Genomic DNA, 288,358 nt, shown 5'->3' on the forward strand with positions numbered 1-288,358 from the left:
TTTATTGATCCTTTAGCACTATTTGCTGTCCCAAAAAATTACAAACTTGTTTCGGCCCCTTTGTTGAATTGTATGACAACGCTCCTGGATACGGCCCCATCATTTCAAGTCTCCCACAGCTTCTTAGCAGGTAGGTTATATTTTGCAAAACACATTTTGAATTAGTGTTGTCTTGTTTTACAAAGTGTGAGTCACTGTTTGACTAAACCTGCATTGTCATTAATACAGTATATTTCATTAAGAAATGGGGTAAGTATTTAGACTGTGCTGTGAAGCTATTGGAATACATCTTTAATTTTTATCAGTGGTAAAAATTAAAGATGTATTCCAAGGGCTCTGATGACTAATGCAAGAGAGTAGAATCTGAATATGTAGTCCTTACATAGGACTACATATTCAGATGTATGTATCCTAATTTGGTTCATACTTTTAGATAGATCTGTGTTTAATATAATTAATTTGCAATTCTCTTAATATGAAGCAGATCCCTTCTTTCTTTGAAATGCTTTGAATATCCATTTTGGTGTAACAGCAAAAGTATTTTTTTTGTATCTGTTAATTGAACGCCAAAAATTAGATACATCTATCTATGTATGTGTGCATAATAAGTTTGAAAGATTCTTTCATTCTATAGTTCTGTAGAGCTTTGAATGGTATTTGACACTGGGATTATCCTCCTATTTAAGAACTAAATACATTGTATTCTACAGAGCTAATTTGTTGTCCACCATGTTCATTTTAAATAGCAGGGTAACCACATTGAATTTAAGGGGCCGATTCACTATGGGTCGAATATCGAGGGTTAATTAATAATAATAAATAATTTCAATAATAATAAATTCACTATTTATTACAATATTTGTAATAAAATAACATACATTTTATTTTCTCCCTAGGTTTAATTTTATTTACAACTGAGCAGTATCTAAAGTCATCAAAGAAACTTGTGAATGAAGCGGTCTCTGTGAGCACAGCTTTAGTTTGTGTAAAATGAAACTTTTTCAGAAGATTTTTTTTTTTTCTTTAAAGTTCACTTGCTGCTGTTAAAATAACAAGACTCTGTAGTGGACCACAGCAGCAAGATGTTAGTGTTTTTTTAATTTATTTTTTATTCTCATGAAGTTTTACTCGATTTTCTAACATCTTTAAAACTGGATTATTTCATCTATATCCTTTCTTGCTGGATATTATCACAAAGTATGTCCCATTGCATTACGTTTGATGGCTGCAATGTGTAATTCAGCACATCCGTGTATTTAAATAATCAAGAAATGTGAAGACTATATATAATGAATGGATGAAACTGCAGGATTTAAAGAACCAATAAAAGAATGGTAATATGGAAAAAAGAGTGTCCTGCTCTGCCAAATACCAAATCTGTGTGATCTTAAACAATCTATTTTTTAGTAGTGTTGAACTTGACTTAGGATCCAGTGGGCGTAACTACAGAGTAAGCAAACCCTGCTGCCCAGGAGGTATAGAGGCCCTAATTGATATACAGTTTCAATAAATATTGGTAAAACAAGTTGACCTCTTGACTTTTTGGGGGCCTGAAAAATAATTTGCTGTGGGGCCCAGTATTATCTAGTTACTCCAGTGCTAGGATCAAATAATTGTGACTTGGTGGTTAGTAGTAGTAGTATCAGTAGTATCCTTCCAACCCAAAAGAGCAAATTGCTGATGGTTACTGATTTGGAGTAAAATTACTGTAGTCTGTTAATGAGGAAGAACCTAAAAATGATGTTCTGCATAAAAGAAATGTTGTTCTACATTTTCTGAGCAAGGAGCAAGGAACCTTAAAGCCTTTTATATCCTGGTGTTGTTCCATGGGAACATTCACAAAAAAAAGTTTTATAGTGAATATCCCCTATAGCTAAAATTAAGATTTGCCATCCGACACAACATGCCTGTTGGATGTGAACGCTGCATCTGCAACTAACAAGATAAAATATGATGGTGTCTTAAATATTTTTTTTCTCATTGACGTACACTGAATGTCAGATGTACAGTTGTGTTCAGAATAGTAGTGTGTTTAAAGAAGTGAATAAAGCTCAAAATACTATAATATTATAGCTTTTATTTCCATACATGCAAATGCATTGGGAACACTGCACATTCTATTCCAAAGCAAAACATGAAGAAAAATATATCAAATGTGTTATTCCTTTACAGAAAGTGAAGAAAGGGGAATATTGGGCTATTCCAAAAAATAGTGTCTGCATTTACAAACGCAAATATTCACTGTAAAAACTGAAAAATGCTTCAAGGTTTTGCTTCCTTTGAATCACTGAACTAATATTTAGTTTTATAAGCAGTGTTTCTGAGAACTGCTGCACATTTGTGTTGCATGGAGTTGACCAACTTCTGGCACCTGAAAACAGAAACACTCAAACAGCATCTTTGATGTCACCCTGCAAGTTTTATATTAGGTCAGTGCTGTTCAACTTCTGTGGTCCCGAGGGCCAACATTTTACTGGCCTATCTGGTGTCATGTTAAAACATACCCTTAAATCCATATGCCTCATCCTCCCCTGTGGATAATACAACAACCCCCCAACACACGATTAAACACCTTAGGGGTCCTTAACAACAATTTCCAAATGCTAATAACTCCAAGAACAAACCCTTAACAGGCTTACATTCCACAGGTAGCGTAGAGCAAGCAGAGAATGGCACACATAAGCAGCACTGGGCAAGCAGAGAATGGCACACACAAGCAGCACTGGGCAAGCAGAGAATGGCACACACAAGCAGCACTGGGCAAGCAGAGAAATGGCACACACAAGCAGCACTGAGTAAGCAGAGAATGGCACACACAAGCAGCACTGGACAAGCAGAGAAATGGCACACACAAGCAGCACTGAGTAAGCAGAGAATAGCACACACAAGCAGCACTGGGCAAGCAGAGAATGGCACACAGGGAGGGAAGGCAGAACAGAGCAGGAGACAGGGAAACCTGTCCCTTACAAGCAGCACTGGGCAAGCTGAGAATGACACACACAAGCAGCACTGGGCAAGCAGAGAAATGGCACACACAAGTAGCACTGAGTAAGCAGAGAATGGCACACACAAGCAGCACTGGACAAGCAGAGAAATGGCACACACAAGCAGCACTGAGTAAGCAGAGAATAGCACACACAAGCAGCACTGGACAAGCAGAGAAATGGCACACACAAGCAGTACTGAGTAAGCAGAGAATAGCACACACAATCAGCACTGGGCAAGCAGAGAATGGCACACACAGGGAGCAGGCCCGGACTGGCAATCTGTGGGTTCTGGCAAATGCCAGAGGGGCTGCTGTAAGTTGCCATAGACAAGCGCTATTTATTGGGCTGGTGAGGTGCTGTTTGGGCCTCTGTGTATCTTAAATGCCAGGGCCTATTTTGAATCTCAGTCCAGACCTGACAGGGAGGGAAGGCAGAACAGAGCAGGAGACAGGGAAACCTATCATTCTAATATGTACTACATACAGTGACACAGTGCTGGTGCCCCATTAGCATTTTGAATAAGGTGTGAACAATGTGGGCAGTTTCAGTCTGGGTCTCAGGTGTGAACAGTACAGGGCTTTTGGAGTGTGAACAATAGAGGTGTCACAAGTGTGAACAATGCAGGGGGATCACAGGTGTGAACAATACAGGGGATTAGTATGAATTTGAGGTTTAAACAATGCAGGGGCCAATTAATCTCTGTAGTGATACCTTTTAAATCTTAAATAAAGTAAACAGCCACAGAAGGGGGGGGGGTCCGCCAGTTGGACAGCCCTCTATTAGATTAAATTCTGGGGATTGGGATACCCAATTTTGATGCCATTTTAAATAATTGTAGCTGAGCGGCCAATCATTTTCTACATTTCTTTGTTTTTCCCCTCTCCAATAAACTTTTTAATCAAAACACAGTTGTTCTGATCAATATCTGGAACGACCCATTTTACCAGTATGCACAACATTTGCTGCCTTCCTTTCTTATGGCTCTTACCAGGCCCGTATTTGCGGCAAGGCCGCATAGGCCCGGGCCTAGGGCGGCAAAAAATAGGGGCGGCCTGCCGCCCAGCCGCATTATGGGGACATTCGCGTCCCCGTTCCACTACACCAGCTGCGCCGGCTTTTTTTCGCCGGTGCGCTGGGAAGGCGGGCGCTAGGACCGCGTGGCCGCCTGGTCGGACCGCGCGGCCTAGGGGCGGCCGGAGAAGAAATCCGGCGTTGGCTCTTACACGGGTGTTTTTTCGCTCCCCTGTGGCTGAACGGAAGAAAGCGCAACGCAGTCTAGCGCAGGAAAGACTGCTCGTGTGTAAGGGCTGCAACTGATACCTGTTTTTCACAGAATGAATGAACTCCACACTGTTATTATTTAGAACAAGCTATTCTAATTCTGAATAAGCCTCAATTAATGATTCAATTACACAGAATCAGCAACATGCATGTCATGACTGTTGGGTCTGTTGGTTTTCTATTAATCTACTACACCTAGTAAATTATTTGCCATGTAGAAATATTTCTAACAAAAACAGTGATTGATCAAGTTAGGGATGTCTGACTGCTATTATTCTGAACACAGCTGTAAATGCAGAAACAAAACACACCATCTGACGTTTATCAGATCCGGCTTACATTACAGCTGCAGGGATCAGATTTTATAGGATCCTACAAAATCTTGCCCTGTTGTATCACAAAATCTGATCAAAATAGATTCACTGTTACCCTTAACATAAAAGTAACCCTCAATAAAGACACACAATCAATTGTTGAAATCCATTTGAAGCAAAACATCATACTAAGTGCAAAATTAGGGATTTGTATTACTGCAAGAAATGTACTTGCTATTGTGTGGTTAGTACTTAGACTATCTTCTATCTCTCAACTGACAATGATTTTAGGCTGTTTTATAGTCTGTAATGTGAATGAAATACTTGCTTTTTTTTATAATCATCCACTGAGTCTGCTGGAAAGGAAAAACACACATTACATATTCTTAAATGCATAATAATTACAGATTTCTACATAATCGAAACAAATAAGTAGCGTTTTACATTTCACATTGAATAATATGAAACTGCTGATAACTCATACTATTAAAAATTATGCCATATTTTTACATGATTTGCAAGATTGCCTTTTAACAGTTTGCAAATTTCACAATGTCCTTACAGGCTTAAGCTTGCCATAGACCAGGGGTCAGCAACCTTCACTATCAAAAGAGCCATTTTGCCCACTCTTCCACTGAAGCTGCAAAATATAACACAGTTTATAAACTTTTAAAAGTTAACCTTTTTTAATTTTAACTGTTACAACAACAAAAGTGCAATGTGAAGGCCTACTTTGAAATAAATTAAACACTGAATAGCCCTATTAAATGCTAGTGTTCTTATCTGTTTAAAGGTGAGGGCTATAGACGTCATTAAAATATGCGTCACATCCACATCTATAGCCCTCGCACTTGCTGCAGCTGGATTCTGGAGGCTTCTCTCTTGTCTTGAGTGTGCGACCGCGGTAAGGACCATGATGAATTATCTTGCTGCCGCTCGGTCCTGCCTGGGATGTCTATACAGCCCTTGCACCTGCTGGTGGCTTCTGGAGTGTGCGACCGTGGTAAGCTAATGGTTAGCTTATCGCGGTCGCACACTCAATAAGCAGCCAGCTGGTGCGAGGGCTGTATAGACAACGTGACAGCCGCAAAACTGAGCCGCAGCATGCAGGATGAAGAGCCGCATGAGGCTCCAGAGCCGTGGGTTGCCTACCCCTGCCATAGACGTTTCCCTATCTCCAGACCTTTCAGATCAAATAAAGTAATAAAAGAACAGATTAGCCGATGTTCTGCCCCTACAGCAATCGTAAGAAAGTCCGACAATGTGCTTCAGTAGCAACTAGAGCTATCTGCATTACACATAATGCCTGCCACTATGGATTCTATGTCACTGTCAGCTCCAGCCTTAAGATGGCCATAGAGGCAAAGATCCGATTGTACGAATCCTCGATTTGTACGATTTTTGGACCGCGCGTGGAGAGTCCCGGCATTTTCAGTGGGACCAAAAATGTTGGGACTCTCCACACACGATCTGAAAATCTTAACCAATCTGGTTGTTAGCGTCCAAATTCCCTAAGTAACCATGCACTGATTTAAATAAGAGACTGGAATATGAATGGGAGAGGCCCTGAATAGAAAGATGAGTAATAAAAAGTAGCAATAGCATTAAATGTGTAGCCTTACAGAGTCAGAAGAAAAAGGCAAATAACTATAAAACCAGTGGCGGAACTACCGGGGGAGCAGGGGGGTGTGAGTAGAGTTGACACCCACCGGCCTAGCTGGTAAAACACCTGCCAGGGCCGGTATAACAAATTTATCGGCAATGCAGTTGCCGGTAATTTGTAATACCCTTTAAAAAAAGCCCCTGGCCTGCCCCCAATTCGCACAGAACTTACCTTTTTTCTCTGCGATGTTGCTCCGCCCCTTTTGCGGCATGCCACATAGCTTTTAGCATCACAGACCGCTCCCTTTTGGTGCCCGCCCCCCACTGGCCGGTAATATTTTTTAATAAAGGTGGCAACCCTAGGTGTGAGCAGGGCCAGGGCACCCAGGCAGCTCGCGTGCCACTGAACTGCGGGCCGAAAATTGCGTATGGCGGGGGGCTGTGCGTATGGCTGTGCGTCACGCAACAGGGCCCGCCCCCCTCCAGCTGTGCGTCACGCAACAGGGCCCGTCCCCCTCTAGTTACGTTACTGTATAAAACTATAAAAAATAAATAAATAATGAAAACCAATGGAAAAGTTGCTTAGAACTGGCCATTCTATAACATACTAAAAGTTTACTTAAAGGTAAACCACCCCTTTAAGTAACTGGATAAAGCAGCCAGGGCTCTCCCTGTCACTAGTCCACGTAGCACTGCGCTGGGAGCTGCACAGGTTGGAAATCCCTGGCCTGTAGTCGTGCGGTTAGCGGCCGGTAGGGGGCACAGGCGTGTAGAACACATACAAACCAGGACTGTACGGATTCAGGGAAAGCCTGTTACAGTAGAGCGTCCAAATAGGGCCAACTGGGCAAGTGACAGGCCGTCGGAGCTGCTCCAACCCGCGGGGCCTTCTCTTTTGGTGTGACAGGCCCTTAAGTTCGGACTAAGCCAAGATGCCGCTGCTATTCTTGGAGCGCTTCCCGTGGCCCAGCCTGCGCACTTACACGAGCCTGAGCGGCCTGCTGCTGGGCCTCAGCCTGATAAGCGCTTATCGGAGCCTGAGCGGGGAGGCGGCAGAACGGAGCATGTCGGGAGGGGAGTTAGAGGGGGCACAGTTGTCAGCAGAGCCCGTGGACTTCGCTGAGCTGTTCCGGTACCTGGTTTCTGACAGCCTTGGGGTGTGGGTGAGTGTGACAGCACTAAATATCCGCAGCCATGAGAATGTCTGGCATCTCTAGCTGATTGTTTTCTAAGTACATTTTCCCCAAATCCATGGCATTACTAAGCCCATGACTGCTTCAAAGGTGTAAGCATAGGGGAAGAGCCATTGTACAGGGCAGTGTTATGTTTCCGGTTTCCTTGTGTGGCCCAACATTTGCCCAAATAACATGGTCTCGTACATTTTACTATATCAGCAATTCAGACATATCTCCAGCCAGTATTGTAGGTCAACAAAATAAGGTGCTCACCCCAAAATCTTTTCTTCCTTTCTGATGGTGTATTAGGCCACAGGCACATATAGCAGAAACTTACAAACCTCCCCCATAATTCCAGCAGTGAGTGTCTCAGAAGTGTTATGTATGTTGGCATGGGAACACCTTATTTAACAAGTGCATTGGTATAAGCTCTTCTGCCGGCAATCAGCTTGGTAAATTACGTTTTTATTTCCATAACTGAATTTCTATTGTACCATACAGATGTATGTAAACATTGCCAGGCATGGGATATTATATCCACCTCATATAGAGCCCTTTTTAATCAAATAATTGACATTTTATAAAATGATATCTCTTTCCTTTGTAATAATGTAACCGTGCCTTGTACTTGATCCCCACCAAAATATAAGTTATCCTTATTGCAGGGGTCCCCAACTTTTTTTACGCGTGGGCCACATTCAAAAATAAAAAGAGTTGGGGAGCAACACAGGTATGCAAAAAGTATCCTGGGGTGCCAAATAAGGGCAGTGATTAGCTATTTGGTGGCCCTTGTGTGGACTTGCAAACTATAAGATACTCTATATAGCAATACACCTGGTTTTTATGCAACCAAAACTTGCCTCCAAGCCAGGAATTCCAAACTAGGCACCTGCTTTGAGGCCACTGGGAGCAACCTCCAAGGCGTTGGAGAGAAACATGTTGCTTGTGAGCTACTGGTTGGGGATCACTGACTTATTGGATACAAAACAATTTAATGTTTCTAATGATGGATACTCTTGCAGGCTTAAGGTGGCCATACACTGAGAGATCCGCTTGTTTGGCGATGTCGCCAAACGAGCGGATCTCTCTCCGATATGTATCGGGCTGATCCGATCTCTTCCTGTCGACTACATTCATCCGACTGTCGAATGAAAACACAGCGTTTTCATCCAACATTCGGATAAATGTAGTTCTTAACTGCGATTTCTCCTTCACTTCCTGTATCTTCAGAACATCCGACACGTCGCATGGCGACGTGTCGGCTCGAGCTGCACCGTGGAGTTCCTCCTTTATGCAACAAATTCTGCTCAGTGTAGCTTGCCTGTTAGTGGGGCTACAGGAAGAAGCAAATGAGCACATATTCGCTTTCCTCTGCCTGCATACAAAACGTAAGCGGAGAAAAACTTATGACTCACTCAGTGTGTCCCTTGCCTTTAGGCCTACGTCACATGAGCCATTTTCTCTGCTGATGTAAATGTGCCAGTGGAAAAACTGCTGATCAGGTTCTGTCCACCATAAGTGTGCAGGACACTGTAACAAACAAGGGAAATATTATAGTTTATACAGGAGCAGTGGCCAGCTCCATGTTGTAACTCCCACCCTTTCCAACTATAGTCAGGTGATCCCACTGGTGGCCAATAAAAGTGCAACCAAGTTTGGGAGTTTTAACCATGAAAGCAGCATGTGAGTTGCAGGTAAAACTTAGCCCCTGTGTAAAATTTAGCCCCTGTGTAAAATGTATAATGAAGCAATTGAATTCTTAATGAATTCTTAATATTGCAATATATGGACGAATAATCCCTGTTTTGTTTAAAGGGTAAGGCATTTTTTAGTAGCTGTATGCACAAAATGTCTTAAGGTTGCCATAGACGCAAAGATCCGCTCGCTTGGCAACATCGCCAAACGAGCGGATCTTTCCCCAATATGCCATTAACGAGCATGGCTATATCGGGGGTGATCTGATTGTTCGGCCGTATGGCCGAACGATCCGATTAATATGCGCAATGGGCTCTGGCGGGATCGGTCGGTTCAAAATCAGTCCTGACCGATCGACCAAATGACCGATCTCCGCCGGACGAAAGCTGTCGGCACTCTCCACACACGATCCGAAAATCGTACGAATCCTCGATTCGTACGATACGATCTGTGTGTCTATGGCCAGCTTTAGGGGCAGATTTATTCAAGGGTTGAATTTCGAAGCCAAAATTCGAAATTCAACCATCAAATTGCATTCCTACGATATTCGAAGTCAAACGTTTTTTTTTATCGAATTTGGCCATATTCGGTCGAAGTAAAATCATTCGATCGTACGATGAAATACTTCGAATGGAACGATTTAACCGATTGATCGAACGATTTTACTTTGACTTCTAAAAATGTAGCCAAATTTTGGCTATAGGTTATAGGAGGTCCCCATTTGATGGTCGAAGTACCCAAAAATTTGTTTGAAAATTCACTTCGACCTTTAGTAAATGTGCCCCTTAATGTCCTAAATATATTGATAATGGGTTGAGTGCAGAGGACTTCTTGTTTTTGTCTCCATGCAGGACACATGTCAATAAAGTTTGTGTGTTCTACCCACACTTGCATGGGTTTCTTACTGTACAGGTAGCAAGCTAATCACCAATTGGTTGCAATGGGTTACTGACCAGTAGCATAAGTATTTAGCTCCTAGTTAGTAAATTACTGAAATGGGGAGTGGGCAGCGAGTGTAAACTCAGCCCTGTCATGTTAAACATACTTTTATTCAAGTGATAAAAATGCAATATATAGGTATTCTACTAAGGGTGCTAAATTGCAAAGTGCAGTTGTTAGTAGCAACCAGTCAACAATTAGATTTACTAGAAGTTGGCAAATGGCAATTGCAATTAAGCGCCTATGTAAACCATCAGTAATCCTGTAATTTACCTGGTTCTTAAAGGGACTTTAAATTTAAATTCGCTTTTAGTGTGATGCAGAGAGACAATTTGCAATTGGTTGTCTTTTTTTATTTTTATTTTTTGTTGTTTTCCAATTATTTAGCTTTTTGTTCAGCAGCTCTTCAGTTTGGTATTTCAGCATCTATATGGTTGTTACGGTCTTATTTAGCCTAGAAACTAGGCAATAGTTTGAATGAGAGATTGAAATAAAAATAGGCGAAGGTCTGAATAGGAAAATAAGCAATAAAAATTAATAAAATTGTAGCCTCAGAAAGCGAGGTTTTTTTGTCTGTTTGGGTGTGCCCTGACCATGAGCAATTTAAAGGAGAACTAAAACCTGAATGAATATGGGTAAAAATGCCATATTTTATATAGTGAATTCATTGCACCAGCCTAAAGTTTCAGCTTCTCCATAGCAGCAATAATCCAGGACTTCAAACTTGTCACAGGGGGTCACCATCTTGGAAAGTGTCTGTGAAACTCACATGCTCAGTGGGCTCTGAGCAGCTTTTTGAGAATCTAAGCTTAGGGGTCTTCACAAATTATCAAGCAGAAAATGAGGTCGGTCTGTAATATAAGATGATGCTGCAAGGCTGATTATTAAAGTTTACTGCTAGTTTCAGGGGTTTCTGTGCTGCCATGTAGTAATTATCTATTATTTACTAATCAGCCTTATATTGTGACATTTCTATTCTATGTGTGCTGTATATTGTGAGTGGGTCCCTAAGCTCAGTAAGTGACCGCAGCACAGAGCATGTGCAGTGAATCAGCAGAAAAGAAGATGGGGAGCTACTGGGGCATATTTGGAGACACAGATCTTTACTGCTAAATGGCTGTGGTTGCCTTGGGCTCGTACAGAAGCATAAAACATGTACAACATGTCTAGCCTACTTCTTCAGTAAAGCTTTAGTTCTCCTTTAAAGCCTCCCTCCAGTGTGTATGCATGTACGTATAGTATGTATAGTATTTTTTTTTTTTTTTTGTGCAGTCTCTGACAGGATCTACAATTTCTCTTTTTCTCTTCCCAGGTTCTAGTGAACACAGTGTGTTGCCTTTTGATGCTGATTGCTAAACTAATTCAGTATGTGGTTTTTGGTCCCCTCCGTGTTGGAGAGAGACAGGTAAGAAGGACTGTCTACATTCCATTTGGTGCTAATAACTATGTATATTCTGTATATGTATAAAAATTGCAGTCACCTTAACTTTGCATTTACCTCTTGTCGTCTTCATTCTTGTAGCACTTGAAGGACAAGTTTTGGAACTTCATCTTTTATAAATTTATCTTCATCTTTGGGGTACTGAATGTTCAGACAGTAGAGGAAGTGGTCCTTTGGTTTTTGTGGTTTGCTGGATTGCTTTTCCTTCATCTCATGGTGCAGCTCTGTAAGGATCGATTTGAATACGTACGTACAGTGAAGGGAAACTATATAAAAATATGCACAAAGCAGAATCAAAGCAACATTTTTAGCAAATTATTCTCACATTCTCTTACAGTTATCTTTCTCTCCTACTACTCCAATGAGTTGCCATGTGCGTGTTTTAGTTCTGCTCAACATTATGCTTTTGGCCTGTTGCAGTCTTGCTGTGCTGTGTGCAGTTGCTGGATACACACATGGAATGCACACTTTGGCTTTTATGGCTGCTGAGGTAAGAAAATTACAATAGATTATTTCTCCCGTCTTAATATGTTGCTTTTAATTAGATTTTGTAAAGGGAACATATACCCTACCATATAACTTAATGTAAAGTTGTGCTCTTTTGGTTCCTGCTGTTATCATGAAGGTGAGACCTGAGTGTGCCCTGCCATTAGGTCTATGAAGAGGCCAGAATGAATGGCAATAACTTATCATCTGATGCTTCCCTGCTCAGTTCTGTTGTTCTGTTATTAATGCGTTTCCAAAAGAATATATGATTTAATACACAGGGTAAATGCTATATACATAGCTAATGCTGTAACTTGAATAATGCAAAATGAAGATATCCATTTGTCTGCATTTCAAACTTTTAACCTGTTGTGCTCTAAACCCTTGCTCTTTGTCAGACTCCAGTTTGTCCTATGGATAACACAGCCAAAACGCTGTCCTCTGTTATTAACACTAGGAATTGTTCAAAAGGAAAATACAGCAACATATGTTCTGAGGAAGGTTCACTTCTTTAAATACAAACCTTTTTAGTCTTCAATGCAGGTGGCGCTGTGCTGTGTGACTGCATTGCTGTATTTGTCATTTGAATGATTCCTTGGATGCAGTAATCTAACTTCAGGTTTTTGTATGTTTCTTTTTAAGTACTGTGCCAGTTTATATAAGTGAGCTTAAGTGACTTTGTTTTGTTGTTCATATCCTCTGTGATTTGTTAAAAATACTACACAATCTTATAGCAACTTATACAAAAGAGCACACATTTACGTTTAACAGATACAGAATTCTGTAGAATACAGTGGTTTTAGTACCAGATACTAAAAGAAAGAAAATTACATTTTAGATGTAGAAACAATATTTTTTCTTTATGCTGTTGCTGGACCTTTTAAGAAAATTTTGATCTAAAAGCTGCTGATTATTCTTTTACATTATACATTATTTATTTTTATTTTTGTAGTGCATGTTGGTGACAACAAGAACCACTCATGTTGTGTTACGGTAAGCCTTAAAACTCTGATTTTGTTTTGTTTGAAATTATAGCAATAGCCCATGCTCATAATGCAACATACAGTGGTGTGAAAAACTATTTGCCCCCTTCCTGATTTCTTATTCTTTTGCATGTTTGTCACACAAAATGTTTCTGATCATCAAACACATTTAACTATTAGTCAAAGATAACACAAGTAAACACAAAATGCAGTTTTTAAATGAGGGTTTTTATTATTTAGGGAGAAAAGAAATCCAAACCTGTGTGAAAAAGTAATTGCCCCCTGAACCTAATAACTGGTTGGGCCACCCTTAGCAGCAATAACTGCAATCAAGCGTTTGCGATAACTTGCAACGAGTCTTTTACAGCGCTCTGGAGGAATTTTGGCCCACTCATCTTTGCAGAATTGTTGTAATTCAGCTTTATTTGAGGGTTTTCTAGCATGAACCGCCTTTTTAAGGTCATGCCACAACATCTCAATAGGATTCAGGTCAGGACTTTGACTAGGCCACTCCAAAGTCTTCATTTTGTTTTTCTTCAGCCATTCAGAGGTGGATTTGCTGGTGTGTTTTGGGTCATTGTCCTGCTGCAGCACCCAAGATCGCTTCATCTTGAGTTGACGAACAGATGGCCGGATTTCTCCTTCAGGATTTTTTGGTAGACAGTAGAATTCATGGTTCCATCTATCACAGCAAGTCTTCCAGGTCCTGAAGCAGCAAAACAACCCCAGACCATCACACTACCACCACCATATTTTACTGTTGGTATGATGTTCTTTTTCTGAAATGCTGTGTTACTTTTACGCCACATGTAACGGGACGCGCACCTTCCAAAAAGTTCAACTTTTGTCTCGTCGGTCCACAAGGTATTTTCCCAAAAGTCTTGGCAATCATTGAGATGTTTTTTAGCAAAATTGAGACGAGCCTTAATGTTCTTTTTGCTTAAAAGTGGTTTGTGCCTTGGAAATCTGCCATGCAGGCCGTTTTTGCCCAGTCTCTTTCTTATGGTGGAGTCGTGAACACTGACCTTAATTGAGGCAAGTGAGGCCTGCAGTTCTTTAGATGTTGTCCTGGGGTCTTTTGTGGCCTCTCGGATGAGTTGTCTCTGCGCTCTTGGGGTAATTTTGGTCGGCCGGCCACTCCTGGGAAGGTTCACCACTGTTCCATGTTTTTGCCATTTGTGGATAATGGCTCTCACTGTGGTTCGCTGGAGTCCCAAAGCTTTAGAAATGGCTTTATAACCTTTGAAATTGAACTCAGGTGTGATAAACCACAGTTAAGTTATTTTTTAACAAGGGGGGCAATCACTTTTTCACACAGGCCCATGTAGATTTGGAGTTTTTTTTTCTCCCTTAATAACGTAAACCTTCATTTAAAAACTGCATTTTGTGTTCAATTATGTTATCTTTGACTAATAGTTAACGGTTTTTGATGAGCAGAAACATTTAAGTGTGACAAATATGCAAAAGAATAAGAAATCAGGAAGGGGGCAAATAGTTTTTCACACCACTGTATGCTTTATGCCAAAATGTATCTTTTAATGTGAAATCAAAAACTGTTAAATTGAAGTTGCAGTTTATTGCATTGTTGGTCCAGGAATGTTGCCTGGGCACTGGTATAACATCAGGGGCAGCAACAGGCAGAGAGGAATGTTTTTGAGTGGCCCATTAGCTGAGGGGAAAACCAAACAACTTGCCAGCCGGCAGGCTTACACTCATATGAATAGGGAATATGCTGTTTGTGGCAGACAGCTGTTTCAGTATTTAGGTTTTGTTCAGGCCATTACCCTTAAATAACCTGCTTAATTAGCCCCTCCCTGAGATGTTATTTTTTACATTCGGGCAATGACACACAGTGTTTTGTTGCAGCAACGAAAAGCCGGAAAATACCCCACCAAAGACAATACTGGGAATTGTCTTTGCTAAAGCACTCATATTGCATAAGTGCTTAAAGGGGAACTGTCGCCAAAATGAACATTTAATATAAGATTCAGCATACTTAAATAAGGAACTTTCTAAACACAATCAAATAAATATTCTGTACCGTTTCTGAAGTAATCAAGTTCATCTTCACTATCACTCTCTCAGCATCTTTTTCTCTTCATTCTGTCTTCAATATATCTTATGGGGGGGGGGCTCATTTTGCCTAGAAAATGTATTGGAGTTTACTCTATTAAAATCACCAGACATCATGTCTCTCTACATGCAGAATTTGTGCAAAGGGCAGCTATTTTGTTAGATTTTGTTTGCACTGGAATCAGTTATTTGAGTGAACTCTAATACATCGGCTAGGAAAGGAAGCCCCCCTATAACATATATTGGATCTAACTGTCAATGATTGTCTGACACCCAAATGCTGCATGAAGACAGAATGAAGAGAAACAGATGCAGAATAACTTAAGTTGATTATTTCAGCAACAATGCAGCATCAGAATTTTGATTGATTATATTTAGAAAGTTTCTTATTTCAGTATGATGAAGCTTATATTCCCCTTTAAGAAAGCCATTGTATGCATTTTCAAGTGATTACTCAATTTCAACCGACAGACAGTTCTCCGTATGTCTGTGAAGGTTATTTTCTGGTGTGTTGTAGCCTTGACAAATGATTGCCACAATTAGCACTGTGTGTCATTGCCATTAAGGCATTAGACAATTGTGTTTTCAGTTCTATTCATATTGCACTTGTGGAACAAATATGGCAGGTGTATTCTGCTAAGTGACTTGGTTTTATCCCATTAGTGTGTTTGTTATTCTGGTCAGAAGAATTTAGGTAGCAGGCAAATCAGCTTTTCAACACCAATACAGAAGTGTGTTTATGTGACCAAAGAAAGATTTTGGTGTGAAATGTTGTGGCAAAGGATGAACACTCTGCAAAGTTGCTACAGATCAATTCATGAAAATTCGGAAAAATAATAATAACATTTAATAGCACCTGTCCACAGTGGGGCTTAACACGTTACTGATTGATGTTTATTATTTTATTAAAAAAGCCTAGATGAACAGATATGTTTTAAGTGTGCTAGGGTCACTGATACTGTGGTTGGCACTGTTATAATGTGCCCCTGCTGGGCATATTAACTGTGAATCTGTGCTCTCTCATTCTGTTTCGGAGCATCTGTCCTGCTTCTCTGACATATAGTCCTGTAGTGGGACATTTTAGTCACATTAAGTAGACCACGTGTGATGAGTTTTCCTGATTCTAAAGAACAGAGGGAGCGATTACGGATATGATGAGCCAGCAGTTCTTCCAGATAAGTAGGGCGTTGATTAGTTGAGTCCAGTGTAAGGAACCATTAATAAAAGCACATGAGCTTTTTTTCTGTTTCTTTGTTCTTATATTGTAATAATTGGGTTTGTGTGCTAATGAACAGGTGAACTGATGGGCATGCTGTCTCCACCCATTGTACTATTATCAGAACCATGGACTTGTAACTTTTCTAATGTTTCATATTATGCACTCTTGCAGCTATGTCATTCACCTTTGGGATCTAAACCATGAAGGAACATGGGAGGGCAAAGGAACCTATGTATATTACACAGATTTTGTGATGGAGCTCAGCCATCTGTCCTTAGATCTAATGCATCACATTCACATGCTGGTATGTAATGATATTTTTGACATTTCTTTTCCTTCCTGTACTTTCCCTTTGACCTATTTCCCTCTTGTGCTACATCTGCTTGTTTTCTGTTCTCTTTTCACACTATTAACATTATGAAATGTGAAAAATGTTAAATAATGTTCTGACTTTCTTCCGACCCTTTCTAGCTCCTAAAACTTAATTGAGCACTGCAAATTTATCAAAATCTAATACTATTTTTCCTGCTTTCTTAGCTCTTTGGTAATATCTGGCTGTCCATGGCAAGTCTTGTCATCTTTATGCAACTGCGCCACCTCTTTCATGAGTTTCAGCGCCGAATACGACGCCACAAAAACTACTTACGAGTTGTTGGCAACATGGAAGCTCAGTAAGTGATCATGAAGGTCCTTCAACTAATAATAATAGTAGCTATGTTAAATGTTGGCATGTGTGTATCCCTGCAATGTGTGTCTTGGCATTTTAAAAAATTGTGCATCGTAAACAGTGCGAGGTTACAGAATGGTGTATAAAGTATATTTACTTGGGAACACTAGGGCTTTTGTACCTTATGCATGTAATATGATGGATCACATAAGAGTAAATGCATTTGTGCAGTGAAGCTACAATCTTGTATTTGGCTTTCTATTTAGAACAAAACAACTAGACAATAACCCTTAATTACCAACTATGTAATATGTACATTGCTGCCAATAAACATGAGCATGCCAGCAAAATAGTTTCTAAGTTACTGATAAAAAATTTTATAACGTGAACAAATTGTCACTTTTTACTTAAAGGGGTGGTTCCCCTTCAAACAACTAGGTGTTTTCAGATAGACCACCAGAAATAATGACTTTTTTCAAAAATGTTCTATTTTCTATCTGTGACAGTTTTTCTAATATTGAAGTGTAAAGTGTTATTTTTTACCTTCTGAAGCAGCTCTGGGAGGAGGGTCGCCGACCCTGTAAACTGTTCTAAATGGATATATTTAGTTGATACATTTCTTATGTCTGTCCGTGCTGAACAGAATCTCTGGGTTTCAGTACAGGCAGCTGTTAGAATTGATACAATTGTTGCTAATAATCCAGAGATGCTGCTGAGAAATGTACCGTATATACTCGAGTATAAGCCGAGTTTTTCAGCATCCAAAATGTGCTGAAAAAGTCTACCTCGGCTTATACTCGGGTCAGCGGGCAGTAGCCGAGATTGCAGTCACTTTTAATCATTCCTATACCAACAGTTCACTTGGGGAGAGACTGCAATATCCCACAATGCCCTCTGTTGTTTTTATGAAAGAATAACAGTGCGCCCTCTGTTGGTTATATCAAAGAATAACAGTGACTGCAATATCACACAGCGCCATCTGTTGGTTGTATCAAAGAATAACAGTGACTGCAATATCACACAGCGCCATCTGTTGGTTACATCAAAGAATAACAGTAACTGCAATATCACACAGCGCCATCTGTTGGTTATATCAAAGAATAACAGTAACTGCAATATCACACAGCGCCATCTGTTGGTTGTATCAAAGAATAACAGTGACTGCAATATCACACAGCGCCATCTGTTGGTTATATCAAAGAATAACAGTGACTGCAATATCACACAGCGCCATCTGTTGGTTATATCAAAGAATAACAGTAACTGCAATATCACACAGCACCATCTGTTGGTTGTATCAAAGAATAACAGTGACTGCAATATCACACAGCGCCATCTGTTGGTTATATCAAAGAATAACTAACTGCAATATCACACAGCGCCATCTGTTGGTTGAATAAAGGATTAACAGTGATGGCAATATCACACAGCGCCATCTGTTGGTTATACGAAAGATCAGTGATGGTTTTATGACACACAGCACTCTCTGCACAATTCTCTGTCACCATCAACTTTGCAAAGAAGTCCGGTCGATCGCTGGGGGAGTCTCTTTGGCGGAAGGTGCGCTGCAGGGAGACAGGGCTGTAGTTGTGTCTAGGCTTATACTAGAGTCAATAAGTTTTCCCAGTTTTCGTAGGTAAAATTAGGTACCTCGGCTTATACTCGGATCGGCTTATACTCGAGTATATACGGTATCAACTAAATGTTGCAAAATTGTAACAATTCAGAGTCTGCACCTGAATTACTGAGCGGTCAGACTCTGGAAAATTCAACTTTACACTTAGATTTTGGAAAAACAGTAAAAAAAATAAATAATGGAAAGTAATTGAAAAAAGTTGTTATTTCTGAGGAACAATCTAAAAACAACTGAATTGGAAAAAGTGTTTGGAAGGTGAACAACCCCTTTAATATACTTATGTCTAAAGTAAGAGAAGTGCATGTGGGAAAATGGTGCTTAATATTTTTTGTTTTAAAGTTTTGCAGTAGCAACTCCTGAGGAACTTGAAGCTAATAGTGACGATTGTGCTATATGTTGGGATTCAATGCAGTCTGCTAGGAAGCTTCCCTGTGGTCATCTCTTCCACAAGTAGGTAACTGTGGCTGATATCTCCTTTTAACAAAAATGTAGGAGTATGCAAAAAGGCAATCGACATATGCAAGCAAAAATCTTTCAGGGTTAACATTTTTCAGTTTTTCAAATCCTACGAGCATGTTTATAAAGGTGTGTAAAAAGTTTCATTACACAGTTAAATTGCTGATATTTATAAAGTAGGGAATTTACTCAAGAAAGGTACGTGCAAGGTTATTTTACAGAGATTCAGAACTGGTGTTTAACAGTGAAGCGAAGGAAAATGTCCTGTGATATATACAGCATATAGAGATATATTTATAGATATATACAGTGCAAAATGAATATATATATATATATATATATATATATATATATATATATATATATATATATATATATATATATATATATATATATATATAAACTGTTGCTAAAAACACGATATTATGTAACCTTTGCTTCCTTATCTCAGCGTTAAACAATGTTGCATAAAATGTTACAAAAGGTATATCAACGAATGAGTTAAGATAACAGACCTGCTCTGAAGTTCTATCCATCTGATATGCTGATTAATGTATCAAATATGTGTCAAGTATAAAAACTACCACTCAATTAACGGCTAGCACCCTGCAGATATTCATATATTCGTCAAATTAAACTTAGTGGCCCCTGCAACTATTCCTATCCTCAGGTCATAAAATCCAAGCCCAGCCTATGTGAGGGGGATGTCTAAATATAATATCGCCCACCTGTGTGTCCCACCATAGTGTGTTTACTAATACACCTTTCGTGGATCCGTGACATCTCCACTGCGTAGGCACACCCATTCAAAGTTATCTCTAGATGTATGTGTACATTAGGCCCATAAACCTATAATATATGTAACTATTAAAAGTATCTCATACCATGTGCATCAACCAATAAATAAATACACCCCCTGCTTCCCATTGCTCAGTATTGTGAGTAAATCCCCTGGCTTCCCAAATCGCTATGTCTCACTTATATAAGTGCTTTATAAGAAATCTCCCAAAGAGACCATGATCCTATGAGTATGAGCTTAGATAGGCTCCACCGAAAAAACAAAAAGTAAGCTATAATATACGTTGCTGCAAAAACATTCAAAAAAATAAAAATAGTGAAGTCTTTAACCAATGTATAAAATATACGATATAAGTAGTGTGTAGAGAGTCAGTATCCCACCCCATTTCAGGTCGTACATCGAATAGTTATTAATCATCTCACCACTCAGGCTGGCCCAACCTCCACTGAATGTTCAAAAAATCCGCCCAATTCAATCAACAGCAGGTGTTTGGTGGAGAGGATGAAAAAAATATGTCAAAAGTGTGCCTTTCACAGTCCCATTTGCACCGACTCATAGCTGGATAGTTTCGGACATCACACATCAGCCCCTAAGCGCATGTGCCTGTAATAAGCACCACAGAGAGTTTCACCTTCACTGAGGAACAAACACACCAGTCGTGGACTATATATATATAAATTTATATAAATAAAATTTAATATATATTTATATATATATATATATATATATATATATATATATATATATATATATATATATATATATATATATATATATAATAAACTCTAACGGACAGGTTAAGAAGGGACAGTCAGGTTTAGGAATTTCAAGTGACACTTACAAAAGCAGGACTATCTACAAAAAATGATCAACATTACCTATAGGTAACTTTTAATGTAGATTAATATTTTGAAAAGAACATTTTCAGTGTCAGTATCACTTAGCATATGACTTGTGAGGCAGAAGTTTAAAACTGTGTATGCTACGTTATTTTTGTCTTAGCTCATGCCTCCGATCCTGGCTGGAGCAGGACACATCATGTCCGACTTGCAGGATGTCACTGAACATGTCTGATGGCACCAGAACCCGTACAGAACAGCAGAGGGATAATATAGACCAGAATGTGATACCACTGGCAGTAACTGAAGGACGACCACGTCTTAACCATCATAATCACTTTTTCCATTTTGATGGTAAGATGTGGCCTGATTTTAAGATAGAGTGAATTTGGTGTGAGTTGATGGAATTTAGGCCTATGTCTTGTTTTTTCTCTAGGTTCTCGATTTGCTAGTTGGCTGCCAAGCTTCTCCGTGGAAGTCATGCATACAACAAACCTCCTTGGCCTAGCACAAGCAAGCAACTCTCAGCTGAATGCTATGGTAAGCGACTTGCAATGAGGAGCTACTGTAGGGTTACCAGCTAATAAAGCAGGACCACATTTTAGTGTGGTTGATGTTTTTGACTAGAAGGAACATAATCTTATTGTATATATGACTTTTTGTTATAAGCATAACATTTCTGCTTTTTTTCTTCTGTTCATCTTTTTCAAAATTGTTATAGGTTTTTGTGTGTTCTTATGCACTGGATGTCTGTCTTTCATCTATTTTTTATAGGCCCGGCAAGTTCAAGATATGTTTCCACAAGTTCCATATCATTTGGTTTTGCAAGATCTGCAGCTCACACGTTCTGTTGAAATTACCACTGATAATATATTGGAAGGACTTATTCAAGTTCCTTTTCCCACACAGGTTAGGTAACAGTTGTTGCTCTATTTAAAATCACATTGAAATTGATTACTTTTCATTAAAATTTCTATGCTATAAGTTATATACAGTATAGACCTTCAGTAACCTAATTCCACATTTTAAAATAGTTTATATTATCTCCTGCAGCGCCAAGAGGATGTCACATCTGCAGCAGAAATGTCTCAAGAAGTCAATGCACAAGAAGAAAGCAGTACTACCTCACAGGTAAGTAAGACTGACTACTAAAAGCATCTAAGGCAAACTCCAGGTTAAATATTTTTTTTTTTAAAGGTAAGTTTTATTTCCTTTTGAACACAAACATACAGACACACAGTACAAACAGTTGAGCAAACTGACACAAGGAAGGTACATAGCAGAAGTAGGAAACCAAAGTGGACTCTATGCATAACAGGTAGGTAGCACTTCTAGAAAGAGATGTAAAATAGTTACAACACAATGATTAAGGCCTTCCCTGATAGGCCAGGGCTAGGGAACCCTCTACCAGGTTAAATATTTTGAAGATGGAGATGCTACCATCTCCATGGGACTGCCATGCCACCACTAAAAAAGGGAGTGCACTGGGTGCTATCAGGTTTTTTAGCATCTATATGTATAATTTTTACAGGGAAATGCCTTTTTAAAATATCGGTAAGGTATTGGTTGTATACTAAACAGTTCAAGGTACCCCTGATTTTTTTTGAGATGTGGTTATGTTATCAGCACAACCATTTAATACATGAATAGCACTGTCCAAATTAAAAAAAACCTCTTAATTATGCTCTTGGGCACTGAGCAATGTTCCAAGCTCTATTCAGCTCTTTTTCCAAGTGTGATGTCAGCATAGAACAAAGACCGCTAGTTTTGTTAAAATGTCTTTAATTTTACTATATGCTTTTTCTTTATCAATGCCTCCATCTTAATTTACATTTTACATAGACTGAGCGTGTAAATTTGGATTTGAGCCCAGGTCCTGAGGAATTTGAGGATTTCAGTGGAATTGAGGCACAACTGAGTGATGCAGAAGACTTTGAGGCTAGAGGGAGTAGATTCTCCAAATCTGCAGAAGAGAGGCAGCGAATACTTGTCCAGAGGAAAGAAGATATGGTGCAGCTTGCACGGAGGTAGGAGGCATGAGTGGAGTATTAATAAAGGAGCTTTCATGAGTAAAATACGAAAGAAAGGAAATACAAGTATGAACATGAGGTTATTTTTTTAATGCCACAGTTTGAATAACCACAACGTAGAGGTTAATTTTTTAATGTTATTGCTCCACTAGAATTTGCATTGAATTTATAAAAGAACATCTGCCCTTTTATTGGTCATTGGCAAAGGGGTTGTATAGTCTTTTTATATTTGGAAAACACCAGCTTCCTGAGTTTATATTTAACTGATTTCAATAAGGTGGCTTCACATATCAGATGCCAAAAATCCAGATACTACATCTATTTTGGAGAAGATTACACATCTTCACTCTTTTTACAGTTTTAAAATAAATGAGTGTCAGACCCTAACTATTCAAAGAAACTCTTATCATTATTTAATATTTCCTGCTATGATGTAAATCCCATTTTGCCCATCCTGCTTTTATAACTTTAATTCTTGAGAATGCTACAGATGCTACGCCTCTTGCCTAGAAGTGAGGCTGCTGATGCTGTGTGACAGGCCTAATGCTTTGAGTGAGATGTGAAAGAAGCATTTGCATCTTGAAGGATATACAATGTCTAATGTAACAGATCCATTGCTTTGAGACAGATTAGATTTAGATACCTGGTTGTGTGGTTGAGATGTGAATATAATGCAGGATACTTGGAGATGTGCATTAAGTGGCAGTCAGGTCCAAGTACGTGAGCAGATTTTTCAGTTCAGGTCAATAACTGGGCGATATAATATTAGCTAGAAGATCCACACTATCCGGGCTGAATATAGTCTTAAACACACTTTACTTCAATGCAAAGAGGATTTTTATGATTTAGAATATGAAATAATAATTGTTTTCCTCTTTTAGGCGATTCTTAAACAGAACTTCAGAAGACAATTCTGACTGTTCATCAGAGATGAGTTCATACACAGACAGTTCTTCAGATTCAACAACCATGCGTAGGCGTATGTTGGCTGCAGCTGCAGAACGTAGGATTCAGATGCAACAGACCCCACAGTAATCCCAGCGTGCATGGACACAACCTAACATTGAGCCTTGTACAATGTATGCACAAATTGACACTTACCTTGCTCCTTGTTCATGAGCTGTACCAGCTCACAGAGAGATTAAATCTTTTATAATCTTTTTTTTTTTACGTGTGTGATCCCTGCACACGGATCATTCTAACTATTATCTGATTGGCACCCAAATAAGAAGGAATCGTCAGTATTTTAGGCAGTGTTGGTGCTAGAATTTTCAAGTAACACTTTTTTTTTCCTATGATTAGTTTTTTTTTTTCTTTTTGTTAAGATATTGATTAACTGTAATAAGATTGTTCAGAGGAAGGGAATATGATAAACAACGTTAAATAATTACACCAGACAGGGGGAACCTGTTTATATTATATTAGTATAACAGTTGTAAGAAGTCAGACCCATTTTATATCTAATTGCTGGTGTCATAAAACAAGATTGCATGACTATTGTGTTGCTTTATGAAAGATGCTTTAAGAAAGTTTGGTGATAATACTAATTTGGTATGCCAAAAGGAAGTATTAAACTGGTCTGTAAGATATTACACAACGCTGTAGCTTAATAGTTATTAAGATCTGTATGCAATCTACCTGCCTAAGTATCACAGTTTTTTTTTTAAATTATCTAAAAGCTTGAGTAAGGGAGGAGCTTCATATTATGTGATCTCCTCTGTGAATAACAAGCACTAGATTTAGAGCAGAAGTACTTCTGTCCTACTGGGTACAATGGCTGTAAATAGTAGGTAGAAACCGTTAACCCGGTGTACGAGAAGAATAACTGAGGAAGTAACTGACTGAAACGCTACTTTTTCTGGTGGTTATGCAAACAGTGAACATTTTTCATTTTATATATATATAATAGGTTAACAGGTTCATTTCAAAATCCTTTGCAATGTGGACTTAAAACCTCTGCACTTTTGTTTGGTTTTATGTCTGGTGAAAAAAATATGCAGGTTTGAAGGAAAAGTGTAATGGATCTAAGGTCAGTAAATTTCATATGGAATGTTATAAAAGCCAAATATTGACTTTGGTTCAAGAAGCAGAAAATATCTTGTGTGTGCAATGAGTGAGCTGGGAAACTTTTTTTTGTGTATACTGTCAGGTCTATTCAGAATTCTGGTCACTGTACCTCACCTCTTTCTGCTAAGTTGTGGTTCGTACAGAAAAACATTATTTGCTCCATTTTATTGTAATTTCTATTTACATGCTATTAGGGAGTTGCAAAACCTTAATAAACCTAATTAAGAATGTGCAGTATCTCCCACATTAAAATGCGAATGTATTATTCATCACCAGTAGAATCAGCAGTTACTGAAAAGTCTTCTATCCCATTGTGATTAGAATATTAATTTCATACCTATGCATTCACTTTTTCTTTTCTGTTTTGTTCTTTTTTTTTTTTTAAATTTAATAACCTAGTATGTAACTTGCTGCTAGGATCATCTCTCCACCTGCATACTTATGTTTTTTATCGAAGTTTGGTGAGTTATGGATATACCACAATTACTTGTCAATTTAAGTGATATATATCCATCCATTTACTCCCAACTGATCATTACAAATAGCTCTTATATAGTTATATGGGTATTTAACCCTTTTAAATACTGACTATGGGGACAATAACACATGCTGTACTTTGTAGGTCTATTTGCTTTTCCCATAGGAGAAAATAGAAAACAAAACTATACAAAACAAGCTTTACACAGTGCTTAAAGGCTAAATGGGCTAATCTAAGTGGGCACTGGTCTGTCCTTTGATGTTGATACTGTTGGTGATGTCAATCGCAAAGGAAAAATATAAAGTTGAGGATAATAACCTTTTCATATGGTTTTCCTTTTCTGAATGCCTGCTGCACACACAACAGTGCTATGGTACAAAAAGGTACACGTTACATGTGTTGGTTCATAGACCAATCATTTTCTGCAGTGTTACACAAACAAGCCAAAGTACTTCTGCTTTGTTAAATAACAAACTGCACCTTGTTTAAAGAAGTTTATAATTATATTTTTACCCAATTTGTTTAGGAGGTCGGTAAAGTGTCATTGAGAAAACTTTTTTAATGCTACTGTCAGCACGAAATAATTTTGCCTTGTGAGTTGGGCTACTGCGATTGTTTTTTTTATTTAAAATAAAAGTTGGATCAGTGTTAATGTATGCTTTCTATAGTGACTTTACTGCTGTAATTATTTACAATAAAATTGTTAAATAAGGGGGGGGGGAGACTTCACATACAATGATATAAGCCGTATTATGTTGCTTTACATTTCAGATTGAAACAAGTTGGTGCTAAGACTTCATTTTATTGGGAGAGCAGGGCAAATAGACTTGTACCCATACTTGGTTGATTGAATGGCTTTTTTCTCCATAAGTTTCAATTATGATTAATTTTAATAAATCTAGAAAATATGACAAACATTCTTTAAGTTTGAGTAATAAACACAAAATGTAATTCTCCAGCACTTGGTAGTGTAAACTTGGTAGTCATATTTTCTAGACTTATTAAATTCTCCAGCACTTGGTAGTGTAAACTTGGTAGTCATATTTTCTAGACTTATTAAATTCTCCAGCACTTGGTAGTGTAAACAAGCCAAGATAAAGATTTGGGCAAAATGATTAAATTGGTAAAGTTCAGTGTCTAATAACTGTAGAAGGGATAAATTCTTAGGCAGTTGTGATTGATATTAGGAATAGAAGGAAAGTTATTTGCAAAAAGAATATCAGTCGTGGCTTTGGAACGGGGAATACTAATATACACGAGAATATGTGCCTTATATGTGCCTATCTATAAATTGATATTAAAGGGAATTTTATCCTAAGTTTCACATGCCTTAAAAAGTATATACAACTGTAGAAATGAGCACGCACTCCCGAGGCACACCAGTGTGGTAAACTCGATTTTATTCCATGAATTAAAACAACCTCGTCCTAAAGCATTTCGTATCTAGAGATACGTAATCATAGGCACATATGATGAGTATATACATTAAACATTTACACCCCTGGATTTTACATTTTTCTAATGTACTGTACATACAGAATAAAGAAATGCCTTAGCATGCTAATTATAACGCTGAAGGCTAGTATGGGCGGAGTGAATGCTTTCTAGTTGTTTTAGAAGGTTTTTAGTTGATTTAGTTGTTCAAGGTTCATGTCTAATGGCCCTATTGAAATTAAAAGGAAAATATCACTCTCTTACCCCCCCCTTTTTTTTTTTTTGAGATGCATTAATACAGTAACATAATAAGTTTGGTTGAAAAAAGACACACGTCCATCAAGTTCAATCTTTTAAGTCTGTATGTAACCTGCCTAACTGCTAGTTGATCCAGAGGAAGGCAAAAAAAAAAAAAAAACTCCATTTGAAACCTCTGATTTGAAGCCTCTCCAATTTGCTTCCAGGGGGAAAATGCCTTCCTGACTCCAAGATGGCTGTAGTCCATGAAACAACTTATACTGTGAGCTATCTTCCATAACCCTGTATTCCCTTACTTGTTAAAAAGCCATCCAACCCATTCGTAAAGCTATCTAATATATCAGCCTGTACCTCTCACTGTAAAAACCCCCTTCTGAATATTTAGATGGAACCTCCTTACTTCTAATCGGAATAGGTGCTCACATGTCAATGGGAAGAAAGCATTCGAGAGATTATTATATGAACCCCTTACATATTTATACATAGTTATATCACCCCTCAAGCATCTCTCTCCGGTGTGAAAAACCTCAACTTGGCCAATCTTTCCTCATAGCTAAGATTTTCTATTCACCAGCTTGGTTGCCCTTTTCTGCACCTTCTAATATAATTAAATGGTTAACACGTAGGAACCTCTTACAAATCCCCCCTTCCCTCTTACTTTATGTAATAACAGCACAGACACCAATTCAATGACATAACTTTATTAGGGAGGGAAACCTGTGCTGCCTTCTGACTAAAGGAAAAGGAAATTACTTCAGGTAAGTAAATTTTCCCTTTACGTCCTCAGGCAGCACAAGTAAGACTTCTTTAGCTAGACTTAAGTGCAAAATGTTGCTTCCTGTGGGGCTGAAACATCTAAGTAATAATGCCTTGTGAAGGTATGAATGCTACTCCATGTGGCAGCCTACATATTTCATATGGTGGTACTGCTGCTTTTTCAGCCCAGGAAGTAGAATCAGATTCTGGAGTAGAATCAGGTTGTGGAGTTAGCTTTAATACCGAAAGGAGGCTCCAATTCATTTAGCTTGTAACATTCTAATATGGTTTCTCTAATCCACTATAGAAGGCGTTGAAGCTTTTTCTCCTTTCTCTAATCCACTATAGAAGGCGTTGAAGCTTTTTCTCCTTCTTACCCCAAAAGAGTATGAAAAGATGTTCTGATTTTCTGATATCTTTGGTGCAATCAATATATGTACAAATGCATCTACGATCATATAAAGTATGAAACCTTTCTTCTTCTCTGAATTACAATTAGAGTGGGTATTAACCTTTTGTCTGAAAAACAGTAATGACATCTTTCTGGGAAAAACTAATGTATGGAGGATCTACTCCTAGACTCCTGGAATAAGCATATGATTTCCTGGAGTACTGTAAGGTCTTTATAACTTCTGGGGTAAACCCCTCATTCTCCAATATCAATCTCCAAGCTGTTAATTTCCTTTCGTGACAAAAGAAGAATCCAAAATTTCACCTGAGACAACCTGAGAAGATCCGAAAAACAGACTCTCCTTGGCCAGAAGGGCAATATGGCTATGACTGAAGCATGGTCCTGTTTTATCTTCTGAATGACCCTTGGACGCATAAGGGTTGGTGGGTAAATTGAATAGATTGAATAACCATGTTACCAATATTGCATCCAAGAAAGTGGGTCTGTCCCTGCAGTTCAATGAACAGAACTTCAGGAGCTTGTTGTTCAACCTGGTGGCCATCAGGTCTATCTGAGGAAGGCCCCAGCGGTCCACTATCTGAAGGACTGAATGGTCTCTGAATGGTGAAGTGTTCCGTCACATAGTGGATCGCTGGGGCCTTCCTCAAATAGACCTGATGGCCACCAGGTTGAACACCGAGCTTCCAACTGAGCTGGCGCAGATGTAGTCAGTGGGAATTCCACTGAATCTGCGTCTGCTCAGTTGATCTGCCAAGGTGTTGTCTTTGCCCCTGATGTGTATTGCTGTGAGACTCACTAAATTCATCTCTGCCCAAGCAAGAACCTTGGAACAAGGAAGCATCAGGTGAGGAGTTCTGTTTCCCCCTTGACGATTGTACAAGGTTTGAATTTTCCAGATTTAACAGCTACCCTAGAGATAAGTGTAAGAGTTCCAATAACTAGGTCTTTGTGTTCCAACATCTGCTGTGTGGAAGAAGCCTTTAGCAAACAATTGTCGAGATAAGGCACTATAAAGACCCCTCTTTGTCTTAATGCAGCTACTGCAGTGATGACTTTTGTGAATACCCTTGGAGCGGTAGAGATTCCAAAGGGTAATGTCCTGAACTGAAGATGAACTAAGGGTCCTCCATGGCCACGGAAACTCTAAAAACTGCCAGCTTGCAGGATGGATAGTGATATGAAAATAAGCATTTGACAGATCCAGAGTAACCATAACATTGTCTTGGCCAATAATACTTGTTGCAGACCTTATTGTCTTAATGCGAAAATGAATTGGTGATGAATTGGTTCAGGTATATGAGATCTATGATCATCCTGAATTTCCCTCCAGCTTTGTGCTTCCAAGTCTTGATACTCTTGAATATAGGTATGAAAATGAAACCCAGACATCTAAGGTGATCGCTGCCGAATGATGATACAAATTTTGAAGTATTCCACCCACAGGGCCTAGAGGCCTTCTGTCAAAAATCTTGTTTTTTGACTGTTTCAGACTTTTGCTTAGACTGTAATTAATAGGGTCTAGAGATCGTCTTGTGTATCTGGGTCATCCGAATCTCTTCCAGAGAGCAAGACAGGAAAAAGGGGGGGAAGGAGGCAGTGGCGGAACTACCAGTGGTGCTGGGTTGCGACTGCACCAGGGTCCACACCCCCTCAGGACCCTTGTCCAGTCGCTTCTCGCACATAACACTGCCATGAAAACCGGCTCAGGATCGGGGTGGGTATAGTTCTATTAATGAAGGGAGGGGATTTGTAGAGGAGGCTTTGGTTTGTTAACTATGTTGCCTGTAAGACCAGAAAACATGGGAAGACAAACAACTTCTTTTCATCTCAACAGACAGGAGAAGAATACTCTGTTTAACAGTATATAAATTGCAGTATTAGGAACCTTGTATACCTGCTAGGTTGTCCTTTCAGTAAGCAATATATATATATAGGAGTACCACTGTGAAACTAAATACCCCTAGCTGAAGTGCTTAGCTTAACATAATAGGCACATGAAAAAAGTGTCTCTGAGCATTTGCTGCAGCACATGATAGGGACCCTGGCTTGCTCATATTTATGAGTATCAGCCATAAGTAAAAGCACTGGCAAGGGGATGACAATACCTGCATTATTTCATAGGAAGAAATTACGGTATGTGAATTTATAAACTGAAAACCCTTCAACCAAGAAGACTTAATAAAGAATTCGAATTGAAAGGTTTCAATTGTAGCCCTATTTTTGCCTTATTTTAATGCAATTTTAATCATGTTTGCAGTGTTCTTATCATAGGCAATGGTTTTAACTTCTGTATCCCTTTTTGTGCTCTGTGAAAATTTGATTGATTCATACAACCTTTCAATTGATCATACTATCCATTTTATACAGTATGTTTTATTGCATTTGTCTATTATGTTTACAGTATTTTAGCCATTGATTTTAAACCACTAGATGGCAGTAGGGGGTATAATAAAAAACCTTAAAGGGATACTGTCATGGGAAAAAACATTTTTTTCAAAATGAATCAGTTAATAGTGATGCTCCAGCAGAATTCTGCACTGAAATCCATTTCTCAAAAGATGAAACAGATTTTTTTATATTCAATTTTGAAATCGGACATGGGGCTAGACATATTGTCAATTTCCCAGCTGCCCCAAGTCATGTGACTTGTGCTCTGATAAACTTCAATCACTCTTTACTGCTGTACTGCAAGTTGGAGTGATATCACCCCCTCCCTTTTCCCCCCCAGCAGCCAAACAAAAGAACAATGGGAAGGTAACCAGATAACAGCTCCCTAACACAAGATAACAGCTGCCTGGTAGATCTAAGAACAGCACTCAATAGTAAAAACCCATGTCCCACTGAGACACATTCAGTTACAGTACATTGAGAAGGAAAAACAGCAGCCTGCCAGAAAGCATTTCTCTCCTAAAGTGCAGGCACAAGTCACATGACCAGGGGCAGCTGGGAAATTGACAAAATGTCTAGCCCCATGTCAGATTTCAAAATTAAATATAAAAAAATCTGTTTGCTCTTTTAAAAAAATGGATTTCAGTGCAGAATTCTGCTGGAGCAGCACTATTAACTGATTCATTTTGAAAAAATTTTTTTCCCATGACAGTATCCCTTTAAAGGGATATTGTCATGGGAAAACATGTTTTTCTTTTTTAAAAAAAATGCATCAGTTAATAGTGCTGCTCCAGCAGACTTCTGTGCTGTAATCCAATTCTCAAAAGAGCAAACAGATTTTTTTTTATATTCAATTTTGAAATCTGACATGGGGCTAGACATTTTGTCAATTTCCCAGCTACCCCATGTCATGTGATTGGTGCCAGCAGGTCACAGTGGGACATGGGTTTTTACTATTGAGTGCTTTTCTTAGATCTACCTAGCAGCTGTTATCTTGTGTTAGGGAACTGTTATCTGGTTACCTTCCCATTGTTCTGTTGTTAGGCTGCTGGGGAGAAAAAGGGAGGGGGTGATATCACTCCAACTCGCAGTACAGCAGTAAAGAGTGATTGAAGTTTATGAGAGCTCAAGTCACATGACTTGGGGCAGCTGGGAAATTGACAATATGTCTAGCACCATTTCAGATTCAAAAATGAAAATAAAAAAATCTGTTTGCTCTTTTGATAAATGGACTTCAGTGCAGAATTCTGCTGGAGCAGCACTATTAACTGATGTGTTTTGAAAAAAAATTTTTTCCCATGATAGTATCCCTTTAAAAAAAGGACTCTCCTCTATGTACAGGCCACTAGGAGGAAGCAGAGAGCAAAAGTTTGAGCCTCTGAGGAAGTGTACCAAGTACATGAAACCAATGTATACCTACCATTTACCCAATTTTCTGCAGGACAGTCCTAGATTTTTATTAAAATGTCCAGAGTTTCTCTTTGATCTCTTACTCGGACATTTGAAAAAAATATATAAAGTTTATGAAACTTAATTAAATAAGAGACTTTTTGGCAGAGAGCCCACAATAATCAGCACCTAATCAGCAAGTATCTTGGAGGAACTGAGTCTTAGCTCATAAGCATTGAATGCTGGTGGAATGTAACATGCTGCCTTCCACCTGCGTTTCGGCACTTTTCCTACCCCATACAAACACAGGCCATGTCTCTCTGACCTGACCTTTTTAAGGTCATAAGAATATTTTTTTTCAGCAGTTCTCTGAGTGCTCAGAACTTGTACTTTATTCTCCAGCTCTTAAATTTTCAAAATTTTCTTCAAAATGTATTGCAAGGCTAACAGTTAGCAACATAATACGCAAAAGCCGACGAATCTTCTTCACTATTGGTAGGGTTGCCACCTGTCTGGATTTCACCCACACAGCTAGATATTTAGAATGACTGTTTAGGTGAAACCTTCATGTTTGGATTTCCAAATTAGGACATCTGGACAGGACATTGAAAATACTGACATGCTGATAAGCAACTCACTGGTTGCTATGTCATCAGTCCCGCCCCCAGCAGCACCGCCGCGCCCCCAATGCTACCGATCCACCTCCCTGCCCATTTTCCGGCCCCAGAAAAGGTGGCAACCCTAACTATTGTGCTTAGGGTTGCCACCTTTTCTGGAAAAAAATACCGGCCTTCCCATATATTTATCTTTTTTCCCTATTTATAATATTGGGATCAACCATCATTTTTACCGGCCACGCCGGTAAAATACCGGCCAGGTGACAACCCTAATTGTGCTGTATATGTATCCAGCACCTTGTAGCTTGCTGCTCCCCTGGACATTAGCTGGCAGATTCTTTCTCCTTCTTAGCACCAACGTCTGTGTTCTGTCTCTTGTGTGAACTGTCTTGTGGGGTTATGTAATAAAAGGCACTAAGTTTGCCAAGGGGCAGTAACCCATAGCAGCCAATCAGGAGGTATAATTTACTGGTCACCTCTTTATGGGTTACTGGTCACCTCTTTATGGGTTACTGCTCCTCAGCAAAATTAGTGCATTTTATTACATATAGGTCTCTCTAAATGGATCCTTCTTGAAGGGAAAAAATGAAGATCAGAAAGCAGCTTCAACTACAGGGTAGAGGTACTTTGTCTTCTTCTTATAACATATTTATATAGCAGCATTTCTGTAAGAGGAGCCGCCTTATGCGGCTCCTACAATGCCGCCCCCTCTCACCCACCAGGCACATCGTTTGTGCAAAGAGCGCAATTGTGCTCTCCCACACTAGAAGAGACACGTAACGTCTCCCTCCTACAATCTCATCTTCTGTATGGCTACATAGTGTTTGTACAAGAGATTTTAGCTACATTGCTACACTCGTTTCTAAAAATAATTGATGGCAGTGATCTGGGCAATGATTTGTGCATAATTTGTATGACTGATGTATATTTCCATTTATAGGATATCTACCTGCATGTCTAAGGTATCTGTATGGGTACCAATATGGAATTGCCATATGCCAATTTGATTATGCCCAAATTTGATCAATAAAGTATATACATTTAAGAGAAGCAACTGGAGGCAATTTGGAATATTTAACTAATATCCATGATACTATAAAACTATATATATATATATATATATATATATATATATATATATATATATATATATATATATATATATATATATATATATATATACTTATATACTATATGGGAAGGTAAATTTAGCAGGAAACAGGAGTATTTGATAGAAACATTAAAAAAACAAAAACATTTTTTAAAATTAGTTTCCATCCACCAGGGGTCACCAAAGGCTTCCAAATATCCAGTCTACAGGGATCTGCACTACAGGAATGACCTCTGATAAACTGTATGGAAAGCACTGATGCTGCATCTTAATAGAGGCATTTGTCCGAAGGGCTGACAATAAGAAAAGCATAAGAGAAGTATTATAACTAAAAAGATCCTAACAAGGCAAGAGATTGATTGTATAGCAACTTTTGCCCCACATACTCCATTTCTTTAAAAAGACAAAGCAAAAACATTTGTTTTAAAAAAATGTCAAACAAAATGTAGGTAATCAAATGGACTGGGTGCATGTGCCTTGGGTTAACTTGTCTTTGGACAAATGTTTATCCAGCAACATACTCACCTTTTATAGATATTGACACATTTTGTTTGAAATTTAAAATAAAAGTTTAGGATTTTTTGTTTTGAAGGAGAAGAAAGGGAGTGTGTGGGCCAAATGTTGTTACACAAACAGTCCCTTACCTGTCATAGGAGCTTCCTTTATACTTGTAATATTTCATCATAAACCCTCTCCAATGCTTTTCTTATTGTAAGCTCTTTGGATAAATGTTGATGAAGTATTACAACTAATAAGGAAGATCCCATGAAAGTTAAGGGACTGCTTGTGTAACACTTCTCTCTATAGCCCTATAGCCTCAGGGAGGACATTTTAGTGGCTGTTGCTCATGAGTTGCTGACTTCTTTGCTTTGATTTGCCCCACAACCTCTTTCCATTTACATGTTTCTTTAATTTTATCCTTGTAGAGACCCTGATGTTTATGTATGTTTTACTCAGGCAGTTTCCCCTGTATTTGGACACCTAAGTGGTCCTTTGATTTACCCAAGCAGCTATGTCCCTTTTCCTGGGTCCATTGTAGTTCAAGGGTTTGGCCAGTAGGTAGTTAAGTTTAAAAGTAAGAGCACATATGTGCTCAGGGTCTTTTCCTGGGACCTAACCTCTCTGGGACGTTGATACAGGCCAGGACCACAGTTGCATTAAGTTTAGATAAGGTTAGCTAGTTATAGTTAGTATTTATGATAGTTGCTAGGAGTGAGAGGGAGGCTCAGGGAAGCTAGTGAGCAGTCCTTCACTCCAACGGGGAAGAATAGTGGGGTTAGAACCCCATGGTGCATGTATACCACTAGTGCAGGGACTACAGTGGCTGAGTTGACGACTAAATAGGGTGCCAAGATAAAAGACCCCAGGCTGAGGATCCAAACAGTGCTCTACTATCAGGGAGGAGATGTCTCAAGAGTGTGGTAACTTATACTTGTCTACTTTACCTCAGGAATGGCACCTTATTTTTTTCAAAACAGAATCAATTCACTATGCTGCCTCTGTAGGAGAATCTTTAGAGAGGTAAGTTGGGATTTTAAAGCCCTAGACCAGAAAATATGTCAGGTCCTGGAAATGGAGTAGCAGAAATGCAAAAATGTAGTGTCAGCCTTCCTGTCATGTGAGAAATATAAATGGTTTTATAAATTAGTATCCAACAGAATGGAATATTAAGGCATTGTACATGAAACTGAAGTTCTAAACATGTATAATACTTCAGCCCAGCTAATAATGCAATATATTTTATTTTGCATTATTTGCAGTGCATTTTATTTTTGCCTGAAAATAAAATGCACTGTATAAAGTGACTACTATCTAATCCGAGAAAGCTGTGCGGTGCATTTACTGTATGTTCCAACACAAGTGGCAATGTATTTAATTGTGACCTCTGGCCAATGCAACATGAAATTGGCACCGAGTTTGATTCCAACCTGGGCACAGTGTGCAAGAGTCTATGGGGCAGATTTACTAAGCTGCGAAGTGGCAAACGCTCGCCTCAATTCGCCATCGTTACCGCCCGCAGGGACTTCAGCAATTTACTAACAGGCACAGGCGCCAATTCGCTAGCGTAAGAGATAGACGCTTGTGCTCATTCACACAGGCGACAATTTGCTCTGGAGAATGGCCGTTACTCCACAAATTCACTAAAATGCGGATTTTACTGAACGTTACCTCTTTCGCCAGACTTGCCTTTGCCAGCTCAGACTAGGCGAAGTGCACTGGAGTGCATAGATCTTACTCAAACTTCTCTTACTTACATCATATTCTACATAGTAACATAGTAACATAGTAAGTAAGGTTGAAAAAAGACACATGTCCATTGAGTTCAACCTTTTTTTTTTTTTTTTGTTTATTAACTACCTATCTGCCAGTTGATCCAGAGGAAGGCAAAAAAAAACCATCTGAAGCCTCTCCAATTTGCCTTAGAGGGGGAAAAATTCCTTCCTGACTCCAAAATGGCAATCGGACTAGTCCCTGGATCAACTTGGACTATGAGCTATTTCCCATAACCCTGTATTCCCTTACTTGCTAAAAAGCCATCCAACCCCTTCTTAAAGCTATCTAATGTATCAGCCTGTACAACTGATTCAGGGAGAGAATTCCACATCTTCACAGCTCTCACTGTAAAAACCCCTTCCGAATATTTAGGCGGAACCTCTTTTCTTCTAATCGGAATGGGTGACCTCGTGTCAGCTGGAAAGACCTACTGGTAAATAAAGCATTAGAGAGATTATTATATGATCCCCTTATATATTTATACATAGTTATCACATCACCCCTTAAGCGCCTCTTCTCCAGCGTGAACATCCCCAATTTGGCCAGTCTTTCCTCATAGCTAAGATTTTCAATACCTTTTACCAGCTTAGTTGCCCTTCTCTGTACCCTCTCTAATACAATAATGTCCTGTTTTTCTTTAATGGAAAAATCATCAACGTTCAAAAAACACTGGCGTCTTTTCCTTTTTTCAGAGTGATAGCCTGCAAAGGTCCTTAAAAATCTTTTTTGGGTAACCGGTTTCCCCTATACATTTTCTAACATATGGAACATTAACTATACAGTGGGCTCATGTGTAGGGCAATATAACAACTCTATTGTCTTTATTAAGGTTCCCTGGACATGTATAATTAACAGTTAAAATGTAATGTATTTGCTGCAACATATAACATAAAGACACCCATTCAACTTTAAATTTCCCACCGTATGCAAATTAACGTTAGCGAACTTGCGCTAGGCAGAAATAAATAGCACATCTTTGCTTTGAATTGCTTGCATTGGCGAAGTAACGCTATCAAAAAGTTCAGTGCCCACGGCGAAAATCCGCATTGTCTGAATGATTTTTTACCTGGTGAAGTGTAGCGATGGGTGCGAAGTGGTCGCTGGGACTTTTTGCCGGTTAGTGAATCTGCCCCTATGAGATATATTTATCAAACAGTTTAGTTAGAGATCACCACTCTCCATTCATTTCTATGGGATTTTAAAGGCGTATTTATCAAAAGATGAGCTTTCACTTTAACCCTTTGATAAATACGCCTTTAAAAATCCCATAGAAATGAGTGGAGAGTTGCGCTATTTCACTCTAGCGGACTGTGGTGATCTCTAACTTCACGCTTTGATAAATATACCCCCATGTGTGTGGGTTTCCTCTGGGTACTCTCCTTTTTTTAGCCACACAACCATCAAAACACAAAATACACAGGATAATTGGCTCTTAAAGGACAAGGAAAGGCAAAAAAATAAAATCCCATTTTAACTTTCTTTAATGAAAAAGAAACCTATCTCCAATATACTTTAATTAAAAAATGTGTACTGTTTTTATAAGAAACCTGTATGCAGTGAAATTCTCCCTTCATTTACTGCTCTGGATAGGAATTGTCAGACGGTCCCTAACTGCTGAGCAAGGAAACAATCATACTTATGAACAGCAGTGGGAGCCCCCGCCTTACTTCCCAGCCATGCAGAACTCAAGCAGCTTTGTTTATGACGATCCCTAAGCAGCCCAGACCACACTGAGCATGTGCAGGGTCAGGCAAAGATGTTTAACAAAGTTACAAGATGACAGCCCCCTGTGGCCAACTTTGAAAGCATAAATCATTTGTTTGATTAGGCTTTGTGGTGCAGTAAGTTCATACTTATGTTTAGTATACAAAATACAGCATTTCTAGCCTTATTCTATTTTAGACTTTCCTTGTCCTTTAATGAAATTTGCCCTAGTGCATGTCTGTAATAGGGAACTTATGTAACATCCACTGGGACAGGGACTTGAACAAAATGAGCAAGGACATTGTTCATCATCCCTTAAAGGGATTGTTCACCTTTAAATTAACTTTTAGTATGATGTAGAGAGTGATATTCTGAGACGCTTTACAATTGGTTTTTCATGTTTTATTATTTGTGGTTTTTTAGTTATTTAGCTTTTTATTCAGCAGCTCTCCAATTTGCAATGTCAGCAAACTGGTTGCTAGGGTCCAAATTACCCTAGCAAATATACATTGATTTGAAAAAGTATATGGACTATTAATAAAGGAGGGTCTGAATAGAAAGACGAGTACTAAAAAGTAGCAATAACAATACATTTAGCCTTACAGAGCATTTGTTTTTTAGATCAGTGACCCCCATTTGAAAGCTGGAAAAGGTCATAAGAAGGCAAATAACTCACAAACTATACAAAATAAATAATGAAGACCAATTGTAAGTAGCTTAGAACTGGCCATTCTATAACATACTAAAAGTTAATTGAAAGGTGAACCACCCCTTTAACATTAGGGGCGGTGCATCACTCCTTATATTGTGACAGTATTCATTAAAAACATATAATATAGATAAAAATCCATCCCAATCTTGTAGGCATTAATGAACAATATATATATATATATATATATATATATATATATATATATATATATATATATATATATATATTTATTTTTTAAAAAGACCCATTTTAATGGAATGCCCTGCTGATCTGCTATGGTCCCTGTCCATGTTTCAAGTGCACATTCTATGCACAGTAGGAAGGACAGGCCCTACAGACACACAAGCAAAGACAGGCTTCAGGTCCCTATCAGGTCAGCCTAGCTTCTGATTGATTCCTATTATACAGGGCAGTCTACTGAGTTCCGCCAGCTCCCCTGCACAGCCTTTAAAATGAGGCAGCAGGAAGTGGAACGGATGGGCGGGATTATTAGGTTTCAGTAGAACTATTCAATAAAGTAACCAGAAACATAAATAATGAAAATGAGGGAAGCAAACTTGCTGCTAGATGGAGCTTTACATAAGTTACCAGTATATCAGACTTCTATCCAATTCAGAAAGTAGACAGGTAACAGTAGAGGAGTGGAATTCTCTGCTGCCAAGATTCTCCTCCATGTTTGAGATTTGACAAAATACTAATTCAGCAAAACCCAATAAAAACCTTCAATTTTATGGCACATAAAATAACTGGGCAACTCCAACAGATGTTTCTGTGCATAAGCAATAAAATAACGATTTTTTAAGGATGTATCTTGTTATTACAGCTTGCAGATTTTACTGGCAATGTCTTTTTTATTCTACAATAGTTTTGGTGAACTTTCAATGGAGAAATCGGATTTATAGGGTTTTTGTGTTCAGTCGTGATGCTTGTATATTGGATACGGTACTCGGTTTATTGAATTCTGTCACTGCATAAAGGAATTGGTTTTGCACTTTTATTAAATCAAGGAACCCATTTGCTATTTTTGATGTATTGTAAACACTTCTGTTTGGGGCATATAAGCATCACAACAAAATAAGAATTAGAGAGCTCATTTTTGAAGCAAGTCCCATGTGCAAAATTGGGCACAAAGGAGGAAATGTAATAAAATTATCAAAGAGAAAATCGATTCACACAAATAAGAATAAGGATTCAAATTTTTCAATGTAATATTCTTCATTAGACTGTTATTGCATAGCAAATTTTAATTGTGCATTGAACCAGGACCACAACTAGGGGTAGGCACAGTAGGCACGTGCCTAGGGTGCAAAGCTTGGGGGGCGCAGGGCATGTACCTTTCACTGCAGACCAGATTGGAGTAGGCAGCAGAGTCCTGCTCTTTGTGCTTGTTTGCGCACATACATGAGGGGAGGGGGCGTGTGTACGCGAGGGGGTTGATGTGGACGGTCTGCATTCATGTGTACGCACGGTGGAGAGGTGGCAACACGGCCTGGAGGGCCCCTGGCTCTGCTTTGAACACTTAAGAAATGCTTGAATGGCTCTATTACATACACTGCGCACTGGCACAAACTATAAAATTCCCAATCTTTGTTCCACTATTGGAAGTGGTTGCTAAACAGTTTCTGGGTTCATAAAGCTTCTGTATATATTTGTGTGTTACCGACTTTTATTACATTTCCCCCCAAAATTGGCCTTTTCTTGCCCTCACTGCAGCTTTTCTCCCCATCAGAACTTCATGTTAAAGGAGAAGGAAAGTCCTGTTATACTTGGGGGTGCTAAAAGTTTGCTCCAAGTGATTGCATTTACTTAACTGAAACCCCAGACCATTGCTCCTATCAGGAGAAAATTGCACCGGCCCAGGATTCTTTCATCGATCACCACAGAGCGATTGTATCCCAGCTTCTTCGTTCTTCTCTAGACTGCCCATGCACAGTAGAGTGAAAAGCTGAACTTTACAGAAAAAGACGGCTATTTCATTCTACTGCACACGCGTCTGCACTGGGTAAGTAAATACAATCACTTGGGGGTGACTAACTTTTGGAACACCCCAAGCAAAAAGACCTTTCCTTCTCCTTCAGTGTCGGACTAGGATGCCAGTGGCCCACCAGAAAACCTTAGACTGAGGGCCCACTTTACAAACTATTATTCCTCCTCTCCTCACTCAACCTCTTTATTCTCCTAGTCTTTTATCTCTACATACTATACTCTATTCTTCCATTATTAAGCCCCTTAAAGAAATACAGAAATGGTCATGAAATAGGCCAAATGTTAAGCAGCACAAGGGCCCACTGACACCTGGGCCCACCGGGAGTTTTCCTGGTATCCCGGTGGGCCAGTCCGACACTGTTCTCCTTTAATAGGGGGCACTGGCTAAATATAGTGCGCCACAACTTGTGCTATCAATGTGGCTGCAAATTATCATCCACACTCAAGTTCCTGCTGTTTTTTCTTGCTGCATTGTGTGTGAATGGCGTGGACTACATTGAGATCAAACCCGTGGTTTGCCTTTCCTGTATACCAAATAAGCAACCATGGTATCTGTGAAATGAATCTGGCTTGGATAGAGGGTCCATAGCTGTTGGTCTGGAAACACTGGTGACCTGTTGTTCTGGATTCTGGAGCAGGCTGATTTTACTTTTCCCTTATTATGAGCTAAAGAGAGGGTCCTGTTCTAATATTTGACTGAAGAGTCAGATCCAAAAATCCTGAAATCCTCTTGGCTGGCAATGGTGTACAGCTGCCTATTCCAGGCCTAGATACAGGTAAAATTTCAGAGGATAAAAAAAACCCCACACACTGACTGCAGTTGTACAATAAGCAACACAAGGGAACCAGCCATCTCACTGTGCCCAAAGGAAGCCAGTTATTTTTTCTTGAATAGTGACGCAAGTTGATAAAAAGCAGAATGTTGGAGACAGCTCTGTACAGACAAACATTCTCTTTATTAAGCTACACATGAGTTTCCATTGGTTACGAGAGTCGCTGGCAGCACCAAACTGAGCATTCGGCAATACAAAGAACACACTCCAGCTTCATTTCTCGCTCATTTATTGATTGATTTTTAAATTTTTTTTTCTTTAACATTTGTGACCGTTCTTCTTCAGTTTGCAAGTGAAATGGTGAAGAAGTACGAGTTCTAATCAAAGTAGAAATGGCAAAGGTTTGGTCATGAAAATTGTGGATTTAATGTAAACACTACATTCGATTAAATTAGTTTTTTTTTGTTTTGCTTTTTCATTTTTTTTTATTTTTTGATTTATTTTGTTTTTTTTTTTCTCAGCACAAACATCCCACATGAGAGGAAAACACCATTCACTATAAGATGGGAAGGAAAGGGAGGGGCGAGAAGCAGCACAAAGCATTCACTTAGGAAAAGTAAAACGAGATTGAAAGTAAAGAAGCCTATCAGTTTGGAAATACAGGAAATTCAGAGCAAAAAAATTGAAGAGGGGGAGTTATTTCAGCAGCTGGAGGTCAGTGAGAGCTGTGCTTTTTCTAAAAGAGTCCAAAGAGTGCATGGTACACAGTTCAGAGTATGGGAACCTAATCAGATCTGTACATTAAATATCTTGGAAAATCCTTTTTTTTTTTTTTTCATTCGAATAATTATTTTATTCCACTTAGGGCTTAAAAGTCCAACAGAAATAACCCCAATCAACCCCCCCCCCCCAAAAAAACAGATTTCTATAAACCCATTTCTTTGCTGGAGGCCATTTTTTGGCTTCTCTGGCAGTGATGGGGGTTGGAAAGGATAAAGGAGATGCTTCTTTACAGTTGGTGCAAGAAAATGGTAGTAGTAATAATAATAATAAGAATAAGGGAGGTGTCTTTAAGCTACAAGCACGTGGGGAAAAAAAGAACAGTTTTGTTTCTTCTAAATGTACAGACTTAGCTAAACCAGATTTACAGCATCCTATGCAGCCACTAATCCAGTGATAACGTTACACATCAACTTTAAGGAAGGCTGTGTTTTTACAAAGGCCAAAGGTCATGCTACCCGCAGATCATCAATTTGAGGGTCCGTTAAGTAGTGCAGAGTAAGAAGGGACAGCAGGGTATGAAACCCGCTAAAAACTGTAGACTGTGCCCCTGCTCTGCAGTTTGGGTTGGCACGGATACCTTTTTTCCCATAAAACAGGGACCCACTACGTTGTGTTGTTCAGACTAGCTGGGCCTCCCATAATCCCTCTCAGACCCTCTTACAGCAACAGCACCAACAAAAGCTGAGCACATTGTTCCGCGAGTCTCACAAACACTTCTACCTGGTTAGGAAATTGGAGGGGAATTTTTTTTTTTTTTTTTTTTTTTTAAGAGCTGAACAGAAGAGATAAACCTGAACATTGGTTTTGGATCCTGCTTGTGTGAAACAGATCACAACACACATATCTTAAAAGATTAAAATATATTATATTCCCTTTATCAAAGAAGTCCTACACTATCTTTCAGTCCTGGAAAGAACAGTCATGGGTTACACGAGTTCCAAAGATTCCAGCACTGAAAGTGTTAAGAAGATTAGGACCAAACGATAATCCTTTAAAATTAGGAAACTATTCTTTTGGATAAGGGCCGTCAGGAATCTATTCTGTTGACAGCTCTTTGAGACTAACTAAAAAGATTAGTTATATATATATATATATATATATATATATATATATATATATATATATATATATATATATATATATGTTTATTTTTGTTTTGCCTTCTGTTTACCAAGTTGCATTTTTTTTTATCGCCAGCAGATAGATTGCTAAACAGAGAAAAATCAGTACAAGCCGCAGCCTCTGAGGTTGTTGGCAATGATGATGTCAGTGACGGCGTCGAATACCACCTGGATGTTATTCGTATCTGTGGCGCAAGTCATGTGACAATAAATCTCCTTATTGGGAGAGCGGTTCTTGCTTTCAAATTGTGCTTGGATATAAGCAGCAGCATCTTCATAAGTGTTGGGACCTATTGGACAGAGAAGAGGAAAAAAAAAGATAAGAATTGTGAGACAATAAAAAGGAAAGAAGAAAGTCTACAGGTAAATAAAACTTGGCGAAGATCAATACAATTAAGCCACTAGCTGCTGTATCAGGCTTGGTGTAACTTTAGCAGTAAGATTTGCAGCCAAATCTTTCAGATCTTAATGTTTGGGGATGGGTAGGTTTCAAAATGTAATCTAATACACTATGTCAGACAGTACATGCTGCATTGGGGACATACAGTCATATGAAAAAGTTTGGGAACCCCCTCTCATCCTGCATAATAATTTACTCCACTTTCAATAAAAAAGATAACAGTGGTATGTCTTTTCATTTTCCAGGAACATACTGTACTGGGGGTGTTTTCTGAACAAAGATTTTTAGTAAAGCAGTATTTAATTGTATGGAGTTAAATCAAATGTGAAAAACTGGCTGTGGAAAAATTTGGGTACTCTTGTAATTTTGCTCACTGCACAATACGGATTACTGGCAACACCAAATTGGTTGGATTAGCTTGTTGAGCCTTGAACTTCATAGGCTGGTGTGTCCAATCATGAGAAAAGGTATTTAAGGTGGCCAATTGCAAGTTGTACTTCTGTTTGACTCTCCTCTGAAGAGTGACAGCATGGGATCCTAAAAGCAACTCTCCAAAGACTGTTCAATATCATGGTTTAGGGAAAGGCTACAAAAAGCTATCTTAGAGGTTTACACTGTCAGTTTCAACTGTTAGGAATGTAATCATAAAATGGAAGGCCACAGGCACAGTTGCTGTAAAACCCAGGTGTGGCAGGCCAGGAAAAATACAGGAATGTGAGAATGGTTACAGACAACTCAAAGATCACCTCCAAAGACCTGCAAGAACATCTTGCTGCAGATGGTGTATCTGTACATAGTTCTACAATTCAGCGCAATTTGCACAAAGAACATCTGTATGGCAGGGTGATGAGAAAGAAGCCATTTCTGCACTCACGCCACAAATAGTCGTCTGTTGTATGCAAAAGCTCATTTAGACAAGCCACAGTTAGACCAAAGTGCTTTGGACTGATGAGACAAAAATTTAGTTATTTGCATGGAGGAAGAACACCACCACATTCCAAGAAAAACACCTGCTACCTTCTATCAAATTTGGTGGTTCCATCATGCTGTGGGGCTGTGTGGCTACTTCAGGGATACAAAGATACTATCATTGAGTCATTTCAATCAGTGTAATCAGATGTATAGATGTAGAAATATAAATACATTTATATCAAGGACTTATCTCTTGATGTTAATATAGCATTCATGCACTTTTCTACACAACCAACTAAATGAGCTCATGAGGATATATTTTCTCTTTAGAAATCTCTATATGGATGTATACTGTATGTGTGTGGCATTACATGGGCAGGGGTCTTGCTGCTTCCTTTAATCACCACTGGTTTCTGAATGGAACAACAATATTTTATGAACCCCTTATGTATCACTCTTGCAAGGCATTTGAGAAGGAAGACAGAATGCTCAGGATCACTCGACTCAAAGTGAATGTTATAGATCTGTACATGGTGTGGAAAAACAAACAATATTCAGAAAAGTATGCCATGAAGATACCCATTTCTGGCCCAATTTTCTGGCCATACCTTGAACCATATCCTCTGGGCTGGTAGGACAAGCCTTCCCTGACTACTAGTCATTAAATAATAACCCAACAGGAGAACTGAAGGTGGGTATAAGAAAGCTCGTTCCAAGGTATCCAAATAGAAAGGGCAATCTAAGAGTGGAGTCAGTCACACCTTCACAAGGTGGAAAAAAAGCAGAATAATCCAGGTATGGGAACTGTCATCCAGACAAGGGATCTTTCTGTAATTTGGATCACCTTAAATCTATTTTAAAAAAATCGAAGCATTAAATAAACCCAATAGGGCTATTTTGTAGACAATAAGGGTAAAGTATCTAAAGTTCAATTAGAATGTACTGTTTTATTATTACAAATAAAAAGGAAATTATTTTTAAAAATATGAATGGAGTCTACAGGAGAAGGCTTTCCCGTAATTCAGAGCTTTCTGGATAACTGTAATACCGGTAATGTATTTGCCTCTTAATATTTTTATTATACAAATACAAAATGAAAGTATAGTGGCACTAAAAAGCCCTAATCTCAATCCAAGTGTCAACTGACTAACCTTTATAACATGGAAAAAATATACCTTAAAGAATGGGCCAGACTGGGTGGGGGGGGGGAAGAAAAATTATACAAAATTTAATTTAAATAACCTTTATGCATGAATAAATGGAAATGGATTCACTTAAGACCAATTCTTACTGCTTCCATCCAGTAAAACATATAAATCAATCGCAAGAGTTGTCAAACGTCAAACGCAGTATAATTCTGCAAATTCAAGTGCAAGACACTTGAAAAAGAATAGTCACTCATAACATGTAGTGTGGAAATAAATGCACCATGAATTTGCAGAATTATACTGCATTTGACGTTTGACAACTCTTGCGATTGGCATAAATAAAAATATCTAGCACCTTTTCAGTGCAAAACTTGTTGTGCGCACATTTTAATTCCAGGTTGTAACACAACAAGAGCATGAAACAGGGGCAAATCTATATATAGGCACCTAAGGGCTTGTGCCAAGACGCCAACTTTTGGGGGTGGCCCTCTGGTGCCTAAATAACTAAAAAAATGAAAAGCTAATTAAAAAATGTCCCAGTCACCTCTGGGGGAAATAGGGGTGCAGGCCTCGGAGCATAACAGGGCAGAAGTGATAAATGAGAAGTGATGTCACCACATCAGTGTGACGTTACGCTGGGGTCGCTGTAAGGCCCAGTGGCTAGGGTAGCACCACACCTGAATACAGCCCTGGGATGAATACATATGCATGGTACTGCATCCCAGATTTTTTCTAAAGGGCCACTATACCTTCAAATCTTCTAGCAGAATTGCACTTGATATTGGGTTAGACCTATGCTAGCACAGCTTTATCCTATGTATGGGAAATACACTTTGTTTTAACACTCATAGTAGTCAGATTAGGACACTCAGAGCCCCATGAGCTGTAATGTGGAAAGCCATATGCTTTGTTACCTGTGTACTCTGGAAAGCAAATGGACAGAGGCGATTTCTTGATCTTCTCAGCAAACAGGTCCTTCTTGTTGAGGAAGAGAATGATTGATGTGTCAATGAAGAACTTGTTGTTACAGATGGAGTCAAAGAGCATAAGAGACTCGTGCATCCGGTTCTACATCGAGCAGACAGGAGAGAGAAGAGGTGGAAGACAGAAGAAAGGAGAAAAGAAGTTAGGCTAAGGAGATAGGAATGGATACCAGTGTAAAAACAAAGGGAAAAAGAAACAAATATTAGATTCTAAATGCTTCTACAAATATTGCCATTCCTAATAGAGCAGAATGGAAACCTGTATATGTTTAATAAGGTATCCACAAAACGAAATAGTATTTATTATTCACTGTAAAAGAATGGGTAACACAACACAATCATTTGAAAGAAAATGTTATTCTACTTAAGTTTTGAAATCGTTACTTGTTTTGCTTTGCATTGTTGAGAATATTGTAGAGAATATTAATAGCAATGGCTCTACCTGCTGCCAATTACTAGATTGGGAATCCAGACAGAGTTCCAACAGACTGAATTAAACAACATATTGGATAAAAAGTTTGCATCAGATCTAGTAACCCATAGCAACCAATCAATAGACTTAAAGGATTGAGAGAATACAAGGGAAAATACAAGGCTTCATTTTTATTGTTCTGATGGTTGCAGCTCAGCAATGCCCCATGCACATGGCTGACATAATACATCAGTAGATACAATTTTCAAACTCACATGAATATCGTCTGTGATTGACCCGCAGGTTTACTGCTGGTTGGCTGGGTTTGGATTGAAGTCTGGCCAACAACTGCAGGTTAGGGTTGAATGCGGGTCAGACTTGGGAAGTTCAAAGACCCAAAATGCACACACAGAAATGGAGTACAGAGCAAGAGACGACATAGTTTGGAAAACTCAATAAAAATGTTGAAAAGACAAAAAAATAATTTTTCCCTGGACCACAAAAATCGAGGATCCACGGTTTCCCCTGCCATTTTGGAGAGTTTGAATTTACTAAAATTAAATGGTCTGGTATTTTGGAGCTTGTGATGTGCAATACACAGCTTGCACTGCGCAGGGGAGTGCCTTAGTGGTAGAAGATTCCTTAACTAATTCACAGTAGTGGATTCTTTAAGTCCTCTACTAGCTCATCCATGCAAAATGACTATTTCTCACCCTAACTATTAAGTATATACTCATCATTTACATTGTAGCTGGGAAAAAATTCTCATAAAGCTTTTTAAATGATTTCGACCTAACTTCTTGATGAACCAAACAAATCTAAATGATGGGAAACTAGAGTATCCCAAGGGATGCTTGCATACCACTCACAACCTGCCCATCATTAATGAAGCACTGTCACGTGCAGGCAATACTGTATTCATGGGAGTAGGGTTGGTGCAAAAAAACATGGCCAAAGATACTTTGATTATTATTGTTGTTGTGCTGTACTTGATTATTTTCATTTCTATAGGTAAAGCACCTGTTATCCAGAATGCTCAGGATCTGCGGTTTTCCGGATAATGGTAATTTCCGTATTTTGGATCTACTGAAAAATCATGTAAACGTTGAACTCAATAGGCTGGTTTTAATTCCAAGGATTAATTTTATGTTAGTTTGGATCAAGTACAAGCTACTGTTTTATTATTACAGAGAAAAGGAAATCATTTTTAAAAATTGGGATTATTTGGATAAAATGTGAGACGGCCTTTCCGTAATTCGAAACTTTCTGAATAACGGGTTTCCCGGTAAAATGTTCGCATACCTGAATGCAATTTTATTTGTTCAGTACCTGAAATGTGTGAGATACTAAATGTACATATACAACATACACGAGGGACCTTTAGAAAACCAGTATACCCCCAATTACATCAAATCTAATGACGAATAATTAAAAAAAAAAGACTATTCACAAGATTAAAGATATGCCAAATAGACAATAGACATTCAAAATATGACACATATATACCTGCCAAAAATAAAAGACCACCTAAGGTTCATCAACCCCAAACCAACACTCCCAGACCCGAACAGCAGGTATATTCCCAGAGCTGATGACATAAAGCATACAATCACTTGTAGCTTTAGCGCAGGCAGCAAGACCAATAACTGAAGGAAATGATCTGCTATAATTGGATTTTTTTTTTTTAAATTGCAGCCATTCTTTATTATGCAGTTGGTGCGTAACACATTGTACCTATATAAACACACTGTACAATTATTAATAAAATGGATTGAGTTTATACTCAACATAAATTAGACTCTATCAACGTTAAAACACTATCTGTTTTGATTCTCTATATTATGTAGACGAACTTCATATTCAGGTGTGTTCTAGAAAAAGATTACTTTGGTTATTTAAAAGCTAAGCATTTTGTTATGTAGATTTACCATCATAATTTATGATACATTCTTTTATATATATATATATATATATATATATATATATATATATATATATATATATATATATATATATATATATATATATACACATTTTAAAAAATGACTGTTCATTCTTAAAGGGACGGTAACACCAAAACAATAAAATGAGTGTATATACATTTACATGTAATGTTATCCTGCATGTGTACAAAAATTGTGTGCTTGCGTCAGAATCTATAATAGTTTATATAAATAAGCTACTTTGTAGCCATGGAGAATGCTATCCAGTAGGCCTATAGTGCCCAAGCAGAGCAGATAACAGAGGAGCTTTTTAGTATAAATTTGTTTAGCAGCTATGTGGAGATAAACAGGAAAGTCATCCATTGCTCTCTACTACTACATACTATTCTTACACAAAATAAGACTCCTGCGGATGCTGGACAGGCCGATACAATTTATAAATGTATAATTTCCCTTTCTGATGTTACTGACCCTTTAAGTGGACAAATACTTATTGAGAAAAAAAATAAAATAAAGAAAATACCAGCTTCTTGTGAAAAATACTGCAAGCAACTGACATACTCTGGAATTGGTGTAGTTCAGACAACAGCAAATCAATGCTGAATTAAGGTGGACCAAGTTCACTCTCAGATTTCGGGTCCCATTCAAAAAAACAAAAAGTTTACACTGATCTGATATATGGAAATTGCTCCCCCCCATGACATTTTTCCAAGTTGTAAGTAAAGCACAATATAGTTCCATATGACGTAGACATAATATGTTTCCATTAATACAACTTTATATTATTGGCAACTAAAGAATAGATATTTGTTATTTTAGATGAGGACTGATGATGTGTTACCTCTATCAACCAAAATTACAAAAAAAAAAAAAAGGAATTGCTCAAACCTCAAGTCGATTCCACCACACCCCCACTTCCCCTTTTTGCATCGGAGCAGGTCAGCTACTAGTATTTATAGAGGTAATTGCACTCTCTGCACTAGAAGAGCCAAAATTCTGATTTAAATTCTGAATTTTGGCTATTTAGATTATCAGGAGTGGTAAGTTGCAAGGCGCTGCGGCCTGAGATGAGTTTTTCAACTCACTTCATGGCAGTGGTGCCCCTGCGTGTAAAACAATATGAGGCATTTAGAACACTGAGGTGAAAATAAAATTATTTACAATATTGCTGGTATGTAAAAGCCAAACAATTCTTTCAGCTGTATCTGCTCATTTACCGCCTAGCTATGGTGCCCTGCATCAGGGCTGGATATCAATATCTAATTGCTGTCAGAGTGACCCACATTGTTAGGTTATCTGGTGGAGCCCTAGGAGGCCCATATATATTTATATATTTATTTAAGCTGCATCAGCTGCAAAGTCAAGAGAATAAATTATCCTTAGTACTATGCATCCATGTATGGCAGTCTACCATTTATGCACCTAAGAACATGCACATCCATAAGGATGGAAAAAGTGGTGGGTGACATGCAGGGGGTGACCCATACAAACAGGTTCAAAAATAACTTCAAGTAAAAAATGTGCACCCTGAAAATTTTTTCATAAATTCTATATAAAGACCATAGTGTGCCAATAACTCTTTGGAGGTCAGAATATTGCCCATGGGTGGCATTTTTTTAAGCAAGCTGGGTTCCATGAATGTTTGTTTCAAATATGAAGGTGTGTGCAGAAGCCAATGGAGAGTGAGAGAAGTCAACATTTATCAAGGCTAATCTAATTTTATACACTATTGAAGCATGTAATGCTACATTTACGCAGCTTTAACAAAGAAACCATACGTTGGAGGGAAATCGCATTACTTATTTTATAAAACAAGTAATAAATGTTTTCCCCTTCCCACCCATAATTTGCATACGGAAATTATGATTTGAATTTGGTTCGGTATTCGGCAGAATCTTTCACAAAGGATTCGGCCAAATCCAATATATTGGATTCGGTGCATCCCTACTTTTAATCAGGAATTCCATTCTAGCAAAGTGTTGCATTAAATACAAGAGAAAATATATTATTTAGAAGTAGGGTCTATGTTGAAATAACCTGCAGTCTGTCTGACACAACCCAACCAATCCCAACAATGAGCAGCACTGTACAGAGACATCAATTACACAATCCTAACTAACAATCACACCCATGGGGAAAGCCTCCGCTGATACAGCATAAGATGCCCTGTGCCACAATAAATTAATTCCTATTTAAGGGGAAATTACTGAAATAAAAACCAAAGTAGATTTTACTTTGTGGCTACACTGCACATCACTATTCAGAACTTTAGAAGTGGCAAAGATTTCTCCACAGATTAACTGAAGAGCAGGTGGGGCACTTGGAGGGAATGGTACTCTGCATATTATGCGCTGTAAGATGTAGAAAAAGACACCTTGACCCTTTTTGTGCTTGTGAATTTATTGTGCTTGCCACTTGCTGGCTAAGTTTTAATATCTGGACCATATATATGAAGCTAGTATAAGTAGCACACAGTGACAAATGCTAGGAGATTACTAATTCTGCTACTAAAAAATATAAAGATACTAGAAAGAAAGTAAAAAACATCAATAGTTATATTTGTATATACTTAACTGCATTATGGCAAGTGAACATAAAACGTGGCTTTCAGATATATTATTATCCAGTATTATCCCTATAGATGACAGCTGTGTGACAAGAGATAATGACCGTGCTGCTCATGAATTTTTTCTTCATTAGGCTTTCTCCAATAAGCAGAGATGGTGGTTTCATGCCCTCAAGGATATCATGAAACAGTTAAAAAAAATTCACACTAAAATTTGGCAGGTATTATGTGAAATAAGGTAATTACAATGTCAGGAATGGATCTCTGATGACATGGAGTTAGGTGGCATTTCAGAATGAAGCATTTAACAACTATCTTATACAGTACATCTTTAACTACTGTTGCAATAAGAAGGCGTATGTGTTCTTTCTGCCCAATGCTAAAGGCAGCCATGGGTCGACCCCATAAAGTATCTGATAGACTGATCTGTAGGCCAAATGGATTGGTAGATATGGTGCATGGGCAGATGACATTTTCTAACCTGCCAAATCAATAAACCAACCAATATCCATAATACAGTCCATGGATATTAGTCGCCATAGCTAGTCAACGACACACACACAATTTTGTACAATTTTACCACCATGTGTATGGCCACCTGTAGCCTGAGAAATGGTTTGACCATTAACCCAATAATAACCTTAGTGAGTAGAGTGGTTAGTGGTAGAAAACAGGTTACTATTCATACCAACCAGGTATCTAAGCAATCATATTTTAGCCTAACACTACCTCAGCTACATGGAAAGGTTTAAGTTATTTTGGCACTTTGACCGATTACTGGAAAGAATTTCCTTAAGTACAGCGGCTTTAGAAACCGTATTTAAAAAAGAAGATTCAGTAGCAGTGAGATGTTTTATAGTTGGAATAAACTATAATCCACCTTCCAGCAGGGTACTATTTCAGGAATCAAGGTTAACCCTTCAAGATCTTTACATGTAGAGCTTGAGAGACATCTCTCAGGACAATCTGAGCCTTACAGCAAGAAGTGTCACTCAACTATTTCACATACAGGTCAACCATGATTTCTGCTATGAAGAATTTCTCTAGATATAAGAGAAAGATGCAACGGGTATGAAAAGGCGTGTTGGCACATGCAGTGTAAAAAAGCTGACCGGGGCTGGGATTCATTATAACCATAAGGATTAATAGGGGAAAAAAAACAAAACAAGTCTGGCTGTGTCTGGGTAAAAAGACTCCTCCTGTCGCTCCTTTGCCTTCATTATCCTGCTTCTTAAAGCCTGCCGCTTAGTAAAGGCCACAACCCCGCAGATTATAGGCAATGATGACATCTGTAACAGCATCAAACACAAACTGGATGTTCTGAGTATCAGTAGCGCAGGTGATATGGGTATAAATCTCCTTGTTCTCAGACTTGTTTCGGCTCTCATACTGATGCTGTGTGTGCGCTACGGCTTCGGTAAATGAGTTGGGACCTGAAGCAGGAGAGCAAGGAATGAGAGATGAACAGAGAGATCATTTGTATTTGAGTGTGTTTGTGTTTATAGGGTTCAGCATTTGGCAAAATGGGTTTACTACAAAAGGAGTCACAACTGTGTGTATGTGTAGCTGTGCTTGGTGGAATACACACATGCACAGGTTCATATTTGCGCACATGTATGTTCTTTGCATGCTTGAAACATTGATATCACTGTTTTACTAAATGAAATATTTTTACACAAGTGAGAAATATAGTATGTGTAATATATTATTAATATTAAGAAGATATAGACATATGACTACATACACACATATATAAATGTACACGTGTGTGCTTGTGTTTTTTCACTCCTGTAGGAATGTCCAAGCTGACTGGCACATTCGCCCAGCAATACTGCAGAGTACCTATTCTAGCAAGAGATGGCTTCTGCATGTGTGGGTGTACCTGTGTATTCCGGAAAGCAGATAGTAAGAGGAGAGCTCTTGATTTTCTCTTGGAAGATATCCTTCTTATTCAGGAACAGAATGATGGATGTGTCAGTGAACCACTTGTTGTTACAGATGGAGTCAAAAAGTTTGAGGGATTCATGCATCCGGTTCTGTAATCAAAAACAAGAACCGCATATCAAACAAGCCCAAAAGCTTCACCCTCTGCACAAATGGGTTTTAGATATAAGCAGTTCTGTACTAGTTATAGTACTGTACTCTATATACAGTACTGGTTATAGTATAGTTCTTTACTGGTACAGTAAACTCAGCACTGACTGCCGTGTTTACTATCCTCCAAATTTTACTCCTCATAATCTCTATTAGATAGGGTCTACTTGCAGTCTTTCTTCTTCCAAACACTGGACATGCTAAATTCTGTTCTCACCCTGTATAACATATATACATCGCTTGCTGGTCTTCATTCTCTTGCACACTATGTGGAATTACTGATTATTATTACTTATTTTATTACTTATTAAGTAAAAATATCTTTGCAATACTAAAAATTTGATAACAGCAAGAAATGGGTTCCTATTGGAGGATACATGAATGGATCATGCACTATGCTTGGACTCCTTTAACTTTCCTATGCGACAAGAGGGGCATGCAATTTTGTAGCTACTTTATGTTAGATTAATTCATGACAGGCAAGGCCCTGTACATTAATGCAGAGTTGGAAGCTTGCAGAATACCTGTGACCTGTTATAGATCTTGCATAATTAGATTTTTTTGGTAAGTGTAGTGAGGATTTGAGCCACAATTCATGCTTGATCAAAGAAAGTTAGGACATTTCAGATTACAAATGTTAGAATCATGCAGAAAAAACAACACAATGGAAACGGATTCTGGAATCCACATATTGTATCAGTGGATAAAAGGCAAATTGATCATGGCAATATCTCCAAACAGGTCACGCATCCCTGTTGCTTCCAACTCTTGTCAGTGTTAAAATAAAGCTTCATACCTGCCGAAACTGAAGGGGTTCTCAATATGTGCTGGATATGTGGTCGTTATTAGAAAGGGTCGGACGGTAGAGAAAGTAAAGGTTTGAAGTGCTGAAGTGCAGAGATGTTTGGAGAGAGAGGGTTTTGCAGACACTTTCCCAGCAGGACCATGAGAGCAGAAAGCAAGTGAACACAAGAACGAAGCACACCACAGAGTCAACCGGTTAACAGCAGGCAAAAGGTCACACACCGTGTCTGGTTACAGCTTGAGGTTAGAGCCGAAAAACCTGGCGAGAAGAAGGTACCTGCACGCCATTGCCAGATTGAAACACAAAACTTGGCAAATGAAAGAAATGCAGGCCAGTGGTTCAAGGGGTTAAACAAAGCAAGAGTATTAAAAAGGAAGGAAAAGTGCAAAGTAGTTGTGTGCCCAAATCGTGTTATGCTTACAGATTAAGAGGACCTTCACAAGACACCGCATAGTGAAAATACAGAAATACAAGAGAGCTCATTCCCCTTTATCAAGCCTCTCACAGGCTCAAAAGGAGTGTTGCAACTCTCTCACACTTCAAGCAAGGGTATAGCTTGTATTCACCGACCAGCAACGGATGACAGATGCCCTCCAATATCTAACAGACCCGATACAGAAAAGCGAAGAGAGCTCATTCACGTTACAAGACATTCACAAGTTTATTATTACTTTAAAATTTGGAATTTTGATTACAAAAATCATTAAAAAAGAAAATGCACTTTACAAATAACCTAATTTTATCAGATATTTGCACCAACAGTTTTGTTTATATAACCATCAGTTACCAGGCCCAAGAATCATATCATGTTGTATCTGTAGGCCCAGCTGTGCCAGTGTGTCATGTGGCAATTTGATTTATGTTTGCAACCACCCATGGCATAACTGACATTTGCCTGATATGAACTTACAGGAAGGAAACACTTTGCTAAACACGAGTGAACTACCGACAGTAAGCATACCACTGCCTTTGTGTAGCATATTTCTATTGATTATTTGTATGTTCCCCAGATGAAGCACACGAGTCAGGCATTGCCCCTGCAGCAGATGTAGATATGAAATTATTTACATAAAATCTTTGTGGTACCCTTGATATAAATCACTACTTAAAAGCCACAGTTGTTCCAGTTTATTGAGATTTTTATAAAGAAAAGATATATAAACAAATGAAGGAATGTGCCCTTAGGATAAGGTTAAATATGGAATTAAAGTAATTTCTCAGCTGGGACTGTTGGGGTCAGATAGTATAATGGGGAAGAACAGCTTGGCCTGTGCTGTTAGAAAAAAGGAATCTATAAACTGGAGTTAATTCATTGTGGTAGCAGTGGAGTATTTGGTGTAGGAATTTCCACTCATAATAGAGGCAGTATATCAGGCAAGTGTTATATTTAGTAGATGATTAAGTGCACTGGAGTAGCATCACCAGGACTGGCACATCATATAGAATGATGTATTAAGTAGATGAGAGGTATAGGACTGGTTGGGCTTTCTAATTAGGAGCTGACAGAAGATAGTGTGAGAAATTGATTTAAGTGGTAACATGCAGCAATTTTAAGTGATGACTGACTGGCAGATCTAGACCCTGTATACTAAAAGGAAAAAAGGAAATCTGGATAATCTGCAGAGCCCGTGTATATCAGGGAAAAATACATCCTCTCTGCACTGCTTGATAAATAAATGACAAGAAAATGAACACATTTTATGTAGAATTGGCAGCACATTTTCAAGACAAGGGCCATTTATTCGGCTTTTGATAAAGCCCCAGCATAAAATTCCCACTTTTTCAATAAGCAGCATAACACATGACCTTAACACAACTGAACAAACAACAAAATGTGCAGCAAAGACTGGTTGCTACTGGCAACTGCATTTATGAAGTCTTGCACCTATAGGGCTGATATACGAGCATTAATAATAACACCGCCAATCAGGTCTTTGCTTTAATTCATTGTCAGCACTTGATTTGTTGCAATTGTAAACAGCTTTTTGTGTGTGTTTTCTATAGATCTATAGCCAATCAGCAAGGAGCATTTACAGTTCACCTTGTAAAAGCAAAAATCTTACTGCTTGCTATGGGTTACCGCATCTGGACGATTTTCTCGCTAATTTCACTTACCCTATTTCTGTTTCTTTGTCTTAGAATACACTGTTAGTATAACCAGGAAAACCAAGTTCAGGATTTCTCCATTTGTTTTTAATTATAAATGAATTGAAAATTTAACCTACAGCTAGACCGTGAACACTGAATCTGGGCGGCCCTAAATTCAGACAATATGATTATGGAAAGCACAGAATTCTGAAATGCTGCACCTCGGTACTAAATGGTAACAGAGTGATTTGGTTACGCTGGGTCAGTGAATTTTGGATTGCATCATACTGTACATATAGGCAGTATTCTGACACAGTTGTAGCTTTTCCCTATACAATGTATATTCTGTTTTGAATGTTGCCATTCCAATTTTGACATTGTTTGTGTATTCCACATTTACCCCTGTTAGAAGGATGCCAACAAACTGATTTAATAGAATGGTTCTGAGCTGAGATTACAGTGAGGACTGCACGTATTGCTTACTATGCTTTTATATGTGTATATTGTTGTGGGGTGAGGGATTCAGCATGACTTGGAGCCATCTGCAGGCAAAGAAGAACTGAACACCTAAAATGGAAGCATCTTCATTCTGTCACTGGAGCGCTGTGGCAGAATTGCTACATTACTGTATGCATTTTATCAAAGCAAGCCATTTGACAGATGGACAATTTATTGTTATTTGTATTACGATTAATGCTGTCTATGTATGGCAAAAATAATGCCATCCCTGTAAGTAGGTTTTGTTTACTCCAAGATACATCCTATGTTCTCTGCATCATCTTGAGAGTTTATTGAATGGCATCTTGTAAGACAGGACTAGAATAAATATGTTAAATGTAAGTACTGGTTAGAATATGTAAAAGATATAAGTACACACACCATATTAATATTTTTAACAGCTTTAAAGTATTAGTAAGAAATTGTATCATATGTGTATAATGCATTTCTATTTGAGATGCACCAAATCCAGGATTCTGTTTGAGTTTCCACCTAATCCCAGGACTTTTTCTAGGCATTCGCTAAATACTTAAGAGCTTAGCACAAACTGAATCTTAAAGTCATGCGACCTTAAGGCATCAGATAGCCAAAAGGGGATACATATATTTAAATTATGCGATTTGTGGGATATTGGTCAACTCTGAATAAACAAGTTATGGGGGAATGTAATAAAAATCAGTAATGGACAAAATATTTGCAATGCAAAAAGTTATGCCTTTGTGCAAACAAATTTTCCTTTGTGTGACTTTAATAAAGCTTTTGTGAACCAGGAACCACTTCTGAAGGTTTGCGAATTATATAGTTTCCGACAGTGTGCAGTGAATGTAATAAAACTTCTTACTGAAAAAGTTATGTTTGCTCCAAAAGATTATGTCAAGCACTTCTTAAAAGTGGGCAATGCACAATTAAAATTCGCAGTGCAATAAAATTTCAATAAAGAATATTACATTGCGAAATGCAAATCTTTATTCTTATTTGAGCAAATTGTTTTGCTCTTTGCGACATTTTATTAGATTCCTCCATTAGATTATAATTTTGGCTGAATCATTCGCTCTCGAATGGAATGGGTTTGGTACATCCTTTATTTCAAATGCATCTACTTATATACCTAGGGACACAAAAATGACTGGATTAGAACATAATTCTATTGTGTCCGTGACAGACAAATAGCACATTATACAAAACTACAAAACAAAGGATTAGGAAGCATTTACCAGTAGTAGAACCATAAAAAGATAATACAACTCTAGTATGACAAAGAATGCCACTAATCTCAGCATGCAGTGCTGTATTTTCCAGAAACAAATTGTTAGCTCAATGACACCCCTTTCAGCTCAGGAAAGCAAATATTTAAAAGCAGCATTCAGTACCAAGAGGCATCACAGTGCTTACCAACTGATTACTTGAAACCCTCCCGCATGTGCATAAATATCTGCAATTGAAAGTCATATGCAAAGAACAGCAAAGATTTGCCACAAATACTAAATTCTATAAACTTGATAACTGTATTTTAGTCTCAATATCACCAGTCCCTGTAAAGCTTACACTTCAGTGATATATAAGCTGTTTTTTTTTTTTTTGGAATTAAAGAAATCAGATATTCAAGTGGAATGCAAAGCACACAAGTTAGATAAGGGTACAATTGTAGCCACTAGTGTAGAAGCTTTTGACTTTGTTTTTTGATTTGGCTTCCTCTACAGCAACACGAATGCAGTCTTCAATTGTTTTAGTTGGACTGCTAAGAAAGAAGTCTGCACACAAATGTATTCCTATATGGTGCAATGTGTGAGAGTATAAACTGAAAATTTTGCTGAGGAAATGAGGCTGGGGGAACAGTTCTTGATATAATGGCACAACAGAAATATCAGACAACTATGGACAGCTAGCCATATAACTACATGCCAGTACTGAAAAATGTCTGTTACTACTATTATCCCAGGTATAAAAAATTCATTATACCAGGTAAGAAAAATTAATATGGAACCTGAAAACAAAAATAATCTTGGAATTATGGAACCTGTGAAAAAGCAGAAAGCCAAAGGCAGTTGAGCTTTTGAAAGATTTCCAATTAACTTTAATATTGAATACAAACCATGACATATATGTAATGACAACTACATACTGGGTTAGGGGATTACTCCCCAGAATGGGAAAAAACAACAACTGTTTACATCTAAAACTCACCGTTGTTTCATCTTCATGAAGGACCTGGTCGTACCCACTAAGTGCCACACAGAAAATGATAGCTGTGACATCCTCAAAACAGTGAATCCACTTCTTACGTTCTGATCGCTGCCCCCCAACATCAAACAGCCTGCAAAAACACAAAAAGAGGGGCAAAATGTTTACAATAGTGGGTGATAAAATATAAGTGGCAGTGGAAATGTCAACAGCCACAAAAGCATTTTATATAATGTTTCACACTATATTTTGGCTCTTCATAAAAGAAGACTGGAAAATTCCGAGGTTTATGCTTCACTCTGTACTAATACTAGAAGCTCGTCTGAGCTCTTCCAGTCAAGATGGATTTGGGGGGGGTAGAATTACCAGCAATAAAAAAAAAGATCAGCAAATCACAGCATTATACAAGCAGGCAAGGCAAGCAAAGATAAACGGGAGCCTGAAACAAAATTAAAGTAGTGATGCATAAAAAAACTAAAAAATAAACAGAATAAATAGCCCTAAACTACATGCAACATGCAGCTCTTGGCACTCTACAACATGTGGGGTGCAGGTCTTCAACAGCTGAAGAGCCTCCAAAATTAACAGCCATGGCTTATGGAACACAGGGCAGATATGGGAATCAATATGGCTAAGCGCAGGGTGTCAGGGGTAAACCCCAGGCAAAAGAGAGGGAATCCAAGTGGCAAAAAAACAAGTAGCATCCAGTTCCCTTTAACTCAGCAAAGAACAGATTTCTAACCATCTGTCTAATAACTTATGTAGAAAACGTAAGGCTGAACTGCAGCAAATTTCAAAAGTCTGCTGATCTATAGCACAGAAATGAAAACATGTATTCTACAAACTATTCTCCTAAATTGTATTGCTTAACTGTACACTAATAGTGCAGGATGTGCAGCCACCAGAGGGCACTCCTGACTATTGTTCACAAATGAGGAACATTTAAGTGTCCCACCTATGTGTTTTTTCTTCTGCATGCTATTTTCTTTCAATTTAATGTTCAGCTTATTTCCACATATTTTTCTGCAAAATACTGTAAGAAATATAACAGTGAATAGCTGAGTGTACAGCTGCTGGTTGGCCCACTGTCAGGCCAATCAAATGATCTGTCATTTGACAATTATTATTAATATGCTTTGTTGCTATAACACACAAAACACTCAGGGGAACATTTACTAATGGTCGAATATCGAGGGTTAATTAACCCTCAATATTCGACCCTCGAAGTTAAATCCTTCGAATATCGAAGTCGAAGGATTTAGCGCTATCCGTTCGATTTTAATTCATTGATCAAACGATTTTCCTTCGATACCAAATTGGCTAGAAAGCCTATGGGGACCTTCCCCATAGGCTAACATTAATGCTCTGTAGGTTTTAGGTGGCGAAGTAGGTGGTCGAAGTTTTTTTTTTAAAGAGAGTTCTTCGACTATTGAATGGTCGAATAGTCAAATGATTTTTAGTTCAAATCGTTCGATTCTAAGTCGAAGTCGTAGTTGAAGGTCGAAGAAGCCAATTCGATGGTCGAAGTAGCCAAAAATATACTTTGAAATTCAAAGTATTTTTTATTCTATTCCTTCCCTCGAGCTAAGTAAATGTGCCCCTCATTTATTTGAGCGTGGCATAATATACATGTAATATAAGTGGTAATTTTTTGCACTTGTCCAGTTCCCCTCCCTTAGAATACCAAATGAGTCAGACTTAACTAATGACAATGTAGGGGACAAATTTCTTGTTGCTGTGTGACCAAGCATTTAAAAGAAATGCTATAACTGTTTCTTTGAACCTATGTTTTATTTATGACCCGTAACTGAATGAATTTCCTCAAAATCTTTTGGCAGTGTATATGGTGCTTTGTTTGGGTCCAGTTTTCTGGTTCATTTAACAGAGGTAGCTCTTTAAAACTTAACTTCAGAGCAGAGATTCTCTGACTAAAAGGCTAAGGCTGTTAAGGGACAAAAACTGTGTATGGGTGGTGGTGTAGTCTGAAGCCTAATCAGTGTTATATTTGGGGACCTATCCATATGTTGGGCTATAAATGGAAACCTGAATCCAAAAGATAATGGGGTATATTTATCAAAAAGTGAAGTTAGAGATCTCCATAGTCCTCTAGAGTGAAATGCCGCCACTCTCTATTCATTTCTATGGGATTTTGAAAGGCGTAATTATCAAAGGATGAACTTTCACCATTGCTAAAAACTGTTTTAAAAATCCCATTGAAATGAATAGAGAGTGGTGGAATTTAACTCTAGAGGACTGTGGCAATCTCTAATTTCACTTTTTGATAAATATACCCCATAGGCCCTGGACACACATTCGGATATTTGCAACGTTTTCGGTGCGGTCCGTGCTGCAGTTTTTTTATATAAAATAAAATGACCGCTGCATAAATACGCTATCGCTTTTAACCTTCGGAAATGGCAGTCTACACTAGCATATTTATACAGTGGCTAGCTTGCGGCGTGGACCACACCGAAAACACTGCCAATATCTGCATGTGTGTCCAGGACTACAGAGTTAGTACTTAACACATTTAATAAATAAACAAATCTCACGTCCCAAAGGGAATTGTTTTAATGCTCCAAGGACAAAGGTCCCTCTTTGGAACACTTGTTTTTTTTTTTTGTTTTTTTTAGGTTTCAGAGCAGGGCAACCTTCTGTAAACACCAGATTGGGGGTTGGGCTGGGTGCAAGTGCAGTATAGCAACTATAGTCCTAATATACTGTACTGTACATGTACCAACCCCAAGCCCATGCTAAATATACAGTACCTGCAAAATATGGTGGCATGATGTTCCCCTGTTAAGTAATTCCAATACCTGTGGACCTAGTTCTACCATAGTGCCCACAGGTGCTGCACAGTCCTAAAGCAAACCACACACATCCCAATAAGATCATATAAAGTTTTGCAATACATTTGTACTGGCTGGATGATCCTGACCAATATCTATTTCCCATGAATATTGATCTGTTTCTCAATCAGGAAGGTTTATCTGCTGTCAGTGTATGGTAAATCAGCAGATAACAATTGAAGGGTAGCTGCAGCTCATCTTCAATTTCTGCTCTTATGTTAGGGTTATTGGTCTGAACAGGTACCAATAAGAAAGTGACAACAAAGTGTATGGCCCCTCATAAGTTCTCTATCAATTCAGCCTGTGTGGTGATCAATTAGATACCTTTACAGAATTCTGCCTTGAGAAAGAAAAACACTGACCACTTGAAAGATGGTGGAGCATGATTGGATGGCACTGTATTACTGGTGGCATTATATTTATGACAAGCTCTGTCTGTAAAAACAGCAGGGAAAATGATCTTTCATGAGTAACTTTTAAAATTTGTCTGTGCAGAGTGGTTTCAAGCAAGAGCTAAATAAATGTGGTTGATCAAATTTGCTGTGCACTCCATCATTTCTAGAGTGTTCTTATGTCATAACCTGTGTGCAAAGGCAGCTTAGAGGAGATATGTCATAGCTTTTGATAGATATTGAGAACTTTATGAGGAGGCACTAACCTGAAGTGAAGGTTTTTGAAGGTGAAGTGAGTTTCTACAATTCCAGTGGTCTTCACTCTGGTTCTCAGGATATCCTGTTCTGTAGGCTGATAATCAGGGGCTCCGATACGATCTAAACTGTCTAGGTAGCTGAAAAAAACAAGGGGAACACTCTTGTTAAATTATTGTGTCATTTAAACCAAGTATTGATATGAAGTAGTAAGAAAGAATGTAAAGTGAAAATCATGAAAAATTATTCAGGAGCGTGTTAACTTCAATCCTGATGTGAACATACATTTTTGCATGTTGTATGTGACAATAACTGGCACATATACTTAAGCCAAAATATTAACAGCCATAACACTTTTCAAAAGTGATTTGCCAGGAATTATAGATATTGGCTATTGGCTTGTTGAGCAAATAGTATTTTATCTGCAAGAGAGGTGCAATAAATAATTATAAGAGTTCTGTCAATATTCAGATACATACAAGTAGAGTAGGAGTACAAAAAATCCAGTGTTTAACTTTCATTGAAGTGTTTGGTTGGTTTATAATTACAAAGGAAGAGTTTATATAAACTTTAGAATCTGGTAGCCCCTGTGGAGCAGACATCACTTTCATCTCTTTGATCCATGATCTTCTGTTTCTGTTCTCACCATTCTAACAAGAATCAGAGAAGGATGCCTTGCTTACAGGTACTGTGCTGAGGCCATCGTTCAGGACACAAGCAATGAACCCATAAAGGAGCAACAAAACAGAGAGGGAGAGTTCTGCACACAATTTAGAGTGAAGAACAATGAGTGATGTCTTCCATCCTATCAGTTGTGCTGGCCATGTATAGTTAGTATAATAAACAATGAAAAAGAACAAGTTCAATGTTCAGCGCTACAAAATTCAAATCCATTTCTTAAATCCATCTCTACCACCACCTTTGGGGCCTTTCTACAAGAGATGAGATGGTAACACACATCTTTTGCATCTTTTCAGTGTTTGCCTTGTATTATTTGGAAGGAACAAAAAGCTACTGCCATAAGACATTGGGTGATGTATTTCAAAGTAACCATGGTGCAGTCATAACTCTTTATGAAGGCAAGGGCTAAGTGCAAGATGTAAAAACATACACAATTAGCCACAATTCTTACTCACAATGCATTGCGTTTTGCCCAGGCTTTATGAGAGTATAGAATACATAGCACATACATACATATACATACAAGAAAAGCACTGGGGGAGTGTTTAACATGGTGCACAATAACTTTTTGCATTAATTGGCCAAATTAACCCCTTAGGGTACACAGCACTGTCACAAAACACAGGGGACTTGTAGTTACACACTTAGAGGAGAATAAACTGTAGGTCTGCAAGGTCTTGCAGATGAACACAGAAACTTTATTCGCATTAACAGTATGGCAGTACGGCTGACTTATTAGCAATAAATGGAACAAGGCTTCCCAGACTTTCGCCAGAGTTTCCTTCACCATCTTAGACCTAGCGAACTGATAAGCTGAAGCTACATCCAGTGCCGGATATCCTTTTCGGGCGCCCGTATGCCGCGCCCCTTTTTCGCGCGGTCCTAGTGCAGGACAAGTCCCCTCTTTGCAAGCGCAGTAGCACTGGGGAGCTGCGCATCCCCAGTGCTCCACAGAAAGCTGGGCAGCATGCCGCCCCTCACTTTTTGCCGCCCTAGGCCTGGGCCTTTGTGGCCTCGCCAAAAATCTGGGCCTAGCTACATCTTCCTCAATCTTATGTCAGTGACATCATATGCCAAAAAGTTATAAAAATTAAAAAAAAAAACACTAAGAGTTTTTTCATATTTTAAAGTAGGATTGTGTTTAAAAGTTGTAACTGTTAAATATTTTTGTTATAATATTTTTTTAACCATTTGAGGGGCATGCCACATTTGTTTTAGGGTGGGCTCATGTCTTTTGCTTCCCTGGCCATTTTTAATAATAAGTGGCCACTTCAAGCATTTGCACCAACATCTCATATAAAGACATATATAAGACCTACATGTACCTGCCCTATTCAAATTGACCGAAGTGTAAGTTTCATTAGGCAGAAACAAACGTTTCGCCAGTGTTCAGCTGCCGATATGCAACTTTGCATTTTGATGAATTAGTGTTTGTGCTGCGAATTAATGGCTGAGATTTCTGGATGATGGGTCCCATACCTGTATTGTTGTTTGTGGATGATTCCTTGTGTTACCTTGGTTAGGCAACCAGTAGGACATCACATAAATACTGTAATCTACAACTGTCACAAAAGAAGCCTACGTTGCTGCAATAGTCTCTGTTTTGAATAATTGCAAGCTGTGGGCTACGCAATGTGATTCCCTAATGGGGAGGACTCATGGAAACAACACCGCAGGAATAATGTGATATCCTACTGCAAATCAGACACAATTTCATCCAGTGTAAAATACATACATGCAGTTCATTTTGTAAACATGAAAAAGTATCAAAATTAAACACAATTATGATATATTTTTGCAGGAAATTTCCCCTATTGCTCAAGTCTGTATGATTCTAGTCCTGTGATGCTGAAAGCACAATGAGAATGCTTTCTCTATTGCATTTCATTATGGGAATGGGCAGCTATATCATTTTTAAAACAACTCAGCTATTATAATGCAAGATTAATGCGGTACCGTTCTCTAATGGGACACACAGCACTTTATAGCAATTAAGTCGGTCAGCCCTTAGGGTCACTAGAACATATGTTAGCACTAGTGGGTGCTGACCAAGTCACCACCAGTGTCCTAACATTTGAAAAGGGGTCTCTATAAATACAATTAGAAAACTGGTAAACAAATCCCACAATAACAGCATTTAGGGCAGCAAAAGGCAGTGTAAAATGTGTGAAAACTGGAGCAGTCATTTTTTTTTTTTACTTGATGCAGAGCATTGCACTTCGTTTTTGAGAGCAGATACCTGTGGCCACCCCCTTGAATACAGTGATGCCTGTGTTTGCCAAGCTGATTTGTAAAGTTTGGGGGAATCATGCAGACATCCTCACCACTCTTGCACACTACCCATCCCCTAATGTGCCATTTAGAGGTTCAACTTAGGGAGTGATGGTTGACAGACTGCAGAGCGCAGACAGACAGGGGAAGGAGTGCTTAGTGAATGAGAAGTAGGGCTACGGCCGTATAAAGCTGATTCTCAGCCTGCAAATGAATGCAGACCAAGAATCAATGTTTGAATCAGAAGTCTTCTGTGTCTGTACCTGTAGCCATTGTGACAGGTCGGGTGCAGGCACACGGAGTGGATTTAAGCACCAAACCGTGATTAGGGGAAAAGGGTTGCAGTCTCTCTCTGTCTATATGTATCCACAGGCTGAAAATCAAGCCAAGTGTGGTCATTTGTCCTTCCTACACTACATAGACATAGTTTAGAGCAGTGATCCCAAACCAGTGGCTCGTGAGCAACATGTTGCTCACCAACCCCATGGATGTTGCTCTCAGTGGCCTCAAAGCATGTGCTTATTTTTTGAATTCCATAGCAAGTGCCCCTAGACCCGATGTGGTCTGTTGCCCCAGTCCCCTTCCCATCATTCATGCACATGATCAAATTTTCATCATTGTATCCAGAGCACTGGGGATTGACGCACAGGAAATTTTTAAAAAAACATCAAATCTCCTGTGCATCACCAGTGCTCCCAAATCAGCTTGGATGTGGTTGCCGCCCCCTAAAATTCTGCAGCCCTAGGCCCGGGCCTTGGTGGTCTTTCCAGAAATCCGGGCCTGACCCTTATTTTGCACCCCCAGGGACTTCTTTCATGCTTATGTTGCTCCCCAACTCTTTTTACATTTGAAAGTAGCTCATGGGTAAAAAAGGTTGGGGACGCCTGGTTTAGTGTTTACAGTGAACATTCCGTCACTAAGCTGCCATATTCTTGTTTCACTCAAGAAAACCATATTGAGTGTTAAAAGAATCTTAAACAGATGGTACTATTCTCCTGAAGAATACATGAGCATACATTCCAGCATGTAGTGAAAGTGCACTCAAACTGTCTTTAATACATAGATAGAATGTATAGAATAATAGATTAGCCACAATAGTACAAGCTAGAACGCTATATTTATTCTGCAGAATGCTTTAGAAGCTTTCTCTGTTTGTTTAGGATAGAAGCTGCCATATTAGCTTGGTGTGACATCACTTCCTGTCTGAGTCTCCCTGCTCACCCATAGCTCTGGGCTCAGATTACAGCAGGGAGAGTAGGAGGGACAAGAAAGAAGGGAGGGGAGGAGAGGAGTAAACTGAGCATGCTAAAGCCCATGCCCTGGAGGTTTAAGCTGACAGAAGGAAGTCTGATACAAAAGCCCATGTGTACACAACAGAAGGAAAGAAATGTGGTGTTTCTTTTGACAGAGGACTCAGAGCAGCATTACTTTGAGGGGTTACTGGTGTATTTATATAGACCTTTCTGATAAAGCTTACTTCGTTTTATCCTTGCCTTCTCCTTTAAGAACAATGCCAGATGGATTTAGCAGTGGCACATACAGTGGTTCACTCCCAAATCTTAGGGCATAGCTGGTTTTGATGACATATAATCATTAAATTAATCTAGAAAAGTATCTGTGCAAAAAAAAAACCCAAAAAACCTCACTCAACTCTTATTAAAGGAGAATTCAAGAATTAAGCTGAAAATGCTACACCTTTTGTTTTTTTTTACCCACTCAACCTTTAGCAATGGATACTTGTGTCCCACAAGATGCCACAGTTAATCCCTCATCCTCTTTTCTGTGCATTCATATCACTTGCTCTGAATGGCAGTCAGTTACTTGAGCTCAGGAACTCGTAATATACAGTAAATATGCAATATAAAATTGATGATACATGGTTGATAAGTAATTAATTCAGCTCAACCTTACGTGGTAGTACAGAAACTGCAGTCTGCATTGCAATTTATTAATTAGCCCAGCCTCAGCTTCTATTATAAATGTAAACTCATTTTCTGTTAATATTTTGATGACCCTTAAACTTAGCTTCTCATCAGTAGTAGACAGCCTGAGTGTGTTACATACCGCTGACATTTAAAATAAGGCCGAACAATAAGGAGAGCTGCAGTGGAGACATGGATTATTACTGTTATAGGGAATGGATGCCTAACAACTAGGCTTGTAACAAGTCCGCTACATAAAATATAGCATTTTGTAGCCATATTCTTTTTTAGGCTTTAGTTCTCCAGTTCTGAATCAGGAACACTATCAGTGAGGGAAACAAGAAGTTGAAGGGAACGAATACAAAGAAGATAAATAAAATGTTGCTACAGTTCAATTATAACTGTGATACAGGCATCTAGGGTTTCACTGCCTCAGCTGGTCACTTCCATCTTATCCTCTTCCAGCTAATGCTTAATTTCTTTCTTCCTATTCCCAGAACTAAGGTGTTATAGATTTTTGTGAAATCCTGCATCACGTTCATACAGCACATTCAAGAGAAAGCAATACAAATGGAATTTTATAGAAATGTGCACAGTAATTTCCATGAAACCCTGGTACAAATAATATTATTCACTATTACATTATTCTCTTTCTTGCTATCTCTATAAGATGCCACCCACAATTTACCAGTGTTCAGTGTTTCTGACAGAATGTCTATTGGAAAGCCGTAATTTCCAAAACATGCACGCAAATAGCTTTCCCCTGCCCTCACAATAAATGTATTCTCCTCTTATAGATTGAGGGTGAACAGAATCCTTAATCCATCCCACTCACCAACAGCTCTTCACTTGTTTTAGTGACAATGTTTACTCATCTTTATTGTCCACCAAATGTAAAATGCTCATGTAAAAATGTCCAAGTTATGTAATCTCAATACCGAGAATGACAATACCATTCACAAGGGTGATTGCATTTTGCACACAGTTTTCTTCATGTCAGTATAGAATATATTAAAATAAACACACACCTCCTCCTGACATGATCAGCATCACAGATCAGTGCAAGCACATAGAGATTTCACAATCACTATGGAAACCAGGGATTTACTGAGGAGTGAAGGGATTGGCTGGTAGCAGTAGGGTAGCCTTTATCACAGTAATAACAGAGCTGTGTAGCCATCCCCTGTTTCTATGTCTGATAGGGGAATAAAGTGGTGGGTGTGTTTGTAAGACAGAGGTTGCAGCCTGTAGTACAGAAGGCTTGCATCTCCTGTCTCCATGCCCAACATTCCAATTAAAAAAGCGTAGCAATGTCACAGAGGCACAGGCTTCAATGTCTCAGACTCAAAGAAAAATTCAATAAATTAACTGAATATTAAGATGTTTAAAAAAAGAGGTTGTGACAATGAAGGAGATTAGAAGATTATTATTGGTAGACATGGCTTTTGGTGCTTATTAGTCTTTTTTTTTTGTTGTTGTTTAAAATCATTATTTAACATGAATATAGTAGGGGTCATTTACATTGATGGTGCAAAGTGCAAAAAATTGGCACAATCCCCCAATTTTTTTGCCCTTCACTGGGATAAACAAGTTAACAGTATTGAGGTCAGCCTGCATTTATGAGCCAACCACCGTTTCATGTACCTGCATGCAAGTAAATGCTGCACTAAGCGCACATCAGCAGAGCTGGGGAAATAACGCAGGCTGAGAGCAGCAGAGCCAGCACTCCATTTATACTTAGTCTTGCAGCTCTTGTGCTTATGTCTTGGGTTATAGTAACTGACCCCTAGTGAATGACTTTAACTACATGAACTACATTAGGCTGTTCTCTCAAAAGATACTATATGAATCCGCCTGACCTAGCCATCTGATAAGTAAAATCTTCCCTTAGAATTTACACCCAACCAGTAAGTCCACGCAGTCAGACTTATGCCAAAAACTTATACACCCCTATTATAAAGCACTTTCTCCTCCTTGCCTCTTCTATTCACCTACACACAGATAATTCTAGTCCATTAAGCTAAGACTATAGACAGATACAAAAGGAAATTAAACAGCTGCAAGGCTTTTAGTGTAAGAGACGAATGAGGCAGTTCACACCAACTTACTCACTGAATATTGGCAAGAAAGAACTGAGGCATCAGAAGTTGATTCTGAATGTTACTGTGTGCTCACGGGTATGTGGGGTGCTTTAACAAAGTGTCACATTCTAGCAGAGTGCTGTGAGGCTCAAGTCATTCCAGCCATTTCCTTGCCTCGACCTCCCTGTGTTTCACTCTGGCCAGAACACATCTAGTTCAGTGACAGAATGATTAGCTTAAACATCCTCAACAGATAATGACGGTTATTCACACTGACATACCAACAGAAGAAGTGTGAACGATGGACAGATTGATATAACTGTACGGGACACAGCTTATTATTAAACTCATTTCAGACCCAATAAATAAAAATGCTAGCCCAACACTACAAGTCCAACTACTAAAAGCCCAACTACTACAAGTCCCATGTGACTTCCAAATAACTTTTAATATTGTGCAATATAACTAGTGAAATATGCAAATTGTACAATTAATATTCATCATATGACACATAATTCTAATAAGCCCTCTATGAAGAACTAGCTCAGAGGCAGACATTTACCTGCTCTACTCTCCTATGCTAAATACACAATAGCTCATTGCGGCAGTAACACTGCTTTAGTCACCAATTTTAAGGCAGAATGCATTGCAGCTAAGTTGGAATGAGCATGTGAGATCTACCTAAAGCCAGTATTGGGGGTAGGGTTTAGCTCAAGGCTGTGCCACTAATCATGTGTGGCTTAAAAGGCAAGTACCACATCATTCTTGAACCATGCTACAGAGCAAGCTATTTCTATACTATATAGATGCATTTTGTTATCTATATATTCTGCCTCCAAAGAACTGGGAGGAGAAAAAAAACATTTGGATAAGATCAAGACATCCACATTTTTTTTTTTTTAAAACCCTACTTTGCATTTTATTTCAAAACATCACATACTTTTGAGTTTCTTACCAATTGCCACAGTAAAATGTTCTGTGTAGACCTTAGCCCACAACCAGAAGATCTCATTAGATCTAAATTATTGCATGCTATAGACAGGGGATCCCCAACCAGTAGCTCGTGAGCAACATGCTGCTCTCCAATCCCTTGGCTGTTGCTCTCACTGGCCTAAAAGCAGGTGCTTATTTTTAATTTCCAGGCTTGGAAGAAAGTTTTATTTGCATAAAAACTATAGTGCCAAGTAGAGTCTCCTGTAGGTTGCCATCCACATAGGGGCTACCAAATGGCCAATCACAGCCCTTATTTGGCACCGCAACGGACTTTTTCATGTTTGTGTTGCTCCCCAACTCTTTTTACATGTGAATGTTGCTCACGGGTAAAAAAGGTTGGGCATCTCATTCAGTAACTTACTATTTAGCGGAGTCATTAAGTTGGTATTCCCTGGATCGGTTGAAGCATTCCTGAATTCCGGAGTCTGCCCAAAGTCTCACCATGGCAGATAGTAGCTCAGGAGAGTAAGGCTCTGTATCTTCCATGCGGCTCACGACATCACACACCATCTTGGCATCGGCCTGTGAAAGACATAGGAGTCGAAAGATATGAGAATCATTATTAAGAATTTGGCTCTAAATGCTAATGACAGGTGAATAGGATCACAGCTTGTACTAGGTGCTGGGACACGGACTATAACTGGGAATGAAGATTACATTCTATTACCTCCTTGTTTTGGTAGAAACACAAAAGATTTGTGGCCTAAGCAAATCCATACACATTCATTTTATTGTAACTGCTTGCTTTGAATTCTAGTGGGATGAAAGGATGAGAAACTGTATGCTAGATGTGTCAGTAATGTTTGTTCCTTTTATATAGACATATAAAATCCTGCTAAAAACAGTTCACAGCTGGAAAGGTATGGCAAATTTCACATTTACATGCACATATGAAAATCATCTTTCATACAAAAGAAAGTGTTGTATAAATTTATAGCCACTTTAAACTGTAATAGTGATTTGTTTCAGAGTACTTCATATGTACTTACTGCCAGTTTGACTCTAAAGGTGAAAAAGAGTGAAATTATAAAAGCTAAAATCACACAAGAAGTTTATTTCTGCCAGCAGAAAAACCGTGGCAGAGAAAGCTCTAATCCATGCGACTGCCTTTGCACACTCACAGCAATCGCATCTGCCTGCCAGTGCCTACATAGGCTGCGATAAAGCTCAAAAATTATAGTTGAATTTTTCAGTGTCCGTTTACAGTGAAGGTACCACACCAAGTGGAAGTTTTTCAGCTTATTCAGTAATTGTCAAGTCAGTCTTCAAATGCTAAACCTTACTGTGAACCTTTCTTCCAGGCTCAAATATCCGCCCAATCGAATGCTCTATTCCAAGGGGGCACAGCACTAGAAAATGGAAACAGAACTTCCACCTATTTGCTATAAATCACCTCTGCATATGTGCACTGATCCATACAGAATTTTCCAACTGAATAAGGAAGCATGTGCATGACACTTGCCTTGACTTGGGCCCCATGTGGCTTATGTAATATGCATCTCATCTCATCTCATGGTTAACCATGTTTTTTTTCTTCGTATAATAGATTTTTATTAAGCATTTAAATTGTCATGGGTTAGGGGGGTACAGAAAAATGAAAGGTGGGAGGGGAGGGAGGGGGGGAAACCGTGCACACACTACTAAGCACGTAATTTATACATCTCTGAATTCACAGTGAATAGGAGATTATTCCAGTATATTAGTACAGGCATCCTGAAACAATTATGTTGAGCTTCGTAATAGCTAAGAGCACATGATCCATTTATAATCAGTAGTATCCCTAAATAGAAACCAACGTAACCATGTGTGCCTAAAGTTGGTGTGTTGTCTTCCTCTAAAGGAGAGTTCTTAAAATTTTGCGATTTCATTCACCTTTTCTACCCATTCTCTAGGCTTAGTGGCAGAGGAGGATTTCCACCGTCTAGGGATAAGTATTTTGGCCGTGTTAAGTAAGTGTCTTTCCAGAGTTGTGTCAGGGACATTGTCTATAGGGACACCTTCCCAGAACAAGAGACCCCGCTCTGGAGAGTTGGGTATCGATCGCCTAGTTTCTCCAAACACATCTGTAGAATTGTTGTTCAATAGTTTTGGAGACATGAACATTTCCATAAAGTGTGCTGATCTCAGCTTTGCATCTGTGTACCGGCTCCGTATTTTCCATTTCTCAGGTGGGGAACTGTCTCAATGGAACTTGTCCGAATTCATGTCTCCCATGGTAAGTATTGAGAGGCAGATAAATCCAACGGCTGTCAGCTTTGTTCGTAGGCCATGATCCATATGCATATTTGGACCGAGCACAAAGCTGATGGATCAATGCTACGGAGTTTGCCGCTCCGGGAGTGATTAACGTCCGGGGCTTACCAATAACAAAGAAAAGGAAGAGATCTTTAAAAGGATCCGTATACCGGTTCCAGCGCTGAGCAGAAGTGGCCGGCCTCAGAGGGTTCACGTAGATGCAGCCAGTTACCTTTGTGTCGGACTGACAAGGCAAATGGATGAGCCCAGCAGTACATGAGTTTGCGGGATTTCAGAGCTCCTATGATCTCTCTTAGGAATCTCCTTTGCAGGATAGTATAGTATGCTAGGTCTTGGTATAGTTCTATTTTGTCTTCCTCTATTTTCAACTCTCCGGCTGCCCTGGCTTTACGGAGGATTTCTTCCTTCTGAGTAAAATAGTGGAAGCAGCACAGAACGTCTTTGGGTTTCCCTTGTCTGCCCGACATCACTCTATGGAATCGGTCTATCCGAACTGGCGTATCCCTCTCGAATCCTAGGAATTGTCTGAAGAGATCTTTCATCAGTTGGCGGGCCTCCGGAGGATCCACATTATCAGGAATCCCTTTGATCCGTATATTGCACCGCCGATTCCTATTTTCCATATCCTCCATCGCTCTCCTTAGCATATACACTTGCCAGTCTGATTGTCGACTCTAGCTGTTATTTGAGTCACTTTGTCTGCCAGGACCGTCTGCTCCGATTCTAGCGAAGTCAGCTTACTTGCGAGTTTAGTCGGTTCAATCTGTAGGGCAGTTACTTCTCGTTTTATATAAGTTTTGATGTCTGTAAGTAGCTGTGCTAGATCAGACTTATTAGGTAAATCGGATATTAATGTGTGAAGGGAATGTTGATCCAGAGAGGTGTTTGTAGTTGTGGAGTTCGTTGGTTGGTAACATGGCTTGGGGTTTCTTTGTCCACCATATTGGGGCCTTCAGGCCTATCTGCATCTTTGGGAAGTTTCTCAAAAAACTTTTCTATATCCTTGTTACGTTTAACCCCCAGGGGTTTAGGAGCTGAGGCTGTGGATGGGGTCTTGTGATTTTTCCCCATTTTGGTCAATAAAAGTGGACCTGTCACCCAGACACAAAAAACTGTATAATAAAAATCCTTTACAAATGAAACATGAAATCCAATTTCTATTTTTATTAATATTAATGCGTTCGTAGCTGTTGTAAGCGCATTTAAAAATTTCAGCTGTCAATCAAATATTGTCTGCCACTCCTCTATTACCGGGCATAGAGGAGGGCCAGACAATTATTTCACGGTCCATTCAGCACTTCCTAGATGTCACTGCTCTCCACATATTCCCCCATTTTCTTTACCATTTAAATTTGTAGCCAGGGCATGGGGATGGACATCAGGTCCCCCATTCTGGTGCACAAACAAGATTCTGAGATAATACAAGGATTGCCTTAATAACAGTGTGCACAAAATGGCTCCTGCCTGCTTGCTATAATTATGAATTTCCAGACTGAAGGAAACAAGATTCAAATAATTTATATAGTGTAATTAAAGTTCATTTTGCTTGACTAATGTGATAAAATAGGATTTTGAATATTTTTTTTGGGTGACGGGTCCCCTTTAATGGTAGTTATATTGGTTTATATCAAGTAGTGTACAGGAGCTCAAAGAAGGTGCGTCTGGTTCAGTGCTCCATCAGGCGGCGGAGGGGCCAGGATCGCCCCTGTATCAATGGATGACCACTCTATACAGAAGTCTGAAGCAGTATGTGGAGCTGTAAAGCTTTACTGTAAATTTAAATGCACATCTGACTTATGAATGAATTCATAAGCCTCCTCAGAAATGCCATTTAACAAGACCACATAAACCATCTTGTAAATCACTTCATGTCCAATCAAATGCCACTAAATCTAGCCTTCATTGTGTGTTGGGCAGGGGCAAACTTGGTGCCTCGGGTTGCATTAGAAATCTTCCATGAGTCAGCAGGTTGTTTGTTCCAAATGGTGTAGCACAGTCTAGACTCTAGAATGTATGGACACAGAGATTATCTCAGGGCCATAAAGAGAAATCACTAGCGAGATAACCTGCTATTCACGCACTGAAATTAAAGGCACACCCATTTTATGCGACCTGCATCACCTACAGTTAGGCCCATAAATCTTTGGACAGACAACTTTTATCTAATTTTGGTTCTGTACATTACCACAATGAATTTGAATTCTTTATTAATGCAGTGGGTTGAACAAAAAGGTTGCATAAAAATGTGAGGAACTAAAGCCTTTTTTTAAAACAATCACTTCATTTCAGGGGCTCAAAAGTAATTGGACAAATTAAAAAACTGAAAATAAAATATTCATTTATAATACTTGGTTGAAAACCCTTTGCTGGCAATGAAGAACCAAAATTAGAAAAAAAGTTGTCTCTGTCCAAAAGTTATGGGTCTAACCGTATATATTATAAATATCCAGTCACGGTGATACAGGGGTATATAGGGTAGGATAGAACATATGGATACTTTATCTATCACAGCTTGAACATCCCAGTAGATGCCTACAGTGTAATATATGTAATATAGAAGTAAGTATATAGTATCACATTGTAGAATTTTACATGAAAATATTTGGCCGCCAACACAGTTTTTCAGGCACTGACAGACCCACAGATCCTTTAACATCTTCCACGGTTATGACAGACATGCAAATGAAACATCAGTATGGATAGATAGATAGATAGATAATGTTTCTGGTCAACAATAATTAGTTTATGACTCTAATTTTAGTAGTACAGGTATAGGATCCATTATCTGGAAATGCGTTATCCAGAAAAGCTCCAAATTACGGAAAGGCCATCTCCCATAGACTCCATTTCATCCAAATAATCCAATTTTTTTTAAAATTATTTCATTTTTCTCTGTAATAATAAAACAGTGTCTTGTACTTGATTAAAATTAAGATATAATTAATCCTTATTGGAAGCAAAACCAGCCTATTGGGTTTATTTAATGTGTAAATGATTTTCAACTAGACTTAAGGTATGAAGATCCAAATCATGGAAAGATTCGTTATCCAGAAAACTCCAGATCTCCAGCACTCTGAATAACAGGTCCTATACCTGTATTTTATGATCCCATTATCCAGAAAGCTCCAATACATGCAAATTTTATTAAAATTTTTTGACTTAACAGATTAATGGCTTGTAATTGACAGTAACTAAGCTAGCATGATTTCTACTTTGACTTAAGAAGGAAAAAATCACAGAAAACTTGGAAGTGTAGCAGCTCTGGGAGAGAACAGTACAATGGTTCAGATTTGTACTGGCCAGCCATGAAGTACCAGCATCTCATAGCCAGCTTAGCTTTAATAACAAAGTCACCAATGTGGATAGTCCAAAAGTAAAGGCTTTATATTAACTTTTTCTTGAGGCTATGTGTACAAAGATGTCCCTTTTTTTTTTTTTTTTTGCAAGGGGCCCCAGGAGGTATAGGGGCCCTGTGAGGTCCTTTCAATAAATATTGGTAAAACAGGTCAATCTCTAAACATTTTGGGGGCCTGAAAAACAATTTGCTTTGGGGCCTACTTATATCTAGTTACGCCACTGCTATCATTTTGGTTAAAGGGGTGGTTGACCTTTAAGTTAACTCTTCCTATATTATAAAAGGACTAATTTTAAGCAACTAGATATTTAGTTTTTTAAGGGCTTGTTTCCTGCCTTATAGTATACATTATATAAGTTAGGCTTTATGTATGGTGAGACTGGAAGGCAGTTTGGTATTTGTGGGAAACATTGTATGTTAACATTCTCTTGGCTAGAAATCAACTATTTACTAAATGTACTATTTACTTTGCATATAAAATCCCATGAGAAATTAACAAGGTTGTTATTAATCTAATGACATCTTAGTCATGAAACTCATGATTTGTCATAAAAAGTATTGAAATATATGTCACTGAAATGAAATACAATACAAGGCATAATAATCATTTGACTTTAAACATCACTTGCAGCAGAAGAAATCCAATGAAGTACAGTGAGGGTTTCACATCTTGTTTTCATCACCATTAAAAACAAAATGGCAATTTTACACCCACCTCCACTCACTCGCTTTCAAAACAGGCCAAACATCACAAAAATTGTGCAGAATCCAGTCAGATCTGATGAGTCGAGATCGAAAACTGCACAAAAAAGGTTTAAGTGCATGCAAAATAACACTTTTCATATAGTAAATCTAACAGACGGTTCTGATTCAATCATAACAGAGAAAGGCCTATTTATAAATCCATGGAAACCTTAAATTAACTATTCGAGCTGGATTCAGGTTCTCCAAGGGGAAAGGCAGATCAATGTTAGATCCTTGCACGCACGCACGCACACACACTTTAAGCATACAAAAAATAACTCTATAAAACATATACAAATGTATGCGTAAAGTGTAAATTATAAACCTTGAAAATAGCTAATTCTAAAGTATAAATAGAGATTCATATAATGGATAATCTACCCCCTAACTGTAATTTATTAGGCTATTAGAAGTCTTTAAAAAAAAGATAACAATTAGCTAGTAATTTGTCACTCTATGAAGACATGATAAAGAACAGCCAGGCATTCCTAAGGCAGATATGCAGGTATCATATTTGCTGAAAAAAAAACCCATCCTGTAGAGTCCTGCGTGGGTCCATTTTTTGGGATCTGTACCCAACCCGTACCCGCAACCTGCAACCCGCATTCTTACCCGCTTGGAACCGCTACCCGACCCTACCCGCGAGTACCTTATCCACAACCCGGACCCGCTGACCATCACGAATCAAGTGCTGTCATTGTAAGCCAGAAGTGACATCATCGGAAGTAGCCGTGACCATACAAAAGGAGTAAATATCGCTATTGAGAAAACCCGCAGCCCGACCCGCGACCCGCAAACCCGCAGAACCGCCGACCTGCATTTTTACCCGCACCCAGAACTTCTCCCCTCAACCCGCAAGGTACCGCGGGTTTTTGCGGGTAACCCGCGGGTACCCGACCCCACTGTTCTGAGTAGTAAATGTCAATCAATCCTCTATGTGTGAACACATTTAAGGAGCCTATAAATAAGTCAATATAACATAAATGGACAATAGAGTCAGCCAATTTGTTTTTCAAACATTGTTATTCATCCTTTTTGAGCAGAAAGCACTGCTTAGAAACCTTTCATTTCCTACCCATGACTTGCATTGGGAAAACTGCATTACAGATATTGCCAATTTATATCTCCAATTACCTATGAATACCTCAATATCAGTGGTTCTCCATAAGGAGCCGGGGGGAGGGGGTAAGTGCAATAAATATAAACTAAAATAAAAAATAAAGGTATGAGATTTTTATGGGATCTACGATTCCAGACAAAAGTTTTTTTCTATCATTTGGGGTACTGTGTGCCTAAAATGTATTTTGTTGCGTTTAAACACCAAAAACTTCATAGAATTATTTCTATCAACACTTATTCAGGCTAGATATCACCTATACAGCATTAAGGTACAAGAAAGAACAACTGTTTTAAAAGAAGATCATTTTAGGAACTTCACTTCAATTTTAAAGCATTATGCATTATGAGTTAGATCCCATATTGTTACATGCCTTTCTGATAACCAATCTGGTAAAGAAAATATATGGTTTATGGATAATCCTTGTACAACATTTTATACTTGCATAAGTATGCCGTCTCTCCAAATATTGAACAAAGCTGCTTCAGTTCCTTTAGTTCAGTTCCTTTAGAAAACAGAACAGGGTGGGCAACTACTGCTGCAGAGACCAGCCATCCCCAGTTATTACTGTACCAATATATCTGTATAACACTTTGCAGTCCTGTGGCACAAAGAGAGTTAATTTATAGGTTATGAATGCCACTTTATATTGTGTCTGGCACAGGGCATTCTCTTTTGAATCTTCAATATATATGACTTCATTAATTTCCAGAGACCAATTAATTTTATGAGAAAAGCTCTGCTTTACTCTCCTTCCCACTCCAGGGTGTGCTTCATGCTGGGTCTAACCTTTCACACAAATCCCCCCTCCTTTCTTGGCACAGTGGGCATGATTTACATTTAAAATATTTATCTTACACTGATTTCTAGCTTCCTGTCCCCCATGTGCCGCCAACCTACCCCTCCTCTAAGCATTGCCTTGCCATCTGTCTGCCAATCTCTAGAAACATGGGAGCGATGGAGCTCTAGGGATCAATTAAATAAAGACAATAGAATTGGCTGAGATACCCACCAGGGAAGCAAATAACATACAAGAACAACATTGTAGTTGTTTGTAAGAGGAAATGCATTTTAGGCATATAGAAATGTTGTGTATCCTTTTATATCAAATACCTGTCAGATCCATTTTGTATAAGAAGCCAACATTAAACTGATACTCGTGATTTTGTATTGCTGCAGAGTAATTTGAATTATGTAGTGAAGGGCAAACTAGTCACCAATGAGAATAAATGGAAGTCAAGAGTTTAACCAATGTCATCCTAAAATACATGTACCGGGTGGTAAAGCAGGATGCTACAAGAATGGGTGGAAGCAGGAAGGCTGAGTAGAATTAGTGAGGAAATCATGGAGGCTGGGATGGAAAACAGATTCAAACAGCTGAAAACTGGAGGCAAGGCAGTTAAAGGGGTGGTTCAACTTTAAGTTAACGTTTAGTATGTAGAATGGCTAATTCTAAGCAACTTTTCAATTGGTCTTTATTATTTATTTTTTATAGGTTTTGAATTATTTGCCTTCTTTTTCCGAGTCTTAAGGCAATAAATGCATTGTAATTGCTACTTTTTATTACTCATCTTTCTATTCAGGCCTCTCCTATTCATATTCCTGACTCTTATTCAAATTGGTGCATGGTTGCTAAGGTGATTAGGACCCTAGCAACCAGATGGCTGAAATTGCAAACTGGAGAGCTGCTGAATAAAAAGCTAAATGACTCAAAAACCACAAATAATAAAAGCTGAAAACCAATCACAAATTGTCTCAATCACTCTCTACATCATACTAAACATTAACTCAAAGGTGAACAACCCCTTTAAGACATACTACAAGAAACAATGGAAAACAGCAGGATGAATAGCCAGAGGATATAAAGAGAAGCAAACAGGGCCCTGTAAATCAAAAAGTATTGTTGAAGGAGGACAGTTGGAATCTAAGATACTGAAGTAAATGGAGCAAGAACTGTTACAGAGAAGAAAGCATGGAGGAAGGGAGGCAGTAAATGACATTAGTGAGGCAGGACAGTCACAAACAGAAAAGGATGGAAGCAGCATTCCCTAATATAGAGGAAGATGGAGGATGTATGAATGACATGTAGAAGAATCTCAGCAGTGATAAAATGTAAAAGATGGTGGCAGAACAGTGACAAACACTGGGAGAAATGGAAGTTCCAATCACGACAAAGGCAGAAAAATTGGTGGGTCTGAAACAGCGCATATCCCATTCTAATGTTTATCACCCATTATATTAATTTTATAGAATAGGACCAAGAACCAAACACGCTACAGCCACAAGGGTGGAGCCATTAAGAGAAAAGGCTTCTGGGCAGGGGCAGGAAGTGGATGGATAAAAAAAAAAATACAGATAATAAGGGGGAACAGGAAAGGAATAAGATGTCAAACACAGTAAGGCGCCCAGTGAAGACAGTAATTGATGAAGGCTTTGTAACACACATAAGAAAGGGCGTAGACATAACTGAACTGATTAATTATTCTTATGGTTAAGTTATAGTGCAAACAGCTCAGTGCAATTCAGTTTAATAAACCACATTCTGCTCAAGGAGCTTCCAGGAACATAAGGCCACCATTACGGTTGATGATGCTGCACTGTAGAAAAGACTCTGTATGAACATAAAAGGGGACATTTAGCAAATCTACAGTATCTTCCCTGTCTCTCGGTACAAAAATGAAGAATCAAAACAACTGCACTTAAGAATGTAGCAAGCACTTCTCTCAAAGCGTACCACATACAGCACAAGCACCACAAGGCCCTGAAAACAGGCCTCTCTGTCCTTGTCACCAGAAAGCACTTGGGTGCTAGCTCACGAGAAGCTCAATTAATGAGCTTTGTTACCTTGGCAACATTTCATCTCCCTGCCATATGAGCCCAGTAGTAGATTGTGTGAAAAATGAATAGGATGGGGGGGGGGAGAGAACAAGGAACAAGAGAAATATGCAACCCGGCAAACGAACGCAGCGATAAAAACGTTGCTAATGACGATGCGTGTATTGTGTTTTCAATGAAATATTAGAATATATTGTTTATAACTATATTTGCACTTTGAACTATTTAAATAGTGTGTGATAGAGCTTGAATTTGTACTGGTGCCTTTCATTATACCACTCTGCTGGCGTGTCAGTCATCCTGAATCGACAGTTCGGATACCAATGAACTGAATGGAAATGTGGAAAGAGAATAGGTTGTAGTTCTCATTTTAAGAGGAAGGGCACACTGATGGGAGTTATCTTTTATGAGAAGGAGAACTGAAGCAGATTCATTAATTGCAGTGTACAATATCCTAATCTAGAATATTGGATAAATCCACTTTACCGGCACTATACATCTCTTGGACCCTCTTAGCAAAGAAGCTAATAATCACAGAAACTGGCATCCATCTTGCATGCGGCTCTTCAAGCAGAAAGCAATTTGCCATTAGAAGTCTGCACTTTTTTTCTCAGGCTTAGGATCTGTATGTCTCTGCAGTTCACAGCATGCTCACTCACCAAGCATGAAATAAAATAACTCATGCACCTGATCTCTGCATGTTATGCTTTAATCAAAACAAACATTCAGTATATATATTGCATATATGTTGCATTACAAAGGATGCCTAAAAGAAGCAGGACTACATAACATTGAACTAAGAAGCAAATACTGTGTGGAATTAGCAAAGGAAAGTAAGAGGAAGCACCAAGGACTTGGAAACTAAGATCTGGAACTAGTGACTGCCCTGCGGGGCAATACCAGGTTACAAACTTCAGCTAACACCACCTTACCACATACAGAACTTCCCCTTTACTGTATTTTCGAGCGCAGTGCTAGAGAGAGAAAATTGGACACAAATGAGCTGGTTCTTCAGGCATAGAGTATGCAAAGCAAGTAACTACTATTTTATCATGTCAGAACTCAGGGGGCATGCTCATTAGGGCTGACGTGGCTGTTAAGCTACGCCAGCAAGTAATATCTCAAACTGAAACAATATAGGTAACAAGGCATACTGTAGGAAATCTTATCTTACGTTTTATGACCCGAACACGGACCCTCGTACTATTTTTGGAAGCTCATCATAATACCCCAGAAAACAGTGACATTACTTCCTTCTACAGAAACAACAGTAATTACTGGATGTAAAGCAATTTTATCCCTTACTTTGGGTCCCCTGAAAAACACTGAAGGGGTAGTTTACCTCGAAATTAACTGTCAGTTAATTCTATGGTAACCCTACCCCTTCAGTTTTCCAAGAATGAGGAGAGCACTCATAAATAGCAATTTATGCTGGGATTTGTTTATTCAGGCTACTACACTACCCCTTCAGTGTTTTTACTATTACTAAGATGTAGAGTAATGTGTTTTGTTTGTTTTTGTGATTTTTGATGATAATCAAATACTTACATTTCAATACTAGATTATTATTGAAAAGTTGGTTAGAATAAGTCCATCTATAAATCTATAACATAACAAAAGTTAATATAAAGGTGAATATGTCCTTTAAGGAACACTACCATTTTTACCACTACCCCTTTAAGCAATGACTGCTTTGCATTTGTGAGAGCCATTTTCTGCCAGCCGTTTGCCTTATGCTCTCTGCATTTCCCTTATGGCTTTTATTTAATACTTTAATATTATATGTAGTCAGTTTTTTCAGAAATATTTAGTGCTGACAGTGCATCTGATGTCCCTCTGTGACTACATTACTAAGGCAGTCATTGACTCTCCCATTTCGATGTGTGGTACATAAATAAATCCAGAATGAACACCTTCATGCCAGAGATCTACGAAGGAAGTCTTTGGTATAAAGAGGTTGGCCACAAAAATGATGAAACATTTTAATTACTAAAAGCCAATGTAATTCTAAGCAACTTTCCAAACAATGTTAATTAAAAATGACACAGATTATAAAGTTATAAAGTAACAAATATAACTCACACAAGTGAGTAGACAGTGGTGAACAGTACAAATATAAAGCACAAATAAACAAAGAAAGAAAAAAAAAGCACCTGTACCCCCAAAAATTTCTCATTTCAACAGAGCATATTTAATAATATTTGCACCCTATCTGTGCGGTTATAGATACGGATTGTCAGGAAACAAGAGTTATGATATTATTCCAGGGAAAAGAACCCAAGAAAGGGTAAAATAAATTAATTCATATCCCTGCAATGAAAAAGGTATTCAGATATAAGAGAGGCTGTGTATGACAGTTGAAAAAGAAGTGAAGGAAGCAGTAAACAGAATAAATGATATGACTTGCACCACCAATGATAATAATGTGCCTGGCCCTCATTTAGTTTATGTACACACAGTCAGTCTTCTTCTGTTTCATGGACTCCCTTTTGCACAGAATAGATTAGACAAAGGCAATATGGAATATCAGTGTCCGGGAGGAAGGAGGAAGAAGGGAATGGAAGACAGAGGGTTGGCTGTTCTCCACAGTCAGTCTTCTTCTGTTTCATGGACTCCCTTTTGCACAGAACAAATTAGATAAAGGTAATATGGAATATCAGTGTCTGGGTGGAAGGAGGAAGAAGGGAATGGAAGGCAGAGGGTTGGCTGTTCTCCACTGGTGTATCTATGCCAGTGAAGAAAATTACCTGTGTGCCATAAGCCTAAGGCTAACATGGAGTAGATACAGTTTTCCCTGCTTTGTCCTAAAAATAAAAAAAAACAGCTAGCAATCTCACAATAGAAAGATTGCAGGTAACCATAGGATGGGTGGAAATATGGTACTACCACTTGTATATTTATTTGTTATACCAAGTTATAGATTCCAGTATAGTTCAGTTTTCAGCTTGCATAAAAGTGACCAAATCCCTGTGGTTCTCTGGACTAGAAATCTAAAAGTGAGGAGGAAGGTTTAACAGCCCCTACCATACTAGTTACAGTATCTATGTATAACATGCACTCTGCTGCAAACAGAAACACTCCATATACTGGGTGTCAGAAGCAAGGAACAGATGCAAGGTTTTCAGATTAATCACTATACTATCCTCTTGTAATTCATTTTTGCTATTTTACTCTGGTGATTAACCTTCCTACGCTGCCCCTGAGGTCAGCTGCTGCTTAATTGAATCTCTAGTCCCAAGGGAGATAGAAGGGGGAAAGCCCAACATGTGGTCAGAAAATCAAAGCATTAGTAGATTTTGTATATGGAGATGGGCTTGTTGATTTAACCCTTCACAGAAGAACATTGGATGCTCCTGCTGCAATAGCAAAGTTCAAAAGTTTTGACTTGGTTACAGATGTGCAAGAAGAAAAACAACAGAAGTAACAGAAGTACAAATGAAAATACTTTCTGCCAGCTCAGTCATTTGAATACAGATCTCTATGAAGCCTGTGTGTATTCTAGAGAGTCTCAGCCAGTGGTCCTTGGCCTGCCGCCAGTACCTGGCAACATCAGCAGGTTCTTCTGGGTGCCCCATGTTTGAATACAAAGAAATAACAGACAACCAAAATAATGTTCTCAGTCATCTCACAAAAGGCAGATTGATCCTGTTGGGGTTAAGGTTGTGGGAAATGCCACTTTGGAGCAGGGGTAGGCAGTATATAGCAGTGTGACTCTTCAGCAGCAAATCATCAGAGCCTCTCCATTAAGCTAAATTAGTAGTTGGGGGTGCAGGGAACTGTAGATTAACAAAAGAGTGCTGGGGTTTTTTTCTCTTTATAATGATGGGTCTTTGTTCATACTTGAGTCTGTAACTACAAATATGAATTGGCCAGGAAGGCTGAAGTCAAGTTATAGTTGCTTTGAATCCTAACACAGACTGGTCCTACAAACAGGTTTATGTTTTGATGCCAAAATCCACTCTGTGTGTCTGCATCTGGGCTGATGCAATGGCTTTGGAGTAATTGCATGATTATGTGTGAGCAATTGCATGTTTGTAATTGTGTGTGCGTGTATGTATGTGAAAAGGATTGAAATATCTGTTTGCTGCCATAAAAACCATATTACTTTTATTTAGCCTACAGCATGGATAGGCAAAAAACGGCAGTCCACCCCCCCCCCCATATTTACGTTGAGGGACTACAGCTACAAGTTGTCAGGAGATGCAAGGAATTTTAGATCCACATGTAAAAGGCTACAGATGGCACCATTTTTTTTTAACTCAAAACAAACAAACAAACAAACAAACAAAAATAAGGCCCTGGAGCATGATTCTCAATTCTCCCATTGAATTTAACCAGAAGGGAGGACCTTAGCAGAATCAATATGCATACATATGATAAATCTAAACTCATCTTTTCAAACAAGAACATGTTTATTCTTAATTAACACCGGAGGCAGTTTTGGGCAAAGGAGGTTTCTCACATACACAAGGAGCGAGAAGCCTGTTAAAATCCTCTTATAGATTCACTTGAAGTCAGCTGCCATAAGAAATGAATCAGCCAATCCCAAGATAATGAGTGTGCAGTCACATCCCACCCACTGAACTACTGAAAAATCACCAGAATCAGCTGGACCTTTGGGAATGAATGGCAGGGAAGACATTTTAAATAAGCAGCTAGTTTTCCACCAGCCACAGGAACAGTCATCTCACGAGACAAGAAAATGTCAGATGAATCTTGCTGCTCATCACACGGCATATAGCAGGGATGTGAAATGTGTGGCTTTCCAGCTGTGATGCACTACAACTCCCAGCAGCATCAAACAGCCTATAATTAGCAGTCCCATATTTTATTATATATGTGTATGTGTATTTACCTTCAGCTTATCAGGTAATGCAGATTTTATCTGTTTTGATATTTCCTTTTCATAAACCTACAAAGTGCAAGGCAAAAAAATTTTTCTAAGAGGCACAGCACATGATGCATTATGCATGTTGCTTTTTATTTCAATCAGTTGGGTAGTTGTCCCAAATCATAAAAACTGCTCTTTGTGTAGAACTGCTCCTCAAACCAAAAAGTGCTGATTGAGTGTGCTTTGTACAAAGACATTCAAGGAACAGTGCTGTGCATAACCACTATGGGGTGCAATGACACCAGAATATATGGAACAAGTCTCTTGCCTGCACACATAGGAGAGAGCTATTTGTATGCACACTGTAACCTCTGTTTATATCAATAGAACTGAGATATAAACACTTCTTATAAACAGAGTATAGTATCTATTTTAAAGTGTTGAAATGAAGGTGGAATTTAAGGAAACCCATATTCAAGCTGATAATAATGGGCTGTCAATATTTTTTGTTCCAATGGTCCATTAAATGCCTGGTTTAGCTTCCTGTAGGAACCGTTTTTGTCATGAATAAACATCCACATGCTGGCTGACAGGCGAGAAGGCCAATATGATAAAGACATGCTGCATTTTTCCATTTCTGTGTATACAGCCAAAAGAAAAGTCAAACAAAACCTTGTAGAGAAGTGAACTTAAATGGGAAAACACAGAAAGATAGTAAAAACAAAAGATATGAAATAATATGAGTCCAGGAAATTAATCAGAAAACAATAACGTATAATGTATTAATGTACCCCCCCTGTTGTAACATATGAAGATATTAGAAGTCACCTTGAAGTTCCATGAACTGTATATGGTCATGGAGCTCCCCTGTGACATATGATATTCATATATTTTAAACTATGGGGTATATTACTTACATTATAGAGCAATGGTGCAAAAGCAGATTCCAAGCTGTTGACCACCTGTGTGATTTTCAGCTCACCTGGATATTTTGCTGGCCTGGGTACATGGAAAACGCACGAGTGTGCAATTTTGTGCTGCAATCTGCAAGCTGCTGAATAAATCAACAAGTTTGGCATAAGCCTAATCAAATTTTTACCTTCATTAAGCCTCATGCAGCTGGCTGAACAAAGCTGATCACTGATTGGTAGCTATAGGTTACAGCCCAACCATATATTTGGCCAGTGTTAGTACCTGAGCTTACTGTAACTATGGTATTACAGCCACATGTGATTTCAGACAATATAATATTAATATTGCATTGTTTCCAGGCTAGTCTGAATATAGGAAACCTGGAATTCAGCTGCCTTAACGTCAAGTAATGAAAAAGAGCTTTATTGTTGTTACACGGCAGGAGGCAGTAGTACAACTTTCACATTTGCTTCAGGCAACAAGTGGAATTGGCAGTGACTTGAATGCATTCTCCAGCTTATTATGGCTGGCACAGAGCCCTTGAACACATGCGCATTTGACCAACCACTGTGAAAAGGATGTGAAGGCCAAAATCAAATGTTTTATCCGCTTGCAAACAAGACAGAATTAACTTTGATCTTCTCACCAGAACTAAAGTATACTGTCCTATTCCACTGGCATTGGTTAATTATACCAGTAAAGGGGGAACAGTTACATGTTGTAAGTGGGGAAATCACCCTACTCAAGCAAGCTGAGCGGGTAAATGTTCTACTAAATAAGTAATTCTGTGTCAGCACACAACTCCTCCACTTATTTCAGGTGCACGTTCAGAGGTGGCCACCACACACCATAGATACTTCAATATAGAACACGAACAGCACCTTCTTGATATAATAAAAAGGCCTTTATTCAAACATGGCACAGACCAATCGTAGCAACGTTTCGAGCCGTCTCTGGCTCTTTATCAAGATAAAGATAAAGAGCCAGAGACGGCTCGAAACGTTGCTACGATTGGTCTGTGCCATGTTTGAATAAAGGCCTTTTTATTATATCAAGAAGGTGCTGGTCGTGTTCTATATTGAAATGTTCTACTAAAGGCAAATCTTGTTAAACCTCATTAAATCTCTGCATCTGGAAGCTCAAAGGTTTAGAAAGGGAGGCCTCTGTTCAGAAATGCTAACAAATGCAGGGTTTGTTTTAATCTGTGTAAAAGAATTTTAAGTATAAAAGAGGAAGCTTTGAAATGAGCTACTGACTGTTTGGGGATTCTTAGAACTGGCTCATATTTGTATATGAGAATATATACCTATTATTGGTTCAAATTTATCAAGTGGACTTAACTCTAGCCTATAAGGGATTCTTAAACTGAACCAGGCCTGTTGTACCAGACACATTAATAAGCTGAAATCAGCGCCACCCATGAACACAATAGGAGTTATTTACAATGGGCAAAAAATGGACGTACCCTGCCATGTTATCGCACTTTGTGCCCTGCCCAAAATGGAGTGCAGACATCCACACTTTCTCCACAAATACAGTCCTGCCTGAATCATGTAGGAATCATTTCCCTCACTTTATACCTGTGTCCTAACTTGCATGACATTCAGTGGCTTCAAGTGATACTGACACTAAAAAATTTGTTTTGGGAATATTAATCAACATTAAAAGTTGCCTATAGGTCACGTTGATCGTTTTTCACTGATAGTTCTGCTTTTGTAAGTAATTGTTATTTAAAGTTCCTAAACCGGTCTGTTTTTCCAACCTGACTGTCCCTTCTTAACCTGTCAGTTAGAGTTTCTAATGCTAACGGACTACTGCTGCACAAATATAGCAGCCCCCTCATAGAGGAACAGGGTAGTAAGAAACGTAGTGTATAAGCATCAGGAATACTTTTTTGGACAGCATTCAAAGACAATGTTATGATAGATAATAAAAAAGGTTTTTTGATGTCAGTATCTCTTTAAAGGGGTTGCTCACCTATAAATTAACTTTTAGTATGATGTAGAGAATGATATTGTGAGATCATTTGCAATTTATCATTTTTGTATTTATTATTTATGATTTTTAAGTTATTTAGCACTCTCCAGTTTGCAATTTCAGCAATCTTGATGCTAGGGTCCAAATTACCCTCGCAGCCATACAAGCAATTGCAATAAATTTGTAGTCTTCCACTGCATTTGAAAGCTAGAAAGAGTCAGAAGAAGACAAATAATTGAAAACCTATAAAAAATTTAAGGCCATCTGAAACATTGCTTAGAATTAGCTATTCTATAACATACTAAAAGTTAACTTCAAGTAAACCTGTCACCCAGTCATAAAAACCTGTATAATTAAAGTCCTTTTCAAATTAAACATGAAATCAAAATTCTTTTTTTTATTTAAACATCCATACCTGTTGTAAACGCATTTAAAAATCTCCGCTGTCAATCATACATTTCCTGCCCCTCCTGTATGCCTTAGGCATAGAGGCGGGGCAGGAAATTACTTTCCATTCAGCACTTCCTAGATGTCAGTGCACTCCCTACATTCCCCCCTCCCTTCTTAGTATCGAATTATGTAGCCAGTGCATGGGGATTGCCATCAGGTCTCCGATTCTGGTACAGAAATAAGATTTTGAGATGATGCAAGGCTTGCATTAATAACAGTGTTCACAAAATCTCAGCTGCCTGCTTGCTATAATTATGAATTCCCAGGCTGAAGGAAACAAGATTTAAATAAATGGTATAGTATAAATAAAGATTATTTTGCTTGACTAACATGATAAAATAAGATTTGGAATTATTTCTTAAGGTGACAGGTACCCTTTAAAGTGGTTGTTCACCTTCCAAACACTTTTTTCAGCTCAGTTGTTTTCAGATTATTCACCAGAAACAAAGACTTTTTTTCAATTGCTTTCCAAATTTTATTTTTTACAGTTTTCCCAAAATTTTACTTTAACGTTCGTGTCTCTAGTGTTTCAGTTTGGCTGCTCAGTGATCCAGGCGCATTCTAAAATATTACAATTGCAACATTTAGTTGATATAATTAGTGGATACATTTCTCAGCAGTACCTGTGAAATATTAGCAACTATTGTATCAATTCTAACAGCTGCCTTGAAATGCTGCTGGAAATTGGATACACATACACAGAAAGGATATACTTCTTGAAAATTGTGCACTGGTTAGAACTTGGTTCACCAGTGCTGTAAAGGCAGTAGTTAAACCACTTGCCTACCCTATTGCAAACTCATATTTTAAGGTTACTTAAAGGGATACTGTTATGGGAAAAAAAAAATTTCCAAAATAGTTAATAGTGGTGCTCCAGCAGAATTCTGCACTGAAATCCATTTCTCAAAAGAGCAAACAGATTTTTTTATATTCAATTTTGAAATCTGACATGGGGCTAGGCATTTTGTCAATTTCCCAGCTGCCCCAAGTCATGTGACTTGTGCTCTGATAAACTTCAATCACTCTTTACTGCTGTACTGCAAGTTGGAGTGATATCACCCCCCTCCCTTCCCCCCCCCAGCAGCCAAACAAAAGAACAATGGGAAGGTAACCAGATAACAGCTCCCTAACACAAGATAACAGCTGTCTGGTAGATCTAAGAACAACACTCAATAGTAAAAACCCGTGTCTCACTGAGACACATTCAGTTACATTGAGAAGGAAAAACAGCAGCCTGCCAGAAAGCATTTCTCTCCTGAAGAGCAGGCACAAGTCACATGACATGGGACAGCTGGGTAATTGACAAAATGTCTAGCCCCATGTCAGATTTCAAAATTGAATATAAAAAATCTGTTTGCTCTTTTGAGAAATTGATTTCAGTGCAGAATTCTGCTGGAGCAGCACTATTAACTGATTCATTTTGAAAAAAAAATTTTTTCCCATGACAGTATCCCTTTAAAGCAAATCCAACCAATTTCATAAATATAAATACGAGGATTCTAAACAGTGGGTAGACACTTTACATACACTGCTATTACAAAAGAAGTAACTGTTCGACGTGTGAATGTCAGATGTGATTTGACCTAATGGGTTTTGACTGGTGCTTAATTCGCAGATGGCTGAGAATGATCCAGTGAGCATTTTCAGGCCAGGTTCAAGGTTATGGGTGAGGTCAGGAAACAGCAAGACCTAAGAATACCTAGTCAATTTAAGTTTAGCACTGATTTGGTTAAAAAATGCTAGACTAGCAGTAGCCCATATGTACAATAAGCACCCCCTGCAGGATTAAACCAGCGCACAGCAAATCCTTGTAATGTTAATTTTAAAAGTTGCCTCAGCTATCTGTATCTAATCCTGAAATGGGCAATAAGAGGAAATTCCTTTTATTTGGACAAAAACCTGGGGCTCTATAGTTCTCATCTGGTAGATGCCAGAGCCTTTGGAGGACTGAATCTTTATACAGCTGGGACTGGACTGATGAAATGCTTGCTGATACCGAGTAAGCCATTGGGAGATTCCTGACAGCATAGGAAAGAAGCATTACAGAAGATGGAAATAAATGGTAGGACAGCTGGAAAGAGAATGGACTAAGAGTAGGAGATGCAGAAGCAAAACCGCCACTGAAGCAAGATAATGAAGTGCTGACATTAGCGCAGTCTCCCTTTGGTTCTAAAAGAAATTACATTTTCCCCAATAAAAAGGTTTGTGGCTCTGACTCGCATCTTTCCTTTTAAAGATATAGCAAAACATGCATTTAAAGCTGTACCTTTCAAAAGCTTCCAGTTTGAGGAAATGTATTCATCTTGGTGGATATAGACTTACGATTTTACTGGGACAATATGAAACATTTGTGAATACAGATGAGTAAGAATCACATTTTTTCATAGACTTTTACAATGCCCTATTTAGCAAGGTATTTTCTTCTATTTGTTTCTTACATGTCCATGAGGTTTCTCTGTGGCTTATTTGCATTCTTCTCCATATCTAGCAAAAGCTGAATATATGATAGAGAAAGGACAACTCTTTCTCTGCCAACCACATCAGTAAAGGTGGCCATTCACAATAAGATCCGCTCGTTCAGCAAGTCCTCGAACTGGTTAATCCAAACGTTTAGCCTTAGTGACAAGGGTTTATATTTTTATATATTTACATACCATTATGTCAATGGAGCAATATGTATTGCAAGGTGCATAGGTCATACTGTGCAGCCATGTATAGGCCCATTTGCTTACAGTACAATTAGCTGTAGCCTGTAAATACCTTTTCCCAAACACCTTTTCCCAAATTCTTCTTCTCTACTACGCAGAACATCTTGCATCATCATCTGTATATACCTATATTATTTTTTTGTAGTAAAGATATTGTGTCAAAGTGTCAGTGACACTGCACATGCTCAGTATGGTCTGTGCAAACTAAGCTTAAAGGGAAACTAAAGTTTAAATAGAATACTGCTAGAAATGCTGTATGTTGTATACTAAACATAAAAATGAACTTGATTGCTGCTTTCAAAGTTGCCCACTGGGGGTCAACATCTTGTACCTTTGTTATACATCTTTGCAAGACCAAGACCATGTACATGCTCAAGGTGGTCTGGGCTGCTTAGGGATCATCATAAATTATTAAAACAGCACAAGTTAAATAACATCTGGCAGAAACCGATACAGCAAGACCGATTCATATTCAGAATATGCTGCACTGGGTCTTGTGTTGTCATGTAATCTAATGTGGGTTTTATAGTTTTTGTATTGTTTAATACAAACTTTCTCCAACTCTCCACAACCAGTGGCTGCAGCAAAATAATCCTCCAAATAGAATCCTGTTTAAATCTGATCTTTGTCCCTGCAGCTGGAGTCAATAAACTGGGTACGTTATGGCGAAAAGGCCTTAACAGAGAATATACACCTATGTCCTTTATTTGACGTATAATACCCTGTAGTCCTACGGAGGTCAGATAACACCCTCTTTGTTTTTATTGTTCTGAAATGTTTTTTCTTTTTTTTCTTTTTCCATTTGTTCTAAAACTTATTCTCATCATGATCATTTTTTTGAAGGTTATTAGAACACATGAAGGATGGGTACAAGATCCCAGACTGCAGTGAGGAGATTCCACAAGGAACTATCCTCTCCGGGTAACAGGTACCATAATCTCTATAACCTTATATAATAATATTGTTTTTTAACCGTGTTTACTATTGCTATATTTTAGATTTTTTCACTAGCAGCAAAACACGACACATGAACTATGGACTGATAGGATACACGAAAAGAAAAACAATTTGGACTTTATTGTTATTTGAACACTACTGTCACACGATTGGATTGAACTTGATTGGGGGTGGGTCCTGATATGATACACTCCTCCTAATGTGGGGGATAAATGCTGTGTATGTTACAGTATCAGGCAGGCTTGAGAAAGGGCGAAAGGAAGCCCGAAACATTGCCTGTTGGTTTCTGACTAATAAACACAACTTTTTCACTTTTGCAACAAAGAGGTGCTGCAGTCATTTCTTTTCTAGTATATGTTTGACCCCTGGCAAGGGTCTCTGGACTGCTCTGCACTCTGCCCAAAGGGGGTTCCGGTAAGGGTGGTTGAAGCACACACATTTCTACAATTGGAGTTGGAAACAGAGACTGTAAAGGCAAAAATAAAATCCAATTTTTACTTTATTAACTGAAAAAGAAACCTATCCCCAATAATAAATCTGTACTGTTTTTATAAAAATTGTGACAGTGTGCAGTGAAATTGCCCCTACATTTACTTGCTCTGACTGCTGTGGATACAAATCTTGACACAGTTGCCGGCTGCTCTACAGGGAAACATTTTTTAATTAAAGTATATTGGGGTTTGGTTTCTTTTTCATTAAAGAAAGTAAATATGGGATTTAATTTTTTGCCTTTACAAAAAAAAATATATATATTTAGCCTGGAACTGTGACTTTTACATTCTACTGCAGAGATCTCTTTTTTACCCGTGAAGCACATTCAAAAATTAAAAAGAGTTGGGGAGCAACAGAAGCATGAAACAGTTCCTGGGGTTGCCAAATAAAGGATATAAGTGGCTATTTAGTAGCCCTATGTGGACAGGCAGCCTACAAGTGGCTCTGTTGGTCCATAAATCTGTTTTTTATGCAACCAAAACTTGCGTCTAAGCCTGGAATTCAAAAATAAGCAACTGATTTTATGCCACTGGGCAAACATCCAAGGGGTTGGTGAGCAAAATGTTGCTCACGAGCCGCTGGTTGGGGACCAGTGTTCTATTGTATATATTCTTGATGTTTAAGCAGTTAAGAAATGTGCCAGGGACAGCTGGGGGGTGTTTTGGTGGGACAGGATTCCCGGGTAGTGGCAGCCAGGGTTGGCTGGATCGGTGTAGAGTGGTGCCCACTGCAACAGTGGCTGGTATTTGGATAATGGTTTACTCGGTTTAATAAATATGTTCATAAAAGCTGTGGCTGATTCCCACCCATTCAAAATGAATGTATGGCTCAGTGTATTTTTACAACTAGTACTGTATAAAAGGTATGCAATTTAGTTTACAATGTAAGGCATCCATGTCTAACTCCTCACAGTCTGTATATTGTGAGTTAGAGCCTAAGCTCAGGTAACTGCCAGCAGCTTAGAACATGTGCGCTGAATCAGCAGACAAGAAAATAGGGAACTACTGGGGGCATTTTTGTAGGTACAAGGGCTGCAGTTGCCTTAGGATGATGAAAAACCTCAAGATAATGTTCTTCTTTGAATTGAAACACACTTACAATACAAGCACATAATCTTCTGAAAACATATATAACATATTTGGAAAGGATCCAACAAGACTTTACATTTCAGTTCTGCAGATAAATGTGAATTCAAAATGTTGTTGCTTTTTTAATAGGTTAATTGCCTATTTTATGTAATATCTTTCATGGGGTATAATTAGAAGATAACAGTAAATGAATTAAGAAACCCCCCCAACACACACACATGAATGAAATTCTTAGTAGTAATTTGTAATTATTTTTGTATAATAGTTTATTTCACCCATATTTTCCATAAACTATTAACTCACTGAAACTAATTTCGCTAGATGAAGTTTCTGACAAGCCACAAATTACAACAGAAGGGAGCAGAAGGGAATAAGTGTAATACAAATTTTTAAAAATATGATGAAATGCAAGCAACCTCTACATGCTATCTTGTTAAAAGTCACAGCTGGGTATCGTTAAACCTAAATGGCTAGGTGTTAGTGAGAAGAAATGAAGAACGGACTTCTGCCTTATATCTGTGCTACCTTGGAAACTACAGTAAATAAAAGACAGGCAACAGAATCAGTAAGTGAATGGAACTCTTTGATTTGAGCTCTTGTTGGAAGATCAGCTGCTCACTTGTACATTCATTCACTTACTCATTATCTAGTGCGTGTGAGATAACAGCGTAGTCACTCTCACTTATTTTTACCTCTACAAGACAAAGACAGGTGAAAACGCTAAATGAATGTAGAAGTAAGGAATAAGCACAAGCTAAGCCTATAATGAACACAAAAGTACACATATAACAAGATAACTGCAGTATAATCTTCTGATGATTGTCAAGTCCTGTCAAGTGGCATACAATTCGATATATAAATAAAAACAAATATAAAGAACCATAAATATCTGGTAATATATAACCATATAGACATGCTTAGTAATGACAAGAGTTACGGTTGGTGCTTAGTGATGTCTCAATGTAACGGGCGTATTATAAAATATAAGATTAGACGAAAGCTGACTTCTAATATTCTCATATCTTCCATGACCTTTCACATTTTTATATACGCTTGGACCTCCTTGGTAGCCCCTATTTATCTTTATATTATACAAAAGGGGGTGCATTTTATTGTTTAAATATTTGACAAATCCTAGACAATTCTGCACACAATTCTTTATGTTTGTGGCATTCAGTAAACAAGCATTGGATACATAGACAGGAGAGCTAAAGATGTAGCCTAGAAATGATGTACATACAAGCCTTTGATGAGTGTCTGGATTCTGGATGGTGGTATTTTTGAACATTCGTCCATACAAAATCTCTCCAGTTCAGTTAAATTTGATGGCTGGCGAGCATGAACAGCCTGTTTCAAATTATCTTATAGATTTTCAATGATATTCGATAGGGGACTGTGATGGCCATTCCAGAATATTGTACTTCTCCCTCTGCATAAATGCCTTTGTAGATTTCCAAGTGTGCTTAGGGTCATTGTCTTGTTGGAATATCTAACCCCTGCATAACTTCACCTTTGTGAATGATGCTTGAACATTATCCTGAAGAATAGTGAATTGTACGATGTACAGGTATACCATCTGCAGTAAGATGTTCTTGCAAGTATTTGGAGGTGATCTTTGGGTTGTCTGTAACCATTCTCACAATCCTCCCTATATGCAACTCCTGTATTTTGCTTGGCATGCCAGACCTGGGTTTTACAGCAACTGTGCCTGTGGCCTTCCATTTCCTAATTACATTCCTTACAATTGAAACGGACAGTTTAAACCTCTGAGATAGTTTTCAGATCTTTTGAGTTTCTTTGTTGTCACTTTTCAGAGGAGAGTCAAACAGAAGCAAAACTTGCAATTGGCCACCTTAAATACCTTTTCTCATGATTGGACACACCTGCCTAGGACGTTCAAGGCTTAACGAGCTAATCCAACCAATTTGGTTTTGCCAGTAAAATTACAAGGGTACCCACATTTTTTCACATTTCATTCAATTTCATACAACAGAATACTGATTCACTAAAAATCTTTGGTCAGAAAACACCCCAGTACTCAGATGTTCCCGGGAAATGAAAGACATACCACGGTTATCTTTTTTTGTTGAAAGTGGAGTAAATTATTATGCAGGCTGAGAGGGGTTCCCAAACTTTTTCATATGACTAATGTGGTGGGCTTCTGGATCAGCCCAAGGCAACCACAGCCATTTAGTAGTAAAGATCTGTACCTTCAGATATGCCCTTATAGCTGCCATCTTATTTTCTACTGATTCACTGCACATGCTCTGTGCTGTTGTCACTTACTGAGTTTAGGGACCAATAGTTTACAGAGAATATAAATGTCTCAATATAAGGCTGATTAGTAATTGATATAGATAATTACTACATGGCAGCACAGAAACCAATGCAACTAGCATCATCATTTAATAATGAGCCTTGTAGTTTCAGATTTTGGACAGTTTGATACATTGGTTGCTACAATTTTCAACGGCATCTGTGTAATGTAATTGTATCAATCTAACAGCTGCCTTTAATGAAACTCAGGGATTCTCCTCATCAGGGACTAAGATAAGAAATGTATCAACTCATGTATCATTTAGTAGAGTTTACAGAGTTAGTGTTCAGATTTATTATTAGTTGTGCCTGTGTAGTAAGCTAGTAGTAATATATAAACTATAGATGGTAGTTTTTGCTTAAACAGCAAAATGGTGTATTAGTAGTAGTAGTAGTAGTAGTAGTAGTAGTAGTAGTAGTAGTAGTAGTAGTAGTAGTAGTAGTAGTAGTAGTAGTAGTAGTAGTAGTAGTAGTAGTAGTAGTAGTAGTAGTAGTAGTAGTAGTAGTAGTAGTATAAACAATTACCAGTCGACCAGAGGTAATGTAAAAAATCTGTTTAAGAAACTGGCAACATGGGAGACTTTTTTCTATTGAAAAAGCAGTTGTTTGTATCATAGTGGATAGGAGGTCCTCTTACAATGTAGGGCATGTGTGTGGCAGTATATTGAGTGAAATGCATGTGATTTTGCACTCGCAAAGCAGAAACAAAGTGCCACGAAAAAAACGCCAATAGACTCTAATGTAGTTTGTTCCATATAAGATTGTCGTGTAACAAAATATTTGTAACAAAAAAGTTTTGCAAATTTGTTACCGTTTCGTAAATTATTCAACCAAAGTGAAACGGGACAGATTTGCTCATCACTACAAATCTAAAAATCTGCCTTATGAAAGAAAATTTTAATTCATATACTTTTATACAGGTCATAGAACTCTAAGGGGACTTTTAATACCTTAGTAATTTACAAGGGGTACGTTATTTATTGTAATAAACAAGTTTCATTGAGTCGAGTGACAGAATTTACACTAAGCTCTGATTATAACTGGATACATCACTAAGCACTGTATATCGCATATACCTTAAGATTTAACCAACATTTCAACCCCCTATGAGCCTGTTAGTGTTATATATGTGTGTGTATGTGTGTGTATATATATATATATATATATATATATATATATATATATATATATATATATATATATATATATATATATATATACACACACACACACACACACACACACACACACACACACACACACATACATGAGCCAGGAATGTCCTGTAAATAATATCCTTATACTGTAAATGTGCGTGGTGCTTAGTGATTTCATTTGTACTACATGACTCACTGAAATGTGTGTATTTTATAAAGTGTTAATACATAAGACAGCTGTGCATATTCTATGAAGTGGTATAACTACCATACAGCAGACCTAGCAGACATGGGCCTGTGGGAAGGTGGGGGCTCGGACTGTGGGATCTGCTATATGTTAGTGTCTCTAGTATGTTATAGAATGGCTTATTCTAAACAACTTTAATTGACCTTCATTTTGTCTTTATCAGTTTTTAATTATTTGCCTTCGTCTTATGAATCTTACCATCTTTCAAGCGAGGGTCACTGACCCCATCTAAAAAACAAATGCTCTGTAAGGCTACAAACTTATTGTCATTGCTACTTTTTATTACTAATCTTTCTATTCAGGTCTCTCCTATTCAAATTAGTGCATGGTTGCTAGGGTAACTTGGATCCTAGCAACCAGATTGGTGAAACTGCAAATTGGAGAGCTGCTGAATAAAAAGTTAAAAACTCAAAAAACACAAATAATGAAAAATGATTGCAAATAGTCTCAGAACAACATGCTCTAAATCACACAAAACCGCACATACAGAGTGAGCGCAGCAGAGCTCTCGGGCACCATCTTCTTCTCTTCGGTAATCTTTATGTCTTCTTTCTCCCCTTCTGCAATTTCCATCTCTTTCAGTGCATGAGCAGACGTTGTGAACCGGAAGATTGCTCCAAATGCACATGCGCCAATACGCTGCTCACTTCACGAAGATTACCGAAGAGAAGAAGATAGCGCTCAAGTTTGCCGCGGCGCTCACTCTGCATGTGTGGTCCCTAGAGGGGAAAGAATTCAGGGGTAAGACTCTGCAGGGGGGAGGCAGGGCGGTGGGTGGAGAGGGCAAATGGGGACTTATCACAATGGGGGGTTTAATTCTCCTTTAAGAGAAAACAATTCAAAACTACCACCCAGGAAATTACGTCAACCACATGAGATTTGCATACTATTGTGGCTACCAGGGACAGGGTCCCAAACAACAACATTTGGACCCCTGGGCCCTGCTTCCCCATCCCTCAAGCCCCACCCAGATCCCGCCCACACCACAGTTAAAAGACCACCCAGTTCAGGACTTTTCAGCGGTTCAGGACTTATCTTGCTTACTAGGGGCTTTTTATAATTCGGGGGTTGAGTTCTCCTTTAAAAATATGGGGGCGACCAATATTCCCATGTGCCACTGCCCCAAGGAGAATATATGAGATAACATTTGTAAATTATACACCCTGGGATATGAGAAGAGACATTCTCTATTTCTTGGATTGAAACCATGTTTAGTATTTGGGTAGCAAGTTTAATATAGACTTGATTTGTCTTGATTAGTTTGTCTTTTTTCAACCTAAGTTACTATGTTGTAACAGGATGACCCAGATGCTACACATCTTAAGCCATAGAATAAAGCAGGCTCAGACAACCAAGAAGAAACCCATAGCAATGAATTTTCAGAGAAACCATGGGAAAAAAAGATGAGCGAGTCTGTCTCTTTCTTGATTCCTAAAGACAAGAAACGACTTCTGACTGAGTTCAACGTGTACACTATTAAATATTTTGCAGATTGTAAAGAATTTCAAAACAGGTCATTAATCAGTTGTTGAAGTTAAATGTAGTCCAAACACAGAGGCAACAGAAAATGAGAGTGCCGGAGCTCATATAGAGGCAATGTGTCCGCAATGTACTTTGTTAAATCAACACAAAGGGAGTATACATTTCTGATGGATCCTAAAAAACTAGCATCATGGGGAATCTGTCTGCTGGCCAAACTATTAAATGAAATTGATTGTGTTACTCAATATTCTTTCAGGATAGTTTTATGAAAGTTAAAGCCCTTTTATTTTTACATAAGATTGATACATGTGGCTTTATGGTACAGGTGTGGCATCTTTTATGCATAAACTCTATATTTAGAAAGCTTAAAATGCTAACTCAGCTGCATAAATATATATTGGTGGCAACAGAATCCTATTAGGCTTATTTAATGTTTAAATGTTTTTAAATAGACTTAAAGTATGGAGATTTACATTACTGAAAACTTATGGAAATGCTGATATTCCAAGCATATTCCATAATAGTTCCCATACCTGTATTAGGTACATTATTCATCTGCCAGAATTCCAAATCAAGCCAAGATTCTTGGTAGCATTAGCATCCAAGCACCCTTTGCTTGAAGAATGGAACCATTATGCCATATAGATTTCTGAATAAGAACAAAGCATTGATATGATCATTAGCTAATGATCCTCACAGCCATATTAAAAGACCTTCTCATTAAGTTAAAAGATGAAAGGGTTTTGTGGTCTGCTTTGCTTAATGTATCTTAAATTAAAAGGAAAAAATATTACAGTATTGTTTTAGCAAATGTTTCCTTACATTGTTCCTCTGTTTATATCTGTGTAGTAAGATCAAGTCTTTCAACTTAATTTAACACAATGGGGGGGGGGAAAGGAGAAGTCATTCAATGCAAAATAACAGAAAATGCAGAAGCCGATGTCTTGCAGGGAAGTCTGTTTGATACACATTCCATTACACTACTTGCCTTTAAATTTAACAAAGAACAACCACATTTAATAAAAGACGGTTGAAAGAAGGTAAGTGTATATACCTTCAACTAATTGTTGGATTTCACATTGCTGGTTCTGGAAAAAGTAGATTTTATTCCCACTTTATTCCCACTTTAAAAAACAGTGTATAAATATTGTGTGGAGAGCAGTGGATCACACTATATAAGTATTAATATACTTGCTATGTGCGCAGCAGAATGGTGTTCTATGTGACTAGTTTGTGGAGATGTGCATGACTTAGAGCAGGGGTCCCCAACCTTTTTTTTTTTGTTTTACATGAGAGACACATTCAAATGTAAAAAGAGGTGGGGAGCAACACAAGCATGAAAAAAAAGTTCCTTGGGTGCCAAATAAGGGATATGGTTGTTTATTCAGTAGCCCCATAATAATTGGCAGCCTACAGGAGGCTCTATTTAGCCATAAATCTTTTTTTATGCAATCAAATCTTGCCTCCAAACCAGGAATTCAAAAATAAGCACCTGCTTTGAGGCCACTGGGAGCAACAGCCAAGGGGCTGGTAAGCAACAGGTTGCCTTCAAGCTACTGTTGGGGGTCAGTGGCATAGAGGAAATATTGTTCACAAAGCACCACCATAAATTTTCATCAAGAACTGTGGGTATTTACATTCAGACTTTATTATCAAAGAACAATGAAAGTTACAGCACCAATCTATATTGGAGACCATTATCAGAGAGCAGCCTTAAAGAGATACTGACATCAGAAATGAAACATTTTAGTAGTTATATTAACATTGTTGTTGCATGCTATTTATAATTTAGCTATAAAAGTACTTGCCCAATGCTTTTACATTGCTTAGCTGATCCCCATGTTCCTCTGTGGGGGAGCTGCCATATTAGTGCAGCAGTAGTATGCTGGCAAAACAGTCAGTCAGTCAGTCATAGGAATTTCAAGTAACAATTACTTACAAAAGCAGACCTATCAGAGAAAAATGGCAATGTAGCTTTTAATGTAATCAAAAAATGTATTGTGCTTTGCCGCTACATCGTTATTTTCCTTATTTCCATGGCTACAAAATGTCAGGTGTGGCGCTATATATAGAGGAAATGATTCTAATAGCCACAGAAAGTGAAGGTGATACTTACCCTTCTTTCTTTGTCACCATACTCAATGCCCAGAGTGTCCATGGCACGGACAATGGCTGCCAGAGACTGGATTGTGTTACTGTAAACCACAGGTTTGTACTGCTTGACATCCTCTCCTGAGAATCCATCTTCATGGATAATTCTGTAATGCAAAGAAGTAGAGATCAGAACAGAGCTTTGGAAATTTTTTATATAGAAATGCATAAATGCCAACAGGAATCTGCAGTGATGGTTTGTGTGTGTGGGTGGGGGGCTCAGGGAGTGTTAAGTCAGCTATGTGGTGCATTAAAGGACAAGGCTCTTTAAAGTGAACAATAATGCAGGCTGCTGTATTGCAACTCCCTTTTAAGGGTGCTAGCCATAAAGAATAAACTTCAAAAGTGCAAACACTAGAAGGCTCTTTCTAAATCAGACTCACAGCAGGAAATCACAGGCCTTTAAAACTGAAATGATTGTGACCCAAATCATCCAGTTCAAAAAATAAAATTCAGGAAAATTAGTGAGAATAGAAAATGTGCTCAGACCCGGCTGCCACTCCCTTTCCATCAAAAGCTTTGCATAAATTATTTATCCTTGAGGACACCCCATTAAAGTGAGTGCATGCTTGGAACAGCTTGGATTACAGGAAGCCAGTCCATCAGGGCCTTGGGTTAAGAGGTTTTAGAAATATGGATTAATGGCCATAGAGTAAGCACCCTCACATTACTTAAAATGTCTATGGTTGATTTATAGCTATTTGGAGACAGAATAAATCAAACCTAATCATATCTGCAGTTAGACTACTAAGGACACCTGCTCACAAATGAGTGACTGACATACATCTGCTTTCATAGGATTCCTGGAAGCAGCTCATAAACTAGCATTTGTGAAAATCTATTATATAGTACACACAATGGACATAAAAAACGGGATGCAGGCCATGAATTTCAGTACTCTGACACTGTAACTTCCTATGGTTCATCTATCCCATGCTAGCAATTCAAATAAATGTGCAGGCCACAGTTTCCTTGTAAAATATGAAACTTTAAAATCAAATGGCTAAACACATTACAGTGTCACTGGTTTTAAACCATTACCAAGAATGTTGTCTGCTAATAACTACACACAAATTTAAGGGTGAACCAGTAACGTAAATACCCTCTTCCGCGCCCGAGTGAACCCCCCTCAGACGTGTGATTTCCTTTCCGCGTTTGCTGCTGTGTGGTCTCCAGTGGGCCCCGAGGGGTAGCGGACCTAGTTACGCCATTGGGTTGAACTGGTATCGTTCACCAAGGAAACCATGAACTGGCAGGATGCAGTGAAAACTGTCTTTCTCCATGGACTTTACAGTGGTCAGGGAAACCATTTGTGGAACACACAAAGGGTGCTATGAAAGGTGCTTGCAATAGGCAATGTGATTAAAACCAGAAAGTCTCCAGCATATTGTCACGTAAATAACCATACCACCAAATGCTTAATGCTCTCAAAATTGGTGATTCAGCAACCACTTAAGAGGGTCTAAAGGATAAGCACTTCTGTATGCATACAAATTAGTAACAGATAATAGAGCCACCTCTATGACCAGAAGCTGTATGTTAGCACCTATGTTGAGGAGTTGCCCCACTTTAGATTCTAGCATGTACAGACATGAGTAATGCCCAGTTGTCAAACAGCACTGTGCAGTGTGTTTTACAGTCTAAATCACACATTGTAACATGTACTGAAAGGTGTAATTATGCCAAATAGCTCTGTACAATTGGAGGGTTATTTATTCAACTCTGAATGCAAAATTCATAAAAAAAATTGTGATTTTTTTTTTCTATAAAATCACGTTTTTTTCCCAGAATTTATTAAACCACGAGGATGGAAAAGTCCGAATCTGAATCTCAGACCTGTCGAAGAAGTCCCAATGATTTTCTGATGTGCGCCTAGTTTCGTGCAATTCCCCACAGTTTTATGAGTTTTCGGGTGAAAATTCTGAAAAAAATCATGAAAAATCTGAAAAATCGTGAAGATTTTTTCCCGCAAAGAAATTTTTTGGGAAAATGTAATAAATAAGTGGAAAAAAACCCAAGCAGAGTTTGTAGTAGATAAATTCGGACTTTGATAAATAACCCTCTTGGGTAGAGATCGATGCTAAATGCAAAGAAAAATAGTATTGCCCTTTGAAGTTTGGAGTTACTAGACCTCATCCATCAGTGTCTGCAAACCTGGGGTGGATAATAAAGACTGCAAATCCTCCTGAAGAGCACCTCAGGTTAAAAATGTTGCTGATATATTGCAATAAAAGGGCTACTGAGACAGATTGCTCACTATTAGAACTTTTTATCTGGAACCCATCATATGGGAATTGGCACAAACACAACCTCAATTGTTTATGTTTTATTTTGTTTTAATTATTTTCATTAGACAATGTCAAGGTTAAAAGCACATAAAGATGCATTTCATCCACTGTGATATGAGAAAAAAAGGCTTGTATAGATATGCAACATATTTGTCATTACATACTGTATTTCTATACTTTGTTACATTCACAAACGTAGGTGGGGCAGTTGAAACAAAAAATATATATATCTATATATAAAGGAAATGAATAAGGAACAAAACTAAACATAAAACATAAGAGAAAGAAAGTTTTGAATAACCAATTACAATATTTTTGAGTCTTGAACTCAAACTTGAACAAAAAAACCCCCAGATAAACGACACTTCAAGAAAAGCCAATACTGAGGATTCATACATTTGATGCTTTTATTTCCTGTTTATTCTAATAGAAATATTGAGAACGGATATATATTTTCCTCTTGGTTTATTTTTCCTAGGTTTTATCTTTCACAGAAGATTTCACTGTTAATTTACTTTACTACCAAAACGAATGGTCTCTGCTAAAAGGCTCGAATCACACTTTTGAGTAATTATGCGATTTGGGTGTTTTCCCAGAGAAAATTGCCAGTATTGTTTATGTCAGGATTTTTTTTATAGCTGCGACAAAACGCAGGGTACAAATAGCACAGTGTGTCAGTGCCCTAAAGTATTTCCTTATAATCAGTAGTGCAATGCAACAAATATTCCAACTAGAGTTTGAAGAAAACCATGCATCTCCAAATGATGATTATGTGTCACATAATTTTATTTTACCCTTTTGAGATGCCCTTCTTTACGGATACCTTATTACAAAAGGACTGATCAGATATAAAATTAACAGAGGACAACATTGGTCTATGACCCCCCTTCCTCCACTCTATGTTGGATGATCATTGGCCTACGGATCACAACTTGGGTTCTGCTCCTTAGTGACTGGCCAAATGAGTTAATGTATAATAGTCTAATATACACATCAACTGATAAAGAGTGGGAGGCCATAAAAAAGCCAGATGCAAAAAATTCACTGCAGCTGGCTGTGCATATCTTACCCCAGTCAAAGAGCCAAAATTGATGAAGTTGGCTGAATAATCAAAGACAATCACATCTGTTAATAGGGAAAACATACAAATCTGCCAGTGTGTGGTTCCCTTTACTAGGGAAGCCACTTGGATGTAAGATGAAACCTTTTCAAGAAAACTCGGTTCAGTTTCTGCTAGAGTTATTTCTGCTAGATACTGTATACTATGTTCTGGATGAATGAAAACATTTTACTTGTGAAGTTTTTTTGGGGACTTCGTCATTACTAAAGATGTGTATTTACAAGCCTGTGAAAAAGAGTAGCAGATATTAAACTTGCATAAGATATGCAAGTTCTTATGCAATTTTAACTTTCAAATTCTACACTTTAATTATGGATAACTATATGTAGTTCAAAAAATGCTCTTATTTATGCCGTTTATGCAATGACAGGCATTCTACAAAATGTTAAGATAATTGGGTTTCTGCTATATTTGGTTATTGGCATGTGTTGTGTTAAAGTTGTGTAAGGTTTAACATGTCTTGAAACAACAGGATAGTAAATAGGATATACATTTCCTTTGAACTAAAGCCCCCAGACAAGCTGGAATGGCAAAGAAAGGCTCTTTGGCAATTTGCTTAATGAGAAATATATATGAATCTAGAATGTAGATGTAAAAATATGTGATTTGTTATATGTGCCTTTGGAATCCTAATAAAAGTGGCACCTGTTTGTTTAACAGTGATCACTCTGCAGCAATTTATCTCCGTTAAACACTGATTAACATACACTACTTTAATCTAAATGTTAATCCAGTAATCTAAAATGCTTCACTTCTTGTCTGCATCATGCAAATATGATAGTGGAAATGAAACTGCACTCTCCATATTATCTCATCTTTTGGGGTAATTAGTAGAGCTAGGAAGGATTACTGTGCAGAAATGGAATTTACTGTATTTACAGCAGGGAAAATGTGTATTGAACACCAACATTTTTCTCTGTAAATTTATTTCTAATGGGGCTAATGGCCGACAGATGTCAGTAACAACCAAAGTAATTCGCACATACAAAGAACTCAAAACAAATAAGTGCATAAATTAAGTAAAGTGGAATGACGCAGGGAAAAAGTATGGAACAGATGAAGAAAAGGAGGTGCAAAAAGAACTGGAAAGCCAAGAAACTTGCTGAAATCTGTCAGTATTTAGAAAGCAATCCTCCCTCTATCAGTGCAAATTGTAAACCAAACATCAGCTGGTTTAGTCCTAATTGATGGCCTATGAAAAGGTTTCTCATTACCAAGGTATCACTCAAGAATCATTGAATGATGGGTAAAAGCAAAGAGCACTCTCAAGACCTTCATGAACTTATAGTTGCAAAGCATATTGATGGCATTGGTTACAGAAAAATTCTTAATCTTCCAGTGAGCACCATTGGAGCCATAATCTGGAAGTGGAAAGAACATCATTTCACCCTAAACAATCCATGACCAGGTGCTCCTTGTAAGATTTCTGACAGAGGAGTCAAAAGAATAATCAGAAGAGTTGTCCAAGAACCAAGGATCTTGGACAACAAAGACCTTGATTAGCAGGTACAGTTTTTTCAAAGAAAACAATAAGTAATGTACTCAACCGGCATGGCCTCTGCACACACTCACCGCACAAGACTCCACTGCTGAAGAAAAAGCATGTTGAAGCTTGCTTAAAGTTTTCTGTTCAACATTTGGACAAGCCAGTGAAATTCTGGGAGAATATAGTCTAGAAATCTATGGAAAGAACTGAAGATCAGAGTTCAAAGAAGAGGCCTCCGGAACATTCATGATTTGAAGACAGTTTCTGTGGAAGAATGGGCTAAAATCATACCTGAGCAATGCATGCCACTAGTTGCTCCATACAGAAGGTGTCTTGAAGCTGCCATTACCAACAATGGCTTTTCTACGCAGTATTAAATACATTTCAGTAAGTGTGTTCAATACTTATCCTCTGTCATTGCACTTTACTACACATAAATTAAGTTATATACTTATTTTGAGTTCTTTATATGTGTGGATTACTTGGGTTGTTGCCAACATCTGGTGTAAATTTAAAGTCCCATTAGAAATAGATTTACTGAGAAAAACATTGAAGTGTTCAATATTTATTTTCCCTCCTGTATATCTCTTCATTATTCCAATAGCAACTGCGTTGCTGTGTGAAAGCAGAAATAAAAGAAATGTTCCATTAATGCAAAAATCGTCTTGCGTCCAGTGCAAATGCTTTACTGCTGACATTATATTATGACAGTTATAGGCCTATTTTGCAAATTTTAGCATCTCATACATGAGGAGATTTTGCACTACAACATCCTCAAACTCTTTTTACAATTGACCTGATCATGAAACTGATAATTAAAGAAATACCGGATAATCAGAGGCACACACCAACCTTTAATCGCAGGTTTCAGCAACTTAGAAAATTAATTTGTTGAGAAAAGACAGCTTTATAAACCATTAATAATGTATGAACGAAATTTAACATTAGACACAGCATAATGTAGAATGCAGTGTTTGTGGAACATGGTATATCATTCCTTGCTTTTGAAGAAGCAGTAGCTGCTCTCTAGATTCTCCCAGAGGACTGCTGTTGGAAGATTGCATCTCTCTTCAGACAACGCTATGTGTACAGCTGGCTCCGCTCACTTGTTTGCCAATCCCACGGGATAAAGCACATTTATATTGCACCCCAAATGGATTTTCATTTATTCAAAGCTTGCAACATTGTATAAAGTGAATTGGCAGCTGATTTGATGCAGAAGACAGAGACAACATAATGTGATTGCTTTAGTACAGGCAGCCTTGGGTCTGAGTGATAATTTTTCACCTCCCAATTAATTTACAAAATCCATAAACATTTCACAAAATAATAATAATAATAATAATTCTCTTTCCATTGAAGTTTTAAAGTTATCTTATGACAGTAGTATTAGCATGGCACTGAATTCAATCATTTATTCATTACAAGAACAAGAGAACACAAGACTGAATTTCTCTTTATAAGAAAATAAATTCAATTTGGAGTACCCATGTGACTCTTCGGTACCATGCTTGATCTAGTAGATAGCTGCGCCTGAAAATGGTGCCAGCCAACAAATGTTGCCTTACGACCGTACTTATGTCAAGGCAGCATGCTTAAGCTAACCACAAGACTCATTTGAATAGAAACTGGTGGGCATATGTGGTTGATTATCCCAGAGGATTCATAATAATAAGCAATTAATTTGTGGGCATTTGGAAAGTTTTGGTAGCTAGACTAGTTTAAGGATGATAGGATACTTTCTTGCAATACTGCAAAAAATGGCAAGGCCCCAACGGAGATTCCGATTTAGCCCCAAATTCTAGAACAAATTGTTGGATCGTCTGAAAAATAGCATTTCAGTAAAATTGGGATTAGAAGGAATACGATTTCAAGCGAAGTACATTAAAATCAAATCAAGACCTTGCATTTCAGTCAGTCTCTAATTTTTATAATGAGTTGGTAACAATAATTTAACCAATATTCTCAGGTCCTAAATTGCTCTATAATCATACATGAGTCATTAAAGTGGACCCGTCACCGAAAAAAAATATTCAAAATCTTATTTTATAACATTAATCAAGCAAAATGAACTTTAATTACACTATATAAATTATTTGAATCTTGTTTCCATCAGTCTGGGAATTGGATTTCATGTTTAATCTGAAAAGGACTTTTATTATACAGATTTTTGTGTCTGGGTGACGGGTCCACTTTAAGACACTTAAGATCTGATCCAGCAGCAAGTAAAAGTGTAACGTATTAACACATTGCATCACTGAGTTGAACCAGGTTCTACTCTGACTATAGGAAAATGCAAATGGCCTGTGCAAGTAACTGTCTGGCTTACATATGTGTTATATAGCTACTACAGTGCTTTTGGCTTTCATGTGTGCACATGTGAGGTCTTTTCCAGCATCAGCATCAAGGCTGAACAAAATTACACAGCTGGGTCAGTGGCAGTTGTTGGCACGCAATGTTTCCCTACATGTGAGTCCTTATCAGACTAGTACTTTGCAGAGGAATTCCAAAGAGCTATTTGGGGAGTGTTTTATATGTATGTATATATATATATATATATATATATATATATATATATATATATATATATATATATATATATATATATATATATATATATATATACATACATACATATATAGAACAGGCCGATTAGATTCTGAAGAGCACTAATTGTCCTTTTTTACCTTTAACATGTTATATGGAGTTTTGCACTCAAAGATCCATATTGCTTCAGGCTTTATAATTTCTCAGTACAAGGCAGGACACCTCAGTTTCATTATTTTTGGAGAATCACGTCAACCAGTGTGCACACAATCTCCTTTAATCATAAGGCCTACTTCTTCATCAAGTAGGGCAGGCATATTTTACACATGTGGTTGATGATATGCCTTGAACATAAGATTATATATAAAATGCTTAAAGGGGAAAAAGAAAGGTGAAATCACTGGAGGTCTAAAAAGTTAGGCACCCCCTAGAGATTTTACTTATTGGACACCCCAGGCTGGTGATCCTGTTAGCAGACTGCCTTGGGTTTCTCCAGAGATCACCACAGAGCGTCTTCTTCAGGCTTCTTTTTTCCCTTCATGGGTGCTCATGCAGTTCTGTTCACTCTACTGCGCAGTAATGTAATTAGCACAACTGGGCCCCACATCCCCCCTTTGAACACAATCCATGTGCCTTTTTCTTGTCGGCGCAAACATCTGGTTGGCCCCAAGGGGGTGCAGGCATGGTTGCAATGGCACCACCCGCACCTCCAGTAGCTCCGCCACTGCTACTGCACACAACTCTGACATATCAGTGACATTTACAGTATGCTTGCTAAAATAAACACAAACTACTGTGAAACTTTACCCCAGTGCCATTTTGAAGAATACTAAAGTCTGCTAAATCATCGCTCTATGGGGCACTTTATAGGCTGCTGTGTTTGTTACAACACTTTTTGAGTAGCTTCATTTGCAAACAGCATAAGCCACCTATAATTCCATTATAGACATCTCCTAGCTTCTTCAAAGATGGGTCTGGCTCCATTTCTGCCATAATCTCATTTTCTCACTCCCTACCTTATCCTTATGATTATCCTCAGAGGTAGAGGGGAAAAAAAGAGCAGGGCCTTAAAGCAGGTATGGTAACGGACATAAAAACAGCTGTAAGAACAAACCCATATGTCTGCTTAAAATCTGCTGTACAAAGAGATACCAAAAAAGATGCACAACTCCCCAATCCATGTGTAGGTTATTGGGTTCTTTTACATTAACTCTTGATGTACTTGCTCTTGCTTTGAATAATTGTACTGGTACTGGAGGGTAGGACTATTATATGTGTAATAGCTCCCACATCTAATCTTTAAAGGATTAGTAATAAGTAATAGTAATAAAGGAACATGGGTGTTCACCTAAACCACCCTCCGACTAGTCCATAGCTTACGTTTTATAAAAATGTGTGCAGTGGCGTAACTACTCACCAACGGGCCCTGGTACATATTGGGTACCCAGGCACCCCTGTCAGGCCCTCCCCCCCCCCTATGAATTGCACGATGGACTGCAGATGGCGTGCATGCTGTAAAATCTCCCGCTACCCAGCCACCAGCAATATTCATTTTCTAGGCTCCAGCAGGCCCCACAGGGGGTGCAGGCCCTGGTGCGATCACACCCTTTGCACCCCTGGTAGTTACGCCACTGAATGTGTGATAAAAACATGGTTTATGTTGAATACTATGCTGTTTGGGCAGTTGCTTTGATCCGTATCTCTCTGGCAAGGGCAAAGTGTGCCTGAAACTGCAGCAGACTCTCCTGTAACTGTCCTGGTACAAGGACATTTATTCCATATTGAGAATAATGTTAGCCTTACCAGAACTTGTCCCTGCTGTCTGTGGCTATAGGGGAAGCCTAGAAGCTAGAAGCAAACAGATCAGTTGATGTAATGTAATGTAAAAATTTTATGTAACAACTCAATCTTTGAACCCTCTGCAAGATGCCTTTTCATGTATAAATCCTACTTACTCCATTTCAGAAAGGCTTTATGAAAGGAGTGAAACAGAAAAATGGCTTCAAATGTATGACAGCATTTCAGCAGGCCCTGCAACACAACTCATTCATAGAAATACGGATTATAAGGATGTTCAGGTCTGCAGCATTGCACATTAGGAACCCAAAAACAAAAATCGCCTTGGAATTTAATACTTGCATTTCATATCGTCCATTGTGTTCTATTCTCCTCATTGGGGCAAAATAGGGACTGCATTAAAGTGTGGCGTTATAGAATAAAATGTAGATATCACTACCAGCTGTACACAATTTGTCATGCAAAATTAACAATGTATTTTAAAACAAAGTAACGTCTAGCTGATTCAGAATCACATATCCGATATGCTAGATCATTCCAATGGGACCCAATTTGGTTTAATATATATATATGTATAAGCATTCAACTGTGGCTCTCCCTACACAGCTACAATGGTTCCAAGGAAGGATTAATTCCCACAAAAGATTTTTATGTTCTCACTCTTTACAGAGAACCCAACTAATGACACAAATAAATGCACCACAACTGTGGGTAAAGTCCATAACTGTAACACTATTTGGCTTATTTATCATAAATGGCTAGGCAGCTCCAATTCTATACCAAACTGTAGTTATAAATAGGCTTCATTAGTTTTAGCAAGCAGTCCATAGTATATACATGTTCCTCTCTCCTATGTCACCAGACATAGCTCAAATAAAATCCTCTGCAACATGTAATAATATGATGGGACATGAATTAATTACGGTGTCATGTTCCGGCAATCCCAGGCTGGAAAACAGACAAAAAGCCACCTCTGCTGGAGAGTTCATTGTTGTATTAGTTGTTTGGGTTTTTTTGCGATGTAATAAATGTGCTTAATGTCTTCCTCCCATAAAACAAATCCATAAAGAGTAACCGTTTTGTCTCTGAGGTGGATTTCAGTGTTTCCTGGAAATGGGGATGGATGGCTTTATACAGCAAAGCCAAGGATTCAGTCTTGACAAATCAGTACTCTGACAGAACATGCAATTACAAGCAAGCCTGGAACCCATCTGGCCAAACATAACAATGCCTACAGTATTTGGGCAAACAGAATTTAGACAAGTATTTAATTCCAGTTAAATTCATGAATAGCAATCTTAAACTCACTCACAGTTCTACGGTAAGGTGCCATATATTAATAAGGAATTAAACATGCCTTGATATATTGTACATAAATACCAGCTAATTCCTGGGTGTACACTACAATGTCTGTATATCATCTAGGGCAGGGATCCCCAACCTTTTGAAGCTGTGTGCAACATTCAGAAGTAACAGGAGTTGGGGAGCAACACAAGCATGAATAATGTTCTCGGGGTGCCAAATAAGGGCTGTGATTGGTCATTTGGCAGCCCCTATGTGGCTTGTCAACCTACATTGAGACTCTGTTTGGCAGTGCACCTGGTTTTTATGAAACCAAAACTTGCCTCCAAGCCTGGAATTCAAATATAAGCACCTGCTGTGAGGCCACTGGGAGCAACATCCAAGGGGTCGGAGAGCAACGTGTTGCTCACGAGCTACTGGTTGGGGACCACTGATCTAGGGGTTCCCAGCCCTAATGGTGCACTGCCAACTAGAAATTAAAGGGCTGGTTCACCTTTAAATGAACTTTTAGTATGTTAAAGAATGGCTAATTCTAAGCAACCTTTCAATTGGTCTTTCATTTTTTTAAAATAGTTTTTGAATGATTTGCCTTTTCACGTGACTTTTTCCAGCTTTCAAATGGGAATCACCTCATCTAGAAAACAAGGCTACACATTTATTGTTATTGTTACTTCTGTTCAGGTCCTCTCCTATTTATATTCCGCACTCTTATTAAATTAGTACATATTTACTAGATTATAAATATTGCAAACGGGAGCGCTGCTGAATAAAATGCTAAATAACTCAAAAAACACAAATAAAAAATGAAAATATATTGCAAATTGTCACAGAGCAAGGTGAACAACCCCTTTAACAGTGTGAGAACAAAAAAAAAATATTTGTAAAAAAAAGTATTTGATAAGGACTAATGTACAGGGATATTATGACAGTTTACTGATTCAGCAGAAAGTCAATTTAAAATGCACACAGAATACATTATTGACTAGGTCAGTAATTCAGCCTATAACTAATTTCACTATAGGTTATATTACCAATGGTCATCCACCTACAAAAAAAAATATAACTCCCATCAGCCTTAAAGGAGAAGGAAACCCTTTTGCAAAAAACCCCGTACCCCCCACCCCAGGTAGGCCCCCCTCCCTCCTCCCCCCAGGCTAACTTACCCCCCCGGGGAATTCAACGCATCCATCTTCCGCGTCCTCGGTAAGCTGAATGGGAGATGGGCAATTTCCGTGTAACTCCATGTAACTCCCCTGGAAGAATCTGCGCTGAGGGGTAAGTGTGGAGTATGGGGCATTTCTCTGGGGGGAGGGGGTAGGGGGGGATACAGGGTTTTTTGCAAAATGGTTTCCTTCTCCTTTAAAGGGCAAATAAAGTCTAAAATGGAATAATGTTAGAATTTTGTATACTAAATAAAAACATGAACATACTGCACCAGAAGCCCAATTAAACAAATGATTTATGCTTTTAAAGTTGGCACAGGGGGCTGTCATCTTGTAACTTTGTTAAACATCTTTGCAACACCAAAACTACGCACATGCTCAGTGTGGTCTGGGCTTCAGTTGGGAGGTTAAGCTTAGGGATCGTCATAAATTATCAAAACAGCACAGGTCAAATAATATTTGCCAGAAGCCGATACAGCAAGACTGAATAATAAGCTGAATATACAGACTGCACTGGGTCTGTGGATACAAATGTAAGTATACAGTTGTGTGTGCTTCAACCACCTCACATAAGTTCCTTTCGGTCAGAGTGCAAAGCAGTGTATGGGCCCTTGCCATTGACCAAATATACAGCAAAAACGAAAAACTGCAGCACCTCGTTTGCAAATTGTGAAAATTTTATTACAGTTGGTCAGTAACAGGCAACGTTTCGGGCCTTGTCTTGCCCTTTCTCAAGCCTCTTGGCTTGAGAAAGGGCAAGACAAGGCCCGAAACGTTGCCTGTTACTGACCAACTGTAATAAATTTTTCACAATTTGCAAACAAGAGGTGCTGCAGTTTTTCATTTTTGCTGTGGATACAAATCTAAACAGTTGTTACAGGGAAACAAACAAAGCTGCTTGAGTTCTGGGAAGTAAGGTGGGGGGGGCTCCCCCCTGTTGTTTGAAAGTATGATTGTTTCCCTGCACAGCAGTTAGGGACCGGCTGAAGTTTCCTAACTGCAGCTGTCAGAGGAAGTAAAACGAAGGGTGAATTTCACTGCATACAGTCAGGTTTCTTATAAAAGCAGTACACGTTTTTTAATTAAAGTATATTGGAGATTTTGGTTTCTTTTTCATTAAAGGGGTTTTATTTTTGCCTTACATCCTCTTTAAATTGCTTTTCCGTGAGCAAGCAGTAAATTCCATCTTCATTCTGGCCTACTCTAGTGAAAAGGCTGGGCAGCTCTGACAAATATGCTTGACACCTCATACATCATGTTGTCTATTACCGCTATGTGATACAAGTTAGTTGCACATAAAAGGCATATGGAAAACTCAGACCACCTCCTAGGATTCTGCATGTGGTAGAAACAAGACTAGACTTGAGTTGTTGATATGATATATTATGTCCCACAAGATCTGTGTACCCTGGCCTCAGGCACCAATGCTTGTACTCAAGGGAAAATATATATCCCAGCTGGTACATGCTCTGTAAGAGAAGAGAACAGGGACCTGAAGACTAAATCCCATGGTACCAACAGGCAGGTGTCTCATAAAACAATAAATCACAATCACAACAGGATGACAAATGGGTTCCCAACAGTGAAACCAATTTGGTAAATTAGCAAAAGGATTTTTTTTTTTTCTTTCTGCTGACCCCATGAAATTGCAATTGCTATTTTATCTTTTCACTCCTACAAGTCAAATTTAAAGTAGAAATCCTTTCAGCATATCAATGTGACTATAGCCAACAATGTTCAGCTAACTCTTTCTACCCCACACCTAAACAGGTCCATACTATCACTTACTGCTTGTTTAACAGCACCTGAATCTGAGATAGATCCACTTAGTGATGTCATTTTTTAAAAAGTATAGTTCAAACAAGTCAGCATCGACGATATTTGTATTGGAGAACATCTACATGATGATATACCAAAGATAGACCAACCAGTGCTATGGACTGATCAAACATAACACCAAGGGTAACCATTCATGCAGAGGGGAAATGAAAATTTGGAATCACATCCCATTCAATATCTCAAACTGGGCTAAACCTTTAGGATGCCTACCTTGTAATTATGTAATACATATTCATTGATTTATAAATATCACACATCATCAACATAAAACAATTTATTCTGCAAATGAAGAATAAATCTGTTATCTCATGGACAAACCACAGGAAAATTCTCCCTAAAGAGTCATATGATCACAGTAAAAGCATACAGATGGTCAAATGCCCCACAGCATTAGCTTTACGTCACCTGCACAATTTATTGCCATACCCAGTCTACCTTGCCTCAGGCACAGCGTCACCTAGGGAACAGAAACTGCTGTGCCCCCTGAATCCCTGAGCAAAATATATGACAAATCTCGCAAGGTAAGTTAATTAAGCTTGGACTAGCTGTTGTTTCAAAAGAAATATTTGATATTTTATGAAAATATATATATGTGGTAGAGCTTTCCAAATGTATTTGGAGGGGGGTGGAAGAGACACCTAGTACTGGTCACTGTTACTCTTTGTTAATAAATGGAGTACTGATGTAGTTCCTAAAATTTAGATATATAAAATTAAAAATACTTAAACTTGAAGCAGGCCATTGTACCTGTGAGCATGCCACATAAACATGACAGAAAAAGATTAGATGGGACATATCTGCATGTTAGTAACTATATACATGTCTCTGTAGTGCCGAAGAAAATATTTGACACAAATACATGAGAAAATAAACCTGCTTGTGTTCTGAAAATTAGCACCGATCTTTAGAAGCTATTTCTGCTGAGTGAGTTTGGGGTGGTTCACTTGTGAAACTCATGACTAATACAAAATCAGCAGCCTGGAAAATATGCTACACTGCCAGATGCTAATACAGCGCCAATTTGAGACCAGTGGTTTATTGCAGAATTTGACTAATTTATTTATTTACAATACACATAAGCCATGACTATTCTGTAAAAGCCTTATAAACAGTGACTTGTGATGTTATAAACGGTGAGTAGTGATGTAATTTTTGTCACATGACTCACTAAAACTTGTGTATTATAATACATAAAATAATCCTTGTTGGAAAATATGAGGATATTAGAAGTAACCTCGTAGTTCCATGACCTGCATATATGGTCATGGAACTCCTCGGTGACTTATTATATCCTTATATTTGACAATAGGGGGTACTTTATTCACTATATTTACTACATTCCACATGCAGGTCACATTATAATTGCAAGGACTATAGAGAAGTGACATTGTACGAAGACAGACGTTGTTACTTACCCATTTTCCACACTGTGTTTTTGACATCACAGTCTGCTCTGTTAAAATAGTGCTGCTATGTAGCAAATCCCTTAAGGGGCCACCATTCACAAATATTTTTCTGCTGAATTGTGCTTTACATAGGAGAAAACATGATTTTAATATTAAAACATCAAAACAAGAAACCTTCATACTCCTAGATCAACTAACAGAAATGCTAGTATATCACATTTTAAGTAAAGGTCCCCATAAACGGGCTGATATAAGCTGCCAACAGATTAAGTTGCAGTTTATTAGGCAGTGTATGGGGCCCGATTGATATTTGGCAGGTTTAAAAATCCTATTGGCCAACATATTAAATTGATACTGACACTAAAAAATTATCATTCAAAATATGAATGTACATCAAATGTTACCTATAGCTCATGTTGATCGTTTTTCACTCATATGGCTGCTTTTGTATGTATTTTATAAAATTTCCTAAACCTGACTGTCCCTTCTAAACTTGTCAGTTAGAGTTTCTAATGCTAACAGATTGCTGAAGCTCAAATATGGCAGCCCCCTCATAGAGGAACATGGGGGATCAGATGGGTAATGGAAAAGTATCTGTAAATACTTTAAGGGCAATATTATAGATAGAATGCAAAGATAATATTATGATAGATGTAAAAAAAGTTTAATTTCTGGTGTTAGTATCTCTTTAAGTCAGCAGTTTATTAGGCAGTGTATGGGGCCCTCGACTGGTTTTCCCGGTTTAAAAATCCTATTTGCCCGAGGACCACATTGGTTTGTTGATGCGGTTCTCGATCCAACTGCCCGAATTCTGCTCCTTATGATATGACTGTTGGGCCCTAGGGATTGGATCAGCCAAGATCACCCACCTCAAGATCGCTTTTATCAACGGCACACTCTCTGAACCAGAATATAGCAGGTTAGTCTACCTTTAACTATCTAGAAGTGGCTATACACTGGCAGATGTAGGCTGGTGATTCAAGTCCTTAGCATCTTATCTGTACTTGTATAGGACCCTCTGAAAATCTGTCAATTAGTCAGGTTTAATTTTCACGTCAGATCAAATACCACATCGGTTTGCAGATGCACTACTTAGCCCAATAGCCCCTATTCACGTTGTTGTAATTGGATTTGCCCAATATCTCCCACTTTTATTGGGCATTTCATGGAAAAGTGGATCTCATACTGTTCTCATCATGCATAAACGTGTTTTTTTACGCCCATGTTGATCTCCTACAAAGCTCCTGGCTCTAACCTTCTGTATTACACGCCTTATAAGCAATCATGAACAGAATAGGCCAGGGGTGCCCAAAAGGTAGATCGGGATCTACCAGTAGACTTTTAGCTGTTTTTCAACAAAAAGCTTGTATATATAACCCTCCTATTTCATGCTTTTCATTCAGATATTTATTACATTAAGGTTACATAAGAAATAGTTGTTTGTTAAATATATAGTGAATAAAGTACCCCCTCTTGTAAAATATAAGGATATTATAAGTTACCGAGGAGTTTTATGACCATATAAAAACACGAGGCCGAAGGCCGAGTGTTTTTATACAGGTCATGGAACTCCGAGGTAACTTCTAATATCCTCGTTTCAGTGAGTCATGTGACAGAAATTACATCAGAACTCACCGTTTATAACTGATGACATCACTAGTCACCATTTATAAGGATATCATTTACAAGATATTCATGGCTGTTGTGTATTATATAGTGAATAAAGTATCCCCTATTGTAAAATATAAGGATATTATAAGTTACCGAGGAGTTTCATGACCATATAAAAACACGAGGCTGAAGGCCGAGTGTTTTTATACAGGTCATGGAACTCCGAGGTAACTTCTAATATCCTCATATTTTACAATTGGGGGTACTTTATTTATTATAATACACAAATTTCAGTGAGTCATGTAACAGAAATGACATTAGAACTCACCGTTTATAACTGATGACATCAGAACTCACCGTTTATAAGGATATAATTTACAAGATATTCATGGCTTTTGTGTATTATATAGTGAATAAAGTACCCCCTCTTGTAAAATATAAGGATATTATTAGTTACCGAGGAGTTTCATGACCATATAAAAACACGAGGCTGAAGGCCGAGTGTTTTTATACAGGTCATGGAACTCCGAGGTAACTTATAATATCCTCATATTTTACAACTGGGGGTACTTTATTTATTATAATACACAAATTTTAGTGAGTCATGTGACAGAAATGACATTAGAACTCACCGTTTATAACTGATGACATCAGAACTCACCGTTTATAAGGATATAATTTACAAGATATTCATGGCTTTTGTGTATTATAACAATATACGTTTCAGAAATCAATGTTTAAGTAATAATGGAACAGAATGACAACAATGCTTTTATGGAAGTAGATCACAATGAGCAACATTACATAAAGAAAACCCTGCATTAGTAAAGTATGGGCACTTCTGGAATAGGCCATTAATAAATACCAACCATCAGCACCAGTTCCCATCCTAAAGGTCCCTCCCATGCATGCCTTCAGAAACCCCATCAATAAATCTTTTTTTAACTTACATTCCAACTGGCCATTTATCAGACACCTCATTAACCCTGCAAGCAGATAACATGCATACCAGTAATGTACACACTAATCAGTAGTATGCACACTGATCATTCATTCACATCACATCACATTGCTAGAAGCAGTTCAATGCTAAGCTACGGCACACTTTTTAACGCATTCACTTTCATAATACCTATGTTTCTTAGATGTTTGTATTTTATAAAATGTGCATCAATGATTTTGCATCAGTGCCTGCACTCGGCCCAGAGCAGCAGTTTGTGTGCAGGCAAAGAAGAACGATACGGTCAGCTAGTGTCAGGCCGATTCTCAACCTATGCATTTCCACAGGCCATGATCAGGCCCCGTGTTGCTTTAGCCTAAATACCCAATTTGCACCAGCATAAAAATCCAATATGACATCTAATTTCCTTATAATTTAAAGTTAGGGTATGTATATAAGGCACTAAGTTTGCCCAGGTGCAGTAATCCATAGCAACCAGCAGGTAGAATTTAACAGTCACCTGTTTAAAAGCAAACACCTTATTCGTTGCTATGGGTTACTGCTTCAGGGCAAACTCAGTGCCTTTTATTACATATGGGGTAAAGTCCCTTATAATACAAAATTAAAGTCCCTTAAATCACAAATTATTGCACTCACTTTTCCCCTCTTTAAAGGCTAAAGGTAAGTCCTTCAAAATGACACAGTTTACAAACCAGACGGGTATAAATACATGACCTACTGATGGACTAGCCTTCTACTGATGAACCTACTTTAACTGCCATTGTCTTACATCAGAACCCATTATGTTCTGATACCCGAGGCCTTAAATAGTACCCCACCCCCTTCCAACAGCAGCTTGCACTCTTTCTAAAGCACTCTTCATCTTTCACATTATCATAAGAAGCTTAAACTACCCCCTCATGCCATCCCTTTCCCACTCATATGGTAATGAGTAGATTGAAAAACAACATCAGCATCCTTTTGTGTAACACAGTTGACCTGCTATCTTTACAATCTAAACCAGTGCTGTGTTCATCCAGCTGACTGATTGAGCTCTCATATTTAAATTGGGCTATTGGATTTTTGCCACCTACATTTTACAAAAATAACTTTCCTCCTCCACTCTATTAACAGCATGCAAACTGCACCATCTTTACGCCCTTTCCTTCCAAATATTTTAGTGTCTACATCTCACACTCTGAACGTATCCCCTGCCTTCTATAAACAGAGCATATGGCCGCCATAAATTCTTTCCACATCCCACATCTAATAAGCAGTTAGCATGCCGCCCACAGTTCATTTACTCTTCCATGCTGCTCACACACCCCATAGCTTCTCAAAATGAATAGCTTTACCCACTATTCAGAAAACCCTTTCACTTCTCACGTTCTTGTGTGGAGCTGTCACGTCCTCCCTAGTTGTGGGGCCACATTTCTTTCTTTCTTTTTGGTCTTTTTTAAAGATTTTTTTTCTGGAGGGATGGAACTATTTGGAAGCCCAGCCCTAAGATGACATCATTTTGGAGGTCAGGCAAGGAGTGACACTTGCAGATTTGAAATGTATGACTAAATATATCAGCTGCTGGTCCACATACTGGCATTTTAGTCAGTTCACTAGCTTTTCCACTTTAAAATATGAACAACTTGCACTTTTCATAAAGACTATATTTTGTGTAACCACTTTCAAGTTTAAAAACAGCACACACTTATTCTGCGCGTGTATCTGTTATATCTAAAAGACTCTGAAATGTCTCACATCATATAATATTACCTCACATAACCTAATGCTCTTAATAATCAAGCCTGCGCTGTCCATTTAATATGTTATTCCAATCAATAAACATGCCCAGTGACCTAACATTCCAAAGAGCAGCCTGCATGCCTATTACACACATTATTAAATATTTCCGCTCTGTGATTCCCACACTTCACATGCCCCTCTCACTAAGGATTCCTGTATGGAATGTACCATATGTAATTCGGAGAATATTGTTGCAGTTTACCAAAATGTTTATGTTTTTTTTTCCAAGTTCTATTGACATAAATTATTTTGTGTGCGTCCTGCCATGAACACATTAAATTGCATTTAATTTGAGGCGATTTCTTTGCTGCCAGAGGGATCTGTAACACTTTGCAAATCCATTTAAACAAGCAAAGCAAGGCACGCAGCATTCGCCAGAGGTTAGATGTACAAAATGAATTGTCTCTGGTTTATAGCAGTGACAGCGTCAAACAGGATTCCACTTGACAGCAAAGCAATGATACTGGAGAGTTCAGAAAATATCAGTACCCAGGGCAGTAATGACGTGCAGCATCACAGATCCACACTGAGCACAACTAGCGTGTATATATATATATATATATATATATATATATATATATAATTATATTCTTTAAAATATCGGACGCACTCACGGACATTTATTGCATTTTTACATATTCCCCCACATCAATGCATTTCGGTTCTCTTTGAACCGTCATCAAGATGTGGGAGGATATGTGAAAAATGCAATAAATCCACTTGTGATGATGTCCATAAGTGCCTCAGATATTTTGAACAATTTGTAAAAAGTTTGGGAAAACTGTGGCAGCCTTCCATTCAACTAATGCATTTTCACATGTTCAGCCTGAAGTACTGGTTTACATACCACCACTGCCAGATAAAAAAAATAATTTATGCTGTAAAAAAGGTGATTGCTCCATCTTGAAAGCAGCAATTACAGACATGCTTTTCTGACTTTAAGCATTTGAAACTAGAATGCATTATTTACACAAAACTGAGATTGTGGTATGCACTGAGGTACAAACAACCCTCCTGTACCAAATACTACAGCATCCATCTATAGAGGGGTTAATGTGGTCATTAGTAAGGACATCCCCTCCCATAATTCCCAGGGGAGGAAGCAGCAGGAAAATAGGTCAACGCAGACATATTGCGCAGAACAAATCTCAGCAAGGGAGAGTCTCTTCTAATCCCAGCCTGGATCGCATCCCAAATGACACGAGAGCCGCTATATTCTGCTGAGCTGCTGTAGACTCTTGTAAGCATCACCTGTCCACCCTAACCGCATGGCACTCGTCTGTAGCAAAGTTAAATACGATGACCATATACAAGCCTACACCTCTAGCAAACATTCTATCATGCATGAAATAAATAAACTGCTGCAGCTTTTCATCTCCAAGGAATTGGTACCACTATAATTTATTTTAGGAACATGGCAAATTGTGGCTTATAAGTAAATGCAAATATCCTGCCGTTTCCTGGGTAATATTTAAAAACACTCTCAAATGGTATCTAGATTTTATTTCTTAACATACTGAGGTTATTGCAGTACAGAAATGTACAAAAATGTTTTTTTCGCATAAACAATGTTAACTGACATATGTAAATCTATGAAAAAATTAAATGAATGAAAATGATCTGGTTTTCTGGGGTCCTGCTTTTTAATGCCATAAAAAGCTACAAAGGAATCAAACCATCCTGTATATTGGATATCATCAAATGCCCAATGTAACTAAACCTGTAATAAATATATTTTTATTTTTGTGTTCTTGGACATAGAATCATGCTAAAATGTGAACTTAAAGATATGCTGCATTTTCTATTTAATAAGCAATAGAGATGGGCGAATATTTTTCAGCGAAAAAATCCCCAAATGCATTGAAGTCTATGGGCAACAAATTTTTTTTGCAGCAAAACCTGGCAAAAAATGTCGCTCATCACTAATAAGCAAGGTTTTATACAGGTATGGGACCTGTTATCCAGAGTGCTTGGGACCTGGGGCTTTCCGGATAATGGGTCTTTCCGTAATTTGGATCTTCCTACCTTAAGACTACTATAAAATCATGTCAACGTTAAATAAACCCAACAGGCTGGTTTTGCTTCCAATAAGGATTAATTATATCTTAGTTGGGACCAAGTACAAGCTACTGTTTTATTATTACACAGAAAAAGGAAATAATTTTAAACAATTTGGATTATTTGATTATAATGGAGTCTATGGGAGACTACCTTTCCATAATTCAGAACTTTCTGTATAACGGGTTTCCAGATAACGGATCCGATACCTGTATAAGTGGACTGCAAAAGAAAGAATTTGTGATTAAACTGCTCAGCACAAGGATTTATTTCTTTTGCCGAGCACATTATATTTCTAATATCCAGTTACAACCTCACACAGAAGAAGATTAGCATGGAACACAAATCATGTGCATACACAATTATGCATTATTTACCAAATAGTATAAGAGCATAAATGGGACATGGTGGCCACAGAAGCATAGATCAAGGAGCCACAAGGCCATATTACAATAGATACATCAGAACCATAATCTAGAGATTTTGTTGCACGTACACGTACAAAATAATCTGTCAAAGTACACTGCAATTAGCAGGGAAAATGCACCAAGCCCTTTCTGTGGCACAGATTTAATCAGTATACAAGTCCCAAGCAAAAAAAAGTCTGTAATGGTAATTAATGGAAAAGGCACTGAATCCCAAACATAAGTGCTTCCTACATGGTGTGATTATCTGTTCTGAAATTACACTCTGCTCTTACAGCCAAAATACTAATCTCATGAACATGATCCGATGCCGCGATCTGCTTCCAAATAAACAATGAGCTTTTAACCGGCCATGTTTATCTTAAAGAGGGAACAGATCACTAAGATATGACTTGAATGAAAGCAGTTAATAATGACTAACCCTTTTAGTCAAGTCTGCATAAATATAGGTTTTAAACAAAGAAAAGCATCCATCGCTGTCTCCCCACCATTCCACTTTTCAGACAAATACCAATGAACACCAAATTGTTCCTACTGACTACAGGATGTCAAAGTTCTCAACACAATGTGCCCATACAAGAAAAGTGACACCATGTGATGCCACAGGGGCTGGCCAGTGTCAGGGAGAGAATGGCTGTGCCTCCAGCAGAAGTCCTCATGCATTCAAGCTGGAACCATCAGTGTCAGCGATGGGACAAAGGAGAGACACTCCCAAGACGCAGACAATGGAGCAAGGTTCAGACAGCAGACACATCCTTGGAAGCAACACTGCACAGTTTACAGGCAATCTGGAAAATGTGCAGGCAACACAATAGTACAAATTTGAATACTGTTTTAGTGCAAGTGAAGCAATGTATTTCAGATTTAAGGACCAATGAAACATATAAAAACATTAATACAATAATGTATAATTATATTATTAATACATCATGTAAACATTTATTGCAATGTAAGGCATCTTTTTTTTGTATTTTTGGGAACTTCAAGTATTAGTGCTTATACGGTAACTTTAATCCTCACAACATGGATTTGAAAAGAATTAGAAAAAAGGTTTTGCTTTAAAACGGGTACTCTTAATGTGAGATCAGGCAAAATGATGAGCTAAACAGGTGAGTATGGTTTCCCATAGATACAAAAATATGAACTGGATGGAAATTTGATTGTTGTTTACAGTGGACAGAAAATAAAGGTACAGTATAAGGGCTTACTGACATGGAAGCCGTGTACTCCCTAGGAGGTTTTTGCGCAAGTGCATTCCCCGCCCAGTTTCACTCCAGCCCTCACCTAACTAAAATGAATAGACTTAGTTACAGAAGTCAGTAGGACTGCATATGGTATTCACTAATGCGCAATGTCCTAGCGGCTTCAGTAACAGTACTTCTGTTTTGCCAAGAGTGTCAGGGGAAGAAGAGGACAGTCTTTTTTGCAGACCATACCTTTCACTTCACCTCTATCACCTGGCCAATTATTTCTGCTGGGAAGAACATAAGGTGAAGAAAAGGTACAAAGCGGGCCAAACCCACCGTCTGCACGTTGCAGAAAAGAAAAATTAATAGCAATGGAAATTATGAGAAGCACTACTTACAAAACCAACACTAGTGACAAAAAACTAATTTAGGCAGGTGTCACTCCAAGGTGATAGTGTTGCTTATTTACCAACACTGGGCACATATGCACCTTGGCAGTAATCCATAGCAAACAATAAGCAATTAGCTTTTTTTTAAGTTAGCTGCAGGTAGAACAATGAAAGCAAACATTTGACTGGTTGCCATAAGTTATAGCCCAGGCCTAAACGAACCATGCGTTGTTAAAGAAGCCACTGTGTGTACAGGTAAGACAACCCCTCATGACCACAAACAAGCATCTTTGGCCTCTAACTGCCATAGTATTGTGGCATCTAAATAGTAATACAGGTTCCTGCAAAGATCTGCCATCTAAAAGGCACTTCCAAATGGTCAGCTGAGATAATACAGTAATATATTTTAAATTAGAGGTTGAAATACTTGAGGAAGTGTAAAAAAAAAAAAATTCAAACCAACATAAGTTCAACTTACTAAGGAGTGCATCTGCACTTTGATCTATGCATCAGCTTTTTACACAGTTTTGCTTGTACTGTGGTCCATAGAAACACATGAAGAGCTAGCATAGCATTAGATATGAGAAGAGAGCTGTTTTAAATGGAATTTGCTTCTTCAATAAGTGCAATACATTGCAGCAAGTTTGTAAAGACATCCCAAGAATAAACATTTTCTTTATAGATGTACGCTTTTTAAATTTTCTTTTCATTTGACCTGAGGCAAGGATTTTCAAAGGCTCAAGTAATTAGGGCAAAAGCTAAAGTTATAAGATTCTCAGAATGCCAGAGCATGGCCCAGACACAGAATGCTGGAAGCCATTATTGGGGCAGATACTGAATAAGCAGAGCCCACAACATCTAAATGTCTAAAGAAAAGACAATGCACAGCCCCCTGTGCCATTAGCCTAAGAAAACTGCAGGTTGTTGCCTTTCAGAACATTATTTCAATCAATCATTTCAAATCAATAATTTCTTACAAAATTACAAAAAATTTAAAAAAAGCCAGGGATTTTGATGCAGTGCACAACTGTACATCTGAGGACTCAAACTGAATTAATTCACTTTTTAGGAAGGAAAAAAAAAAACTGCTGCATTTGCTATCCGCCAAAGATAAAGGGCAAATAAACCCTTTATGTTTTGCATATAGAAATACAATAAATGTACAGTATAACTATATTTCTATTAGGGACTATCCCTAGCTCCTATTAATTGTATTACTTTTGCTGGGCACGTTTCTTTAATGGGGTCCATTTTATATGGTCATTTAGATACATTAGAAAGCATGCAAAAAATGTTTAAAAAATGATGTGGCAAATCACGCAGTTTTTTTTTTGTTTTATTTTTTTAAATCTGAGGATACGTATAACCAACTTCTTGTTGTAATTAAAATGCTCATTTTTGAATCTTGAAACTTTTCTGCTATGGCCTATTTTACGTATATGATCAAAGGCAAAGTTGTCTGGCAATGCTCCATGGTAAGGACATATTCTTCATCGAGACTCACACTCACAGAGTGAGGCATGTTTCATACCTTGTGCCACAAGAACCCAAGGTTATGGCCATTCGGGATTAACCAAGCTGGGAAAGATATAGAGCCATGTGGCAAATAAATGAGAACTCTATGGTCTGTTCCATGCTAGCACTATGCCACAAAAAAAAATTGTGTTTGGGGTGTCTTAAATATGTATACAAAATCCATTATAGCCTATAAGAATACCAGACTGTTAGTGGGTGTATAGTTGAAAACTACAGTTACCGTGGACATAGTTGTAGATCTTGGATTAGGTAAAGTGATATTTTGTAATATCTCCAACATGGGGTACTTTTGAATAGTCAGGGCCCACACATTAAGCCCCTGAAAAATTGGGCATCAAAGTATGCACACCACTTTCTTTTGCATAGTGAAAGAAAATCACATTCTAAGCAATTCTCCAATTCAGAGTACATTAATTACATTTTAATGATTTTAGGTATTGTAAAAACAGTTTCTGGCTGTTAATGTTGTACCATTGCAACATTGTATCTGTAGCTAGCTCTCCTCCAGCCAATTCCCAAAATGCTTTTCATGTCTTGTGGAAGACCCGTGAAGGAGGAGAATATGCAATGTATATGTGGCACTGTGGGAATTGGGAGTCTTGGCTGGAGGAGGGTTGATTTCCAATGCCCCGAGAAGGGAATAGCAAAGGACTGACATAAACTGCTTTCCATTGTAATCATTTGCAAAGATCTTTAAAGGAACAGTTCTGTGTAAAAATAAAAACTGGTTAAATACATAGGCTGTGCAAAATAAAACATCTTTACATTGAGCAATTCCTTTATAATAATAGAACATTTGAAATTATCGGGAAAGTGTTACATTTTATTTTATTATGCAAAGACAAAATCTTTTTAGTGGGCCTTCCCTTTACTCCTTACTGACCCAATGCACACATTTGTTTGGAAAGATGATTTCAACAATAACAAATATATTGGTTTTACATACAAAAGTGAAATTTCCCTTTGCAGGTGCTGTTCTCAATCATCCCCAGAGACAACATCTGACTTTGAATTATCCTCCCTGTTCTGGGGCTTCAATGTAAAGAATGTGTGAGGAAAGTAACAGACAACCCTGACTTAGTAACGATAAGGAAGCTGTAATTCAGTGAACCATGGCGTTCCTCGGGATAAAGGTTGTTACAACAAGAGCTGGTGCATAGCAATTTGCTTCAGAAGGCTAAATAGAATTAAACGAATGCATGTCCTAAAATGCATTAGTGTCTTTGTGTTTGTTGAGGGCTTAGCTCACTTTTTTATTGTCCTTATTGATACTGTTGTGCTTCATAACGTTTAATGACCTGAACAGAGTTTAGGCACGTGTTTATATATATGTATATAATACACAAAAGCCATAAATATCTTGTAAATTATATCCTTATAAACGGTGAGTTCTGATGTCATCAGTTATAAACGGTGAGTTTTGATGTCATTTCTGTCACATGACTCATTGAAATTTGTGTATTATAATAAATAAAGTACCCCCAGTTGTAAAATATGAGGATATTAGAAGTTACCTCGGAGTTCCATGACCTGTATAAAAACACTCGGCCTTCGGCCTCGTGTTTTTATATGGTCATGAAACTCCTCGGTAACTTATAATATCCTTATAATTTACAAGAGGGGGTATTTTATTCACTATATACAAGGAATCTGCTACTTCCATAGACAAACTAGAAATCAGAAGTTCTAGAAGGGAAAAAATTTAAATATTTTCCTATACTAACATGGGACTCCTCCAGGAACCCTGATTTTCTTTCCACAAATTTCAAAAAGATACATAGTTAACTAGTTCCTGATAAAATGGACCATAGCGAGTGTGAAAGTGATAGTGACGTTAGATTTTAAGGATCACTATGTCCAGGACCAAGAACACAGAGATCAGCATACCTTTATGTGTAATGCACACCAATGGAGGTCTGTGTAACCCATCAGCAATTAACTATGATTGGTCAATTGCAGTTAGATTAATGAAAGCAAATTTCTCACTGGTTGCTTTGGGGCAGTGATCTGCAGCAAATTTGTGCACATGTTAACCACTATGATTCTTTTTAAATCTTTGGACGCAAGCACATAGCTTAAATGAGCATGAAAGGAGCATGAAAATACTATACATATGAATTTCATTAAATAATGGTTATAGGTAAGGTGGTTTTTAAACACTAAATAAAATCCACCTTGTTTCTAAAAAGAATTGCCTGGGAACTCTAAAAAAAAAAAAAAAAACCACAGGGCCTGTCGTGAGCACATATACATACAAAGGGCTCCGTAGCACTGCTGTGGGAACATGAATATTAACCATCTCTCTAAGCTGCCCAGTGATTTTCTCATTAGAGCTTGAGCTGCTGCTTGGAAGATTAATGGCTTGCATCAGCAGAAATGTAACGTCCAAATCAATGTATCCCTAATGTGAAAAAAGATCTACAGATGCATTGAAGTTGTATCAACTACCGACGCTGGAATAAAATCAACATAAATAAGAGAATGCTACAGTATAATCAGAGCAGCCATCCCTCAGCTTGTAAGAGCAAAATGATGTAGAGCAAAACCATGTTTGACTAAATTTCCCTTCTTCTCAGAAAGATCTCAGGCTGTTATTCACACCCACTCTCAGACCAGACTGTGATCTTGCAGAGGGGACAGCCTAATAAATATAGGCTTCTAATAATAACACTTAGCCTCCTCAGATATCGAGGTTTCTCTGCCTGTCTGCATCTATGTACTCTTCATTTCATTCACACATCACTTATCAGCATAAGACATGAGACTGCTCAACACCTTTTTTTCCCCGTTTCTTTTTTTCCAATAGCATAATGGCGTTTTTATTAGGGATGCACCGAATCCACTATTTTGGATTCGGCCGAACCCCCGAATCCTTCGCGAAAGATTTGGCCAATACCGAACCAAATCTGCATTAGCATATGCAAATTAGGGGTTGGACGGGGAAACATTTTTTTACTTCCTTGGTTTGAGACAAAAAGTCAAGCGATTTCCCTCCCCGGATTCGGTTCGGCTGGGCAGAAGGATTCGGCCGAATCCTGCTGAAAAAGGCCGAATCCTGCCCGAATCCCGAACCGAATCCTGGATTCGGTGCATCCCTAGTTTTTATATTACCAATGTAAGCAATAAAGGTCTAGTTTGTATTGAAAAGCATTTTTAAGTGATAATACTTTTATCGTTAGGGTATGCTTTAGGATATGGTTTTATAGTCCACTATTGCAAGAAAAATAGAACTATAATCATCCCATTGTCAAATACTGCAATAATAATATCTTTTGTTGCAGGCCAAAGGAAAGCCAGCTCATCATGGGCCCTTATCCTTCATGGACATTGTTCATTTTACAAATTATGTAAGCTTTATGAATGACGAGCCACTGCTCCTGGATTTGCACCCTTCACTGAGGGCAGCAGCAATACTGACACTGAATTTTTGAACATTTTTTTATGTTGCATGTGTCCCTGAAGAAGATCCCATGCCTGGGGTTGAAACATGTTGTTGTTTTTTTTTTACTTGTCTCATCGATATATGTAATGAAAGTGAATATTTTTTCTAGACTGGAGTGCCCTGCTCACTCAATTCTATGTTAGGTTATATTTATAGGAGCTGTCAGGGAGCCCTCAGACAGTGAGCACCCAGCATTCGTATAGGTATTGATTTGGTGTGCTAAGCTTATACAATATTATACTATATTTTCTGAACTAGGAGACCAATTGATTCCTTGCTCTGAACATTTTGGTACTCTACTTGACACGATGCATACAAGAAAAATGATCTTTTCCATGACGGTCTGTTTCTTGTTCTAGCATTACATGGGGTATCTTGTGTAGCATCTTTTTAATCTGATTGGTTGCTTTGGGATACCAATAGCACCAATTATTACAGCGACTTAGCTAAAAAGACTAAATGCATGGAGGTCTCCATTGGGAATCCCTTTGCCCAATACTAGAGTAATATGGTCTTGTTATGCCTGTAGGGAGAATATTTTCTCCTCAAAACCTGCAATCTTGACACAAAGTTCTAAACAGATGCAGTGTGGAACTTCCTTCCTGAGACCTTAAATACCTGTGTAACTTGTGTCCAGAGATTCCCCACAAAGGATTTCTTCCCCTAGAGTCTCATTATACGCACACAGCAAAGCTTCAAAAATGACAATCTATGTTTATATTATCCTCAAGAACTGAATAGCCGGTGCATTACATGTTTTAGGAGCCGTTTTCCTACAAGCAAGCAAAATGTTTTGCTGTTAAATGGTTTAGGCTAAAGAACTGACGTATGTATTGCTATTAGAATTTTTTCTATGTTCGTATAAAATATGTTCATATAAAAAATGGTGCACAAGTCACCACACATGTAGTGTTGAGTACTTTCACTCTTGTTATTCAGTAGGAGATTGAATAGAAAGCAGCTTCAGAACTAAACTCGGCAACTGAAATCCAATCCAATAGCAGATCCTTCAAGGAAAACCTTCCAGTCATTGATTGCAAAGATTATACACTGCCAGACAGCAACGCTTAATGTTATTACAAAAAGCTGAATGTCTCTTATCGCCCTATTAAAATAGGTACCCCATTCAGTCAAACAGTTTTGGTAATAAGTTCAATTCATTCTATCAGACAACCCTGATAGAGCAGAGAGATAGGTACCAAGCGTCATGGAAGTGAAAGCAAGATCCATTTTCTGATGCCAGACCTTTGAGGCAAGGTGATAAAAAATAGATATACAAGAACGCTACATCCCTACATCTCAGACATAGAACATTCTGATTATATACACATTTTATATATATGTGTACAGATGACTGGCATCTTACTACTTTTAAAATGCAGCACGGTTTTAAAATTACAGTAAAAAAGGATTACAGGTATGGGATCAGTTATCCGGAAACCCATTATCCAGAAAGTTGTGCATTACAGAAAGCCTGTCTCACATAGACTCCATTATAATGAAATAATTCAAATTTTTAAAAAGGATTTCCTTTTTTCTCTGTCATAATAAAGCTGTGCCTTGTACTTGATCCAAACTAAGATATAATGTATTCTTATTGGAAGCAAAACCAGCCTATTGGGATAGACTTAAGATGGCCATAGATGCAAAGATCCGATCGTACGAATCATCGTACGATCGGACTTTCACATCTCCTGACCCGCCACTAACCATTCAGATCAAAGTCTTACCAGTCAGATTAGTTAAAGAACAGATCAGCAATGTTCTGCCCCTGAAAGCAATCGTACGATATCTATGTCCAACCAAAGCTAGTGACAGTCTCCCACTGAAAATCGTACGACCGGCAATACACGCAGAGATATTATCGGCAGGCGACAGAAATTTTCTAACCTGTCCGATCGACCAAACGACCGATCTCCGACGATCGTACGATCAGATCTTTGCGTCTATGGCCAGCTTTAAGGTATAAGATCCAAATCACAGAAAGATCTGTTATCCAGAAAATCCCAGGTACCGAACATTCTGGATAACAGGTCCAATACCTGTATTAATTTCAAAGTGACATTTCCATAGAAATGATATGTTTGCTTTGTAACTGTAAACCGTAGCAACAGAAAAATAATTTACCCAAGTCTGAAAAGGTTACATCTTTATAAAGTTAAAGTATTTCCGGGTACTTTAAAATGAGCAGTTGTCATGCTTTTTGATGGATACTATAATTATATTTATAGCAGCATCAAGTCTCAGACACTTTGTGAAAGATTTTGATGTTAGTATTGCTATAAAAATATGATGTTATATAATATTCTTTTGCATGGCAGCAATTGCTTCTTTATCTATACAATCTTTTTAAATAAGGCCCATAGTCTGTGTGGGTCTCTTTTCTGATCAGCACTATAAAAAACTTGTCAGTGATTAGTCATAAGAGCCAAGTTATGCACAAATCTTGTTGCAAGTACAGGCTGTGATTATATACATGGCAGGCTTTAATATAGATACTAATCTAAAGAAACTCATTTAGAGCAAATCAGGCATTTATAGAAAGTATTTTTTAAAAATAAGTAATTTGGATCATAAATAAGACTTGCACATCACATGCAGACAACAAAATAATGAAACAGCCTATGAAGCATAGCAAATGGCTAATCGAAGCAATGGCATCAACAAATTATCTCTGCATTTTTACTGTACCAATTTCAAGCTCTTATATGTATTCCAAAACAGACAAGATAAAAGCAGTCATTCTGTAGCACCTGGGATATGTGTTCCCCTTACTTATGACTGGGCACTGGCTGTGCTCTGTAACATATGTCAAATAAAAGAATCTGGTGCAAAGCATCAACGGTCACAGCTATCCTTACCACCACCCTATGGTAGGGTTACAAACACTTGAAAATTCAGGAATACATCTAATAATTGCATTAAACTGCAATAAGTGCAGACCTTCCTCCTACGACTCTTTAATTTTTAGGTCTGAATGACACCCAAATAAGGGGACAGGTGGGGGGCCTATGTGCCTACCCACTCCCCAAACAAACACAGGCAGCATTGACAGGGATGGCCACAGATTCTGAAAATGAGCACAGACTTGCCACAACTCTTTGCTACAGGAAGGCAGTGGGCAAAATGCGAAACGAAGAATTTCACCAATTTTCTGCATTTTGTTCCTTCTCTTTACTTATTTTACTAAACGCAGCCCCCAAAGTGTATCTTTTGTTTAAAGGTTAAACAAATTTCTAAATACTTAAGTACTTTTACGTATAATACATGAAGACCACATGATACTGTGGCAAAGTACATAACATTTTAAAATGGGGACGCATCAGATATATCATTTATTTGACTCAATCCAATCCCTACTATACATATGTTAGCAAAAAAGCTTACATTCAATCGTCACAACCATGTCAACGTGAATGGAAACTACCTGTTTATTTTTTTGAAAATTGGACAAAACATAGTAACACAAAGTATAGAGGCACATTTATCAATAAAGTTTTTTTTAACTCACATGAATTCGATTTTATTTGAAATTTGAATATTTGATTATTTATTATAACAATCTAATATCTTAAACTCAAAAAAGTCAAAACTTCGTTAGCGAAAGAGACAAATGCTAGCGGTCATTTGCACTCTATCGGCAGGCGAATTTCCGCTATGGCGAATGGACGTTACTCCGCAAATTCACTAAGATTTTACTAGTGCACTAGAGTGCAAAGATCTTCCTCAATCTTCTGTTACTTAAGTCATATTTTATGTGGAAAAAGTTTCAAAAAAATGCTGGCGTCTTTTCCTTTTTTCAGAGTGATAGCCTGCAAAAGTCCTTAAAATTTTTTTTGGGTAACCGGGTTCCCCCATACATTTTCTCACATATGGAAAATAAACTATACAGTGGGCTCATGTGTAGGGCAATATAACAACTCTATTTTCTTTATTAAGGTTCCCTGGACTTGTGTAATGTAATGTATTTGCTGCAACATATACTTCCATTCAACTTTATAATTTCCTGCCGTATGCAAATAAGCATGAGTGAAGACCTCTAACAAAGTTGGCATAATTGAATGCTAGCGCATCTTCACTTTGATTGCCGAAGTAATGCTAGCGAAAATTTGCCAGCATTCGACACCCTGGACAAAATTTTGCATTTTAGTAAATTAGCATTGTCTGAGAGAATTTTCGCCTGGCGAGAGGTGTTGCAATGGCTCCGAAGCCGTCGCTGGCAAATTTTGCCACTTAGTAAATTTACCCCACAGTATTCTGTAACAGCAAAGATGTTTATGTCACAACAAAATAACTAATTATGTATAGATTTGTAAACCACAGAATGAGTATTGCATAAGATTATTCTTGCTGTGTATAAACTGCACCCACCATCAGAAGAGGTATTTCTAACCATGAGGACACAACTGCGGTCCACCACTTTACACATGCCATATACAATTCTGAAGGAGTCGCCCTCGCAGAGTGTGAAGAAACCAAAATCTATTGAATCTTCAAAAAAAAACAAAAAAAAACAGGGAACTACGCCCATTTCAAAAATAGGAAATAAACTTCCTTGTCATCAAGTGTTTGCCCCTACAACAGGAAACCACCAATGTCAGTTAGGGCACAACAGGAAGCCATAGGTCATCATACAGCATTACACCAGAAATGTCAGAATAGGATGGAGTGGCACTACATAAAATTTGGCAAGTCATAACCATCTGTGCCAACAAATACCAGTTTAATCTACGGAATACAGCATGGATTGCGCAGCACACAGCACTGACTAGATACAGTACTTTGGCTAGTACACTAAAATGGCTTGAATTTTGCATTTGTAAGTAGAGGTCACTGCAGTTTATTATGAATATCCAATTTCAGTGTGTGTTAATTTACTTGGGTCAACTTGTGACATGCGATCATTGCAATTACAGTTATTAATGTGGATGTGCTGGCATTGCAGACTTTCATCTGTATTAACAGTATAATGTATAGTGTATTTCAGCCAAATACAGACTCCAACATCATGTTTAGGTTTTTATTAGAACTAAATACACACACTGGTCCCAGTAATACATTTAGAGATAGTACATGTACATTTAATTTTGAATCCATGTGTTTTTTAAAAATCCCATAAATTTGATTGAATTCGAAATTTGACTTAGGGAAATTTATTAAGAAAATCAAATTGTAAAAAACTCAAATCGAATTCAATTCGAATTCGATCAAACTTAATTCGAGCTTTTTCTCCGAAAAATACTCGAATATCAGGAACGCTGCAAACTTCCCCAAATTGCTCACTAGTCCTCTCCCATTGACTTATACAGCAATTCGGTAGGTTTTAGGTGGCAAATTTGGCATGATAAAGTATGATGAATCTCAAAAATCAAAGTCACATTTTTAAAAAAATCGAGTCTGGATAATTCCCTAGTCGACAGTTTGGAAAAAAAAATTTGAAAGTTCAAATTTGAATTTTCAATTCGACCCTTAATAATCTGCCCCTTAGCCTTACAATTAGGCACAGGGTAATTCTAATTCAATTTACTGCGAATACACTTAGGCTGGAGGCCATGACCTACAGTATATACCTTAATTGACCTGGGGTTTCTAATTGTGGTACCACTCTGCAGCATTATTTCTGACCAATCGAAAAGTTGCTTAGAATTGGCTATTCTACAATACACTAAAAGTTAGTGTAAAGGTGAACTACCCCTTTAAAGCAAATATATAATTGGTTGCTATGGCTTGCTGCACTGATTTCATTGTGTGAAGTTTACACTAACACATGAGTAAAGTCTGCCTGCCTCTGAACATATCATTTGTCACTATGAATAAACACAAACCTGCATCTGTAATAATTCTACTAAGTATTTGGGCAGACATTTTTCCATGTATCAATCAGAAATGAAATGAACAATACTAACAGGCACTACTAATCGTTATGAAATGGTACCCAAGGCAAAATTAGGCTTAAAGAGATACTAACACCTGAAAGTATACCTTTTTTACATCTATCTTAATATTGGCCTTCCATGCTACTTATAATTTTGCCATAAAGTTTTTGCTCAATGCTTTTACATTGCCTATCTGATTCCCCGTGTTTGAGGGGGCTGCCAGGAGTCCGTTAGCATTAGAAACATTAGAAATTAACTGACAGGCTGAGATGAGACAGTCAGGTTGGCAAAACAGTTAGGTTTAGGAACTTCAACTAACAATTAATTACAAAAACAAACCTCTCTGCAAAAACATGACCTAAAGGTAACTTTAAATGTACATTCATATTTTAAAAAGTATTTTTTTAGTGTCAATATCACTTTAAGATGGACATACACATAAAGATTTGATCGTTTTGCAAGTGGATCTCTGTGAGAATTGATGATTCATACTATGGCCCAAATGGGGCTGTTCAGAATACAAGGTAAGTAAGGCAGAGAAGTAAGACTGAAAGCAAAACTTTAAGACACTTCTTGTAAATATGAAGTGAGACTAACAATAACAAAAATTTCTGTAGTAACCTAAAAACCTACATGCACACAATGATGTTTCTAGTGGGTGATGGTTTAGTGTTAAACAGGACAAGCATGCAAGGCCCTGGTGAAAAACATGTAGGAATTCCTACTGTAGAGGAAGAACACACTATATATCTTATGTGCAGAGGACAGCAGTACCTAAAACAAGAATACTAAGCCTATTTTTGTCTAGTCCTTTATTTCAAACCATGCTCTGATAAAGAGAAAAGAAAATATACAGTGATATGAAAAAGTTTGGGAGCCCCTCTTAATTCTTTGGAGTTTTGTTCATCATTGGCTGATCTTTCAAAGTAGCAACTTCCTTTTAATAATTACCATGCGTATGGAAACAGTAGTATTTCCGCAGTGACATAGGGGCAAATTCACTAAGATGCGAAGTTGCACCAGGCGCAACTTTGCCGCACTTCGCCAGGCGTAGTTTCGCCAGGGCTCCGCAAATTCACTAAAATCCGAAGTTGCGCACAGGGGTAGCGTAAGGTTGCGAAGTTGCGCTAGCGTTGATTCGCTATATAAAGCGAAGTTACGCTAGCGAAGGCTAATTTGCATACGGCGCGAAATTCAAATTTCAATGGAGGAACACGTATCTGCACTACAAATGCCTAGAAAACCTTCAAATCTGCAAATAAAAATTTTATTTTGCCCTACACATGTGCCCACTGTCTAGGTAAGTTGCCATGAGTCAGGAAATGTAGGGGGGAGGAAGGGGAGCCCCAAAAATTTTTCGATCTTTTTCAGCCTATCAGCCATCATGTAGAAAACACGCCAGCGTTTTTTTGGGACTTAAAAAAAAATTGACTTTTTTGTAAACAATCCCTATCTACTCTATTGCGCTTCGCCAGGTCTGAGGTGGCGAAGGAAGTCTAGCGTAAAAGGTAGCGTTCAGTACACTGCGCAAGTTAGTGAATTTGCGTAGTTTCGTCGCTAGCGAAACTTCGCCTGGCGTAAGGTTGCGAAGTAACACTAGCGAAACTACGCCAGCGTTCGTTAGTGAATTTGCACAGTAGCGAAAATGCCAAACGCTAGCGAATTAACGCTAGCGTTCGGCGCTTCGCATCTTAGTGAATTTGCCCCATAGTGTTTATTGGATTAACAGAAAATATGCAATATGCATCATAACAAAATTAGACAGGTGCATAAATGTGGGCACCCCAACAGAATCCGACGACTGTCAGGATTCTGGATGGCGGTATTTTTGACCATTCGTCCATACAAAATCTCTCCAGTTCAGTTAAATTTGATGGCTGCCGAGCATGGACAGCCTGCTTCAAATCATCCCATAGCTTTTTGATGATATTCAAGTCAGGGAACTGTGACGGCCATTCCAGAATATTGTACTTCTCCCTCTGCATAAATGTCTTTGTAGATTTAGAAGTGAATTTACGGTCATTGTCTTGATGGAATATCCAACCCCTGCGTAACTTCCTGATTACATTCCTTACAATTGAAAAGGACAGTTAAAACCTCTGGGATAGCTTTTTTTAGTCTTCTCCTAAACCATGATACTGAACAATTTTTGTTTTCAGATCTTTTGAGAGTTGCTTTGAGGATCCCATTGCTCTCACTCTTCAGAGAAGAGTCAAACAGAAGCACAACTTGCATTTAGCCACCTTAAATACCTTTTCTCGTAATTGGACAAACCTGCCTATGAAATTCAAGGCTGAACAAGCTAATTCAACCAAGTTGGTGTTGCCAGTAATCAGTATTGAGCAGTTACATTAATTCAAATTAGCAAAATTACAAGGGTACACAGTTTTTCACATTTGATTTAATATCATACAACTGAATACTGCTTCACTAAAAATCTTTGTTTAGAAAACACCCCAGTACTCAGATGTTCCTGGGAAATGAAAGACATACCGCGGTTATCTTTTTTGTTGAAAGTGGAGTAAATTATTATGCAGGCTGAGAGGAGTTCTCGAACTTTTTTATATGACTGTATAATGTAGTTTTCCTTTAATTAGTATCACAATTAAACAATTAAGAGCATTTAAAAGAGACAGCCAAGCAATAATCAATCACCTTCACAAAAATCAATATGTTTCTCTGCAAGAAAGTGTTTCCAGTGTGATGTGTATCTAAATGGCCAGCAAAGTATCCTATATCTTGCTAAACAATATCAGAAATTGGAGATAAATATCTGGAGAGATTTCTGGAAATGTTGATCATGGCAAACAATCAGCAATTAGATTAAAACAGCCATCTTTAAGATAGAAAAAAAAGCAAAGATCTGATTGGTTGCTATGGACAACATCTCCGTAAATCTCTCCAGATATTTAGCTCCAATGTTAGTAAATATGCCCTTAAAACTCAGTGGAATAGATTAAAAAAGAAATCCATGATGCAGCTACAGAATATATGCCAAGTTGCTGAGCAAACTTTGCCTGGAAACCTCTTTGTATACTTTGGGTCATTTATTAAACTCATTAGAAGTCCCATTTACACTGGTGACTTTTACCTGACTGAACTCAGACCATCTCCTGAAAGGGAAACTGGATCTCATTGCTTGCATCCGTACATTAGTAATAACAACCGCTGGGTAATGAGCAATGAGATTGCTGAGGGTGCAACCGCATTCCAATTCAATCCAAAACTGTTAGTCAGTTGTTCAAACTATAAACACAATGGAATAGCAAACTCAGAGAATGGAGTTTGACTTTGGATAATGTCTAGAATTGATTGAAAGTCTACTATAAAGCCTCTGATAAGTTTTAAAGAAAACACATGCTAGTTCAGATATTTAAGCCTATTCAGATAGTAAAGCACCTTTACAAAGGTAGAAAGTAGAGTCTATTACTTCAAAGCAGCCAGTGAAGGTGCTGATTGTGAGTTGATTTTCAGATTACAGGGACCTGCCCAAGCCCAAATGTATATATCTGCACAAGAACATTAAAATGGCCAGTGCAAGGGACAAGTTAAGTAACCTCACCATAACACTAAAATGTGTAATTTACAAAATCAGGAGTTTGTAAATAAGCCCAATCACATAAGCACCCAAATCAACCACAAAGACAAAATATAACAGAGGTGATAATGAAATAGTCACAAGAATGCTGCAGACATGAGATTCCTTACATGTCCATTGATCAATGAAAAAGAAGGAACCTTGTCCTGAGTACATACTAATTTAACAATAATGGTGGCCATAGACGCACCGATAATATCGTACAGAACAAATTTTCGTACAATATTTCGTGCGTGTATGGTGGGAGATAAGATGACCAATATCAGCAGAAGACTTGGATATCAGTCGGCTTGTCAATCGGGCTGGCAGGAAAATTGTGATCTGAGCCTTTGAAGGAACCCGAACATTGGCCATTATTAGTGCTGAATCGTCAGATAGAATTCTATTGTTTCTACCTGTATATCCGACGATTCAGCTCTACACGTGTATTGAAATGAACGATCTTTCCTGGAAATCAAACACGGATTAAGGCTCAAAATTATGTCTTTGGCCACAATAATGATAAAACAGTGATGTTTACTGTACATTTTAGTATGCTGCATGCTTAATATCTATTTGTAATCACTGGACTAAAAGTCATCAATCATCAATACATTCAGCAACCTAACTCCACTACTCATGTGCTAAAATAAAAATAGTTGAGAATAGAAGCAGCTTCCTCTGCCACTTTTTGGCAGGACCATGCCTATCTGAGCTCCATGGCATTGTCACACACTGACAGAACAGATAGTATAATGTTAAGTTTACCAGCCAATTCTGATGATGGTCTCACAGACTTACAACATGCAGAATTAGTAACTTTCCCATACCTACTGTCCATTAAACCAGTATTTGAAAACATCTGGCTCCATTTCATACATCATCTATTGATTTCATAAATCAGAAATATTGTACTGCTTAAAACAGAAGGCCACTAAAAAGCAGCAGGCAAAAAGAGACCATCTTTTCAGTGAAATACTTGCAGTCAAGTTTTTTTTTTAGGACAGACCTTTCAAGCCACAAGCATAAGAAGTAAATGAATGGTTTATCATATAAAATGTTATTCATTCCTTCTCACTGATCTACCAGCACGAAGCAAATGTGAACATGAAAAGCAAAGTTCAAAAGCTTGGCCCCATTTACACTGTATCAGTCTCTTTGTGAGCCATTCTGCAGCTATTTCTGATGGCATCACAGATTAAAAATCAGGAAGCCATTGGTAGCCAGAAGACTGATAATGGGGCTGGTTTTATTGGTTTGCCTTGCTCCAGCTGTGAAATGGGGGGCACTAACCCCATCTAAAAAATGATCTGAAAGGCTACAAATGTATTATTCAAATCAGTGCCTGGGTGCTAGGGTAATTTGGACCTTAGCAACCAAACTGCTGAAATTGCAAACTGGAGAGCTGCTGAAAATAAGATAAAAAAGCTGCAAATAATAACAAAATAAAAACCAATTGCAAATAGTCTGTGAATATCACTCTCTGCATCATACTAAAAGTTATATTAACATGAAGAACCCCTTTAAAGTCTTGATGCTCAGACTTCAGTCAGATGCAAATTTGCTGGAAATCCCAATGTTGCCCTTAGGTCTCTTAATAGATTATAGAATATTTCTCCAACTGTACACTAGGTATTGAATTACTTTTTCATCCTTCCCAACATTCTTGAAATAGAAAGAGGGACAAAAAGATTTGGTGCGCGTAGCAAGGTGAAATTATTTGACCACGCCCATTTTTGTGTCCACATCCCCCTAATTAACATCTTCATTTTAAAAAATTTGGCCGGTTATGAAAGTTAACACATTTTTGTGTTTTTTATGCGTTATTACAATTTTGCTAATGAAGGTGAATTGCCCTTTAAGCTGCAAGTCAGTTTCCCCTAGAGACCTGCTTATCTTAAATGGTTACAATTACTTATTTGCTTTCCTTAAATTATTATTAAAGTAACCAAGTGCACCTTGTGGCTGTTCTGTGTTCTCTGCCAAAAGCCAATAAAGTTAAAAACATTGTATCTTTTTCTGGCTGTTTAGTGAAGGAGATCAAAGAGAAAGTCAGGTTGAGGTTGAGCTGTCAAAATCAGAACTGTCCCACTCATAACGGGACAATTTGGAGGTATGCTTTTTGTCTTGAATGTGATAAAACGGGTCACAGCCCCTACAACCTCCATTATCCTGTGAGAGAGTGAGAGTGAGAGTGAGAGAGAGAGAGAGAGAGAGAGAGAGAGAGAGAGAGAGAGAGAGAGAGCGAGAGCGAGAGCAAGAGAGATTGAAGTGAAGCTGGCCATACAAGCTAAGATCTCGTCAGAGTGTGTGGTCAATATCCACCTCCACTATCTGGACACACAGCAGCTCAACGGTCAGTTTCAAAATAGCATCCTGAGTCGAATTTGACCCGTTTCATCAAAAATTCGCTGCCGAATGGGCATCAAAAAAAAATTTGTTGCGCAATGAAATTGTTTTGACGCGCGTCTTTTTTTTTTGACGCATGCTGCCATACAAGTCTATGGGCGTCATTTTTTCGGCGAAACGAGGCACAAAAATTCGCCCATCACTAATCCTGAGATCCTATCAAATCTCACTTGATATGTCTAAACTGGAAATGTGCCAACAGGTGCATGGATCATATGAAGATGCTTTATTTCTGTTACTTGGAACAACAGCATTTAACTATCGTTGTGTAAGGCCAGTAAGCCATCTATTCTTTCGTTGGTCAGTGTATGGCCACCTCAAGTTCAGTATGATTTAGCAACTCTATTAGGTCTATATATCATGCCGTGTAAAGCATTAGAGAAAAATATCACCAGTGATGTTACCCATAGCAACTAATCAGCATTTAGATTTCAACAATCACTTGCAAGTTAGAAATAAAAACAAAGTTCCGATTGGTTGCTATGGACAACATTATCAGTGGTTTGTCTTCAATGTTTTACACAGCATGATATACAATATACATGCTCTATGCTTAGGCATTATCACAACAAAAATGTAACCGCACTACACTAAAAATAAATAGGCTGGATCTTGACACATAGCTCTAGTGGTATTCCTTATCTGCATTTTTGGGCACCTTTCCAAGAATGTTATCTTGTGGCTGCAGATGGCAAGCCTACTCCTATGCTGTGTAGTTCTGACCACTGTCACAGACAGTAAAGACTGCTGCCAGGTCTTGTACTGGACTGGTGAAATTTACACAATACTATATGCAATCCTGTGATCTCATGGTAGCAGGAAGAGCAATGGGTAAAATGGGAATTGTTTGATTTTTCCAAGAACTGCTGTAATACATGACAAGCACTTAGCAAATATCAGTTTTTTTACAAGTTCTCAATTCTCATAGCAAACCCTTTTCAAACTGTCTGAACACTTCTACACATCAAGCTGCAAAGCACTTTCTGTGAATATTACTTTCTATAAAATGCCTGATTATGTTAGCATTGATTTCTGTGCTCTTGTTCAGACTTGTCACTAGATAATTGCACAAATTGCACTTACAGTACTTAATTGTCACTCTTGCACACCAGAGAATTGAAGCAGAGCTCCCAGTGATGTTTTCTACCTAGAGCCATTCCATTGCTGCTGGCAAGTAGGCTACAAATCTAGAACCATTTTTCAATGTATGCTACATACAAAAGAGATATTTGAAGCAAACTACCACTAAGCGAATGCAGAGGCCATATGGGCATCTAAAATCCTAATTAACATTACAAGGGCTCTTACACACGGGCGTTTTTTCCTGTGCTCCCCTGCATTGCCTTTCTTCCATTCAGTCGCAGGGGAGCGCAGGAGTAGACACACTCAATTATTGTCAAGGGGGCTGTACTCACACAGACGAATGTATGCGCCGAATGCAGGTGAAACACAACATGCTGCGTCCCACCTGCGTTCCCATTTGGTGCTAACATGCGTGTGTGTGAGTACAGCCCCCTTGACAATAATTGAGTGCGTTTACTCCTGCGCTCCCCTGCAGCTGAACGCAGGTAAAACCACCCATGTGTAAGAGCCCTAAGGGTAGGACTACATGGATGTTTTCATCGCGATCTGACTTGTTGCGACAAAACGCCTGCGACAAGTCGCATGCAACAGAAGCAAGGTAAGAGATAGAAATGTCAGATGAAGTCGCAGCATTGATCCGACGCAAGACGACACAGCGTGCAGTGTCTGCATTTGACAGTCGTGTTGCGTATGATCAACTCTGCGACTTCCGACATTTCTATCCCTTACCTTATTTCTGTTGCTTGCGACTTGTCGCAGACGTTTTGTCACAGCACGTCGGATCGTGATGAAAACGTCCATGTAGTCCAACCCTAAGACTTAGAATGTTTTCTTTTTTCAATTTTATCTGTAATGTTCTAAGTCAAACCTAATATAGTTTTATCGATTACTGGCAAGAAAATGAGGCTTCTGAGCACAAACTGGCAAAAAGAAAGATGAATTTTCTTATTAACCACACAAAGCAATTCCTTCCTATACAACTTCTCAGTGCAATTAGAAGCTAATTGTCTTGTTATTCAATTACCTCTCCACCTGCATTCACAGATAGAGGCACTTTCTATTAAAAACACAGCACTGAATTTATCCAGTTTCTATCCCACATACACACAACACTGCTGCAGCATAACTTCCAGTGGCACAGTACAAGCCTCAACAACCAAACAACACGCAAACAGTAATTTAAATAATGGCATGGTTCCTTGTACTGGCAAATCCCTCTGAACACACACCTAAGGGTATATTTATCAAAGAGTGAACTTCACCACAGTTTCCCAGAGGAAAAGTATTCTACCCTCAATTCACTCAAATAGGATTTATAAGAGAATATATATCAAAAGGTGAAAATAGAGCATACTCTATTTTCAGGCTTTGATAAATAGCCTATAAAAATCCTGTAAAATTGAATGGAATGGGAAATTTTCAGCATAAAGGAAGATGATTTTCGGCAGGCCAGCTGCCTGCACTTACTTCTGAAACCAAGGATGGAAATCAACATTTATTGATTACCAATATGGCTATGTATCATATGCATTATGATTTGATATGGACTTCACCCAAAAAATGTTACAGGTGTACAACATATTATATTCTGGAAACCAAATAATGACTGGGATTTACACAAACCTAATAATCTTATCCAAATCCTGTTACAGTATCAGTCACCTAGCTTTGAATCAGACTGTGTCAAAGTAAATATTATAATTCAATGCATTTAATTATGTAAAGGGATACTGTCATAGAAAAAAAAGCTCATGTCCTCTTTGTGTTATAAGAAGTTTGCTATGGGATGTCTAGAATCAGGTGCCACACACACTATATGCAGGCACATCAGAGGCCATATGACCATGAAAACGAATTCCAGGAATTGCTCACCTGGTTATACTAGCCGCACTGCCCTGTAAAGTGAACAACTGAATCAATTGTTTTTTTACCAAGCATATAGACAGTTTTTAAGGAAAAATTCACAAACCTATGGGCGATTCTGCAGCAGTGCAATACTCTATATTACCCCTACTATACACAGCAACCAACAGACTCATCCCAATAGGCTATTATCCCAACTGCTTGTAACAGGTGCTGTTACACTGCCTGCATAGCCAAGAGCAACTACAGATCTCAAAAGTTCTAAAACTGTAGGTTTATGGTGTCCAATTATGTGCTGGTCCCAGGGCTATTACTACTACTAGGATACTAAATGTGTTGTATTGATAAAAGCTTTGCAGTGATGTGGAATATGTGATTTTAGGGAAACAGCTTTTAAACAAAGTCTCCTGCATATATAACCCTATATGTAATAGAAGGCATAAAGTTACCCAGCTGCAGTAACGGATAGTAACCAATGGAATGTTTGCTTTTATACAGGTGATCAGTAAATGGTACTTGCCGATTGATTGCTATAGGAGATTAGAACTGTAGCAAACTTTGCACCTTTTATTAAATAAGCCCACTGTCTGAAAATATTTTAATGAGTCAGGCTGCTGCAGTTTGACTTTAAAACATTTCATTGTCACATATCAACATCTCACCTATCCTATATAATAAAGTTCAAGTGTCTCTGCGTCCAGTCCCTGTGTCCGTGGAATTGCGCTACTGCGCATGTGCCGCACGGACCGTCTCTGGCGAATTTACGCTGGCAAATTTACGCTAGCGAAGTAGATAGACGCGCAACTTCGCACCCTTACGCTGTGGCGTGTTTTACCATTGTGGGTGACAGTCTGAAAAACATAAATATGTTACCCTTCGCCGACCAGAGCGTAAATTCGCACGTTAGTGAATTTGCGTAGCGCAGGCGAAAATTCGCCTAGAACAATTCTGTTTTTATAAATGTTTGACTACATATGTTCTAGCGCCCGTTAATTTAACGGGCTTAATGTCTAGTCCACATATAAAGCTGTATTATTTTTGTTTTTATTAATTCCTCCTCATCACTAAAGCACACTATAAAAAGTATTATATTCGTTAAATATTCAGTCAATCTTAAAGCCTCATTAAAACATGTCATTGTCATTCATTTTGTGCAGGCATCTTGAGGCAGTATAGTCCTGCTGCAGTATAGTATATTACAAAAATAACTACTTCAGTCAATCTACAAAAATCCTTCAACGGCAATGATGTACGGCTGCTAATCAACAAGTGACCTGCCGAAGGTTTCCGACAAAAAACGAAACGCAGAAAGCCGAGCGCAGCCGAAGCTCTAGGCTCCGCCCCGAACACTTCCGAATGCCGGTTGGGCGCTGTCCACCTCCTGAATGCGAGAAGCGCTGAGGTGGCTGAGCGCTTTGGTACGGGAGGGGAGAGGAAGCGCGGATCAGCGATAAATCTTAAGGAAGCATCGTACTGAATAAATGTATAAAGACATAATTTATATGTTTTTTTTTTCAACCAGGTGTTGTAAACTACAATTCCCAGAATACCTATGGATTGGTAAACGGACAGTTTATGCTGGGATTTGCTTAAATGTAGTCGCTGACGCTTTGACATACATTCGTCAGACTAGCATAGCCTTTATCATCTAAACTCGCTAATATGCATTTCTAGACGTACAATCAACACGCCTCTGCAGAGACCTCGACACAAGCCAGGCACATTTAATAATGTTACATAATGTACGCACACTGAAGCTACTCGAGCTAAGCGACATCGCAGGCGCCCCACATAAAAATGGGTGTCAAATCGTATGTCGGCCGTATGGTCGGCCATTTTTTTGTACGAGACATTGAAATCTGACAGCTCAGCTGAATTAGAATCCCTTCCCTCAACTCGCTGTCAGTTAAGCAAATCTCATTCACCATTGCCGGAGATAAAGGCTGATGGGGCTGCGAATAAATATGATGGTTTATACTGATGTACATCTCCTCATTCCTGCAAAGCACACTGCATTCTACACGATGCTTTCCCAATCCATCCAGATTCCACAGCAATGTGCATTATATATATTATATATAATTACACCCCTGTTCCCCCTCCCCACCCTTTACATATAGTAAAATATAGCACATCTTCTAAACCCAGACATACCTACATCTATTATGTACGATTTCACCGCAATAGAAGCAAAATGATTACAAATTCCTCACATCATTACAATGAACTAAAGTGTATTATAGGACTTTCCTATGACCCATATCATTCTGTGGTCTTTTGTATAATTATTCAAACAATTAACACACACACCCTGCACCACATGCCACCCCCCTCCCCTCCTGCCTCCACAACGGAGAATATTAAATAAGTTACCTCTACCCTACCCCCCAACTAATGAAATCCGTCGACTGCCCTGCACATACAATACTATCAATGGTCCCCTCTTTCCATAGCCAACAACCAAAGAGAACAAATACGGGTTAAACCAACTATCGTCACTGTATCTAGCCACCAATCTACCGTTGGGTGTTGATTGTTTTTTTTCCTCTGCCCTGGTAATCATACCCAATTCATACACCCATATAAACAAGTGGGATATACACAATGGGGATATAAGAAAGTGGGATATAAGCAATGGGGATATAAGCAAGGGGGATAGAGCATGGCTACCCTGCCTCCTCCCCGGGAGAGATCATTATTTTTGCTATGCTGTCACACCGATGGAGGATCATTCAGTGTTTGTGCTTTGTTGGTTGGTAATTAGCGACTTTGTGTGTGTAATGGTGTCACAGCAGATGAGTGTGCAAGAAATACAGAGCACTAATCGCTGTCTGCTCACATGCGGCATGCAAAGCAGCTTCAGATAAGGAGAAGATAAGGAGGGGGAGAATTCGTGTTAACAATTGGGCAAAGAGAATAGGCCTCGTTTGCTCAGTACAGCAGAGGCCCGCCCGGAAGAGAGGTGGTTAATAGGCAAGATCCATCTGCATACACACAACCCTTACGTTCGTCATACAATCTGGGCTATAATACATCATCACGCCGGTAACAGGCAACAGCCCGCACGACAGAATGGGTTCAGCACCACAAGCTGTGAACAGCTCCCTGCAATCAGTGCACTGGGCCAGGCGGCACTAAACATGGCGGCTCACACACAGCATAGGGGGAGGGGGAAGAGTCACTTACTTCATCTGCTTCACAATGGTGCTTTTCCCAGATTCCCCAGCCCCTGTAGGGTTAGAGAAAAGATTTTCCATCAGGATGTAGGATGGGAAAACAGGCGAGCAGCATATGCATAACACTCTATAGCAGTGCATTGCCACAATCTTTCTTACATTCGAACTAGCTGTTACATTAAATGATACAGTGATACACATAATCGCTTCCCCAATTGTTACAGGCACTGCAACTAAACGACTAATATGAACTATTTGAGAATATATGCACAGAACCTAGATAGCTGCCAGCCCAGTACCGATCCCACTGCCCTACATCAGTGTTCCTGCATGGTGAGCTATACCATACACACATGAGCTATACCATACACACATGAGCTATGCTATACCATACACACATGAGCTAAACCATACACACATGAGCTATACTATAAACACATGAGCTATGCTATACCATACACGAGCTATGCTTTACCATACACGAGCTATACCATACACGAGCTATACTATACACACACGTGAGTTATACTATACACACACATGAGCTATACTATACACACATGAGCTATGCTATACTATACACACACATGAGCTATACTATACACACATCTACACCGAAAGCAGAATGTGACAGTGAATGGCAGTGGCAGCTTTCATTACACTATGCCAAGCTATGCCCACCCTGCGGCCCTACAGCAGTTGCAGAACTAGGAAATCCGACATCCGCCGACACGGAAGGTGATGAGACTTGTAGTTTAACAACAGGCAAGGGCCGGATAGTGCCTAAGAGAGGGGTCTGTGTGGGATTAGTGTCGCGGACTCATGGCTCACCTAGCAGCAGCAGTTTGACATCCTTGGCAGCGGTGACTCCATCCTCCTTAAGGTTCTTCTCGATCTGTTTGCTCCTCTCCAGCGCTGCTCTTTCCTCCGCGCTCAGTGTGCAGCCCATGACTGCTCGGGGGGGGAGTCCCGGGTCCGGCGGGAGCGGGCGGAGGGGGTCCCGGGTCCTTCTCCCGGCGGCGGGTTTGTTTCCTGGTTACGGCTGGAACAGGACGGATGGAGATGAGTCCCAGTGTGCCGGTGACAGCGCCAGCGAACGGGCGGCGAATGTCTCTGTCAGTCCCTTCAGATCTGTCCCGCTATCTCCGGCTCTGTCTCACTGCTGCCGCTCTGACGTCACTGAGCGCGCGGCCGCGGGAGCGCCCAGACACAAACTAACGAGTTAGGGAGCGAGCTCTGGAACCGCCCATTTTTTGGACCATCACGTGGTTAGCCTCTCTGTCACAGAGAAAGAGTCACATGGGGTTCTTGATTACGCCTAGCGCGGCTTACAGCCTGTGAGACTGTACGTCCCACCGCGTGCACACCAATATTAATATGGCGTTGTGTTTATGTATGTATTCCTGTTATTCGTAGTCACGGTGCCCCGGAGACCAAAGGCTTGCTCGTGTCGCACACAGACATCAGTGAGACACTTCAATCCGGTGCGTTTAAACTGCAACTCCCAGGATACGTTCTTATGCTGTGATTTAACTAAGTATGATCAGTTTAATCGAGTAAGGAAGATATACATTTGTGGAATGGGTTAGCTTTTGATTTTTTTTTCACTTTTGGTCTGGGAAATGTTGACCATACCTCCCAAAATTAAGGAAACAGGAAGAGGGACAAAAAGATTTGTTGCGCGTACTTTGCCACGCCAATTTTTTGTGGCCACACCCCCTAATTACCATGTTCATTTTACATAATTTGGCAGGTTATGAAAGTTTTTGTATGTTTTTACAGTTTTGCAAATGAAGGTGAATTGCCCTTTAAAGGAGAAGTCAGCCCCTTCGGGCGCTAAAATCCCTCCCTCTTTCCCCCTGGTCTCCCTCCCCCCCTGGGCAAATGCCCCTAAGTTGCTCCTTACCCCTCGGCGCAGGTCCTGTCCATGGTCCTGTTAAGCTACACTCTCCCTGCCCGCTTGTACTTTTTGTTTTAAAGATTTAATTAAAGGTTATCGATTTTATTCAACTACCTGGCTCCACCGTTTTTGATGTCCTTCCGGATGCTACCCACCTTCCCACAACAAGTGCCTGCTTTGATTGCTGTTCTGCCGTAACGGACCGGCATGGAGGGTTGCATCAGGAACTGGAAGTCATTCTCCTTTCCCTGCTAGCGGTGGTTTCAATTTTGCTTCATACGCATTGCACCTTCCTGTCCATGGAGTTCACAGGCACCATCTTCTCCCGTGCGGTCTTCTTCCTGGATTGCCCGGTGTTTGGTGGCGCATGCGCAGTAGGAGCATTTGCTAGTTCAGCTCTACTGCGCATGCGCCGAAAGTCACTTCGTTTGCAAAAGAAGAAGACCGCATGAGAGAAGGTGGCGCCTGTGAACTCCATGGACAGTACCTGCGCCGAGGAGTAAATAGCAACTTTGGGGCATTTGCCCGGGGGAGGGATTTTAGTGCTGAAGGGTTTTAGTTCTCCTTTAAGCTGTGAGTCTTCATTCTAATCCTATCAAACTGTCACAAAAGTATGTTAAAGGGATACTGTCATGGGAAAACATGTTAATCGTGCTACTCCATCAGACTTCTGTGCTGAAATCCAATTCTCAAAAGAGCAAACAGATTTTCTAAACTTCTAAACTTCTGTGCTGAAATCCAATTCTCAAAAGAGCAAACAGATTTTTTTTTATACTCAATTTTGAAATCTGACATGGGGCTAGACATATTGTCAGTTTCCCAGCTGCCCCCAGTCATGTAACTTGTGTCTGCACTTTAGGAACTACTTTCTGGCAGGCTGTTTATTTCTCCTACGTAATGTTACTGAATCAGTCTCAGTGGGACTTGGCTTTTACTATTGAGTTTTGTTCTTAGATCTACCAGGTTGCTGTTATCTTGTGCTGCTATCTGGTTACCTTGCCATTGTTCTGTTGTTAGGCTGCTGGAGGGGGTGATATCACTCCCAACTTGCAGTACAGCAGTAAAGAGTGACTGAAGTTTATTAAAGCATAAGTCACATGACTGGGGGCAGCTGGGGAACTGACAATATGTCTAGCCCCATGTCAGATTTCAAAATTGAATATAATAAAAATCTTTTTGCTCTTGAAAAATGGAGTGCAGAATTCTGCTGGAGCAGCACTATTAACTGATGCGTTTTGAAAAAAACATGTTTTCCCATGACAGTATCCCTTTAAGTATCTCTTCTGGGCTGTCTGCCAAGACCCAATTAAAGGTGGCCATACACGGGCCGATAAAAGCTGCCGACAGACCGTGTCGGCAGCTTATTGGCCCGTGTATGGGAGCCCCCGACGGGCTTCCCCGATCGAGATCTGGCCGAAAGTCGGCCAGATCTCGATCGGATGGGATTAAAAATCCCGTCGGATCGCGGCCGCATCTGTTCGTTGATGCGGTCCCGCGATCCGACCGCCCGTTTGGTCAACGCTAGGATCCGATCGTTGGGCCCTAGGGCCCACGATCGGATCAGCCCGATATTGCCCACCTCAAGGTGGGCATATCGGAGGGAGATCCGCTCGTTTGGCGACATCGCCAAACGAGCGGATCTATCCGTGTATGGCCACCTTAAGTTAGAAACTGTTTCTTGCTGTTCAGTGCAGCATATCAAAGAGAAACTCGGGACTTATCAGTACAAATCCATGACAGCTGGTTGAGCTGTCAAAAGCGGGACTGTCCTGCTCTAAACGGGACAGTTGGGAGGTATGTAAAACTGACCAACTGCACAGAAACATTTTACTGGTTACCATGTTTATAAAGTGCCAATTGAGTGTAAACGTGTGTGGAGAGTCCCGTCATTTTACGTCCGGAGGAGATCGGTCGTTTGGTCAATTGGACAGGTTAGAAAATTTCTGTCGCCTGCCGATAATATCTCTGCGTGTATTGCCGATCGTACGATTTTCAGTGGGAGACTGTCACTAGCTTTGCCAGACATAACTATCATACGATTGCTGTCAGGGGCAGAACATCGGCTGATCTGTTACTACTTTATTTGACTGGAATGGTAAGACTTTGATCTGAATGGTTAGTGGCGGGTCGGGAGATGGGAAAGTCCGATCGTACGTTGATTCGTACGATCGGATCTTTGCGTCTGTGAAATCACATGTGCATGGCATTGTGGGGATTGGAGGATACAGGCTGAGGACAGATGGCTGTTGATACAAAGTAACAGTAGTCAGCCAGCTCAGCAAAGTAGTCAGAAAGATCAGCAGAAGAGCAGGGTGCTAGGCGTAACTGTCAGAAACCATTAAAAATCATGAAAAGTCTTCATATTTTTTAATTGCTGTATATTGCAAAGTTGCTTGAAATTATGTTTACTTTTCAAAAAGCTTGTTATGTTTTTATGGAGTTCCCCTTTAAAGAGGACCTGTCACCTTGAGACATGAGTAATATATAGCTTTCCCTCTTTAGTTAAACCCTTTAGTCAGCTGTTTTTGTCTATATCCGAAACAGATTAGAAAATATCCTATATATAAAAAGTGTTTCATAGGCGCTGCCATCTTGAAACAGGACCCCTTTGTGTTGTGTGTGGGCTGAGCCAAACTGCCAAATCTCATACATGCCTAGTCATAGAGTATATTCTGTGATAGAAAAATGTAGGGCTATGGCGAGAATGCCCACTTTAAAGAGCATTCTTTTGGTTGATCAATATATGCCTCAGCAGAAATAAGACATAAATTATTGCTTATGCTTTTGTTGTGTTGTGTAAATTTTTTCTGCAGGTATATTATGAAGTGAGACAGTAGCACTTGTATTGTAGCTAAAGTGACTACTGGTAGCTGTCCAACTACGAATATTAATAATAACTAGGAGCAGCTGGAAAGAGGAGAAATGTAGGTATTTATTCCCAGTGCCAAATATAGTGTAAGACCTGAAATAATGCAGAATCAAGCCTCATCAAGCCTTTTCTAAATAATCATCAGATGATCCCTCAAATCAGTGGAAGGCAGAATCTTCAGTTAATGAAAACGTATTTATTTTCTTATTTTCATTTGCCTGTGACTGCATGTGGGGGGTTGGTTACTCATGGAGTTGCACCTATAAGGCAGGTCAACAGAACTCACACACACAAACTCAGGCACATACTCAGGCATACACACACTTACAGACTCAGGGATACACACACTCAAACACAGACTCAGGGACACACAGAGATACTCTAACACACACACACACACACACACACACACAGAAATGCACATCACAGGCACATGTTTCACAAAAAACTGACCAATAAATCAAGGTGAACAGTCACTAACAGAGCACTCCATAGCGTAGCCTTATCAAGTCTCTAAAATAAATAAAGTACTGTTCACATTTCACAAAAGCCAGACCATTAAATCAAAGTGAAGTAAACTAAGTACGCTTCAGTCTGTCCTGCACCCCGAATACAGACACGAGTTCCAGCTAGAGGACTCAGGGCAAACGCTGTCGGAGTTTCCTGCTGCCTTATCTTTCTCCTCCGTGCGGGAGGTGAAATCTCACGAGATTTATAGTTTTTCCCTTGAGGCTTTGCAGGCCGACTTTCAGAAAGTCAGACTGGTAGAGTCTCGTGCACTCTTTGAAAACACTGCATTAGTCACATTTATTCAACAAAAAGATGCTGCTATGTGAGTATTTATAACTCTTTAATTACAGTCCTACTGTCAGCAAAAAAGTGACAGGTTTCCTTTAACAGAGAACCTCTCCACAATATTTACAACTGAATTATCCAATAAAAGCAATAATTTTCTGACTTTTTGGCCCCTTAGCTTATAAAAATTATGAAATATAATTGTGACCATTATATTCTTCTTGTTTAAGGCCTATCTTGTTTAAAGGAGAAGGAAAGGTTAAAACCAAGTAAGCTTTATCAGAAAGGTCTATATAAATACACCAGTAAACCCTCAAGGTAATGCTGCTCTGAGTCCTCTGTCAAAAGAAACACTGAATTTCTTTCCTTCTATTGTGTACCCATGAGCTTCTGTATCACACTTCCTTCTTTCATCTTAAACCTCCAGGGCTAGGGCTTGCGCATGCTCAGTTTGCTCCTCCCCTCCCTGATGTAATCTGAGCCCAGAGCTATGTGTGAGCCTTCTTCTTTAAAGGAAAACTATACCCCCCAAACAATGTAGGTCTCTATTAAAAGATACTGAGTAAAACAGCTCATGTGTAAAACCCTGCTTCATGTAAATGAGCCATTATCATAATAATATACTTTTTTAGTAGTATGTGCCATTGGGTAATCATAAATAGAAAATTGCCATTTTAAAAAATAAGGGCCGCCCCCTGAGATCGTAAGATTCACTGTGCACACATACAAACCACATGTAAGGTCACATGAGCCAATTAACAGACAGAGTTCTGCCTTTTGCTTCCTCACTTCTTCCTGTTACAGTTAGTGTTGTAGTATTTCTGGTCAGGTGATCTCTGAGGCAGCACAGATAGAGTCACGAAATGGTGGTTCAAGGCAAGAGATGTAAAAGGGCAATATTTATGTAAATATATATTCCAGTTTGGTAAGATTCTTTAATATGTCATTCAATTTGATATAAACTATCTGTTGCTTAAGTATTCATTTTGGGGGTATAGTTTTCCTTTAAGGCCTATAACAGAGAACAAGTACCACCCCCAATCTCATCATATCTGGCCTTTTAGCTGGATCTGGTTCTTTTTTTTAAATGATTTTGGGTCCCACATTTTAGCGAAGGAAAAGAAGTATGAACAAATACAGAAAACTAATGTTTTGTCAATTTTTTTTTCTTTCTACTAGTACGAGATTAAAGTGACTGCCCTTATTCCAGTATATGATTTGTTTGGACATGTTGATAGACAAATTGTAAAAGTATACAGTAGGAAATCAAATTTATAACTAAACACTGTAATCAAAAGCAACATGTGTAAAGGGTAACAATCACGAAAATGAAAATTTAATATAAGCTTCAGCATACAGAAATAAGAACTTTTCTGAATACAATCAATTAAAATCTGTATTGTTTCTGAAATAATCAAGAATATCTTCACTATCCCTCTCTCAGCATCCGTTTCTCTTCATTCTGTCTTCTTGCAGCAGTTGGATGTTAGATATTCATTGACTGTTAGATCCAATATATTTTACAAGGGGCTCCTTTTGCCTAGAAGATGTATTAGAGCTCACTCTATTAAAATAACCAAAAATCCTGTCTCTCTCCTGTTCAGTTAAATGTAATGGCTGCCGAGCATGGACAGCCTGCTTCAAATCATCCCATAGATTTTTGATGATATTCAATTTGGGGGACTGTGGCGGCCATTCCAGAATATTGTAATTTTCCCTCTGCATAAATGCCTTTGTAGATTTCAAAATGTATTTAGGAATGTATTTAGGAATAGCCAGCCCCTGCATAACTTCAACTTTGTTACTGATGCTTGAACATTATCCTGAAGAATTTGTTGATATTGGGTTGAATTCATCTGACTGTCCAATTTAACAAGGGCCCCAGTCCCTGAACTAGCCATACAGCCCCACAGCATGGTGGAACCCCCACCAAATTTGACAGTAGGTAGCAGGTGTTTTTCTTGGAACGTGGTGTTCTTCTTCCGCCATGCAAAGTGCTTTTTGTTATGACCAAACAACAAAATTTTTGTCTCATCAGTCCAAAGCACTTTGTTCCAAAATGACTGTGGCTTTTCTAAATGAGCTTTTGCATACAACAAGCAACTCTGTTCATGGCTTGAGTGCATAAAGGGCTTCTTTCTCATCACCCTGTCATGTGAAAATTGCTCTGAATTGTAGAACTATGTACAGATACACCATCTGCAGCAAGATGTTCTTACAGGTCTTTGGAGGTGATCTTTGGGTTGTTTGTTCTCCCAATCGTCCGCATGTGCCGCTCCTGTATTTTTCTTGGCCTGCCAGACCTGGGTTTTACAGCAACTGTGCCAGCAATCAGTATTGAGCAGTTACATGCATTCAAATTAGAAAAATTACAGGGGTACCCACATTTTTGCACAGCCAGTTTTTCTCATTTGATTTAATTTCATACAACTGAATACTGCTTCACTAAACATTTTTGTTCAGAAAACACTCTGGTACTCGGATGTTTCTGGGAAATGAAAGACATACCATTGTTATCTTTTTGTTGAAAGTGGAGTAAATTATTATGCAGGCTGAGAGGGTTTTAAAGGAGAAGGAAAGTCTCTGTACAACAAGTGTTAAATATAACAGCCATTGTATCAATACTAACATATTCCCCCATCAGTGTTTTGCACTCCTTAGTTTGCCAGGAAAACAGCCAAGTGCTATAGTGTAATTAAATACCTGTGTTCCCTTCAGCATGTAAAAGCAATTGCCTGGAGAAATTAGCATACTGTACTGGGATGGGATGTTATCCTTGACCTTATGTGCCCCACCTAAGATATTCTAAATTCCTATCGGATTGCACGGCTTTGGTTGCTAGGACAACTACCTACACAGCTCCTGCACAGCCACTGCTATTCTAGCTACAAATTTGCGATCCATCCTTGAACAGAGTGCGGCTTTACAGGTCTTGAACAATCACAGGGGCTTACTGTGGAAATTTCTTTGATTTATTGTGGGCAAATACTTTAACAACTGCAGGCTTCTTACAGGGGACATTTTTTAGCTACTTTGGTGCATGTACATTAGAGGTCAGGGGCTGCAGGAAGTATAGAGATTTCAAAAATGGCGACCGCAAGGCAGAAATCATCACTACCCTTTCTCCATGAATATCTTAAGTAAGAAGGTACTTCTGTAAACAGAAATTTTGCGGTTAAGTCTGCATACAGGGGATAAAACTATAGGTGTATTCATCTATTTATACCTTTCCTTCTCCTTTAAGTTAAGTGGGCCTTGAATGGGACTTGGCTGTAAAGATGCTGTTGGATTAACATGTTGCAATATATTCCAGTGCTTATACAGTAAAATTGCAGGTAGGTGTTAGTGAATGTCCTTTTTATGTCCCCTGATAAAGATAAGTATATTGTAATTTTACAATGTAAAATGGAGTTTGTTTTACTAATGCAATTTCACATAGAGTACAGAGAACTATTCCCCATGTTGGAGAGACTTCAGTCTCAGTTCCTTCTCCATTTTCTACTAACTTTGATGAATTTCAGATAGGGATAATCACACCCATGTGCATAATACATCTTTATAATCATACTAATTGTTGTAATAATTCTTATTAATAGGTGTAAAAATGTATAAAAAATTAGTATCTTATGGCCAGGGGGCAAAACGTAAGAAAGGGGATGATTACCTATCTAGTCTAGGGCACCTGTTTTCTAGGAGCAACATATTTCTCAGGTGCACAAGGCTCTTTTGTGTGATATCACTGGAGATGCTATTAGTGACTTCGGGGAGGTTAGTCCACATATTGAGAAGTTTTACAGAAAGGAGAACTTGGGTATTTGTGTGCTAATATATGTATCTGTTGGCTACAGGTTCTTTAGTAAACATGTTCTATACCTTCTAATGACCCGGTGACATATGTGCATGCTGAAACTTGTCAGAATAAAGGAAATTTTAAACCAGGCTTTTGTTGAAAGTCAAGCCACCTGTAGTATGGTAAATAGATTAAGAAAATAATATATATTAAGAAAATATGTATATAAATGCCTTTTTGGTGTTACTTTCTTTTTAAAGCACATTTAGGTTAAGTAAAACTACAAGTATAAACGCACATTTCTAACATAAGTAAAAGGAATCACATTATGTAAACAATATTAAATTCAAACCTGAAAATACAAGGCCAGTGAAAGATAAGATAAATCAAATAATTAGACTTGGGAAAAGCTGATGTATTGAATAAATTATTTTCTATGGATCTCACAAGAGGGTATACAGCGATATAAAGGTTTTAAACAGACTTGAAATAACTTTACCTAAGTAATATCCTCTTGTTTGGATCCAAGTGGCTGAAGTAAAGTAAAAATATATTATAAGCTGGCCCAGTTTTACCTTGTTAAAATCTAGATGGGATATCGGGCTCATGTTTGGAAAACTGCATACAAGTGGACACGACTGAAACTGACAGAATTCAGAGAAGATTAATTAAGAGCTGAAGGCTATCGTGAGTGAATTTCCAGGTTGGTATTCATCAGAAAGACTCCTTTGAGGAGATATGATTAATCGCTGCAAATACATGCAATTCTCGTGGGAACCTGAGGCCATTCCTTACATCCAATGAAAGGAGATTTAAGCATGAGTAGAGAATGTGTTTCTGTGTATTAAGCTCATAAATAGAGCAGAATTTCTTGCTTATGGTAGCAGCACTGGTTTTTCCTGCAGATACATTTACACATTTATTAGATGGGTTTTAGCTACTGAAGCTGCTCGAGGTTATTGATCCAGAAAAAAATCTGATTGCCTTGTTTGGATCAGGATGTTTTTTTTCCACCTGGTGGCTTAGTTGACTCATTTTGGGATATTTGTTTCTCTTCTTCTAAATCAATATAAATGGGATCTGTATTGGCGAACTTGATGTTCATAGTTTTTTACCCCAGTTCCTATATCATTGTAATTTTCCATTTTAAACATGCCATCCTTATAGTGTATTGTATGCTCACAATAACTATAAAAAACAGGCCATTGAGTATACATTAGCTATCACACTAAGCTCTAGTAAAGTCTATAGGCTAAACCACATGGGGGCAAATTTACTAAAGGGCGAGGTGGCTAACGCTAGTGAAAATTCGCCAGCGTGACTTCATTTCGTTACTTCGCCGATTTACTAATGGGTGCTAGGGTAAATTCGCTAGCGAAGTGGACCTACTCTAGTGCTACTTCGCACTCTTACGCCAGGTGAAGTTGCGATATGGCGAAGGGACGTAACTAAGCTAATTCACTAACTTGCGGATTTTACTGAACGTTACCTCTTGCGCCAGACTTGCCTTTGCCACCTCAGACCAGGTGAAGTGCATAGTAGATAGGGCTTGCTTCAAAAAAAGTCCCAAAAAACGCTGGCGTCTTTTACTTTTTAAGGGAGAGAGGCTGAAAAAGATCTAAATTTTTTTTGGGGGTACCCTCCTTTCCCCCTACTTTTCCTAACTTATGGCACCTAAACTATACAGTGGACACATGTATAGGGCAAAATAACAAGTCTATTTTATTTTATGAAGCTTCCCTGGGCTTGTGTAGTGTAATGTATTTGCTGCTACATTGTACATTGTAAAGTCAATTGTACTTGGCGCCGTATGCAAATTAGGCATCAATAGCGTAACTTCGCGCAACTTCACTACCTTTCACCTCCCTGAGTGCAATTTCGGATTTTAGTGAATTAGCGGCACCCTGGCGAAACTTCGCCTGGCAAAGTGCGGCGAAGCCAACGCTGGCGCAATTGACTTTCATTCTGATTCAAATTTTGAGTTTGAGTAATGGATTTGCCATCTCATTCAGAGAAACAAGAGCACAGTAAATTTGTTTTCTTATTTTGGAAAAATATGTTAAAATTGTCTTTTATAAATGAAGCTGATTGATATATTGTACTTTGGTTTAATACATCAGAGTGCTTTCAGCAAGACAATCACATACATATAGCACCCTACACACACACACAGTGCAAGCCAGACACTATTAGACATATACAATAAACGACAACCATGAGACTAGTTTTAAAGGAGAAGGAAAGGTAAAAATAAACTTCAGCTCTAAGTGTTGCCAATGAACAGAACATATCTCTAACAGCAACCATTCCCTCATTAGTTTCTTCCCCAATATAAGGGCTGCAATCGATTTAAAATATAAGTTTAAACATGTTTGTAAAATCATACCCAGTTTGCAGTCCGAAAATCACTCAGAATAGGGCACACGCATGCGCAATAGTTAGCAGCAGTCCCCTGCGCATGCGCACTAGAATCTAATGTGTTCCCTGGTAGAGATGACGTTGCGGTCGTGATGGAGCCGTACGTCATCACTGATCTCTCTGTCCCCCGCCTCGTTCGTTCTACCTCCAATCGGGATCCTGCTTCCTAGGACACTCAGTGAATCTTTAAAGCTCATGCGCTCGCTCTGGTTTTAATTTACAGCTTGTCAGCGAGCAAGCGCAGGAGCTGAGGAGCTAAGCTGTAATTCAAAGATAAAAAGCAATCCAGCGAACAGGTATGTCTGAGTGAGTTCTGCAGTGATTAATTATAAAAAAATTAAAAGACGCAACCTTTTATTGTTAACTGTAAAGCTCTGGGCGCATGCGCAGGGCGTAAGTGATGCACCATTTTGAAAATGGCGGCACCAAACTTTAAACCACGGCAAAACTTCAAGACACTGGTGCCCAAAACTATTATAAAATGACAGTTTTCAATGCGCCGTTTCAGGAGGGGGCCTGATGATGCACAAAATGGAGTAGGTTATATATTTTTTTGTTTCCTTCTCCTTTAAAGGTAAAATATTCTTTTAGTATTCATTATACATTCATTAACTTATATAAAACATTCTACTGCAGTGTACTCACTTAGATGCATAAATGCAAACAGACACACCAGCATGCCTGCAGCAACACCATTAGCACCCTTCATGACCAAGAAAATCGTCATTGCACACAGGTTGTAACACATGCTATTTATCCTACATTTATGCTGGAATTCTCTGAAATAACACAGTATTAGTTCATTAGCCCTTAAGACTTTTATGGCCACAAGCGCAGTTGAATTAAAATAAACTACATTTTAAAAATATTAAATAAAAGTGTTGCATGTATTGATCCCCAGCTGTTCTGCTGCCTACCCTGCACTATATACACAGACAGGCAGGGTCATCTAAACAACATATGGGTGCCTAAGCTGAAAGTGAATAGTGCAGTGCTGGAACTTTTAGGCCACTCCCAAATTGACACTCATTGACACATATTAACCTGAAATGTGCAAGTAAAATCACTATGGAAAATGGATAATGAACAAATTAACCTCAGACATGGCAGTGTAATCACTACATAAAATGGAAAGGTCACTTCATATGTCCTAAAAAGGCAGGGAGACCCACCATAAGACATTTCATCTGCTATTACTGCAGCATTCTCAAGAAATGACAGACCCCTGATTTGAATCAGCTGGAAAGACTCTCACACTCAATTTCTTCTTGCCAGCCTTATGGTATTGTATCAAGTATTTATTTATAGCACCACAAATGTATACAGTGCTTTACAAGATTTAAACACAAACAGGGTTAAAGTTACAGCTATTCTAAACTAAACAGAGTGTAATACATATCTGCTAGGAATTTTAGATCACAATTCGAATAAGGAGACAGCTCACGATCTGTGAACTGTGTACAAAGTTTAGTACTATGACACACATCTTATGGTGCTTGCAGGATGCCACCAATGCAATTTTTGCCCTGGGGTACTGGTACCTTAAATAAGACACAGGAATTACTGCATGATTGTGAACACAGCACTTGCCATTTGCCAGCACTTTATATTCTTGCCAGAGGAAAGCAATCTGGCCAAATTATCTGTGTTCCATAGCCCTTTGCACTAATAGAAAAGGCATATTGGTTAGTTTTGGGGCACATTAGACAGCACTGACTTAGATGCAGATAAATAATAAAGTCACCAATATGCACACAATCCGGCTATGCTTATCTTCTAAAGGGAACATTTTAAACACCTCCTAATTGGATGGTTTACTTTCAATAACAAACTTGACTGCCCCCTCGCTTTCTCCAAATGTGTACCTTTTTCCATTATACATATGTCTACCTCTTGGTTGCCCATTACCCACCATGTAACCTATTCATGATTCTTAACTTTATAGCACTTGACCTCAATGACAATCTCACATGGGTCCATTGAAACTCAGTTGATCATAAACCATATATACAGGCTGATTCAGCCTTTAATTCTTTTTTTTTTCACTTGGCCTGATATCTGAAGGAATTTACAGTTAGGGCCATAAATCTTTGGACAGAACAACTTTTTTCTTTCTCAGGATGTACCTGTCGGGACCTATCGGCTCCCAGTCGGGAGAGGTCAGGACCAAGGAGGAAGCTTTAGGTTCAAGAGTCAAAATTCGCAGTACAGGAGGGTTCAGGCAAAGACGTAATCCAATTTCAGGCAAGAATTCAAAGGCAGGGTAGAAAGTATACAGAATCGAAGTCCAGGCAAGGGTCAAAGTCCAATAATCAATCAAATAGGAATAATAGAGCATCCAGGAACGTTCAGCAAACAAGTCCTTTTATTTGAATTTGGTGTTGGTTCGTGACGTCATCGCGCTGGCGCCGATCCTTGACATTATCGCGCTGGGCTACCCACGTGGACCACATGGGCGCCACCATCTTTGATCCTTCGCCACCGCCGGGAGAAGACGTGCCGCTGTGTGCTCCCGGGGGTGGTACTGACAGTACCAAACTGTAGATTTTGCCACTCCTAATATTGTAGCAATTTCTCGGATGGGTTTTTTTCTGTTTTTGCAGCTTAAAGATGGCTTGTTTCACCTGCGTGACCACATGTTGTCTGTTCACAGCAAAATCTTCCACAAACAAGCACCCCCCTCAAATCAACTCCTGGGCTTTTATCTGCTTAATTGATAATGACATAACGAAGGAATTGCCCACTCCTGCCCATGAAATAGCCTTCGAGTCAATTGTCCAATTGCTTTTGAGCCCCTGAAATGAAGTGATTGTGTTAAAAAAAGGCTATAGTTCCTCACATTTTTATGCAATCTTTTTGTTCAACCCACTGAATTAAAGCTGAACGTCTGCAGTTCAACTGCATCTGAGTTGTTTCCTTTAAAATTCATTGTGGTAATGTACAGAACCAAAATTAGAAAACAGTTGTCTCTGTCCAAAGATTTATGGACCTAAATGTATATCAGTGTTGATCAGGGAAGGCAATATCTTTTTTTTTTATATGGGCTACTTTATTCCCTTTTGCCTTTCTTGCTCACTGTTTTTTATCGAAAATCGGTTGCACAAAATCTGTGATCACATCTGATCCTGCCACTAAAACAGTACTAGCAAATTAATTGTCAGACTCCAGCACAAAAGTCCAACCATTTTATTCTATAATCTCTCCTTTACCCATTTGGATTGTAAAATACTTGTGGCAGGGACCTAATTTCATTTACATTTCTTTTTTTGCCACTGACTGTACTGTTAGTAACATAATTCATATATTCATGTTCATTTTTGATATTACACATGTCATGTCTGAGCTGTCTTACTACTTAAATTCTATTTCATCAATATCATCACCCATTTACAGCTAATAATTTAATTAAAAAATGAGAACTATAGCTATGAACAAAGAATTAATCTCTGGTCAGAATCAGGAATATGGCAGTTATGAAATCTGACATTCATATGATGATGATGGCTGAGGTTTAGAATGGATTATCTTGGTAGGATCTGATCACCTTCGCTGCCCTAGGGAAGGCATAATGGATTACATGCCAGTACAATATTCTGGATGGCAGATTATAGCCCATTTTGAGGGGGCTGGATTTTCATTGAATTGATTCATTTTTCAGCTTTAGGGTAAAACAAAGCCACATAATGTATTATAAAAAATGAAAGGATTCCAAAGGCACTGTAACTTGTCACTTTACTTTAACTAAAGCCATGGTTAATGCAAGACATGGAAATGATGAAGTGCTATGATTGTTTGGGAAAACATGCTGTTGAATTACGCTTGGAAAGCAATGATGGATGTGGGATATTGGGATGGAGGAGATGACATAATAATGAGACATTCAAGTTGCTGCTAAATCTTTATAGTGGTAGTTTGCCAGATTCGACTGGCTGAAATTACCTTTTCCAAAAGAAAACAAAACCTGGAACTATTAATATTTTGGCATATTTTAAAATGTTTGCAGTGATGTATTAATGCCTGGCAAAAAGATACTAGGGGGTTATTTACTAAAAAATACCATTTCATTAAAACAACTCCCATCCACAATTATTACTTATATACCATGATATGGTCCAATTGTAAAAGGGACATTTGCCACTGACAGGACCTTGGTAGGCTTGAGATGGAGTATTTTCTGATTTGGACTATTAGCAGCCTCGGGGTATAATAAAGCTCGAAAAACGAAAGTTTTTTTTTTCCGCAAAAAACTTTTTTTTTCCTGTTAAAAATCTGACCAGAAAAATTCAGACTTTAGTAAATAACCCCCTAAAACTTGTCATATTAATTTTCTGGGAATGTTGTGGCAACTTTTAGTTTTTGGTGAAAATAGGTGAAATTTTACATTTTAGGTCGAATTGACCTTAAAAATATTCATATCAAAAATGTGTAGGCGTCTGTAAAAATATATATATATATACTTTTAAGCGGATTTATATTTGATCTTTTTTAAATGTTTTTGTAAGTTATTTGCCATTTTATTGTGCCTCTTTTTAGCCTGAAACTCAAAAGGGGTTACTGGCCCATCTAATAAAAAAGATTGACTTTACTAAAACTTGACTTTTTCTCACTGTTTTTCTGAATAAATTCGAACAAACTCCCAAACCCAAATCCCATTAATTTACCAATAATTATTCTTGAAAAAATCTGCGCGAAAAAACATTGCAACAAAATCTTGTAAAGAATTCAAATTGAGTGACTCTTTCAATTTGGAGCTCAAATGTAGTACAGTTTTCAAGTTGACGCCCAAAATACTTATTTTCTAATGAAAACTAGCACAAAAAGATTAAAAATATTGAGAATCCTGAAGGTAAAAAACCTGTTCCAATTGTTGACAGGACCATCTGCCATTGATTTCTACATGATTTCAGGTTTTAGCTGGAGTATTTTCAATTAAAATTTTTAGCTTTGGAGAATAATAAATCTCGAATAATAATACGATTCTAGTTTTTTTTCCCTCTAAAAGTTTTTTCCCATTAAAACCATAAAAATTCAATTAATACATAGGCCCCAGGACACCAGTTTTATTCAGTTCTTTTTAAGCTGTCTAACCTCTATACTCCCATAGACTCCATCTGAATCAAATAATTAAAAATTTGTAAATTGATGTCCTTTTTACTCTGTTAATAAAACAAACATTGTACCTGATACCAACTAAGATAAAATGAATCCTTATTGGAGGCAAAACAATCCTATTGGGTTTGATTAATGCTTAAATGATGATTTGTGATTTTTTTTCCCATGAATCTCAAAAAATTCCTACATTTGTTAAAATCTCTAAAAATTAATTAAGTGTTAAAATCACGAAAACCTCCACTGCAAAACTTTGCCAAGTAAAAGTTATCATGGTGCTACAGAATTCAGTGGGAGCTGCGCTGATGGTATTGGACCACTTTAAATCAAAACAGACTTTAAGAGGTTTTCGGGTCTTTTTTCACTAGAAATTCTATTTTTTTGAGATATTCATATTTTTTACTGCATCATTCAACGATTTTTTGATTCACACTTTTTAATATTGGATCTTTTAATAAATTCAATGACAGTTGTGGTTTTAGAGTTTGTGAGTTAAGTGGTGGTTTCAAAAACCTCTGAAACCAGTAAAAATCAGCTTTTAATAGATAAGCCCCTTAGGGTATGGAGATTCAAATTAGGGAAAAGCCCTGAGCATTCTAGACAGTAGGTACCATAACTGTATATGGAACCTCAAATGACAAATACTGCTTTCAATAGCAGTTACATTAACAAATACCTCATTGATTCAAAATATATAATTAATGTATACTGGAAAGTTGCAAACTTTATAGAGGTATTGAGTTTTACAGTCAATTTAAGGCAGTATGCAAAGAAGGACACTGTCAAGACATACAATTACATCTTGATTCTACACCTCATGTAAAACAGATGCCCTGTTTACATTTCAGAGAACTTAAAAGGTCCAAAAGCATCAAAATGGTTCCTAACATTAAACAGATATACTAATATTATTAAAATAGAACAAAAAAGAAAAATCAAAAAAGGAGTATTAACCGGTAATAAAAAAAATATTTAGAAGCACCCATGTTTCATAATATATGAAGGATAAAACCACAGCTGTTCTTTGTTTAGTTCTTTATAGGAGAAAATCACATCAGGAAATGTTACTTGCAGTATGTTTATATACACTTCAATTGTGGGGATGATTCCTACCATGAAAAGTAATAGGCAAGGCTGCCCTTGCTGGATACTGAAAGCATAACTAAACTTCGGACAAATTCAGAAAACCGAAGCCATGCATATATTTTACCACCAGCCAATCACTTGTCGCTGGCGGTAAAGCATTTGCAAGGAGATTGGTTGTCTGAAGAATATTGTTCTTAGAGACAGTCTGGCACTTTGATAAAGTTGTAGGGTAATTCAATTACTGTCCTAATCACGAACATCTTACAGATTTATCAAGGGTCAAATTGAAAATTCAAATTTGAAATTAGAATTTTGAGGGTTTTTAATGGTCAAAACTGTCAAACTAGACTGTCGACTAGAGAGTTATTCAAATTCGATTCGAGTTTTTCAAAAAATTCTAATTAGATTATCGAGATTTATCATACTCTGGCCCTTTAAGAACCTAAATTCAACTGTTCGCCACCTAAAGTTCGCCATCAAAAAGTTGAATTTACTGGTCACCTGTTTGAAATCCAATATCTGATTACTTTTAGTTGCTAAACCTGATAAAAATAAAAAAATCTTTAATGTATTACCCCTTTAAATTGGTGGTGAGCAGCAATGTTGTATTCTACCAATCATCCTCAAAAGAAAATGCTTTTTCAAAGAACACTACCTTCTCCTGAGAAACAACAACTACATTATCATATCTAAGTTCTTCAAATATGCGAAAAATATTACATATCTAGCAGATAATTGGCCAGATTCAAATCAGTATCATAACATTTTATGATTTATCACAGGTGGCTTGCTTGGTTTTCTGTTGAGGTGTGAGTGGACTTCTTGACCTATGATTTTATTGTTTGTTTCTGTAGAAACTTGTAACCCTAGTTTTAATTGTGTTTGTATCTACATTGCCCCCCTATAGGGAACTTGTGGTGCTGGGGGACCAGGTCAATTTGCTCCTTCCTACCCTAAAACCAGCCTGATTTTAATATTACTGGGCACAAAGTAACTTGTGGTTTACTGATACATTTTCTAATTTGAATTTTATAATAAGTATGTTCATGACACATCAAAGATCACGAACATTAAAATGAACATTGTTCACCACTGTAGGTTTACATTGTAGAGTGCATAGAATATCCCAGAGGAAGAAAACTCTTTGGCGCAGCTGTTGAACTGAATTGAAAGGCTGCTCAGTGCTCTCCACCTTTTATATGTAGAAGGCCAATTACGCAACTGTTAAAAGTTGGTTACTCAGGCATACCTGGGAAACCTTTGCAAATGATTGTGCAGTGTCTCCAACTAATTGGGTTCAAAGGGTCATTGTGAACCAGCAAAAACAAAATATGAACACAAAAGAATAAAGTACTACCTTTACGGAAAAAAAGCAAACTTAATTAATCAAATCCATGGTATTGTCACTGGGATTGTCGGCCAAACCTTCCAACAGGATGGACAATAATTTACATTTCCCAGCAGAGCTGGTCTAACAGATGCAGCTGATCCAGTTATCTCAAGCGGGTATTATTTATATACAAAACTGATTGTAGGCCATGCAACCACTAAGCAGCTATGACGTGGCCTGGACTAGAAGTGGCTCAGTAAGGACCAGTGGGGGGGGGGGGATGGATTGCAGGTCATGCATGTCTTTGGGGATTTTGGATATCACCCTTGAGTGTGCACAGGTTGGAGGGTGGCCAAAAATTATTTTTGCTGGGGGGCACAGGCCCTTAAATTTATGTTCCTTAAGGGCTCTTACACACGGCCGTTCCGTTTTTTGGCGTTCAGCCGCAGGGGAGCGCAGGAATAGACGCAAGTCATTATTTGAAATGGGGCTGTACTCACTCAGGCGCGTGTAGGCGCCGAACGCAGGAAAAATGCAGCATGTTGCGTCTGAACCTGCGTTCGGCGCCTACACGCGCCTGAGTGAGTACAGCCCCATTTCAAATAATGACTTGCGTCTATTCCTGCGCTCCCCTGCGGCTGAACGCCAAAAAACGGAACGCAGGGGAGCGCAGGTCGGAACGGCCGTGTGTAAGAGCCCTAATAGTTCATCTGTACTCACTGTATGCACACATTTTGGCACTATTTGCAAAAACTGGTACAAAGAAAGTGTTTGTGCACACAACCAACAGCAAATTGCAAGGGAGGGGTAAGAGCAACCCATCCTGGCCATAAAATCAATCCATTTACTTCCAGAATCAATAACCACTGATTTTAATTAAAAAAAACCCCATACCTACAAATGTATTTTGTTACTAGAAGTAGAAAGCCATTCCTTGCCGTTTTAAGTGTGCTTTGCTAAAGGCACTATACTTCTGTTATAATTATTTATTCTATATGGCCTCTTTTAATACTATTTTATAGTTTTAAAAACATGTCTGATACACCTTATTCCATTTGAATGGGTCACATGGTTCAAACCATTTGTTGAACCAAACACTTCTTTGCAGCTTTTTTTGCACTGAACTTAACCCTCCCAGCACTGGGTTTCTTATAGACTGTATTTCCTAGAATACCTAGAATAATAAAGAAACTGGATCAATCTATGGTAAAAGTGTTAAATAAACAATTATTTGTATTGATTTTTGACATAATTGTTTATATTGATTGTTATAATGTTTTTCTGAAATAAATAAAGCAAAGCTATTCAATATTGATTATTTAATGCGTTCCTTTAAAGCAGAAGTTGCACATTTCTTGGATATTAACATTTTTCTACATATATTTGCATTAATTGGGAGAGCAAAACATTCATCCATGAATGCAATCTGATATGTCTCTGGTAACTATAAAATAACCACAACATATGGATGCCTTATAGCTCCTCTCAACAGCTGGGGCTCTGCTCTGACTTTCGTGTTTTTTGCTGGATATACTGTTTTTGTTACTGCAATAGTAGTTCTCTAAACAAGAAACAATTAGAGTAAGATGGTCAGGAAGAAGGAAAAGCAATACACATAAATCTGCAGTATTCACCAAAGGAGGAGTGTCAAGGATATAGTGCTACATTATAAATTACTGGATACCAAAACTATGGATGAAGATGTTTCTGATAGCTGAACTGCAGTTACAGTAACCCCATACCCAGACTAGGTATGCTATTGCTTAGGGATGCACCGAATCCACTTTTTCGGATTCGGCCGAACCCCCGAACCCTTTACGAAAGATTCGGCCGAATACCGAACCGAATCCGAACCCTAATTTACATATGCAAATTAGGGGTGGGAAGGGGAAAACATTTTTTACTTCCTTGTTTTGTGACAAAAAGTCACGTGATGTCCCTCCCCACCCCTAATTTACATATGCAAATTAGGATTCGGTTCGGCCAGGCAGAAGGATTCTGCCGAATCCGAATCCTGCTTAAAAAGGCCGAATCCCGAACCGAATCCTGGATTCGGTGCATCCCTACTATTGCTTGATGCTATTGCTTCTCACACTGTGGTATCAGTATAAATAGCAGGACAAGTTTGCAACTATGTTGGGGTTCAAATTACATAGTTACATAGTTAAATCGGGTTGAAAAAAGACAAAGTCCATCAAGTTCAACCCCTCCAAATGAAAACCCAGCATCCATACACACACTCCTCCATACTTTCACATAAATTATATAAATGCATATATATACTAACTAATGGAGCTCCTTGCTGTCATCCTAATTGTCCTTGAGGCTACTCAGCTTTTCCTCTAATGCAATTGGTTCACTAAAGCAAGGAATCCAGCAGTCATCTCCCAAAAAACATGGACAATTAACAATCTCCTTGGTGGAAAATGATCTGAACCCTCGTGGGGCACATTAATAATAGCTGTAGTAGCAGTAATAATTTGGAAACAAGAATCCCTTCATGAGTTAAAAAAAAGCTAATTGAGGTCATTCCTGATTGTAATTCAAGTCAATTATAAATGTTTCCGATTCATTTATAAATGTTCCCTTTAAATATGACCCTCTTAGGACTGTTCATGTGTTCATTGTTATTATGAAACTGCATTGCACATAATCCATAAATAAAGTATAGGGAATAGCTGATGAATTAAATGGTTACCATTTATTTGGAATCAACTGTTATGTTTATTAACTGACAACAATAAACAGTAGTACATAAAAATGTCTACCACATGCCTGATTATGATACTCCTCCTACTTATGAATACTCCTTACCTACAAATGAAGCTGAAAACTGCTGTCATGTAGTTTTAGGTAAATTGATATGTTACAGAAATACAAATTTTAGCCCTCATTATGTAAACCCATTTATAGGTATTTTAAAGAGCAAGAAAGAAACTAAAAAAATCTTTAAAAGAGTGTTATTTTATTTTTGGGAAACAGTGAGCTGTATTGTGTTATTTAAGGTTGAATTTTAGTGGTATTTTTGAAACCACATTTAAAACTAATTGTCTCTAAGACTAAAGTCCTGCAAGATATACTGTATTAGTGGGAGCACTTACCGGTCTATAATCGGCTCCAGCGTGCTACATGTCCGGTGCAATCTCACGCAGCTAAATTCAAACAAAGAGTTTAGCAGAAAACGGAGCACCAAGGAAGCTGGTATTCATCGGTTAAAAAATTTAAATATATTGGTTAATTACTAAAAAATCACATCCACATGCCTCTAAGACTAAGAATGACATGAAAGTTATTAAAAGATTGATTATGAAAAGTATAAGATAAACTAGCCACTCCGCAAACTAAAAAGAAAGCCTTGAAAATCTTGAAATTTTTGTGAACAAATGTTCATTACGAACATGAACATTCAAATCTCTGAAAACCTCTAAAACCACAAACAAAAGTCAGAAAAGAAGGCAACTTCCACTGATTTTTACATGACCTTGAGAGCCTTTACTTGACATAGTTCTTTATTTGTGGATTTTATGGATTTTACACTTGACAAATTATGAAAAAATCTTGGATTAAGGAACTATGAGAAAAATGTGCTTAAAAGCCCAACTTTCCCAGAGCATTCTTAAATCGGGCCCCTTAGCCCTACCTGGCTAACTGCTTTATATAAAAATGCAAGCTTTTGATATTTAAACTTTTAAAATTACATCTTTTTATCAGGCATAAGGGAAATCATTTTATTTTTAATCAGTTAGAAAATCTTAATTTTGTTTATTATTTCTGGCAGTGATACACTGATAAGTATCTTATCATAATACTTTATATCATAGATATTATTAAACATCCAGACCTTGACATGTTTAGTGCATGCCACAATACTGCTATCTGTATGAAGCTGCACAGCCTACAGTCCTGCTGCGGGCCGAGTACCCGCAAAAACCTGCAGTATCCTGCAGGTTGCGGGTAGAAGTTCTGGGTGCGTATATAGATGCAGGTCGGTGGTTCTGTGGGTTTTCGGGTCGCGGGTCGGGCCGCGGGTCTTCTCAATAGCAATTTTTACTCCTTTTTTTCTGACCATGCCTACTTCTGATGATGTCATGTCCGGTTTACAATGACAGCACTTCCTGATTCTTGATGGTCAGCGGGTCACAGGTCCGGGTTGCGGATAAGGTACTTGCGGGTCGCGTAGCGGGTCCAATAGGGTAAGAATTCCGGATTGCAGGTTGCGGGTACGGGTCGTGTATGGGTTCCAAAAAATGGACCTGCGCAGGACTCTAGCACAGCCACAGAAAGAACTGGAAAATTTAGGTAAGCAGGGAGGAACATACATAATGGGAGAAATGAAATACAATTTGCAAAGAGAACAAATTTGTCAATAAAGATTTGCATGTTGCAAATATTCTTCATTAGGCTTTTATTGCATTGTAATCTTGCATCTTAATTGTGTATTGTGAACACTTGTTGGAAGGTGGTGTAAACTTTTGGAGAAAATGTAACAACTTTTTGATTACATACACTGCACACAATCACAAACGCTAAAACTTGCAGTCGCTATCCTACTGTCGCATGTTAGCAAAGTGTTCATTTTGCGAACATTTATTCACATTGCAAACGAATTGCAAACAATGTTTGGGTTAGTGGCCAATACCACAGTCCCCCATGGATAGAAGTGGTAATGGATAATGTAAAGACAGTTATGTCTTCTTGTTCTGAAACATTTACAAGCTGTCTTCAAGCTGTATCTGACCTTTGAAATGACATGTGGCATAATTGTTGGATACTGAATGATATGTTGTGCTCTGTTTATCAGCAACCTGATCGCACGGTCTGATGCCGATTACAGTAAATCACTGTCTTCCCTGAGACTTAGCATACAGTGGATTTATAGCAGCCACTGCAGGGAATAGCTCTGTAAAGGTCACATTGTCTTAGAACACCACATATCTCTAGCTGCTAGGCTAAGTCCCATAGCACCATTTTGCAAGAGGTTAACCCCCAGTAGCAAAAGCACCTGAATCTAGGCCAGGCTTACAGTTGTAGATAAAAAAGGGCCTATTAGCAATAAAAAGGAGTCTTTGAGAATTGAGGTGTCCGTTGTGAGAAACATAACATTTAAGGGACTGTAAGGATTTAGATAAATCAAATCAATTTGCAGCCAGTACTTATTCATTTTAATTAGTGTCCCTGTCTTTTCATATTATCTGGTAACCTTACCAGCATTTTCAAATACCATGCTGTACACAAAACATAAAAAAGTTTCACACAGGTATTCCTTCTAAGCTTCACAAGTTTCTCTTATGTGTGATTGTTTTGTTTCTTAGAAGCTTTAACAAAGGCTACAAAGGCCAGTCTATGTTTAGATCTGTGTGGCCTTTTCTGAAAAGTGCCTGATTTGCAATGCATTTTAGGAGTCATTTATCAATGCAAGTGAAAGGGAAATGCAATATATGCTGCAAGAAATTGCACAAAATTGAATGTGCCTATACATATTTCCTACTACTTAAGTCTAACATATGTGCTGGTTCAGACTGTTTGATAAAGTACGTGCAACTGAGAATAGTTTACAAACATCAGCATAGACCTGATAATTGCATTTGTACAGTTTAGCACCTGTGTTTGTAAATAAATCTGTGCACAAGGTGCAAATAACATGTTGAATACATTCAAGAGAGCCCTGGAATAAAAACGTGCATTGAGGAGGTGTTACTTTCACTGTTTCCTGAATGTTTTGTCTACACATGCAACTGACTTGTACATAGTAAATGGAATATGAAGGATGTTTTTGCAATGCACAGCCCTGGAAGAGATGCCAAGCACACACTAAGAAAAAACAGTGACCCAACTTGAACATGATTTACCAATGCAGATTTGCTTATTTTTCCCTGCATTGGTAAATTACACATAAGTTGTACAGATAATACACTGGAACTTGGAAACATAATGTGGGTGGACATGGGCACCCACTTGGAAACCCATTATTTGAACTCTGTTCTATAGATGTATGTTGGATGATGATGGAAGAAAAGCAAATCATTAGCTCACCAGCTCAAGGTGCTGAAACTTGGGCTTGATATGCTAAGATGAGCACAACAGTTTTGCAGCAAATTAATGCACCAAGTATACATACTAGTATTAAATAAGTTATATATTCTTTTAGGGAAAAGCCAGGTGACAAAGACGCATGCAATATTTATTTTATGCTGGGTACTGGTTATTTAGTCACCATAGAGTTTGGATATCACAGGTTACTCCAAATAATTATTTTATTATGGTGTATTTGGTCAACGAGCAGAATTATAGGGTACAGTCAATCCTCAGTTGACTACTGGCAAGATCATATAGATAATTTAAAAGTCACTGTACATCTGTATTTGTCACCTATCTATCCCTGGAAACACAAAAGGAAGCATGACATTACACATTGCATTGTTAGCTTAGTATTAATCGATCCCTCATTCAGAATTGCAGCCTGAAATCCTGAATGAAAATGTCACTTTAGAATGTCATAATAACCTGAAAAAAGACACTTAGTTTGTTTAGAAGCCAAAATGGAACCTTTCTTTCTGACCACATTGCCAATGGGTGGCGTGCAAAAGAGAACAACAGGTACTGTAAATCTGCATTGATTTGCCTCCCCCTGCTACATCTCTGTCCAGCGGCCTGGGATTGTTTCACTTTATGTTTGCTTGGGAGTATGGACTATGCAGATGGCATAAAAAGAAAATGTTTTCTTTCATTTAGGCTGGGCCAAGAAGAAGTACTTTCACGCCAGTTTCATAGGACACACTTGTGGGGGAAAAGCTTAAATAACATTTCTGTAGTGAGGCTTGGTACTCAGGGCACATGGATCCCAATGCCAAACACTGGCCAGTAGCCAGTACTGAGCATGGAACAAATCAATACACAAGGCAACTCACTTCTATAAGCCTTTGAGAATCAGACAGATCTACTGTATCTAAATGAAGACCCATTGTTTAGCCTGAGCCCAACTTCTTTTGCATGTGAATGGCTTTGGGCAAGCAGGCATCATGCTTACTCCCAGCCCTAGTTCTTAGCTTCCACTTACCAAGATGAATGATTTTTCTCATCCTGAGTAATTTTGACTGTTTATCTTCACCAGTTCTTTACATGTACATTGTTTTATCACTGCAGACACGCTTGGGGCAACTCTACCTACATTGTTTTGTCAGTAGTGTAGAATTAGGTAGGGACAGGATGTCCTTCTCGCAAAACATACATTGTAAAAGGAATCAGAAACCTGAACGCTGTCACTTTGTACAGGTGTGTGATCCATAATGCAGAAAGCCATTATCCAGAAAGCTGAATTACAAAATGGCCATCTGCCATAGACTCTATTTTTTCCCAAATAATCCAAATGTTTAAAAAAAATTCCCATTTTCTCTGTAATAACAAAATAGTACTTTGTAAGTGATTCACACTAAGATATAATTAGTCCTTATTGGATGCAAAACCAACCTGATGGGTTTATTTACTGTTTAAATGATTTTCTAGTAGACCAGGAGGCAGATTTACTAAAGGGCAAATTGTCGCGAGCGACCACTTTGCCAGGCGCAAATTCAATACCACTAAGCTAATTCACTAAGTTGCGCCCTGGGCGCCTAACGCTGCCGACTTTTCGCTACTTCGGCAGTACAAGCATTTCATAGCAAAAATGTGCTAGCGTTCGTTTGTGCCTAGCGAAAATTCGCTAGTGATCTTGCGCTTAGGTCAATTTGCATACGGAGGGTAATTTAAACTTGTATGGATGTCTTTATTATAAATGTTGGTGCAAATGCTTGAAGTTACCACTTTTTCTTACAAATGTCCAAGGAACCTTAATAAAGACAAGAGAGTTAATATAATGCCCTACACATGAGCCCACTGTAAAATGAATGTTCCATATGTTATGAAATGTCTGTAAAAAACAGGTACCCAAAAAAAGTTTGTCAAGACTTTTGCAGGCAATTCCGCTTCAGAAAATGAAAAGTCGCCAGTGTTTTTGGAACTTTAATGCATTTTCTGCACACAGGATATGATGTAACATAAGATTGAGGAAGATCTAGCTTCTTTTGGGCACTTTGCCTGGTCTGAGGTGGCAAAGTCAACTCTGGTGAAAGAGGTAACATTCAGTAAAATCCTCACTTTAGTGAATTTGCGGAGTAGCACCTGTTCTCATGAGTGAAAATACGCCTGGTGATAGGGTCCGAAACTGCGCTAGCAATGGTCTGGTTCACTAGTGAATTGGAGCTTGCGCCTGTGAATTGGCGATGTCTTTGCGGGTGCCAACGTTAGCAAATTGTCACTAGCGTTAGCCACTTCGCTCTTTAGTAAATCTGCCCCTTAAGGTTCATCTAAATTATGGAAAGATCCATTATCCGAAAACACCAAGTCCCAAGCATTCATTATAACATGCCCCATACCTGTATATTATACAGTATAAATAAATATGCATTATCTTCACTTTTTAGATACATAATGATATGGCTATAATATTTAGCAGACATTTTTGTAGTAAAGAAAGATTGGGGACATGATGACATCACATAATCTTGTGGCACCCTGAGGGCCTTTTATAGCTCTCACTATACATGTAAATGTATTATGCCTGACTCAAGGACATATTTCTTCCATTCACCAGATATAAATGCAATGCAATGGTAAGTGAAACACTGAAGAGTGTGCAAATCATTAGTTACAACCAATACTCATGACAGCAGGCTAAATCAGGGGTGTCCAAACTTTTTACAACGAGGGCCAGATTTGGTGAGGTGAAATTGTGTGGGGGCCGACCATTCATCCTGACATGCTGGATCCCAGGCAAAATGAAATGTGAAGCCACTACAATTTATGGTATCTCTCTGTACAGACTATGAGCAAATTTAGGGGCTGTTCCTGCTGAATTGTGCTTAGTACAGGGAATACCTATGCTGCCATAGTTTTAGTCATTTGTAGATTAAAGAGATAACCGTAAACTGTCTAATACCCTAAAAGACAAGAATATGAGTGAGAGACACTGCTAATATATATATATATATATATATATATATATATATATATATATATATACACATATTTAATGAAACATCCACCAATTAATAACCTTACATTGCTACCCTCCTCCCTTGTTTATTGCAAGGCACGGCCAGCTTCTAAGACTGCCTCGGTAGATGGAAATTTAATTTGAGGGTTCTGGCATGTTTTACTTAAGACAGCAGGGCCCACCACCTAAGGGTATCAGTCAGACAGAGAGCTGAAAGCCCAGAGATGCGCGCATGCGGCAGGCCACTTGACTTTACCTCAATGTGCGCATGAACCCGGAAGATACGGCAGACCACTTCACTTTACCTCCGAAGTGCACAGGGGCCCGGAACCCGGAAGATGCTGGGGGCAGGTGATGTTTCTCTCCATCCTGAGCCGGCCGCCCGGCAACCTTCAGATAGGCGGGCCCTGATTGGCAGCAGTCTGGAAGTGGAGGATATCGCGTCTTCCATCCATTGCCCCGGGCCCCTTAAATCAGGCGGGCCCTAGCCAACTGCCTAATCCGACCCTGGCTGCGGGCCAATTCAAAATGGACCGCGGGCCGCAGTTGGCCCGCGGGCCGTAGTTTGGACACCCCTGGGCTAAATTAATGCAATGACACTAGTTACAAGTTTCATATACAGCTACAGGTATGGGATCTTAGTTGGGATCATGTACAAGGTATTGTTTTATTATTACAGAGAAAAAGGAAATCATTTGTAAAATGTGGATTATTTGGATAAAATGGGATCTATGGGAGACGGCCTTTCTGCAATTCTGAGCTTTCTGTATAACGGGTTTTTGGATAACAAATCCCATACCTGTACAACTAACTTTGTGAATAGCATGTTAAATGCATGTAATCTGTGATTTGCATTTATATAAACCCTGTTATCCCAATTTGTGATAGACAAGGGCTGAGGGTTGAATATGTAATTGTTTTGACTTGCCACACAAATATGGTGTCTAGTGAAGTTTAAATTCTTCAGGTAAACACAGATCCATTTTTATTATGTAAAATACCGTGACATATGTAACTATTTTTGTGGCCCGAAAAAGAAAAGCTATCAAAATATCTCAAACAATGTGGAGATGTATCTCACAGTGTTTGCAGATAACGGTTTCATAGTTACATGGTTAAATCGGGTTAAAAAAAGAACATCAAGCTTAGCCCCTTCAGATGAAAACCCAACATCCATATACACACCCCTCCATACCTTCACATAAATTATATATACCCATATCTATACTAACTATAGAGTTTAGTATCACAATAGCCTTTGATATTATGTCTATCCAAGAAATCATCCAAGCCACAAAATCAGCCATAACAACATTACCCAGCAGTGCATTCCACAACCTCACTGTCCTCATTGTGAAGAACAACCTACGTTGCTTCAAATGAAAGTTATTTTCTTCTAGTCTGAAGGGGTGGCCTCTGGTGCAGTGATCTTCTTTATGGGTAACAAGTCTTCCATCCCTCTAACCAGTTTAGTTGCATGACTCTGCACTCTCTGTATCTCATTTATATCCCTCTTAAGGACTGGAGTCCAAAACTGCACTGCATACTCCAGATGAGGCCTTACCAGGGACCCATAAAGAGGCATAATTATGTTTTCATCCCTGAGTTAATGCCCTTTTTTATGCAAGACAGAACTTTATTTGCTTTAGTAGCCACAGAATGACACTGCCCAGAATTAGACAACTTGTTATCTACAAAAACCCTTAGATCCTTCTCATTTAAGGAAACTCCCAACACACTGCCATTTAGTGTATAACTTGCATTTATATTATTTTTGTCAAAGTGCATAGCCTTGCATTTATCAACATTGAACCTCATTTTCCAGTTTGCTGCCAATTTAGTATCATCTGCAAAAATAGAAACAGGACTTTCAATGCCTACCTCCAGGTCAATAAACAAGTTGAAAAGCAAAGGACCTAGTACAGAGCCCTGCAGTGCTGCACTAACAACACTGGTCCAATTAGAAAATGTTCCATTTACCACCACTCTTTGTAGTCTATCTTTTAGCCAGTTCTGTATCCAGGTACAAATACTATGTTCCAGGCCAACATTCCTTAATTTAGCCAGTAACCTTCTGTGTGGCACTGTATCGAATGCTTTAGCAAAGTCTAAGTAAATAACATCCAGTGCCTTCTCAGAATCGAGGTCTCTGCTCACCTTCTCATAAAAAGAAATTAAGTTAGTCTGGCAAGATCTGTTACTCATAAAACCACAAACTCAGTATTATGATTTGCTATGAAGTCAAGTATCTTATCTTTTATTAACCCTTTGAAAAGTTTCCTACCACTGACGTCAGACTAACTGGCCTGTAGTTTTGAGGCTGAGAACGGGATCCCTTTTTGAATAGCGGCACCACATAAGCAATTCGCAAAGTCTCTCAGCACCATGTCAGACTTCAGTGAATCCTGAAAAATTAAGTAAAGAGGTTTGGCAATCACAGAGCTAAGCTTGCTAAGTACCCTGGGATGAATATGATCCGGCCACGAACCTTTGTTTATCTTTGTTTATCTTAACATGTTCTAGTCTCTTTTGAATTTACTCATGTTTGAGCCATGCATCATTGGTTGTATTATTAGAATTGGGACTATTAACTGGTTCCTCATTTGGGTAGACAGACGTGAAATATGAGTTCAGAATCTTAGCTTTTTTTTGTTCTCATCAAGCAGCTGACCCCCCCCCTCTGATATTAAGGGTCCCATCCCTTCCTGCTTAATTTTTTATACAATTTACATATTTAAAAAATAATTTTGGATTATTTTTACTGCTTGCTGCAATATCCTTTTCCATATTTTAGCTTGCCTGATTTATTGGTCTCCTTGAACCTTATAAATGATTTGACTGTCCCAGCTAACTTGAAAGTCTTAAAAGCACATCTTTTCTTACCCACCTCAACACCAACACTTCTATTGAACCAAAAAGGTTTTGCTTTGCAACAACGTTCCTTGCTTACTAGGGGAATATACTGACATGTTAACTTATTAAGCATCATTTTAAAGACTTACCATTTTTTTGTTCTGTTTTTAACCCTGTGAAATACATTTCCCACTTAATATGTTGCATAGATGCCCTTGTACTGTCAAAGTTTGCACATCTAATCTGTTGTGTTTTAGTTACTCCCTTTTAGACTTGCCTCTGCAAAAGAATCTCAAAGGATACCAAGTTATGATCACTATTCCCTAAATGCTCACACACACAAATGCTAGAGATGAGTTCAGTATTATTAGTTATTACAAGATCCAAATGAGACTTATTCCTAGTAAGTTCTTGAACTAGCTGGAATAAAGCATATTTACAAACCTACTAATTTTTCTCTGTCTTGGCAACCCCATTACCCCTGTCAATGTCTGGATAATTGAAGTCACCCATAGTAATAACCTGACCTAGTTGTGAAGCCTCTTCTATTTGTATTTGCTGGGCTTCATAATCGTCACTTATACAAGGTGGTTTATAGCATACACCAATGACAATTTTTTTGTAACCTTTTGCCCAGTCAAAATCTCTACCCAGAGGGATTCTCCTCCCTCACAGAACCAGCAATGGTTATTTCTTTAGTGCATGGCTTTAATTCAGGCTTTACATACACACACACACTCTTCCACCATTTTTAATCCCTCTGTCCCTCCTAAAAAGGGTGTAACCATTTAAATTCACAGTCCAGTCACATGATTCACCCCACCAGGTCTCAGAGATACCAATTATATTATAATTTTAGAGCATGCAATTAATTATAGGTCTCCCATTTTACCTGACAAACTCCATGCATTTGACAGCATACAGGTTACATATGAGGTTACTACTTTTTGAAATTTGTATTACTTAGTGGAGAATTATATGTTAAGTTAGTATTGGCCTGTTTTCCTTGTAACAGAGGGACCTGCTTAGCTGGTAAACTGTATGCCCCCCTCACTCCTCCCCCATGACCCCTTACTAACTTCACTGGCTGTCTACCCTAGCTTCCCCATAATTCTTTATCTCACCCACCACCCTTGCCTAGTTTAAACACTCCTCCAACCTCTTAGCCATTCTTTCCCCTAGCACAGTGGACCCCCTTCCATTGAGGTGCAGTCCATCTTAACTGTATAGGTTGTACCCCAAGGAAAAATCAGCCCAGTGCTATAGGAACCCAAACCTTTCCTTCCTACACCAAGACTTGAGCCACACATTTAGCTCTCCAAGCTCCCGCTGTCCTTCTAAACTTGCACGTGGCACTGGCAGAATTTCTTAAAAAATCACATTGGAGAACCTAGTGCCTAGATCCCTGAACTCACTCTTTAAGGTCTTCCATCTACCATTTATTTTTTCATTAGTACCACTATGTACTAAGACAGTGTAGTATGGTGTAGTATGGTGAGCCATTATAACTACATTCACACTAGTTTTACAGTATATGCAGTATGTGCACACATGCAGTGCTCACCTCACTCCTTGCATCTTCTAGCTTTCTAGTTCAACAACAGCCTATAATGTTTTTTAGCCTGTGTGCTTGGGCAAATTAAATGCGGTGGTAATAGACACAGCATATATGCATAGAGTAAAAACAGATGGATGTGTCAGATGGAGATAAATTGTACATGCTGCATTGTTATTTGTCTCACACGGGCAACCAATTCCTACTATGCCAGCAGTGCATTTCTAATGTATTTGAATTCCCCCCTGTATTTAATGTCTACTGTGAAAATGTGGCTGTTGACATACTTACAAATGCCCAGGTAAGATACAGCTTAAAAGCAGTCATACATTTATTGCACATGATGCATGCTTAATGGGCAATGCAATATAATGCATATTGTAGAGTCTTTGTGTGGCCAGGCCACATGCATCTACATCATTTAAGCATTCTGTAAAGAAATAACTTGAATAAGCCGATTGCCTCAAAGGTGGAAAAATCCTTTATGGCTATTGAACCAGCAGTACCTGGGTAACCAATGAGACATTTCACAAACCTGCCACTATAGCAATGAGTCAGTTAGGTGTGTCACATTGTACCATGCTGAGCTGAATGCACAGTTAAATTAAGCTCTAGCTGTATTTCAATGGATACAGTTTGTTACTCCTGTCAAGCTTATGCTAATAAGGTAGCTTTTTATTGAAACGCCTATCTGTAGCTGCAGATACTCAGTTTCTCATTTAACTTTAACTTTTCAAATGCAATAACAGAATTATTATTCATATGGAATTGTTATATACAGTAAACGAAATGCAGTCAGTTTTTATTAAAGTGTCAATGAATTAACCATATAATTGTCAACTGCACCATGCGTTGCTGGGTATTTTTTTCAAAAGGTTGAGACCAGAAACCATAAATGTAGCATCTGGCATGCCGGAACTTCCTTGTCAGTGCCATAGATTCCGCTTTATGGTATTTGTACTACTGATTTATCTTATATCATATTTTGAATAAACTTATGTATGTTAGATCCCTTAAATACTTTACAATTGTCACTCTGTTCTGTGTATATATGTCACCATTCTTAAGTCTCATAGTTTTTCTATTGATATTCTTTAAATATTTTCTGGGGTGGGTCTGTTAAATATCATTGAACACACATTCAAACAGTCAGTATTGAACCTACTGGAGATGGAGGACACTAGAATCTTATCTAAAATGTAAGGAGTTTCTGCTGTGATTATACTTCTAATAATGATAATAAGATCCTTTGTCTTACAGAGATTTACGCCACAGGCTAGAGCTGCTGGACTAGGGCCATGGCGTCTCTAGTTACCAACAAAATATGCTCTTGTACAAAGAAACAGCTATCGCGGTGCATATAATGAACCTGCTAAATATCTGCCAACTAGGGGTTGGCAAAGCTTTTAAGGCAGGCTGCTACTCTTTAGTCTTAAGATGATAACTGCTGGCTGAGTCAATCAGAAGATAAGTACATCTTTTAAATATAAGGATTTAAAGTGATGGGGTGTGATGATACTTGTTTGAGCATAATATTAACCAGTTTATTGAAAAATGTTTTTCTCAGTAAGTGTAGTGGGATGGAGTTAGAGAAATATTTAGAAATTGTAAAATAGTTTGGTAATCATCCAGTTAATCTATTACTGGATGGATATTCTACTGCATTCATCAGTTCTAATCATAAATGTATTTTTTAGCACAAAACATGCACAGAGATGTCTCTACTGGGCCCTTGCAGGGAGGGCTCTGTAATCAGTGAGTTCATGACTGGTGTCTTAACATTACTGTTAACTAGTCTAGAAATCCCAGACTAATAGCACCACCTCCTCAACAATTACTTTTTACACATTTAAATAATGACACTTTGTCGTTATGTAATTGTGCATGAGTCACTGTAACATTAGCCCATTAGCTCTGTGGGAGACACACCAGACAGATGCCAGTCTGTGCTATGGCTTTTGAGGGTTTGATAGGGTATAGCTTGCAATTCAGCACCCAGATTGCAGTATTTTTAAGTTCTGCTGAGAGCGGTAGTTAATTTAGAGAGTATTTCTTCCCAACAAGCTTACGATTCATTCTTAAATACATTTAATTGAATTAGCTGCACAAGATATTAGAAGTTGGTTAGATCCACTTTGCTCAGTGATTCAATTGCATGGCAGCTTTCAAGCAATTTATGTGATTTGTCACGCTTTAGCCTATACAGAAATGTCTTTAAAGGGGTTGGAGCATGATGTGACAGCCCTGTTTCCCACTCTGGCTGGGGCCCTCAGCTAGAGGTGTCAACACTGGCATTTTATATCAGGTGTTTACAATTTATGGCCTCTAGATTTCCCAGTTTAAATGATAAACAACTCTGTAAAGCATTCGTTTTCTAAAGTCGCCTGAAGTTTCCTCACGTGCTCCGTGTGCCTGCCCCAGGCGATTTACATTTTAGCCGGCAGAAGGCAGGGGAATGCAGATCGGGAAGATTAGTCGCCGCGAAGAAGAGGAGATTTGTCGCCTGGTGTGGCCAGACCTTAAATGTGTGTTGGAGCCTAAAACTCTTATTGATTTAATGACTTAAATTGATTATGGCTTATTAACAAAAACGGGACAAGGTTTTTGTCTACAAAGCATGCGTTCCTTGTGGGTGGTGTTTAAAGGCGTAAATCTTTGCCTGAGGTGCACGCGCCATATAAGAGAAATGTATAATAAAACACACACAACAAAATTGTTTGCAACATTACTTAGAGACATTTGCAGGAGGCTGCAACAGTTAAGTAATGATAAAGGGGATATTAACGGACCCAAAATGGTCTGATCTGTAAAATAAACCAATAAATGTGCTATTTTATTATGCTACATGTTATAAACCTGTACCCTCTTTAGTTCTATATCAGAAATATATGTCATATTTGTTAGTCATAAGTTTTTACACAAGAGGAGAAATTGGTGAACATGATGTAAGAGGCACAATTCTAGTGATCAACAATAAATTACTCTTGGTCTTCCAGTCCATGATTCACTGACTGTTCACCCCAGGAAGCATAACTCTTAATCTGGTACCACATATTACAGGAGCTAAATTGCCACTGGTGTTATATTATCTGAACTGTGAGAATTTCTGGCAGAAATGTCATAAATCACTACATTCTTTTTGAGCCATTAGAAATAGATAGTAATAAATCTCATAGATCTTTTTTTCTTGCGGGTGTGGATTTAGGCTGATCACATATTTTTTGTCCTAAAGGAGCACTATCCTATAACAAAATAACTGTAGAAATATTAGTTTAGGGGCTTGAACAAATGTCAGACCATAAATAGGTGCTTCAAGCTAAAAAAGTCTGAAACCATCTGCCTTAGGCTGATGACATACTGGGCATTTTGACAGCAGTAGTAATTAGAAAAAACCCCACAGTTTGACAACTTTTTACCTGTCATCATTTGCAATTTAATCAATGAGACACAATTGTATCTAAAGTACTGTATTTCTAAATAGAGGTCCACCTGTCACCTGTACATGTGCAGTAGACATCAGATAGGACTGTCAGATATGATTGCCACAGTGATAGCGACAGACAAACCACCAAATCTGACCTTCAGTATTCCGTATTCATGTAGCCCCACAGTACTATGTTAGAAGGATCCTCTCCTCTAGGGGGCCATAATTATTAGTCCATTGGTCACCTGGGCATCCTGGTCAGTGTGCCTTGCCAACAACTAGTATAAAAAAAAATAACCAGTGACTGTAGGCCAACAATGCCCCACAACCAACAACCGTTGCAACTTACAAATTGAGCTTTTAAATCTTTTGGAACCCCCTCTGTTATGGTAGTTGTACCCCGGCCCTATGTACTTAGAGTTCAGGGACTGAACTGAAGGCAAAACATGCCATCATAGGGGCACAAGGCGTTGGTACTCCTATATATATAACCTCTTAAGGTTATATGTTGCTATTGTTGCCCTGTGTGCACACAAAGTGGATTTGTGCATAGACAATATGCAAAAAAATATAACAAACAAGGGAAAGTTGTGCTCACCACTAATTTTTAAAACCATTAGGCGGGGGAGCAATGAGGCTGTGACCACGCACTGAATCCAGGATGCGGTTCTGCATTCGGTCAGGATTTGGCCTTTTTTGGCAGGGTTCAGATTCAGCCGAATCTTTCTGGCTGGTTGAACCGAATCCGAATCCTAATTTGCATATGCAAATTATGGACAGGTAGGGAAATTGCGTGACTTTTTGTCACAAAGCAAGAAAGTAAAACATCTTTTCTCCTTCCCACCCCTAATTTGCATTATAGGATTTGGTTCGGTATTCGGCCAAATCTTTCGAAAAGGATTGTGGGGTTTGGCCGAGTCCAAAATAGTGGATTTGGTGCATCCATAAAAAATACATATAGACAAATACAAGATGTCCTCTGCACTCAACCCATTATCAATATAATTAAAACATTGAGACATTTTGTGCATACTGCTACTAAAAATGCCTTACCCTTTAATCAAAACAGGGATTGTTTGTCCATATATTGCAATATATTTAAGATGGCCAACTACGTCAAAGTCATCCCATATCTGGCCAGTCCTATGCTCAATTTTCATCTTATTCATTAAGAATTCTATTGCTTCATTATACGTTTACACAGGGACTAAGTTTTACCTGCAACTAACTTGCTGCTTTCAAGGCTAAAACTCCCACTGGGCCACCAGTGGCCACCACTGGGATCACCTGACTATAGCTGGGAAGGGTGGGAGCTACAACATGGAGCTGGTCACTGCTCCTGTATAAACTATAACAAATAAGGGAAAGTTGTGCTCACCACTAATTTTTAATAGGCGGGGGTGCAATGAGGCTGTGACCACAAAATACATATAGACAAATACAAGAGTCCTCTGCACTCAACCCATTATCAATATATTTGAGACATTTTGTGTATACAGCTACTAAAAATGCCTTACCCTTTAAACAAAACAGGGATTGTTTGTCCATATATTGCAATATATTTAAGATGGCCAACTACGCAGTCCCGGATTTGTGGAAAGGCCACCAAGGCCCAGGCCTTGGGCGGCAAAATTTTAGGGGGCGGCATGCTGCCCAACCACACTCACATTGATTCAATGTGAGTGTGGTTGGGCAGCGGGCCTAGGGGCACCTGCTAAATCCTGCCCTGCAACTACATCAAAGTCATCCCATATCTTGCCAGTCCTACGCTCAATTTTCATCTGATTCATTAAGAATTCTATTGCTTTAATAATGAAGCAATATAATTCTTAATGAATCCGTTTGCAATATATGGACAAACAATGCCTGTTTTGTTTAAAGGGTAAGGCATTTTTTAGTAGCTGTATGCACAAAATGTCTTAAATATATTGATAATGGTTGAGTGCAGAGGGCCTCTTGTATTTGTCAACATGCAAAAAAATGTGTATGGATGATCAGAACACTTGAACAATGTGTATCTGCAATGTAATGTGATATTCTTGCCCTGTTTGTGGATGGATGGCCTTGGTGTACTGTATCTTTCCCTCACACTCAAAGATTTGGAAAGAGAATAGCAAAAAGCCTTGATGCAGAGTCACCAGCAATACCATAATACAGCTTCATAATCAGGGGAAATTTAAGGCCTTGGTGGGACCTGGGCAAAGATCCAAGTGGCAGGACGTATCATCCTACTATCCATACCATCCAAATGTTTAACCATGTTTTGGTCATACCTCCAAACACCATGCCCATTTTGCCAAACATACCCCAGGCATGCCAATATAATCCCTAAATAAAATGGATAATGGCTATATTAACCCTAGCCTTGCCAGTATAATTACTATAGTAGATGGATTATCAGCATATTAACCCCCAGATATGCCAGTACAATCACTGCAGAAATGGTCAATGTACACTCCATTTATTCCAGACAAGCAACTAACATCATTAAAAATGGCCAATGAACATTCCATTAAGTCCAGACATGCTAGTAATACCACTGAAAAATGACCAATTGGACTCCTTTACCTCGATATATGCCAGTAAGATTAGTCAGGATAACATAACCTTGAACACTTTCTGTTAGACAATAACCAGTAAACCCCCGATTCTCTAAAGAATCGTTAATGAAAGAATGGTAACAACAGTGAGGCAGCAAAATGTGATGGGTGCTGATTCACTCTCCATCCCCAGGCAGCAACTGGCGACGCTAATTTGTGGGGATGTAGAGTGAATCTGTGCCGATTGCTTGTTGTTACCTATCTGCTATTAGAATTCTTAAATTTTGAGTTTATTGGTAGTAAAGTGTTACTGAAAAATTTCTTTATAAACAACATTTTTGGTGAAAATGTTCTCCTGTCCTTGAATGAGTTCTCCCTGGTGAGGTGTACTTAAAATCTTGACTTTAACATCAGATGAACGCTGCACTCTTGAAAATGCAACATAAAGTTGACCATGACCAAACACAGGCTCAGATAGGTAAATGCCGACTTTATCCAATGTTTGTCCTTGTGATTTGTTGATTGTCATGGCAAATGCAGCCTTAATGGGGAATTGTCGTCGTTTAAGTTTAAAAGGTAATTCCTGGTCAGAACTGGTAAGGTCAATTCTGGGAATCAAAATGGTATCACCGCTATGGGATCCTGTAAGCACTTCTGCCTTGATAACATTTTGTCTCATGCTCTTCACAACCAACCGTGTACCGTTACATAAACCTTGCTTAGTGTTAAGGTTTCTTAACAGCATGACTATTGTTCCTACTTTGAGTATTAGATTGTGTTGTGGTAATCCAGCAGGGTTGATAGTGTTTAAATATTCTAATGGGAAATTAAGTTTCTCATTTTCGTCTTCAGAATCAATACAGTCTGTACTCAGAAAGACACAGCTTTGTCCAGGAAGTAATGCAATCACTTGGTTGTTTATCATGTCAACATCAATATTTTTTGGAGATAATATAGCCCGTTTTGCTAATAATGGTATCTGGTCTAATGATATTTCTTTACCAAAAATTTCTGTGACCAAATCTTCACAAATAAATTCTTTTGGGATTTGAATAATATCTGGATGAAGTTCAAAGTCATTGGTAAGCTTTCCATTTCCAAGTAGCAATAACCAATTGTTATATTGGGGGTCTGCACAGCGCATGTTTTCTACCAAGGTTACTTTCTCAAAGTAATGCCAATTTTCGGAGTAGCTGCTGGCAGTCTGCACTGGTGACAGAGGCAGACAGTTTATTAACTGGTGTGACAGAGGCAGAGGAGTAGCTGGTGGCACTGGTGACAGAGGCAGTGGAGTAGCTGCTGGCAGTCGGCTGGTGACAGAGGCAGTGGAGTAGCTGCTGGCAGTCGGCACTGGTGACAGAGGCAGTGGAGTAGCTGCCAGCACTGGTGACAGAGGCAGACAGCTTATTAACTGGTGTGACAGAGGCAGTGGAGTAGCTGCCGGCAGTGGTTGTGCTAGTTTAGTAGCTGTATCCTCAAATGGTGCCCCTGATGGCTAGCACAGTTCTCAGCAGAGAGATATAGTGAGGAACAACACACCGTATGAAGGATGATTTAACTGAGGAGAAAGGGCGCATACAGACGTTCAGTGGGCGGATTTGTTTGCTTTGACCCTTGTGACCTGAATGGTGCGTGTTGATTGGGCAGCGCGGTGCCGCCCACGCAGGTACGCAACCGTTTCCCCTCCTACAGTGTCGCTAGCGCCGCCATTACACAAACTCACAGAGGAGTAGCAACATGGCCGATGGTGCGTGCTGATTGGGCAGTGCGGTGCCGCCCACTCAGGTACGCAACGCTTCCCCAGCAAAGAAGAGGTGGCGGGAGGCAGAAGGAGACAGCGGTAAGAGTGAGGGGGACGGTGTCTGGGGAGCCTGAATCTGCCGCCAGCACAGCGCATATGCCTCCTTCCTAACCTATGTCCGGCGTGTCTTTCAGCTGACACGCCGGGCACTCACAGAGGAGTAGCAACATGGCCGATGGTGCGTGCTGATTGGGCAGCGCCGGGCACTCACAGAGGAGTAGCAACATGGCCGATGGTGCGTGCTGATTGGGCAGCGCGGTGCCGCCCACTCAGGTACGCAACGGTTCCCCAGCAAAGAAGAGGCGGCGGGAGGCAGAAGGAGACAGCGGTAAGAGTGAGGGGGACGGTGTCTGCCTGAATCTTATGCCAGCAACCTATGTCCGGCGTGTCTTTCTGCGCGCGCATCTTTCCTAGCCTTTCAGCTGAAGATGCGCGCGCATCTGCCTCCCCGACACGGCGGGCATGAGTGAGGGGGACGGTGTCTGCCTGAATCTTCTGCCAGCAACCTATGTCCGGCGTGTCTTTCTGCGCGCGCATCTTTCCTAACCTTTCAGCTGAAGATGCGCGCATCTGCCTCCCCGACACGCCGGGCATAGAAACAACCTTCGTTTAGTATATAGGATAAGTACTGTAACATCTTATATTTCTGATACTTACATCTTCTTTCCTCCTGTCACAATGGATGAGCTTTGTCAGTTATATTGTCCTGGGATTAATGTCCCTTGGTGATTTCTTGACTTCAGAATTATTTGTTTGATTAATAATATCCATTTTTCTATTGAAAACAAAGCTTATTCCGCAAGCCTTGCATACTATTGCTAGGTCTCAATTCCTAAGTAATATATCTTCTTTGAATGTCTTGATATTCAATATTTTTGTATGAAGGTGTCCAAAACGTCACCCCATATTTTTCCTGGAGGATGCTAAGTTCTTAAATGGGGTAAAGGGATTATTTTTATCTTTTGCATATATATTTCTTTTATATATATTTTGTAAGGTGTTAACAGCTTCTGCTTGACACGGAGCCCACTGAGCTTTATTTACTAAATGCTCAGTTTTGTATTTAGCCACAATAATTTTTTTTTTTTTATTGAATCAAGGTCAATCTGGAAAGAAAATACATCTTCTTTTGACTAATGCAATATCATCAGCAAAGATTGATACTTTACTTCACAGACCTAGTTCCATATCATTAAAAAGACATGGAAAAAAACAGATCCCAGTGCGTTGTAAGCATTTTTAGCTGACTGATTAGCATGTTGCTGAAAAATTTAAATTTGTAAAGCTGTAACTAGTAGTGTCATTAAAGCAAGGTATGAATTCCACATAAAATCTGATTGGGGGGTTTCATGCAAAGGTATTTGGCCAAGGCCCTCTGGGTGATGCAACATGATACATGATAGCACCAGGGCAGAAACCCAAACCACACTCAACATTAGGGTTGCCAGAATCTGATTTCAGATATTATGCATACTCTAGCAAGTTATATCAGATGTCAACATTTGTATGCAAATATGTTTTTGTGTTAAAAAAAAGTTCTGCACTGTAGTAGTGTGCAGTAAAATGGCACCTAGGATTCACTGCATATAAAGGTATGGCAATGCCCCCCAAATTAATCTGAAAATAAAGCCATCACAGTTTTTAGGTAGCTCTTTTTCTTTATTTCTTTTTCTTTGGGGACAATTATGATCCCTACACAGCCAAAGCCATCAGAAGGCTGGTTCTACAGTTCAGCTTTATCCACTAATAAATTCTTTGGTTTTAAATTACTTAGCTTATCCTATTTGTGGTTTTACTACCCTTTCCAGTATCCATGCTCATTTTGTGGAATAGGGTGGACCAGGTCTTTCCAAATAAATGATCCGAAGGTTCAATGGCATTTCCTTTATAACCTGATGCTCATCCTGAGTGCCTCACTGTGGTTTCCCAGAGATCCTGAAGCAGGACTGGCTCTTGTGTTTGACTAACGTATGGCTGAAGTTGAAACATTTTTTTAGCCAAATTAATCTGCAACATGCATGCATAGTGACCAACTACTATAATCTTCATGTTATTTACTGAAACAGACCTTGCTTTGATATCCTCCTCTTTACATTAATTTTTTTTATTATTGCTGGTAGTTGTCTGACCCTCCAGATAAGAAAAAGGATTTGAAAGCTTAAGAAAGGACACTGACAATTATTTGCTGCTCTGTAGAAAGGAATGAGAGAGATTGAACAAGAGCTTTTAAAGAGTAACATTATTTTGACAGTTAGAAATTAACATGGTACACTAAAAATTAGGAAATAAGGAATCAGAACGCCTTACAGTATATACTGTAAATTGGGAGCCTAAGACAAATGGAGTCTTTACTAGCAAAGAAAACTATAACAGATTGCGCCTGTTCAAAAGTTGTCTTAACATACAGAGTCCCTCACTGAGTCTGGCCCTCCTAGCAGACTTTCCAGACTTTTGAGGTGTATCCTGATATTCACTCAACATGAGTGCAATGAATTTGGCTCTTGCTGAGCATACATTTGATCATTTGAAGTTTGTATAAATCATGACACAAGGCAAAAAGGGAACCTGAAGCTACTCCATGTTGGTTCTTGCAAGGTAGATATTAAAATTACCAGTATTCAACCTACAACCCCCTTAATTCACTTGTTTTGTTGACAGGAATTAGGAATTTGCATTGGTCAATTTTATTCAAGTTGCCACACATGCTATTTTGCTTACTTGCTAGAATGTTATTAACAATAATGCATTTTGGTTGACAAACATAGAGGGTGTCATTTATTTAGTGCGTAGCAGGGTGCAGAGTGCAAAAAACCATATACCATACCATTTCTACACTTTGAGCCCAGTCCTGCACTTTAAAAATGTAGGGTTGTATAGTCGGCAGTAGATATGAAGGAAGGGATAGAGCTACTTGAAAGTTTATGAGGTGGAGCAGCGAATTAGAGAGTGAGGAAGGGAGTTTTAGAGATAGGGAGGTGTTCCAAAAAGTTTTAGAGGTGTTCTTATCCTTAGAAAATTATCCATAGTAAACATAAGTGGAATGCAAAACAAGGACGGTCAATATAATACCTAAAGCTATAGACTGGGAGGTTGGATCAATGGAGAACACAGTTATAGAAAAGTCATGTACAGCTGTGGCAGTTGGTTTGAATACAAAGCGCATAAACTTACTTGGGTATCCCTTACCAACATTAAATAATGGGATTTTGCCTTAGGGGGAAATAATGAAAGTCTAGGGAGGTTTAGTTATAAATTCTCCAATGTCCAGGGATCTATATCAGTAGCCTACCCATTTAAAAATGTCACCCATGACTCGTGATGTATATTATACATGTATACATGTATATCATTTGTTTATTGAGCAGTTACTGGTGAAATGTTGAGTCTGCTCTGCATCTATGGTATTCTGTATCAATCTGTATCAACCCGTAAGATTGATTTGCCACTAATAAGGATTAATTATATTTTAGTTATGATTTATTATTACAGGTTAAAATTAAATCATTTTTAAAACATTTTAATAACTTAATTATAATATAGTCTATGTGAGATGACCTTCCCATAATTCCAAACTTTTTGGATAACAGGTTTCCTATACCTGTACTATTATCTGTTAGTGTCAGACATGCATTATTTAATAACAACCACAGAAAACAGCTAATCTCATCTATCCAGTTAACCCATGCAAATGTCTATTTTATTTGGGTATGTCAGCAACTAAGTTTTCACAACCTAATACAAGTTGAAAATAAGAGCAAGATATCTTTGGTAGCAATAGATAACTGCATTGGTGCAATTAATTCTGAATTCAGACTAGTTCTCAAGCTAATTCCTAATTGGTGTGACTAATACGTACACATTTGGCACCCCCAAGTGTACGAAGCCTTTCCTTCTCCTTTAAGCAGCTTAGTTACCATCATGTACAAGATATTGTCTTATTGCAGAGAAAAAAGGAAATAATTTGAATGTATTTATTATTATTACATGGACTCTATTAGAGTTGGCCATCCCTTAATATGGAGCTTTCTGGATATCAGATTTCTAGTTAACAGATCCCATATATTTATCTGCAAATACTATGTAAAGGTAACTGAGGAGTTAAGTTTGAGGTTGTAATAATTCTTTGCATGTTTGCCCAGGTGCAGTAACTCATAGAAATCAAGAAGGTGTCAGTGGGTACCAGTAAATGGTACCTGCTGATTTTTTGCTATTGGTGATCAGTAGTATTGGAGGTGTGAGTCTGAGTGTGTGTATGTGTATGTATGGATGCTGGGTTTCATTTGGAGGAGTTGAATTTGATGGACTTTGGTCTTTTTTTCAACCCAACTTAACTGTGTAACTATGTAAATGTTGCACCTTCTATTACATTAAACCTCCCCCACAAAGCCTTCTGTTCTGTAGATCATTTTAATTTGCAGTTGCTTATATTTGGTTGTTTTGTCTTCTCCAAATCCAAACATTTTGGATTGCAAGTATCTTTCCCAAATATATTTTTTCAGAAAAGTCATCCTTTCACTGATTTAAAGACCAATACAAATATATAATCGCACATAGCATTTGAAATCTGTATCTATGATTGTCTCATCACTGTCATGCTCTTTATCAGATTTACATTAGGCCAGTGCTGAAAAAAATGTTGGTCCTATGAGAGGGAAATGGTTAAGAAGGGCTGTGTATTTGTGTGCATTATGCATTGACACTAAATAGTGCTGACATATTACAGCTGGGGGTTTTGAGATGACCTACATTTGATGTTTGGTTTATGTGACCATACAAAGAAGAAAATGTTGGGTTATTTGGTCACCTACAGCACTGAATTCATGGGTCGACTAGGTTGCAATGCTAGCTGCAGGCACCATGCTTGGCCTCCTACTGAAATAACAGACAAATAAAGTGGTGGGTAAACCATTAATGAAATATATACAGCATGCTGCTCCTGTACAGAGACAAAGGGTGGGTTGTGCCATTGTATCATTGGTTAGTTTGAATAAAGTCATAACATTAATTTTATTTCTAGGTACAAAAGGATATATTACTATATACCTAAGGGGTGTGCCTAGGTCATATTAACTCATACAGAATAATATACATTATACTCTATAGCTGCAGGGACAGGGTGCTTTCACCAAGACCTAAGTATAGAAGTTGCCAAACATACTGTATACTAAAATACTGCACACTTTGCAAAAAGTTGGGTTTTATATGCAATCTACAATCCCTGGGGCTGGATTTATTAAAACTATAAAAGCATAATAGTAATATTTGCACGAAAGATCTATATTAACTCACATGCCTTTTATTTAATATTGTAATGCCATAATATTCAATTCGGGTATATTTTTTTTAATGTGCATGCAAATTGATGAAACACTTGCATAAATTAAATTTATGTACATCGTTGGACTGGCCTACTAGGGTACCAGACAAAATCTTAGTAAGTGCTGGTCGGGTCTGGTGGACTGTCTTTACCAACATGTGCTGCTACCTAATGCCCCTGATAGGATCTGGCACCACTAGTCTGCCTTTGCCCCATCTGCTTTTATTTCAGCAGGGAGGGACTGGACATTGCTTCATTGATTATTGTGTGCATCTCTCCCACAGGAATCATCCCTTGTAATGCCTTAAGGTCAGATTCTCTGACAAGCCCTGGATTAGAGTCCTGCAGCGGGTCGGGTACACAAGGGTTACCCGCAAAAACCTGTGGTACCCTGCGGGTTGCGGGTAGAAGTTCCGGGTGCGGGTAAAGACGTGGGTCTTCTGAAGAGCTATATTTACTCTTTTTTTTCTGATCATGTCTACTTCCGATGATGTCACTTCCGGTTTTCAATGACAGCACTTCCTGATTCTTGATGGTCAGAGGGCTCGGGTTGCGCAAAATTTACTTGCGGGTCGGGTCGGGTAGCGTTTCCAAGCGGGTAAGAATGCGGGTTGCGGGTCCGGGTTGCAGGTTGCGGGTACGGGTCCCAGAAAATGAACCCGCGCAGCCTGGATGACCCAGTTTGACACTGTGTATGAACTTTTAATCCTCTGCTGTACATTATTTCTACAACTCTTTGTGGATTCTTTTGGCACTGTATTTGTTTATTTTATCAAACTCTGTGGGGAAAACTCCAAGTCTATATAAAACCTTACAATTTAAAAGAAATTGTTAATATTTGCAAATATATGTATTCCCACTGTTCTTTTCTTTGTCTAGACTGGCTTCTCAAAAGCAGAAGTAAGTCAACATTCATATTTTCTCCAGAAATCATTATGGTGAATCAAAATGTTCTGTATTTTTCAGATTTTTTAAAATCAGATTTATGTGGTTGTGGCAAATTTATACACTTGAGTTGTTGTGCGTGTATTGAAGTGCTGCACGCCAAACAGTAAAGAAAGCATGTAAATATGATGCTAAATAATGCACCCTCTGTTCTAGTGAATAAACTACAAATCTGGGGCACCCTTCTATAAGCATGCATTTAATTCTGTGTGACCTGAGGCCAAGAGACCTATTGTAATTTTGGTGACTGCTCATACACAAAAAAAAAACTGGGACAGGCAGGGTAAAATATTAAATTCACATTACCAAATCAACTGAATCAAGTAGCCAACTAAAATATTATATTATAATCTTTATTAATCAGCAAAATAATACAAAGAAAAATGGTGTAACTAGGAACTGGACTGTTAGCATAACACTAATGTTTTCAAATGATAACTGTTCAATGTAATGTAAATGGATTGGAAGTGCTATGTTTTGTTCCTCTATGGCTATGTTTGTGCATGCATACTCTACTGAAGAATAAAAACTTGCAATACCAGCTGGTCCATGGATGCAACTGGCAAGTAGAATCCTAGAATAACAGCCATGTTTTTGGTACCAGTAATTCCAAGGTTCACTACTATCCATGAATGCAATCAGATCTGCTATCGTAAATGAACCTTATAATATTACGGGGCACATTTACTATGGGTCAAATATCGAGGGTTAATTAACCCTCGACATTCGACTGTCGAAGTAAAATCCTTCAACTTCGAATATCGAAGTCAAAGGATTTACCGCATTTCATTCGTTCGATCGATCGTAGGAAAAAATCATTTGATCGAACGATTAAATCCTTCGAATCGAACGATTCGAAGGATTTTGATCCTTCGATCGAACGATTTTCCTTCGATCTCAAATTGGCAGGAAAGCCTATGGGGACCTTCCCCATAGGCTAACATTGAGGTTCAGTAGGTTTTAGGTGGCGAAGTAGGGGGTCGAAGTTTTTTTTTAAAGAGACAGTACTTCGACTATCGAATGGTCGAATAGTCGAACGAGTTTTAGTTCAAATCGTTTTATTCTAAGTCGTAGTCGAAGGTCGAAATAGCCAATTCGATGGTCGAAGTAGCCAAAAAAAATGTTCGAAATTCAAAGTATTTTTCACTCGAGCTAAGTAAATGTGCCCCATAATGTTAGAATGTTAGTAAAAATTAGAAAGGCGTTTTGCAACAGCTGTACACCAATATATTATAAACGGCCTTAAGTGTGTTTTAAGATGATTTTAGGAGAACAAATGCTTCTATGTTAAAGTTACCTTGTATAGAGTTGATACATTATTATATTATATTGAAAGTATTGTAGCATTTTAAAAAATCACTTTGGGATTTAAACATTTGGTAGTTCTGAAGTTATGAAAACCATTTTAACCTAACCCCAAAATAGTTGCATGTACTGGATGTCCAGTTGGCTGAGATGAAGGGGGTTATTTATTAAGCTCTGAATTTTTCTAGTCTGACTTTTTAAGGGGAAAATGCAATATTTTCAGAGAAAAAAAACTAGATTTTTTTGGGATTTATTATTAAAGTCTGATACTCCAAAAATACTCCAACTCAGACCTGCCGAGAGTATGTAAAAGTCAATGGCAGATGTCCCCTTAACAACTGGAAGATTTTCTGAGGTTTGCTGGGTTGCTGAAAGAAATCATAGCTTTTGGACGATTTTACGAAAAAATCATAGGATTAAATCGCAAAATTCTAAACAATAATAGGATTCAGATTTTTTTACGATTTTATTGTGACTTTTTCCGCACAAGAAAAATTTGTGAAAATGTACTGATAAATGGGGGGGGGGGGAGTCCATACAGAGTTGGTCAGAGTAGTTTTAAGAAAACAGTGAGAACTATTTGGATTTTGATAAACAAACCCCGAAATGTGGGAATAATATTCTCTTACCTGATGAAAGTGCTCAAGAATATTTTGTGCAAGGTTTATGGGGAGGGAGTCTCCGATAACAGTAAGTACCGCAAGCATTTTCCCCTTGACAATAAAGTAAAAAAAATGGCTAAGTGCTGCCAATAAAACATTAGCTTGTGGTCCATAGAACAGTTTCTCTACTGGAGTATTTCAGCCAGCAAGATGCATCTGAAAATAAACCTGCTGCCTTCCATTGACTTTAAAGGAACAATTCAGTGTGAAAACTGGGTAAATAGATAGGCTGTGCAAAATAAAAAATGTTTCCAATATAGTTAGCCAAAAATGTAATCTATAAAGGCTGGAGAGACTGGATGTATAACAGAACAGAACAGAACACTACTTCCTCTCTAACTCTGAGTTAGTCAGCGACTTGAAGGGGTTGGGGCACATGGGACATAACTGTTCAGTGAATTTGCAATTGATCCTTAGCATTCAGCTCAGATTAAAAAGCAAACAGTTATGAGTCATAACTGTTTGCTTTTTAATCTGAGCTGAATGCTCCCATGTGCCCCCCAGAAATCACTGATTGGTTCTGCCATTGGTGTCGGGGGGTTTCTATTACCACATTCACTGGCTTCATACCTTTTAGCTTAAATGCCTCCCAGGAGTGTCAGTCCCCTTATTTGATTGGGGATTTATTTTCATAAAAATGATGTCTTATAAATAAGTATGGTGAACATACTGCTTTAGCTCACTGATTATCTTACTTCCATGGAGTCTCGGGAACTCTATTTTCAATAAGGATTTGGTGATAATGCACCAGTTATTGTCACAGTATCTGTTCTTACCACAGTAACTAGTTAGAGAGTAGAGCGTAATACTTAGAAACCAATATAAAGTATCAATAATAAAGGAAAGGGTTGTAATGTCCCCTTAATATCATTGTGTCCCCTAGATCTGTTGCTCCTGTGTCATAAGATGATAAAGTTACTGTGCAAGTCTCGCTCACATGTGCTTTAGCATATGTTAGGGGGAAGTGGCTAACGTATCAAATGCCCGGAACAGAATCTAGTTTCCTGTGACTAATTTCAGAATGATTTAGTATGTGATGTGTTAAACAGAATATCATTAGCCTAAATAAATGGAAGTGAGCGTGTCTCTACCTCTGGGACCTAGCTGGGGATTCCCTCTCTGCTGATTTATCCCATGGCTGCTTTGTTGGACTGGCAGTTTCTAATTCTGAATTTTACTGCCCATTTCAAAGCTAAAATCTTTCCTGCTAGAGTGCAGCAAGTAAGCTTAGAGATTCAGTTAACAGCTATTAGAAATGAAGCTTTAATACATAATGGAAAAAGAGGGCTCATCTAAATATACTATGTACATTTGCATATAAAATACAAAAAATGCATGCATCTTTACTCTCAGCAGCTCAATAGCCTGATGCTTTTTAGGGGTTTAACTGAAACCGAATATCCACTATGGGTGAGTGCAAAGTATAAAGCTGACCATTAATAAATATATACATATGTATGCCAGTTCATAACTTTGTTACTGAAAAAAACATTTTAAAAAATATATGGACTTGCACAAATACTAAATTAGAAATGAAGGACCAGAAAAATCCTTCTCCTTTATATGCTTCTCATTTTTATATTATTTGTATGTATATGGTGAGCCATACTAATATCCATCCATATACACTGAATATCAGTTGGGTCATCGATTTGGCAGGTTAGAGAATGTCATGTGCTGACACCATGTTGACTAGTTCAGGGTGCACTGGCAGATGGGGAAGTGAAGAGGAGCCTCAGCTCCTTTTCATATACTGCTGATCCAATAATTCATGCAAAGTGGAACAATAGCGATGCAGCCATACAGTATCCTTATACATTCTCTGTCCAGTCAGCTGGTGGGCCGATCAGGCTGAAAGTACTTTGTGGGCCTGTGTATGGACAAGGCAAACCTGCACCAAGGGATGCATTTGAGGGTCTGTGCCGCCCAAGGTACTGGACACAGAGTTTCTGCACTGTGCATGTGCCGACTACAAACACCAGAGGTACCCCCAGCTCTGCCACCAGACCACAATCTCCAGCAGCAGACAAGGCACTCAATGGCTATCTACTTAAAGTTGCCACCCTAAGCACAGGCCTGTATATATTGTAGATGTCTCTGCCTAAACATAAATATGGATGTGCCTGCACCTGCAAGTGCTCCCTAACTTACCTTACCTCAATTATGTGCAAGTTAGGGGGTGGGGCAAGAGAGGGGGAAGCCATTGTGCATTTTTCTGCCTGCCCCTCTTGAATACAGCACTGCTGCACATAATCAATAATTTATTCATAGTGGATTGGGGATACATTGTTGTCTATTGGTGCTCACAATTAGACAGGGTGCAAAGTGTGAAAAATATTTGCATCTGCACTAACCTACCCTTGGATAGTAAATGAGTCCTTTGGAGCATTTGCTCTTAAATAAAACTTGTTTTTATATATATATATATATATATATATATATATATATATATATATATATATATATATATATATATATATATATATAATATATATATATAAATACACAACAAATAATATATAAATAGAGTTTTTCCCTATAACTGTTCATTTAAACCCAAATTATATTTTGTTTACCAGGAGCCGTATGGATCTGCAAAATTTGTATATTCATGTACGCAGGAGATGACATACTACCACACTGAGCAGACAATTTTTTGACTGATTTTAAACCCAGCTGCTTTGTACATGACACTACCCTTAGTTTACTCAACAAGAATAAACTATTGTTTTCAAAATGTCTGGCTCTGAATATAATGAGCCTTTAACTCATCTGTCAGCCGAAAGTAATTGTAGCTGTTCAATGAAGGGTAAGGATCAGGGCAAAGAGACACAAACATAGCTGTTAATTTTCCACTGATATCTAAATGTGTCAAATGGTCCAACCACTTAGATAGGAGGCTTATATTATTGGGACAGTGATTTAAATAATAAGTGGACAGAACAAAAGCTTACATGTTGCAGCGTGTTTCCAGAATCCATCTGCTAGGTCATTTAAAACATTATACAGTAAGTCATTATCATACATGTTTGTACCTTGTACCATATTTAGATATTGGTTTTTTCTTGTATCATCCCCCTGTTACATCTCTCTGTATCTTTTGTGGAACCTGAGGCCTTTTCATATTTTATTTTCACTTGCTTTAACCAAGAGCTCATCCTGATGATACCATCGAAGGTGTCTGTGTAGACAGCTGGCTATCCATCTGTCACTAGAAATGCTAAATTCTAGGCTTTTAGTCATTTCCTTGGTGTAAAACTCAATAATGTAATAAAAGAACATCCTTGGTCTTCAATCTGGAGAGTATCAATTTCTTCCCCACCTTTCCTTTACATACCATATAGCCTCTCTGTTCCTGAGCAAGAATCCTAAATTGTGCATGAATTATGAATTACTCCAATTAAGAAAACAATTAATATGTTTGCGTGCTTTGACTAAATGGCATACTATGTTACTTTTAATTGTGCACTGCAAATTTTAATTGCGCACTTTTAAGAAGTGCTTGAAAGTGTCACAGGGGCAGATTACAGGGGCAGATTTACTAAAGGGCGAAGTGGCTGTCGCTAACGAAAATTCGCCATAAATCCCATCCGTTGGGACATCGCCTATTTACTAACAGGCGTAGTGGACATGGCATACTATGTACTAAATTCTAAATGGCATACTATGTTACTTTTAATTGTGCACTGCGAATTTTAATTGCGCACTTTTAAGAAGTGCTTGAAAGTGTCATGGGGCAGATTTACTAAAGGGCAAAGTGGATTTGTGGATACTGGCTATTAGGTCTGAACTGTTGAAGAGGCAAAACACCTACAAATAATGAATACCTCCAAATTGTGATAATGTCATAGCACAGTAGAGCTCTCCATACCCAGGCCAATTTAATACCAACTTGGCCGCTCCAGACTGAGTTGACAGCTTATTGGGCCTTACTGGGCCCTCCCTACTATATCAGGGCAAAAATCTCTGCAGTGCCTTTCATGTGCTGTTCCATACTAGACAGTACAACTAGGTTGCTATTTGTACAAACATTAAAATGACAATGACTTGCAGTGGGTTAACCTGCACCGGTATCATTTCAAGAACAATAGTTTTTCTATACAGATTTTCTGATAACTCAAGGGTTAAAATGTCCTCCTCTGGAGTATTTACAGTAATGTGTGGAATAACCATGAATCCATTTGTATTTTTGCCTATGCATTATTTATTCATTACATGCATATATAACCTTAAGGGGGTTGTACTGTGAGTGTTAAATAGAAAGTGTTTTTATCTGTCCAAATGATGTTACTGTATTTCAAACATAAAACCTTCAGCATCAATACTTTTTCATCTCTCTGTTCATACTGTATGCTTTTCTTTTATCCATTCTGCCTGTAACAACCAGTTTACCAATTTTTCACAGCATTCTATGTACTCTGCTCCTTATGACAAGGAGAACTACATATTAAATTCCTTTTTCCCATCTTCACACCAGCTCTATTAACTCTCCCCACACTGCTCCCACTTTGATACAGTGTGCCTTTTGCCTTCTTTCTTTGGCCCTTTTACATTCTAACACGTCATAGTCCCCCTAACCCATCATTCCACAACAACGCACCTCAGCCCCACCCCCAGCATGCAGCTCTCCCCTGAATACTGGAGATGTGAACAAGGCTGGATTTAATCATTCAGCATTAATCTCCTTAAATCAACTTGTGCTTTTTTCCCAGAGCATGCTGCTGGTATTAATATAGTAATGGTTTGTGTAAGCTTCAGAGAGAAGCAGACACAAGAATTATGGATTTTGTGAGCTTGCTTGTGGGTTTGTATGGAACACACTTATCCTCCATCTCTTCACTGGCCGCAAAGAAAGGCATGTTTTAGTGTTAGCACTGAGACAGTTAACATTATCAAATCATAGGATACATTTTACTGCAAAAGAGTGTATTTAGACCAATTTGCAACATCTGGGTATATTTCACAGAATATGCTTTCAGGATTTTTGTGTGTCTCCTTCTGTTCCCCAAGGTCACATATTTAATCAGACCTTAGTTCATGTATATGTATATATATATATATATATATATATATATATATATATATATATATATATATATATATATATATATATATATATATATAGTACAACAATGACCAGCAACACCAGGATTTCAGTGAAAAAGCAAACCTTGAGAAAGGTCCCTGAGAGGACCGAAACGTCACGTTGGCTACATATGCACATATGAATATATTGCTTTTTCACTGAAATCCTGGTGTTGCCGGTCATTTTTGTACTACATATCTCTTTTTACCGGGCACCCAGGTATGGAACCAAGAAGCGGTGTGCCACCCTATTGACTATATATATATATATATATATATATATATATATATATATATATATATATATATATATATATATATATATATATATATATATATATAGTAAAACCCAGGGGTGTAACTACAAAGGAAGCGAACCCTGCACCTGCAGGGGGGCCCAGGGGGTATAAGGGGCCCCATGAGGCCCTAATTAATGAGCAATTTTAACGTATATTTGTAAAAAAAGGACAAATATGTTGGGGGCTCTAAAATTAATTTGCTGTTCGGCTCAGTAACATCTAGTTAAACCACTGCCCCCTTTTACATACCTAGAAATATTTTTTCCCCAGAAATACAACAATTTTTTGCGTTTGCATTTTATACTTTCCTGGAAATTAGATTTTTCACGGTGCCCAGGAATTCATAAAAACACAGTTGTACTGTGTATAAAAACCTAATGAGTGCATTATTCTCACTTCTATCTTCTATGGCTATTATTCTTACACCTACCACTTTTTGTCGTTTCTTGGTTCATAAGTCATTGTGGTGGTAGTCACTGATATAAAATTACTAGGTAGATTATATAGTGCCGTGAATACGATTTTAGTATCTACTAAGGATGCACTGAATCAGTGGAGGAACTATAGAGGAAGCAGACCCTGCAGCTGCAGGGGGGGCAGGAGGTATAGGAGCCCCATGAGTCCCTAACTCATATACATTTTGAATAAATACTGGTAAAACAAGTCAACCTCTAGATATTTTGGGGACCCGAAAAATAATTTGCTGTGTGGTCCAGCAATATCTAGTAACACCACTGCACCAAATCCACTATTTTGGATTCGGCTGAACCATTAAAGGTTGGGGCTACAGGTTAGCCTGCATTTTCAAATATTTTAATCTGGCCATTAATGCTTAGAATTTGTACTATGCATAATGATGTATTAACGCTGTGCCTCTTTAGCCCCACTTTGTTCTAGTGTTAATACCAATATTTCATATTAGCATTAAACTGTTCAGAGCTTTGTACCATAAATACTTTTAATCATTTGTATTGGTTACCAAGAAACAGCATCCTCTGATCATGATCCATGTGCTCTGCTGCTGACAAGCATTCCTGTTTTGGGATTAGAGGTGGCCATCTGACCAATGTTTGAGCAGAAGCTTATTTAATAAGCTATGTTTTCCAGTAAACCCTTTCAGAGAAGTGGTAGAATATATGTTTTACATGGGGTAGTTAACCCCCACAGCTCTTTATGGTGGCAGTGATAAATACAATGCTTCACTTTAGTGATCTGGCACAGAAAATAGATAAGGCTGTGCTCCTGTTAGATATTTATTTTATTATTACATATATTTACAAATATTTATCTTACAGTTAGGTTTTACCAGTATATTCTTAAACAGAGGGACACTTACAAAGCAAAAATATATAAAGCATGGATTAGAAGCATTCAGTAAAGTTATACCTCACTTCCACTTTTTCTATTTACTGGAATTCCCCTATGGGCTACAGTAATTCTCATGCTCTGAGTTTTCAAACCACAAGTCGGATAGTTATGATGAGATCTCAGATTGGTTTCACTTTTGTAAAGAGCTTATCAGTGTAGTGGATGATTATCATTAGGTTTATGTCAGGCCAATGGAGTACTATTACACAAGAGCACATACAAAACCAAAATGTCACCACATTTGAATGAAAGACAACATATATTCTGGGAAGGCACATCTTGCTTTCAAATGTTCTTTTAGCATAAATCAGGAGTGGTTTGGGGACCTTCCATTAGGAAGGGGGCCTATAGACACTGGAGTGGTACCTCCTTTAAGCTGTAGCACTACACATACAGTAAACACATTGCACAGTACAAAAGAAAAACAGTTATTATCTGAAGTAGTAGTTGCTATGCTAATACCTGTGCATTGCTGTCAGTCATTAGGACACATCTTTGTGTTTTACCAAACCCAGAGCAAACTGAACAATCAGTTTGGAAAAAGTATTTTTAAACCATAATGTTGTCAGGCACACTCCAATCTAATTATACGGAGCGTCCGATACTCCTATTTAAATACACAATCTCACAATTGGTGACCTTGGACTCATATACCTTGATAGTAAAGCACCAGAATTCTGACTGCCACAAACCCTTATAAATAACATGCTCATCAAATGGGTGTGCAGGCTCTGCATATACTGAGAAAACATCATAAAGATACCTGCGTGAATCAGATCAATTACAGAGCCCTCCCTAGAGCAGCACTCACTGGCAATTTACTTTGTGATGCAATAGGACTAACTGTTGGTCTCCAGAGCAAATTAGGAAGGAAGAAGGGAATGTATGTACCACGTGAAACTTGCAAAAGGGCATTAGTTATATTATCATTAAAATAAATATTTCCACTTGGCAGATTATTGCAAGTAAGAATACTATTTACAAATAGAAGAGACTAAAGAGGGTTTTATATATCCTAAAAACACATTGCATGAATTTGTTACATGGTCATTTAAAATTTCTTCCAGTTAACATCCTGGATTTGTTGTAGATGATGTGAGTTTCAAACAAATCAAAAGTATGGAGAAGCAAGAGTTGCAAAGTAAGAAGAGGGAACCATTTTGAGTTGCAACCAAGGCTGACGACAGTGACCGTGACAGTGTCAGGACACAATTAGAGACTAGAATCATCTTGATGGCTAAACAACAAAATAAAATTGTCCACAGTAAAAGACAATGGTTTAGGACCCTTAGACCAATCATCAATCATCAGCCAAGTTGCTGTGCCACTGTTATGACCAGACTGTGTATAGACCTGCATTTAAAATATGTACAAGTGCTGAAGCCACATTTTTATAGCTATCATAACTTCAATCAAATGAACAATTGGTCCTTTTCCGTACACAACCTTTTTAAGTTATATAAAGATCCATAGGACATTTTGTGCTATATGCAAGCCATTAGACTATTTATTGGACTCAGGAGAACTGGAAAAGCCCCTTGTTCTACTAAGCTAGACGATTACAGTACCCATTATTAAGTTTATTATATCTCTTGTCTCATGGGAATATACAGAACTTCACTTCTAAGAACTGCCAAACTAACCATTAAGCAAGGTATGATAGGATATTTTGAAAACCATATGGTGAGGCTATTCTTTCAGTTCCAGTCGAGTTTTCAAGTAACATTCTTTAGCAGATTGGTTGAGTTTAGTTCCTTTGATTTATTTTGCCCAAAATTTAGGAAAAGTCAAGCACATATTTTCTTGACAAAATAAAAGCCGTGCTGTAAAGCTGCTGCCTGATCAGAGCTGGCGATTGCAACACTGCTGGGAAATGTTTATGCTTTAAAGGCAAAATGCATATTCCCAAATGCTTGAAATATTCATATATATATATATGCATCCCCAGTCTCACGCATAAAGTACAGTAATCTCTGCACAAATGGCCCATCGTCAGTTTCGACCATATGCCATTCTCTGTGTAAAGTGTACTCAGCTGTACAGATCAAATCAACCCCATTTCCTTGACATCCTCGGACTACTTTACTGAGCAGTATTATGAAACTATGCTCCACCCCAGACATTCTGTTTCCATCAGCCTAATGGCATGATTTTGGGAGACTTTATGCAATCCCTTGCAGCATTTAAACACAGATTATGTTTGTTCTATTGACCTCATCTCCGTTATAAACAGGAGTTATGTTTATCAATGCACCCGTCAGGCCCATTTAGAAGATTACCACATTTGCAATCTCATTTGTTTGGAAAGAGGATTGCAGACAAATTATTTTATCTGATGTGGGTGTTTATGAAGCCATGAAGAACAGAGATGTGTTTAAACGTTGGCTTGTCACTGAAAAAGAGCTTGGATACTATTTTGTTTGAAGGAATCCTTTCAGAGACTTATCCGCTATGTCCTTAGCAGGGCTATTTAAAGCCTTTGTTTATATAATATACGCAATTTATTGCTTGGGTATCACCAGAATGATATTGAAATTGACTTCAGACTCATGTATTTTGGTCTGTGATAGGGATTTAAAGCAATTCCTGCAAAATCACTTTCTTTTTATTAACTGTAGCAAGTAGTCATAGGAAGTAATGTATTATGGTGTTTTGGGTAATCCCTCAATGGGACACTGAATATAGGGGCACTTCTGGGGCTTGATGCCATCCTCTGGCATTCATGGTGTAGAAAGTGCAAAAAGATATTCAGATTGTAAGATCTTATGGGCAGGGCCCTCTTTACCTCTTGGTTTGGTATGTTTTTAAAATGGCCATTTAATATACAATGTTGCTGAATGCATTTTATAAATACACATTAATAATAATAATAACAAGTGGCAAAAAAACAAAAAACAGTATAATAAATTTATTCATATACTAGAGTATTTCTCCTACATTCTATATTTGGTCCCTCTTTGGACTGCTATGGCCTACTGACTTGCGGGCCTACCTGAAGCCAGCTGGTCAGACGAGTTCAGGTTGAGTGCCACACAAAGCTTGCAGGCTGCGGGTGGGCTGACCATTAGCCTTGGTCCCCCCTGCCCACAACTTCCACGTGCCCCACTAGGATACATTTTTTGACTAATGGGAAGAAAAATTTTGGCGATGTTACAACGGATGTAAAGCTTGCTCCAGTTCTAGTAAACCATAGCAACCAGTCATCAGATCACAGTTACCGATCTGCTAGTTGACTGACTGCTATAGGTTACTAAACCTGGAGCAAATATTGTGTCTGTTATTACATTGATAATTGCTTTATTAAGTATTAAATAGTACATTATTACAATTGAAGCTCAATTCATTGCATTGGTGCTTAGATAGTTGCCCAGCTCTGTAGCCTAATGTATGTTAATACTGCTGTATTTTGAAAGGAAGAAATTATGTAATAAGGTTCCTGGTGCACTTCAAGTTTTGACACTGGGCTTAAGATTTTGCAGTTGCATTACACCCACCACAATTACTACTATATGAGCCAACTGTTATGTTTTGGGTAGCCAAGGATGAGTAGAGTAAAACAGTGCTTTATTAGCAGAGACTCATGCAGCCATTACACAACAGTAACTTTCACTTTTAAGCTGTCAGGAAGTATGCATAGTATAAGTCTGGGCACAGTGACATCTACATATTGCACATATTGCATCTTAAAGCAATAATATACATTATTCACATCACATAGTCCTGGGTCCATGCAGGTAGTTTTCTGATTCTCTCAGTATGCCTTAAAGGTAACTTTCTTCAGGCCTATTGCCGTTGGCATCAGGAGTAGGAAAATGTCCTTCATTAAATCTAACAGGAGCAAGACTACTTGCATTCCATATGCGTCCATCAGACAGTTCATATGTGTATGGTCCTTGCTGGCGTCTCACTTCAAGTGGTGTAGTAAATTTAGATTGTCCTTGTTTCAGTATTCCTGGTTTCTTAATTCTGACTAAAGATCCAGGCTGAAAGTGTACTTCTCTTGCACCATGTTTTCTGTCAGTATAAGCCTTGCATTTGGCTTCTTTTACCTTTCAGTATGTCAGCAGTAGATGATTTTTTTGTAGGCACAGTATTTTGTGGAAGTTTGATGTCTGTAACATGTAACTTAGTGTGCATCTGTCTGCAATGTAATAATTCAGCAGGAGATGATTGGGTTGTTGCATGGCGCATTGCTCTGTAGTTATGTAGGAACTCTGTTGTAAATACTTTCCAAGATTTCCCAGTAAGATTTGCTGTCTGTAGTGCTTCTTTCAGACTTCTGTTGAATCGTTCGATTTCTCCATTTGCTTGTGGGTAATACACTGAAGATTTCCTATGCACAATATTCTTCTCTCTCAGAAAGGATTCAAACTCATATGAGACAAACTGTGGTCCGTTGTTTGATATTAACTCCTTTGAATTACCTTCTCTCAGTGTTGGACTGGCCCACCAGGATACCAGGAAAACTCCTGGTATGCCCAGGTGTCAGTGGGCCCTCATGCTGCTAAATATTTAGCCTATTTCATTGACATTCCCTATTTCTATGAGAACAAAGAGGTGATATTGATTTGGTTTTTCCCATGCTGAATCAGGGAATGGTACTGGCTGAAGTGGTGGTGTATGTGTGATAGCTGTTTTGTCATGATTCTGACAAGTAACACAAGAAAGAATGGCAGTTACCACATCAGCATCCATTACTGGCCACCAGTATAGTTCTTGTAGTCTTTGTTTTGTACGTACAATTCCTTGATGACTCTCATGTGCAAGTTGTATGAGCTTTTCTCGCAAGGTCTCTGGTACCAGTAAATGATGAGCTTCACAGACAACATAGCCATCTACTAAGGACAGTTTGTGTCTAATCCTGTAGTAAGGTTGAAGATCAGGACTGAGTTTCTTCTCAGCATTTGGCCGTTTGCTTTGTAAGATGTCCCGTAGTTTTATTTGAATTGGACATGTGAGGCAAGCTCGCTTAAAATCAGCAGCTGTAACTGTAGATGATAGTAAATCAGTCAATGCTACAACTTCTTTGTCCTCATCTAGTGTATCAGAAGCTGCAGGTAAAGGTAAAGGTGACAAACAATCAGCAGCAACATTTTTCAAACCTGGTTTGTATTGCATATTGTAGTTGAAATTCAGTAGCCTTGCTGACCATCTAGCTATACGCATTCCATCTCTTCCTAGTCCCTTTGTTTAAGCAGTGTAGTTAAAGGGCTATGATCAGTGCATAAGGTAAATTCTCTACCCCATAGGTAGGTTCACCATTTTTCTGTTGCCCAAACACCTGCTAGAGCTTCTTTTTCAACAGTGGAACACTCTGTCTCTGTAAGTGTTCTGGATGCAAATGCAACAGTTTTCAAATGCAACAGTTTTCAAATACAACAGTCTGAAGCATCTGTAGTAACCATAGTGGGTAGTGCAGGATCAAATAAAGCTAGTGCTGGACTGTTCACAATTAGCTGTTTCACTATTTCAAAGCTATGTTGAGCAGACTCTGACCACACCAGACTTAAAGTTCCACGTAGTAGTGCTCTAAGTGGCTCCACAACTGATGCATAGTTGGGAATAACTTAGAATACCATGAAGTAAGACCTAAGAAAGCTCATAAGGTCTGGAAATCAGATGGAGGAGGTGCTTGTGTAACAGTGTTGACATGGTCAGGGTCAGGCAGTAATCCATCTTGTGAGATTATATGACCCAGAAATGACAGCTGAGTTTTTCTGAAGTGGCATTTGGAAAGTTTCAGTTTCAGTCCTGCAGAATCAATTTATTTCAGAACCTTTTCTAGGTACTTGTCATGAAGATCCATAGTTGGAGCGTAGACAATTATATCATCCAAGTAGCATTCTACACCAGGTATGCCATGGAGTATAGAAGACATCAGTCTTTGAAAACAACTCGGTGCTGAAGCCAGTCCATAAGGTACACACTTGAACGAAACAAACCATCATGGGTGATAAATGCAGTGAGGTCTCTACTTTCCTCACGCAGTAATACTTGATGATAATCACTCTGAAGATCTAGAGTAGAAAAGAATTTTGCTCCTCGGAGTTCTGAAAATATTTCCTCTATGTGTGGCAAGGGATGATTATCCATAACAACTGCTTTATTAGGTTCGCGGAGATCAATCGAATACTTCCAGTTTTCTTCATTGTTACAACAATTGGTGAAACCCATTCAGAGGATTCTGATTTTTCAATCACATCTTGCTCTACTAGTTCCTGTGAGACAATCCCCTTATAGAGTAGGGTAATCACTTCAATTTCTGGTGTACTGGTTTTACATCTGGTCTCAACTTTGTGTACAAAGTTCTTTGCACAACCCAGTGAAGTGTTGCTTTGTGATGAAATTTTAGACACTGGCTGTGTGGCAGGCACTGATGCTGTAGTAATGAGACCGTCAACTAATTGTAGGTTTAATGCAGCAAAGAGATCCCTTCCAAGTATAGCAGTAACCTTATTCACAATGTAAAAGTCACATTTTGCAGTATTTGATTCAAATTGTACAGACACTGGCAAGCAACCAAGCACAGGGATTGGATCCTTTAGGTAACTGACCAGTTTCAGGGCAGGTGCACAAGGGGATCTTTTGCAAAGTATTTCAAGAAAATATCCTTTGGTAGTATAGAAACAGCTGAACCTGTATCAAGCATCAGGTTAATGGAGTGTCCTTTGTCAGCAGAAGCAGTACTGACACTGACAGTGCATATAAATTTGTCTGGAATAAATCTACCAGCTTTATTCACACTTAATACTGTGACATTTGTAGTAGTGACTTCATGAACATCTTTAGCAGAACTACGGCAGATCTTAGCAAAATGTCCTACTTTTGTGCATTTGCGGCACCGCTTAGCTTTTGCAGGACATGTAACATGATTTGCAGTGTGTTGTGTTGAACCACAGCGAAAGCAGTATTTTCTATTTGTATTTGCTGTATGGTTTTGCAGTGTAGGTGAATCCCTTTTCTTAGCACTGTATTTTGCCTGCGACTGTGCATTATTAGGCCACAGGGCTGAATTCACAATCTGTACATTCCCAGCAGTTCCCTGACTGAGAGTTTTTTAGCCTCTGCCACTGCTGTTTCAATTTGGCTAGCAACTGTAATAGCCTTTGCAAGGGTTAAATCCTGCTCTAGGAGCAGTCTCTCTCTGATGCGAGGTGAGTTTGAGTTTCATCTGGTAGATTCCCAAACTCACAGGTAACAACCAGCTCTCTCAAAGCTGCTACAAATTGAATTGAATGGATTTGCCATTACGTTGTCCAAGTTGGTGGAATTTATATCTTTCAGCAACCACATTTACTCTTGGCATGAAAAAGATCTTTATAGCAGCAAGAGCAGTTCCATGAGTATCATCAGCTAATGTATAGAATATACGCTGTCCCTCTGCTCCCTGGCAGTGAATAAGTAAAGCATGCTTTCTAGCAGCAGAAATCTCCTCTTGGTCAGAAGCAATAATGTCATTTTCAAAAATATGGATCCAATCAGTAAAGGTATGCTAGGCTCACCAGGGTTTGGAAGAAAAGGTGCAGGCTGCTGCAGAGGTAGAAGATCCATCTTGTTGTCAATCTGTTATGTTTTGGGTAGCCAAGGATGAGTAGAATATAACAGTGCTTTATTTGCAGAGACTCATGCAGCCATTACACAACAGTAATTTTCACTTTTAAGCTTTCAGTAAGTATGCACAGTATAAGTCTGGGCACAGTGACATCTACAGGCCATTTGTATAAACACCACACCAACAGTCATGAGAAGAACCTAGCAGCTTTTAGCACTGCACCAGGCCACAAATGTGGCCTATACTTTTGTACCCTTGTATGGGGAAAGTGTCAATTTAAATTCTTACAACTCAGGAAGCAAATTTCCATGTCTTATGTTACAAGATGGCCATGGACGCCATCCAAAGAAAACTCTCACTGACAGGAAATGAGCAAAACTCTTGTTTGGGCATTTTGAGAGCAGAGGTATTTCCATGCTTCCACAGATCCCAAGCAGTTTATTGACTTGGGGGAGGAGTCATCTGCAGGTTTCAGGACATATTAGGGAATTGTTTAGCCAAGTGTTCCATGTGGTGAAACATGAAAACAGTGTTTCGGCACGCATTTAACCTTTGCCTTTTTGTGTTGCTGGGATAATGAGGAAGGTTTTGATTTAAAATAGGACTAAAAGGTCTATATATGATTCCTGATATCTGGGGAAAAACAGGAAATTTGATTTCTAGCACAATGCCTTGAGCTACATTAGGAAAAACTGACTCCAGAACTAAATCTGTCTGAAGATTATCCAGTGACATAAAACTCTGGTAAGCAGGTCAAGAGAAAATGATCTGGTAGGTTTGGCTAAAAAAAGCAGCAAAATAGTTTCTTGTTCCCTTAATGTGCCAAGCATTCAGAGCCACAGAGCTGCTGATCAACAGGTTGGCAGTGGGAGTAGGCACATTACACAATTAGCTGGTTTAGCTTTTTACTGTTCTGTACGCTGGGCTCAGTTCTGTTATCCATACAGGGCAATAAAATATATTGAAAAAGGTTTAAATTCCCTATGCTTAACATCTAAACATTTACTGTTCTACTCCCAAGACCCAGCATCACAGAAAACCAGAGAACCCTGCACCCTCTGTATGGGTACTGGGATCTTATTGGTTTCGTCTGGGGAAAATAATTATACTTATTTGAGGCATTATGTCCATGTTAGCCCCCTTTATATACAGCCTCTTGCAAAACCCTTTAGACTCTTGAGTGATTCCTTCATTTTACAGGATAATAAATCCTACAAAGTTTTTGTCCACTGTGTTATTTCTATGTCAGATCACTGGTTTTAATGCTCCTTTATATTCACCATGTACATCTCAGATCTCGGCCTATTAAACAACATTACCTTAAGTGCTTGCATGTAGACAAAGGTGCACAGAATGAAGTGCTTCCTTATTGACCTGTATTGACAAAGCTCATCCAAGCGCTGAACACAGGTGGTACCGTGGTATGCAGGGCATATGAATGCAATATATGCAGTTTTTATGCTCAACATGCGTTTGTAAATTATGCTTATATGTAAGTACAAGTGCAGCTTCAGAAGACCATCATGCAACTGAAGGTACATGTCTAGATTGAGATCAAAACTGGCCCTGGCATTTTAAGTACACTATGACCTGAACAGCACAGACTCAATAAATAGTTGCTGTCTATAGCATTTTCCAGCAGCCTCTCTACAGATTGCCAGTTTGGGGGTTGAGGAGTGTGTAAGTGCTCAACCATGTCCTGCCTGTATGCCACTGCTTACCTTACAGGTACAAGCTGCCCTATTTTTTGTGCATCCAGTAACTGGTAAGCACAATTATGCTGAATTGTGGGAAATATTTTTTCCCAGAAATCCACGGGTAAATACTTTTTATTTACACTTGTTTATTATATACACACTATAAGACACATACAATTCTAAATATTCTAAGACAAATACAATTCTAAGTAACATATCATTGTAGGATTTGTTAGCAGCTGCAACCATGTAAAATTTGAGCTGTTGAGCACACCTTGGAATGACTGAATGCAGGTTTTAAATGAAATCTTAAAGGAAAACTATACCCAGAAACAATGTAGGTCTTTATCAGAACATATTGCACAAAACAGATCATATGTAAAATCCTACTTTATCTAAATAAACCATTTTCATACAAATATACTTCCTTACTAGCATGTGCCATTTGGTAACCCTAAATAGAAAACTGCCATTTTAAGTATTAAGGGCTTCCCCCAGAGACCATGTGGTTCTATGGTGCACACAAACAAGGCAAGGTCACACATACATGTTAGGTCACATGTGCCAATTAAAGTTCTGTTCTAGTTTTACTCCCACACCTGTTACAGTTAGAGCTGCAGTATTTCTGGTCAGGTGATCAGCACAGAGAATATCATAAAATGGGGACTCAAGGGAAAATATGTAAAAGAGTAATATTTACTAATATCTGTATTCCAATTTGGTAAGATTCTTTAATACTTAATATGATATAAACTATCTGGGGGTATAGTTTTCCTTGAATATGTGATTAATTTGGTTTAACAGCTCCTCCCCCCACACGTCATTAGTGTTAAGTAAATGTTATGCCTCCTTTAGGTATTTCTTTTCTGAGCCAACTTTGCAGTGGAAGCTTCAGAATGGAAGTACACGGATGGCTGTATAGAAAAAATATGTTTTTATTTCTTTTCAACCACCCAGATCTTGTGCAAGAGACATGAAGCCAAATCCGAAGGCCAAGCTAATAGGCTGGATGTCCTTGTACTAATGGATCGACTGTGCCATTCCAATAGTACAGGAGGGTATGTCTAAAACCCTGGCACACTTTAATGGTGCAGAGAGGATGAGTTTGCTATTGTGGGAGTGCAGATAATTTTCCCAATGAGTGACTTTTTGCCACCCCTTGTTAAAAACTTGTGATAGTCTGAAAACTTGGCACAACCATTTCTTGTAATGTTATTTTCAGGGCACAAATACTGTGGCCTTAAATGGTTCTTGAAGAAATTGAATTCCCAGTAAAGGAGCATAGCTCAGTGTTCTGGATGCGGAGTGGGGGGGCTTTATTTAAAGCTTAAACAGGAGGTAAGTACAGGTCTTCTGATGGGCTTTGCACTTACAGGGTTCGTCACCTTTGGACACTTTTGGAATGGCAAACTAGTAAGGGATGTGGATGACTGTAGGCCATCCATGCACTGCCATACTTGCCTACCATCCACTGTCAGATGTTCACCTAATTTTGCACATAAAAATGATTTGTGCCTGAAGCCCTAGGGGATTAAGAATTGTATATCAAAAGTAAGCTGTGAAATCACATATCTGTTAATTGACATTCCTATTTCATTGGAATTCTTTTACTTTAATCATTGTATTTGCATGTACCCATTTACCATCTGTACCAAGCGACTGGTTCCACACTTGCATGTAAATGGTTGTTTATGGTATTAATTTGCCAGAGGAGTCAATGTTATTTAATAACCTGACTTGTATTTGATTGTTTAGGAATAAAATATAGGTCTGGCCATGTTTTCTAAGAGAAAGTGCCACATAAGAACATCTTTGTCCCATACTGTAAAAAAAAACACCTTCCTTGTATTGTTCTTAGCAATGGCATGAGCTGGTTGTAGCTGGTGATGCTGTTTAATGAAAAACATCAAACATCAACTAAATGACAGACTACAGGGCTTTGGAAATCATCATAGGTCTCTTCTCTAAATTATCCAGTTTTATGTAAAACTGGCACAATTATGAAACAGAAAGCAGCACTACATTATTAAAGGATGTGTTTAAAGGTGAATAGAATTATAAATAATGCAAGGATTGCTTTATTCTCTATCACAATGAATGGCAAAGTATTCTGCATTATGAACACTATCGCCTCATTAACGTGACACATTCTGTGCTGCAAGGTAGAAGGAGGGGGTTGTTAACTAATGTGGCATAGTGCAAACATTTATGCAAAAACATCACTTTAGATTGGCATGTGTTTGAGTTATGGGCACCCAGGCATTGCAAGAAGGCTTGGCCCTCAATGTAAGAGGAACATCTATGTAATTCAGGGAGGTTATGCTCGCAGTCCTCCAGATGTTGTTGAACTACAATGCCTAACATCCTTGAATAAATACAAATGCTATAACCAACATTACACATACCATCCCAAGTTAATGGGAAAGAAGAGAAAGGCATTTAAATACTACAAATCTGTAGGGACAGAAGCTGCATTTAATGAATATAAACACTGTAATAAATGTTGTAAATCAGCAATCCGGAAGGCTAAGAAAATAAATGAAGAGTTAATTGCGGTGGAGGTGAAAACTAACCCTAAAAAGTTTTTTAAATATATTAATAGTAAAAAGATGCAGGTTGAGAGTGTTGCTCCATTAAATAATGGTACCAGTATGGTTGTAACAGATACAGATAAGGCAAATGTGTTAAATCAGTTCTTTTCATCAGTGTATACAATAGAGGAGTCTGGGTTCACAGGCTCACTTAATAACTGCACGAATGGTTCAGCTCAATCTAGTCAGTGGCTGACTCAGGATATGATTCAAAAAGCTTTAATACAAATTAATGTAAACAAGGCTCCAGGGCCTGATGGCATACACCCCCGGGATCTAAGAGAGCTTAGTTCAGTTTTAGACCAGCCCTTATTTCTGATTTATTCAGATTCACTGTCATCTGGTATGGTGCCTATGGATTGGAGAAAAGCTGATGTTATTCCAATATTTAAAAAGGGATTACGATCTCAGCCTGGCAATTATAGGCCAGTAAGCTTGACATCTGTGGTGGGCAAATTATTTGAAGGCTTGTTAAGGGATCACATTCAAAATTTTGTCCTAATGAATGGCATTATGAGCAACAATCAGCATGGCTTTATGAAGGATAGGTCATGTCAGACGAATTTGATTGCATTTTATGATGTGGTAAGTAAGATTCTGGATAGTGGGGGGGCAGTAGATGTGATCTATTTGGATTTTGCCAAAGCGTTTGATACTGTGCCCCACAAACGACTGCTTTCTAAACTAAGGTCTGTTGGGCTTAATGAAGTCGTTTGCACGTGGATAGGAAACTGGCTACAGGATCGGGTACAGAGGGTGGTTGTTAATGGGACATTCTCTACTTGGAGTAAGGTTCTTAGTGGGGTCCCCCAGGGCTCAGTATTGGGTCCACTTTTATTTAACTTGTTCATTAATGACTTAGGGGAGGGTGTTGTAAGTAATGTATCAGTGTTTGCAGATGACACAAAACTATCCAGCCCAATTAATTCCATCCAGGATGTGGCATCCTTGCAACATGATCTTGACAAACTGGCAATCTGGGCAGCTAAGTGGCAAATGAGATTCAATGTTGATAAATGTAAAGTTATGCACCTGGGATGTAAAAATATCCAAGCCACTTATACCCTTAATGGGACTGCACTAGGCAAATCCATTATGGAAAAGGACCTTGGAGTCCTTGTAGATGATAAACTTGGCTGTAGCAAGCAATGCCAGTCAGCAGCATCAAGGGCAAATAAGGTCTTGAGCTGTATTAAAAGGGGCATAGAGTCAAGGGAGGAGGGGGTCATTCTTCCACTGTATAGAGCACTTGTAAGGCCCTATCTAGAATATGCCGTACAGTTTTGGTCTCCATCACTCAAACAGGACATTATTGTATTAGAGAGGGTACAGAGAAGGGCAACTAAACTGGTAAAAGGTATTGAAAATCTTAGCTATGAGGAAAGACTGGCCAAATTGGAGATGTTCACGCTGGAGAAGAGGCGCTTAAGGGGTGATATGATGACTATGTATAAATATATTAGGGGATCATATAATAATCTCTCTAATGCTTTATTTACCAGTAGGTCCTTCCAGCTGACACGAGGTCACCCATTCCGATTAGAAGAAAAGAGGTTCCGCCTAAATATTCGGAAGGGGTTTTTTACAGTGAGAGCTGTGAAGATGTGGAATTCTCTCCCTGAATCAGTTGTACAGGCTGATACATTAGATAGCTTTAAGAAGGGGTTGGATGGCTTTTTAGCAAGTAAGGGAATACAGGGTTATGGGAAATAGCTCATAGTCCAAGTTGATCCAGGGACTAGTCCGATTGCCATTTTGGAGTCAGGAAGGAATTTTTCCCCCTCTAAGGCAAATTGGAGAGGCTTCAGATGGGTTTTTTGCCTTCCTCTGGATCAACTGGCAGATAGGTAGTTAATAAAAAAAAAAAAAAAAAAAAAGGTTGAACTCGATGGACATGTGTCTTTTTTCAACCTTACTTACTATGTTACTATGTTACTATGTATTTCTCCTCTGATCAAATCCCTGATTGAATACTAATCCTATAAACAGCATAACACCTGTTCTTTTGCATCTGATCAACATTTTCTCCATAATGTGCCCCCTAAGATTCTGGGGAAGCCAAGGTACATTCACTCTATGCCCCACCCAGAATCAAGTTGTTATGTTTTATACAATAATCTCTAACACATGATAGAATTATGCAAAAATGGACCAGAGTTGCTCTCATTGATATTCCATACTATATATACTTGCATCTACTGTACTTGTGTTCATGCATGCTAGTGCTGTGCAGCTGGTACGAGTGCACACAGTGCATTTTGTGCTTACCGCTATACCAGTAGAATAGCACTCAGTTGAAGGGCATATGAATGTATGCCTATGCCTTGCTCACATGCCACACCTTATGTCACAGGTACAAATTGCAACCATTTTTATTCAATAATCTAACTAGCATAAATATTTGCAAAAAATGCAAATATTTGCATTAAATGCAAACATTTGCATTTAATCAGGGCAGGATGCAATTTACTGGAATTCTGAGAAGGAATGTTGCATTTTGGATAAAAAACATGGTGCATTTTGCAAATGTTTGTACTGTACAGTCATTTATAAAAATACATATGGAAAAATACAGGATTCCTCTGCACTCAACCCACTCAACCCGGCCTGGCCGGTAAAAATGATGATTGAACCCAATGTAATTAATATGGAAAAAGATAAATATATAGGAAGGCCGGTATTTTTTTCCAGAAAAAGTGGCAACCCTACTTGTGGCACTGTTTCATGCACAGTACCCTTCATTAAAGGATGTTAGTTTGGTATTATGAAGTGCAGGGGTAACGTTAATAAAAAATATCCTCTTTTCTACTACTGGATGGTAGGAACCCCCAGGGAAATGCAGCTTTAAGTAAGAGCTTTGCTGTTAGTGCCTAGCACAGCTTCAGCCTCACGTGATTCCTGATGCCTTCCATTGATCTGAGGACTATTGTTTGAGCTCTGTGATGAATGCAAACCTCTAGCTCATACATTGTCCAGCCAATTAATCTGTCAGTTTTCCTGCAGTATCCTCAAGAACATCTCAGCATGTACACACAGTACGAAGTGCAAAGTTACAGCCTCAGGGATGTATTTGCAGTATCACTGCTAAACAATAGGAGGAATTCCACCAAAAAGCTAAATGTGGATTATTTGTAGGTCGCATCTGGATTAATCAGTATTTAAGCATGAAGATATTTCTTTATTTATACAGCACTACTGACTACACAGCACTGCACTTTTTGCAACACAGTAATAGTACAAACAGAGGGACAAATGCAGCAATAAATATACACAGAGATGAAAATATATTATATATGATATCTTTAGCAACACAGATAAAAATACATTTTATATGATATGTTAAGCAACACAGAAGAAAGGTGATCCCTGCCCCACAGAGTTAATAGAATATAATTACAAACTGCAGATATCAGGTCAGTAGCAGTAATGGACTTCCTAGTCATGTAAGAGAAAATGGATAGAATTACCCATATATTCTAAATGCACAAACATGGCTTACAATAAATGCACTGTGTGGTAAAAGCATTAGAAATGGTGGCTTAAGCCAGAAAAAAGCACAGAGATGTAATGCTCTAGGACAAGGCTTTGAAACTTCCTTGGTACTAGTACACATTTCTTCGAAAGCATTTTCTGGATGGGTGAATTTCACATCAATAATTCAATAGAAGTACAATTTAAATGGGGGAAAAAAATCCACATTTTAATAAATAAAAAGTTACTAATCCACATTCATTTGCTGTCTAGAGCTTTTCTCCAGGTGACTATGTACTCTGCAAGCTGAGGAATGTTCATTTATAAACTCTATTTGTATGCATGCAAATCTATAGAATCACCAGAGCAGCACATATTAACAAGATTTTTTGAAAAAATGATCTGTTATTTATATAGCTTTACAGAGATTATACATCATTCACATCAGTCCCTGCTCCAGTGGATCTTACAGTCTAACCGTACACTAGGGCCAGTTTTATCAGCAGCTAATTAACCTGCCCGACAGCCTGCGCACCACTGAAATGCGGGCCGTACGGAGGGGGGCGGGGGCCCGGCTGCGCGTAACGCACCAGGGCCCGCCCCCCTCTAGTTACGATACTGAACCTGCCTGTATGTTTTTGGAGTGTGGAAGCAAACCTGAGCACCAAGAGGTTGAACATACACATTTTCAAACTGAAAGCATTATTTGTTTTTGCCTTTTGGTTCTGACTCTTTTAACAATGTAGCAGACATCTACTCCCCTCCCAGGGTCAGACTTGAGCACTGGGGACCCACCGGGGCTCATAGCAGTCCCCGGGACCCCCTCCCGACTAGCACACTTCCACGCAAATTTTCCCGTATCCGCTGCATTATTATTGGATTGTTGGGCCCTAGATCTCTACATGTATGGCCACCTATTGCCACATGGGGGGCCAAAATCAGATAGCTGAAATACACTGGCTGATTTTAGCCCCTACAGCAAGCAGTAGCCTCCTCTCTTATCCGTATTCAGAAGCGTTGAAAAGGCTTGGGCGCAAATAGACTTCATCTGATTTTGGCTCAAAATGCAGAGACTTGCGATTATTCCCGAAATACGCAGAGTCTGTTCTATCCAAGGCCAATTCAACACTTCTGAATACAGAATAAAGAGGAGGCTACTGCTCCCGGCAGGGTCTGAAAGTAGCCAGCATATTTCAGCTAGCTGATTTTGGCACATGTGTGACTTTAGCATTAAACTTTAATGAGGAATTATGAAAGGGAACTACACCCATATTTTTTCGCATACTAAAAGAAAATGGGTTTCTAAACATCTTTCCTTTATTAGTTTTAGAGTTATCTATAAATGTAATTGCTATTTAAAGAATTATTTGTATGTGCCTTACTGTACTGCTGACTCTTGAAACAATGTACACAGTTCTCATCTAGTTAAGATTTCAAATCTACAATACCTTTAATGCTTCTTCGCGGGCCTGTTAATCAGCTGAATACTGCTATGTCAAGAGTCAGATACTTCCAGTGAAAATTTTAAGTTACTGTAATCATTACAGTCTTTTCTTTAAGTATGCAAAAAAATAAATATTTTGGGTGGAATTGTGTTTTTTTAATAGATGCTTGTTTTGGAAGAAGGGTTTTCTTAGAGAAAGAACAATACTGAATGCTTCCATTGGATAGAATGTTAGGTGAAAATACCATTTAGGAAGAGGCATTCCTTGTTTAACAGGAAGTTCGTAGGAAGTTGGAATTTATATTTGCCATTGTCTATTTAATATCTGGGGGGGTGAAAAAACTAAGCATACATTCATTCGATTTATTTTAATAAAACCTTTTTGTTACTGGAATCCACATAAACCCATGCTATAGTGCTCCAGACAGGAACAGAGTCAGCACATCATACTGAACCATTCAAATATTTTAATTCATGTTCAAACTAATATGGATTAATACAGCTAATCATGACATAGAGCTTTTATAACTGGGATGCATCCTCTGTTGGTAAAGCTCAGACTTCTATTACTGTGTATAATTTAGTGTTATTGAGGCCCAGTCAGCTCTCCTAAAGGTTTTTTGTGGTTGTTACACTATAATGACATTTCATTCTGTGTCTAATTCAATGCAATTCAGCCTCCATACAAAGAGGACATTAAGAGACCTCCTACAGGAAACAGGAACAGTCTTTGGGAAGTGTAGCTTGTGTGTTCCCAGCCTAAAGAAGTTCTTAAAATTAAAGAACAAATTTACTATTCCATGGTGCAGTGCAAAAAGCAAAAAAAGGATACAAATTTGCATTATTCACAAAGGTAAACTAAAATGGCAGTTGTGTTTATTTTGCTGTATTAGGTGCAATGTACATAGTTACATAGTTACATAGTTACATAGTTAAATTGGGTTGAAAAAAGTCCATCAAGTTCAACCCCTCCAAATGAAAACCCAGCATCCATACACACACCTCTCTACTTTTAATTAAATTCTATATACCCATACCTATACTAACTATAGAGCTTAGTATCACAATAGCCTTTGATATTATGTCTGTCTAAAAAATCATCCAAGCCATTCTTAAAGGCATTAACAGAATCAGCCATCACAACATCACCCGGCAGTGCATTCCACAACCTCACTGTCCTGACTGTGAAGAACCCCCTACGTTGCATCAAATGAAAGTTCTTTTCTTCTAGTCTAAAGGGGTGGCCTCTGGTACGGTGATCCACTTTATGGGTAAAAAGGTCCCCTGCTATTTGTCTATAATGTCCTCTAATGTACTTGTAAAGTGTAATCATGTCCCCTCGCAAGGGTCTTTTTTTCAGAGAAAACAACCCCAACCTTGACAGTCTACCCTCATAATTTAAGTCTTTCACACCTCTAACCAATTTAGTTGCATGTCTCTGCACTCTCTCCAGCTCATTTATATCCCTCTTAAGGACTGGAGTCCAAAACTGCATTGCATACTCCAGATGAGGCCTTACCAGGGACCTATAAAGAGGCCTAATTATGTTTTCATCCCTTGAGTTAATGCCCTTTTTTATGCAAGACAGAACTTTATTAGCTTTAGTAGTCACAGAATGACACTGCCCAGAATTAGACAACTTGTTATCTACAAAAAACCCCTAGATCCTTCTCATTTAAGGAAACTTCCAACACACACATTTTTTTTGCCAAAGTGCATAACCTTGCATTTATCAACATTGAACCTCATTTTCCAGTTTGCTGCCCAGTTTTCCAACTTAGACAAATCACTTTGCAAAGTGGCAGCATCCTGCATGGAACCTATAGTTCTGCACAATTTAGTATCATCTGCAAAAATAGAAATAGTACTTTCAATGCCCACCTTCAGGTCATTAATAAACAAGTTGAAAAGCAAGGGACCTAGTAGTGGAGCCCTGCGGTACTCCACTAACAACACTGGTCCAATTAGAAAATGTTCCATTTACCACCACTCTTTGTAGTCTATCTTTTAGCCAGTTCTCTATCCAGGTACAAATACTATGTTCCAGGCCAACATTCCTTAATTTAACCAGTAACCTTTTGTGTGGCACTGTATCAAATGCTTTAGCAAAGTCTAAGTAAATCACATCCACTGCCATCCCAGAATCGAGGTCTCTACTTACCTTCTCATAAAAAGAAATTAAGTTAGTCTGGCAAGATCTATTACGCATAAAACCATGCTGGCACAAACTCATAGTATTATGATTTGCTATGAAGTCCAGTATCTTATCTTTTATTAACCCTTCGAAAAGCTTTCCTATCACTGACGTCAGACTAACTGGCCTATAGTTTTGAAGCTGAGAACGGGATCCTTTTTACATAAATGGTACACAAATGTAAGGGATACATAAGGGAATTAAAAGCTTGTGTCATTTCCAGTGCTTCATTGACATGGGTAGCCTTGACCTTTGGCTGTAGCCTCCGACCCTATTCCCACAGCGTTCTGCTCTCCTGCTGGTCCTAACTCCGGCACCAGACGTATACAAGCAATTTCTCTGCAGGGAGGCGGGCCCCATCGGGGGTGCAGGCTATAGGCTGACCTTCTATTACTGCTCTAATGCCCTCTGAACTGGCATCTACAGTGTAATATCTTTGTCAACATAATAGAACTTTTTGTGTAGGTATGCTTGTGACCTTTTGCTTGAGAATTTCAAATCTTTTTCCAGTAGTTGTCTTAGAGGTGCGTTGATTTTAGCTAGATTGGGTATGAATTTTGCTAGGTATTGTATAATTTCCATGAATCTCATTAGCTCTTGCGTATTGGTTGGTTGTAGAAGCTGAGTGATGTCTCTCACTTTTTTTTCATCTGGTTTCAGACCATCTGCACTGAGCATGTTACCTATATATTTGATTTCATTTGTTCTGATTTATATGTACTTTTATTCAATTTTAAGGTGCATTTTTTGCTCTCTCCAACACTTTTCTTACTCTAGCATTATGCTCTTCAGTGGACTATCCCCATACTAGTAAGTCATCAGCTATGTTAACAACACTATCTAGACCTTCTGTCATCTGTGCAATAGATTTTTGAAACACTTCTGATGCTGATGAAAAGGGTAATCTCAGAAAGATATATCTTCCTACTGGTGTGTTGAAAGTACATAACTTGAGACTCTCCTCATCCAGCTTATTTGCCATAAACCTTGATTGGCATCTAACACTGAGAAGTTGATGGCATTTGGAATACGTGACACAACTTCCTCCATGGTTAATAATGGGTAGTGCGCTCGTCGCGCTCGACTGATTTCCATGTCCATGCAAATCCTGATTTTCTTTGGTGAAATCACTGTTACCATTCAGTTGGTTTAGATTGCCTTGCTAGAGCTCCCTTTCTTTCATTCTGTGTAATTCTTCATTCACTTTAGTTCTGAGAGCTACAGGAATTTTCCTAGGAGCATGTACCACAGGCTTGATAGTGTGATCAATTTCTACATGGTGCTGTCCCAGTAAACAGCCAAGACCATTGAATAGATCACTGTATTCCTTTAGAATGCCTTCTTTTTTTGTTACATCATACAGTCTTTTAATTACATTTAATATGAGACATACAGCTCTACCAAGTATTGCTGAAGCATCTTGCTGTATGATTTCAAAGCTGATATTATGTTTTTGCTTTTTGTATTCACACAGCAGTGATTTGTTGCCTAATGGTGATGTATGGTGGCCAGAGTAGGAAACAAGCCTTACTTTTATGTTGAGTGCTTTACATGTTTTTTCTGACATCACATTGCCTTCTGCTCCTGTGTTAAGTTTAGACAGCACTGGCTTGTTATTGATATTTAAATGTTCTGATGAGTTTCCTACAGCACTCTGATGCTTTGCACTGTCAGTTAGTATTGACACATTTCTTACTTTCATTCTCAATAAACATATTTGTGTCTTTTTAATTTTGCTCTATAGCATGCATTCTTTTACCAGGATTGTGAAGTTTTGTGACCTGCACATTTTTGCAATGTAATTCTCTTTGTGACACAATTTGCATGTTTGTCCTACTGCTGTACATTTCTTATATTCGTGTTTCTGCCCACACCCGCTACCAATCTTTTCTGTCTGCTCAGTATCTTTAGAGTTAATCTTCACTCTATGGGGCAGATTTATCAAAGGTCGAAGTGAAACTTCAGATTAAAAAAATTTGAATTTTGAGCTATTTTTTGTGTACTTCGACCAGGTCCGGACTGAGAATTAAAATAGGCCCTGGCATTTCAGGTACACAGAGGCCCAAACAGCCCCCACCAGCCCACTAAATACTGACTTTCAATGGGACCTTATAGCAGCCCCTCTGGCATTTGCCAGAACCCACAGATTGCCAGTCCGGGCCTGACTTCGACTAGGGAATAGTCTAAATTCGATTTGAATTTGAAAATGTGAATATCGAAATTCATCATGTACTGTATCTTTAAAATTTGATTTCGACCATTTGCCATCTAAAACCTGCCAAATTGCTGTTGTAGCCTATGGGAGACCTCTTAGAACCCGTTTGTGCACTTCCATTTTTTCATTTAATGCTTTAAAGTGGACCTGTCACCCAGACACAAAAATCTGTATAATAAAAGCCCTTTTCAAATTAAACCAATTGCTATTTTTTATTAAAGCATTCATAGCTGTTGTAAGCTCATTGAAAAATCTCAGCTGTCAGGGACATAGAGGCAGGGCAGACAATTATTTTCACTTTCCATTCAGCACTTCTTAGATGTCACTGCTCTCCACACATTCCCCCCCGTTCTCTTCACCAATTAATTGTGTAGCCAGGGCATGGGGATGGACATCAGTCCCCCATTCTGGTGCACAAACAAGATTCTGAGATGATGCAAGGCTTGCCTTGATAACAGTGCCCACAAAATGGCTCCTGCCTGCTTATTATAATTATGAATTCCCAGATTAAAGGAAACAAGATACAAATAATTTATATAGTTTAATTAAAGTTAATTTTGCTGGACAAATGTGATAAAATAGGATTTGGAATAATTTTTTTGGGTGACGGGTCCCCTTTAACTTGGCTAGAAGTTATTTCACTTGCTCTGCATTTATCTACTGCTTTATCCAATGTCAAGTCGGCTCCTCTCAGTACTCTGCCTCTGGCTTGATCATCTTTTATACCACACACAATTCTGTCACAAATTGAACAATCATGCAGCAGCCCAAATTCACAGTCTTTTGCTTTGTGTTTTAAGTCTGTGACATATGCACCTATAGTTTCTGCTTGCCTTTGAGCCCTTGTGAAGAATAAGTGGTAAATGTTTTCTAGGATCACAATATTCCTGAAACTTTTTCCAGATTCACCATATTACTTCCTATTACATCACTAGCTTGTCCAGTGCTGCTGCTACAGTAATAATCCAATAGAGTACAGCGTGTACATATAAGAGGATTCTTTACCTACTACATACAGTATTTAGGGAATAATTTAAGAAATTAGAAAGGAGTTATATGACCATCAACCATATAAAGACACAAAGCCAATTATAACTGATGACATCACTAAGCAACATTTATAAGGATATAATTCACAGGTTTTTAATGGCGCTTGTGTAATATCTAGTGAATGATTTACTCAACATACAGAATAATGGAATTTAATTTTTTTTTTCAATTATGTAGCGATACGGGGACCTCCCTAGGCTGCCACCCTAGTCATGGGCCTTTGGCTGTCTGTATAAAATACAACTCTGCTCATCAGTGACTTTTAATATTTTACAACAAATGAGTACATTATTTATTTTAATATACAATGTTCAATGAGTCAGGTGACTTGTGCTACATACCAGAAAGTTACATTTACTGTTTTGCATATTTTAAAATATATTTTGATATATGCATACTGATATGCTGGATGTGTAATGTTCTACTTGTGTCCTTGCCTGGCCTGTGGATAATTGACGACAGCTGCTCTTTTCCATGTTTACCCAGATATATAAATAGCTAGATACTGTACCTAGAAGCCTGTTTCATGCAGTTAGAAGTCTGTTTGTAAAATCCTTTTCTTGTCTGTTACATCTAGACAATAGTACTGACTGTAATGAAATCCTTAAAAAACTGATCCAGAAAAGGGATTCAAGAAAATTGTGACAAAAATGTCTATTCTAATTTGGGCTTTTATAACTTTAATATTCAACATTTATTAAAGTAAAAAATCAAAACTCACCTACAATCACCCAAACCTGTCATCGGGATTGTGTACCTTCAGCATTAAAGCAACTTTATTTTTTGAGTTTTTTAAAATAAAAAGACAGCAGACATTTTACAGCCTTATTAAGAATGACTTTGCAAATGAGGTTTAGCACAGTCACAGTTAGCACATTCAAAAATTCTCATTGCCAGAAAGGTCAACAAGGTGAGACACATTTACTTAAACCCAAAACCACCAATCAGTGCAGAGTACTCATCATTGCATCATTTCCCCATTGTACTAGTATTAACCCTTTTACCAATGTGCAACTCTCAAATATCAAATGTTTTTTTACCTGCATACAATTATGAATTCGTCCCATGTCTCCTAGCAGAAAGAAAATTGCAAATAATAGTCTACATTAACAATTAGATTCACCAGTTAAATTCACAGTTAAACAAATGTATTATTAAAAGGCAGGGCATAAATAGATTATCTCCATATCAAATTTCAGGGACCATGATCCCTCCCGATAATACCTTTTTTATTATAATTACAACCCATGCTAATTATAACCCTTTTATCTCTGCACAAAGGTTAATCAACATGCTATTTCTTAAACTGAAAATATCGCCCAACCAACACCCAAATTACTACTCCCACCTATATATATCAATCCAACCATTTCTAATACCAAAGCCAACTACAAATTCATATAGATATCTACTGTATATAATCATGCTATAGTGGGGTAGCAACAATATATATATAAAGTGCATTAACGTGGCCCAAGCGATAAATCCACAATTGTATAAAGTGCATTTAAGATAACATTAAATAATACTTAATTTCAATAAAAACATTATTGTTTTGTTGCTAAGACCTGTGAATGCACAATTCTTTGTTAAATGTGTTGTGGTAGCTCTGGGGTTCCTCTGCGTCAATAGTTGCAACTTTGCATGGAAATCGTGAGGAGCATAACCTCCGACAGCAGCAGGGCCAGAAGTGCCTCTAGCTAGTGTAGCAATCTGAAACTGCCATTGTTCCATAACTCTTTGCACAAATCTACTCACTGCACATACATGTACAGTATATATACATTCACATATTTAAAGAAATAATCATCTTCCTATTTACAACTCTGTTCTATGTGTTTTCTCTCTCATTTCTCAGTAATGAACAGAGACTGAGCTGAGCATAAATTCTGCTGTTGTTTCAACATCTCGTATCTTTTATTCTATCATGAACACTGCAGGTGCTCCCTGGACCTAATGTATTTCCACTTGGCTGGTAAACACAGCATCCAGCTTATCTTCTTTGTGGGCTGTGGATACAGTCATGCCAGCTGTGTGTCACTGTGTGAGAGTGTAGTCAAGGGGAGATAAAAGTAGACATATTCAGCACACATAGGAGACTAATGATAAAGCAATATGCAAGAGATAAACATGGTTACATCATACACCGGGTCACTGTCATCTGCATATCTTTGACCATATTATAATGACATTCCGAGTTCAAATCCTTTTACTGTTGGGTTTGTTATTTGGTATATAAATTCACTTGTTGTGCTTTGGTTTGTGCAATCGCTCTCTCTTAAAAGCCATAAATGCTAGCGGCATGGGAGGATCTAGCCGTGAAAAAACTCTACACTTCTCTATTTACACACACTTATTGTGTTTTTCATTTAGTTCTCCTTTACACTTTCATTTTATGCTTACTTTCATATATACTCCCAAATACACATACACTTTCCCTCATCACTACCATACACACCTTCACATTTCACTTACACATATACACACTATTGTGCAACTGCACATATCACTCTACTTGTTTGTTTTAATTACAACACTTGACTTCTACTTTTCTAAAATGGGCGTTGGTTAAGGCAGTCTCTCCCTCTTAAAAGCCGCTTAGCAGTTGGCGGGGGAGGATTTAGCACAGAGTTTGAAACCAAAGCACAGGAGATGTTTACATAAAGAATTGTTACTACAGAGAGGTAATATTCCTTTTTTACTATGACTAAAGATAAATAAGTTAGGGACCACCATGTGGGGTTTTACCTTGACGTGGTATGGTGGCTTATCAATATTATGATCATAACTTTGTAACAAAAAAACCCTGTTTCAAAATTACATGCACTTGCATATTTACTTGAATTACTTAGACAGGGCTTTATACTTTTTGAAATTGGCCTCAGGTGTGCATCCACAACCCCCCCATAGTTATGTATTTGCCGGAAGCTTTGGCTAAGCTCATGTGGTTATTGCACCCTCATACCCACCCCTTTATATTTTTGGTGGTCCCCCTCACTTGTTGTGCTTTGGTTTGTGCAATCGCTCTCTCTTAAAAGCCATAAATGCTAGCGGCATGGGAGGATCTAGCCGTGAAAAAACCAACGTCCCATTAGACACTTCTCTATTTACACACACACTTATTGTGTTTTTCATTTAGTTGTCCTTTACACTTTCATTTTATGCTTACTTTCATATATACTCCCAAATACACATACACTTTCCCTCATCACTACCATACACACCTTCACATTTCACTTACACATATACACACTATTGTGCAACTGCACATATCACTCTACTTTGTTTTTAATTACAACACTTGACTTCTACTTTTCTAAAATGGGCGTTGGTTAAGGCAGTCTCTCCCTCTTAAAAGCCGCTTAGCAGTTGGCGGGGGAGGATTTAGCACAGAGTTTGAAACCAAAGCACAGGAGATGTTTACATAAAGAATTGTTACTACAGAGAGGTAATATTCCTTTTTTACTATGACTAAAGATAAATAAGTTAGGGACCACCATGTGGGGTTTTACCTTGACGTGGTATGGTGGCTTATCAATATTATGATCATAACTTTGTAACAAAAAAACCCTGTTTCAAAATTACATGCACTTGCATATTTACTTGAATTACTTAGACAGGGCTTTATACTTTTTGAAATTGGCCTCAGGTGTGCATCCACAACCCCCCCATAGTTATATAAATTCTGAACAAATGCGGCAACTTAAGTTTTGCAGGTATCCCTGAAAACAGTGTATTGGTGTGCTGCTTTCCACCCTGGATTCTTTGAATGATTGCTATACAAGCCAAAGAAAGATTAAGTAAACTTCAGATGTTAGGGATAGAATAATGGTTTTAGGATCAAAGGATTTATATGATAAAGGATTGTGGCCATAAACATCTGTAGCAACACAGGCATGCACAATGGCACGCCTATATATGTTTACTACTTGTACCATTTAAAGATAGAAGCTGTGCTCTGCTCCATGCGTTGGATCTAGCACAAAGCAAAAATGCAGAGCTGCCAGGCACAAGGAAACATGCAAGCATTAAGGTAAGTGTCCCTAGCACTATGCATCTCCCACCTTTCTTTAGCTGTGCATCCTAGCACAAGCTAGGGGGCATTCCAAACATTGTCCATGTGCTGCCCTTGCATTGCTATAAAAATCAGATACTTTACTGTATAGAGGTCTCTGAGGAAGTGTTGTATCACGAAACGCGTCAGACCTCAGATGCTATGTTTACTAGATTGATACTATGTTTAAATAAAGTATAAACATTTTTTAACCAACCTGGAGACAAGCGATCAATTTTTGAAACCCAGGAGTGCGCTGCCTTTATTCCACTGTGTTGCTGTTGGCGTTCCCCCTAGAGACGGACTCGGGGCTGGCTGCACCCGGGTCACAACGACTGCAGGGTAAGATTTCAGCTTCATTCACTTTGATTTATATGCATTACTGAAGACTGTGGAGATCCTGTCTTTAAAGATTAAGTGCAGGGTCTGGGGTATCTAGCACCCGGACCAACTGTTATTTACGGTGAGCAGGGTTAGGTCTGTAATTTATTAACAGCTGCAATTGAACCCGCAAGACATCTTTATTAAGGAGAGTAAAGTCATTAATGGAGCCGGAATTCTTTATATTTAATTCATAGGTGGACAATGTGCTTGTGAATTCACTCATACTGTATCTAGCTGGTAATATTTTTCCTTTTTCTAAGACATTATAACTGATCTATGTGCTTCCTGTACCAAGGATTAATTGTTACTGATTGTATGCACTGTTTACTGTATACTCCTGCTGCACAGTCTAATGGTCTGTATGGGTGATTTGCTGCCTTAAATATAGTCAGTGGAGTTGGTGCAATAGCTATGTTTTCTTATAAAGGTATGGGACCTGTTATCCAGAATGCTCTGGTCTTCCACATAAGATATCTTTCTGTTATTGGGATCTCCATACCTTATGTCTTCTAAAAAATAATTTATTATTATCATTTATTTATATAGCGCCAGCATATTTCGCAACGCTGTAAACATTAAATAATTGCCTCCAATGAGGATTAATTATATCTCGGCTAGGGTTGCGTACAAGGTACTGTTTTATTATTAAAGTGGAAAAGGTAATGTTTTCTAATAATTAGAATTACCTTTTTTTAAAAAAAAAAAAAAAAAAAAAGGGGGTGTATGGGAGTTAGCTTTTCTGTAATTTGGAGTTTTCTAGATAGAGCGTTTCTGGATAATGGGGACTTTACCTATATTATTTAGTTTGTTCTGATCTATGGATATAGTTTATTGCATATATATGGCTGTGCATGGGTACACCTTTAAATTTGCCCTTATGCCATCTGTACATTCATGTTAAATTTGTTCATTTGGATTCCAATTTAAAGGAGAACTCAAACCCCCCCCCAAAGTTTTCAGGCATTGCCCCCTCTCCCTCCCCACAATGTGCTTTAGTGTAAAAAAAAAACCTTAATAAATTCTCACCCTTAAATACAGGGAAATGCAGCAGAGCTGCCATCTTGTGCATCTTTGTGTAGTCTTCAGGTCTCTTTACTGCCAGGAAGCCTGTAGGCGCATGGACAATTGGGCCAAGTCAGGAATGGACTTCAACTGCGCTTGTGCACATTGGCATTGAGAACCGAAGACTGCGCAAAGATCCGGAAGAGAGCTCTGATGAGCTTCTCTGCATTTAAGGGTGAGATTTTTTAAAGGGTTTTTTTTTTTTTACATTAAAGCACATTGCAGGGAGGGAAGGGGCAATGCCTAGAAGCTTGGGGGGCTTATGGTGGGGGGCTGAGATCTAATGATTTTTTACCAGTTTGATTGGAGTAGTGTAAGAGTTACTTCTATTTCTGATCTTGATGTGTGTTATTAGATGAGACTGTATGGGACTAAGTATATTATAGTGCTGGTGATGTTCATGGCATTGGTACTGGCTGTGTATCCTATGTGTGTTGGGAAGTCTCGGGACATATGGACTGAACAGATGGTTACATAGGGCCAGATTCAATTCAGTGAGAAAAAGTTATCTCATGGTTTATCACGTGAAAAGTCAAGGATGAGATTTAATTGAGGAGAAAAAAAATTTTGAATTGAATTGCATTACAAATTGAATCCTCTTTTATGAGTTTTCACCCCATAAACCTTTTTGAATTGAATCTGGTCCACAATTTGAGCATGTTAGTAGGAATTTTTCCATAGTTATAATACCATATAACGGTCATCTGAGTCCTACTTGACTGAACCACTGTATGAAAACACAATGGTAACAACATATTTAAGCCAACTCTCTTTCACATGAATTACATTTAATTTATGAAAGAGGTATAAGAGCAGAAGGTATTAAAAGTAGTTAGTATTTTAGCAAGTTTGTGACACTTGCTAAACCTAGAATTGCTATTTGTTTCAAATGTTTTATATGCAGAATAAAGACTGCTTTGGTTTTTACACTGTCCTTAATGGCTTCAAATTTGGTTGCCTAAAATATCAGCAAAGTTTTTGGCTTAAATTCTTCCATGAAGAGTAATAAGCATCAATAAAAACTTCAATATAGCTGCCCAGTCATTTGGAGATCCACCATGCTTAACTACTGACACAAGACACTCTGGATTGTGGATTTGTTATCCAAACAAAGGGGGTTATTTATCAAAATCCGAATTTTTCTGATTATTTAATTTAAAAAAGTCTGACCAAACTAAAATCCATACATAGTTACATAGTTACATAGTTAAATTGGGTTGAAAAAAGACAAAGTCCATCAAGTTCAACCCCTCCAAATGAAAACCCAGCATCCATACACATACCTCTCTACTTTTAATTAAATTATATATACCCATACCTATACTAACTATAGAGTTTAGTATCACAATAGCCTTTGATATTATGTCTGTCCAAAAAATCATCCAAGCCATTCTTAAAGGCATTAACTGAATCAGCCATCACAACATCACCCGGCAGTGCATTCCACAACCTCACTGAACCCCCTACGTTGCTTCAAATGAAAGTTCTTTTCTTCTAGTTTAAAGGGGTGGCCTCTGGTACAGTGATCCACTTTATGGGTAAAAAGTAGTGATGGGTGAATTTATTCGCCAGGCGCGAATTCACGGCGAATTTGCGCGATTCACCACCAGCGAATAAATTCGCCAAACGCCCGCGAAAATTCGCCCTAAAAAACAAACCGGACGCCGGCGTCAAACGAGACACCGGCGCCGTTTTGCTAATTTTTCGCCGTTTCGTGAAATTTTCTGGCGAAGCGAAACGTCGCAAATTCGCCCATCACTAGTAAAAAGGTCCCCTGCTATTTGTCTATAATGTCCTCTAATGTACTTGTAAAGTGTAATCATGTCCCCTCGCAAGCTCCTTTTTTCCAGAGAAAACAACCCCAACCTTGACAGTCTACCCTCATAATTTAAGTCTTTCACACCTCCAGCTCATTTATATCCCTCTTAAGGACTGGAGTCCAAAACTGCACTGCATACTCCAGATGAGGCCTTACCAGGGACCTATAAAGAGGCCTAATTATGTTTTCATCCCTTGAGTTAATGCCCTTTTTTATGCAAGACAGAACTTTATTTGCTTTAGTAGCCACAGAATGACACTGCCCAGAATTAGACAACTTATCTACAAAAACCCCTAGATCCTTCTCATTTAAGGAAACTTCCAACACACTGCCATTTAGTGTATAACTTGCATTTATATTTTTTTTGCCAAAGAGCATAACCTTGCATTTATCAACATTGAACCTCATTTTCCAGTTTGCTGCCCAGTTCCCCAACTTAGACAAATCACTCTGCAAAGTGGCATCCTGCATGGAACCTATAGTTCTGCACAATTTAGTATCATCTGCAAAAATAGAAACAGTACTTTCAATGCCCACCTCCAGGTCATTAATAAACAAGTTGAAAAGCAAGGGACCTAGTACGGAGCCCTGCGGTACTCCACTAACAACACTGGTCCAATTAGAAAATGTTCCATTTACCACCACTCTTTGTAGTCTATCTTTTAGCCAGTTCTCTATCCAGGTACAAATACTATGTTCCAGGCCAACATTCCTTAATTTAACCTTTTGTGTGACACTGTATCAAATGCTTTAGCAAAGTCTAAGTAAATCACATCCACTGCCATCCCAGAATCGAGGTCTCTACTTACCTTTTCATAAAAAGAAATTAAGTTAGTCTGGCAAGATCTATTACGCATAAAACCATGCTGGCACAAACTCATAGTATTATGATTTGCTATGAAGTCCAGTATCTTATCCTTTATTAACCCTTCAAAAAGCTTTCCTACCACTGACGTCAGACTAACTGGTCTATAGTTTTGAGGCTAAGAACGGGATCCTTTTTTGAATAGAGGCACCACATTAGCAATTCGCCAGTCGCTCTGCACTATGCCAAATCTCAATGAATCCTGAAAAATTAAGTAAAGAGGTTTGGCAATCACAGAGCTAAGCTCTCTAAGTACCCTGGGATGAATACCATCTGGCCCCGGACCTTTGTTAATCTTAAAATGTTCTAGTCTCTTTTGAATTTCATCATGTGTGAACCATGCATCATTAGTTGTATTACTAGAATTGGGACTATTAAGAAGGAAACCTTCACTTATTGGTTCCTCATTTGTGTAAACAGATGAAAAATATGAGTTCAGAATTTGTGCTTTTATTTTGTTTTCATCAACCAGCTGACCCCCCTCTTATAGTAAGGGCTCACCCCTTCCTGCTTCATTTTTTTACTATTAACATATTTATTTTATGCTGCAATATCCTTTTCTATATCAATTTTAGCTTGCCGTATAGCTTCTTTGCATGGTTTATTGGCCTCCTTGTACCTTATAAATGATTCGGCTGTCCCAGCTAACTTGAAAGCCTTAAAAGCACGTCTTTTCTTACCCACCTCAACACCAACGCTTCTATTTAACCAAAAAGGTTTTGCTTTGCAATGACGTTCCTTGCTTACAAGTGGAATATACTGACAAGTATATTTATTAAGCAGCATTTTAAAGAATTCCCATTTTTGTTCTGTGTTTAACCCTGTGAAACGCATTTCCCACTTAATATGTTGCAGAGATGCCATTATACTGTCAAAGTTTGCACGTCTGAAATTGTGTTTTAGTTACTCCCTTATAGACTTGCTTCTGCAACAGAATCTCAAAGGAGACCATGTTATGATCACTATTCCCTAAATGCTCACCCACACAAATGTTAGAGATGAGTTCACTATTATTAGTTATTACAAGGTCCAAAAGATAGTTATTCCTAGTAGGTTCTTGAACGAGATGGAATAAAAAGTTGTCATTCAGCATATTTACAAACCTACTAGCTTTTTCTGTCTTAGCAACCCCATTACCCCAGTCAATGTCTGGATAATTGAAGTCACCCATAGCAACAACTTGACCCAGCTGTGAAGCCGCTTATATCTGCAAGAGTAGCTGGGCTTCATACTCGACACTTATACGAGGTGGTTTATAGCATACACCAATGATAATTCTTTTTGTAACCTTTTGCCCAGTCAAAATCTCTACCCAGAGGGATTCTACACCCTCACCAGTGCCAGCTATGGTTATTTCTTTAGCGCATGGCATATGCGCATGATAGAGCGCAAACCTGAATCATACAATTTTTTGGGATTTTTTTTCCTGAATCGCATCGATTATTTTATGGCCTTTTCCTGAAAGGCCTGAATTTTTCCAGAAGAGCCCAAAATAGTCAGAATTTCGGGCTAATTCCAGCGCAGACCACAGAAACGTCCGAAATAGGAAAGGGACCTCTCCCATTGATATATACAACCTTGGCACGTCTGAGATTTCAGATTCTGATTTTTTGCAGCCTCTGGGTATAATAAATCTCAAAAATTTTGAGTTTTTTTTATTTCCACTAAAAATTTGGATTTTATAGTAAAAAAACTAAATTTTTTCAAGTTTTTAGCAGTCGGACTTTAATAAATAACCCCTAAACTGTCCCCAATTATTTTTGTCCAAATTACTCCTCAGTGGCTGATGATCTCTTTCAATTAGCATTTTATGAATACAGATCTTGCTTACAGATGTTGCCTGCCTGTTATTTGTAAAGAAACACATACATTTTGGCTCTATGTTGCATAATTAGAAACACACACAGAGATGTCAATTTTCTATTCATTTTATTAATGCATACACATTTTTATTCCATTCCTTTCTTAATAGCTCCTAAGTGATTTGTGCAGTTCACTGAGGGCTTTCAAGGGTTTAACTCACTGTGTGTCTCTGAGCATACTGACAAATTAATTAGTATGACTATCCAAGACTAGTAAATGTCTCTTGGCAAATGCACAGATGCAGTGTGCCCACCCACTGTTTTCTTGCTGTTCTTAGCATTCCTTGTATGTGTTTCAACTGGCACTAATTTGTTGATTAACTTTTCCTCTTATTTCCCATGTTCTGTAAGATTTTGTGACTAGCATGTGATATATTTTCTGCCATTTTATTTTCAGTGCAAATTGGGTTCCAATTTTATATTCTTCAGCTGGCGTGTATTACAAAGGAAACTGCCAGGAACATGGAATGATCTACATGCGCTATCACTGATTTGAAGTAAAGCCAAGGGATGAAATTTCATCATTTTTAATGTTCTTGTTTGTGGCTGGTGCATTGCAACCTTCTCTTACCATATCATATTATGAGCAATTGATTGCTTTGATTGCATTCTTGACTAATTTTCCTTTTAAGGGCCAGGGCACATGCTGCTATTTCAGGAGATTAGTCGCCCAGCTACAAATCGCTTCTTATACAGACAACTAGAAGCAGCAATTTGTTGCTGGGTGACTAATCTCCTGAAAAAGCAGCGTGTGCCCTTACCCTAAAGAACAGAAAGAAAATGTAAATAACATATTAGAATGGGTATATAGTAGAAAATCAGATGGCACACACTCTGGCAAATGTGCAAAAAACTTGTAGTTTATTGAGATCCACACACAACGTTTCGGAGGTACAACCACCTTTCTCAAGTGCTCTCTAAGGTGTAACCTAGTTCACAGGTATATAAAGGGGCTCTGGAGTTTTTTTTGCACATATGCCAGAGTGTGTGCCATCGGATTTTCTACTATATACGGAATACTGAAACTAAGGTTTGCAGCAAGGTTTCCAGATTGAGCACCACCCGAATACACGCACAGGTTTTGCTTACCACTGTTTGAACATATTAGAATGGGCATATCACTTATTGAATATAATACATGTATACATGCATGGGATATTCTTTCCAAATACTTATCAATTTTCATATTCGACCGTCATTGCTCAATTCTGGTAAGACAAGTAACAATCACCCTGTAATTTATCATCGGTTCCCTGCCCTTCTTGTATTCTCCATTACTTCTCAGATCTCCACTCTACCACCTACATGTTCAACCCTTATTTCTTCCTACTACACTGGACTTCCTCAATCCTCTAACATCCTCCAAAATTACCCTTACCCTAAAATATATAAAAGCTTTACCCTAACCCTAGGACCAATAAGGTGGTATTGAGCTAAAAGTCAACAATATTAAACCCTTTAGTGGTTTATTAAACCCAGATGGTGTTAAAACTCGTAATTAAAAAGTATTCCATCTCAGACCTGCCGAGTTCAATGCCGGGTCAATGGCAGATGTCCCGTTTACAGTTGGAAGAGATCCTGATCCTGCTGGGTTTCGTTTAATAATCCGATTTTGTGGTTTTCATGCGATAATCCGAAAAAGTTGGAGTTTTCAGCAACAAATCTTAAAAATGTGTACAATTTGGATTTTTTACGATTTTATCAAGTCTTTTCCCGCACCAGGTTTTTTGTAGAAATGAATTGATAAATAAGGTAAAAAAGCCCACAGTAATTTGGTCAAAATGGTTTTAAGAAATTACTGAGAAACTTTCAGATTTTAGTAAATAACCCCCTTAATTTTAGCCACTGGGCAGCCATTGAATCTAATGAAATGAAATCTAATGAAAATGTATGTTTTTGTGATTACACCTGTATTATTTTAGAACTGTTATGACACCATAGACCTTCTATTGACATTTAAAAGCAGCAAGAACATCTCCAAAACTGCACTGCATGGTCTCCCTATGACAGCAGCAACTGTTGTTTAGATAAAGAGCTTCTGTGAACTGTTCTGTGAAGAATATTCTTTGTGCATACTCTTTATCTACAGATACTGGGCCTGCATTTGTTTTGTAAAGTACAAAAGTTGAATGCATATTGTCATTTCTTACCCATAATAGAGTTTTTTCTCAGAATTCAAGCATAATGGCATGCACTGCCATGTGCTGCACCAATATGGAAATAAATTTGCAGGCAAATTGACAGATTAAAACATGTTGTGACACGTCTTTACTTATTGCATTTTTTTGCAAATGGAAGATATTAGCTGAGCAATATATACAAATCAGCATTTCAAAGCTTAATATATGCACCTGGTCTCCATACTCATGCATTTCCTGGCCAGGTGCTTAAGACAGAATGGGGGGATTGGGGGTCGAGGTTGCCAAAAATGAGGGGATCTTTTACCAGTGTGCAATTGAGGACAACATCAATGAGCAGATTCAGTCAGGTGGGCAAGATATCAGTTGGATGGGCCTTTTTGGAGGGCCCCATACACGGGCCCTGAATCGGCAGCTTAAAGGGGACCCGTCACCCAAAAAAATTATTCCAAATCCTGGGGGAATGTGTGGAGAGCAGAGACATCTAGAAAGTGCTGAATGGAAATTGAAAGTAATTGTTTGCCGCGCCTCTATGCCGCAGGCATAGAGGAGGGGCAGCTAATATTTGATTGACAGCTGAGATTTTCAAATGAGTTTGCAACAGCTATGAAATAAATAAATAAAAAAAGGATTTGGATTTCATGTTTAATTTAAAAAGGACTTTTATTATACAGATTTTTGTGTCTGGGTGACAGGTCCACTTTACATCTGTGCATTTATAGGGCTACTACTGCACTTGGGAATTATCACAGCAACCCCACCCCTCCATAAAACTGACAATTTACTTCCATTATCATTCTGTGGATGTACATTCTGTGGATCTCTGACAAATGTATTCCATTATTTTTCTGTGGATTCAGTTAAACTAATATTTTGGTTGTTTTTAAGATGAGGAATATTTACCCAAATACAGTTACTTACAAATGCATTTTATTCTTTTGCAGATCTCTCCATGCCAAATAAAAGGGAGGAAAACTGTCTGTAAAACAAACCTCCTTTTGGATGAAGCACTTAATTAATTTTTCCTGTGGTGGTCTTTATAGCATCACCTTTATCTAAAACCTATAACTATATAGCTAATAGCTATAGTACTAAACCAGTATATGTGTGTATGAAGGTGGATATGTGCATTGTATAGAAACAAGGCCTTGAGAAACAAGGTAAGAAAGTTGGTGACTGCCCCTAAAAAGAAGGTTTGAAGATATGAGGAATTTGTTGCACTCTTACTATAAGATCTGCTTTAAGGATCAATAGTCTGAATAATCCCAAGGAATATTGTTGCTATAAACAACACAAGAATCATGCTGTGCCTTCTGCTTTGCCAAATAAAAAGTGCCTTAAACAATCCTTTATTTGTTCTGTCTATTTACAGCAACTTCGTTTTTAATGGTGGGAGTATTGACAAAACATCAAAAAAGAAAAGTGAGTGAACAAAGATATGAAATGGATGCACCAGCAAAAGAGAAACACAAAGGAACATGACTGCAAACATAAATAAAGGGCCTTAAGCAATAAGTGATGGTAGCAACCATATACAAAGGCACAGCGGCCTTTTTTTCCATTTTTTTCCAAATGAAAACAAGCATGGGGATTACAGTGCAGGTATGGATTTTTTTGGGAGTAGTATTCAGTGAAGTATGTTGATTAGATGCATTCACATAGTAGGAAGTAGTTGTCAAATACAAATTGTGAGACCTGAGACATGAGACTGAAGTAGAATAATGATTTTTACATGCCTGATGAGGGAGGGGATAGGATATATAACAAACAGGGGAAAGTTGTGCTCACTGCTAATTTTTTAAACCATTAAGCAGGGGCCACAAAATTCATACAGACAAATACAAGAAGTCCTCTGCACTCAACTCATTAACAATTTATTTAAGACATTAAGACATTTTGTGCCTTAAGCTACCAAAAATTGCCTTACCCTTACCCCTCAACAAAACAGGTATTGTTTGTCCATATAATGCAATATATTTAAGATGGACAACTACGTCAAAGTCATCCCTGGTATGGCCAGTCCTACACTTGGTAGCAAAGCAAGCATTTAAGAATCCCAAGTAAAATTATTTTGAAAAACAAAATATTGGTCTTAAAATAGATCATATATGCAGGGTCGAATCATGCTATAATGATGATATAAAGAAACATGATGCAAGATCCATAAAGGAGTGTTTGCAGGCCCATGGTACATATGCTGCTCAAACACTTTTTTCAGTTCAGTGGTTTTCAGATAGTTCACCATGAACAAAGACTTCTGCACTGAAATCTGTTTTTCAATAGAGCAAACAAATTTGTTTATATTTAATTTTGAAGTTTGGCATGGGGCTAGACATTTTGTCAGTTTCCAAGGTGCCCCAGTCATGTGACTGTGATAAACTTCAGTCACTCTTTACTGCTGCACTGCAAGTTGGAGTAATATCACCCTCCCCGCCAGAGTTTCCTTCGCCACCTTAGACCTGGCAAACTAATAAACTGAAGCTACAGCCTCCTCAATCACATGTCTGTAACATCATATCCTGTAAACCGTTAAGTCATAAAAGTTCTAAAAGAACCTCAACCCCCCGACACATACACACACTCTTGAATGTTTCTGAAGAACCTTTTGGGCAAGAATATTACCTTGAAACATTCATCATCCGTAGAAAATCTGTGTGCACTTGTACATACGTGAACATATTTTTAAGTATCTATCGTTATACAGCAACCATGAAAATTCTTGGATAATGACCAACTAATAACCTGGTTGAAAACAGCTTAACAGCTTAATTAGTGTATCACTTGAGTTTAGCACTACAAGGAACTAACCCATCAATCATGAATCCAATAGAGAAAGTAGCCCACAGAGTTTGGCAGAAGCACAAAATATGTAACTTGCATAAGAAACATGAGCTGCTAGACCAGAATGGAAAGTGGGTGAATTCTCAGTAAATTAACTACAAGACTATAAAATAATAAGAGAAGTAATGCTACCAAAACTACATAATCAGTGGGATTGCAATAATAGTGGGATTGTTACCCTGAGTTTAAGGGAAAACATAAAATCGGAACCTCGGTTTTAATTGCTCTCTTTCTTCCAGCAGAAGACTGACCAGCTCTATTACTGTAATATTTAATAAAGCCCCATTCTTTCACTGCCATTTAGTAAACCCATGAATGCAAATAGAAAGTAGAACCAAAATATCATCACAATGTACATGTTATATAGCTAGGAACCCAGTTGTTGGGAAATAATGGGGAAGCAGGAAGGAGAAATGGAACAACAAGTTCAGCAACAAGACAGGGACAATAATAAGAGGGACAAACTAATGCCGTTCTTCACTGACAGCAGAGCAGCCAGATGGGTACGTGAGGAAAGCCAATACAGGATTACAGATAACAGGAATCTCTTAATTATCAACATTATCCGGGCCAAGGTTGAAACCAGTAGTCCAAATCACACAGCACAGGTAGGTCTTTTACACATTTTCTGTGCATTTAAAAACACATTCTGGGCACGTAAAACATGTGTTGTGTTAATATGTTTTTCACAACTTTTCGAAACACAAACCTCTATTCTATCGACTTTTAAATATGCATCAAGTGCAAAACAATACAGCATGTTGTGTTTAATAAAGCACAATAAGACTTGACTGCAATAAAATGCATTTCCGATTGCACATGAATACAGACAGAATATAATGGAACCATTAGGATAATGTGTTGGATTTTTGTCTCCAACACAAGTCAAACAAGCAAAAAATGCCAGAAAGAGCCCTAAGGATGGTCCCTTAATAACCTCTCACAGTTCATGATTGGTGAAACAAAGGATGTATTAATCCCTAGCACTATTGGACAAAATTAAACATTGTTAACAGTAAATGGCCAAACACCTTATCCCACAGCTTACATAAAGAGGCTGCTATTTTTTCTTGTTACTCATAATGTTTATTTACCCCTAAATGTCAGCCCTGTTGCCAATGACACCATCTGCATTACAGATTTGGTTTCTAACATTTAACTTATTTAATGGTATTTTCAGATTAATTACAAAATGTTTTAAAAATTGATTGAAAATGTTTCCCAAAAGGAGAACATACAAATTGGGCAAGGGATCCGCAATAACATTTCCATCCAAATTGTATGGCAGACAGACAATTGATGAGACTGAGAACAGAATGCTTTGTGATAAAATCCATTTGGAATCTCTCATGCTTGGGATTTGCTTGTCGCTAGTATTTTTTCCCCAAATTGCCTACCATTTCAGAAATCACGTGGCAAATTGCATGTAATTAGCCAAATGATTTATTCATATGGACTAACAGACATAACAAGGTACTCAATAGATGGGTTTTGAACTTTGGGGAAATATCTTTATTAAAATGATGCATATTAGAAAAATGGAACATTTAGCACACAGCACACTTTTTAACAATCATAAGTATCATAAGAAGAATAAGATCATTAAAGCTGAGTGTTAGTATTTTCTTATTCATTATATCCTTTTTATTTTTTTTATTTCTATTTTAGTATTTAAAATAAATAAACAATAAGCATGATATATTTTTTTTAGATATGTTATATTTGGTCATAAAGCATCTACTTTTATCAATCCTTTGTGCTGGATAATTTGGTGAAATGTGTCTAAATTAAACTGTCTGATTTGAATGGCCTTCATGTGACTTTTATATAAGTAGGGGTTTGTATGTCCCTAGGTGTAGCTAAATTTCTGGAAAATGCTGAGCTTTCTAAACTCATATGTAATGAACACCTAATATCCTGTCTGAAATAAACCCAAAGCTGCTAGATTCTTTTTTACCCTCTAAGATCTATGAAGAGAAAGCTGAACAGAATTCTTTGCAAAGAGAAGAAACATTTTGTACTCCCGTTTTGGGTCTATTTCACCCAGGACATATACAGCACAAGAATTCCACTGAACATTTTCCATATAAAGATGTGGCACAACTGTGCAGTGATATTCCTGGGAATGTCTAAGAAATCCCTGGTATTACGTGCAGATCAATATACCACTCTGAGATCTGTAAAAACTTCAAATCTTCAGGGAATTCCATATATATAATTAGCAAACAGCATGCACTGTACAGCTGATTTAGTAAGAGATGTGCTAAACTGCACCAGTACAATTGCCTGAGGAAAACAATTACATTTTCTTTCTGGTAGTAGAATGATCAATACTAATTGCTGGTGAGATGGGTAACCGCACTTGCAGTTTAGTATGTATGTTTGTAAATAAGCCTGTTTGAGCAGAGCTATAATGACATTTTAAAAAGTTGTACTAACCTATAGGACTGCTAATGCTAATATGAATGTAATTTTAAAGGTTTTTCAGACTCTTTCCCACTTTATACTAACTTGTATAGTCCCAAATTGTGGACTTCAAGCAGTTTACCAGGGTACACCTGTAGTAAATGGACAGGTCCAGGATGGATCTAGACCGTGACCTATAATGATCAAGACTTTTGATGATAGGAGGTGTAACACTGATTTATACTTTCATGGAAACTGTTGATGGTGGAATTGCCTATTTTTAATAATGATTCCAAATGTCTTTTTTTTTAAAATTTGAGCTTAGACAAATAGATGTTGATTCAATAGATGTCATTAAATAAGTATGATGTGACTGAAATGAAATTATCTAAATGTCACCTCAATAGCCTCTACCAGATTATCATGTAGTAAAACACTGATAAGATTTTCTTTCACATTGCCAAATAATTCTTATATGTGAAATAATGATATTTTATAAACTGTGAGAAGGTCATACATGGGCTGTGTGACAAACGATTTAATGATAGTGCAGTTTGTCAATACACACAGATGACCAAATTGCAACGATTCGATAGATTAGTCTACTACCAACCTGTCCAAAAATATGGGCCTTTTCAGTTTGCAGTAATTTACTGTATTTGATTTAGGCATTGATTTAGACATAGACTCATCCACTTTAAGGTAGTGTACCTACTAGGATAGAATTTGAAAGAAGCTTTGCTTGCATCCAAAGCCTTCTCCAAGATGGATGGTTGAATGGCTGTAACAATACAAAGGAACTATGGAAAAAGAGTCAGAGAATGTAGATCAGGGTACTAAATGTACATGCTTTTGCACCATTTGCTAATCCACTGCACACGTGTTCTAAAAAGAAGCTCAACTGCAAGAGATGTCAATCAGTTTTAATGAATTGCTTAGACTGTGGGTCAGTTCCTCCATGCACTTCAGGATCTGAGGGTCAGAGGCACTACTATGTCTATAGATTTTTTTAAAAAGCTCCCTACAATAAAACTCCACAATCCATTAGGCATTACGATCATTATGATAAGGGGTAAAGTTTTTATTTTGCTGCAAAGCCCTTACCAGTCTGGTAGGGCTTTGCAAAAGGTGAACATCCCCTTTAAGGCTTTCATTCCCACCACTGCCTGTTTGCTATGGTAAAGTGGAAACTAGCAACCAGATAAATGCAGGAATCCCAAACTGCAGTGCTGCTGCAAAACAAGCTAAATCATTGAAAAAGCACACAAACAAGGAATAAAAACTAATACCAGTTGCCCAGAATATCACCTCATACTATCATTTCTACATCATACCAAAAGTTAATTCAAAGGGGACATATTGTGCGAATTACAAGAATTTCCCAGTGCATTATACTCTTTTTAATATAGAAGCAATGCGCTTTAGAAAATAGTGTTTCAGGTTGATTAATTGAAAATTTCTGCTAAAACCCTACTAATCCCTCACACCTGTTCTGCTTCCTGCTGCCTCCTTTCCCAGGCCATGCAGGGGGCAAGTGGCACTTGGCACACTGCACTGTAGGATAGGAGCCAAGCAGCAGCTAGGCTGACCTGATAGGGAACTGAAGCCTGTCCCCTCCTACTGTGCTTCTGGCAGGGACCATTAGGACATGCCCACCCCTCATTTGAAACATGGATAGGGTTTGTAGCAGATCTATAGGGAGCTCCAATGAAGGTCCCATTTTTAAAGATAATGTTAAATTTAGTGAAACCAGCATTATTGCCTACAAGATTGGAGGGATTTTATGCTATATGTCTCCTTTACAGATGAACTGCCCGTTTAATACCATTTCACAGTACCAAGCAATAATTAGGCTACAGTGAGTACAATATCCACAACATTGTTACATGGAGGGCTGTTAATCACAATAATTAGATTTGCCCTTTCATTGTAGACAATGATGGAGGCAGTTGTATAATTCTACATGGGGGGGATTCACAAAAGTGCCAGTAATGGAAACTGTTGTGTGAAAATGTAATCGGAAAGATAAATTCACAGGCAAAATTTCCAGCATTTTCTGACTAGCAATATTGCAAGTAATGTAAAAGAGGGCATGGCTTTCTCAGCATTTGAATCGTTACTGTCTTATCTCACTTGTAACTATTTTTATAGGATTTTCAGAACTTGTCTGCTAGTTCAATGGTTAATTTGATTGTCAGTATTTTGCTTTCTATTCACCAACAGTAGATGTTCACAGTTTATCTACATAAGCAATGCGTAAATTTGTGAGTATTTTGATGTACCTACGCGTGGAGACTATATGGTATATTTGAAGACACAATCTGTACTGTCTCTTAATGTGCTACTGTAAGCTATTGTCGACTTTGTTTATGTTATGTAAACTCAATAAAAATATTGGAATATAAAAGAGGGCATGGCTCTCTGTGTGTTTTAGGTACTGCATTTTTATGAATTTCTTGTACCAAACATTTCTTCTGCAATAATGAAAATGTTTTCAGAAAATGTTGCTGCATTAATTGACTTTAGTTAGTATACAGAAGGTTTTGATTAGATGCACACATGTTAAACTTTTATAACATTTAGAAATCATTCAAAGCAAAAACATACGCATACGGAAACATTTTATTAAAAGTGTCCAATCCCTTTGCTATTATTAACAATTAGTTATAAAGCACCAACATACTGCACAGTGCTATAGAATGTTGCATTTAAAAAGCATGTTTTTATCTAAAAAACTCGAAAAATTTTAGTTTTTAGTGGGAAAAAAACTTAAATTTTTTCGCAAATTTATTATACCCAGAGGATGGAAAAGGTCAGAATCCAAAAGATACTATATCTCAGATCTGCCGAGGTTGTATATAAGTCAGTGGGATAGGTCCCTATCCTATTTGGAAATTTCTGTGATCTACGCTGGAATTAGCCCAAAAATCTGACTATTTCAGGCTTTTCGGACAAAAGTCTGATAAAATTGTACAATTCAGATTTTATCGAGTTTTTCCTGATCTGATTAAATCACGCTTGTTTAATAATAAATAAGGTCCAATCGTGGATTCTAGTTTGGTCTGACTTTTTTTATTTAAATACTCAGAAAAATTCGGATTTTGATAAATAAGCCACTGGGGGGCACTTTTACTTAGCTCGAGTGAATGAATAGAAGAAAAAATACTTCGAATTTCGAACGTTTTTTTTTGGCTTTTTCAACCATCGAATTGGCTACTTCGACCTTCGACTACGTTTCGAACTAAAAATTGTTCGACTATTCGACCATTCGATAGTCGAAGTACTGTCTCTTTAAAAAAAAACTTCGACCCCCTAGTTCGCCACCTAAAACCTACCGAAGTCAATGTTAGCCTATGGGGAAGGTCCGAACAAATTGCGGTAAATCCTTCAACTTTGATATTCGAAGTCGAAGGATTTCAATTCGGCAGTCGAATATCGAAGGTTAATTAACCCTCGATATTCGACCTTAAGTAAATTTGCCCCTTAGTGTAAAATACATCACTGTACAGGTACATGACTGCATTTTTATCCTGTGAAATCCCTGTAGCAACCATTTACTGTCTCGGTATTAATATTTCATAACCGTGAGTCTAATGATAAGAGAACATTTTAAGCTCATAAATAATGTTGTGTGAAGCACAGAGGCATTAATGGTTAATGCACATTAAGCCAGGTCATGTGATAAGATGAACTGACCACAACCTGCAGATCCTGACATTTTACAAGTACAGATTTTTTCCTAATTAGAGCCAACATTCACTGCAGGAACAGGACAAGCAGAGCTCAAGTCTTGGAGAAGAAGAACTGGCCCTCTCCACAGTGCACATAATTCTACTGCCCGAGGATTTTCATTGCAATTCTCAACCTAAGCATATCATAAAAAAATAGATTGCTTGCAGAACAGTAGCGAAAGAATCACAAGCACCTGGGAAAAATACTACTAAAATGCAATAAAATAAGGCTGGCCTTCATTAATAAGAGAAGGTAATTTGTACAGCCCCACAGAGTATGTTGATGCTTTATAAATTTCCAATTTGGTACAAACATAAAAAAGGTATAACAAAGATATACAATTTACTAGGTGAACCAAAAGAACATTAAAAATATTCCACATGATTAAATGGGAAAAAGGAATGACAAAATGCTATTATCAAACCACAAGTACAAAAAGAAGTAACTAATAACTTAGAAAATATATATATATATATATATATATATATATATATATATATATATATATACACACTCAATAAATAAATAAATAATAATAAATAAAAAGAAAGAAAGAAAGAAAAAAAAAAATATTCACAATATATAAAGAGAAAAAAAACGAATTTGTGTTACTATCTCTTAAATGTACACAAACATTCAGTATAACAAACTCTATTCCAAGTAAATCTCCCTTTGTATATGGCTCAAACCGCTGCTATCCCACTTATCAGTTTTCTGACTTGTGTCATTGTTATTTGCACCCCTGGTGACTAATTCTGGGTAGAAACAAGCTGATTAAATGTTGTTCATCGGGGCCCTAAAGGGAAATGGATCATGTGAGATTGCATGTAAATATTTTTTAACACATAATGCTTAAATCGAATTCAATGTTTTTAAAAAAAATAAAAAAAATAAATCAGTTTAGTATTTATGCATATTTTGTATGCCTGCTTATTACATAGGGGTGTCCCCATAGAACATGGTAAATTACTTATTACCTGAATATATGGCAATTCCACTGTAATGCTAGTTAGCCAGTTAGTTCAACCCCATGCATTCATTTCTCTGCAATTTTACAGGAGCTATGCACCATAAGAACAAATGCAGAGGTCTTATTCAAAGACAGATCAAAACTTTTTGACTGGTCCATGGCTCTATTTAAAGAATAACATTTTGTTATCAAAAGGTAATGGGAACAAACAAGGAATAAATCATTAATTGAGGATCTATAGAAAATATGGGTTTTATTTATTTTAACCAGTGTTAACAGCAACTCGCTATTAGCTTTTGAAGAGTCTTCTGCTAGACATGAAATGAAAGCAAAGACTGTATTGGTTAAGAAACATGATAAAGTATTTTTGATGTTTTTGTTGGTATAGTTTTGTTTTTCATAAAAATAAAAATAAAAATCAAGACCGCTTCAGCTCACCGGACCTCCCTTCCTCCAGGTGCTCAGTCGACAGTGTCCCCACTGTAGGCATATATAACTCAAACCATATTCCAGAAGTGCCGTCTGTCCGTTTATTAGGGTTGCTGCTGTTAGACACCTAACGCGTTTCGGGAATGTATCCCTTAGTCATAGGCTCACTCAGGGATACATTCCCGAAACGCGTTAGGTGTCTAACAGCAGCAACCCTAATAAACCATATTCCAGAAGTGCCGTCTGTCCGTTTGAGTTATATTTGTTTTTCATACACCACACCACCAGATGTATAACAAGCCTTGTTTCCTATGAATATTGTATTAAACCAGGATTATATTTTGAAATTAAAGTTTTTGAACCACTGTATCTTTTGTGACATTCAATAAATATGTTTAATCAAAGTCTCCTAAAACATATTTCTGACTTAAAATATTGAGGTCTTAAATTAAACAAAGGTTTGTTTTTGCCATTTTGATGACTAATTCCTCTACACCTAAACAGGCAGACAGATCAGTGATGTGTGCACCAGCCATCCAGTGTAGAATGGGGCAGTGTATCATTAACATAGGCTCCATTACTCAGTTAATGCTGAAAAGCCTTTTTTTTTTTGTATAATGATGATTTCTTTGGCTTCTATGAAACACAGAATTGTCATTCAAGAGTCTCAGTAATACTTTAAGTGGAGAGGAGTTGGAATTAAAAGGAAACACGAATAAATGAGTTACATAAGTAAATGTTTGGCCCCATAGCATTTTTAGTCCCAAGAAAAGGAACATTTAACTGTCTTACAATCACATATCTTAATGAAGCCTTATGAACACACTGAATCAGAGTCAAAAGCCCTGGTGCCAACAGAAAATTATATTTCTGTTTACGTTCCTGTGCACTTTCTACTTTTATACATTTTTATATACTGTGTGTGTGTATCTATATATATTATTCATTTTGGTGCTCTCCAGAATTTATCCAGGTCAAGAGTGTTTTTCAGAGTAGAGGAGCACCTGCCTGGGGTCCAAGCTTAAAAATTGTAATTATTGGTGGGTGCCTAACATATACAATGCTTTTAAAGGACCAGTAACATCAAAAATTTTTACACAAAAATTCGTTAGAATACAACGAAATAAAACACCAAGACAAATTGGGCTCGATTTCTCCTTCCTAGATATTCACTGACAGCGTGTAGATCTCCTCTTCTTCATCCCTCTCCCAGGATCAGCAGTAGGCGATGTTCGGCGGGCTCCCCCTCCCTCAGTGTGGGGAAGAAGCTTTCAGCAACTTCATATTCTAGTACCGTCACCAGCACTGCTGCCTTTCAATCATCAATCGCTTCAGTTCTTGTTCGGCAAGGGGAGATCAGATGCGCAGAAACACTTGGCTGCACAATCCCTCTCATATCTTCGCTTGTGTAACGTCCTGCCGTGGGTCCCGTGCGCCAACCCCCAGACAGTCACGCTCCCCGCACGTAATGCATTCGCATTATAGCGCAAGTGAATGCACACTCTGAAACATATTCATAGATCTCTGCAGCCTTTTCCGTCTCCCCTTCTGCTCCATAACTTTGTTTGGAAAGTTAGAATGCCCCTATAATTTGACCGATGCTGATCCTCTTGGCCAGTTGTCAATCACAGGGACCTATTCACCCCGCCCCCAGCAGAGCCGTCCCTCCCTCCCTCCGCTACCTACTAGGCTGCCTGCAGTGGGGCCCTAACAAAGGGGCCTGGGGATGGGGCAACCATGGGATGGGGACACGGAGGGGGAGCCCGCCGAACATCGCCTACTGCTGATCCTGGGAGAGGGATGAAGAAGAGGAGATCTACACGCTGTCAGTGAATATCCAGGAAGGAGAAATCGAGCCCAGCAGGATGGATGGTCGCCGTGTCGCCTTTTCTGTAGAGGACAGGAAGTGGAATTTCTGTAAATTATTTCTTAATAAAGGCTTTTCTATTTGAAATTTTAATTTGTCTTGGTGTTTTATTTTGTTGTATTGTAACGAATTTTTGTGTAAAAATTTTTGATGTTACTGGTCCTTTAAGGCCAAGTCCTTGTATCTGTATGCTTCAGCTTCTTTCTTCACTGACCTTGCTTAGGGAAAAAAAATCATCTTGTAATTTTTCTTATGTTTATGTTTGTGGCACTCCCTTGCAGGCCCGGACTGGCAATCTGTGGGTTCTGGCAAATGCCAGAGGGGCTGCTATAAGGTCCCATAGAAAGTCAGTATCTAGTGGGCTGGTGGGGGCTGTTTGGGCCTCTGTGTGGGCTGAGTGGGCCTCTGTGAACCTGAAATGTCAGGGCCTATTTTAATTCTCAGTCCGGACCTGCTCCCTTGCTTCTCTTTTATTCTCCATTGCCAGTATGCCTTATGCTGTCTTTTTCTCCATTTTTCCACCTTGTACCACATGCCACTCTCACCTACTTTAGCCAGATCCTTGTGTGTCAATGACAACCTACTGTATATTTTGTTTCAATCTACCCATTACCAGAACCCCAAGTACCAAAAATGTATTCTTCCTCTTTCCCATTCCTTTTCATTCCCACTTTTCCCCCTTACCAAAGCTTCTCCCTTTTTACTCTCCCTTATACAATGTATGTCAGTTTCACCTTTTTATCCATTTCAATAGTTGCCCTTGTCTACATTATTTCCTATTTTCCTATTTCCTATTTTCTCATAACATTTGTTCCACCTTTTTCAACTAATCTCTTATCCCTTTTCCTATGTGCCATTATTTTGCCTTTTCCCCTCTCCTCGTGTGTTTGCAACATGGCCAGTTGGAAGCACTTTTTATAATGCTAACAAAACCAAATGTTTGTACCTCAGTGCTGGGACTCTTTGCCTGCCCTGTCTCAAGCATAGAACTCTCTTCCTACATTGAACATCTACCAAAACCAGAATGGACAATATCCCTGCAAGAAACTTTAACATAAAAACATTACAACACAGAAAAGCATATAATAAATTAAAACTATTGTGCAATTTTCAGCAGTTAAATACCAAACCCTTCAGATTCCATTCCAGCCACTTATATATTTATAGTACCCATTTCTCTTATCCTATTTGTTATTCTTTTCTCTTCTCCCTTTGCCTATATGTAAGTCTATAAATGTTTGTTGCATTCATTTTGGTTCTGATATTAGATGAGACTAAAGCTGTCTATTTTGTTTATTTGGGCACTGCCATCTTGGAAGCTGAAACTTTTTCTGACACTCTCTCTTGTTTCCTTACAACCTTTTCTTGGTTCATGATGGTGCACTGTGGGCTTCTGGGTCTCACGGCATTTCTGGTAGTTCCTGTGTCATTCCCAGCTGGTAGCATTTCAAAGCAGATCCCATGTTTGAATGATACATCTGTTAGGGTTTTCATGGTTTTTCGGGGCATCGAAATGTCTCCAGACCTCACAAATATATGTCTTGGTGATCATAAATTACCCCTTTTTCAATTCTTAAATCTTAATACATCTGAATGGAAATAGCTTTACTCACCTACCACCAGATTTGCTAAGCTTTATACTGTCAAGAACTCCAGTACCACAGTTTGGAGTCAAAGACTAGCACCTAGATTTTGCTAAGAATCCCCAAATATTATTTTGTTTCTGCAGCCTTTGCCAAATCAGATGAAAAAGAGGCAAACATAAACATACAACCAATTTAGCAGGTTCACACACAAAAATCATTTATTGTTTACTGATAAATTCAAAATAGAAGTTTATAAAATTCATACCACACCAAAGGACAAGAGTGCATCCTAGTGCCACATGGTCCCATGATCCTCCCTCCAATAGAGGAATATTTTGAACTACTGTTGGATCAGAAATTAATTGTACCAGCTACCCTTAGAACAGAGGAAGGGGATAATTTGATTGTACTCCTGGCCTTCAGGAAGGTTGAGGCCTTTTCTGTATTTCAAAGAAGTCAACAGACATTTAAAGGGAACCTTTCACCCTAAGAAATAATTCCAAATTATTTTCGATCATGTTAGTTGAGCAAAATAAACTCTACATACAATATATTTATTATTGAAATGTAGTTTCCTTCAGTCTTGGAATTATACAATCACAACAAGCAGGCAGGTGCCATTTTGTGAACACTGTTATCAAGACAATTTGTGTATCTCCTCAAAATGTTATGTATGCACCAGAATGGGGGACCTAATGCCCATGCGCAGTGCCTTACACAATTATAGAGCATGAGGAGGGAAGGGGAAACGAGTGCAGTGACATGTAGGAATTGCTGAATGGAAAGTGAAAGTAATTGATTGCCCTTCCTCTATGATGCCATCATCAGCAACACATTTTTTGTAGTTTATTATTTTGGTAAATAAGCAAGATCAAGCTGCAGCTTGGTCACTACACATTCACTATATAATGCTTCCCATTTCTAAGGTACCAATCACAAGGCAAGCTAACGCTCAAATACATTCAACTAGGGCTGTGGTATCCTTGTTGGTAGTAATGGTCCATATTCTTACACTGCATATATGTTGGGTAAATTTTGTGTTGTGTTATTTTCAGAAGCGATCCTAGAGGGGGGCGTCCCTGCCCCCCTCCGTACGGCCACATTTGGCCGCATTTTCAGCGGCAAACGGACTGCCGGGGGGCCCTGAGGCCCTGGCCCACTCGCACCCCCTGCTCCCCCAGTAGTTCCGCCACTGGTTAAATAAACAAATTAATATTAATCCCATACTTACTTTATATAAGGTAAAGTTACAAAGGTTAAATGGTACCTAAATGGTTAGACATAACCACTCCTTTTTACTTTTTGTAGTCTATATAGTAAACTCTATACACTGGCATTCAGTGATCAGTCTATTAGTCTTAGCCATTACTTCAATAATGGAGTATGTGGAGCTCAAGGGAAAACAGTACCCAGAATAAAACTCTGTTTAAATATATTACTAGCAATAATTCACAGTAGGTCCATCTTCTCAGAATCAGAGCACAAATAGTTCTCATGCAGATGCAGTATACTCACAATGCAGGAGGATTTCTTCAGTCTTCTGGAGGCAAATTCAGCTCCCTGTAGATGCTGTATGAAACGGGTCATTTAATCTGTAAATAAATGATGATGTAGAAGGTGCTATATTTTGATGAACAGCAGAGAAAATGAAGCGAGAAGCTCAGTTTTACAGAAAAGACATGAAATATCTACCAGTGAAAGACTGAAAAGCAGGAAGTGTGATAAAACACAAAGCACAAACAGCATTATACAGGCAAAAATATATTTATATATACATAAACACACATAAATATATGAATTACAAATGCATAGGGCGGATGGAGATACAAGAATACATTTTTAACTTTGTAAAATAAAGATATATTAAAACTTTTCTGGTCCTGTGGATCTGTTTGAGTGTCAGACAGCCCTGTTCTTCCTTCAAATTTTCTGACGTGCCGCTCCCTAAAGATGGGGGTCTGGGGCTGGTGCACCCGGACCACATCTACTACTTGGTGAGATATTTGCAATATATTCTGGGACACCTTGTCTCTCTAACCATTGAGAGGACTCAATCACCATGGCAACCCATGAAAATGGCACAAAATATCAATCAAATATATAAATGTAGAATGCTAATAAATAATACATAAAACATACTATAATAATCAGCATAATAAAAACATACATTTTTAAAGCACTGATTTAAACCATATAACAATTAGTTTAAAAATAATAATTACATCACCAGTTTCATAAAACATGTCCAACAGATATAACCCGCTAGAATGCAGCAAGATCAAGATCTATGTTTAGACCATTAGGTTGCAGGATGTTCAGTTTAAATATCCATTTGGTTCTACCTACATACAATTTGTTGTACTGGCAAATCAGTAAATATACAATGTAAATAAACACTATTCATGTGTTTTTTAGAACATGCTGACAAGCTGTACATCTCTTACATTCACATTTGAAGGTGCCCTTTATATTGAAATGATTTTGAGTGCTTTTATTCTTACCCCATATTCTAGAGGGAGCCACCTGGTCCTTTATAGTTTTAGCTTTTCTAAAGCACACTAACGGTTTGCCAACAGACTCTTTTAACACCGGATCTGGTGTAACCAGATGCCAATGTTTGTGTATGATCCTTTTTAGATCACTATTTGCTTCATTATATTTGGTACAAAAAGTAACCATCTTCTGTTTCCTCTCCCCTCTAACTTTCTCTTTTAATAACTCCTCTCTGTCTTGTTTATTAGCACCTTCCAAAGCCCACTGTATACAAGCTTCTTGATAACCCTTCTCTTCAAATTTCATTTTTAATGTCTGAGACATTATCACCATTTCTAGAGCAATTTATTTTTGCCCGCAAGAACTGTCCCTTTGGTATATTGCATATGCAACGTTTGTCATGCCCATTACGGGCATATAATAATCTATTTTGATTTGTAGGTTTCCTAAATAATTTACTCTCAATCCGCCCTTCCCATATACTGTATATAAAGTAACATCCAAATAGTCTATTTGGTTTTTATTATACTCTGCTGTGAATCTAAGGTTGAGGGTGTTCCTATTCATATGCTCAACAAGAGCCTTTGCACTATCCATATTCCCTTTCCAAATAAATAATAGATCATCTATATAGCGGGTATACAGTATAATGTTGTCTATGTATTCTGCATTTTCCCAAATGTTACTGTCCTCCCAACATGCCAAGTACATATTTGCATATGAGAGAGCAAATTTGCTCCCCATAGTGGTCCCTCTTATTTGTAAATAAAACAAATTTTCAAACTGAAAATAATTGTGTGTTAATATAAATGCAATACTCTTAACCAAAAAATTATTTAATTCTCTCTTTCTAACTTACTGCCAACTGCTTTAACTCCCTCTCCATGTGAGATATAAGTGTATAGAGAAGAGACATCACATTTTCATCTTAGTCAGTAAATGTGTAGTATCCCGCAAGTAAGATAACTGTTTCTGTATCCTGCAAATAGAAATCCATGAATTCTGATAAATTACTTGTCAATGAATTGATACCAGAAATGGTAGGCCTTCCTGGAGGATCAATTAAACTTTTGTGTATTTTAGGCAAATGATAATATATGGCTATCTGTGAATCTTTATTATGGAGATAATTAAACACCCCAATATCTATAATTCCCTCTTCATTGGCTACTAATAGAAGAGGCATTAATTCTTTACAGAAATTGTTAGTGGGATCATGATCCAATTTTTTATATTTAGAAAAGCTAAAACAATAAAGGACCTGGTAGCTCCATCTAGAGTATGGGGTAAAAATAAAAACACTCAATTGTTTCAATATAAAAGGCACCTTCAAATGTGAACTTAAGAGATGTACAGTTTGTCAGTATGTTCTATCTCTAAAACAAATGAAAAGTAAGATCCCTCTAATAGATGGCTTTGCAAATTGTGCCTCCCTTTACATTGTATATTTACTGATATGCCCTTGCAAAAAAGTTTATGTAGATAGAACTAAAAGGTCAATGGGTTGTAGGATTGGTGAACATATAGGTAACATTAAGGCCGTACGAAAAATCATAGTGTTCCTAGGCATTATATTGAACAACACAACGGGGACCCTAGTGGAACTTCATATGTATGTCTGGAACAAGTACCGGCCACATATAAAGGTGGTGATCGTCTAATGAGATTAAGACACCTTTTGGATATTTAAACTGTATAGTCTACAAACTAATGGTCTAAACATAGATCTTGATTGTGCTGCATTCTAGTGGGTTATATCTATTGGACATGTTTTTTGAAACTGGTGATGTAATTATTATTTTTAAGCTTATTGTTATATGGTTTATATCAGTGCTTTTAAAATGTATGTTTTTATTATGCTGGTTATTATAGTATGTTTTATGTATTATTTATTAGCATTCTACAATTATATGTATATGTGTAGATCACTTCCTGGATCCTCGTTTGAAAAAGAGGCTTTACTTGGGGAGCACTGGTGTGGTGATGTCATCAGGCACATGACACATGTGCACGGTACCACATGATTAGGTGGACCAATGGGAATTCAGTTAAAAGGAAGTACCACATTTCACTAAATTCTATTCAAGCTTCACCTTGCCGAAATAAGAAACTTTCTAAATACAATCAATTAAATGTTCTGTACCATTTATGAAATAATCAAGTTACTCTTCACTCTCCCCCTCTGAGCAACCTGTCTCTTTTCATTCTTCATGCAGTAGGTGGAGTCAGTTTTTGATTGACAATTAGGTCTAATACAGTGCTGTCCAACTTCTATGGTACTGAGGGCCGGAATTTTTCTAATCTACATGGTGGAGGGCCGATAACGGAAGACATTGTTAGCCACTCCCTGTTTTAAGACCACACCCACTTTAAACCACACCCATGTTACCGCAAGACCATGTCCATATTAATAGCACACCAATAAACCAAATGTTTGGTGCTCACTGCAGGGATCAGGGCCAGAACTAAGGGTAGGCGGCTGTCTAGGGCACCATCATTGAGGGGCGCACTTTTAAGGGGATTGTTTTCGTTTTTTTCAAGCGTTTATTTAATAATTTGTTTCAGTAATCATGGTCACCCCGTTGGGTGGAATCCATCTCCTTCACCTTTCTTCCTCTTGCTGGCAAGTAATAGCTCCTTCTGTGAGGTGCATCACGATATACGCGTCAGTGACATCACTGATGTGTTGGGTGACAGAGAGAGGCAGAGAGCTGGTGGCCTGCTTGGTGTGGCTCGCTCTCGCTGCTCTCAGCCTTGCACAGTTGCACTGAACTGAAGACATTCTTTTATTACTGTAAAATGTGAAGCTTCCTGCTGGCACAGCCAGGAACAGATTTGGGGGCATATGTTTGCTGTTGCTGCTGGACGCTGGCACAGGTACATAAATACTTGGGGGCAATTAATGTGATCAGATTTATTTTTGGCTGCTGCTGATACAGGTAAAGATTGGGGGCAATATGATGGCTGCTGGAGGGCTGTATGATGGATGGCTGCTGGGCTTGCTGGTACAGGTATAGGGAGCAGTAATATAAATGAAAAAGTGTTGTATATTTTCTTGCTCTCTTTATTTAAAAACCATCATGGTAAGGAGGGAAATTGTAATGCAGGAAAGGGTCACTGATTGAAGCTCTTGCCTAGGGTGCCAAACTACCTTGTGCCTGCCCTGGCAAAGATGTCACTCATATGTGAAAAAAGTTAAGTCATATAAGACATACCCATAAATCCATATGCCTCCTCCTCCCCTGTTTATAATACAGTACCCCAGCATATGATTAAACACCTTAGGGGCCACTAACAATAATTTTCAATTGCTAACAAACCCCCAGAACAAATACCAAAGTATGACACACACAGGGAGCATAGGGAAGGCAGAACAGAGCAGGAGACAGGAATCAGGACCAGTCTAATATGTACTACATATAGTGACACAGTGCTGGTGCCCCATTAGCATTTTGTATAAGGTGTGAACAATGTGGGCAGTTTCAGTCTGGGTCTCAGATGTGAACAGTACAGGGTTTTAGGGGTGTGAACAATAGAGTTGTCACAAGTGTGAACGATACAGGGGGATCACAGGTGTGAACAATACAGGGGATTGAAGTGTGAATTTGAGGTTTAAACAATGCAGGGACCAGTTAATCTCTGTAGTGATACCTTTTAAAGTTTACAAATGGTAAAAAGACACAGCAGGCAGATTTTGATGTGGAGGGCCATATAAAAGGGGGTCGCGGGCTGCATGCGGCCCGCGGGCCGCCAGTTGGACAGCCCTGGTCTAATACATCCTTTGCTGGGGGGGTTGCACCTATAACCCAGGTGCTCACTCTTTAAAAATAACTGGCTCTGATGGAAATCCTGTTTCTCTGTGTGCAGGGTGTTTGCCAAAGTCTGTTATTTTGTTACCTTATGTTTGTGCTGAAGTTGGTGATTTGAGTTATTCTGCTAAGAAAGGGAGTCTCTCTAAAATACATATTAGACCTACCTGTCAATCAAAATCTGACCCAGATCTCAGCATGAAGAGTGACAGGTTGTGGAGAGTAAGATACTGTAGAGTAACTTGATTATTTCTTAAATGCTACAGAATATTAAATTGATTGTAGTTAGTAAGTGTCTTATTTCAGTGGGATGAATATTATATTAAATTTTCATTTTCACGATAAATTCACTTTAAGGGCAACCACATGGGAATTGTGCATATTCTTCTGAGGAAGCGGGCCCACCATGTGAAACACATAGACTTAATATTGTGGACTTGGACTGAACATTTGTTCAATGCTGTTTTTGGCCTATATACCTCTTAAAATTGGTGAGTAGGTATTCTCTCCAGAGAGTTTTCTTATTACCTTTATTAGTGGGGTTACCATACTGACACGGTGGATGTGTTTTTTTGCACTTTTTACTGAGCACATACGTATCTGGATATTCTGCACCAGGAGTTTTCTTGTTTGCGATTCCCCACAGAATAAATTTTCAAGTCTATGGGGTATATTTATCAAAGAGTGAAGTTAGAGATTGTCACAGTCCTCTACAGTGAAATTCTGCCACTCTCCATTCATTTCTATGGGATTTTGAAAGGCATATTTATCAAAGGATGAACTCCAAGAGGTGAAACTTTCACTTTCACCCATTGATAAATACCCTTTTAAAAATCCCATAGAAATTATATTATATGTGTTAGTCCTGCAAGGTGGACGTTTGGTGAGAGCAGCAATCAAACACTTATACATCGAATACAGCGATGATTGGACTTTTTTGCTTTCAACTTGTTTTTTTTCTACTTAATAAAAGCTAACATAAAAACAGCCTATTTATTTATTTATTTTTAAATCTTGCCCCTAATGAATGGTGTTCTTAATTAGATATAATACCCCTTTTTTGGAGTTTATCTGTAAACTCATTATCCAGAGAAAAAACATTTTTAAATGCAAAACAATATATTACATATCAACAAGATAGTATAGTACAGGCAAACACCATCATATATACAGTCATGTGAAAAAAAGTATGTACACCCCATGACAATGTTTTATACTATTTCAGCATACAGATATTTGATCTTCATTTCAACCATATTGATAAAGGTTGTGTGCTATAACAAAAAACGTTTATATTTTGTAGTCCACTGGGTAATTTAAATAAAAATAGATTGATAAAGGATTTAAAATGATTGCCAAACAAACTGAACATCAATCATTCCACTATCTCTACAAGTGGAGAATATTTCAATCAGCCTAAGACTAAGGGATGGATACAGCTCTGCTGCATTAGGGCCTGAGAATCTCATCATCATAGAATCCATAAATTTTTCATTGTACCAGAGGGTACTTGATCATAATGTGAGATCATCTGTCAAAAGATTGAAGTTCAGCTAAAATAGACATTGCAACATGGCAATGATTGTTCACGTTACAGTAAATCCAAGGAAGAAAATGTCATGGAGGATTCTGGAATGGGCAAGTCAAAGGCCAAATCTAGATCTCATCAAGAGGCTGCAAAATGGGCAATGTTAGCAGAACCCCCCCCCCCCAAACTTAAATAATCAGCATGGAGGAGAGTAAAAACATTTCTCCTAGTCAATATCAGAGACTGGTAGACAGTTGTAAGGAACAAAGTGCTGCCAAAGGGGGCAATACCATGTAATTGTGTTTTTTTTTAAGAAAATGGCATATGTGTTGTTTTCTTATGCAAATAAAGGCAATTAATGCATACAATAAGCATACGGGTTGCTTTAACAAAGTTTCCTAACCTATAAAAATGTTAGATTATTTTAGGAACATGTCCATTTTTGATTTATGGAAAAAAAACATGGTTTGAAGCTGGGCAGCGGGAAAACATGTTTTTGTAATAAATGTTATACATTAACTTTTATTTGGTTTAGAATATTATCTTCCTGAAATCTAATAACACAAAAACAAGTTCAGTGCTGTACAGCTGTTTCCATATAGTGGGCCAGTTATTTGCTATACTGCTTGAGCAGGGACAGATTATAATAAATTGATGCCATCTGAAGAAATCAGTGAAACTCTTGGGGGGGACATAAATTCTCTAGTTAGACAGTATTGGTCTTATTCCTATAAAGATGGCCATAGACACAGAGATCAGATTTTCGGACCGCGTGTGGAGAGTTCCGACATTTTTCATCCAGCAGAGATCGGTTGTTTGGTCGATCGGACAGGTTAAAAGATTTCTGTCGGCTGCCGATAATATCTCTGCATGTATTGCCAATCGTATGATTTTCAGAGGGAGACTGAAACTAGCTTTTGTCGGACAATTGGACTACCCCATCTACCAACCTGCCACTAACCATTCAGATCAAATAAAATAGTAAAAGAACAGATCAGTTGATGTTCTGCCCCTGACAGCAATCGTACGAAAGTTATGTCCGACAAAACTGGTGACAGTCTCCCACTGAAAATCGTCCGATCGGCAATACATGCAGAGAAATTATCGGCAGCCGACAGAAATCTTTAACCTGGCCAATCGACCAAACATCCGATCTCCGTGGGACGAAAAAATGTCAGGACCCTCCACACATGGTCCGAAAATCGTACGAATCAAGGATCTTTGCATTTTTGGCCATCTTTAATCTTTGCTGCTGCACTGGAAGTTGCAGTCCCAGGAGCCCATCAGCAGAACAATGGGAAGGTAACCAGATAACATCTCCCTGTTAGATATAAGAACAGCACTCAATAGTAAAAACCCATGTCCCACTGAGACACCTTCAGTTACATTTAATAGTAAAAACAATAGCATATCAGAAAGCAATTTCATCCTGAAGTGCTGGCACTTTCTGAATGCACATGATCAGGCAAAATTACTTGAGATGGTGCCTACACACGAATATTACAACTAAAAAATACACATGTTGGTTTAGGAATGAAATTGTACATGGTAGAGTGAATTATTTTCAGTGTAAACAGTGTAATTTATAAATAAAAACTACACCATATAAATCATGAAAAAATTCCTTTAACAGAGGGAGATCTACAGTATAGTGGCTTTGTCTCTCTCCTAGGGAAAATAAGTTGCTTTGGGAATAAAAACTCTACACATCAGCAAATTCAGCTTCAGAACCTGTCCACCTCCTGCCACTTTGGCTCAGGCCTGCTCCTAGTTTACCTGCCCCTGAATTGTCTTTATCAATGGAAGCCAGGGTTTCTCTTCCCTAATCTGCTAGATCAGCAAAATACACCATTAATGCTCTCAGGCCTTCTTCCAGGCAATGGTAGCCATTTATTATGATCAAGAGAACTACTGCTGAAGCTGCTTTATGGGGTTTCTGCATTGACCTCTTACCGACACTCTAATGTGAACCGTGCAGCCATGACTAAACTAGTTATTCAAAAAAGGGGGGAATTTGTGGGAGCACTCCAAGGCCAAATAAAAATACAAAGGAAGTGCAGCTGATCTGACAGGATAGTTACAAACATACAAAAAGTAAAAAATTGATCAACGCACATTCCCTGGTCCCCTGTTTCACAAATTAATTTGGTATCTAAGCTAATGCATAAATTTTGCAAAACAGAGGTTTTTAGTTACAAAATTATGATCATAAAATTGATAGGCTAAACTAAGTAGGGATGTAGCGAACGTCGGAAAAAAAGTTCGCGAACATATTCGCGAACTTGCGCAAAAATGCGAGCGGTTCGCGAACGGTTCGCGAACCCCATAGACTTCAATGGGAAGGCGAACTTTAACATCTAGAAAAGACATTTCTGGCCAGAAAAATGATTTTAAAGTTGTTTAAAGGGTGCAACGACCTGGACAGTGGCATGCCAGAGGGGGATCAAGGGCAAAAATGTATCTGAAAAATCTGCCTGTGTGTGCTTGGAAGAGATAGTGTAGGGGGAGAGCTGTTAGTGATTTCAGGGACAGATGATAGTAAGTTTGCTGGCTAGTAATCTGCTTGATACTGCTCTGTATTGGAGGGACAGAAGTCTGCAGGGATTTGAGGGACATTTTAGCTTAGGTAGCTTTGCTGGCTAGTAATCTACTGTTCTCTTTAAACAACTGCCATACGTTGACCTTGTAGGCATTGTTTGCCCAGTTTTTTTGGACGCAGCCACTGAAGCACAGTTGCCAGAAAAAATATGCCATATAAATGCTGAAAATAGTCATTTTTCGCCATACGTTGACCTTGTAGACATTGTTTGCCCAGTTTTTTTGGACGCAGCCACTGAAGCACAGTTGCCAGAAAAATATGCCATATAAATGCTGAAAATAGTAATTTTTCGCCATACGTTGACCTTGTAGACATTGTTTGCCCAGTTTTTTTGGTTGCAGCCACTGAAGCACAGTTGCCAGAAAAAATATGCCACATAAATGCTGAAAATAGTCATTTTTTGCCATATACGTTGAGTCAACGTATGGCAAAAAATGACTATTTTCAGCATTTATATGGCATATTTTTTCTGGCCTCTGTGCTTCAGTGGCTGTGGCCAAAAAAACTGGGCAAACAATGCCTACAAGGTCAACGTATACACTACTACAGCGGTGGATACGGATTACGTAAAATATATGAATGCTGCTTGAAAAAAGTGACTCCGGTGTTTTTTCTGGAGACGGTAATATTATGGATATTTAGACAGAATGGGAACAAGGTCACACAGCTCGATGGCGGGTTGAAGAAAACAGTGTGCAAATAATGCCTACAAGGCCAACGTATACACTACTACAGCGGTGGATACGGATTACGTAAAATATATTATGGCTGCTTGAAAAAAGTGACTCCGGTGTTTTTTCTGGAGACGGTAATATTATGGATATTTAGACAGAATGTGAACAAGGTCACACAGCTCGATGGCGGGTTGAAGAAAACAGTGTGCAAATAATGCCTACAGGGCAAATAATGCCTAAAAGGTCAACTTATACACTACTACAGCGGTAGTAAAATAAAAAAAGTAAAATAAAAAAAAAATGAATATTAAAAAAAAAAATTAAAGTTGGTGCTGCTGAACTACTAGGAGCAGCAGATTAGCACACCAGTCCCACTCCCCAACACTGCTAGACTAATAGCACTGGGCTCTTATAGTAGTAGTAGTAGTAGTAGTAGTAAAACAACAAAAAATAAATAAAAGCAGTCCTTACAAGGACTACTGTTATTGCAGCAGTCAGCAGATGAGATCAGAAGCAGGACAGCTGCCCACTGCAGCTACATACAGAGCACTGCAGTAGAAGGTAGATTACTAGCCAGCAAAGCTACCTAAGCTTAAATGTCCCTCAAACCCCTGCAGACTTCTGTCCCTCCAATAACAGAGCAGTATCAAAACGATTACTAGCCAGCAAACTTTCAACTGTCCCTGAAATCACTAACAGGCAGCAGCTCTCTCCCTACACTATCTCTTCAGCACACACAGGCAGAGTGAAAAAACGCTGCAGGGCTTCGGTTTTTATAGGGAAGGGGAGTGGTCCAGGGGAGAGCTTCCTGATTGGCTGCCATGTACCTGCTGGTCTGGGGTGAGAGGGCAAAAAAAAGCGCCAACAATGGCGAACCCAAAATGGCGAACGTCGCGCGACGTTCGCGAACTTCCGGCGAGCGCGAACACCCGATGTTCGCGCGAACAAGTTCGCCGGCGAACAGTTCGCGACATCTCTAAAACTAAGCAATGGTATAATAGGCTTGTCCTTTCTGCCCTGCCAGCGGCTTTTAAAAGAGAGTGATTGCCCAAACCAACATCTATTTTTAAAGTCTTAAATAGAATAAGGCTAGAAATGCTGTATTTTGTCTACTAAACATAAACATGAACCTACTGCACCAGAAGCCTAATCAAACAAATGATTTATGCTTTCAAAGTTGGCCACAGGGGGTCACCGTCTTGTAACTTTGTTAAACATCTTTGCAAGACCAAGACTGTGCACATGCTCAGTGTGGTCTGGGCTGCTTAGGGATCATCATAAATTATAAAAACAGCACAAGACAAACAATATCTGCCAGAAGCCAATACAGCAAGACTGATTAATAATCAGAATAGGCAGACTGCACTGGGTCCTGTGTTGTCATGTAATCTAATTTGGATTTTATAGTTTTTGTATTGTTTAATACAAACTTTCTCCAACTCTGTAGAACCAGTGGCTGCAGCATAATAATCCTCCAAATAGAATCCTGGTTTATCTGTTTAAATATGGCTCCTTGATCTTTGTCCCTACTGCTAGAGATGGAAACAGTAAAGGGTATTAAAAGGCAAAAATCCAATACAAATCCTTACACAGTTGCCGACTGCTCTGAAGGGAAAATAACAAAGCTACTTGAGTTCTGCATGGCTGGAAAGTAAGGCGGGGGCTCCCCCTACTTTTCATAAGTATGACTGTTTCCCTGCACAGCAGTTGGATACCGTCTGACAATTCCTATCCACAGCAGTAAATGATGGGAGAATTTCACTGCATACAGTCAGGTTTCTTATAAAAACGGTACACATTTTTTAATTGAAGAAAGTAAAATGGGATTTTATTTTTTTGCCTTCACATGCCCTTTAACGGGTGTGGTGGTGCTGCAACGAGCCTGTGTTTTTTTTCTGGATTGGAGATGCCAATCCAGAAAAAAATGGCAGGAGTGCGTGAGGGTGTGACCACAAAAGTCATACAGACAAGGACAAGAGATCCTCTGCACGCCCCCATCATCAATATATTGAGGACTTTTTAAAATCAATCAGAACTGACCAGACCAGCTTGAATATATTGCAGTTTATGGTTAAGCAAGGATGGCATCCTTAAGTGTCTTAATGTCCTTAATATATCGATAATGTGTAAGTGCAGAGAATCTCTTGTCTTTGTCTTGCCATACAGCCTATGTTATAGGCAGAATTGTTATTCTTTGGTATCTTGTGATTTACAGGGTTGCTTTAAAGACAAATTAAAATCAAGAGGACATACACATACCTAAAGAATAGAAAGAGCCTCTTTTCTGATAGTAATTGAAAAGTCAAAATAGAATAAGGAAAATGAGTGATGATTCCCCAATATGTTGCATTAGTATAAACTAATCTGCAACATCATTTGTAAACTTTCACCCATATTATACAATGGTCCCAAACTCAATGAAATTATTTTTGAAAAGATGGTCTTTAGGAGAAGGCCCACTCTGGGTAGAGGGTCGGAACCATATTTAGTGTCTTCTCTCCAACATTATATATCCCATAACTGGCAGTGACCTAAGAGGACTTTAGGTGTGGTGGGAAACCCTGCAAAACACCTACACACACATATACACATACTAAGTGAATACAATTAGTCCGTGTTTTAGATCTAATGTTAATTATAAAAGTTTATAATAACAATACACATTGTAACTGTAGTACCAACCATATAGCCTATTTATTGAAATATATGCATTACTCCAAATATTATGTTGGGCAAACAGTGTGTATCATTAAAGGTACAATACATTAGGGGGTGGCGGTGCCAAATGTTAGGACCCCCCCCAAAGAATTGTAATCACTTACCTGATACCCTGGGCTGGTGCTCCTGTTAGGCCTGGGGGGTGAGTGATGTTCTTCCTCCCTCCTTCTCTCTTCAAGATTCTGTGGCCAATACATGTGCAGTAGAATGGAAAAGACAGCTTTTTTGTTAAAGCCTGCATTTTAACTCTACTGCGCAGTCACAGGCAGCACAAAGAAAGAAGGGAGGAAAAGATTACTATCACAAGTACCCTGGGCCGGTGCAGTTTTCTGCTAACAGTAAAACCAGCCCTGGTTATCAGGTAAGTGGTTACAACCCTTGGGGGTACCCTTATATTTGGCACCCTTTACGGATTGGAACTTTCCTTTTCCTTTAAGGGAACACACTGTTTGTGTTGTCTAATGGCTAGAATTAGATAGCACATAAATGCCACGTATTTAGGTAACAGTAGATCACCAATTGGTACTTGTAACAAACATAGGGGTTATGATTTGGGAGGGAAAGATATAAAATGTGAGGCATACTGGAGCTTTGATTTTGCTGCAGATGCTTCACTTATTTTTTCGCTATGTTGGACCATACTTTGTGTTTATGGATGTATATGTTTATAGGCACTAATAAGCTTCCATCTAATGGAATATATGATTGAATGTCCTCCTCCGACTGCAATTCCTTTCGATAAAATCTACAGTATGCTTTGTCAAAACCAGAGCTTTAGGTCATGAAAGATTACAATGACGAAAACCTCAACAAAAATTTCATCTGTCCCTCTACATCTCCAGTTGAGGCAAGGATTTTCTGTGTGGAAATGTAGGATTCTTCCTACAATTATAGATATCTGCTACTCCTATTCCTGAACTGTTCTAGAGATTATATTTTGCTTGCATTTTTTCCAAGCTTGATCTTTCAGGAGCATAGAGCTTGGTTCTTACATACAAAGAGTATTTTAAGGCCCTAATGTGGGCGGAAAAGTCGGATATATGACATGTACATAATAAAAGCAATTTGATTTATCACAAAGTGGAGTCTTTCAACAAATTTATATATATATATATATATATATATATATATATATATATATATATATATATATATATACACAAAGGTCTTAGATGGAGACCGAAACGTTGGGCAATTTTTAAAATGTTCTAATAAAAGTTTTTATTTTTAAAGAAAGTTCTGTTTGTCTAAAGGCTCCTGATGTGCACTCACATACCCAAGAACTGCATTTAACTACATTTTTGTGAGAAGCACTCGGGTCAGTAGTTATCAGTAATGGCGAGGTTTTATATACATATATATATATATATATATATATATATATATATATATATATATATATATATATATATATATATATATATATATATATATATATATATATATATATTGGCACTTACTTAGGGAAGCATATCCCACCATCCCAGAGTTTCAACAAAACCCTATGATGTCATATCGTACAGGAACTACTATTTGCAATAGGCTAGTTAATGCAGACATACGAAAACCTCCAAGTAAGGCAATGTTTTGGGGCCCTAAAAAAGAGGGTATGTACAGATGTAAAGGTTGTGCACAATGTCGATATGTCCTCACAGGTCCAGAGTTTGATCATCCACACACGAATAAGAAATTTAAAATCAGGGGATACAATACATGTGACACCAATTTTGTGGTATACATGCTGGTGTGTCCATGTAAGTTGATCTATGTTGGAGAAACCACACAAAAGGTGAGAGATAGGTTTTCCCAACATAGATCAACTATAAATACAGGTAATCGATCACTTCCTGTATTAAGACACTGTTTAGATTATGGACACTCGTCCGAGGACCTAAAATATAGGGTTATTCAACACATTCCACCACCTAAAAGAGGGGGTGATCGAACCCTCATATTGAAAAGAGCAGAAGTAAAGTGGATTGATAAATTGGGAACCCTGATCCCGCAGGAGTTAAATCGTGACTTTGACTTACATTTATTTTTGTGATAAGTATATGGTTAATTGTAAATTGAAATGCTGGCTATGTATAATTGTCCACATAGAATGTAACAAGTTCCATGTAACAGGAAACTAATGCTCTTATAAATGTTTTTTCTAAATATTTCGTAGCTAAGGAATTTTGCTACCAAGAGGTGGGGGCATGTGTCCGCTTACGTGCAGACCCGTCTCCAATATGAAGACGCGTCATCACAGTTATCGGCCACGTAACTTCAGCCTCGCATAGAGACGCATTGGATGCAACTATGGAGTCCTAGACGCCACTGCACGCTGGAAACGCTTGAGAAAGGGAAGGAGGATTTCCCGAAACATCGCGTGGGTGCTTAAACATGTGGCGATATCGCTGGACTTAATAATGCTGGACTCTGTACAGATAAGTTGGAACAATGTTGGAAACTAAAGTACATATTGGAATGTTTTAACAGTAACAATAAGTGCTACGTTTTACTAAGGTGTTGCGATCTGGCTGGACACTATATATTTATTGAAAGCGGAATTACTTACCGCTTCACGGATCAGCACCCTATTCACGTTGTGACACGGTTCAATTGATTGGTGCATCATTGGAAATTATATATATATATGCTCAAAAGGGACCAGCACTCGGATTTCATTAGAATTACCAAAAAATATTTATTATAACATCACTGTGCTTCCAACGAAGGGAGACTGACGTTTCGGTCAGGTCTCCCTTCATTTGAATAAAAGACCATTTACTGATTTTCAAGTCCTTTGTGTGCGGACCCTTCTTCTCTGTGACATCCCATTTTTTGGATTCTGCACCCAGGCACGGATAACCCTATTAGACGTGAGTGCTGGGAATCCCCTTGAATCCCCTATATATATACACAGACATACAAGGGAAAGTTGTGCTCACCACTAAATTTTAAACCATTAAGCGGGGGTGCAATGAGGCTGTGACCACAAATTTCATACAGACAAATACAAGAAGTCCTCTGCATTCAACCCATTATCAATAGACATTTTGTGCAATATGCAATATTTAAGCTGGCCAACTACTTCAAAATCATCCCCGCTCTGGCCAGTCCTACACTCAAATTTCATGTAATTTACATTTCTCTTGCAAAACCTAAGCATCCATGCTTTTTTGTTTTCTTTTTTTACTGTATCAGATATAGTTGTAGCTAGGCTCTTGTTTCTCTCTTGATCTTGCCCAAAAACTGTTGTTGATAGGACCTATTTATACTCTTCATTTTCACACCATCTCCTCTATACCCATTTCTCGTTCTGCTCCTTCTACTTCTTTATCTTCCTTCAAAACACTTTCCTATCCTGTTTCCACTTCTGCTTTATCATTTGCAGCAGCCATCCACCATTTTTCTTTTTCTTTCTTTCCTAGTCGGCTTTATCAAGGATAATAACTATGTCCAGTTCTCCCTACTAGTCTGGATTTTCTTATTTTTTGGTCTTCTTAAATGCAAAATTATATCAGTTGTAATTTACATTACCCAGCCTTATCACTCCACCCTCCCAACCTTCCCCACCAATGCAGCAGTAATGCAGTCGGTGCTGTATTGGATAGGTAAGCTGCCATTTACACAGTACAGAATGCAGTATTCAATTTGCAATAAAAATGGTTGATTGGGGCATTTTTATACATTTCACAATGCATTCTGTATTGTAAATGACCCCAATAGTGTCAATTAACTGTTCCCCATCGTCTTCCATGGCATTAGCATTGCTGGCCCATATAACATATCACATACAGTATATTTTCCAAAGTCGACGAGGTGATTAGTTGCCAGGCGACTAAATCTCCTCGCAACGCTCAGTGTGACCTTACCCTTAACAAACAATATTTACTTTACTGTTGGGGTCAGTGATAACCATTTGAAAGCTGGAAAGAGGCAGAAAAAGAAGACAAATAATTAAATTAAATGAAGACCAATTGAAACGTTGCTAAGAATAAATCATCCTATAAAAAACTAAAAGTTATCTTAAAGGTGAACTGCTCCTTTAAAAGCTGAATACAATAAATTGGAAGAGACTATATAAATAAGAAATGGGCAATATAGAGTCACTTATAACAATTATTAAACAGTTACAAAACATTATTAAAGGTTGCCATTGAATTTCATCAAAACAAATGTGTATTTTCATCAAACTTAGCTTGTTTTTTTTAATTTCCACAGCTATGAGGGACAACCTTTTTGGGTCGTATTTATCAAAGGTGGAGTTGCTGTGTGCTGAAAATTCCAACAAGATATTTTCATATTCTTGTTTCAAGAAAGAGCTTGGCAGCAGCAAACGGACACTTCTTTTGTCCCTACTAATTATTTATAGTACACATTTAGTACCCAAGTCCTGGGATCAGAACAATCAAAAGATCCTTATCTTATACTTGTTTAGTTTTCTGCTATCTACTTTTCATGTCACAGGTCCATGTCAAAGTTTCTCTTTAATGTAAAAAACAAAATAACATTAAAAAAATGTTCAATGAAGAGATGTCATTTTTATTCTTCTATTCTTCTGGAAAGCTTGCATTGGTACATATATAAGTTATCCAATAAAAGGTAGCACATTACTACAAAAAAAAACATAATAATCTCATTCTGAAAATAATACCACAGTATTAATGTAGGTTTTGTCTGAGGTTAATTTAAAACAAAACAATAGCGAGCATAAACAAGGCAAATCTAACTTTCAGGTCTTTTTAATTTCACTATTGGTCACAGTATCAAAAGGATAGTCTAAGGAAGGAAGGAAGTCTATGCATAAAAAATCAATTCTTGTATTAGCTGATTCAGCCAATGATCACTGTACTGTATTTAAATACATATATAGTACTTTAGTGCATGTGCAAGATGCCATTATGGATCGAAGTGTAATAAAATAACAAAGGTAAAAAAACAGGCCATGCTTTTACATAATTTTTAAGAATTACAAATATATTTCCATATTAGCAATATAGTACGCAGGAACATTAAACCATGCTGTTTCTCAGTGCTGATCTACCTTTATGCAATGTAACACTTCTCAGAACTTGCTTCACAGTGTTTCCTGCTCCTCCTGTTTACTTACTAGCTCTGCTCCCCCCTTGGCATTAGTGTAATAGCAATGAAATGGGCAGTATTTTGTCACTGGTATGCTATTGCCCTTAAACAAGGTTTTGAATGCCACAGAAATGGGATCTGCAACCTTGGCTCTCCAGCTGTTAAGGAACTACAAGTCCCACAATGCATTTGCCTTTAGACTCCTTCATTAGACTCCTTCATTGCATTGTGGGACTTGTAGTTCCCTAACAGCTGGAGAGCCAAGGTTGCAGATCCCTCACAGATGAACCAGCCATCAATTCCAGAACAGATATGGAATCCTGTTATCCAGAAGCTCTGAATTATGGGAAGTCCATCTCCCATAGAGTCCATTTTAAGCAAATAATTCTAATTTTTAAAAATAATTTCCTTTTTAATTTGTAACAATAAAACAGTACCTTGTACTTAATTATGACTAAGTTGCATGGATCCATATTGCTAGCAAAACAATTCTATTAGGATTATTTATTGCATAAATTATTTTTATCAGACTTAAAGGAGAATTCAACCCTTTAAGAAGCATTTCCGTGGGGGGCAGTAGGCTGGGGGGAGGAGGGAGGGGGGTCTGTGTGGGGTGGGGGTAAGGGTTTTATACCATGATACCATTTACCTTAATTGTTATGATAAATAACTGTGCGGAAATACAAAGTATTAACATGTTGATATGGAAAGCTTTTGTGAAGGATTGGGAATTATGAAAGACTCTATGAACTAGTCTGTGCTGGATAAACTTATTAAGGGTGGTACTTCAGGATTGTCAGTATATTGATAAAGATAATGTACAGCCTTAATACAGAGAAACATGGTTACATTGCTACAGAAAAGGGGCAATGCCAATGCCTAGACTAGTGTCTATTCTAGTCGAATCTGTTGTTGGAGTAGAAAGAACCAAGTTACTGCTAGGAAGGGTCTTGGAAGGATACAGTCCCTGGTACATGATTGAAAACAAATAAATTGACACCTAGTAGTATAATTCAGTCACAGCATCTGAAAATATTGTCATTGTGCAACTGTTCCAGCAATGTCTAGTACTGTACAGTGTGAAACCTAAATTTCACTGGCCTTAAGGCTGCCTTTAAAAAAACATCTGGGACATGAAATATGACATCACCTCAGGTCTCGTCCTAACTAGCTTTCATTTTTGGACCACCTCTTCATTGCTTCAGGCTTTCCCAGGAGAGGCAGATTAACAATTTAGGAACCTATTGTTATACTGTCAAAGCAGACTATATCTGCTTCAAGCCAACACAATGGCATACTGTAATAAAATAGTAATTGCAGGATAATATTTAGGAAAATACAACTTTGCTGACTCCTCTGCCAGAAAGGGTTACATTCTATAGAACTTGCAAGAAGGTCATACAGCATTCAGACAATCATATCACTGCATAGCTGATGGGCAGTAAAAGAGCCAGCCTACAGTTAAGCTTCAAAGCATGTTCTCTTTAGTGCCCACCTGTTCATTATACATATCCTCAGAAATAACAAGTCATCCAAAAAAGAGAGAAACTACAGTGTACAAACACTTTCCTGTTAGAAGAAGCACACTTCAATGCTGGTGTTATTAAATTTACTTACTAAATGACATGGTGGTGTCTCTGGTTTTAGGGGGCCCAGCCACACAATTTTAGTTATTACTTATTCATGCATTTATTGAAAACAAAATTAATAGAAATACCATTTGCTGATACAATAATCATTGCATTAAACTATTTTTTAACTAAAATGTATACTTTTTACTACTGACCAGAATATCCTTATCAATGTTTTTAAATGTTATTAAATGTAGATGTTTGCTGCCTAAGTTCTCTTTTAAAGATGTAGTTATGCTTAGGGCATACTTGAAGACCTGAAACATTTCTGTACAACTGGATATATGCCTAAGTTTGGTTACAGAAAGGCAATGTATTATTTCCAGTTGTATATTAAGTGCTGTCCAAAAAAATATTTGTTGATACAGTATCCAGTGGTTACTGGGACCCTGAGGGTCAGGCACCTGCTGAAATTAAGTAAAGTGCTGCCTACTATTTTGAGTTGTACAGGCATTCCAGCTAATAGTAGATACTAGGTTTATGACATTGTAGAGGGAAAAGGGGGATCAACTGCAGGGAATATTGGGGGGAAAAGGTCTCTGCAATGTCAGGTGGCAGGGGGGGGGTCACTGGTGACCCATGGCTAAGCCTGCGTTGCTGGACACCTGCAAGTGCACAGCATAGTAATTGGTGTTACAAAAAAGTTGTGGGCACAGGGCAGCTCCTGTGAAGTGAAGCTTTATATTGATGTCAAATGATTTTCAGAATGCCTTTATTTTCATTACTTAAATACAGCCACTGGAGGTCACCATAATACTCACATCTACAGAAGCTCTGCAAATAAAACAATGATATATCTTTTCATCTGGGATATCCCTGAATTATTATTTGTATTGTATTTGTATTTATTTATTTATATAGCACCACAATTGTACGCAGTGTTTTACAAGGTGTGAGCACAAACAGTGGTATAGTAATAATTAAGTTATAAAGTAACAATAAATAAAACAATGTTTAAGAGCTTTCAATACACAGTTTGGATGAGTTCCCTGTCCCAAGGAGCTTACAATCGATTAGGAAGAAGAGAACAAAAAAGAAACAAAAAGGGGATGGGGTTTAGGTGCGTAGGATAGTGATGCGTTGCTGCAGAGGAAGGTTAGAAAAGTGCTTCTCTAGTAGGTAGTTTTTAAGGAGCTTAGAGAAAAGTGTTAGTGTGGGGATTATCCTGATGCATGATGGTAAAAAATTCCAGAGGCAGGGTGCAATCAGTGAAAAAGATTTCATGTGCAACTCAGCTGTTTTGGTACAGTCAGTAGATTGTCCTGAGCTGAGCGTAGGGCCCTGGAGGGAGTGTATAGGGCGAGATCTGATATATAAAGTGGAGCATAAGAATGAAGGGCTCTGAAAGACAGGATAAGAATTTTGTATATTTTTTGTGCCACTTGACAGACAGAAAGCAAAGAGATGGATCTTAGTAGCAGGGCCGGAATTTTTGAGGCGTCGCCCGTCCATCGCATGGTCCTAGTGTGGCCCTGTACGCCGCATGTTCCTAGCGCCAGCCCCACCCGGACCCTCCCCGCACGAGGGCGAGCATGCACGCATTCAAGCATCCGAGCACTGGGAAGCGGCTAAAATGTTGCCGCCCTAGGCCCAGGCTTTGTAGCCTTGCCATAAATCCAGGGCTGTTAAGTAGTGAGGAGGAGGGGAGTGCTTTAAATGCAGGTGAGATCAAAAGGGTAGCAGCAGTGAGGATTGAATGCAATGGGGGGAGACATGATTCAGGGAAACCAGCTAGTAATATGTTACAGTAGACTAACCTGGAGAGTATGAGAGCCTGGACCAGTGTTTTGGTAGTGGAGGGGTAGAGGAAGGGGCATATCTTTGAAATGTTTCTTTGAAAGAAGCTGAATTTTCTGGTAAGGGATATGATGTGGGCTGAGAATGTGAAAGATGGGTCCAAAGTAACACCCAGACACCTACCTTGGAGGACTGGATGTAGGGTGACATTTTCAACTGTAAAACTGTTAAATAGAAGGAGAGGGCCAAGTCTTGGTGGGAAGATAAGCAGATCAGTCTTGGACATGTTAAGCTTCAGGTGGCGAGCAGCCATCCAAGGCACAACAGCAATAAGACATTGTGTGATTTTTGCCTGAACAGCAGGGTTGAGGTCAGGGCAGGAAAGGAAGATCTGTGTGTCATCTGCATAAAGGTGATAGCAGAACCCAAAGGGTGATATGAGGTAACCAAGAGAGAGAATTTAAAGCGAGAAGAGAAAAGGCCCTAGGACAGGCCCTTTGGGGCACCCAATTTGTCAGTGTATGACAAACCAAATCTATTCTTACAAAGACCAAATGAGTCCACAGCTAAATACAGATGAATATCAGAAGGCTGACCACTGATGAACATCAACAGAATGTCTGATAAAATAGAGAGTAACTGTTCAAGGTGTAAGGGAGGAAAAGCAGTTGCTGAATTTAGAAAGAAAGAAGAGAAGTAATAGCACTGTGCACAAACCATCACAACTTGCTGACATGTTATTGACATTTATTATTTCTAATGTAACTCTCTCCCTTCCAGCTACTAGCTACAATATGGCATAACTCCCTTTTTACTCCTTGTTGAGGTAGCCGACTGCTCATATATTTAGCTTTACTAATCTTCAATAAAATTTAAGATGACTTTGAGATTCTTGAATTAGAATTCCTTCCAGAATTACATCTCAGCAACTATAAAAATCAATTACAAGATATCCTCTTAGATAGTAATTAGATAGTAATTTATTTATATGGCTGTAACCCTGAAAAAAACTCTAAACATGCTCTAATGCAGTTTGCAATGTGCTTTAACTTTCCAAGTGCCTTAGATCTTTCCTGCACAACAGTTCTCGAAGTTTGCCTGAATACAATTCCTCTGTTTCTAGTCTTTCTTCAAGTCTCCCTGCTAATGCAAACTGGTGTTGAGATACTTTTAAAAGTGTATGTGTGCACTGTACACATTCTTACTGATCACTCCTGTTATAGGAATATATTGCCTGTATAGGATAGCTTTGTCTTCCATGGAAAATTTTAATACAATCATACAAATATAACAATGTGGAGGAAGAATTTTGCTGCACTATGACATTATATTTACCTGTACTGTATATCTAAAAGAAAAATATAAATGAAAGACTAGCTTCTATACCCTAGCAATATGTGTGCGTGGGTGTACTGTGGCCCTTTTAAAAGGTTCCAATCCAAAAATGTTTTCAGAAAAAGGAGGAATAAAAGAAAATATTGAGGCAGGATATGGCTTTAAACTAAACCAGAGACCCCACTTGCCTGGCTACCACATACATGCTTTTCAGGTTTTACTCTCTGTTTCTTTCCTCTGGAGTGTTCCAAATGCCCTTGCTAACTAATATCCTTCCTATTTACTTGGTGCCTCTTTTTACAATGCATTTAGAGTATATCAGAGAATACAGCAGTCAGGATTAGATTCAGGGATTCTACTTCAAAGCAAAGTTAATATTAGCATTAGAGTTTAACATGCTGCTCATTTGATAACCTGGATTCTTATGCAGACTTGCTTCATTCTGTCCTTTGTTGAATTTGAGCTTTCTTCACACCTGGTAACTTTATGAGACAAATTTCCATTTCTTTTACTACAGTTGCCTCAGGCAGCAGTAGACCTGAAAGCAGCTGTAAGTTCAGTGACTTTGAGAAGTCTATTTACTGCTGCTCTGCAGTTTGTGCTTGATATTTTTCTTTAACATTTTAGGTGCCATGGATCATAGAAGCTACAGTGTTGACTCTAAAAGGCCATGCTACCAACAAAGTGGATTATTTCCTGGTCTGCCATGCTGATCTATACATGGCATGCGGTACTCTAGATCAAAGAGCATTCTTGACCACTTATATTAAATTCAGTCCAGTCACGTGTCACACATTTAGTATAACAGCCATGGTTTTATAACCTGCCCTTTCATTTTCATGTTGGGAGACCATGAAAGCACCAAGTTTCCAGATCTCTGCTGGGCAGCAAATCTATTTACAATATCAGGACCTGGAAACTGGGGAGAATTCATATAGGTGTAGTAAGGTGTTCTAGAAATAGCATAGTAGAGTCTTTCTACAATCTTTTGCATACATATTTTGTATATGATTTGATGATATGCCTAGGTATACTTTTATGAGCATGGATTATTAAAATCAATGGGGAGGTGCTGTAAGGTTTTTCTTATTAACATGACTTTACTTGTTAATGTTTTCATGATGAATAGGTGAACCACATGTGATTGCTCCTACCTCCCCCCCCCCCCACTGTGAAGAGCATCAAAAGACTTAGTTTCAAGTACTCAGTAAGTAAAGTTGTCTTTTTATTTTATTTTAGCTGTTATTGCCTTATGCCCATTCTGACCCCTGACCTGGGAACCTTACTATGCTGTTGTGTCTTTGTAGTGACTGATTCTGTAACTTGTGGTAGTACTGTACTGATTTGGCTCTATGCCCTATTTCTGCAGGGTCCCCTGACATCTACACACTGTTCTGCCCCATAATTTATAGTTCACCCTCACCTCAACTGTGAAAAGATGCATGAAGGGCTGGTCAAAAGTTGTTGTTTGGGCATAACAGCATGCTGTGCCCCAGTTCTATTTCTGTTTGTGATTTGAGACTTTTTTAAATGACCCTTCCACTTCTAACTTTTTCCAGGGCTAAGAAGGAAAGAAAGAAAGAAAGAAAGAAAGAAAGAAAGAAAGAAAGAAAGAAAGAAAGAAAGAAAGAAAGAAGGAAGTCAATATGAGTTAACCCTGAAAACCCCTTCAGACTGGGCTTCTAGAAGAGCAAATTAGCAATTGAAGCCCCTCCCCCCCAACTAGACCCTGACTATTGAGCAAGGGCCTCTGAAGGCTAAAGGCCAAGTAGTTTCAAAATGTATAAATAGCCTTATTTCCCCCTATAGATAATCCTGAAAGCCATGTTTATAAGCCCTTATTTGCTGTCCTAGATATTCTTAGAACTATGGCTGAGTGAATATTATTTCAATGTATTCCTAGACCTGAAACTTGGGGGGGGGGGGGTTCTGTAACTCCACAAATTGTGAAATTGGAAAAAGTCTATATTTCTGGTGAACAATCTGAAACCAACTGAACTCAAAAAAGTGTTTTAAGGTAAATTTTTAATAATTTAATTTTAAATAGTTTTTGAATTAAATGCCTTCTTCTTCTGAATCTTTCCAGCTTGTAAATGGGGGGTTACTGACCCCATATAAAAAAAAAAAATGCTCTTTAAGGTTACAAATGTATTGTTACTTTTTATTACTCATCTTTCTGTTCATGTCATCTACTATTTATATTCCGGTCTCTTATTCATATTAATGCATGGTTGCTAGGGTCATTTGGGCACTAGCATCCAGATAAAAATGCAAACCCTACATAATAAAAAATTAATTGCACATTTTTTCACTTTTCATCTCTACATTTTTCTAAAAGTTAATTTAAAGGCGAACAACCCCTTTTAACTCCTAGACAGTCAATGGGTACAATCCTGGAAATAGTGAGAACAATTCCCTTGCTTCCAACAGGGTATTAGAATTTCAGAATTTATAACAATATAGAAGTTTAGTGCATCCTATCTACAACAGCCACTTCCTCCTTTTGCACTACCACCATACTAATATCCCATTGCCTAATATTGGTTTCTGAAATTATTTTCTTAATCTGTTTTCATAAAGAAAAGGGCAGATCAAACAGCAGTCTCTATGAGAAACCTATTTGTAGACAGATGGGATAAAAAAAAGTTGAACCTGTCCCGCCTCATCTCCTACCTCTAGGGACAGATGGTGCCTTAAGGGCAAAAGGCAAAGGTGGGACGGCTCTTTAAAGTACAACAAAGAATTGATAATGAACCCATTCTAACACCTAAATAAATAAATATATATAATAGTGGCAGACATAGCTTGTTATTTTTAGTTGGAAAAAACAAAGTAGGTGTGATTTATGACCACAAACACATTTGGGGTGCACGCAGTTTTTCAGTTAAAGGTTCTTGCGTCAACTTTGCACTTTCATATAGTTCAGCTCAGACTTGCTGCCTTCCTGCAACCTCCTGTTCCAAAGCAAGCATTGCTGCATCTTTTGACCCTGTAGAGAATGTTTTCACAGCTTCCAGCTTCAATAGGTACAGTGCTGATGCACCAAAAGAATGTGATGCACATTACAGTAAATAGCGCCATCCAATTAATTTTAATTTATTTGAAGCAATTTCATTAGGTGCAGCTCCGGTGACCCCATTAATAATGCTGTAATTCTGGAGGAAAGGACTGTTGTTGAGAAAATCTAGGACAATTACATCCAAAACAGGGTTGGACAGGCCTGACAGGACAGTCGGGAAAAAACCCGGTGGGCCCGAACCTCATAGGCCCCTGCAGGGCCAGACCCCCCTCTCCCGACATTCGGAGTTTGCAAAAAAACAGCGCCGTCTGCGCATGCGCATCACAGTAGGGGGGCCCTGGATAGCAGTCCCGGTGGGCCCCCCAGTCCAACCCTGATCCAAAACATGCACTTTGCATTTGCAGGCTGGGTCTCTGGGAAGTAAATGACACCCATATAAGTCACACATTATTCGGCCCTAAGCTACAGATGCCTCCACATCGCATACCTCCTAACTGTCCCGTTTTTAGAGGGACAGTCCCTCTTTTGACAGCTCAACCCGCAGTCTCTCATTTGTACTGGAAACTCCTGTTTCCAGGGCTGGATTTACATAGACGGTGCTCCTAGGCCTGTTGTCGCTGTCCCCTCCCCTTTATTTGCGCAAATTTTTGGAAGTTTTAAAGTTATCATATCTCCTGCACATCCCCAGTGCTTCTGAAACAATGTGGGTGTGGTTGGGCAGCATGCCCCCCCTAGAATCCTGCCGCCCTAGGCCAAGGCCTTGGTGGCCTCTCCACAAATCCGGGCCTGCGAGAAAAAGAAACAAAGTTTCTAACTTAATTGGCTTTTGGCAGAGCGCCCAGAACAGCCACAGCTGCTTATAGGATACTTTTGTATCAATTTCTAGATAAACAAACAAGTAATTGTAACAATATAAGATAACAGGTCCCTTGGGGAAAGTTAGACAGCTTAAAGGGCAATTCACTTTTATTAACAAAACTGTAATAACTGAAAAAAAACACAGAAATATGTTCAAACTTTCATAACCTGACAAATTTTGTAAAATGAACATTGTAATTAGGGAGTGTGGCCACAAAAATGGGCGTGGTCAAAAAAATTTGCTGCACTACGTGCGCCAACTTTTTTGTCCTTTTTATTTCCAAAATGTTGGGTATGACATCAGAAATTAAAAATGACCAGCTATTCATTTTCCAAAACTGCGTTGTGCAAACTAGAACTCAATTCACCATTCCATCAACCCTCATGAGATTTTATTGTAGTAGCTTTTAGCTATCAGCAAATTGAGGCAAATTGTGTAAGCGCCGCCTGCCAGAGGCTACCAAGCTATAGCAAATACATATTCACATGTTGGCTCATTCAGTGTCGGACTGGCCCACAGGGATACCTGGAAAACTCCAGGTGGGCCCAGGTGTCAGTGGGCCCTCCTGCTTCAAAACATTTGGCCTATTTCATGACCATTACCTATTTGTATGAGTACAAAAAGACTAAATAGATTGAATAATAGATTATAGCATGGGCAGTTACCCATAGCAACCATTCAGTGATTAGCTTTTTAAAGCCAGCTGCAAGTAGAACAATGAATGCAACAATCTGATTGGTTGCCATGGAATGGGTTATAGCCAATGGGCAAATTTCCCAGTGTTGATAAATGACCTCCTCTTCTGTATTCTAGGATTCCGCCATATATTACTGTGCGATCAGTTTCGTATGTTTGAAAAAGAACAGCCGTTAAGCAAGGATTACGATGTGTTTTTTCGACCTAAATCAAGAAGCTTTAGAACAAAGCACTAAACTAAAATGTCATTTTCCGGTACCCAGCAGCGTGTGCCGTCACGTGATTATCGTACGGTAGCCTATCAAAGGCATCCAGCGACGGTGATGTATAGTGGGTGTGGACCGGAGGGCGTTGACTTGGGGACGTGATTGAATGGGTGGGGTTTAGAGAAGAGCAGGAAGGAGAAGGCGAGAGACTTGGGGTGTTACAGTGGAGGGGCATTTTTTGTGGTGACCCTGTTGGTGGAAAGATGCCGCGGGTTGTCCCGGACCAGAGAGCTAAATTCGATAACGAGGAGTTTTTTCGGAAACAAAGCCGCGAGGGTGAGGTAAGGGCGAAGAACCGGGAAGGTACCCAGTAGACAGACCTGCACTGTGCTGGAGGAGAATGGGGTGCTGGAGGAGAATGGGGTGCTGAAAGAGAATGGGGTGCTGGAGGAGGAGCCGACCTTGGGGAGGAGGGAGCGGGGTGAAAGCGCAGGGGATACTTTTTATGGGGTAATGAATTGGAAAATGAGGGATGAGTTGAGAGCTATAAGGAGGAGGGTAACACGTGTGGGGTCCCATGATGAAAAGGCGTTTTAGGAAGTGATTGGTTGGTTTATAGGATTTAGTGCTTTCAGACAGTGAGCAGTGGCAGACTGACTATCTTTGCTGGAAGAGTAAAGCTGGGGTCACGGGAGAGGGGGAGTAGGAGGCGTCTGTGTCACAGAATGATAAACATGGGAACCCGCTGGGTTTGGGACAGTCATTGCGATTAGTGGCAGTAAGGGTCAACGTGGGAGCTAAGGGGTTAATCCAGAACACACGTAGAGTTGCATTAGGGACAAATAAAGTATCAGGGTCACATATTAACTGTACTTAATGGACACGTTTACATTGTATTGGATGACCCTAAGTGAACTTGCTGCTTCAGTTACGCTGATACAACTGAGTCGTTTTAGAATAAACTGTAATTATAGTCATATTGTCTGCTTTGGCTCATAATCTATATTAATGAACGTTATCATTGTCAAGGGGGTTGCTATGGAGCAGCAGGCATGATGCTCAATAGTAAACCCTGCTGTAGTGTGCTTTTTTGGGGCAGTATAGGTTAGTCCAATAACAGGTGACAGGAAGGGTGCATGTGTGAAACCAATGTTTTATTATACAGTAATAGTAGAAGCGAAATGTGTGGGGGTGGGCAAAGAGAGACAACAGCAGGGCCATCAGTTAAGGATTTCTCCATGGAGCAGGTTGCTACTAGCGGGGCCCTCCAGAAACAGTTATACAATATTTGAAATCATCATTAATTATGTCATTAATTATGTATATAAAGCTTATTTATGAGTTTCTCAGGCTACAAGAGTGTATTTAGGGAGTTCTCGTGATTATGCTATGAACACCCTTCCTTTTTTTCATTGTAAATCCTTTAATTTTTTTTAAATTTCACTGCAAGTGCCAGGCTATCTGGTAGCTGTTTTCAACCAGCAGCATGCACAATGGATGCAAGGACCAGATCAGGTACCAGTGCATGTGCTCCATCTCTGTAATTGCCAGAAAGCTTAGGACTGCATGGGATACATAGAAAGATGGTAAACTGGGTAACTGCATTTAGAGGACAGGTTTGGGGGATAATGGACCCTGTGCTGATGCCAGGTAGTTGAAAAAGCAGGGTAAAGGGTTCACTGTTCAATTAATACCAGGTTTCATCACAACTTAATTTGAAAAGTAATCCAAGGCGGTGAAGACATATTTAAGTCATTATAAGTATTTCTGGGCTGGGGGTGATTAAGGGACAGTATTACCTTAAAATGTAGGGGATGAATCTGATGGATTATTTTCCCCAGATTTGAAGGGGAAAAATAGTGTGATATCTTGGTACTTAAAATAACTAAAGCAAGTCTAAGCTTAGCAATCAAAGGTTATGTGATAATTTGAATATTGGATCTCTTACAGACCAAAACACAGTAATATCTATAAAAAGACTTACAATGTCTACATTTTATCAGCTGATGCACTGTTAGATGAGGAAGTGAGATACGCTATGCCTTCTTATCCTTTTAGGTGTTAGATAGTTAAGGCTAAATGCCATGCCTGTAAATGAATCACCATATAATCACCATCCATTTTAGCTGCAATAGGCCAGTTTATTATTTATATTTGATTGTTTTGTGTGGTAATGATGTAAGAGCATTATTCCTATGAAATGGGTTTTATTAATTTCTAATTCTTGATAAATTTCAGATTAAATACACAGGTTTTCGCGATCGGCCTCATGAAGAACGACAAGCACGTTTTCAAAATGCTTGCAGGGATGGACGTTCTGAAATAGTAAGTTCAGTACAATGCATGGCCTTAAATAGATTTTACATCATTATGCCTATCATCATAATTTATTTATATTTTGATAGCCCTTTCTATGTTCCTAGTACCTTTTGTTAATTGGGCCTGGGTTGCTTACTAAATAGGGAGCATGGCAATATATCATCTGATTGTGTGAAAAGCAAGATTAAAACTAGGTGCAGTTCATCTTAATGCAGAGATCTTTTTTTCTCCTCAGAACTTCCAGTTTCCCCTACCACAAAAAGGTGAAAAAATATTAAGCACACCACTATCTGAAAAAAACTTACACCTGTTGGTAAATGCTGCTTAACTTGCACTCGTGTATTTCTTGGCAACGCAGTCTTAAAGGAACCCTATACCCCTGACCATTGCAAATATTTAATAGTTCATATGTAAGACACTAAAGCTTTCATAAATATATACTTTTTCTCCACATCCCTTGGTAGCACTTTCTTGAGATGGTCCCCTATGGGTGGGAATAAAACTCTGCCAATAAACTTGACACTCCCCCCACCCACGCAAGGTATATCAGTGTCAGCCTCATATGCAGAGGATAGTGGAATATCAGTGGACCAGATTTGTAGAATGGTCTTGTGGTCAAATTTCAGACGTTTGCAAGAGTATTATCTTAATTTGTGTGCACCCAGTGAAGTGGCATTTGTTAAGACACTTCTTATTCAGTAAGTCGTAATCTGTTTAGATATGGACTGTATTTTGCAATAGCTTTATGACAAAAGTTTTTTTATTGAGTGGACTAGGGTTGGTAATATTTGAATTAGCTGCAGGCTATAAAACTCAAGTCTGTAGAAACGCGTCACCTAACAAACTTCTTATGTGCTTAGTGCATGAGCACAAATTAAGATTTTTTTCATTTAGAGCAGACTGATCACACACCCCCCAATGAAAAATATTTTGATCCCTGTTTTTTGTGGCTCTGTCACATAAAAATCTGGGATTCTGTTATCAAACTATGCATATTTATGTTCATTGTGTTGCTTCACTTCTGGGCTGGTAAAATGAGAGCTATTCATAATATAGATACTTTTTATTCTAGTCCTTCTTTGGGCTTTTTCACTTTTAGCAATTTCTGTATTGAGTGTATGTAAAGTAGTGTAAATTCTTCTTTGTCAATTTCAACATTAACAGGTTTGTAAAAGTCTGTCATGGCTGCACACAAAAGTGTCTGCTATGATCAGAATTTCACCTTATGACTTTAGGCTATGTTAAAATAAATTTTGCTATGAATAAAAAATGTACAAAAGTCACATTTGTTGCTTGTACTTTATTGATTTCCTCAGGCATTTGTTGCTACGGGTACCAACCTATCTCTGCAGTTTTTTCCAGCAAGCTGGCAAGGGGAACCACGACAAGCACCCGCACGTGAATATGTGGACTTTGAACGGGAGTCTGGGAAGGTAAGAAAATAATGAATACTTTAAAGTCAATGACACACAATGCTATTTGTCACACAGTTGTGTCAGAATATACCCAGCCATAGAGAATATTATGAACTGGCTCTGGTTGAATTCATATCGTGTAATTTTTCAAAAAATGTCTTTGCAGGCATATTTGAGCAGTTAAGTTATTTGAGTGTTTTAGCAGAGACAATTCTCGCCATAGTTTACTGATTACATAATTAAATTCATACAGTAATGATGCAAAGGCATATGAAATGGCAAGCTGAAAAAACTATTTTTTTTATTTGCTGTATCAAGCTTAAAAGGAGTAACGTTGCTGGGTATTTCCTAAAGAAAAAAAGCTTTTTGTTACATTTTTGCACGTTTTTCTTATTTTTAGCAGTGAATTCAAGATGGGGAAGTCTGTGAATTGTAGTAGGCCATGTTAGCGGCAAGGTTTCAAATTCTTGCATTGTTCCAACAAAATAATAACACAACAGCTAAACCAAAGCAAATTATTGCTGTATGATTGGCAAGAAGACTGTATGCACTGCTGAATTTTTTTTTCATTCTTCTGTTTTCATTACTCTGCAAGACTAGTGAAACTGGAATTTTGACCACCATTCACAATTTTTAACATTATTTTGAGTTTGTAGGTTTTTTGTGATTTAATTGTTTTTGTATTGTTTTAAGGTCACTACTTGCCACAAAAGCTTTGCAATTCTATGCATGAACAAACTATCATCTGATAACATAATATAGTGTATACTGTACCCCCTAATGTAATTTATAAAGCTATTATAAGTCACAGAGTGACCATATAAAAGCACAAGGCCACAGACTAAGTGCTTTTATACAGGTCCCATACCTCCAAGGTATATACTTTAGCATGGGAACATTATTAATTTTAATCTATAATTAAATTTATATTCTGTATGTGTACACTATTCATATCTATAACATATACACTATTCCTTTTTTATTTGAAATATGTTCTATTTTATGCTAATGTTTGTAGGCCAGTATTTTGCTGCAGCGTGATAGGATATAAAAAGTATATTGAGGTTGCCACCTGGTCTGTGAATTTCTTTTTTAACTTGAAGGTGGTTATTTATTAAAGTCAGATTTTTTTTTTTTCTGGGCAGAGATTTAAAGAGGAAAACAAATTTTCATAGAAAAAAAATAGAATTTTTTGTGATTTATTAAATCCTGAGGTTGCTAAAAGTCTGAATAAAAAATTACTCTATCGCAAACCTGCCAAGGTCATGTAGAAGTCGATGTAAAATGTTATTTAGTTGCTTTGTTTCCATTTTTGCAAAAACACCTGTGTTACCTATTTGTATGCTGTAATTTTCTGATAATGGTGTTATGCACCAGTAATGTGTTAAAGGACCAGTAACATTAAAAAATGTAAAAAAAAAAATTTGTTAGTATACATCGAAACATAAACACCAAGACAAATAAAACTTTAAAATCACAAAGCTCTTATTAAGAAATAACTTATGAAACTCCACTTCCGCTCCTGTTCAGAAAAGGCCATCCATCATGCAGCGCTGGATTTCTCCTCCCTGGCTATCTCTCCTATTGTACTGACAGCAAGTGAAGGCGGGAGGCTTCAACCTACTATCAACCTACTATCCAAGCAGAGCTCCGCCGAGAGGGACGCTTGGGTTGTGCATTTTGTGGAGGCTACGAGGAATCACAGTGCTGGGAAGGCTGCCTAAGGACATGGCCTTGGAGAAGTTGCTGCCCCTTTGGAGAGATCCCACCCTGGACTGTTGCTGCAGCTTTGTGGCTCGGCAGAGCAATGTGGCTGTATCTATAGCCGGCTTCAGTGTAACTATCCGCTTCCGAATACAGAGTCTCGGGAGGAGCGTCGAACCCGGGCTCCCTCAGCCGCTCATGGTATTCGAGGGACTGGCTGTGCCTGTTGTCCCTCACAGTCACATCGATTCACCGTGAGGCCTGAACCACCTAGTACCCCAACCTCTCCCCAGCCCAGTGCCTGTGTACTTTTACGCATCTCCCGGAGACCCAGTGCCCAAAGCCTTTCTGAGCCCGCAGTCTCTGACCATGACTCTCAGTCCCCTCCCTAAGAACCTACCGACTACTGTCCGACCATGGCACATTACGAGCCTGTGTACATCTCATCTCTCCCAAGTGCCTTTCTGGGGTGCAGGGGCTTGAGCCGACTCTTCACTGTGCGTAGCATCTGAATGGAGAGGAAGTGTCAGGAGATTGCAGCTTGTCGCTACATTATGTACACCTGGGAGCGCAATGCCTCTATACGCTGAGCGATCTTATTAGGGATAATAATATCCTAATCTATGTCTGTACAGAGCTCATCAGCACGCTCTGTACAGTACCTGCGTTGGGGTTGCTTCTGAGGCCAGGCAGATGACACGGGTGCAGGAATCGGATCCTCAGAGTCCCACATTGCGCAAATACAGGAATCCTCCCCCGTGTCAGTGAGTGTGTGAGACTGTGCCCCTTCCCAGTCCTAAGCCCCAGCCACTTGCCCAAACCATTGTGCCCCAGTTCCCATGCCAATATCCCTAATAAGAGCGCTCAGCGTAAAGAGACATTGCGCTCCCAGATGTACATAATGTAGCGACAAATTGTGATCTCCTGACACTCCCTCTCCATTCAGATGCTGCCATGCAGTGAAAAATCGGCTCAAGCTCCTGCACCCCAGAAAGGCACTTGTGAGAGATGAGATGTACACAGGCTCGTAATGTACCATGGTAGGACAGTAGGCGGTAGGTTCCTGGGGAGGGGACTGATAGTCATGGGCACAGAGACTGCAGGCTCAGAAAGGCTTTGGGCACTGGGTCTCCGGGAGATGCGTAAAAGTACACGGGCACTGGGAAGAGAGTGGAGTACTAGGGGGTTCAGGCCTCACGGTGAATCTATGTGACTGAGGAACAACAGACACAGCCAGTCCCTAGAATACCATGAGCGGCTGAGGGAGCCCGGGTTCGACGCTCCTCCCGAGACTCTGTATTCGGGAAGCGGATAGTTACACTGAAGCCAGCTATAGATACAGCCACATTGCTCTGCCGAGCCACAAAGCTGCAGCAACAGTCCAGGGTGGGATCTCTCCAAAGGCACAGCAACTTCTCCAAGGCCATGTCCTCAGGCAGCCTTCCCAGCACTGTGATTCCTTGTAGCCTCCACAAAATGCACAACCCAGGCGTCCCTCTCGGCGGAGCTCTGCTTGCATAGTAGGTTGATAATAGGTTGAAGCCTCCCGCCTTCACTTGCTGTCAGTACAATAGGAGAGATAGGGAGGAGAAATCCAGTGCTGCACGATGGATGGACGCCCTGACGCCTTTTCTGAACTGGAGCGAAGTGAAATTTCAGTAAGTTATTTCTTAATAAGAGCTTTGTGATTTTAAAGTTTTATTTGTCTTGGTGTTTATTATTCGATGTATACTAATGAATTTTTAAATATATATATATATATATATATATATATATATATATATATATATATATATATATATATATCTATATATATATATAGACATATAACTAGATAGGTGCACTCAGATGTGCCATGTTAATGCCTAGGTGCTGGACAAAAAATCCAAATCTATAAAACAAAAAAAAAAACTTCCGCACACATAGGTCTTGATAAGTGAAAAAAAGCTGGTAGATTTATTTCAACGTTTCGGCTTACAAACCAATGGTCATCCGTAATAAGTTTAGGTATTGGTATTGCAAGAGTTTCCCAATAGTTGCCACAAAGCCACTGTATTCAATGCAGTAAAATATTAAGCAAATGTTTAAAGCACTAAAGTTTAAATCACTGGAGGTGCTAAAATGTTAAGCAACCTTCCCAGTGTGCCGTTCTCTACTTATTAGAGCACTGGGCCATGGTATCAGGTAAGCCATTACAATCAGTGGGCGATGCCTAACATTTGACACCCCATGATTGCGACTTTAGTTCTCCTTTATGGTTAAAACACACAGAGCTACTAATAGCAGCTGTGTCAGGCTACAAAATAGACAATAGTTATAATTGGCTTTGCTAAGACCCCAGGGGGGTTATTTTATAAAGTCCGAATGGCAAAAACTCAAAAAAATTAGGTTGTTTTTTAAAATCTGACTTTTTAGTGGAAAAGAAAAACTAGAATTTTTCGAGATTTATTAAATCCTGAGAATGGAAAAAGTCAGAATCCGAAAATCCGGCATCTCAGACCTGCCAAGGTTGAATATAAGTCAATGGGAGAGGTCCCTATCCTATTTGGAAGTTTTTGTGGTCTGTCCTGGAATTAGTCCTTTTTGGACAAAAATCTGTAAAATTTGGACGTTTTTGGGTAAAAAAAATGAATCAATTTAAATTTTTGTGCAGTATTTTTTCACGTTTGTCCTTGATCTGATATAATTGCGTTTTTTATTTTTAAAATAAATAAGGTCCAATTGTGGATTCTAATTGGTCAGCCTTTTTTCATTAATATGGTCAGATAAATTTGGACTTTGATAAATAAGGCCCTATGTGTTTTAGCAGAGACAATTGTATGGTCTATGGCAGGGTATTTTCTGGTGCTTTTTAGCCACAACAAGTAGCTGCTACTAGTAGCTCTATGTGTATTCACCCTTAAAGTAAATCTTCCTACAATCTATAGTTGAATTCTAAACTTTCTTAAGTAATAAAATAGGGTTTATAATGTGTAACCAAAAAAAAAACAATGCTCACCAGTAATAATGTGGGGTACAGAGACCTGCAGCTGGAGGGGGAAATTTATATCAACAAATAATTTTCTTATACCTTCATAC

At 38.5% G+C, this 288,358-nt stretch overlaps 3 protein-coding genes and 1 pseudogene across 10 annotated transcripts in view; 3 read left to right on the forward strand and 1 right to left on the reverse strand.

Moving 5' to 3' along the window:
- Positions 1-1,454, forward strand: part of LOC108714960 — a 16,675-nt pseudogene extending 15,221 nt beyond the window's left edge.
- Positions 1,455-7,088: 5,634 nt separating this feature from the next.
- Positions 7,089-25,819, forward strand: amfr.S (autocrine motility factor receptor S homeolog). Its single transcript, NM_001091918.1, is given in 14 exon segments — positions 7,089-7,347; positions 11,306-11,398; positions 11,516-11,680; positions 11,772-11,924; positions 12,873-12,913; positions 16,367-16,499; positions 16,733-16,866; positions 18,838-18,948; positions 20,756-20,946; positions 21,029-21,132; positions 21,367-21,501; positions 21,646-21,723; positions 22,435-22,619; positions 23,504-25,819. Coding segments are annotated over 14 exon segments (1,908 nt in total). The 5' UTR covers positions 7,089-7,116; the 3' UTR covers positions 23,658-25,819.
- Positions 25,820-41,145: 15,326 nt separating this feature from the next.
- Positions 41,146-148,987, reverse strand: gnao1.S (G protein subunit alpha o1 S homeolog). Of its 5 annotated transcripts, none has more exons than XM_041591223.1 (9): positions 148,586-148,978; positions 147,765-147,807; positions 101,400-101,541; positions 81,599-81,640; positions 70,721-70,881; positions 62,423-62,551; positions 58,919-59,048; positions 46,260-46,413; positions 41,146-43,175 (listed from the first exon to the last, which is right to left on the reverse strand). In XM_041591223.1, exons 1-9 carry the CDS (start codon positions 148,701-148,703, stop codon positions 42,988-42,990), a joined length of 1,107 nt encoding a protein of 368 aa, XP_041447157.1. In that variant the 5' UTR covers positions 148,704-148,978; the 3' UTR covers positions 41,146-42,987.
- Positions 148,988-279,763: 130,776 nt separating this feature from the next.
- Positions 279,764-288,358, forward strand: part of cbfb.S (core-binding factor subunit beta S homeolog) — a 22,810-nt gene continuing 14,215 nt past the window's right edge. For 3 of the 4 annotated variants that reach the window (XM_018259639.1, XM_018259640.1, XM_018259638.1), the window contains exons 1-3: positions 279,764-280,183; positions 282,081-282,167; positions 283,478-283,594. In XM_018259639.1, the coding sequence (XP_018115128.1) occupies positions 280,106-280,183; positions 282,081-282,167; positions 283,478-283,594 (282 nt within the window). In that variant the 5' untranslated portion in view covers positions 279,764-280,105. The remainder of the gene's footprint in view (positions 280,184-282,080; positions 282,168-283,477; positions 283,595-288,358) is intronic. The other variant, NM_001093578.1, reaches the window with a different exon arrangement.

This window comes from Xenopus laevis, chromosome 4S (genome assembly GCF_017654675.1).
Source record: "Xenopus laevis strain J_2021 chromosome 4S, Xenopus_laevis_v10.1, whole genome shotgun sequence".
NCBI lineage: Eukaryota > Metazoa > Chordata > Amphibia > Anura > Pipidae > Xenopus > Xenopus laevis.

Excerpts from the sequence above, each read along its gene's own strand:
- gnao1.S (XM_041591223.1), bottom strand. The coding sequence starts at position 148,703 with ATGGGCTGCACACTGAGCGCGGAGGAAAGAGCAGCGCTGGAGAGGAGC. Across the intron at positions 81,641-101,399 it reads ATGGTGACAAAGAAAGAAGG|CACTGCGCTCGAAAATACAG; the intron begins GTAAGTATCACC and ends TTCTCTCTCTAG. Across the intron at positions 46,414-58,918 it reads TTCATGAAGATGAAACAACG|AACCGGATGCACGAGTCTCT; the intron begins GTGAGTTTTAGA and ends TGCTCGATGTAG.